Raw genomic sequence first — 282,216 nt, forward strand, 5'->3', positions numbered from 1 at the left:
GTCTGGAAGGATTACTAGCTTTATATTCTCTAAGCAACTTCTGTTTGCCACTGTTGGAAATGGGGTACTGGTGAAATGGTAATTGGTCTAAATTGTTTTCATGTTCTCTTACAGCAGGCTTTCATGCATTGGTGTTTGGAACCAACAACGGAAAGGTGAAAGGCTCTGTAAATTACCATAAACAGCATCTAGTCTTACTCTGATAAAACTGGAATGAAAATATTTCTTTGAGTCTTGAGTAAGCTGCATTAACAGAGCATAGTTTTGTTTTGGTAGATGCTTGTGTGATTGAAATCTGGCTGACAAGCTTGCTCAACCTTAATTTCAAGGGCTCTCTGCAATTCAGCCTCCCTTTCCAGCACACCTGGAGAGGAGTCAGTGAAATAGAGATGCTGGCAGAGGTGAGATGAAAGCCATGCTGTTTTAAAGGAAAGCAAAAATGCAAATAAGGAGGGGAAGCTACATATCACCTTTCTTTCCTTTCCTCTGTTAAGCAAAGTACATGACTGTCCTATTAGTGTGTCCTGATGGGCTGACAGGGTCCAGCCACTGCTGTTGCATTGAGAAATTATTGTATCTGCTGTTAAGACCAGATTGATTTGAAATAACCACCGAATGATGCATGATATCATCAGTATCTTACCTGAATAATGATTGGCCACTAGCCCACCCACTCCTGTCCTGATCTGACAGCTGATATAAAATATCCTGGATATACAGGCAGCAGCAAAAGCACAAGACCCATTTCAGTTTCTGCACTTGAGGGTACCACAGTACCACCATCTTTTTTTATGCTTAGAAGCTGTGCAATGTTGTCACTGGACCCCTAAATCTTAAGACTCTGGTTTACCATTCATTTTAGCAGCTTTTTGCTACTTCCTTTCAGTTTTCAACTTCTTGGTCTTTCACAGCAGAATCTGACACCAAAACTAAACTCCTTTGTAATGACAAATTCAAATGATGAGTAAAGTATTACTAATTTGCTTCACACATGCTTCTGCAGAAGGACAATGTCACCAAGAGATTCACATAGGAAAAACTGTCATTAAAACAGCTAAGGAGGCTTTTTGGAGTAGGTTGGCTGGAGCTATTTCTCATACAAGAGTAAAGGATATAGTTTAGCTGGATGTGACCTTAGTAAAGTAAAAGGGTGTCTTAACACTCCTGAAGGAGACCATAGGCTAAGTATGCTGGTGCTTCCCCTTAGGTGCTACAGGGTTCAGTGTGTCTGAGCTCTTCCTTGGATGCCCACAGCAAGGATGGGAGGGAGCACAGTTTAGAGAATGGGGCTGGATCCTTCTTATCCAGCAACATAGTCACAGCTATATTCTGCAAAACAAAAGCACTGCAGGCACTTCTCTTGTGTGCAGACTCATAGCAGAGGTTAGCCGGTAGCTGCAGAGGGAGCAAAACTGGCTGGTGCATACACTGCAGTCTGAGCAGGCTGCATGCCCAGAGACCATGCACCAATCTGACAAATCTTGCATGTAGAATAGACCTAGTTCTCTCTCCTCAAGGTACTCGTGGAACAGAGGCTGAAGTGCTCCTCAGTGTGGTAACTCCAGCCCCTGGATTGCACAGTCCCATGCTTTGCACTGGGGGCTTGGTGTTCAGCTCTGAAATAAATCTGTGGGTAGAGACACATCGGAGACTCTGGGAACTGGTTAAATTTCATTGGTGTCGAGTTTTATATCATGCCCAGAACTTGACTTGGCTTATAGGAAAGGAATGACAATAGGTGGCTGTAGGTTCAGGACTTGCTAACAAAGAACTGCTCTCTCCTGTGCTGGGACCATCCTGAAAGCTCCTTCATATGTGGTCACTTTGCTTCTCTAATAATTCATAGAAAAAGATGGTTGTGGCAGCAGCAGCTGGTGAGGGAGCAGATGGTGCCACCTGCATCATCAGATGTTTTATCACATTCTCTGTTTTATCCCACAAAGAGTGGCTGGAAAGTAGAGGAGAGCGTGGGAGCTAGTGTAGGTTGTGAAGGTGTGAAAAATCACAGGTAGTAGCTCTGCTTCCCTGCCAGGCTGTTTTGCTCAGCACTGGGTTAAGAAAGTACTTGTGCTTATGAGAAGGTCTGTGCCCACCTGTGCTTGAGGCTGCAATGCTGCATTTGGGAAGCATAAGGCTTTAGAGCAAGCTGGCTATCCCTGCCGGTGCCCAGGGATCAGGATTCATGGTAAACCTCCAGGCAGGTTAAGCTGAGCTGTCTGGATCACAAGCAAATCCCTAGATTCACCTTTGTCATGACCAGCCTGGACACTGCTTCCTAATCATATCCCAAAGCAGGCTTAGAGACCTGTGATTAAATTTGCTGAAGGGTCCAATTTCATTGTGTGAGTTCTGAACCCAGTGAGTGGGTTCTGATTTTTCTGGGCTAGTATTTGCGTGTTTTTTGAAAACTCCTTGTGAGCTACACAAGCAATAGGTCTTAGGTCCAAAGGAGGAGGAGGGTTTATACTCTCAGCATGTGCACTACACAAGCCCAAAGAGCTATCTAGTCCAACAGGGCAGTTTTTTAATGTCCTTTCTGTAAAGGACCTGTACCAGAGTCCATCAGCTGCAATACAGATTTGAATGAATATTAAAACATAATATCCCCTAACTGATGTGCTTAAGGGAGCACAGCCGGCAGGGGGGCAGTGATTTGCCGGACCCACAAAGGAAGACGAGCCAGTAGTGATATTTCATACAGTAAAAATTACGGAGCAGTAAGTGCAGTAGCAGGGTGTGCTGCTGGAGACAGGCTACCCATGGCATTTTCCTTTCCTCAGCTCTATTTCGTTCCTGCTCTTAATTTTGCTCATCTTCCTTGGCAGTTCTGTCCATCCATTCTCCTGTTGTCCCAGCAATCGCTTAGCAGTGATAACATTCAGATGTTAACGGAGCAGACGCTGTGGCAGACCGGTAGCTACATGGCAATTGTTTATGTAGCAGTCAGCAAAGCCATTCACCACTCCAGGTTAATATTTCAACGGGGCGGATGGATGGGAGGGTGGGATGGCAGGAGAGCGGGTGGGGAGGTTGGCAGTCATCAAGCCCAAGAGGAAGAGGAACATGTGTGAGTACAAAAGGGGAGGAAGCCCATTGTGTCTGAAACAAGATGGAAGATGCCACCCGACGAAGCTGGCTAACTGGTGATTAATTAGAGGCACGCTTTGAATTCCGTATCTAGTTTAGCATTAACAGCATTTCTGTGTCATGTGGTGAGTTGTCTTGCTTGGTGGTTTCACTGTCTGGGCTGATGCGGAGCAGGGAGGGGTTTTCTCACAAAACTTCTGGAATTGAGTGAACATGTGTAAATCCCAGCTTCCACCTGAGACAAAAATAAGGAAAGGAAAAATCCCCAAAGGTAGAACAAGTTCAACTGTGGAACTCATGAACAGAAGAGAAACAGAAAATAAGCTTGGAGTGTTTTTGAGGGGTACAGAGGAGACTCATGGCTTTGAATACTCTGCTAGTGATATTGCATTAGTTTGATGTCTGGGATTTCTGAGCCCAGCCCAGACCCTGGCAGTGTCTGTAAGGTGTGTGGGTTGTATTCCAGGCATGTCTGCAGGTCTGTGGCTCTGTATTAGTGTTTATAGGAAGTCAATGAGATGGAACTCAATAGAGAAAAGGAAGACTTAAGAGTCACTGGAAGACAAATGTGAAGGCCTGGCACTCAATAACTTTACTGAATCATATCTTTTGTTGCTGTACGTTTCTGGGTAGCAGGAATACAAGAAAGGAGAACAGGTCTGTATGTTTCAATAGGCTGTTCACCTTCCCCTTCAGAGAGAGGGGATGTTTTATTTCTCTTTATAAAAAGATATCCATCCTCTGCTTGATATGAAGTCAAGCAGCGCCATGAATCAGGGGGAAGGTGTCAATGGAGATGAAAACTGAGCTGCTAAAGGTGGTGGAGGGAAAGTGGGACACTGCAAACAACTTGTGTGAGCTGTGGAGAGCACAAGTGTGTGTGTGCATGCATGTCTCCAGCTGGGATGCTGTTGCAGTGTCTAAAGAGTTGGTTCAGGCTGACTCACAACTTGCAGCTGTAGTCCATGAAGCAAAGGTATTTTGTCCGAATGGCTTGAGCATCCCCATGAGCATGTGTCCTTGGCAGGTACAGATCAGGCATGAGTTGGGCAGATTCTGCAGGGAGGGGACAGGCTGAGCTTCTAACTGAGGCTGTGAAACTTGCCCCAGTTCTCCTGTCTTATGTAAAAGGGTGATAAGATGGAGTTGCCTGGGGTAACAGTATTGGAGTCAGTAACCAAAGACTTTGTCACATTGGAGATGGACAGGGCCTGTTCAGTCAGCTGCAGAGTTGTGCAAAATTCAGGTAGCTTCATTTTATAAACAGGAAAATACTTTTCAGGTGGCTTCAGTTGCCAAAATAAGTTTGAATAATAAGTGCAAGTGAAATGAAAGTGCAAAGTAAAAATCTCAGGGACAGCTATCCAACCTGGGATGAATTTTTGGAGGTGGCAGGAGTGTTTGAGCACAGTTGTCTTTCTGAATTTTCAAAGAATTTTACTGAAACTTGTCTCCAGTTAAATGTATGAAAACATGTGAATTGGCAATACTAAAAAGCTTCTTCATTAATTGATAAATATAATTAAGAAGGACACCACATTAGTATTAATTTATATGGCTAATTAACTGAAGTCATTAATTTATACTAATGTATAGTCTTGCTAAACCCCCTGGTAGTTCTGCTTCCTGAACAGTACACTTTTGTATACTATCACTTTGTGGATTAAGCAAACACTTTTGAACAACAAAAAGTACCAAGTCTCTTGGAACTGAATAGATGTAAGGCAATTGATGATGGACAAGGCTCTAATACTTTAACTATATTCCCTTCTCATGTTCACTGAACAGCCTTTGTAACACAGGGGTTTAACACCTCTGTTACGTGTTTGAAATACCTCTAGGAGGGGTTCAGATAAAGTAGATCTAGATTAACCCCCCCAGGTCAGATATTGAACTTATAAGCATGTGTGAGCATTCAGATCCAGGGTCCTCATCCTGCCCTGCACACAAAGCAGTTTTCATCCTGTAGCCCCTCACCTGCCTGAGTGTGCGAGTACCTCCGCTCTGCACTAATGTAACAAGCGGCTATTTCTTAAAGGTGGATGTTTTCAGACTGCCAAGTGTCATTTGTTAAGCATAAAGATGGATGTGCATTTTGTGACGCTTCCTCCTCCCTTGCTATGGACAGCAGAGGCTGGCGGTGACAGGCTGGCCCAGGTAGATTCCTAAGAGATGTCAGCAAAGATGGTGTGGGGACATCTGGATGTCATGGCCATGTGGGGAGGACAACAGAGCACATGGCTTACACCCTGAGCATCTGGGCTGTCCCATGCTGAGAGCTGAGGGGTGGATGGATGTCCACTCTTCACTGAATACAGCAGCCTACTCCCAACAGAGGATGCATGAGTGCTCCTGGCTCTTGTAGATGCTTTGAAAAACAAGAGCTTTGTGCTTGGGAAAGCCCAGATTGCAGCAATGAGCGAGCGCTCGCCCAACAACTTCCTCCCACGTAGGCTGTGGCAGTGGCAGTTTGCCATTAAATTCCCAGACCAAGAAAATCTCAGCTGATTTCCCTCCTGCCAGAGGAAACACAAGCTGCATTGCTTCCTGCTGCAGCCCAGCTCTGGAGCCCTCCTCTCCCCTGGCCGGCAGGCACTTGTGGGCATGTAGTCAGAACAGGATCAGTCCCACAAGGAGTGGGGTTTTGCTGAATTCTGCCTTTTATACAAAATCTGGCCATGGTCATACTGCAAGTTTGAATATGGTTGAATTCAGACTGATGTGATTGAAGTCCCAGGGCACAAGGACTGGTCCCACATCACACAGAGGCTGTAATGCCAGCCCAAAGCCATTGCTACAAGCCCTAGACCTACATCTCGGTGGTCCAAAGGGATCCTCTCTACGCACACTCCCAGTGCTAGGTGCTGAGCTGGCACTAATTACAATTTTGCTAATTGCTCTAAACTCCACTGCCTTGCTGCTTTCCATAGGCGATGTTTGGCCATGGCTTTTGCTGAAGCAGGGGACTCTTCTTGGAAGCTTGATAAAATCTGCAGGGAGACACCTGCCAATCTTCATACACAACATCTTTATTTTAATTTATTGGCAGCATTTAGAAAAATTGGCTTCTATGCAACATCAGTTGGACTTGATTAAAATAATAAGAGAGCTAAGTTAGTGAAAACAAACCTGGCCAGTTGGCAACCTCAGACTTTTGTCAGGACTGATCTATGCTGGAAGATATAGATTTAGTCCATCTACAGTAATAAAGTCCCATGATCCCATGGTTAAAATGTCTTTTTCCCTGCTAGCTGATGCAATTCATTAATTATATGACATTTCCACAATGATTTCTCCAGAGAAGGCCCTGGATGCCAAGGTTTACATTACATTTTCAATTACAAAGATATCCATATGGTGACTCTGCAGTATGTACAACTGTTTTACATGCATCCAAGCCTACCACAATGCTAGCAGGGCTGGTGATGTGTTGGCAAATCCCTTTCTGGATACGGGGCTCTTGCTGCGTTCCACCACTGGTTGTGTGCTGGGGATGGCGACGAGGTGTTCCCTGCAGGAAAAGTGTTGGGAGTTGAAGCACAAATCCTTGTGCCCTTTTGGGCCACCAGACTTTTTTAATAGCCTCTTGAGCTGTGAGGATGAGTTTAAATCAGCATTATAGCCCATCAATGGTCTAAGAAACCAGCAGTATTATGGGTAGGATTTTAGACTAAGACCAAAGGGCTCAGCCCAGGCACGGATAGCTCCAAGGAGCTATCTCCCACTCCCTGCTGGGACTTGCATGCTCCCATTGTGACTTTTCTTTTACCCCAACACCCCTGTAGCAGGGTCAGCCATGCGGACACCCGAATGAGGGACAAAGCTGCAGGGTGAGGTGCTGCAATGGACACGGAGTTGGACAGAAGAAGGGGATCCTGTGTTGTGTGGTGCAGTGTTGGCCACGTTGGTATTTCTTTACATCAGGGCTGGTCCTACCCACACAGGATCAATTGCTGCTGTAGAAGCTGCTTAATTAACCACTAGTATGAAGGGTACAAGTTGTGATTTAAGTACTACTTGGTCTGAGGAAATGTATTGATTTGGACAGACCCCTTGAAGAAAACCTCATTCATGGGTCTCAGGTGGTTTGCAGCAGTTTGGTACTCAATCAGCACTATATGAACCACCCTGGGTTCTGCCTAGCAGCTCCTACCTGCCCCAAACATTGTGGTAATACAACTGGGCCCTGAAAGGAAAGCACAGATTTTCCTTTGACAGTACTGGTGTGTGGACACATACCTGGAAGCCAACTCCTCGCACTGTCAAACAGAAAAGTTGCAGGTTCATTTTTCCCAGGTTTGGAGAGAGGACGTGTCCATGGCTTGTCCCCTTGCTTATCCCAGGTGCAGGACCTCCCTGGCCCTCCTGCCTTGCAGGCTGCAGCGATGCTCCCTGTAGCACCGGGAGTCAGGAGTCAATGCTGTTTGCACAGTTGGACTCCGATTAGCTCTGCAATGCCTGTAACCTCAGAGTAGTAAACCAGTGGCATATATATAGTTGAACAATTATATGTATTGTGACTAAATTTCCCCCTGAAGATCTCATTCACGATGTTAGAGTGAAAGGATCATAAAATGAATTAATAGCTGATTCACTGTATAATTTCCTAGTTCAATATACTTTAGTGTACCAGCTAAATGAGCCATACACAGCATTCAGCTCGGCCAGTTAACAGCTTTATCATTGAGATCTCAGGCTTAGAAATAAAAGCAATTCTTCTGAAGTAATTGCGTCTAATTAAAAGAAACATTTAAAAAGTGTAACCAAAAGGAATTCATTTCAAATGGAAAATTAATGCTGAAAAATAGCCCTGAGCTCTCTTGTCTTTGCTAATAGCTAAGCATTCTTGGAATAATTAAACTGTTTTGAAATGTTGATACCTTCCCCTGTTAGAAATGATAGCCATGGCCATATTAGCAAATCCTCAGCATGGCCCTGGTTGGTGATAGGTGTGGGGCTTTGGGTGGGCAGGGGAGAGAAGGGGCAGCTGCCTGCAGTGGAGGAGGGTTCCCACCCTGATGCTGTTTCACCCTGCCATGAAGCAGGGTCTTTGCAACTTCTTTTGAAGGAGGGCTGCACAGCCAGAGGAGCTAAACTCAGCATGGCAGGGGTTTCGGAGGCTTTGCCAGATGCTGGGACTCCCCATAAAACAGAGGAATTAACTGAAAATAGCTCTCTCTTAAAAGTGTATGGACTTTATGATATTTGCTCATCTCTGCAGCACCTCAGCTGAAGTGTCAGGGCGCATTTCTAGGTGAAGCCTGTTCACTGCTTTTCTGTTACTTTTTTCCATGAGCAAAAAGTGCAGCACTTTAACCTGCACCCCAAAAAGGTCCCACAGTAAATATCTGGTTTTGCAGAGTTCCTGGCTGGTGTTTGTGCTGCAGGCGTGTGCCAGCCTGGCTGCTCTTGACAGAGAGGATTCTAATTCCTTCAGGTTCCTCATCTGCTTCTCTGTCACTTGCTCCTCTCCCTTTACTTGTGCTCGCTTTGGCAAAGAGCATTTCAAAGCTGGGTGCACAGTGAAAATCCCACTTACATGCTGCCCTGCTTCCCTCAGAGCAGGCATGTCTGCAGGTGCCTCCCCCCTTCCTCCACCCAAGGATTTGCTTGCAGGTGTCAGAGCAAATTAAATGCATCCTGTGACATAGCAAGGATGAGCACAAATCCCACACGTTGAGCAGGAGCTCTGTTTTTAATTCCCTGTGCTGAGCTCAGAATGCTTCTCTGATTAATAGTCTGTATCTGGCTGCACTGGGAGACCCAAAGGGGTGGCTGTCAGGGTGGCAAGGATGTCTGGTGCCTAAAATAGTTGTTATAGTGCTTTGTTTGCATGGATCGAATGGCTGGGTGCCATCAACATAAGGGACCTGCTATAGCTGGTGCTGCCAAAATAGGTCATACGCAGTGGGTGAGGAATTGCCAACAGAGCTATAGGGCACAGGGAGCTGGCCGGGTGCTCTAAAGCTGCTGCTGGGTGGTTTTGTTAGGAAATGCAGATTCCCCAGATTTGGATCTTTCTCCGGGATCTTTTTTTCCTTAAAGTGACTGTGAAGGCAGAAAAAAGTTTTGAAAAATTGGCAGTTGGTTTCAGCATCTTTGTGTTAAAGCATTTGATTCTCATATTGAAGCAACTTCCCATTCAGAAGCAAACACTGACAAAGCTGATTCCTTTTAAGTGTTAAAAAGACCAAACCCAAATACTTCTGACCCAAGTGACTTTTCTTCTGCTGGATGACCAGGACACAAGTGCTTTTGAGAATTCAACTTTATACTAGTTGAGGGAGAGAATCTGTTCTCTTAAAATCCTTGTGGGATGGGAATGTAGTTTCTCATGCTGCTGCAAGTGGGAAGCTCGGGGAATCTTTGGGGGTTGTTGCTTATTATTGCCAGTACCTACTGAACTTGCTTTTATTATGTTATTTGGTAACTATGACAGAGCTGAGTATATTCCATCCAAGACTTTCTGTAAAATGTTCCGAGCAAATTCTGTGAATGTACAATAATGTGGTATGTAAATACACATTTATAGCATTGACCCTACAAAATAACCGGTGTGTCTGCTGGCTTGTTTCCCCTTCCACAATATTGTGCTGTTTCATGTGTTTCCTTGATGTTCCTCTTCAAATTGTAGTAAATCAAAGTTTTCTCCCTTTTATTTTGGACGAAGAGCAGAAGCGCAGCATCTTAAGATGAGATTCTGTCTTGTATATTGTGGTGTGTTTTTGTTTTACAAATAATACTAAGAACAACACAACTTCTAAGGGAATAGGTAAAACTGGTCCCTGATCTTGGCAGTGGCTCAGTGAACACCCTGCCCTGGCCAGCTTGCTCAAAATTCTGCCTCTATTTTCTGGATGATCCAGAACTTTCTTTTTTTTTTAATTCCTGAGTGTTTCTAATTGAGCTAACATTATTAGAAGGTTTAAAAAAAAAAAAACCCTTTCCCAAATTCCCTTTGCGTTTCAGTAGCTCTTTAATATGCAAGGCAGCAAGAGATGAACTGAGTCTAATTACGAGTCCCTGGAGTAGCCAGTCAGAAAATGAATTGATGCCTTTTTCCTTATGAACAATGCATGTACCACAAATTAGAGGCGCCATCACCAGAGATTTAATTACAAAATATCATTACTTTCACACATCATTTCAGATTTGGCCTGATCAAATCAAAGTTGGGGGGGAGAGAGAAGGGGGGAGGCGGGCGAAGGGAAAAACTGCACCACTAGCAGGGTCATTCGTTCAGGGGTACTTGAATGCAGGAGGGAATTGGTGTTATTGAAGCTTCCCAAAAGGCAATTCTGCAAAGAAGCGGCGGCCAGGAGAAAATTCATTTCCTTTTCCAAGGGAGGCTCTAGGCAGTTCAGCTGTCCGGGAGAAAACACGGCATGAACACGGTGGCCAGGGCTGGGTGGGCTTTGCTGGGAGGTGCTGCCTAAAGACCATGGGCATGTCCAGCTCCATGGCAAGTCTGACCCTGCTTGGGGAGAGAGGGATTTTTTTATCAGGTAGGAAGAATGTGATGAAAAGAGCATTTAGTCTGCTCTCACTCAGCTTTAGCTAGGCTTCCTCTGCCTCTGGCAGCAAAAGCTGTGTATGGAAAAATAAGGGACTAATCCCAAGATGTATCTAAGTGTACTTCAGGCATATACAGTGTACATTATCCTGTGTCATTCCTGACAAACCTCCCCAAAAACACAGACACTGAAGCTAGCTATTCATGCCGAAGTGCGTGATGAATTTCGTCAAGAGGGATGACTGCCAAGGGAGGCCTGGAAACTCATTCGCTGTGGAGTTCAGCCTGCTATTGTGGTTTAAAGGTCATGGTGGTTACCAGAAAAAGGGTCTGGCATGTGTTGGGAGGAAGATTTGGCTTCTTTTGCTTCCCTGATCTCTTCACCCCTGAAGAATACAGGAGCGAGTGGCTCACAATATTACTTCTAGTAACATAGGTCCATCCCTGTGGTTGGGCATCTTTATAGCTTGTAGTGTTTTCTACGCAGAGCAATTTGGAGAAAGTGCAGTCAAAAGTGGTCAGTGGTCCCTGTTCTGTAAGTAAACGTTGAAAGCCTTCTTCAAGCTGAGCATCCCAAGTGAGAGGTCCTCCCTTTTGGTCCATGCCCACTGAAAAGCTGGCTGCTTTACACAGAAAACTGAGTAGCACAGTTTGCAGCTTGGAGTGTGACTCTTAGTTGCAGGAAGGCTTCTGGCCCTGATGGCCCCATGCCAAAATGGAAAATCTGGTGAATACTCAGAAGTTGAATGGTTCCAGTGCTGTGTACTCACCATAGCAGGGATGGAAATGTCAGAAATTTCCCAGTAAAATAAAAAGCAACAGCCCTGTAGTGTCTAATGTGTCCCTGACTGATGATTGTTGTAGCAGACCGATGCTATGGCACCAGAAATCCTCTTTTTTTTTTCCACCCTGAGAAAAAAGTGAGGCTATCTTCCTTGCAGAGTGACACCTGTCTGGTGCTGATTTAAAGGGCTGGCTGTTGAAGAGGGTCATCCATTCTGAGCTGATGCCATAAAGCCACTCAGCAGCAAATGCGGGTGCTCGGGATGGGAGGGCAGAACGGTTGCTCAGCCCTGGGATGATTTACAGCCCCTGCATCCAGCCTAGGCCATGGGCTGTGATTATTTCTCAGCCGGACGCACAAGCCAATCGTTTCAAGAAGCTAAAATGCTCTTCAAAATTTATGAGGAAAATGACGGCTTGTTGAATACATGATGTAGCGAGATGTAGTTTTACATTAACTTAAGAGGCATTTATGGGGCAATATTCATCTTCTCTGTATTATGGCAAGTATAATATGAGGATGCTATGTCATGGGGATATGAGACCTGACAGATACGATGTACACAGAGGGAGACCATGATGAAACAGAAAAAGGCAGGAAGAGCCAGAGCCACAGGCTGAATGGGGACGGGGCAGGAGAACAGGCTATTGTGAGAATGGGAGATGCCACCCACGTCCTCCACCTGTGGAAGCTGAAGTTGCCCCATTGCTTCCATGGAGCCACATGGATACCCACCAGCTGAGGACATGATCCAGTGATTACAGCCCTGAAGATCCACTCTTGACTCAAGGTCAAGCCCCACTCACCACCCACTCTTTGTAAGAGCTGCTCAGCTTTGTTTTGTGGTTCAGTGGACAAGTGATCCAGGGCATGTAATGTGCCTGCTAATTCTAGTGGGTTGTTGTACAGGTGGCAACAAGGGCTTGGACCGCTGCGAATGAGTTGTGAATGTATGGGCATGTTACAAAGAGAAAAATTATTACTCCTGATGATATTCTACCTAAGGATTGGACTTTGTCATGCAAGTACATAGGCTGTGAAAGGTTGCATGGTCTTACGGAGGAAGTAACGGACTCCCTTGGGAACTTGGCAGAAAGGCACGTATATCACTGTTAGCTAAATATAGCTGGATACTCACAGAGCTTGCTCCAGCTGGCAAACCGAGCAGCTTCTTTTCTCTCCTGTCACACATCTGACTCCTCTGAACATGCAGCACAGGCCAAGCTCTCGGGCTGCTCCATAGTAAGCCTCCCTCTTTTAGCCTGGCGAAATTGTAGCTGAAAGTAATTCCAAAGCATTTTTTCCCCCTGCATTTAGCTGCAGGCAAAATTTTGCACTAGAAACTGTTTGACTTGGTAACAGAGATCAAACAGCTATCTAATTGGAGCTGTGAATTAAAGTAGCGCCCTTGGTGCAAGCCCTGACCCTGTGGTGTCCTACCCCAGGCACCCAGGGAGGGCCTTTGGGCCGCCTCCTGGTCCCCCCTTGCTGTGTATAAGCACAGGCATTTGCAAGGCACACGAGGCATTGGTGTGGCCAAATACTACAGTAAGTGATGCAGGCAAAGGCACTTTCCCTGACACCAGGGATGCATGGCTGTATACGCTTGCTCCTGCCCACCCAGTAGTGTTTGGGTTAGCACTGGGTTCAGGGTCCCTTGCAGAGCTGGATCCAGAGGTTGCAGAGCAGGGCATCCAGCTGATGGGCTCACCGGCAGTACAACCATCATGTAAATCACGATTGCAGTGGGATCTTGATTTCCATAGATATTCCTCCCTGGGCATTATGTGCAGGGAGGGGGGTTAAATTCAGTTACTTTTTCCTTTGGTATCATGAAAACACCAAGCAGAGCTGTGAGCCCTGCCTTAAGGAAATAATGATTGACTTTGGAGTAGTGGCTAATCACCAAGAGACCAAAGAGCTTGTTCTGATTCAGCTCTTTCCTCTAAGAGAACTGCAGTGCTTCCCCTCCTCTGTCTGACCTGTCTGTTCCTTGGGAGGAAGGAGTGTTGCTTCCTTATAGCCATTTTCTCACCTTACTAGATAAAACGGGTCAAAACTTCCAGACTTTGAGTCAACCTGGGGTGAATACCTGGATGGATGGCAGGACCCACCTTAATCTGCTAACATCACTGCTCCCCAGCCTCTGCCTTTTTGAAGATTTTGGCCAAACTTTACTAAGGCTTGTAGCTCTGACAGTGATGATGTTAGCAAAAATAAAACCAAAGGGTGGTCTGGGGGCTGCACTGTCCTTTCTTGGTGTCAGGTGGGACCAGAGCACCAATAACCAAGAGCAATGCAAGGTCAGTTGGAGAAGGCTGAAAGGTTTGCAGGAGCTGTAGCAGGCAGACACAGGGAGATGGGCTGAGGCTGGAGGAGATGCCTAGAGAGGTGTCTGGGTGTGGAGGAAAGGTCGCGGAAGCCATGCTGAAGAGGCAGGAGAGCAGGATGATGTATAACACCCATTACATCAGAGAGAAATTAAAAGGATTGATTGATATCAATTATCAGGTACAATTTGTTGCTGCACAATTGACACGTTAATCGCCTCCCTGCTGCATTTCAGCATGGCAAGATTTTTGACCAATTTGAAGGGTTTACAGCAACAATATGATGCTGATTTATCTCTCCTTAATAAAAAAGTGATCAACTGAAACCTGCATCCATCATTCTGTTTATCACTCATGGTGATTTATTAACTAATTATACTTACAGTGGGTCTTTTTCTATAAGTATGGATAACAGAGTGATGCAGTGTCAGTGGAAGTCATAAATAATGCCACAGTACAGTATGTTTAATACTTACTTCTAGGACCAGCCCATAACAAGATGCCTTGATTAAGGTAAGCAGACGGCTTCGTTTGTCAGGAACGGTCCTGAAATTGCACATCAAGGAAACGAGTCCATTTCTCATGTTCCCAGTACTGGACACTGCACAAATGTCTCAACCATGTAATTCAGATCAAGTGAAAATGCTCCCAGCTTGGCCATTTTTCATAGGCATTTGCAAACCCTCACCAGACCTCATTGCACCCTGAGCCTGAATAGCAACATGGTGTTTCAGAATCGAGGTCTACAGAGCAAGAAGCTGCCACACAGGCAAGAAAAAGGGACTTCACTGCGGATTTTAGAACAGAGGTGGGGAGCTGACAAAAATCAGAACTTCTCCAGCCATTGTAAAAGGAAAGAAGGATTTTTTTGTTGTTAAATGACAAGTTATCAAGCCCCTTAAATCAGTTTCATCCACCAAAAACACCTTTTACAGCACTTGTGGGTCACAGTAATTGGCTAATACAGACTCCTAGCATTTCTGTCTTGACAAAGATGTGGTCAGTTCCCTTGCCTTGCGCAGGATGATGATAATGTGACTCTATTAAACAATTATACCTGGTAATTGTGTAATCTCAAGGAGAAAGCACCTTCTCAAATGACACATTGGACAGCTCTGCACTGTCTTTCCAGACTGTGCGGGTGAGAAGAGGTCTGTATGATCCCCTGTCCCTCCAGAGAAGAGATGTTGTACAGTGTATCACTGAGGTGATGGCATTGCCGGAGCAGCTCTGCAGTGACTAGGCTGGCTGTGTATTTTGGGGTCTTTCCCTCAGAAATCTTGCCAAGCCCACTTGCATTTTCACTTTCCCATTCACATTCCAGAGCAATGCAAGACACCAAGTGCCCAGGGCTGCTCAGCTTTAGTGTCATTTTGCTCTTCCTAAAATCAATCAGTTGGAAAGTACTCCTTGTAAATCCCAACCTAAACTCCTCGTGGTTCTGCTTGGAAAGCAACTATAAAAAGGGCAGCCGGTGCCTGTGTGGCTCCAACGCTCTCCAGAGCGCTGTGGCTGAGCCTGATGCTTCCTGTGCTTGATTATAGTGGTGCAGTAGGACTTCTTGGTTTCCCCTTTTTCTCTTGCACATCATTATTCTCCTGCTAAGGTGCTGGTACTGGGGCATCAAATCTGGTCTGACAGACTGCAGCTCTCCCCAGCCTCAATTCATCTTGCTAATTGAGGGAGAGGCAGTCCAAATTTTTTTCCTTTATCTGTGAGGATTGGGTGAAGTGCCAGTTGCTTCCTGCAGCAGAAGGCCTGAGGGCACCAGAGAGGATAATCTGGGCAAAGCTGGGGGTGGCTCTGGGTGCAGGGGAGTCCCTCACCCTGCCGCCTGTCACTGTGCAGTAGACCAAATATACTCATAATCTAGTTTCCAACCTTTTGGGCTTAGACCAGAACCATCCTCTAACTTTTTCACCTTGATGTCTGCCCACAAATGCATTTATAGAGTCCATGCTTTCTCCTGATCTCTTACTAAAAATATGACTTCTCTTAGTAAGAACAATATTCCATTACCTTAAAGAAGTCTTTTTTTCTCTTCTTTATCCATCACTGGACTAGGTCCATGGTGAGTAGCCTGGGTCTGGACTCCCTTGTCTTTGTTTTACATAGGTATAGATCACATGAGATTCTTTCTTTTTGGTATTGATTGACCTCTGCAATTAAGAACCTCATGTAAATGCAGCATATAATGGCTATTTTCCCCATCACCCTGGTAGCCCACTCCCAGCCCTGCCATTGACTTACTCTGTGGACTTGTGCAAGTCTCTCATTGCTCTACTACTCGGAAAATATTAGGTGTAGCACAAATGTTCTTTGGGACAGTCTCTTATTCTGTGTTTGGACAATGTCTGTGAGATCTCAAACTAAGCCTATCTTTTTTCCACCCCAATATCATCTATCTACTTTGTGATTACAGCTTGCTTGCCCAGTGAAATGCAGCCACGTCTGGCACAGAGCAGCAGTGGCTTAGCAACATGCAGCAACACCACGCTGTATTACAGGAGACTAAACAATAACACCATCCTGGATTACAAGTGCGGAGGGAAGCGAAGGGATGTAGGTGTGATTAGCACATTAACAACAGGATCCATAACCGAGAGGGAACACTCAAACCAGCAGCAAATAATTGTTAAATTATTACACAATTAATAGTTGTTAAAAGCAAAGCAGGAATGGTGGAAAAAAAAAATCCCTGTTTGAAAATGCTTTCACAGGGCTGATCAGCACAGGCACTGCTGTGCGAGGAGGAGTGCAGCTGCAGAGACACCGCAAAAATTACCCAGCCCCTCCTGGGGGAACAAACAGTGACAGATCCATAATTTATAGGGGGCAGTCGGCGCTCAGTAATTAGGGCATAATTTACACTGAGCGGGTTGTGGTGGTGGGAGGAGAGAGCCAATTTTGTTTGTTCTCCTGTTCCTTCCCTGGGCTTCTGTCCCAGAGCTTGGAGGGGAGAGGATGCTCCTGCAGGCAGACCTGACCTGACCCAGCATGGCAGGGCTGGGTTACATCCCCTCCCATCTCTGCCTCAAGGACATGAGCCCATAATGACCATTTTGCAGGTCTTTCAGATGGAGAGGTCAGATTTTTCTGCTCTGATCCTTGGCACAGCTCTTCCTCTTTTGATGATTAATCCACATCATCTCTCCTATGCCAGAGGCTCCGAGCATCCCCACAAGCCTGTACCACAACTCATCTCATGCATCATAACAGCCCATCTCAGTGGCTTGAGCACATCTGTGCCCTGCAAGGGGCTTGGCACCTTGTACCCATCACCATCCTCAAGGCCTGGGGCAGTGGTAAAAATAATGCAATGCTTTTTCTGCCTTTTAACCACAGAGCTGCCCACAGAGGGCAGCTCTCCTGTCCTCTTGGCTGCCCTCGCCCCCTGCCCTGCCTGGGCTTGAAGGGTTTAGCATGAGCCACCTTTGCTTTTCCTATTTACTGGCACATATGACCCTCGGGGCCACCTTTCACGAACAGCACATGGCTGTGCTCTGGGTGCAGAGCCAAGCAAAGCCCATTTCCACCAAGGGACCCAGCTTGTCAGGCTCTGTAGGACGCAAGGGAGATCCAAGTAGAAAAAGTCTTAATGTAACACAACAGGAGCTAGAGAAATCCTGAGAGTTTCAGGGTAGGTGCTGCCCTGATGTGTATGAGGAGGAGGATCACCCTGTAGACTTCTCAGTAAATCTGTGCCCAAGCTGTCATGGTGAGGAAGAACAGGAGGCCAGCAGTTGTGCAGCACCTTATTTGCAACACCTTATGCTTAAACTTAAAGCTAAAGTGTGTCTTTAGAGCTGATGTGTAAACCAGACTAATAGGACCCGCAGATCTAAAATTGCGGGAGGGGGATCCTCAGGACCTTAGCCAAAATGTAGCTCTGGTAATTACCTCTTCCCTCTTAAATTAGCCCTGTCCTGATGACACTGGATGAAAGCTTTGCTGCCTGCCCCATCCTGTGGAGCAATGTTGCTGTAATGTGTCAGCCGGCTCTGCCCTGTGGACCACAGTGGTGAAGGTGTGAGATGCCCCAGGCTGAGCACCCTGTGTCGGTCTGGCCAGCAGCGCACAGCAGTGTGACAGCCACTAATGCGCAGTGGCAGGACAGGCCGGATTGTTCCCCACCAAAGGCCACCTTGACCCTGCCGGGGCAGCAACAGCAAAGGAGTTAAATTTTATTTCCTCGTAGGGAAGAGGCTTGCAAGGGAGGCAGGAAAAAAATTACTTAGCTTCATCTTTCTCCCATTTTAGAAAAATTAATTTTTGAGAAACCTCCACAGTTTCACTATTTCTGGTCCCTAAATCACGCAGGCTGACAGCCTGTCCAGGGCTATTTATCGACTCCCTCGCAGGGAGCCATCTTCAGTGAGGTGGGGCTTGATCTGAAGACCACGAGTGCCATCTTCTGGGAGTCTGCAGCCATACTTCCTTCTCCTTCCCTGCAGCCTCCCGTGGTTATGCCATAAATCTCGATTCCAGAGGAAAGTTTCGCTATAATAGGCCTTGCCCTTGGGTTTCCCACCGCTGTGTCCCAAAGCGTCACCAGCCGTGGGGCAGCACGGTGCTCCTCGCCTTCCTGGGGGGAAACTGAGGCAGAGAGATGTGAAATAAAGCAGCCTCTCTGCTCTCCCTCAGATGCACAGGGAAGTCTGGGATGTTACATGACCCCTGAAACACCCAAGAGGCTCAGGATCAGGAGGTGCAGTTGTGCCCTAGGCTTGCTTTCAATTTGGAGCTCCTTTCTACTGTCAACTAATCAACAGGAACCTCTCTTCTCTTTTCTCTGTTATTTTTCTATTAAGGAAAGATAATTTACTTTTTGCACTAAGTTCTAACTCCAGAATTGTGCACTTTAAGATACCCCTGGAGCATCACAAACTCCTAGCCAAATCCCAATGGAGGGCAACACTGGAATTAAACTGTTTGCTTAAAATGACGGAATTGCCTGACCTGGAGCACGGGGCTGTGAGGCTGCAGATGGAGGGTGGTCAAAGCATCCCAGCAAAGGAGATGGAGGCAATAATCTGGGGACAGTGCCCCTCTTGCAGAGGTTGACACAAGGCTTTAGTTTCTTTTTCTGTAAAACTCATCAAAGCTTTTTGCTGAGGTTTGATTTATGGTAATGGAAGGGGAGGGAGCAGGTCTGCCTGTGCCAGCCCTGCCAGCGCCGGCAGTGGCACAGAGGGTGCTGCCAGGCTGGCCCAGAGTAACTGTGCTTGTAAGAAGCCAAAGAACTGGCCTTTTCAGTGAATGTGAATTTCTTTGAATATTGTACAGTGATTCCCACGGTTAAAGGTGGGGCAAACGCTTGCCTGGTGCTACTAAGCCTGGGTGGGAAGAGTGGAGGTGTGTGGGTGATGGGATGTCAAAAAAAACCTACTGCAGCCCCTATAGCAGTGCACAGTTCAGTCTGCAAAGCAGCATGCAGATGTGCACAGCAGCATGCAGCCTGTATGACAGTGTGTAGCACACACAGCAGCGTGCTGCGTGCAGTCTGTACAGCAGTGGTAGGTACAGCAAGGTGCAGCGCAGTTTGCACAGCACTGTGCAGTCCTTAGGGCAGAACACAGTGTGTACAGCAGCACGCAGTCTAGTTTGTCCAGCAGTGCACAGTCTATATGGCAGTGTGTGGGATGTACAGCAGTGTGTACAGCAGTGTACAGAGCGCACACCCACACGGTCAGTGCCACACGATGGTGCTCGGAGCTCTCACTCCTGCCTTTCCCACAAGCCGGCGCTGCCAGGGCTTTCTCCATCTGCTCAGGGATTTCTCCCATGTCCTGCCTGGGCCAGCGGAGAGACTCGAGCGGAGAGTCTCGGACACGGCATGACTTCCCTCTCACTCTGTCTGTCTGGTTCTCCCCGTTGACGGCTCCCGCCATAGCCCAGAGAAGGGTGAAACCTGCCATGTGGCAATGCCCGTGGCAAGAGAGTGTGCTGGTCCGCAGGGCGACAGTGCATCAGCAAGGGCCTCTGCTGCATCCCACCACGTAATGGCACCCATCCTGGTACATTCCAGCTCTGCCACCCTTCATGTCAAATGCCCTGCAGTGTCTGGGGAGATGCAGTTGCATGGACACCACCTCTGCAGACTGGCACAGCCTTTGTGCCATCATGCTGCTGACATGTCCAGTTTGGGACTTTTCTATTGCCAGCTGCTCCTGGGGTATCTCCACACCTTCATGCAGCAGCTGAATCCCTTCATTCTGTGACTGTAACAGGGTTAGAAACCTATTCACCACCTTGCTACAAGCATGAACCCAGTGGATCTGAAGGAATCTGAGTGAAAACAAGGCTGGAGATGTTCTCTGGAGGTTGTGTCGCTCATCCTCCCCTGCAGCAGGGTCAGCTCTCTGTCAGGATTACAGATCAACTCATCATCCAACCTGATAGCGAAGCCCCCTGCAGCAGTGCTACTCCCCAGCCTCCCTCAGCATCAGTTCTGTCACTTCACTGGCTTTATCAGTAGGATAAATCTTTGGACCATGTGGATCGATCAGGTCTCAGTGTTGGAGTAAGAGGGCAGGCAGCTGAATAGCGAAAGGTGGAGATAGGGAGTGGTGGAGCCCCACATTAAGCGTGTCCAGGAGCATCCATCCACCACTGCGGTACAAAAGAAAATGTGGGAAGTTGTAGCCCCGTTTTTGTTGGTGGTGTTTTTTCTGAAGTAGAAAGTTAGAGTTTCCCTTGGCAGAGAGTCAGTCAGTATTGGGCTCTGGTAGTGAAAGGGACTGGAGGTAGAAAACTCGAGCTCAGCTCATCTTGCTGGCCTCCTGAGCAGCTGATTTAAGCCGTGTTTGAAAAACAAAGCGTGCGTAGTCAGAGCCGATCAGCTCTGCTCTGCAAACAGGGCATTTCAGACTGAACTGTGGTGTATTTTTGACAGACGTACACATAATGATGGGGCAGCTCATGGGTACAGGGCAGGGGATTCAGTTAACGCTGGAACAGAGCAGGGATGGCTTGAGCCGATCCTAGGGCGATGACTTTCAAAGGAAATAGCAAGTGTTAGGTGTTCAAAGCCCCTTGTAGCAGATTTCAATATCTGTTTTCATTAAACTCTGCAAATATTCTCTTTTGTGATGAAAATTCATGATTTTTAAAGCTAAATCTCACCACCCCACCCCACTTAACACTCAGTGCTTACCTCTTTGCTGGGGCAGGGGGAGAATCATGTGAAAAAAATCCTGCTAAATGCACCTGTATTTCTGCTGACTTCTGATCCAAACAACAGCTGAACTTCAGGTGGGTTTGGAGTGAAACCAGAGTCCCCGTCCAATCTGTGCTGGAGAAAAGGGGAAACAGCATCTACCAAATCTGCTCCACTTGTGGCCCAAACCCAGATTAACCAAATGCTACCTGGAAGCAGGCAGTGCCCTCTGCAAAATGATGACTCAAGTGATGTCTGTAAAGGATTTCAGATAAAACTTGGTGAGGTTTTTGGGAGAATGATTGCCGCCAATAACACCATAGGCGAGATTTCAGAACAAAGGCTTTTTCTCATGAGTTAGCAAAAGCAATGCCAGCTATTCGTGATTTATGCCTCCCTCATAAATTACATTTTAAGACTAGGATTCTGTGTCATCAGAAAAGATACATTTTATTTTTATATAGCATATTTAACACACACTTAAGGAGAGTGATGTTGTTGTCAGGGGCCTGGGGTGATAGGGAGGATTTTTTTATTTTTTTTTTTTTTTTTTTACCCAGAAGGGTTTCAGCCTGTGAAGTTGGGTGAGGGGAGTTACAGCAGAGTCACCAGCTGAGAGATTTAGGGGAGGAGGCAGAGGTCAAAGGGAGGGCCATGGTGCACAGAGATCATGCATGTGTGGGAAGAGGCTCTCACGGGAAAGCCATGGCAGATCTGGCCCCTGGAGATGTCAGGTCCCACATGTAGATCAGAAGAGCCCTTTCCGCAGTGTCTACACTTTCCTCTGCTCCCTGCCCAGCCCCTCATCCAGCTACAGTTGGAAAGAGCTCCAGGGTTCAAGCTGTGTTTGGGTACCTGCAGCTGAATCTCCATGGGATTGTCACGTTGGCACTGGCAGGTTCTGCCTTGATGCGGGGATATAGTCATTAAATTTGTCACCGTGAATTGCCCAAATCTGACCCTGGGTCATCTAGGACTCAGGTGCATCTCTGTGGCGGCTCTTTGAGCTCTCCACACCTTGGGTCACTGGGTTATGTAAGAACTGCAACTTCGGCGGGTTTAGGGGTTCTTCTTAAAACTTTTATCAGTGATAGGGTGCATCCTAGTGGCTCAGAAACTGGGAAGCAACAGGCCAGGCATGTTTAAAAACAAGAGTGCTCTCTTACCTGCAATGCTAGCCTTATGATGCAATCACTGGGAATCTGTACCAATGTAGTTCAAGCCTGTTTCTTCCCCAAAGTTTCCAAGATGACTTGAAAAAGTGAGGAATTCACTGAGTAAAGATGTATTCATTCAACAGCTATATTTTCCTCCCAATTCTCTCAGATTTTGTCCTTATGAGCTAGCATGGGGCTTATTCTAACCATGAGAATTGGTTAGAACTGGGGGGCTGGTCGCTGGTTATCAGTCCCTCAGCAGATGTAGCCGTGACTTTTGCATGACGTTTTCTCCCGAGGCCGGCGTAAGGAGCTCCCCGAGATCATTGCCGTTCACTCCAGAGTCTGCAGGGAAGCAGCTGGGACAGGCAGCGACATAGTGCCGGGGTAAGCGTGGGTGCAGGTCACCCCGCATCTTCCCTGGGACACCCCAGGCAGCAGATGGGTGTCCCCCTCTCCTTTGGCCTTTCCCTTCCTCCCAAGGGGCTGAACCTCCCCTCCTGTGCGCTGCTTTGCCTCTCTCCAGCGGAGCAGAGGGCAGCCCTGCTGCAGCCCAAGTCCCGACGGCTCTGCATCTCCCTTCCCAAAAGAACGTCTGCAAGCTGGATTTGCAGAGATTTGTTTTTATAAACTTTTCCTGCCTGTGCGGCAGGTTAAAGAGCTCTGAAAGGGAATGAGGGGAGAACGGCGTATTGGGTCATCTCCATGGGAACGTCATGGGAAGATTGATACATGCCCCAAGAGGCGGGTGCAGTTATTAGCATGTTCCAGATCCTTTCCTGCAGCCTTTTTTTTTTTTCTTTCCCCCTGCTGAGGAGGAAGAAATAGAGTGTTTTCAAGGAGGAAAGAATGTGAACATCTGAAATAAAAGCACTGCTACAGATCCCAGCCCTTTCCGGCAGTGGGTCTCCGTTACCTGCCACAAGCAAGCACTTGCGATGGCAGAGCTGCAAGAGCTCCGGCAGCCGTCAAAACCAGAGGGAGCCGGGTCGGTTTGCCCAGGAGAGGACAATCCTGCTGGCGTGCTGAGATGGTACCAGCCATCGCCGGCCAGACACAGAGCAACAGCGCTTGGCAAGGCGTGGGGAAGGATTGTGGCTGGAGCAGCTCTTTGATGGTCATCACCGCTCGGTGCAACCGGTGTCTTCTCCTCTGCTCGCTGCCCCACCAGCCCACATCTTTCCACATCACAGCATCATCTGAGACAGCGAGATGAACTCCAGCTCAGTTTGGTGAGCTGAGCACAGATCTGAGCGCCCAAGTCTTTCTGGTGCAGCATTAACCCAGAGGGTCAGAGGAGACCAGCTCATCCCCGTGTGCCTCAGTTTCCTCCCAAAGCCCTGTTCTCCCTGGCCAGCATGGGGGACTGCCAAGAGCCTTCACATATGTTAACCATTTTCAAGAGGGATGGTGGGCTGAAGACAAGCCCTTCAGTCTTGCTGGAGCCAAGAATGAGAGACCAGATGGTGCATGACCTGACAAAGCCCCCTGTGATCTTCTGTTTGTTATTCCCCTACAAGCACATTGCCCTGGGAAAAATCCAAGGGTTCGTTTCCAGGACCCAGACTCTTTTCATGTGTAATAACAACTGCACCTACTCTGGCCACACGCGTTGCTCACATGAGGCCCTCTTGCTGCTGCAATAAGGTTTTTGGGTGCAGGGGGGCCGGTGAGGTCTCCTAGAAAACCAGGCTTTAGCTCAGCATTCAGCTCCTCCGGGGTGTGGCTGTAATTATCCTCCCGTCCCATGTTTGTAGAGCACCTAACAAGAAAGAGTCCCAGCCGTGACAGTCCTCCCATGGGCGTTACTCCAAAATTACTAGCAACAAGAATATTTTGAAAATAGAAACCTCTGCTCTGGGCTATGTAGTAATTAATCATTAATAAATCATAACACCCAGGAGGAACTTTAATGTTGCAAAGTTGATTTTAAGAGCTGTCTAAGTGGACCTGAGTGCAGAAGCGGATCTATAACACGCTCCTCAGGTGGAGCGTGTCAGCTTCCCTCCCACCCCAATTAATTTCTGTCAGGCAATGAATTTGGATGGCCAGTCTCTGCGAGGCAGGAGATCAGTCTCAGTACCTGTGTGTGCGGCACGGTCATGATTGGAAAAGATCAAGGCGCGCATTTGCAATAATAACAATAATAATAATGTCCCCAGGGTGACATTTCAAATGCAAATGAAAAGAATAAAAATATCAGTTCCTGTTATAACTTTGTTGCTGCTGTAACCGAACCCAAGTGAAGACGTGAAGCTGTCCCCTCTGCCTGCCTGGCAGCAGAGCTGCAATTCTCTGTTTATTTTCATTCCTAGCCCGAGCAGATGAGGACTCAGCCATGAGCTGAGAAACAAGGTGAGGAGCCGGGGCTGAAGAGACAGTCTCATGGTGGCACTTACCTGATGTTAGTCTCAGGTATGTAAAGCGAAGGGTGACAGCAGCTATGTATGGTGTGACTAATAATTAATCCACCACACTGAGAGCTCAGCAGAGCCCTGTAGTGAGCCCACAAACCCACCCTGGCCAGGGACAGGCTCCGCTCCCGGGGCTTCGGCTCTCAGGGCTCTGCCAGGCGTAATGTGCCCCCTCCCCGCCTCCTGCCACCAGCGCTGGGATGGGAAACGCTTGTGGCGTGGACCCAGCAGGAAAGATTTCTTGCAGTTTTGATTTCAGTCAGTCTTAACAGTTGTTGTTCGCCTGCAATATCTAACTGCATCCCTTCTCTCTCCCTGCGTTAATAGACACAACTTCCTTCCCTTCCCTTCAAAGATGCGATGGTGTTGGGTGTTTGCTGGTGTGTTTTGTTGCCTTTGCACAAATGCACATAGATAGATATATATAACTACTGAGGGCACCTTTTTATCTGAAATTACGGTATCATTCAGTTTTAATTTTTTAGTTAGAAACTTTGTGCACGGTTTGTGTGTGTCCTTGGAAGAGAGAGGGGCTGGGGCGCAGTGATTTGGGCTGGTTTGAGCCCAGAGCCACAGAGCTGCCTTCGTCCTGTACACAAGGCAACCCACCCCCCCCAGCCCCACTCCTTGGTCACACGGTGAGTTTTCTGGAAATTCAGAAGCACATCTGTTAACCAGTTTATTAATTGCAAAAATAAGCCCTTTGATATTTATCACTCAGGATCAGAGTTTGGCTGGCTGTGGGAGAAATTGGCAGCCAGGGAGCACAGGCAGGATTTATGGTTGCAGGGCACATGGAGGTAGCACTTATTTGGACCATGATCCCAGTAGCTTTTAAACCAAGACAGAGCTCTTAATCTGAAGACACATTTATTTTTTGCAGCAAAGAGATTGTCTGAGAATGAAACTGATGATTTAAAAAACAAAGAGAAAAAAAAAAAGGAATTGAAACTGCATAGGCTATTTTCAGCCACCAAGATGAATGAAACATAAAAAATAAAATAGGTTGCAAGTTTTGAATTCTAAAAAAGATCAGTCTGAAAGCATGAAAATCCAAGCAGGTGCTGTCAGCTCCAAGCACTGACAAATAGTGGAAGATTTCAGCAGACACACGTGGGACAACACAAATCTGCTCATCTGCAGGGCTCTTTAATTATCAGTGGAGACCTGTGACACGTTAACTGCTTTGCTGTTGCTCCTTATTCCCGGCTCCTAAGGCTGGAGGCTGCTGATGGAGTGGCTACGAGGGCAGATCAGACCTGCAACCCCGCTACAAAAGGCTGCAGCAGAGATGAGCAGAAAAGGAGTTATTGCCTCAAGTGGGAGAAGGTGAGCTGCAGCTCAGCCCTGCGCCCTCCATGCACATCACCATCCTCACGGTCTTCCAGCCTCTCGCTACTCCTCGTGACTTTTGCTGTCGTTTACCTCCGCATGAAGCAGGGAGAGATGATCAGGGTGAGGGGCAATCAGGGCTACAAGGAAAGACAGCCTCACCAGCGTAATAAAAACTTGAGAGTTTTTAATCTGGAAAGTAAAATCTCCAGGACTGCTGCCCTCTCCCATAGCCCCCCACACCAGTTCAAGAGAGGAAGCCACGCACAGTAATTTGGAAACAAATCTGAGCTGCCCATCTCAAGGTGTTGCCCTGAAAATTCACTTTCTACCATTTAGTGCCACCATGGGACATGCACGGGTGTGTGGAAGACCTGCTGAGTGCCGAATGCTCCGGCCTCAGTGCATGTCGCTCGTGGCTGACCCGGCTCTTGGTGGCATCCATGGCAAGAAGGAGATGCTCCAGCACCGGCGATGGAAGGGCAGCACTTACCTGATGGCAGCGGGAGACAGCCAGGCTCAGGGGCCACCGTTTCCACCCCACCTGCCCTTCAGCAAGTCCCAGCAAGCGATGATCTGGTCCCGGGGAGCTGGGGATGGGTTGTGTCCTCAGCTGGGAGACACCAGTGGACTCAGCGTTTGACCTACGCTGCAACACCTGACCACAAGCAAACCCATGTGTGCTTCTTGCCTTTCCCCAGGGTGGTTCATGCGACGGCAGGTTAATTGTCTGCTGGGGGCCGAAGGGGAAGTGAAGGCAGCTGTGCTGCAGCGAGGGCCAGCTTGGTTTCAGAGGGAGGGCAGAAAAACTTTCAGAAAGATGAAGTTGGTGAGAGCTGAGCTGGCTCTGCACTGAGGTCCCTGCACTGCCTGCCCAGACCCAGGCAGATGGGTGGTGGCAAGCCAGGTCCCAAAGACTCAGCGCTGAGCTCCAGATGTTCAACCCTGCCAGCCCAGGCAGAGGCCTCTCGCTGCAGAGCCGCTCTCCGTACCATGCTTCTGAGCACATCTGCTGGGACTTATGCAATCCAGATGTTTGCATGGGGCTATTCCTATCTATAACCCTCCTCACACCCGAAAGCTGATTGCAGGCAGATCCCTCCAGCAGGCAGCAGCGCTAGGACCCAGAAAAGCCCCTTCTAGCACAGCGCCCATGCTAATAGGAGACTAGAGGCCCCAAAGGTCTCTGAACTGAGGGCTGAAGAGATTTCCAACTGGCTGCACTTGTATTTGGGGCATCTCCTGCCTTTGTCGGTGACTATGACCGTCAGCTGCTCCCAGGGCCAGGTCCTAGCCCAGTGCGTGGCTATGGGCATCCCCTGTCCCTGCCTAAGGATAGGAGTGTGATGGAACACTGTTGTGGTGACACTGGTGTGGTAAAAATGCAACACCCGTCCTCTCTGGTTGATGTTCCCCTGCTGGGACACGTGCGATTCATGCTGGTGGAATTATCCTGGTCAAAACAGGAATAGACTGAACAAAAAAGGGCAAAAGCACCTTTTCACCCACAGATTTGGGTTCATGCTCAGGGACCAGCAGAGATCTTTTTCTGGCTGAAGCAGAAAACACTTCCCAGAGCCCTGCCCCTCTGGTCTCTTGCTCACAGCAATTTGGATTGGTGTTATTCAGCTGCATTATATTTAAATTACCTGTCAAGCAATTGCAGTGCATGGTCTTAAGCAATATGACCGCATCTGACTGCCCCGGGGGTGCCTGTATCGGCCTGTATGTGCTGACAGCACTAATGCTTTTTGCCCTGGTGACTATACAGACACACAAACAGAGTGGCTGGGGCTTTTAGAGTCTTTGCTAAGGTTTATTAGCTTTTATAACGGTCATGAAAATAATTGGATCTCAGACACGCGCCAGCAATTTGGTACAAAGGAGCAAAAAAATGAGGCCAGATGAGGTGTAAATCAGGAGTAACTCCAGAGCTGCTGGTGCAGTTTGAGCAGAGCAGGGTGAGCCGGAGCGGCAGAGTGCATGGAGTCCTGGTGATGTGGTGGGGTTTGGGAAGGGTCCCGGGGTCCGTCCTTGACACAGTCTCACAGTTACTTGGCCCATCTCGGTGAAGAAGGGGATGATGCTGAAATGTCTGGGCTGGGTGCCGCTCCCAGATGCACCCGGGGGTGGTACCTGCCCCAGTCACTCCATTCACATATTGCGGATGCTTGAATAGGTCCATTGAGGCACTAAGGGCACTCACTGCATGATGGCCATGGGCACCGGCAGCGCTTGCCCCACTATCTGCCCTGCTCCCATAAGCAGCCACAAGCTGGCTTGCCAAGCTCAGGGCTGCCTGTCTCTACCCACTGGTCACTACACCAGCTGGGACCCTCTCGCCTTGCTCAGCACCCATCCCCACCCTGCCCCAGGGCCAGCGATGCTGGTGGCAAGCTCCTGTCCTGTACCAGCGCTAGGGCTTTTCCCTCTGAAGCACTTCAAGGAGACCAGCATCACCCCCTTCCATTTCGCAGGTGGGGAAACTGAGGCCCGGAGGAGCAACCTCAAGCAAGCAAGTGGCCAGAAGAGCCTGCAGTCTCCAGGTGTTTGTCCTGTGCACTGGCATAAGGGGGTTTTCCCAACCCCATTCCCTGCTGTGAGCCCTTCTGCCAGGCCTGCTCTGGGGGGGAACAGGGGAGAGGGGCTGTTGGGGTGTGCTGACCCCAGGCAGGGGCTGGGCGAGCAGGCAGGGGCTCTGGGTGCTGCTGGGAGCCGCGTGTGGGCTGAGCCATGCCACGAGCTGCGCAAGGAGCAGCCGACTGGGAGCTTTCAACCACAAAGCCGCCGATCCTCTTCCCCCGGCTCCTCCACGCACACATGCTCTCCATGCCCGTTCCATCACAACAAAGCAGCCCCTGTTCCCTACTCCATCCCCAGCTCCTCCCCAAGCCCTGTCCCGGCCAGCACTGGATTTATGAATGAGTGCCCTGCTCTGGTGACAGCGGGCCCTGCCAGCCCGGGGTGGCTCGCTCCAGGGACGGAGGAGCAGCAGGATTCTGCCGCCATCAGGAGCAGCACGTGGTGGGGAAGGCAGAACTTTGGGGTGCACAGCCCGCAGCCTGCGGAGGGCACGGTGCTGTGCTCCCCTCCCAGCCCCAGCCTGGCCCCATGCCCACTTGCTGGGGACTATTTTGGATTAGAACTCGTGAGCTGCCTGTGCCAGGTTGCCAGCTGGCACGGCTGCACGGGAAACAGCTCCCGAGTCCTCACGTCCTGGCACAGCAGCAAAGCCTGTGATGGTGCCACTTCCCTCTGCTACGCTGGGCTGGAAACTCCAACCATCGGCCATCGGAGGGCTTTCTTGGGAGAGAGGCATCCCCGCCGCAGCGCTGGGACCTCGGGCAGGCAGGCAATGCGAACAGCTGGCCTGCAACCCATCTGCATCGCCACGTTCAGTGCTTTGTGTTTTTACTACTAATTAACACAATACACAAGAAGGATGGCTAATTTCAACACGCTTCATGCAAAGAGAAGATACAGAGCTGGCAAAGCACTCGGCAGCATCACATGCTCAAGGCACATCGTGTAAAACCATCAGCGACAGACCGTTTGCTTGCCCAACACCTTGTGTGCCCAGAGCTCTGCCCGTGCTCCCGGGAAAACCCTTCCAGCACCTCTCTGAGCCGGGTCAGGGCTCATCAGCATGCAGTCATCTAGGCACTGAACTCTCTTACGCTTCAAACATTTTCTGCTAGAGTTGATGCCCAGCACCCACAGCCTCCCAGGAGCCAGGATTTTACCCTGTGCTTCCAGGCCACACTGTTCCCTTCAGCTGAGCAGCCGCTCTGGTCTCATCTGTCCCCTTCCCTCTGCGCCCCTTGGGACCCTGTCCTGGAGCCCTGTGAACCATAACAAACCTTTCTTGCTGGTTTTGAGTGGCTTTGGATCAAGCATTGTGCCAGTAGCTGGGCAGGGTATTTGCGTTTATTTCTTCTCCATCTAGATTGCTCTAAGTGTGATCATCAAAAATCAGTTCTCAGGACTTCAGGGGCTGTGGTCTTTGTGGGTAGCATGAATGGAAATCGCGGCTCCTTGGCATTTGGTGGCTGTGCAGCCCCATCTCCAGCTCTGCTCCTTCCTGCTGCATCCGGGAGGTCTTGGAAAAGGAAAGGGGGACGGGTAGCAACCAGAGATGGGGCTCAGCTCGGGGGTGAGGAAGGAGTTGGTCCCACCCGGTTGGATTCTCACTTGCCTTGGTGCCTGGAAGCAGACAGCAATTGCTGTGCATCTCCATCCCCTCCTGAACCTTTTTTCCTTCTCTTATCTCCTCCACCATCTCCCTGCTGTCACTGCTGGCCGCTCCCCTCGGAGCCACAGCCCCACGGCTGCTCACAGCAGCCGCTGCAACAGGCCCGTGGGCTCGCGGGACCTCTCATGTGTCCCTGGAGGAAGATACATGCCCCAGCCCACAGCAGCAGAAACTCAGGGAGACCAAGAGCTGCACAAAAACACTATTGCTGTCTTCCCACACCAGCTCCAGCCTCCAAAGAGACACTTTCCTATTTATTTTTTAAGACTGCTTCGCATCCATGCGGTTGGGCCGTGATATGAGCTATGCTTTGCTATCAGTCTGCTTTCATATAAACGCACTGGCTATGCTAGCCATATGAAAAGACGTTTAAACCTATATCTCAAACCTTCTACTTAGGGCTGGCTAAGCCTCTCTTTATAACTGCATCTGCACATCCTTACTTTATTACTCAGAGTTAATGCTAACAAACCTCCATGATGAATACAGAGGTGCACAATCCTGACGAAGGCCTTAGGAAGTCATCTGCTCTGTGTCACAGCCTGCTGCAAGGTGATTTTGGGGCTACACGGAAGAAACCCTCAGGCACGCCAAGAGAGGCTTCCTGGTTTGAGAGCAGAAGCACCGATCCCGCACCTGGCTGCCTGTGCTGTGCCCAGACCTGCTGCACCCCCGGCTGCCCAAGCAGGCACCGGGGTCTGCTTGCACAGAGCTTCTTGCAGATGATGGGAACAGTAGCAAAAAATAAGCATCCTCATCAGCATCAGGCAGCAGGCCTTAGGTTAAGTTAAACATCAATGTAGATAGCTGTACATTTCTGTGCTATCTCCATAGCATCTGAGCTCTCTAAAGCCATGATGATTTTTGTCTGTTTATCTCTCTCTATATAGATACAGATTTTGATGTTGATGTAGATGTAGATGGTACTGACCCAAGACTAGATCTGTTAGACAAACCTTTTGCTAGTTATGGTCTATGCTGTTCTGCCTTGCTCCATCTTGCACAACCAGACATGGATATGTCGGTGATCGGGGTCCAGAGGTTACCACCGTAAGAAGTTTCTCCCACCACCTTTGCTTGGCCCCCTTGACACAGAGGGTGACTGCACCTTCCCTCCTCACAGCTTACCCGCCCCATTCTCTAGTTTGGTCCAGAAAAAGATCTGTGTTAAAGGAAAAACCTTTTTTTAATTATTGTTATTTTTAAGTTAGCAGTTTGTTTCTCTGACCTAAAGATGTAATTCCCCAGTAGTTTAAGCCTCCCTTAGCATGGAGGTGTGCTCACATAAGGTCTAATCACTGATCTAATTAAACTGATTTGCTACTGTGTTAAATCAGTGCAGCTATATTGAGCAGATCAGGTCTAAGTTTCTATTCCACCTCATCATAAAAAATGATAATAAAAAGCACCTTCAAGACATCAGTGCTAAGAATTCAAACAGAAAGTTACATTTATTATTTTAAATCCAGTCTCATTATTTCTGGGATGTGGATTTTTGAAAGGGGCTATGAAATCCTTGGCATTGGCAATATTCATCTCACATTTTATGAAGACCTCTATAGGACATGCAAATATTTATTAATGTTCCAGAAAGGTCTAAGGAGTTTACAAATCTAAAGCCCATTGAAGGTGACAACTCTCTTTTAAAAATAAAGAAAAAAAAGCAAGCCAAAAAACCCTCATTATTTTTAAAATCAGTTTCATAATTATCTTTATTCATTATTTGAGATTGATTATTGTTTCCTTATAAAGTATCTTCATTACTTCCTCCCTGACAAAATTACTTTAAAGTAGCTATTTCCACTTGAGGTTTTGGTGGATTTCCTGATCAGGGGTTCACGCTTAGGCTTTCAAGCTCTGTTACAATACTAACACTGCAAGTTATTTTAGGAAAGATTTATGTTCCAGCTAAAACCATGATAAATAAATTTAAAACCAGTGATATAGGCATTTTTATACAGAGCTATCTAATTGGATAAAATGTACAAATCTGGTCAGATTCACTCCAACAGTGGCCCTTTAAACTCTGATTTACAGAGTCAATTAATAAGCTGAAATAGCAGCTCATTGGATTTTCAGAGCCAGCAGCCTTAGCCTGATAGCAGGACAGTACTAGGCTTAGACACAAGCATCTCCCAAAAACCTCTCCAGCCTGACGTGACACTGCCTGTGGACATTGCATCCCACTGCAACGTCGTATTTGTGATTGGCACCCATGGGTGCAAGTGCTGCTGGTTCACGGGTTTGTTCTGCAGGGTGAATCATGGCAGTCCCACCCTAAATGAACAACCCCGGCATGCTCTGCGCTTGCCTCTGCCAATGGTTTGCTGCATCGTGATATTAAGCCAAGGATTTGTACCCAGGCTGGACCCAGGCACGGTCTGATGGGCCGCTCCCAGACTGCGAGGGGGTGCTAAGGTCTAACCCACCTCCAGGGAGAGGGTGGCCCTTAGCAGACCCAGCCTTGAGCTACCTCTGCTCAGTATTAATCAGGCTGATGAGCTTAGGCCTGAAAATGCCCTGACTCCTTTGAATCATTCTCACCTGAGCAGCACAGGATCCCACATCTACATTTCTCACCCCATCACCTGTGCTGGTAGGGAGGAACTGTGAGCCTCATTTGCCAGATGATGAGTTGAAGCACAGAGAGGCTAAAAGTGGGGTAATCTATAGCAGACTCTCCTTGGTGTAGGGGTTTTGCAACCTCAAAAGCAGGGCCTGTCTCCATCTCAACTTTACCAAGTATCAACTTGCAAAAGACCTTCTGGCTTATTTTCCTTTTGTGCCAAGAGGGGACCAGGTCTACCCAGAGCCTGGAAAGAGCCACAGACGAGGACAGACGCCGCATCTGCCTGCTGAGATCCTACGTGGCAGAAACCCTTGGAGATGCTGCTGAGAGCCGAGGCACCTGGTAAGAGCTGCTGGCATGGTTATCCAAGGACAGCAGCCTGTGCTGAAGGGGGTGCAGGATGGGACCCTCAAACAGCCTGGTGCACCAGACAGGGTGCAGCGCTGTCATGGCAGTCCCTGCTGGCCCATCCACCGCTGCCGTGTGAAAGCAGCAATTTGGTGAGCACGGCCACGGCTGCAAGCATCACCCAAGAGTAAGCCTGTGCCAGAGCAGGAACCAAGCAGCCCTTGAAGCCCTGTGAGCACAGGACTTTCCTTCCTCCCTGGGAAGCACCACCCAACTGCATGGGACCACGGAAGCTAATAAAGCCATTAATAGGGCCACATGTCATCTCCTGACTAAGGCATGAGCAATTCACACCTCATTCAGGCTTTAAAGTCGAAATGCACCCACGTTCGGTCAGACTCCCCTCCAGCCTGCAAGGCAAGCTAGCAAAAGGGCAGTTCCCCATGATTTGCGGGCTCTTCTACTGAGTTTTCCAGGCTAGGCTGAACTTAGGCTATCTCAAAGCCCTCAGGCTAAAGCGGGTCTTTGGCGTGAGTCTTGGGGTAGGAGGGCAATGTCACGCTGGCGTGTCGGATGGGAAGCTGTACCAAGAGCCGCAGCTGAATTTTCAGCTCTTGCCATCAACTTGAGCAAAGTTTTTAAAGGCTCCGTTTCAAAAGTGCTGTCGGGTGCAGCAGGGGCGGTCTCTGGGATACGTGTGGCCTGGCGCTTGGAGTGATAAGTATCAGAGCTCTCGTGGATTTTGGATGGGTTCAGGCGGCTCAGATCTCCTGGAGTTGGGCCCAGCATTCTTCACGTGGCGCAACTCCAGAAATGGAAGCACTCCAAGTGAGCAGTTTCTTTCCCAAAATGGGGATTCTTCTTTCCTTTGGATGGAAAACACTACAGACAGGGGAAATATTATCTCATTGTACTGTGAAGGAGAACCATTTATTAACTGTGGGTACCAAATTTAACTCTGGGTATTTTTTTAAGAGCAGTTCTGATATGAATAGAAGTGTTTGGACCCTTTCCTTGCAATGTCAGGAATCTGCATCACAGAATTATGCCACTTTGTGAGAAATAGCAACTGAAATCAGCTACAGGAGAAAAAAGAAGTGAAACCAGCTAGCCTAAATTCATGAGAAGTTCTTTCCAGGGGCACAGATTATATGAAATGGCTCCTTATCTCAGTTATATTTGCAGCACGTTAATGCTGAAAAAGAGCCATCCTATTGCCTCCTACGCTTGCCACCTTATGCAAGGGTGGCTTTTCTCATGTGTTCTGGGGCTCCCAAAGCACCCACGCTCTGCTGCTGGGAGCCCGGGCGATGGGGTAATCTCCAAATACAAGGCACTGCTCTACACAGTAAAACTAGGAGGACAGGCTGAAGCAAGGTGCTGCTCATGGGTCTCTCGTTGCTTTCTCAAGCAGGAGAGTGGCTTTTATTTGCTAGGAGCAGGGAGGCAATGTGGCATAGTGGAATATATATGCCCGACGGCATTCAGTGTTAGGCAATGGTCATACAGCAGCCACAAATCATCGCAGCAGATGTATATGGGTTTGTGTATGTTAGCTGGCTCCATGAGAAAATGCAGTTACATACTCTTTAGATTATGATCCAAATGTTGTTCTTTCCATTATACCAACCTTTCTACCACTCCTGGCTCCCTTAACCATGGCAAATGAGGACATAATAAAGTTCAAGTGATATCAGCTATTGTTTTCTAACTAATAATTTCCCAGGACTTCTGCAAGCTTCTCCTGTCCCAGGTGAAACTCGGTAATTAAGACTGACCTTTGAAATCTCCCACTTACAATGGTATCTGCTGGTTCTGCTTAATTTGCTCCTGTCTTACATATAAAACTGTGAATAATGGCTGCAGTTTATTAAAGTTGAAAATAAAGAGCTTTCAAAGCACTGAGATCATTTAGTTTCAATACATTCAACAGTATGTAATAGGTACGAGTGTTTTGAGTAGGTCATCCTAATGAAAAATGAGAGGGGAGTCGTATATCTGACTGTTCCTATTTTGTATAAGTGTCACTGTTCTAGTGACAGCAGGCTTACAGGATTACACCGATTGGGAATCCTGCACATCAGGTAGGTCTCTCTGGCTGTGAAAAATTGTAGACTAGCAATACAAGTATCCAAACCATAGCTTTTACAAATGATCTAAGAGTCAAAAATCATGACAGGCTTTTAAAAATGAGATTTTGGAGTTTAAATCTGATTTGTAACTGGTCTTTTGTTACCTCTTCATTAGCAGAATGCACTTGTTTCATATTCAGAAGTCTCTCTTTTTTTTAATATATATTTTTTTCCTAAAACCTAAGTACTAGGAACTTGCTGCTGCCTCTAACAAAAGTAGAGATTCTTATGAAGTAACATCAAGGAAAACAGAACAAGTGAACTTGGATATGTGGGACTGCTAATAAAATTGGACGAGTTGGCAATGTTGTGTTCTTCCTCCTGCACTCTGAAAGAGGGTCAAAGACCTGAACTTTTGATATTGTAATCAAAAATATCAAGATATGGATGTATTTAATTACCAAATCTGTTTCACTTTCAAACTTGAAATGCAGCATATAATAAAGTTGAATATAAATGAGAATTAACTGAAGGAACACAGTGTAGATGGCTTCACCTGAGCCTAAAAGCAAGGTAATGGCTTGGGAAGAGGGCTACGGAGGGTTTAGGGTTTGGATGTATAGGTTTCATGTCCTGTGGTGGTCCCAGAGCCTCGCTTTTGTATTTACCTTCAGCTTCTTAGGCCTGGGACAGCACAGCCTTGTTTTGGCCTGGGCACCATAACCCCATGGAGTCCATGCTGGCTCCGACACTCGTGGAAGGCAGGAGTCCTGCTTTTGCTGCATGGAGCAGCGTCCAACCTTTGGGGTCACCTTTAACAAAGCCTTTGCAGAGACCCCTGAGAGGCATTGGTCCAACTGCTGCGCGAGGGAGGCAGGTCTGTGGATGCTGCAGCGCAGAAGTGGAGGCTGAAGCCACCCTGCAGGCACGGCACAGCCACAAGCCTGGTCTGGCAAGGGGATTTCCTGCATTTACAGATCTCGTCCATGCACAAGAGCGGGGACTCAGGCTGGAGCAAGGTGTAGGATCCCATCCTGACACAGGACTGCAAAGCTGGTCAGGAAAAAGGCACCCACCTCCCTCTCCCAAAACGGGCACCCTGAGCACAGCAAGAAGCCCTGAGTACACCAAATAAATCAAATCTCACAATTCACCAGGATCAAGAATTGGAGGGTTTCCTACAGGTTTTATATCCAGGACGATTTATGATTTAATTTAAACATGTAGTTTCCAGCCGTTTCTTTTTGCAAGCAATCACCTAGGCTACATTAACCTGATGGTGATGTACTGCAGTCCCAGGGAGCCCTGGAGAGAGGACAGGGCTCAGAGGTGTGAACTTCCCCCATTTATCTTGATGGGGTGTGCACAGCCGTGCCAGGGAAGCAGGTCCAAGCACGTTAACCACTTCACTGCCAGCCTCTGCCGTTGAAAGGGCTGGTTGTACAGCAGCGTGTCCTATATGGGCCTTTCCCTTCCTTTGGTAGAGCCTCCCCAGCAACAAAGGATGCAAGCTTGGAAGGGGATGAGGGAGGTGCAGACTCCTGGCGTGTGATGGTGCAGGCTATATGTTTGGAGGGGCTCTTGTGAGATCAGATGGGTTTTTTATCATACAGCTTGTTGCAACAGATGTGGCCACACAGGTGCTACAGTTTAATATGCTTTTGAACAAGTTATATACCTCCCTGCCTCTTGGGATCTAACAGCAGAGCAGAGGCTCCTTGCAGGCTCCACTCAGGCCCCAAGCAAACCCTATGGGAGACCGGAGACAAAACGTCGTAGATGGGAAGTGATCCTTGGGAGACGCTTCCGCCTGGTTTGGCTATGGATGACTCAGCCAGAGGTTTCCTTCATTGTATCAGTGGTGTTTCACAGCTGTGGCACAAGGTTTTGGTTGTCACTAATGGATCTGGCCCGGCTGCCGTGGGAGTGGTCGTTACTAGGACCTGAGCTAACAAACCGGGCAGCTCCCTTCACCTTCAGAGCTCTCCTCTCTGGCTGTCAGCAGACTCTTGCAGACAGCGCAGCACTGAGCCTCTCATGTGCCAGTTTGGAGGCTCCCTTTTGCAACCAGATGAGCGCTTGCAAATGCCTGTGAAGATGGCAGCTGCTAGCAGAGGCACTGATCCTTTCCTCTGAACAGGGCTGGCTGCAGCTGCAGCACGGTGGGGGTTGCAGCGGGTCCCTCTCTTGTGGCAGCGCACAGCCACCTGAGCAAGGCTTCTTGGGGAGACAGAGATATGTAAGATTTAAAGTGAAATTGCTGCTTCAAAGAAAGGGCTTTTAGGAATTTCTAATGCTGAAAGCTGGAGGTGCCAGACTGCTCCCAGGCTGTCCCGCATCGGCGGACACAGCCTCTACACCCCCGGATGGCAGCGAAGAGGGGTTCAAACCCAGAGCAAAGCCCCCTTTCATCTCATTCTTGTAAGCTAGGGGCAACCACCTCTTCCAAGAGGAGAGGTGTCTGAAACAGCCTTTTCATTATGTTTATATTTAAAAATCTAACAGTGACTAAAGCAGTTTGCATAATAAACAGCTCTAGAGCCAGAAATATTTGCCTGCTCTCGGTAAAAAAAGGAAGTCCTCAGATCCTCTTCTGAAGACTGTAAGAAAGTGACAGAGTTTTCCCTTTACAGGATATAAATATGCAGCACAAATAGGTGGCTGCTGTCGCTACTTACATTTTGATGTATCTCTTCAGATAGCCTGGCAGCACCAGATTATTTTAGTGTCAAGTCAAAGCTCTGGTTGTGTAAAGAAGCTGAGGAAAGGTACAGTCTGTGTTGCAGCACAGGATGGAAGCTCCAAGAAGACTGGAGGCAGTCCTGTGAGACATGTACCAGCCATGCATACTAAACCTGCCATTTGGTACACCGAAAGGAAAATCCCTTTAGTAGAGCTGCTGCAGAACAGAAATAAATGTCTTCAGATTTGGGTTGGGGCAGGAGGGTGCTTTTCTAGGGAGGCACGTGATTCATTCTCACATTAGCTAAAAGAAAATAAAGCTTTTGTTTCCTTTTTACCCTCCGTTTCCTCGTGAGAGAAAAAAATTAAAGGGCCTGTTTACACTGGAAGAAAAATCTGGCTGGCTGATCCCTTTTTAAAGCAGACAGCTCTTATTTGCAATGCACCATTGCTGTCCTTGACTTTAACAAGTCAAGCCAGCCCAAACCTGCCCGACCTGCATCCCTCCTTAGCATCACTCTTATCTGGATGCAGGGCAGTTGTACAGCACCTAGCATAATGTAATCTCTGCGTGGTTACTGCGGCCTCTGCATTTCAGCCTGGTACAGTTGTGCAGACAGACTAACAACGAGAGGTCACTCACACGCTCGGGCTCTTTTCAGGACAGATGCGCACACCACACTCTGCTCCTTTCCTGCCAAAGGGAACTGACAGCTGCATCATTTTGAAATGCTCGAAATCAAACTGCACATCAGGCCATTTGTGCTTATATACGCTCTGTAGGAGCGTGACTCAGCCGAGCTCTCAGAGTTCCTCCTGTGGAAAGCCGGCGTAAGAGAAAGGCCCGTCAGGCCCCAAGCCCACCAGCAGCCCATCTGGAGGGAAGACACAAGGCAGGTGCGGTCACCCAGCCCGGACAACACCGTCTGTTTCCATGCACCGCAGCCCTGCCTGGCATTGATCAGGACGCCGTAAGCGTGGCCATAACCAGTTCCCGGGTGCCGGAGCAGTGCAGCTGCCGTGAGGAGACGTCCTACCCCGGTTCACTGTTAAACCCTGCCCGGGGCTGGGGGGCAGGCCTGCCAGCCACGGCCGGGCCCAGGGCATGCCCCGCGGGCCCGCAAGGAAAGCCTGCAGCCCGTTCCTTTAGCAGGGCCTGTGGGGCCTCGCAGGGCGCTCACGATGTAACTGTGCCGGTTATCACGGGGACCCGGGGGGGGAACGCACCCCGACACGGCCGCCCGCTCCGCCAGCCCCTCCCGCCACCCGGGCGCCGCCATGCTCCCCTGACAGGGCGGGGGTGGGGCCTGCGGGACGAGAGGCGGGGCTTGGTATGCAAATACAGCCGGCGGCCCGCAGGGTGGAATGGGGCGCGTGCGCACTGCGCGCACAGCGGGGCACGGGTTCTTTACACAATGCGCCGGGTTCCTTCAGCGGTGGGGAGGGGAGCGGTGGGGCGGGGTCGAGCATGTAAATGAGGGCCGGCTTTTGCCGCGCGATTGGAGAACAGGGAGGAAGAGGCGCGACCGGATATGTAAAAAGCGAGCCGGCGCAGGGCGCACGGGAGGGGGCGAGCGGGTTGGTTGTGTTCGGAGGGAAGCACACGGGCGGGGCGTGGTCCGTATGCAAATCCCGCCGGCTCGCGCGCGGGGGGGCGTGGCTCGGATGCAAACACACGAACTGCCGTTTCCCAGCTCCCGCCCCCGCGTTCTGCCTAACATCGCCTTGGCCCCGCCCCGCCGGTAAAAGGCGTCGCGCCTGCGCAGTGCGCCGAAATGAGGACTTAGTCTGTTACACAACCGCCGTGGAGCCAGGGGCTGCGCTCTCCGTCGCGTCCAGGCTCCGCGCGTCCCCGGCGGCGCGGCTCGGCTCTCCTCGGCTCTCCTCTCCACCGCTCCGTTAGGCCTCCCGTACCGTCCGGCATGAGCGGGGACCAGCTGCACAACGATTCCCAGGTGAGCGCCCCTTCACCGCCCGCGGGGGCCCGCTCCCCGGGGACCCCGGCCCCTCGCCACCGAGGCCGCGGGGTCCTTACTTCCCCTCAGGGTCGGTCCTGGGGGCCCGGCTGACCCCCCCTCCTTTAACCTCAGTGAGAGGGGACGTGCCCTGCTGCTGCCCCCTGCCTGCCCCCGCTCGGGGCAGCCCACGCGTCTGGGGAGAGCCCTGTCAACCCGGCCTGTCCCCCCCTTGTCGTGCTGGGGCGCCCCCCTCCACCGAGCCCCCCTCCCCGCCCGGGGACCCGTTTCTGCCCAGATGGGGGGCGCTGGAGGATAGGGGACTCATGTGTGACCCCCTGCCTGGGAGGTGGGGAGGGGGGCGGCTGGCCACCTTCCCTTGGTTCGCTCCCCTCTGGGAGGGGGATCACCCCAGGAGCTGTGCGGGTGCCGGGGGATGGTTCACCCAGCCCCCGCCACGGAGGGCACCTTCTGCATCGCGCTGGTCATTTCTCATTTGATATTTAATTTCCCTAAAAATGAGGATGAAGGAAAGGGGGGAAAATCCAGCGCCCCCCTCCCCCCCCCCAGCCCCCCCCCCCCCAAAAATCCCCCGGCGGGACGGCGTGTTTCACGGTCTCTCCCTGTCTCCTCTCCCCGCAGATCGAGGCGGATTTCCGAGCGAACGGTGAGTGTGGCCCCGGCGCGCCCCTCGCCTCGCCGCGCCGGCCGCGCACAGACATGGCGTCCCAGAGACTAAGTCCCGGCTCCTCGCTCACCGGCCCCATTGTTCCCATCGAGCTGCCAAAAGCGCCCCTTTCCCGGCGGCCTCGCCCCCCCCGACCCCCGCTTCCCCGAGTGGGGGCACCGGAGGCCCCCGATCCGAGCCCATCGGCTCTCCCGGGGTCCCCTTTGGGCCCCGATTCCTCCCTGGAAAGTCGCCTTGTCGACGGTCGGGACTTAGTCTCTGCGCCATTTTCTTTTTCTCCTCTCTTCTGTGTGGCTTTCTCTCCTTCTCCTCCTCCCCGAGCTGCCGGAGAGGAACCTTTTACAGAGGCACCGGGCGGCGATCCCCAGCCCCCAGCCCCTTCTTAACGGAGGGGAAAGCAAAGTTTTTAATTAAAATAAATCCCCAAGCTGTTTTTTATCGCAGCCTCCCTCCCCCCACTGCTCCCCGTCTCTGTTCCTTTCAGGGAATCCCTCCCTTCCCCTAAAATGAAAGGTGATTGCAACATGTTGCTCTTTAAAAGAATCTGCTGCATCCATTTTAAGATCAGTCTTATTTCTTTCCTTGCTATTTAATTGATGTAACTTTACCTTGTTGGGTGGGGCTTTTTAATTAAAATAAAAGCCCACATTTAAAAAAAAAAAACCCAAAAAACCACAAAAACCAGATAATGTAGACAATTCCAGAAAGGTGAACAGCATCACTTCAGAAAGTTTGCAAGCTAACTCTTCATTTCGTTCAGAAACATTATAGGAGTCCTGCAATTTTATATATGTATATATTTATATATGAATATATACACTTATATGTCTATATGTATTTATATTCATATATATATACGCATATAATATTATCTTTTCTAGTCAGCCTGATGGCTGCTAACTTTTTCTGATTGTTTATTCATTTTTCTAGGAAGCAAGCTAATTGCAATCCCCCCCCAAGTTGGTAGATGTCAAATTGGAGGGCTTAAGCAGGGTGGAGGGAAGTTGAGGACGTACAACCTACCTTTGTCTGTATGTGTTATTGTCACTGTTCGGGATGTGTAAGGAAGTCTGAGCTGTCCTCTGACTAGTGAGGTGGTAGAGGACAAAAAAATGGTTGAAGATATCTGCTTGACTTATACTGATTTTTAGCATGCTTTTCTGGATGATGTCCATGTGCCTGGTTGCTTTGTAGGCTACTGCGTGTAAATATTTACAAATCTACGTTTGCGTGCACCTTTCTGTCAGTTGATTGGAATGTGATTGTGTGTGTGCAGTAGGAGCTGACAGTAGGGAATATGCAGTTTTTGAACTTTTATTTCCATTCTAAATCTATAGTAGGGCTCTATGAATAATTCTTAACAGAAAAAAGGGTGCAGTGATTTTCCCAAGAAGTGCAGGAGTAACTTTTGAAGCAACTTAAATATAAGCATGTATTTGAATACTTGTAGCCTTCTTATGCTGGGAAATACTTGCTTAAGGATCATCTTTATTTAGGGAAAAGTACTCCCTGGTAAGCTTTAGTTACGTACTGATTTACATAGGGGAAATGATGCATATTTGACCTTTCCACTCCAGCTTCTAGTGAACCTCTTAGGGGGATTTTTCTCCTCTATTGTGACCATGTGCTGTTTTATTCTTCTAAGAGTTTTAGGCATATAGCACTTAAAACTCCTCCAGTTTTTATTTCTACCATGTGTTGGAGGAATTCAATACAGAAATTCAAAGTAAGAAAGACACCTTGATGGAAAAACTGAATTCCTGGTAAATCAAGCATACCCAACAAATTAATACCAGTGTAGGTATCGGCACCCTTTTCCTCCTGTTGTAATTATTTTATGGAAGTCATGTAACATCATTGCGACTGATCAGAGGCCCCTAAAATACAAGATCCTTTTCAGTGCTGAAAGGTGCGTGTAACTCTGTTAGTCTTGTTAAGGGAATAATGCTGAATAGACACTGTCCTCTCTGACCTCGTGACCACGACTGATCTTCCTGAAAACCTGTCACCTCTGCTTGCTCCAAGTCTTGTTTCCTCTACACAGGAGTTCTTTGGACTTCTGTGTCAGGAATTGTCACGCGTGGATCTGAGAACAGCGGTTCTCATTTAGGCATAGCGCTGAGGCTCTAGCTCTTATATTCTTCTTTTGATCCTATTTAGTGGCAAAGATTAGGAGTGGGTGGTGGGAATCTCAAGTACTTTTTTTTTTCCAGATGTTTAGAATTGGTTTGTACTTCGATTATTGTTAGGCAGCGCTTAACAATAGAGCCAAAGTCTCCTTTTAGGCTGCCTGTACTCTTTACATTTGGGGGAAGGGAAGTTTTTCTGGGAGCTGGTACTGACTCATTCTAAATGTTGAATGTACCAGCAGTAAACATTTTTGTTAATAAAGAATGTTTTGGGTGACTTCTGGATAGTGTATCAGTAATAGAGCAGCTTAAGCACTTTGAAGCTTCCTGTTGTTACTAATGTTCATATCTGGGTCAGTGGACATGCTGCCTCAGGTGGTGATCACACAAGTTGTTGCAACTGAAGTAAGGTGGGTGGAGGTGTATCTGCTAGCCCATTGCAGGTCACTGAGGAGCACCCTGGTTGTAGCTGAGAACTTGGATCTGATTACACACCCATTTCATTGATAGCAGGGTAGTGTTAGGTATGAGAGAGGATGCCAGCAGTAAATATGTGTTCCTGGCTATTTCTTGTCATTAGATAGCCAGATCACTCTACGCAAGAGTGTCCTGGGCAAATTCCAACTTGGGTAATTGTATTCCATCTCAATATTCAGATTCTTCCTGCTGTTTAGTTTGGCCATAGTGGGTATTTTTTTCCCCTTAACTGTATTTTTAGTATCAGTACGCACTGCAAAGACTTTTGCATGTTGAGTCCTAGCAGTGCCTGTTTGCAAACCATCCTGAGAACAATATTGTGCTGAAACAGCGAGCCTTTTTTGCAACTAACGTCCTCGCAGTCTTCAGCATTGTAGAAGGGAAATGGTAGTCTAAAACTGTAATTTCCAAGTACAGCTTGGTCATTGAAAATGACCCCTTCTTCACAGATGTGAATGTTGAGTCACACCTATGTACTCAGGGAGGGAATCATTCTGATTTTTTTTTTTCTCACTTGGTGAAATTGCAGATCACTTCAGATGCAAAATCTGTTTGGATTCTGTTGAGTTTTGCCTTTAAGAGCTTTGTTATTAAGGTTGAACATAACAACCTCTTACTACTGAGGACAATGTTGAGACTAAAAGCAATTTATCTTGACTTTCAGTTCTCCCATTGTGTTTGCAGAGTGCAGTAGATAAAAATTACTTCTGTTTGCAAAATAATCAAATTGCGTTCCAAAGCTACTAAATTCCACTAACTGCTGTTAGTGTCTTGGCTGTTCATCAGCCTGTGATCAGAATTTGTGTAAAATCCAGAACTGTTCTGTGTAGAAAGTGAAGACATCACCCTAAACAGTGTTTTTTTTCCAGAGGGGAAAAAAAACTCTGGTTGACTTGACCAATAATGTTAAGATGCAATTTGAGGCCAGTATCACCGTAGTAACCATTACAGTATGTTAATAGGAGTCAAGTGTGAATTTGATTGTCCAGTGTCATAGAGATGGCTTCTGGAAGTCAGATACGCTTGAAGGAGGGGCTTGCTTTAACAGTGAATTTTGGGGGGGAAAGAAGAAGCCCTTGCTGCTGCAGCATCTTATCAGAAACTGGCAGGTTTTTTATGTTGGCCTGAGTGCTCATACGGCACCTCTGTATATATCAGGGTGAAGATATGAAGGGGAATGAGCAAGAGGGAAATTTAAATTAAATAGCAAGAGTGCTGAACAAATGCCTTACAAGTTAAGGAATTTCAGCACATTTTGTGTTTTGCATTAAATTAATGTTTCATGTGTGATAGAGCTGTGCACATAAAATACGGGGGTGATTTAAATGCGAACAAACTGAAAAGCAAAGTAACGGAGATCCTTAAGGTTTTTCAATGGTTGTGAAACAGTCTGTTGGAGATCAGATTTGTTCTTGCTGCTGCTTTGTTGGTGCCTTCTGGATGGGTGAGAGTGTTTTTGAGGGAGAGCAGGGCCACTTCTGACGTAGGGCTCTGGGCACCTTAGCGCTGCTGTTAGAGCCATTGTACTAAACAAACTTCATGAAGTTGGGAAGCTTGAAGCTTGTGCTCTGTCTGTGTCTTGTGCACGTCAGGGCGAAACTGTCTTTTAAGTTCCCTGGGAGCATGTCGTCACCAGTGAGTTTAAATGTCAAATGTCTGGCAAGGGAACCAAAATACAAAAGGTAGTTAATGGTATTTAGATGGAGATTGATATCTCCACTGAAAATTTCCTTCCCCTTTTTTGTGATACATGGAGACATTAATCCTGAAGAATGTAATTTGTTCCTTCCAACACAAGCCTCGAGTCACTCCCTGCCTTCACTTCCAGACTGTGGTGCTGGGTGATGAGCCTGCATTGTAAGAAGTGCTGCCCACGGCCTCAGAACAATACTCGGGGTAGTTTTAAGTCTGAAACCACTTAGCTTTTTTATTTTAGAAGTATTTAACGTCAGACGCCAATCTCTGCAAAATTTCTTAATCTTGTTTTCACATTGATTTTCAACGTGTTCACAGCAATCTATTGCAGGGCTTGTAGAATATAACAGTGTAGCTTTACTACGGGAATCTTCAGATTGTTACAAGTGAGGGTACTCTGAAGTAAATTGATCGTTTATGACACTTCTCAGAAATGCAGACTCAGAAATGTAAATAAATGTATTGTTGGTAAGCCGCTCTTAAATATCGTGTGCTACATAAGTTGTTTGCATCTATCTTCCCAGCAGTAGCCTCAGAAGGGCTTTTGCTAAAGACCTTGAGGTCTGTTGTGTTAATTGTTCTGACACATTCAGTATTCAGGTTAAAACTTAATGGATGTCTTGTGGGAGTGAGGAGTTGAATGCGTTTCTGTTAGCTGCAGCCAACTTTTGTTTTTGTTGAAACTCAGCAGAATTACCTAAATGTGCTGGAAGATGTGTTTTGGGGGTTAATGGCCTGTGTGCTTCCTACTTCTAGCAGATTTTCTTAAGATGTTTTTACTTTTACTACAGTGTTAAGTGATATCTGTTATTAACATGCTATCAGGGCTACTTTGTTTACTTTGTAAAACATGAAAAAATTTTAACCAATGTAAAAGTGTGGGTTTTTTACATGGCTTCACATAAATGAGGCACACAGCTCATAAACATGATCAAACTCAAATTCAGATTTAATTTCATTTACAACTGTGACTTCAGATATTTGTTGGATAGTTCATTGAATTCCAGCCTCCTGAGTTGCGCTGTCAGCAGAAACTGCAATAATATGTAATTATAGCAAGTACTTAACATCTCATTGACTCAAATTCCTCTGTTAATGATTTCACTGGATTCCTGTTAAAGTAATACCTGCTGAAATAGCACAAGCCACTGCCCTATTAGAGAGAGGCTCCAGGTCAGATTCTTACTGGTGTTGTAAATTGCTGTAGTTCTGCTAAAATCAGCGGAGCTCTGACAGTGTATCCGCTTTTTTGTTATTGGACGGCAGGGATGGGCTTTAATGATACAGTGACTATTTTAGAAAAGGACAATATAACATAAGAAATCAGTGCAGATTTTTCTGCTTTTCAAGATGGGATAGTTTCTCTTTCAAGTCTGCTTGAGCTGGTTGTGCTAATATAATTTCTCATATCCTTGTAAGACATGCAGTCATTCAGAAATATTTATTGGCGTTATTAACTTGAATTGCCTTTGTGGCTGCTAGTTTTATAGAAACTGCCCCAAGTTTTATAGAAAACCTCACACTCCGAAACATGGGAGCAAAATGCTATTTAGCATTATGTATTCCACTCCTGCCTGCAGTTTTGAAGGACTGTGTCTTAGGTTTCCAAATCTGAGAGAGGATATTCATTGTAGAAATCGGTGTTTATCACCTCGCTTTTCTGGGGCTGTTTCATTTGACTGAGACAGCAGCATATGACAGAGATGCCCAGCCATACCTTCTCCTTGCATGACTATCCGTTCTGAGCTGTTTAGCACTGTCAGCATTTAATTATGTATCATCATTAGATTTCAGAATGCTTCCTCCTGTTGAGAGAACAGGAGAAGGATGTGGACTTGCTGTTGTTTCAGCAGTGAGTTTGCTGTTGACCTGCATTTCTGAAAGAACAGCTAGAAAATCAGTTTAAAACCCAGTTCTTGGCTACAGTAGGATTATTCCTTTTAAACAGTATTCCCAGTTACTGCTGTCCTTACTCTGCTATTAACTGTCTGCTCTAGGGAGATCCTACTGCATGTGCCTCTGGTGGCTTCCATTGTCTTATCACTGGTTGAACATTGGAATTAATACAGGGTTGAAGTGCTGTTCTGGGCAGAGCAGAGAGCGCCTTTTCTACTGCAGGCTCCTGCTATTTAGTAGTTCAGGTGAAAAGTTGTAGTAGTGGTTTCCTGGTGTGTATGAGACTACAGTATTTTTAGCACAGCATTCTTTCAAAAATGTCCTGACTGACATAAATACTAAATAGTTCCAGTGGATTTAATCAGATTCATAGTTAGAAATATTTTCATCTTAAATGCTTGCTTTTTAAACTAATGATCATAAAGAGTGAACTACAGTGATATCTTCTAGTGTCACAGTGGGAGTTAGGACATTTGGAAGGTGATGTGAAAAGAAAAGGTGAAGTTAATTTTGTATTCTTGTGACCTGCAACATATAAAGAGCAGTAGAAAGTTGCTGTTGGCTTTAGAAACATGAGCATACATGCATATTTGCAAGTTGAAATTTGGTTTCTCAATTTGACTTCTGTAGCTATTCACCTGATGAAAAAGTGAGAGCTCCAGACTTGAGAATGAAAGTGGAGAGTATGGAGCTGCAGTCTTCCCGAAACTTGTTCTTTTGTAACACCTACTTAACATCAATGATTCTCAGACTTCTTTGAGATAAAAGTAGGATTTTGTTAAGCCTCAGTCTGTGTTGCAGTGTCAGCAGGAGCGGTGATATGAAATACACAGTTTTGTGCCAGTCCTTGCAACAAGCAATATTCTGGGAGATCCTCCAGCACAGCTGGTGGAGATCAGACTTGATGCTTTTGGGGAAGTGGGAGACCTTGGCAACTAGTTCCCTATTAATAGCTAATGATAGAGATGGAGTCCTGTAATGAGAAAAGATGAGTAGAAGAGGGACAGTGGTTCATATAAGAATTGCCTCACAAATTTGCTAGAGTGTTACCACAAAGTTCTAGTGATGTTTTCCATCATCTCAAGGCCTGTTTGCCCGTGAGAGTAACATACTCTGTGCGGAAAAAGAAGACATGGCCAGACAGCTCTTGTGAAGACTACATTTGATACTGTTGCTTCACCCTGGGGAAGCGTCCTTTGTTCATAGCTGTTACTTAAATCTCAATAGCTTCACTTGAAGATGATCGCAGCAGTAGTTCAGCTTAGACAATTAACTTGTACTGACAGCTGCTGTGTGTTTCTAAACTGACAGTTCCCAACATGAAGGAGTCGCAAGGACAGACAGCATTGAGCATGCTTTACTCCTGTCTTGGAAACTTAGAGACGGGGGCTGGAGAATGTCTGAAATGCATATCTTGATGGGATGGGGGCAGTGCAGGCTCAAATATGGGAGGCATAGCAGGAAAGTTAGTGTAGGTGCTTGTCATTCAGCCTCAGCAGACAATACCTCATCAAGAAAAACAACCTGTGTCTCCACCTAAAGTACTTAAATCCCTTTTTAAGTTTGAAGGTGGTAACTTCTGAAATTGGGATGATGGCAGGGTAAAGAGGGACAGCAGCAGGCCATTGGGAAATTGTTTTATTAGAAGGCTCCTGTCAGTCTTAGAGCCAGAAGTTGCTTCTAATCTGTAGAACTTTTTGGATTCCTTATCAATATTTTTGACATGAATGTATTTGTTCATGTTCACAGGCTTACCATATGCTTTGTGCAGTTGTGAGCTGTGTGGGTGTGCATGCATGTATTTTTATCTTATACCTTCGTCAGAGAAGGGTTTTTTTTAGGGAGTGTTATAAAGACAATGGCTTCCTTCTCTAGCAGTATTGCAGGATGCTGAGCTTCATGGTGCCCATCAAAAGATGAAGATTTGCTCCTTCATAATTCTGCCCAACATAGATGGTTGCATGTTAAAGACAGATGGACGTTCATGGAATTTGATGCTGCAGCAGAGTGATTCTGCAGCTGGCTGTATCTTTCCATGACTGAAGAGAGATTGATTTCTGCCTCAGGAAAGCTTGGAGTGTACTTGCAGCTTCACTAAAATATTTTGATCAGTCTGTGTAACACATCTTTGGCTAGGTCATATCTGTGTCGGCTAAAGACATGCTCCATGGTGAGGATGTACTAGCTAAGTGCCTGTTATGTCTCATCAGCTGCAGTATACAGCTGACAGTCTCTTACAGACACACAGTATTTAGCAGATAGTACAACTTTATTTGGGGGAGAAATACTCTTAGATTCTCAATGAAGGCATAGTTCTGATGCTTCAAAATGTCACTTTTTCTCCCATAATGCTATTTTTTCAATGATTTTCTAAAAATAAGACCCTGGTGACTTTTACTACTTACTGCTCATTTTGAAATCCCGATCATTGATTTGCACAGTCTTACTAATTTTTGCAGCAAGCATCTGGGACCTCAGTAGTAGAGTGTTTTGCTGTGTTAGGCAATAAATGACAGGAACAAATGAAATATGAGGTCTTGTGTTCAACATGGATAAGACTGCATACAGCTTGTCCTGTCTGAAACCCACTGCATGAGCACTGTTCAGCTGCTCTGGAATGAGTTTTACCAAATGCTTTGTGATTTCTGAAGTGTTGGGCTCACTCCACTACTCAGTGTATACTGCATGGGATTGGAAGTTGTCTTGTTTCCATCCAAATGTCTTGTCAGTTTGGTGCAGCTAGAAGATGTGTGACAGTGTCTAAATGGAATAATTTTAAGAATTTTTAAGAAGAATTTTTTTAGACATTGATCAGAGACGTGGCTTCATGGTAAAAAGTCACGAAAATAATAGGAATGGAGCAATACCCAAGTACAGATAGCTTTTTAATTTTTCCTGGCATTTGTCACTTACTCTGGTCTATTACCTAATGCTGCTTCTGACACATGAGAATATGAACTTGTAGAGTGTTACCCAGAACCTTTTTTTCTTCTTTTACTTGTCACTTTTCTCCTGTATACCTTTTCAATTTGAACAACAATGTGGTAGTTTTTCCTTTGTATGTAACATGGAATAGATGACCTGTGTTTTAGGGCCAGGGCAATGTACTTTAGTTGAACTTTTTATTGATGGTAATGTATTACTGTTCAAGGCTTATATTCCAGTATTTGAACAAGGGCCAGACTTGTCAAAACAGCTGCTCGTCTTCCTCTGAGGTTGCAGTTTCTTGTTTTGGAGAGGTGGCCTAAAAAGACCTTTTAGAGGAGAGGGTGAGAGAAAAGTGGGCTCTCACCCTCTGTGTTTTTTTTCCTTTAAAAATCTGCATCAGACACCATATTTCAAGTATCTGGAGGTAGAGTTGAGAAACATGTAGTGGTCTTCTAACTGAAATGCAGAGATTTCTGGAGTTAGGGTAGCACAACTAAGAGGCTTCTGTTTTTGTGGTCTGTAAGCAGGGTTTTAGGAGGAGAAAAGCACAGGTGGTGGCAGGGGACACCCTGTTACATAGCTTGTGACATGGGATGGTTTGGAGGCCTGATAACTGGGTAGGAGGGCTGTCTTCCTTCATCTGCTCTGCAGTGAATGCAAGTGGATGGAGTTCTTTCTGTCCTTAGGGACGTTAGTAGCTAAGTAAATTGGCAGTTCTTATTCCAGCTTCTGGTTTTCTGTGATACTGTCTTGCCAGCTATCGGCATAGTCTGTATTACTTGGTGCTCTGGTCAGGCTATGTGAAGATGAAGGGTTGAATATGAAGAGAGACTCTTTTGAAGCTGAAGGCAGGAAACACTGGGGAGGGACATTCTGTTACACAAGGACGCTATGCCTGGAATTAAGGTCCTTTGTGCTATACATTGTTATCCTGTCCTAAGGCCGTATTGTTTAAATAGGCAACACAGTGGGAGAAGAGGGAGTACTATGCTCTTCTCAGAGGTGGAGAAACAAGAACAGAGTGGGAGTGATTTTTTTCCAGCACAGAAATAGATCTAAAGCTGTCTGGCTAGGACTAAGATTCAATTCCAACTTGGACATTTGTTTTCGATTTTTAATTCTCTTTCCAGCTGAAGACTGAGGTGGTTAGCAAAGGGCAGTACAAAAAAGAAAAAAAGGAGCTTCTGCAGTTTTAGCGTATGTTGTAATTTTTTCTTAAATGCAGAACTCAGGAGCTAAAGCGTGCATTTTTTCTGTGGTACTAAATTATTTCACAAATACTAAAAAGTTGCATGCTGGGTTTTGCAATTAGTGAAATCAGTGGATTTACAGTAGGGAGATGAGTGGTTTCCTGGTCTGTGTGTAGGGTTCCGGTATCAAGTGCTTTACAGGTTTGTCTCTTGCACCATGCATGACACCTTGGTATGAGTGTCTCCTAACTGTGCCTTGAGCAATAGGAAGAGCATATTATGTCTTCTGCCAGTTTGTGAATGCTAGCAAGTGTGTGAGTAAGATCAATTATTGGAGAGATTAAACAGCTGGGATGGGCGGGTACCAGTTCTAACTTGCCCAAGAAGGTGCACTTACTTACAAGTTAGACGAGCGCTCTCCATTTTAATCTAGCCTTTTGGGAAACTGGAAGCAGGAGCTCTTTGGAGATCCGTGTGATGGTATGATTCATTGCAATACAAGCAGCATGTACAAAATGGAGGGATGGAGTAGTACTAGTGACGTACTCTGAGGTTTGTACTCTAGAGTTAATGACCACCAGATGGGGAATAAAAGGCTGCCTGCTCTTCTTTTGAGGACCGAGAATGTCATTGAGGCTGTTAAAATGTGCTATATCTGTTGTAATGCTTCTTGTGCACAGGAAACCCCTTCATGTGTGGATCAGAGTAAGCTTTCCTTACTGGTGTTTCCGCTCGACACTTAGTTTTTAGCATTGATTTTGACTGAAGATTAGGTTCCTTCAGTTTGGTAACAGTGCACCTCAGGACTAAACAGCAAGAAGTCTTGAGTGCTTTCTGGCAGTAGAAAAAGTAAGGTGCAAGTTGTGTTCCAGTACACAAGTGTAAATTGCCAGATCCAGAGGCAGTAGGTTCATGTGAACACAAATACAGTGCGAGAGATGAACTCTTAACAACAGTGACCTTGCTTAACTTCTGCAGTGTTGCCCAGTCCTGTTGTAGGTGTCATCTTGATCCATCTTTTTAGTAAACAAACACTGGCACAAATCAGAGTCAGGATATCGGTGCTGTTAACTCTGGTATTTGCAAGTTATCATACTGGAGCTACGCAGGTGTTTGGGTTACTTCATCTTGCTCCAGCCGATTGGAACATCTCTCCAGCTGTCCAGGATACCTTTGGACGTGAATGTGGATAACATGCATTTTTCAAGAGCCTTTTTCACTTTTGCTTTCTTATATCCTCCTGTGTTCTTCCTACTCCAAAACCAGGAAGCCTCTCAGAGGAGCTAGCATCTTGTCTGAGTCATAGTATCATAGCTGTGTACGTCACCTGCACTTCATTAGGGCAGCATAAGCAAGCTGTCCTTGAAATACCTGTTTTTATGAGTAGATACAGTCTTCTAATTTAAAATATGCTGCTCTCTGGAGTTTAGTAGCTGTCATAAACAATGTTTTTCTTTTATCATCAAGTAGGCTTATTCAGCATCACTTATATCTAAAGGAAGCTTCTCTCTAGGTTTTAGACTGTTCTAATCGTATAAAGAGGAAAGTACAGCTTGGCACTTGATGCTTGACGCTTGGCTTCTTTAGTTGTCAGCATGTGGTCTTGGGAGAGCCCAGCACAGTGTAGTTTTTTTTGCCCCAGTCTGTAGCTTGTCTTGCAGTGGATGGAGACTGCAGCTAGCAATAAGCTGACTATCCCAGTAATGTAATTCTTAAATTGAATCTTATGCAAAAGGCAGAAGCACTTGAATTGATGAGTCCATCAGTTTCTTGTTTCATAAGTGAAGGTGTAAAGTTGTCATTCTTCAGCTTTTTGAAGCATTACCTTCTGTGTCTAACATGTTTGCCCCTTCCCGCCTGCCCAGCGCTGTTGTTGAGACTCTTGTCCGGTGATGCATAATCTTCAGTTTACGGTTTTGCTATCTATCCGTCACTGTCAAAGCATGAGCTCGTCTGTGTAGAGGAAAAAGGGAATTTATTGTTGAACCGTAGCCTGAGTTAAAATATTCTGTCTTTGTCTGCGCCCATGAGTAGGCCTCTCGTACAGCAGTCATCCAGTGCAATATTTGCCTCTTTCAGGAATCTGATAGTTTTTTCTTCAAAGCTGCTGGTGTTGTCTTTGCATGCCAACTGAATCTGTTCTGCGTGCAGTTCAGCAAACAGGTTACATTTGGTGTTGACAGCAGGGATAGCTAGTTCAGAAGGGGGTTGGATCTCCTAGGAACTGATCTGTGCTTGGGCTTTGCCCATTGCTCATCAGTGCACTTGGTTAGAGTGAGAAACAATACTAACGCCCTGGCCACATTTCCAAAGGATCGGGAGGTTTACTAAGTCTTTGGGTACTGAAGTTAAAGTGTGTGTTTTTAAACGGATTCCTTTATAGAGAATGAAGCTGTGGAGCATTGTTTTGTGAAATAAGTCCCCTGTAGCTGTATTTCACAAGAACATGAAACAGTGTTCAAAACAGATGTGAGCCTCATTATTAATGGCAGAATTAGTTTGTTTTTAATTTAAGTTCTTGTGTTTTTTCTCCCTTTTTGTAAATACCCCACCCATCCACCCAGGCACAGGAGCCTCATGCTCAGACTCTAATCCAGACTAAGAAACCTTAAATCTCAAAGGGAACTCGTTAGTGTGTAGTTCAAGGAGTCCTCTTTGCATAACATCAGTGTGTTTGTGTTTTGGGAGGGCCATTGAGCTGGGGAAAGGAACACTTCTCAGTTTCATTTTGATAGAGAAGTCCTAGGGAAGAAGTCTACTAACTTGCACATGACAAATATTTACTTTTTGAATGGAGCTGAAATAAATATGCTATTTGATTTTTTTTTTTCTAAGCTGAGTTTTTATAGTGTCTTTTTGTGTATATTAACGGTTTAATCTCAGCAGAGCTCTGGAATTAGTCTTTGGCAATAAGCTCTATAGGAGAACAGAGTCAAAGAAGCCCTCACTTTAGTTGTTTTTCCCCAGTACTGAAAAAACTATTTTAAAAAAATTGTAGTACATGGACTACAAACAAATATAATGGTGATTTTTGTCATAGTTGCTTCAGAGACTGGAAAGGTAAGTTTTCCACTAGTTTTCAGTTCAGACAAGATCTGGTATTCAGAAGGGCTTTCTACTAAGCATCCATGAAGTGTTTGAAGGCTTAAAAATGAATGCAAATTCATGTCATTTCTAGGTTTCTCATAGGTCTCTTATTTCCTTGTTCCGAAGTTGGTGTCACGTGGTCAGCAAGTGTCAGTGTCACTTGCTCAGTTCTTCATCCCATAAGCTATTTCTTAAATCTTAACTGTCTCCTCCCCATCACTGCCAGGTATCCAAATAGTATACTCTTAGGCAGTGTGGTTAGTGCTCTGCTAACTACAGGTATGTGATTTCCCAAATCCTGTGATCCAAATGGGTTTATTTGCATACAGAACTAAATTCAGATCAAAGTACTTGAGGAGATTGGTACTCCAGAAAGGCATCAGTACAGAAATAGGTTGTCAAGCGTCTTTGTACACCAAGTCAGATGATGTTTCCTCCCTGTTGGTCAGTACAGTTTTCCCTTGCACTTAATCAAACCAGAATTACTGTTGTATGTCAGATGTGCATGTAGTTTATAAAGCAACTTCTAATGCACACCTTGATGGAACAAATGCTGGACTTGACATTAACTGCACACTTTTCACTGCAGTGAAGTTAGATTTTTCTGAGAATGTGATGCTTGGTATTAGCAAATTGTCTCCTTGTTTTACTTGTATGTGGTTATTGCTTTCACTTAAAAAAATTGCAGTTTCTGTATCAGGGTGGCTGTCTTACTGTAAAGTGCTAGCAGACAAGATTCCAGTACTTGTCACAGAGACTGTAGTGGCAGAAAGTATCTTGGTTTATATTTTAGTCTCAAGGTAACTGGTACTTTAAAGTCTCTTGTGAAAACCTATGTTGAACTGTTTTTCTGGTCGTAGATCCTTTCTTGAGCAGAGACTACTGAACTGTTTCGCCTCTTAGAGATGCAAACAAATGTCCTTAGGAAACCAGGTTGAACTTATATTGTCTCCAACAAATTTGGAGTATTTAGTACACCATCACTAGAAGAGAAGTGTTACTGTTACAAGCTGTTACTTAACTTTCAATTTTATTATACCTCTGTCTCCAGGGGTATCTTGATCTGTCCATGCAGCTTCTTAGTTTTGGGAATGGCATGTGAAGTTAAGTATCTCGTCTCATTTGCTGATTTTCAGAATAGTTTATTCATATTAATTCTTTCTTATGGTATTAGGGCTACTCATCACGTAGTTTTCCCATTTACAGGCTTTACTTAGTACTACCACTATATGTTAGTGAAAGCTTAAGGCTCCAATGTTTCAGTATCTGTGCCTTTTTACATCTGATAGTATCAGGTAAAGCTGATCACAGGTTGCAGTTGTGATCACAGGAAAAAGAGGGAGTTTTCCGGTCTGCTAGGGACTGGAGTACAGGAAGTAAGATAATTGCTAACTGTAAAACAGATCCAAGTTCAAAAATAAATTGGTACACTTTAAAACTTGCAAAATAGTGTTGCTGAAATGCATGCAGACTCAAACAGGTTAAATGTATTCGGGGATTGCAGTTTCGGAAACTGCTGGGGCTGCTGTGGTCTTTTGGTTAAAGCAGAACTTACTCTGAAGAGTGTGAGTGAGCGTTGCTTTCTGCTGCTGGGTACCTGGATGGCGCTTTCACTCCCAGAAGTGGTTTTGTCTAGCACAGGGTTGAAATACTCGGAAGAGCAGGATGGGAGGGAACAGCACAGCTGCTGCTCTGGGCTGTTTGCGTAGGAGGAAACTACTAAATCAGCTGGAGTGGCTACAGCTTTCAAGGTGGTATTAGTCCTTCATGTAAAATCCATAATAAATTTTAACAGATGTATTGATTTAATTTTGACTCTAAGAATCATAATAACCTTTTAAAAATTTGTCTCAACATATATAAAACTGGCAAGCAAGAAACTTCTAAAAATAGTTTTTCCTAGCCTTACAGTTGAATCATTCAGGAATAAATTATCAGGTTGTAAATAGTCTTAGATGTTCCTCTTCTTTCCTTTGCCTATTTCTGCTGTCAAATAATCAAGTGGAATGAAATATTTCTAAATTTTTCCTTTGGAATACTCCTGAAAATAAGCTATATAACTTGTTTTTCTCATTTTGGGTTGTATTAAAGAGGAATAACAAAGTCTTGAATCCCTGTGGTTGCTTCTGTAGTGCTCATAGTTTTTCAAGCATGTTTCTAACCCTCTCACTAACCAACCTCTTAAAATATTTAAATAATGTTAGTTTTCATGTTCAGAAAACTTGAAAAGTAGAGAGTGTGATCATGTTGCAGTAGTTGTAAAGCAGAACCTCTGATATGATGGAAGTCATTAGTTAAGCACTTGGAGTTTGAAGTGCAGTGATAAATGAACTTTTGATGACTCTGCACCTGCAGCATATTTCCTTCTGTTTAAACAGCTCAATTAGTGACTGTGATGGTGGAATCCATTTGAAAGCTGAAAAAAGAAAGCTAACTTTTCACACCTAGTTATTTCTGCATAGGTAAAGAAAGGACTACTCTTAAAATTGAGGAAGAGGTAACCAGAAGCAATCGGTTCAGTTCAATTTCCAAGGATTATGCTTGCTTTCTTTTAGTAGACTTTAGATGTGAAACAAATTAAGTAAATGTTTTTCTCCCCTTCGTAAGTCTCATTCAAGGCAGATGTGAATTTTGCATAAGGTGGAATCTGAAAGTGTTGGCTGTGCATTTAATAAAATTCTGATTTCCATCCAAAGATGCAAGCCATTAGTTAAAAAAAAACCAAAAAACAAAAAACAAAACCACAAAACAACAAAAACCCAACAAAAACCTCACCAAACTGATAATATGTTGTGTGGAGCGCTTTTAATTGAAAAAGTTAGGAGTTTATTATGCATAATAAAGTAAGCACAGCATGTTATCCTGCATTAACAGGTTACATTTTATATTCAAGTATCTATATCAGTGTGATTTAACAGTTGCCAGCTAGTGAGACTTGACCTGGATTTAACAAAATAAACAGATTACAGGTGCATAACAAGATTAAAATCAGTGACTTAAAGTAACATTTCATGTCTACTGATGTAAATTGAAGACTTCCAGTGGAATTTGCTGCACCATATCTAGGAGCTGTACTTACAAGTCATTTAAGTGTTGCAATCATAGCCTTATTTTAAAACTTACTTTTAAAGCTAGGAGTACACTCAGGAGTACAGTTGGAAGTACAAAAATCTCAACTGTCATTAAACATTTACCTTTTGTTTACTTTCTTGTGTGCTTTAGCTGGAATCAGGTTTCTTCTTGTATGCTAATTGTGGTAATGTCCCCTTGAGGCGGGGGAATTGCATTCCCTCTCTTGTCTTGAGAGTGGGACTTGTGGCAAAGCAGACTCTGGTGATAAGATGCTTGCAGACAGCCGTTGGAATTAGCCTGGCGTGGGTGAGTGATCACTTAACTCACCCACAATGGGAACAGAGGTGAAATCGGGCTTTATCCATCCAGTGCAGCCCTATACTTGAAAGAAATGATCGTAGATAGAAAAAAAAAAAAACCAAACCAACACCAGCTGGAATCAGTGTGGGAGTTGCTCCTACAGTGAGGAACCAGCTTGAGTGTGATAAAAATAATATAAGTGCCTGGTCTTCTGAAACAAACTTTTTATAAGACTTTGGCCGTGCTTCCCCCATCAGTTCAGCTTGGTAGGCACGATATTAAACAAGTAGTAGGAGAGTCATCTGACTCCAGTGTGTAAAACAGTGGTACTGCTTGGCAGAGGTGATTTAAAGCTTGTACCAACCACTTTTCCGTCTGGCAGACTCAATTTATACTCTAATACTGAGGATTGCGGAGGCCTTATGTTGGTCCCAAGGGTGCTGCCTCCTCAAGTCTTTCCTCCCTACAGCAAGCAGGAGACGAGCACTGGCCAAAGCCACATCATGTTGTCAAGGGATGGTTAATAAAAGGCTTTGAACAAATGCCATTAGAGCCTCTCCTCTGAGGACACTGAGCACAGCTTGTACCACTCCCATGTGTATAAACTGTGTGTGATCCTGACTGCTGACAGGAGGCTAGTCATTGACTGCTGCAAAAGAAGCATTTCGATGCAACTGCTTTTTTTTTTTGATCTTCTGTAAAATTTTTGCTTGGGGGGAGCCCTTGTTCTGGGTCAAACCCAGGATAGTCAAACATGCCAGCCTTGTCCTCGTGTGTTGTTGGTGCGAACACAGGCTCTGTGTGAGCTACTATTGAGACATCACTCTTGCGCTGAGGAAGTGTCAGGATTTCAGGGAGTCTTTACAAACTTCTTTTTAGTGAATCCAAAAATGCTAGTGATTTACACAGCCAGCAAGTGAAAATATTTTTCTAGTTGACATCATTGCAGTCTAATTATTCCTGACAACACAGCAGTGTTCCTGTTGGCTAGTGCAGTTTTTAGAACTGAAACTTTTCTTCTTATGCCCCAAAATAATATCAATCTCATTATTTTTTTATTATAGCTGAAGTTTCTGTTATCCTCTCTAAGGACTAGGAATTATAGTTGTTTGCCCCTATTTTCTCCTGATTCACCTGTCTTGAAAGTTTGCATGCAGTAAGCAGCTGTTGACTTTGCATCACAAATTGTGGTTTTTGCACCTTTCTAATGATGGTATAAAGAGCAGTTGGAGGCGGAAAAACCTTCTGCTGGGGGCACTGACTCAGTCTACGGATGGAGTACAGTACGTGAAGTTCTCTGCAGTGTGAATTTGTCACAGATTGCACAAAAAGATTTTCTTTGCTCTTGACCCAGTCTACTGAAGTTACTCTCAAAGCTGTTCCCTGGGCAATTCTTTGTCAAAAATCTCCAGAAGATGATTCAGCCCACCTACCTGTGAGGGCGATGCAGGCAGGAGCACAGTCACTGCACTCCTCGCTTAAGGTCTAGGCTTGATTCTTATGCTACAGTTGAGCATAAGCTGGGGTTCTCTGCGCTATGAACAAAGAGCAAAAGTGTCTCTGGTGTAAGTGTGCTTGTTGGCTGAGCAAAAGTGAGTGTTTCAATCCACCCTAGCTTGCACGTCCTTCATGAGAGGGGATTGATGAAGAGCAATGTGTTGTCCCAAAAATTCTGCAGCCCAAATTGCTAGCGAAAAACTCCTTAAGGAAAAGGATTCCTGCAAACCAGAAAAATAAGGGTTAAGTGAACCATTTTGCTTTAGATTGTGTTGAAGTAAGGGATAGGTTATCTTCTGCAGTCCCTGATAGCTCCGAAGTCTAAACATGACTGTAAATGTTGCAATTGCCCTGCTGTAGCAAACACTTCTGAGAACCAGGGCAGAAGGCGAGCAGAGGCGAGTGCCTCTCATTCTTGCTCCTGAGCAACTCGCGAGTGACCCTGGACAGTTCTTTTTGTCTTTGTCTCCAGTGCAGCACATACATCCCTCGGTGCGGTGTGTACATCCCTCCCTTTGTCTCTTCCTGAGAGAAGACTGTGTTTGACAGCACCACGTGATGGTTTCTGTGCTAAAGGTTGGTTGCTTTCTAACTCTGAAAATAGGATTAGTCCCCCTTGCATTGTCTATTTGAATGCCCTTAAATTTTACCTTCTTTCATAATTTTAAACTAGTTTTACACTCCTGGATGGTAGACTGGTTTGTGAACAATTGTCCAGGCTTTCTCAGCGAGTCTGTCCTTCCTGCTGTGCTAGTTATGTTAACTGCATTTTGCACAATGGGGAGGAAACGGGTGCGAATTTGGAAACGTCTGAGATCAGATGCTCTAGTAAAAATTGTTTGGTATTAGTGGATCTAAAAGGAATCCAGAGGGAACCTACCTGTAACTACTTTTTTATGCAAAAATTTTTTCCCTCAGCCAGTTGGTAACATCAGTTTCCCCTCAGCAACATTCACTTCATATACCCATAAGTCTTCCAGGGTCTCAGTCCTGTATATATGTGTGTTAGCAAATTGGAGTGCAGATTTAGTTGCAGTGAGTGTAAGGCTTTTGAAACCTGAGAGGTAACGAAACTCAAGCTTGTTGTGGCTGTCCTTTGTTTGTTCTTACCTTTTGCATTTTGGATCTGGTTGTGATATTCAGATACAGGCAGAGCTGGCTTTGGAAGGGGTCATTGGCTGCTACAGTTGCCTAGCTTTCCACTTTTCTATCTGTTCGGACCCCTTCACTGGCTGTGGAAGTAATTCTGGGCTAGTTTGAGGTGGGAGGAGGAGGAATAAGTGCTCACTGAGGGCAAGGCAGTTGTTGGACATGACAACAGCTAGGAGTGAAGTGGGCATATACCATATAAACTTGCACATGCTTCCAACACTGCTTTATTTCTAGAGTGTCCTGGAGCTTTCCTGAGTCCCACAGTGCTCACTGCTTGGATTTTTCCCTAGATCCTGCTCTCGGCCTCATCCTGGCATCCTGATGTGCAGAGATATGATGGGTCATGGCTTTTGAAACTTGAGGCAAAAGTGTATCTTCAGTTTTGCTACTTCTTTAAAGATATGCATGCAATGCATAACTTTGTTTATTCATATGGGTGTAGACTCATAAAGCAACAGGAAAAAATTGCTGAAACTATTTCTACCCCAGTAAGGGAAGGGAAGAGTGTTAGTATGCAAGGTACTGAAATTCTGAATGGAAGTGTCAGCAAGGCTATGGAAAGTAAGTACTTCTACTCATAAAAGAGTGTAGCCTTATAAGAATAAATATCACTAGGCACAAGAACGGGGTTGCTCTTATCTTGTTTCCTTAAGAGAGTACTCTGGACTTTCCTCTTTTCCATGCCAGCACAGCACCATTTTATGCTGTACACTGACGCTGGTCATTTCCATGAAGTTTTAACTTGCTGTTCTGTTATATTCTGCTTTGTTAGTGGAAACATACTAATGGGTTTCAGTCTCTGACTCTTATTTATACAATTACAGGAGAATGTTTTACATCTTGGGAATCCCTGAAAACACATGTTTCTGTTCACATTGAACTTTTTTGTTTTTGAATGCAAATAATGGATTGAAACTTCATTGTTGCCTCTCGGTTGGGAGCCCTTTGGTATGTGTAAGAAGCAGCTATTAATTTAGCCTTTCTGTACTGATCAAACATGTATTTTCATGCTTTATAAGGCTTCCTCAGTCTTGTCCTTTGTGTAATATTGTCTATTGCAATTCTACTTGCAGTGATTTTATGCATTTGTTACACAGCAACTAAGATCTGCTGCAGAATAGGCGTATGTGAACGTGCCACCTCTTTCAGAAGAGACCATGTAAAAGGCACTGACAGGTCATTAAACTTGCTGCTGTCTACACAGTTGTTTTCCTGCAAAATGCTTGCAGTGTAGCAGTTTCTTAAGGTCAGCATCCCTTTATACTACATAGCTATCTCAATTACGTAAGCATTAATTACCCACAGAGTATTAGGTACTTCCCTGGCAGGTAAAAAAATGAGGTGCACAGAAAATAAGTGATTAATCCAGTGTGGCTGAAAAAAATTTGAAGAAGGGCTCAAAACGTGCACTGAAGTGTATCTGTCCTCTTTCTGAATAAGCTCTTGCAGCATGTCTTGCTTACCTACCCAGCTTCTGCAGGTTGGTTTAGATTGATGAAATGCCAGCAATGACATTTGCTTCAGGTTAACTTCACGTCCCAGAGGCTTCAGTCACACAAGATAGGAGTGATCAGTCTGTGGTTTTTTACTGGCCACCTTAACCTATCCATGATAAGCTTTTAAAGTTTGGGATGGATGAATGAGTGTACAGCTTAGCTTGCAGACTTGGTCCTGTGCCTGCCATGCTCTCTCACTGTTAGCAGTTCTGTCACATTGTTTACCTCTCTTCCTTAGATTGAAGTTGCCCCGGGGTTTCGGTGGAGCAGAAGGTGCGTTGATCTTGTTTTGCAAACTTTGTGTTTTTAAAAAGCTGTGTAAGATCCTTGTTTGCATAATAAAACTTTGCTGGAGAGTAAGTGGAACTTCTCAAGAAGTTGATAGGAGCTATTCTAAAGGACAGAGAATGACTGGAGACAATTCTTTTATGTATCTATCGCTGTTCCCCTGTCAAGATTCATCACCAAGTCATTCCACAGGTTTCTTCCTTTCCCTCTGTTCAACAGCAAGGAATACAGGGCCTTCAAATTACCAGATTAACGAAGAATGAAGTAACTAAGGGGTCTGTCTTGTTCTGAAGCCAAGTTTCCCAGCACAGTCCTTTTAAGGAAAAAGACATAATATCTGTCTGTCCCTGTAGTGTCTTTTGCCTCAAGTAACTGCTGAAGTGTGGAGAGGGGTTGTAAGGTCATTGGTGTTACTCTGTTTCTATCAAAAGTACGTGGTGTGGTCAGTACTGGCTCAGCCCAGAAGGAGTTTTCTCTTGCAGTAACTATAGCCTGGAAAGTAGGTTGACTCAAATCTATTCAGTGATGATATATTTCTTCATTTGAACCCTTAGAAAAAGGAAGAATGCACTCTGGTGGAGTCTTACTTTTAGTAATAAAGTTCCTGCCTTAGAAAGGATAAACTGGTTATTCTGCTGTACTTTTCTAGGCTCCCTTTTCGTGAAGCTTCCATGCTTTTTTTTTTCCCATTTCTTCCCTTGTATGATTGGAAAATGAATGACTGAGGATCTAAGCTTCACAACCAAAAGCTGCTTTGTGTGTTCTCCTTGTGCTTAGTCAAAATTAATTCAGTTGTTTTGCAGTAAACTATAGAGCTCAGATTTTATTCTGGTTTATGGAAGGAAACAGTGAGCCCTGTTGAAGTGTCAGGCTCCCCGAACTGGTGCACCTGACCCAATGATGCACCTGAAGTGAAATAAGTTTGTGATAGCACAGTAATTGTACTTCATTTGAATTTGACTTCAAGAAGGATTTTAAGGATTTAGAAATAGCTTTCTGTAGCAATGTTGATTGTGGAGATGTTTTTCAACACTGGTAAAGGGTTGTGTGTGAAGTTGCTTTTGAAAGGTATATCTGTGCCATTAAGTATGCCACTCTGAAGGAGGAAGCAGAAGCCTGGCAGTCTTGTTTCAGTATCACTGTAGTTTCTTTCCTTTGTTGACACCTACTGAAAACCCAGGTCCTGCTTCTTCTATTGAATTTCATGCTTAGGTTATGGGGGACTCGAATCACGGTCTCAGTGCTTCAGTCACTCTCATTTCAGGATTCCAAATGTTTTGCAGTCAGCTATTGGAGAAATAAAACAGCACAGCAAACAGACCTGCAATACCTTTCCAGGGTAAATGTTTTATGTGTATTCTGTAGTTGTGTAAATAGGGCCATTAGGCCAGTAAGTGACATATCCAGTTTCACATGGGAAGTTTATTTTAGATTATGGTTTTCTGCTGCAGTGTATCATCCACAATACCATCATCTCTCTCTGAACAATGCCTCCTGGGTATGTTTTTCTGCTTTTGACACTTCTAGCTGCATATAGATGTTTTCCAGTTTTTGTGTCTTTCATACGTACAGTTCTGTTTTCTTTCAGTCTGCCCTGCTTTATTGGGAAAGGTGGTGTCTCTGATACCTGGATGTTTTCCGTCCAGTAGCTTTTCTTCCTCCTTTTTTGCGCTACAGTAATGGCAATCCATTTAAACAAACTCTAGAAACACTGTGTAATTGCTACTGGAACACCATGATCATACTGTGACTTCCTCCAACTGGGATACAAATATTTTAGAAAAGTTTAAACCTCTCTCAGACTGGTTAGGTGGGATTATTGTACATGCCTTTAAAATTGTTAAATCAAAACATGTAAAGTGAGATGACTAGTCCAAAGTCATAACCTGTCTAACAGTGAAGATCCTGATCCTCTATGCCTCGGACCATGCCACTTTCTGCGTATGGTTGCTCTTCTGAGCCATTGGGGTCTGCAAATAGGCTTTTTCATCTCTGCACAGGCGTTACTTTCTCAGGTGAACAGTTTATAAATTGACCAGAACCTCACAGAGCAACCTTGACACACGGGATTAGCGTTGCCTATTTAGGTAATCTGCTAACCCCATCACCATTCATGTCAAAGAACTTGGATAATGACTAAATGTTACAGTCTTTCTACTTGCTGATATAATCTATATATTGTAAAAGTTAGTGCAGCACTATACCATTTTGATCAGATGCCTAAGGCAAAAGTACATGTTCTTTGCCAGGAATATGAAGAGTATTTTAGACACCTTGAACTACATTCACATGTTTGAACATTCATAGCCCTTCTTGGCATCATTTCAGCAACTGAACCTTGCTAATTTTAATAGTAGTCTTTTTATACCCAGCATATAAGAAATTAAAACTCTAAAAGTAATATGATTTGGCAAAATAAATGGTAACAAATGATAAAACTTGAGTAACTTGAAAGTAAGAGGCCTTTTTCTGATAATCTGCAGTTTTAAGATGACTACTTTTGAGGAGAGCCTGTGAGAGACGAGAAAAATCAGTAAAGTTGTTTCATTTAGGTCATACAGAGTCTTTTGGCTTTGCTTACTTTTGCATCACCGCAGGTGAGAAGGAAATCGGCCTACATAGTAAAAAGGCTGCAGTTGTGGAGTAAATGGTCTAATAAGGAGGTGGTGTTTCAGCTGAGAAGGGACTAACCATTTCTCAAGTGACAGGAAGGCTCATGAGAAGTTTTTGAACTTGACCAGCTTTTGAACCTAATCCAGTGTTACTGAATTACCTCCCTTTCAGCTGCATAATTTAGCAGTGGAACTGGAGAAGTCTTTTTTTAAGACTGACTTCTCCTTTCCAGAGGAGAGGCTGAAAAGACCCTGCTGGTTTCATCATACGTGTCCTCTATGCTGATAGTAAAGGGCTTCTTGCTCATGCTTCAGGTTCAGGATGGCTGAATGTACCGGTAATAGAGCAAGCACTGTACTTGTACAGACCAATGATCCTGAAAAAGTCTTGAGAGCTTGTATGCTTCTCTTGTAACAAATAACTAATATCAAGGCATTGGACTTAAATTGGGGCAGAAATTTCAGCTGCTTATCTGAAGCAGAAGTGTTATTGGAGTAACAAGAGGTTAAAAATGTTTTTCTTAGATGGTAATGTGATTAATTTTTCATGCTGTGTCTTCAGATTTGGGCACAGATTTCAATCCCAAGAATCGAGTAAGCTTAAATTGCCTTTCTGGACATCAGTGTAGAGAAGCATTGAGACGAGGCTTCAAATGGATAAAATACCAGCATACATACCAGTTGAGGTATTTCTAGGCTGTCTAATGAGAGGAAAAGCAATTGGTGTTGCTGGAACCAGAAGGAAAATGCAGAAAGTCCCTATCCCCAGAACCTAGTAAAACATTTCAAAAGAACAAAGACTGCTGGCAGAAACCTTTCTGTAAGCAGGTTAATGAGGTATCCAAATTGTGCCCACAAAAACTTACAAGAAGGTGAACTGAAAGACGGCAAATATGGAAGGCTAATAGATTTATCTGGAAAAGCTACTGTTGACCAGAAATTGGGGTTACCAGGTGTTAATTTGCCAGCTATCTCACTTAATTTAGGAGAAATGAGAAGGACCAGATTGTTGCTCACATCTTTTTTCTCAGTTCTTAAAAAAAAAAAAAAAAAAAAAAAAAGAGAGAGAGATTCTAATGCAAAATGATGAAAATGGGATAAAATGGAAGTGGAATAAAAGTGGGCGGTGGGAATGGGATAAAATGGCATCTATAGCATCCTGTATCATGTGCCAGCAATACTCTCCCAAATAATATTGATAGCTGTACTGATTGGGCATATAAGAACTTATGCCCCTCTCTGTGATTTCAGTATTTTATTAGAAAAGTTGCTGTCAAAACTGAAATATTAATGTAGGAAGTAGGCCTGCTTCCCTTGATTATGATATGTAAGTAATCTTTCGGGGGGGGGTGTGGAGAATGGTGTTCAAAAGCATTTTAAAAGCAAATGAATTTGTCTCATGAATTAAAACAGTATAGTCCCACGTAATTGTTTTGCTACCAGACTAATCTATTAAGCCAGGGACCGTTCTCGTTATGAAAGGGGACTGCTCGCCTTTGCTGTCTGTTGGTACTCTTCCTCTCCAGGTGGCAACTGCCTGCTGGAGGACGGCCTTCTTTTACTTCATCTCTGTTCTTGTCATGCTGTAGTTAGAGATGCCTAACCTTTTACAGCTCTGTTCCTGGATAAAGACTAAAACTGCACTGTTCCAGTAATATGTATATACAAGTATTGCAAATAGGGTTATGACTCAGCCTTTCCCCAGAGACTTGGGGGGGGGGGAGGGAGGACAAAACAGAGCCACAGACCAAAAGTGCTTAGAATGTCCCATCCTTAAATCGGGCGTCCTTGTAATTAAACAGAGTTGAAAGATGAATCAACGTACAAAAATGCAGAGCTGCTCGTGATTGTTGGAGGTACAGGGGGAATGGCAGGAATAGTACAGCGACTGCTGTAATCTTTTGGAGACATACCAGGCTCAGCGTTAACAGACAGAGATCCAGTGCCAGAGACATCAAGCTTTCTAGAACAGAAGAGATGCCAAAAGCTCTGTTTGGGTTAGAGGATACTGAAGGGAGAGCCTTAGGGGTAATGGATCCTTGCCCAGTGAGCATAACCCCTGTCCCCACTGTAACCTTGATGCTGGAGAGAGACTTTTCAATTTCTGAAATCTTTTAAATATCGCATGAGCTTTTGGGGGTTTGAACTTTGCTTACAGTAGACAGTGGATTTTGCTAATGCTCTTGGAGAAGGAATAGTATTTATCTCCTTGTTTAGTGTTAGAGGGAGCAGACATACTTAATGGAAGACATAAAAGGCAGGAAACAAATGTGAATGTGTGATAATGTCTGACCTCATTCTGTAGCTTGTGAGGCTGGACCTAGTGAACTGCTAATCAGCTGCAAGCTGGGAGAGAGTTACTGGAGGCTGGAAGATTCTTCTAGGAATCAATATGCTAAATATATCAAAGAAAATATATTACAAACAGGAACACTTCTGTTGATTGCTTCTGTGTTGATGAGGTTTAGTGCGAGGTGGCCCACTGTGTCTTAAAGTTTTGTTCCCAATTTGGTCATCTGTTGCCTGTGTAATTCAGTTGGAGGTGGTGCTGTATTGTTTCTGTGAAGTGGGTACACAAACTGGAGTGAAATGGCTAAACTTGTTTCATGTCAGCCACCAAATAACCATCAACTTGGACTCCTAGATAAAGCCAGTCTGGAACAAAGCATTTTTGTGTGATACACCAAAAAAAGAATTCTGTCCTTTTTAATGACCCAGTCTCCTGAACTTAATCCAGCTCCATCCTCAAAAAAAAAAAAAAAAAAAAAAAAAGAGACCAAGAGCTTTAATGCCTTCTGAAGACATACATATGTCAGCTCAAGACTATTTAATAAACTCTTTTGAAGTCTTCATTCTTAACCTACCTCATGGCATTGTGTCAGAAAGTAACACCATTGAGTCTGAATACTAGGCAAATATTCCAGAATAATTTAATTCTTAGGAGACATGTCTGGCAGGTAGTACACTTGCCTCCATGGAAGTACTGAATTTAAAGTGTTGTCCACTGTGAGAGGCCAAGAACCTATCCAGCCTTGACTGCACTTGGGTGAAAGCTCTCCTGCCAGTTTTTCCCTTCTGCTTTCAAGACCATGTGCACAACCTCCTGTTCCTCAGCTGCTTTAGCCTGCCTTTTAGCCAGAATACCTCTATGAAAGACCTTCCTGCTAGAAATCCTTTGGTAGACGGCAAAGGAAGGCTGAGCGGTTACAAATACTAGCAAGGAGAGCTAGTTTAACTGGTCAGGCACTTTTTTTGCTGCTGTACCAGGCTTTAATTGTCTGAATATACCAAATCATTGTAAGCAGTGCAGGGGATTGAGGAAATAGATGTGTGACTCCAGTGTTTCCAGGGTATAGCCCTGGAACTGCTTTTCAAGAGCAAATATTAATTTCAGCTGGAAAGCACGAGTCAGCTGGAAGGGAATCTGGTGATGAAGGTAAAAGACTGTTCCGTTTTTTGCTTTTTTTGTAAAAAATAATCTTGTGGTTCTAAGCTCTAAAGAAAATAGCGTTGAGCTCAGTTGCACATGTTTTCCATCCGTTGGTTGGTAGAAAAAAAAATTGACTCTGTGTGCCTCCTTAAAAAGCGAGTATGTTATAAAATGAGCGTACATAGTTCTATGTATAGCATCATGATGGTTTTTCTAGCAATTTACCTATTCATCAAGTGTAAATAGATGGCTGTTCATTTCAGCCGGTGTTTTAGGAATTAGTGAGTAAACTCTCTGTGGAATAAAACCCAGGCAGTTTGCAAACAGCCTGAGCTTCCAGCTACTGGCTGAACTGAAGAATCTTAAGTGTGAAATGCACTGCGAAAACATTTTTGCCAGTGAAATGTGTGTTGTCCTGGTGGGAAGAAGGGTACTGAGAAATTGCTTCTTGGCAGTTCAGAGAGTGTAGGTGTCCGGTCCCCACACAGTTTGCCAGAGATGCCTGCAAAGCTCTGCCTGCTGTGAAACAGATTTTGCTGTTTAGGTACTTGAAAACTCTTAGGTGTTTTATGCTGTAACACCAAATGTTCCACATAACCTGCTACGTGCCTGTATATCAAAATGTAGAAAACTAAATCTTGTGCTTTAAATGTACATACTGCATACACCAAAGCACTGGGAAGTGTCACCAAGTTCAGGAGGATCAAGGAAAGATGCAGAAGGCAAGTTGGAGGCTTGAATGTCAGCATTCATATGTTGCTTTATGTTGTCTTACTGCAGGTGTCTGAAAACAATACCTGAAGTTATAGAAAGCAATAGATTAAAATCATACTCTGTGGAAATGTGACTGTGGGTCTGTTTCCACTAAAACCAATTGAATGTTTTGAGGTTATAAGAGCTGGTGTCAGTTAAGGAGAAAAATGAATTTGTGGCGAAAGACTTGGGAGTCAGGAGGATGAGGCTTGTTCCTGGCTCTGCAATGCATTTACCATGTGACTGAAAGTCACAAAATCCTTGTGTTGCGGTTTCCTATTCTTACTGCAGGGATAGTGGCCTTTTTAGAGGCATGGTAACATCTTTACAATTAATTAAGCATTAATACCTTACATCCAAGATCTCCGGTGGAAATTCTGGTGCTATGATCTGAAAACAGTTGCCAAAGTCAGCACAGCCTTTTAGGTATCCTGAGGAGCTTACTTAATTTTAGTTGCTTTGAGAAGCATGTTAAAAAAAAAAACAAAAAACAACCCAAAACAAAAAACAAAAACACAACAAAAAACCTGGAGGGAGTCTTTGGGCATGCACACATTCTTCCCAACATTACAGTGACCTTGACTGTAAATGATAGTGCCTTTTGAGGTGGGTTTGAGGTGCTAGTTCAGCCTCAGCTCCTTTTTGATCTACTGATAAAGAACATTTAAGGACCTAAAGATGCTTGTAAATGAGTTTATTTACAATTCAACTATGTTGCTCTCTTTCTGTGCTGGATCTGTTTCCTTGGTGCTTTGAAGGACTTTATTGTACAGTACAGTTGTCACTGAGGATGGGAAATGTCACTTGGAGTAGAAATTGATACCAATAAAATTACTGTGTTCATGTAGATTTACTTTAGTGCCATCTCCCATTTCTGACCTGTCACTTAATTTGGACCAGTCCTAACCTGTGTAGGTGGGTTACCACGAGCATATACTCATTACAGCTGTCATGTTGGATTTTCTTGGTGGGGATGTTACCGGAGGGAGGTAAGTGTCTCCTGCAGAAGAGAAGCATGGGGAGAGAATTCCTAGTCCTCTTTTCTTTTCACCCTTTCTTTTCCTCTTCCCTCGTAACTCCCCTTTTCCCTTGCTGTGTGCCTGTCATGTCATGCACTATTGGGGATAAGAATAAGGTTATTTTAATTGGGGGGGGGGACACACGAGGACTGCTTTGTCTAGACTAGGTACTTGTGGAAGTAGCAGCCTAAATTCTAGGATTCAGCAGGCCTAACATTTCAGCTTTATGCTCTGTTCCTGTATCCGTATAATCTATTTGCCATGAAATACTTACAGGCATAGGAAGCTAGGTTTCCCATCTGCCAAATAAGATTGAACTTGCTATAGCCATACTTACCTATTTAATAAGAAGGGTTGCATTTTTTCAGGGTTTGTAAAGCATTTAAAGGTCATTGTACTGAAGACCATATAAATGCAGCTGTTGCCAAGTTGAATTAACTTGTGCTGCAGGAACAATGAATCCATTTAGGACCTCTGAAATTAAGATTTTTTTATTACAAATTTTGAATGACAGAAAATACTGGTATGGGGTGGGGAAAAATGCAGAGGTTCCTGAGGGAGGCATGGAGTTTTCTCCCAACTTCATTACTTAATTTTTTTTGCCTCTCTGCTTGCAGATTCTCACAAACACAAAGATAAACACAAAGACCGAGAACACCGGCACAAAGAGCACAAGAAGGACAAGGAAAAAGACCGGGAAAAGTCCAAGCACAGTAATAGGTGAGGAAAAACTCGATGAAGTCCTCATAGGCTAAAACACCGTTGCACATGCAGTCTTACAAGAATTACTCTGATAATATATGAGGACGGAATTGCTACATTTTGAATGTGGTTTATATGAGTGTAGGTGCTTTAAGCCTAACTTCTGTCATTGCATGCATTTCCATGTGGGTAGCTAAAGCAGCGTATCTTGCAAATGTGAGCCAATACTAATGTCTAAAAGGTTATTGTAGCTTAGTGTTACTAAAGGCATTGAAAACTAGTTTAACCCCATCTTCATGAAGATTGATCAATTTTGTTCATAATCTTTTTTGCATGTGGTTCCAATTGATTGTCAGAAATGTGGAGCCCTCTTGAGTGGTATAAACCCCACTGTTTTAGCATAGATGAACCTGATGTGACTACTCAGCCTCTTAATAATTAGAAGTGTCTGGAAAGATGGTCCCTCAGAATGATGGTGATGTCCTTGGCCTGCTACCACAATGGCTGAATATTTCAATACTGAGGCAGCGTTATGAACTTCTGCTGGGTTAGACGATGAATTTGAATGGATTGCATGCTGTTTTGTCTGATGTGATTGATACACTACACCCCCACTGTATGGGGAAGGTGTTTCATGTCAGTCACCTGCCATATCATGCACACTGAACACAAACACTTATTTAGTCTGTGATGACCTGTAGCTCTTTAGGCGGTGGTGAATTCCGCGGTCCAGTTGATACCCTAGCCTAGGCTGTGAACTGCAAGAACCAGGATGTGCAGGTCTGTCCGTGGTGATTTGGTGTGATGGAGCACAGGGCAAGTACGTCACACAGAGGATGTTACTCACTCAGAAAAGCTTTCCTAGTTGTAACTCCTGACATGCAAGTGCCACGGTGCCTATGTTGACAATGAAACTTGCAAAAAACAGTCCCTGGAGGGTAAGTTTCTGTTGTGATGCTTGGTGAATGGCAGATAGTGTTTATGCTATGGCCAAGCAAGTGTTATTAACTAATTGCTGTGCAACTGTGATAACACAATCTAAAAATGAATAAAAAAGCTTGTGTTAGCAATGATTTCTATTAAAACGAAGCGTGGAAAGGAGAGAGCCTGTGCTGAGCCGTGGGTTTGTTTTATTGGGGTCACACTTTATTTGAGTTTTCTGTGACCTTTCGAGAAGTTACACAACCTTACTGTTCCATAATACGTTTCGCCTTTTTTTCTGAAAGTAAATGGTTAACAGGGGAAAAAAAATCTAGGCCAAATAACTTGCAGCATTTACTGGCTTCCGCAGCGAAGGTGAAATGCTTTGGACACATTGTTTGCACTCTTCTTTGCAATATCTATATTGCCTTCATTTCTGATTTTCATTTTTCTGATCTTCAGGCATGCACCCCAGTATTGACTCTCGCATTTCCAAATGTTCATTGCTTCACTTGAAAAACCATTCACCTGGAATCTTAGCAAAGTACATCCTTTTGTAAGGAGTAATGTAAGCACTATCTTTAAATTTCCAGAATTCATGAATGATTTGACCTTATTTGTGTAGGAGTTGGAAATGGTCAGTGTATTTTTAACTGGAAGAACTAATTATGGCTTATAACTTGAAGCTGCACGCTACTGATCGTGTAAACAATAAATACCAAAACAGTGGAAAGGAGATAAGAATGGCTAATATGTTTTGTGAGGTGTAGCTCATGAGATGATATGTAATCATGCTTTATCTTGAAGTAATTCCTTCTTCCCTACAGTGTTGCCTTGAAATCCCTGTGAGAAAGGCATCATGTTTTCTAGGCACTGTGCCTAAAGCTTCCAGTCCCTTTCATTTATCTATTAAGTGTTCACTTGTCCTGTGAGCACAATATACTGCATCTTTGAGTCCCATAATAGGGTAGACCTATGTGGATGGCATGACTGAGTGCATGCACGTGCAGGGGGTTTGTTCAAGGCGTGTTTTGGGGAGAGATTACTTAATGCTGCCTTGCCCCGCAGGCCCCTACACAAGGCGGGACTTCACTTCCCCAGGCTGAGTGCACAGCTTGCGAACATTTTCTATAGTGTGTTTTCTGCCTTTTAAAAGTGCCACCTTAAAAATGAATGTATTATAGTGCTGAATCATGACATCCGGTCGTGAAGGTGGTACTCAGGGAGGATAACGTACGCGGACACACATGCGGTGCTGTGGTTGGATCGCTCCTTCAGGAGTGCTCTAAAATCTTCACTGTCCTGTTCATGCTCAGTCATGCACAGGGACATGGCTGCTTGCTGTGGAAAGCCAGCTGACTTCTAACACAAACTTTTTAGAAGTAACTGACCTCATAATTGAAATTTAAGCATTTCTTCCCTAAATCCTTTGATTCAACTGTCATCCATGTAATTCCATAAATGTAAGTTGTGTCTGTGAGGATTAGATTTTTAGGTGACCATTGTCTTGTCAAGGAGATAGCCCTTCTCCTTCAGCAGCTCACGACATGGGGGTCAAGGTGGAGGAAGATCTGTGGTGAGCAGGGAATTCCTTAGAGGGGAGCTGCTGGAAGGACCTGAATGGAGCAGGTGCTTGTGGCCAGGCGACTGCCAAGTGTTCACATGGAAGGTGTGAATGCAAGGATGGCAGAGACCAGACTGGTGAGTTATGGGACAGGACGGGGAAGGACTGAAGCAAGCTGAGTTTCAGTTCAGGCTCTGTTACTATAGTCGCTGTACCAAAATACTTTCCTGGATAGAGCCAAGATGAACAGAGAAGTCTGAATTTTAGGATGGCCTGTGTGACTGTCCAGTGTCCATCACTATCGTACTGCTAAGCAGAAGGATTGCACTGGGGAGGGGGCATTTGATCACTTTGCCATTTTTTAATAGCTTTTAATTTTGCCAGCAGTGGGAGAGAAGGAAGTTGCTTTGTGGGGAAATACTGGAGAATTGTCCTCTTTCAGAAGGGCTCTTAGCTGTGATATAACAAGACCAAAAGCAAAATTGTTCCTGGAGGAAGAAGAGTGAGGGCTGTGATTGCCTACGCTTCATTAGTTTTGAAAATCTTGGCTTAGCGCTTTGTAATAGAGTCATTCAAAGGGCTGGTTCTAGGTCCAGTTTATTTTGATACTTGGTTGTAATGGCCGTCACTGCTGAAAAAGGTTCCTCATGCAGAAGTGTAGATGCAAGTGGAAGAAGTGCATCATCGGCTGTGCTTACTAAACAGGGATACTCATTTTTTCAACCCATCCACTGCTTAGGCAAAGGGGTTTCTTGACACTGAGCTGGTAAATGTCCATTTTCCCTGATGTCAGCCAGTTGTGCTTGCAAGCTAACTGAAAGGTGTTGCATTTTTAGATTTTTAGCAAATGGGTTCAAAACCCATGGAAACTCTTCACTTGGAAGACTTTCAGACAGGTTAGAAAATTCTGTTTCCAAGTTTTTCAAGTGTGCAGCTAGGAAAGTTTTTTCCCCGTGACACACTTGCATCAGTTCTGGCAATAAAATCATGTACTGATGGATCTGTTTTCACAATGCTCCCTCTGTAGCACAATTTTCTTTCGAAAAGCAGTTACTTTCTTTCCCGTTGTTCAAATGGCACCTTCACCTTGAAGGGGCACCTTAAGTGTGTCTATTTTTTTGGATAATATCTGCTAGGTAGCATACTACTGACAGCAGCTGGTCATCAGCAAGTTTGCAACGCTTGTCTTTTTGTAAAAGAAAACTCCTCTTGAAGTTCGACAGCTCTTTTAAGCCTTTTGCAGCGAGATAAGCGGTGAACCTCTACGTGGTGCAAGAGATTTTCATGGCCGCTCCCTGTCTCATTACAACTTGTTGTAAAGACTCTACTGGGTCGAAAGTCTTGTTTTTATAAACAAAGGTGGTGAAGTGCCCCTTCCAAAACTCAGCCCTACAGCAGTGCCACCATGTTACTGTCCCTCCACTGTGACCATCCAGCACCTCCAGTCTGCAGCAAAACCAACAGTTGAACCCAACTGCGGGGGACTGCAGCAGACCTCTGAGAGCCTCTGCCCTGCTGAGGATTGTGACAACAATTTTGATAGGGGATATTTCTTCACAGAAGAATTTTGAAGGAAAAAAACCTGCCTGCTTGTACCAAAGTTTCTCCTTTGACAATGAAAAACAAGTGAAAAATAGCCATTACTCCGTTAGAAATAAAACAACAAATTTCCAAGATTACAAAATGTGGGATTTTCCACTGGTTTTTACCTGTATGGGGAATTTTTAAAGCACTTGATAAAAGCCTGTCACCTGTTGCTAAAATTGAAAATGAATCCTTTTTAAAAATTTATCTTAGATTAATAGAATTGCATGTAAATCTTCACAAAATCCATTCTGTATTTTAGAAAAGCTGCTGTGTTATTGCAAAAGATGTGCTGTATCTTTGATAATTCTCAAAGAGGTTGAACAGTGCTTTAGCAGAAATCTAAGCCATTGTTGTCGATGCAACTTGGGTTTGTACCTCCGTGGCATTTTATACGGAGTATGTGAAGAGTCCCCTAATTGCATTCTGAGAAGTACGGTACTGCATCGGGCATTGTACACAGTTAAGAGCATTGTCTGGTTGTGTTTGAAGCAGATCGTTTTTATGTCTGTCTGTAATAGTTTGACAATTTCATTTCCTGCCCTGTACTTAAAAAAGGCTTTTAAAATAAAACCTGCATCAAGAAGGCAGAACAACTCCAATGCAGGAGAATAAATGTTTCCTGTATCCAGACTTTGAAGGATCTAACCTGCCAAGATAAGTCTCAGAAATACCTAAAATAGATAATTTTGATTTCATATGGCAGAAGTGTGTGGAGTGGTATGTAGAACTTCTTAATTTTGCTTCTTGCTTTCCTCCTCTCCCACTCACAAGATGACACTTCTGTATCTTAACCACTCATTTACAGCTGTAGTAAACTGGGAGAGAACATTTGTATGCCTCAGATCTCCGTCACCCCTCAAGGAAAGAAAATGCAAAGCCCACTTAAGAGAAATCCATATCAGAGAATAAATCCACATGGCTATCAAGCAATCTCTGTCAAGCAAAGTGTTTTCTTTTGCTCCTTTTCTCAGCCCTGTACTTCCTGATCCCCAAAAGAAAATCTAATACACACCCATTAAATATAAATGTCAGTGGTTAAAAAATAAAACTAAACAAATCTGATGTGGCAATAGGTTTCTGATCTGTGGGAGACTAGCATTTCAAATAAGTAGACCATGTAAAATAATGAAATAATGGGTCCTTTGAAGCCAAGACTTGTTAGAGATTGGTTTAGAAGTGTTCGCAGCAACAAGTGTCTTTCTGCCAGGTGTCTTGGGCTTTGTGCATGGAGTGTGGGCTGCCAGTAGACTGAAGAGTGCAGAAATGGCTGTGACAGGGAATGGGAATAAAGAGGCTGCTCTTGCAGCACTGATCCATGTTGTCAATGTGACAAGCATCTGAGCCGCAGGAAGAAAAATCTTCTGTCAGATTGCATATTTCCTCCGTTTACTAAATCTCTTGTGATCACAGCTTGAGATGAACTGAAGCATGGAACACATAAGGGATCTATAGACCTGATCTTCACTGGCATCTTCTAGGTTTTATGGTTTTGCTAGGAAAAACACAGATTCCAGGCGTTTGCTAGTCGTGAATGAAGATAAATTTCAGTTCAGACATCTTGCACACCTCCTCTGGTTTATTTTGTGATCCTGACCCGCTAAGAATTGTGTGCATTGGGGGCAGGAAGAGGCAGGGATATCTGATTTAGGGGAAAAAGGGATTTAAAAAAAGATGTCAGCACCCCCTGTTCCCTGGCGTGGGTAGTTTTGTTTTTATTCCCCATTTGAGTGCGCAGTTCACCTTGATCAGCTTTCTAATGTAACGCTGCCTTCCAGTAGTAAAAATTTTTGCTTTTCATTTAGTAGTATACGTGATTCTCATGCATCCATAGGAGGTGCGTGCTAAGCCTGATCCTCGTCTCAATGTGCAAATGTTGTTCTGCTTTCTAATATTTTTATCAGCTGTTGATTAGTCCAGGTTTTTATCTTGTTCTTCTTGCTGAAGGCTTGATCTGTTATCTGTGAAAACTGGTGAAAAGACTCCTTTCAACTCTGGGAAAAGTGGTTTCAGGGATTTATTGTATTGCTGAACTCCCAGCAGAAACATTGGGGCTCACGTGTTCATTCCCTGTAATACCATATGATGACCCTCTAACAGTGAGCATAAAATACGGCAAGCCAGCTGAAAACTTGTCCTTCGCTGGTGTGCCTTCTGTTTTTGAAATGCTCCCTGCACAGTCAGTTGTTCATTGGTATGCGTTTGTCTGAATATGATCACAGTTTTCCATTAACATTGTGTTACGTCAGACGAGCCGTGGGCTGCGTAACCTATGCTCTGTCCCTATTGTGTTTTTTAGATTTCACTAAAATCACAGCTCCCTGTTATTTTACGCTTCAGTTGCATTGTAGCAGCTCCCGAGTAGGCAAGGAAAGCTCCGCTTGCAGCAGGCTCTGGTGCTTGCTAGTAGCAGATTCCCAGTCACGACCTAATTACAGCTGAGAATATGAGAAAGAAGAAATAGGAGACACTTTAGATAAAGCATCCTTCCCAGCTTGTGATCTTGAAGCTGGAATGGAAAGGGCCTGGGAAGGGATTATTAACGTACATAAATGGCACCTGAAGAATGCGGTGTTAAATTACCACAACGCTGTTGTAGTTTGAAGAAGCAAGCTGTGATCTGCACATCTGCCATTCTTTGGGAACACTTTCCACTTGTGACTTTCCCATGTGATCGCAGCCTGAGCAGCTGCTGCCAGGTGCCTCTTCTCCCTTCCTCTCCCTCTCCTCCCTCCTGCAGGCATCCTCACTGGGAAATACAGCCATGCTTTCAAGGGAAATGGCTTCTTGTGTTGCATTTACTGCTTCGTATGCTTCAGCCTGAGCTCTCCAAGGCCTTCAGATGTCCTTGTTCACCCAAAACTCTAAATGAAAGACAGTAAGCAAGCTAGCAAAAAGGCTGTAGTGCTTCAGGAGATGCATTTCTACTCATCTGGCCTTTGTCTGAACTAAGCTAGTGCCATGATATGTCTCTAGATGACGTAATCCCTGGTTCTGCCTCTATTGATATGCTGTCCTACTGTACTTTGTTACCTTTAAAAAAAAAAACAGTGCAGGTTGTCAGCATTAAGCACCTTCAGAGGTGTATAAACGAGTGCTGTCGCAGCAGTTCAACTGTAATGGTCTGGGTGAAAAGGAAGATCTTATTTTGTCAGCAAGGCTAGGTAGTTCTAAAACAGATTGTGAACAACTGTTTTATGATCCAGTTGTCATCTTTTCGGACTAAGTTGCACTGAAGCTTCCCTCCCTCTATCTTATGGGGATTTTGCTGTCCTACTTCAGTGACTTCAAGCTGGCTTGTTGGCAGAGGGGTATGTGCAGGAAAGGTAATGAAGAATCCACAGTGCTCTGAGAAATGAATTCAGGATAAAATTATCTGGGTGCATGCAGTCTTGAGACCTTTTTGTTTGGTTGTGTTTGGTTTCTTTAAAGAAAAGTGATTTTTTCAGTTTTGAATCAGACAGAAAAACAGACTTCTGATCTTTAAATTGTTCCCAGTCCCTGCTAATAATAGCTTTGGGGTTGTCTGGAAGTAGCTTTCTGATAGAAGGCTGAAACTCCTTCTTCAGGGTAAGGATGGCATCCTGTTGCCTTCTCTTTTCTTTTGAGATTAGTGTGGTGGTTAAATTGTGTTCCCGTGGAGGGTCGCATAAGTGTCTTAGTCAAATGAAAGACCAAAGCAGCTCAGCTTGCTGACTGAAGTTAATATCTGAGCAACTTGCTTTGCTTTTGGAGAAAAAAAAGTTACTCTTCTCAGGATTGTTGCTTGAGGCCTTTGTTATCAGCGCGTTTCCAAATGAGCTTTTCTGGGAGATGCAGATTTCAGGCCCTCTTAGGGAAGAGGGGCACATGCCTTCATTGTTGCACATGTCAGAAAATTTTGGACTGAGTTGTTGAAGTCATAGCTGTGGTCCAGTGTCTAGAAACATGTAGGGCTGACAAGTAGTCTACTTACAAATGAGGGAAAGAAATTTATGCTCTTTTTTTTACATTGGAGCACGTAGCACATGAAAGCAGATTTTTATCTGGGGAATTTCTTCCAGTCACATACCAGGAGCAGCACCAAGCAGGACCTCAGGGCCTAGCCACCAATACTGTTGTTTTGAAAATGAAGCTGCAGAGTGAAACTGGAGACAGAGTTTCCTTGGGTTATCTGAGCCCACATTACTTTTGGTGAGAAATTTACTGCTCACTGCAGAGCAAAGGGGAAGGATAGTCTTGTGATTAAAAAATAAAACAAAAAAAACCCGACGACTGAGTCAGGAATCCAGACTTCTTGATTCCAACGCCGTTGCTGAAAAATTTTAGCTTTAGATTGAATTGCATAACAGCTTTTCAATGGTGGCCACTTACTGTCTTTCGAGAGGGATGTCATTTGAGCTTCTGCTTAAGCAAGCCTAAGTTTTTAGCACTTTTGTTATGCCAGCCGTGGTCTGTAAGCATTCAACACACATAAAAATTGTCACTGCTTTTCTAGGCCAATGGGATTTTCTGCCCTTTTCAGTATTAGCTTTGCATATGTAGATTTTCATCTATTCATTTGCTTTTAGTCACATTTTGTGTACATCCCAGGGCTCTACCAGTCACATGCTGAAAGCTAGTGCTTTTGGCTGCTAGCGAGAACAAGTATGGTGCTTTTGAAAACTTAAACTTTTTTCTTTTTTTTTTCACTATTCCAAACTCCCAAACAACAGACACTGCCACGAACTTTACCTTAGAGAACTGACTCCATCAATTGCATTGTGTACCAGGCTTTGAAGATGCAAATTGTTGTCTGAGTAAAACATGTTATTTCAGGTAGGATTTAAATTCCAAATAAGAACGAGTCAGAAAATATAAACAAGCAGACTTGCAGAGAACAAAATGGGTCTAAGCCTTGCATGTTTGTTCGTTATGGTTTTTCCTGTATGATGATATGCCTTTGTAATTGTAAAGCTTGAATCTGTGGCAAATGAGGTACCTAGCATACAGATAACAGTACAACATATCAAGTCAGAATTTCCAGACCTTCCTGAGTTTAAAAATGATTAATAACATGTGTGGGGTTTGTGCTTTCAGACAGTCAATGAATCTAGTTGGAGCAAAGGAAAATGAAATAGGTGTCTTGAGTCTGAGATACTGACGAATAAACAGGGTACAGAAACTGGGATGTCAAAGCGGAGCAAGAGTAGCAGGCATCTTGTGGATTTCCGAGATCCAGTGTCAGGATGTTCTGTGTACGTACTTGCATGTCCTGATCACACAGTGTACATAACACGATCTGCTGGGTAAGAATAGTCTGCAGTTGTTGAATCTTCACTCACAGGCAACATGTGGTGCTGTGTGTCTGTCTGCAAGAATTTCTAGAGTGCCAGTTGCCTTTTAATGTTTAGATACTCCTTTACAGTTTTATATGTAGTATAAAGAGGTTGCTAGAGAGTTAAAATGAAACTGGTTTCTCTTCCTACTGATCTCTTTTAATGCGACACAGTACATGAATATACTGATTTCCTTCAGGCATGGATTTTCATGCTTTAGCTGCTTGGGTTTGGAAGGCTGGTGTGTATTTATTGGAGTGTGTGCTACTCTGAGCTTGAATAATGTAGACCTTTTGCAGGTTCAGGTCCATTTGTGCTCGTGTTACGTGAGGCTCTGAAACTGTCCATGTTGGACTTTGCAGTTCTACAGCTGGGTGTGGGTTGGCATATTTGTGGCTGTGGTTGCCTTCCTCTTAATCACACGCAAGCTTTATGGGAGCTGGTTAATGTGCTGCTTGCTTTCTGTAGCCATCAAACATCCAACCCTTTTGCAGTCTGTTTTTTATGATAGAAAGAAGACTTGAAGCGTGTATCGTTTTTAGAAATCACGATCTTACCTGGTGTTCCAGGCTTGCTGTTTTTCAGGGCTATGTTCCCTCAGATCAGTTTGGGCTTGCACTTGAGTGTTGAAATAACTGAAATAAGGAAGCTGCCTATTTCTAGTAAAGCTTTGCATTGCATTGCATAGTCCTAAGGAGAAGCAGAGTACATACCAGAGAGCAGTAGTGATGGGAGTCAAGTGCTGAGGAAGGAGGAGCATGAACTGCCAGCGTGAGGAAGGCAGCTTGCTTGGTGCCTAACCATGCCCAGTAGAAGAGAGCCTGATTTCCAGTGTGCCTTTGGCTTGCTTAAGCCCAGGGTGACCCCAGGGAGTCCACACAACCTTATAAATGTGTATTGAAGGCCTGTTGAATTGACAGGCTTGCTGCTTGGCTTCCACAACGGTGCTGCTAATTCTCATGGCCAGTTCTTGCAGTTTCTATCGTGAGTCTCCTGAGAGCACTTCCTCACTTTCTGGCTCCAAGGGTCAAGTCATTCCATGAGAAAACTCATTTTCATTTGAAAACAGCCATGTATCTTTCTGGTTGATAAGAAAAACTTGAAAATGTGATCCAAATTTACCCAAATGTCTGAGAAATCAGAAGGGGCTAGAAACGGAATTTAAAAAGGTTGATTTTTCTTCTCCCTGGGGGCATTTTTCCCTCTGTTCTGACTAAAGAATTTTGGGTATTTAAACTCTCGATAGTGTTGTCCGTAGCACCAGACTCTGAGTAGTAGCAGACCAGATTCTTGCTTGGAAACACCTTTGGTGAGTTGCTGTCCTGCGTGGCAGGGTCATCTCAGCTGAGCAGAGCTGGGCTGACCATGGTGGTGAGGCACAGTTGATGAAACAGCTCCGACTGAGGACTGCAGCATTATTCCTGCCTTTTCTGTTTGACTTTGCATAAACACAAGGACATCGCATATCCTGTTTGCTCTGGTTTTCCCATCTGTTTGGGAATAATAGAGATCAGCGGTTTTCTCTTCAAGTTCCAGAGATGAGAGCTGCTACAATGACAAACTGTTGTCTGAGCAAAAGCTGACATGGGCATCGATGGGACTGGCGGCTCTATTCCAGTGACCTTTTACGTGGACTAGGAAAAAGAGGAAAAGCAGAGACAGTGGGAATTCAACCTAAAGTGTTGAGCTTTAAGTGTAGCAGCTGTGGATTTCCTCAGCAATCCAGGCTGATAGGGGTTTTCCTGAAGGGGAGCGCTCGGCGGCTGTGGTTTTGTGGTATGTTCCCCTCCTGTTCCTCTTCCTCCTGAGGAGGATGGATGACATGTGACAGGAGACTGTGATGGATCTTGGTGTTAAGGTGATCCCTTATTTTGTAGGGTTTGTAATCATCAAAACCTGTGACTCTTTACTGCTGGAAGTTGTCTGTATTAGTCAAATCTCCTCATGTTCTCCTCTGCAAACATACTCTTTTGTCTTGCAGTGAGCACAAAGATTCCTCGGAAAAGAAACACAAAGACAAGGAGAAAACCAAACACAAAGATGGCAGCTCAGAGAAACACAAAGACAAACACAAAGATAAAGACAAGGAGAAGAGAAAGGAAGAGAAGGTAGGTGTCCCCTGTGGGAGAGACAAGAGGATGGTTCTGGTTCATACTACTGAATGGTACAAACTCAGTGGGTTAGATGTAGCTTATACTTCCAAATTTTTATCAACCTGGAGAGAATTATCCCAATGCTAACCCAGAGACTTGGTTTGTGGAGTGCTAGATATGAACTTACAAGGGCTTTATCTGCAGGTGTTGTGAATGGAAACAGTTCCACAGTGGAGCTGTGTCCACTGGCTCCACATTTTTTTCCCGTTACTTTTCACTTTGCCAAGCTTAGATTCAGAGACAAGGGAGAAAAATCTGTTAGGTCATGTTCGTTCCATGCAAGGACAAACTATACACTTAACTCCAATCTATTGAAGAAATTGGAGGGCCAGACAATACTGAATTGACTAAGACTTACAGAAAATGTTGCCTTTTTGGTGCGTCGTGTCAGTCACTAGGGGCTACAGGGGATGAAGATATAGTCACAGTGCCCTTTGGTTTCTTCCACAAGTTAAATATCCTGCCTGTGTTGTATGTTGGAAAAACATAAGATGCTCTGCTCAGCTCCTACTTTTTATGTTTTTCAGATGAAATCATCTTCTGGTGATATAAAAATAAAGAAGGAAAAGGAAAATGGTTTCTCCAGGTAAGAAATCAGGTCTATGATCTGAAAAAAGTAGCAGTTTGACTTTTCTTAGGTGCTCAGTGTTTGACTCCTCTCACTTAGTCTTGGGAAAAAATTGGAACACTTTTGACCCCTTCAGATGATATATTCTTCTCAATTACAGGAATTGGTAATTGATCTACTTACCTAGTAACTGGAGATAGGAGCTGTTGAATACTTGGTATCTGCCTGCATATGCTGGGTTTGTCCAAGTATTAAATAGTTGAATTCTGCCGAGGACAAATTGAACTATGGAAACATTGGTAGCTGGAGTTGAAAGAACCTCTGTTGTAAAATTGGTACTTGAACGCTGCAGGCAGTGTTCTGGAGACAGGCCCTTATAAAGACAGTCCAGATTGCCTCTGAGTGTCTCTTCTGTAAGTGTCTACAGCCTAAAGCCTTTGCAGAGGAGTGACGAGTAAGGAGGGTGCTTGTGTAAAATCAGAAGTATCTTCAGAAAATGCCTAGATGTCCTACTCTACTAAATTCCTGCTAATAATAGAGCCTCCTGGACTTACGTGTTGTATCAGTCATCACTAAGTAGTCTTATTAAAAACCTGAAGTGAGCAATTGATAGAAGAGTACTTTTTCTTAATAGTTGACAGACTAAGATCTCTTGTGACTTGTTTAAATCCAGCCATTGGTTATTTTTAAGGTGGTAAATCCGGTTCACTGACTTATTGGAGGTCTGTGGTATGGTGGATGCATGTGTTCACATCTGTTAGTCAAGAAAAGCTTTCAATCGTGTCCAGTTTTATGAATCCACTTTAAAAAAAAAAGCAAAAACAAACAAAAAAACACAACAAAACCACAAAATCCTTCCAGTCTCACCATGTTCTGTGGACGCAGAGAGGTTGGGAGAAGACACCTGTTTAGTCCATGCCTGTTAGTTGTTATTTGCATATTTTGAATGTGCCCTCTTGACATGAGTTCCTCCATCTGTTTCATTTTCTTACTCCTATGTAAAAATGCAAACTAAGTAGTTATGCTTGGCACAGGGAAGAGGCGCCCTCTCCAGGCCCTTTTGGGGATACTCTGGCAATAGAAAGCAATGACATTCAGGTGTTTCATGGTGTAGGAGACAGTAAATAATAACTCTTTCTAGCCTCTGCTATTCAGCAGAATTGCATGCATGTGCTAATCTCACCAGGGACGTTGAGTGTTCTCATATCAAGGTAACTGGGTCCTCTTTAGGTCCAACAGCATTTTTTTTGTGTGTGTTTGAGGAAAGCCTGGAGGAGCCATCACAATTGTGCCTTCTTCAGGGCCAAAAGCTGGCTAAGAGTAAAGTAATTATTTTCTTTTTTTCCTGCTGAAATATTCTTTTACAAGTTCACCAGAGAAAAATGTCCTCACTCAGATGGTTTTGATTTTCTTCCTTAAGACTTGGTACGATGAGCAATGTTACAGTCTTGGAAACAATGCAAGTCAAGGTTCAGCTTGGTCGTACAGCTCCTTACTTTTAATATAATCATACTTTATTCCCACTATTACAAAATGTTGTGAAATATTTCAGTGTTAAAATAGACTAGATAAAATTCCTAGCAACTTAATAAACAGTAGTTCTAGATTTCTGCCTGGAAGGGAGAATAAATTAAATGGGACAAATACCTCTTTTTCCATAGATGTTTTGCAACTGTCTACATGCTGCAGACTTCTGTCTTAATTAATCGTAGGCGATGCCACAGAAATGGCTTCTTATAGCAGCACATATCTGTTTCCCTTGAGTTGCATCTGCCAGCACTGCAGTGGCTTTACAGCTGTGAAAGAGCAAACGGCCTTGTTCTGCTTCATGGACACATTACCAGCTAAAATAAGACTCCAAAATGTCTCTTGCTGACTGTGATCTACAAAGCAGAATGCTGCTTTTTTTTCTCCCACTCCATCCAATTGCAAAATCCGCATGTTGACTTGGAAACTGAGTCAGTTTGATGTAGAAATTGCTGATTGAATATGAATAGGAAAGCCCAAGATGGCACTGTTACTTTTTCTACCTGAGTGGAGCAGCGCTAAGTGCTTCAAAATGTAATTTTGGACTCTTTGAGACATCTTTTTCTTTATGAAGATAAGTGAAATGCCTCTGTGAAATCTAGAAATAATGAGTTTGTTTAAAGGGATAGTCTCTCTTGCACTCATACTCTATTTTTTTTTTTTCTTACTACTGATGTCTTGGGGCATCATGGCTGAAAACGTTGAGCCTAACTTAATATTTGCGGTCTGTTGAAAGGGACAGGATTGTTTGCTTCCCACAGTTTGGACAGTGAAAAAAGACTGATCAGTTTAACTTTACCAAATCTTTGCTTCCTTTTCTGGTTTTCACATGCCTCAATATTTAGTTGGCAAAAGATTCAGGGGAGTAGTTTTCAAATCTTTTTTTAGTTGATAATCTTTTTCTCTCTTATCAGGCTTAATAAGGATATTGACTTGAAACTAAATAATGTCCTCTATTTGACTGCACACATGCATGCATTTCAGTTTTGTTTTAACTGTATTTGAAAGTGCTGGAAGCTACAGTTGTTTTTACTCAAAACCTCGAAGAAATACAGTGAAATCTAAGCAGTTGAAATTGATCTTGATGTTGCTTGAGAAATGGCAAATATGTAGACACTGAATGACTCTCTCATGCTGTCTGTGGATATTCAGAGAATGACACACCTCAGGTCTTTGGGGTCTTAAGATGACAGCACATTCCAGGACTGGAAGACATGCCCGTTTTGCAGATGATCATTTCTTAAAACTGAGTTGTTGCTGGTTTCCAAGAAACTTCCTCTTTGAAGTTAGAACCACCTTTCTTTGCTTCTTTTTGTAGTCCACCACGTATTAAAGATGAACCAGATGATGATGGGTTTTATGCGTCTCCTAAAGAGGACTCCAAACCCCTGAAGAGGCCTCGAGAAGATGATGAGTAAGTAGCATGGATGCTGGTGACTTGGATGTTTGCCTTTAGTTTTGGAAAGAGGGAGCAGGTGGGATTTCAGGTCATCAGCCCAAACTTGTTCAGATGGATGACTGGAGGTCTAAGACCAGACTCCTTATGCTGTTGCAAGTTCTCTGAGCAAGGCAAGGATAGTATTTGTGGTGTCCAAGGCAAAATACCATTACCTGCTTCTGCAGATGGTGCTGTGCAATGTTGCAGAGCTAGTAAATAAAAAAGAAAAAACCCAGAAGGTAGGTAGAGAAAAAGACACCGATGAAGATTGTAAAACATAAATCTGAGCAAGCGAGGTATTAGTGCTAGCTAAGTGGCTGCTGTGGTTTCTGTTGGGTAAGGAAATGACTGCACAAGAGGAAGAAAATGCATAGTCAGCCTGTTTGGGGGTGGGGGGTAGGTTTGCCTGCACTACTTGGCATGATTCGCATAGAGTCTAAATATGTAGTGGGTTATGCTGAGGATTTTTGTCTCTAAATCAAAAGAAAAATACACATGATGTTTGCCCAGTATAGTAGCCTACCCAGTAAAATAAAAGCCCAGTTACATCATGCTGTGATCTGTCACCATCTGTGTGCATCCAGCTCTTTAGATAGTGTGACCTTATTAGCAGTCTGGAGTTAAAGGGTTGGAAGGGTTTAACCATAGTGGCATTCTGTTCTTATGTGGTATTTCTCAGTTTCCAAGAGAGATGGGTGTGACATCTTTTCTTTTGTGTAATCATTTGCTGCCTTCTGTTAAGTGTTTGTGACCTCCCATCTCATGTCTGCAATGGAAAGATTAAGAATTTGCCAGTAGTCAATTTTGCTATTGTTTGAACTAGTGGGGGATGCAAAAAGTGAGCCTTGTGGGCACATCCCAGACTGATGACTGGAAAAAGGAGTTGGGGGTACAACATGCCACTAAGCTTTTGCCCATTTATCCCATCCCATGTAATCACTGGGTGGCTACTAATGCTTTTGAATGGATTCTTCATCAAGAAAGATTCAGCAGTCTGAAGCTTGTAGGGGCTGTTTTGCTGGATAGGAATTATTCAGTCTGCAGACATTGGGGCATAAAATTATATTCTTTAGAAATTAAACATGCCAGAAATACTGTGAACTTGTGCGCACAAACTTTGTGTATGTATGACTTCTTTTTATTTTCTTTTTTTTTACTGGAAAATTGATTCTTTTCATCAGCTAGTATTTTTGTTCTTACAGTGCTGAGTACAAACCCAAGAAAATCAAAACAGAAGACATCAAGAAAGCAAAGAAAAGGAAACAAGAGGAAGAAGAGGTAATGTGAAAGACAAGTTTATTTCTATGATCGAGAAAAGCAAGGCTGACAATTTGGTGTTGAATTATGTAGAGCAGGGGGAATCTGATTCAAGGGTAAGGAGGCAGAGGCCAGTCTGGGACAAAGCGGCACATGGTAGATCCTCACCTATGGTGCAGGTTAACTTATCTGAGCCATAATGTATAAAAAGTCAGGAAAACTTCCTCTCCTACTCTTAAAACAACGGATGGAGAAGATGCCCCCAGGACATAAACTTCCAGCCTGTTCCAGGCGATACACAGTCCTTCGGTTAAGTAGCTCGCAGAGGGTAGAGGAGCCTTACTAACAACATATGGTAATTGCACAGATGATGTAGCACAGTTCAGAAGCAGAGGAGATGAATCCGAGATCAGCTGCTAGAAAGACGCTTAAAGCTTTTAGATGGAGCCTAGGGTGGAAATTTCTGTGGAGAGGGACTTGGCGAAGAGGGGTTAGCCGTAATTGGAGACTAATGAACTACGCTTCACGTCTAGCAAAGATACCCTTGTGAGGCACATGTTGCAAGCACCTACTGGCAACACGGTTAATTCTTTAATTCATTGAAAGTGTCTCTGTAGTGAGTATATACCAGTACGTTCCCAGAAGCCACCTCACAGTGCTGTAAGTGTGCTCTGTAGCATTTGCCAGACTAGGTACACTAGTGCAGGCCAAGGAGAGTGTTTCTATAACTAAGCAATCATGTTACTATGGCCCAGACTTGCCACTTATCAGGTGAGGCAGAATAAGTGGCTGTGTGTGCACTTAGCATGCCCCAAGTGTAAAGTAAAAGAATTTGGCTTAAAACATAGGTGGCACCATCAGCCTACTTTGACTTAATAGGATGATCTAAGAGCACATTTATGTAGTGAGGCCACAGTAATTCAGTTGTTTGCCATCAAACTTATATACCCCAAGAGACAGTCTCTTAGTTTTAAAACATCTTTTCAGGGAAGGGGGAAATACAGTAGCTTGTTCTAACAGTTTCTTACTCACTTTGCAGGACAGCAAAGCAAAGAAAGCTAAGAGCAAAGATAAAGTCTCTGAAGCGGACAAGAGAAAGAAGCCGAAAAAAGAAGAGGAGCAAAAATGGAAATGGTAACTATATATCAGTGATGTAGTCCCTCTGCACCTGCACTTTCTCTGTTACCTCCCATGCTGACTGAATAAGCACATCTGGCTTTCTCTTTCATCGATTCCTGAGGATTGGTTCTGAATAATTGGCTTACGTTCTGGTAAGCTCTAAATAAATATCTCATTCACTATGTTCATCCTCTGAAGTAGAAGTGAAATACCTTTTTTGGTATACCTAAACCAAGAAATAAGTTTTTTGTGGGTTTGGGGTGGGTTTTTTTTCTATCTGTAGATTGTAGAGGCTACCCATAATGATCAGATAGCGGTGTTCTTGTGCCCGGAACCTGCTCCTTGCTGACACTCTTCAGAGCAGTATGAAAACTTGTGGGCTTGGGGTATCAGCAGGTATATATAAATATGTGCAGATGTATTAACTAGTATTCTAGTAGGTCTTATCTGTGTTGTATAGAGGGTACAACATGAGAGAGTGTCTACCTTTTTACTCTAGCTGACTGTCAACTGTGTGACTCTCAAAACTGGTCCTGCCTCTGGCACAAAAATGAAAGTTGGTCAAGTCACCAGTTAAGCTTGGGCTGTTTGGAAAACGAATTTTGAAAATAAGTTTTGAATGGAAGGCACTTTCTGTCTTGCCCAGGATCCTAAAGTGACATTGCTGAGCAACTGAAGTTGTGCTTTCACTCACTCTTCAATTTTTTTAGAACCTTTTTTAAATAAATCTTAACTTTGTGGTTCATTTGGAAGACAGGCCTTTGCTGCATCAGTAGTGCTCTGTAAGAAACCTGCTGGATTTTTTTTAATTATCCACAGTAATTTAAGCTATTGTTATTGCTGGATTTGAGGAGCTATTACTTGTGTGTTTTGAAGTTTGGGCCTTAGTACTTCCCTCAGTTTAATGCATATGTGGTTTTCAAAAGTGTGTGTGTTTTCTGCTCTCCTGTAATCTCCTGTAATGTATTTGTATGACCTTTTGGGGATGATGTTTCCATGAACATTTTCTTAGATCATTTGGCTATTTTTAATAGATCTGTAGTGTTGGGGAATGCCTTTGCAATCTTCTTCAATCCTTTCAGGTTCAGTCTTTTACCTCTTTATTGTCACTCTTATTGATTCACCTTTAAAAAGAAAAATTCTTCTGTAGTGTTTATAGTCTTTGCATATTTCTCTTTGATTGTCACAGCTTCCTCAGAACATCAGCATTTGCATATTTTTTTCATACTTGTATATTCTCTTAGAAATTTGGTTTTCAGGACCCTCCCAAAACTATTCTGATTTTTTTTTTTTGTTTGAGCAATCCACTTTTTTCTTGATCCCTTTGAGAGCATATTTTAAATGTGCTTTGACATTAACAAACTACAGGGACAAGAAGCAATAGGAAGCTACAGAAAGCCTCTTTAAGCCTTAACGATCTGTTGTCTTTTTGGCTTTGTCTCAGCTGCCCTTGCTGGTTCTGTCTAACTTAATATTCTGTTATCACAGCTCCCTTTTATTGTAGTCTGTATCCTTCAACAGCAAACATTTATTGGAAAGCCATACTGCTCTCCCCTCACCTGCCTTGGCAGCACAGTCACAGGTAGCTGTGTTAAGCTCTGCGATTTGTGCTTACTGCAGGGGAAAACTGCCTTTGAAAGCATGTTTTGCAAAATTTGGCAGTAGGTAACTGCATCCTACTGCTGATGTTCCTGTCGTCCATCTGCAGCTTTGTATAGCATGTCTTTGCTGGACAAGGTTTCATCTGCACTTCAATTGTGTCTCTTAAGGGCATTTTATGTTCCATCTGAGTCAATTTTCTGAACGCCTGATATCTTTTTTTGGCTGCTTCGTCAAGTGCTTGCTGCCTTGAGCATTTTCATCCTCGCGTATGTGAATACTTGATGCTAGACATTCCCAAGGCATTGGCCTCGTTCATCACCATGTAGAGCTCTTTTAGAGGTCATTTTCGCACCCTGTCAGCATGTGAAGAATATGTGATCCAGAAGTATACCTTATGAGCTCTTCTCCCACCTTGTGTTATAGCAAGTTCATTTCCTTGAAATACCATATCCCTGAGGTATATTCTGTTTTTTTTCCTAAGAATCTTCCCTATTTTCATTCCACTTGAAAAACTCTCCCCAACTCTACCTTCCTGAGCCACCCTGGCATTCGTAGGTTTGATACGGGATTTATCTGAGGAATCTGTAAGACTGATTAGCACAGTTTCTGCTGAAATCAGTAAGGCAGCTTTCCTAATAGACAGCATTCTCCTTGTTCCCATAAAATCATTTGTAGAACGTTGCTTTAGGACCAGGAGCTACCTTGGGCAGTGTTGCTGTAGTGCTTCTTTTGTTTAAAACCAAAGGAGGATGAAAAATTCGCTAACCTCAGGAGGCTCACTTTTGCCTTTTGTCTTAACACTTATGTACAAGGTTTAGGAAGGTGGAGGTGGGATTGGGAATGATTTGTGATTTTTTTATGTGGCAAACTTTCTGGTAGCTTTGGGCTTAGAAACCACCCCATGGATCCCATGCTTCCTTGTAGCCCTCCCGAAAGGCACGATGTGCTTCAGCTGTCTATTTAAACTACTACCTTTCTAGTACTCCTTTTGCATGCGTCCTTTATAAAAGAACAGGAATGGGCAGAGGAACAGAATGTCTCATCAAGTAAATACCAGAGTGATAAATCTTAAAAAGCCATGGCTGAAAAGCAAGAATGACAAACCTATCCTGTAAAGTAGTAGCTACTGTGAATGATCCCCTCATTTTTTCTTACTGGAATAAAAATACTCATTGTCAGAGAGGATAACCCTTTTCTGGCTGGGAGGAGAGGCGAATGGTTTAGATTTATTTTGCTGGAAGGAGCTTCTGGGTGGAAGAACCTAGGCCTATGTTTGACAAAATATTTAGATTTCTAGCTTCTAATTAATTTAAAAAACAATCATTAGGAATGTAAATATTTGGGATCTAGACTTCAAATGTCAATATTAGTTTCTTATATCAACATAGTTTACTAAAGCCTTCTTCCCAGCCAGGAACTGAAGTCTGACATGCAGGTTTTGTACTGATAGTTGGGATTGTGTGCTTTGCTGTTAAAGACATTACTGTGCTTCTCATAAGAAAAAGTCAGGTCTAGTGCTGTAGCCAAAGACGGTGCCTTTCTAACTATAGCAAAGCCCTGTGTCCCATACAATTGTTCTTGTTCCTAAATTATTGATGTACAGGCACCAGTGAAGCATTTTGAGTGTCTTCTAGCAGAAGCTCTCTTTTTTCTTTATACAGTGCTTATCTTCTGTATCGTGACCCTCTTATCTCATTAGGGATGAAGTGATCTGTATTTGTGCATCACAGTTCCTGAGATGCATGCAGTACATGCACGTCTTTTCTGAGCTGCTGGTGTACCCAGAATGGGACTGCTCCATAGGGCTGACACTAGAGGGAAGCTTAAACTTTTTTTATTGTCATGGCTGTTCAACAAAGTTGTCTGGGCAATTCAAAGACTGAGTGCTGTGACAAGTTAATGGTCTTCCAGTTGATTAATCACTGAGGTGAAATAGCCTTTCTCAGCAGGGAATCCTATGCCAGCAGCATGTAGCAGTAATGTTCTGGTAATCATGAAAGAAGTGTAGAGGGGAGGGGAGGAGTGTGGAATCAGTGGCTTGGGCACGGGGTACTGGGAACTGGGGGGAGGATACTGGCCTGGCGGGATCCTTTTTCTCTGTAGATGAATTACTGACCCTGTGAGTTTGTTCAGTTGGACTGTGGGATTGGTGGCACCTACCTTGCTGTGTTGTGATACCTAATGCATCGTTTGCAAAACATTTTTATAGAGGTGCTTTAAGGCGAGTTTGCAATTTTCCTGTGCTACTCTGCTTTTCTTCAAGTATGCTTTTCTTACCCAAAAAATTGGAATGAATTTAAAATGACAGAGCAGGTTTCAGTCTTTCTCGTCCAAGCAGGTTTGTTCTCATTTAGGTCATAAATGAACATCTGTTTCTTTATCTCTGCCCTTAATGGCATACTTGTCCACATCTGAAAGCAGCTGCATAATATACTACAATTGTTTGGCTTTGCTGAGCAGGCATCCTGGACCTGATGTTAGATCACAGCTGACTCTAATTTGGCATGATCCTAGCTGCTTTACAAGACTGAATTCTTCATTTTCCTAAGTTCTATGTTTTTTCAGTTGTGTGATTTTGTGAAAAGAGCAGCAAGTGGGAGGTGAGGACTATGGTGTCATCATATAACCGGTGACCCAAGGTGTTCTGTTCCTGGACATGGCTGTGCTTTTTTAAAAAAGGGCGGGGGGGAAAGGAAAAAAAAAAAAAAGGAAAAGAAATGGTGACAGTGAATATTTGTACTTGGTCTATGCCTGGCAAAGCAATGATTGCTTGCTGGTTTTCTTTAGCATACTCTTATAGCCACATAGTAATAAAATGAAGATTAGGAGCTTAAAATTATATTGGTTCATATTTCTCTCTTGAAGGTGGGAAGAAGAGCGCTACCCCGAAGGCATTAAATGGAAGTTCCTAGAGCACAAAGGTCCTGTATTTGCTCCACCATATGAACCTCTGCCTGAAAATGTCAAGTTTTATTATGATGGTGAGTTAATCTGTGTTTCCACTTGCTGGGAAGAGAAATAAACATTCTCAGGGTATTGTGGCGTTCTTCCGGGGACTGAAGAGATGAGGAGGTGGTTTTGGATAGTGGTTAGCTTAAAAGAAGTTCCTCAGCGGCTAAGTGAAGGAAGGATCTGTGGAAGTAAAAGGAGCAGCCTGCTGAATTCTGCTGACCGAGTTGACACGGAGATGAACTTGTTCTCACTCTGTTATGGTGGTAAATCTCTCGGGTTATTTAACAGTATGAGAGTGTCTTATGTCTGAGAGTAGCAGTAGAGTACATAATAGTAGCTGCTTCATCACTGGTCACCTTTAGACTTGCTCTGTTTTCTTTAACCTTATGAATTGGAACTTCCATCGTCTGTGATGAAATTCATGATCATTTGGTGGCATGAGCGGAATAAAAGACAATTGAATTTTGATACAGATGATTAGGATCTTGTAGGAATGCATGGGATGACCCTGGCCTCAAGGACACAGCCCTCTGGTGTAAGTCATGGTCCCACTCACTAACCATTGTGTGTGGTAGAACTAATTGATGTGGGATTCTAATATGCTGGGCTGACTGGTTGTTAGAGGCTCATGTGGAAGGGATTATATGATGTGATGCCTGCTGGAGACCAGACTTGATGACCCGTGTGTTTCCTTTTAGTCCTGTGATCATGTTAAATGAAGGATCAAATTAACCCAGGATTGAATTAAGTGGGAGGCATTTGAATGGATGAAAACATAATTTTTGGTGAAGGGGACATCTGCGCATGGAACTCTTCCAGGAGCAATGTGCTGTTTTCATGTGACATGACACAGTGTTTTTAAATACTGAGAAATAGGTGGTATTCGTTTTCAGCAGCAATGTAGTAAAGTAAACATATATTGTATCCTCTTAAAGGCTATCTCCAAGCAAGTAGCACAGTGATCAGGGATGTCTACAGACTTCTTCCTGAGGGTTTGATAAGAACTTGATACAAAGTTGGAAAATTTTTTCCTCTACCGAAGAATGTAGGACATCTCTCCTGCTGTCTAGAGAAGGGGAGGGCAAATAGCACTGTAGCTGTCCCTTCAGTGCAGGCAGCAGTAAGCTCCTCTTCGATCTAGCCATCTATTTCACGAAACCTCTAGGAAGTGAAGGGGTTTTTGCAACCTCTGTCTCTGTCATGGCAGAAATTCATCAATAGGCTCAACAATTATGGGGTGGGCAGGACCGTCTGGCAAATAAAGCAATCACATAAGTCTTCCTTGAGAAAAGAGGCAAAAAATCAGATGTCAGATTTACATAGCAGCTGCTGAGAGCTGCTGCCTGTGCTCACAAGGCATTGTCTAATTTCAAGATTATCCTAGGATGATTTGTAGAGTCTAATAATCATGCTATGGCTGGCCAGCCAGCTGCCAGGCTACAGGCTCTCACTGGAGGAATCTGTCCCTTGCCTAGTGATTGCATTGCGGTGAGACTGCCTGTTTTCGTCTAACATAATGACTGCTGGAGCTATTGTTAGTGCCTACAATACCAGACTCAGTGAAGGAGCTTGAAATGCCAAAGCCATCTTTTAGGGCTTGACTATATGTTTGAGCGACTGTGGGTCGCTACTGCTCATACCCCAGAGGTGGCTGGAACTTGCGTGTTTTTCTGTAGATGAGGCAAGGTAAGAGTGGAGATGGTGGCAGTTGCATTTCAGTCATGGCCATGTGGTCTTTTCTGCTCGTTATGTCCCCCGGTTGCTCTCTGGTTTTCAGTTTCTAAGTCAGGTAACTAATATTCATGCCTCTGGAATAAATCTCTTTTTTCTTTAAATGTTCAGCCCTGTCACTGAGAGCCTTTTCAAACCTTTGTGAAAAGGAGGAAATTGAGTCCAATGAAATATATTCTAAAGTGATTAGATAAAGGTGACTGAGCCTTCAGCTATTGGGGAAAAATATCAGTCATTTTAGCCCCATAACATGTTACTAACTCGATAGCCTCTTTCAAGCTAGACTTGCAGCCTGGAAAAACCGTTTCCCTTGCTGTCTCTCCCTTCCCCCATTTCCTGTTATAAGCAAACAAATACTGTATTTTAGGTTGCAGCTTAAAAATTGGCAGAGTTACTGTTGGTTTAATTTAATTGTGGAATATTCTCAGATCATTGGGAGGACCTTTTGCTAAGCCCTATTTTACGAGGGTTTATAGATCTTAAGGCTTTATAGCTGACTCCCATGCTTTCATTTTGGAGATGATGCAACTTTTTAAAACATGTAGTAAATCAAAAGTGTGGGCTTTTTTTCCAAGAGCATAGAATCAACAGTAGTGTTTCTTGTATTCACTTTTGTGCAGTAAAATGGTCGTTAAAAAATCCACAGGTGTTGACTGTCTGCCAGCCCACTGGGACTTTAAATATTTCTTGCAACTAGCTGGAGATGTGAGCTGCATGCAGAATCCTTCACAGGGATCACTGGCACCTCACGTGTCGTCAGGAATGCAATCTGGACCAAAAAGACGCTCGATAGGAATGTTAGATGTCAAATCCACAGCTTTGATGTTGCAGCAGCCTCTTTTCCCGTGTGTTTTAAAGTCTTCCCTTGCAGCAATTTCACTTTGTACTGCAGTCTTGCAGATAAGCTGAAATGTGACCTCTCCATTCCCTGAAAGCTCAGTCTTTCTTAAAAATGACTAGCTTTTGAGCCTGATTTGGAGACACAGGAGTGCATTCCCGCAGCAAAGGGAACGATTAGCAGAATCCTGACATGTTTCCCCACAATGAAGGGGAGCTAAATATCTGGCATCGCTTTCCAGCCTGTTTGTGGTGTATCCATAGGAAGGGCTCTTCCTGGCTAGAAATAGCTAAAGGCTAGAAGGGATGTTCCAAAGCGGAGTCCCTCTGTGGGTAGAAGAGGAATACAGAGACTGTATTTTCCATACGTCTGAGTGCCGGAATATGAAATTTAATAAAATCTCTTGCCTCTTTCACTTCAAACATAGTATCTCCCCAGGAGCGTACACACCACTGGGGTGTCTCAGCATAGGGTTTCCTGCAGGAGGCCTTTTCCCCTTCCTGCCCTGCATCTCTCAGACCTGTCTCACATCAGACGGCTAGTGCTTTTTTAAATGTTTAGGTTCCAGAGGAAACTTTTTTCAAAATGTTTATGATGAAAGTCAAGCAATTGTGCTCCTCTGTTTCCTTTGTCCATCCAGTTTGCTGTACTATGTAACATTTTTAAGAAAAACTTCTCGGTAGTAAAAATACAGTGTCCTTTAAGGTAGTTACTGTGGCCTCTTTCTGGCTTCAATTCCTGTTTACCATTTTCTTTAAAAGGAAAACCTTTCTTTGTAGGTAAAGTCATGAAGCTGAGTACCAAAGCAGAAGAAGTTGCCACATTCTTTGCAAAAATGCTTGATCATGAGTACACTACAAAGGAGATCTTCAGGAAAAACTTTTTCAAAGACTGGAGGAAGGTATGCATGTAGTCCTGGGCTGCAATGACTGCAGGCATGGCCAGTGTCTCCTCAGCACTGGGCAGTGAAAGGGGCTGCTGTTCCATGCACAGGAAAGTTAGCTTGAGGCAACTAAAAGCTGCCTCAGATTGTAGCTGTAAAGTTTCCAGTTTATCCTGTAGTTTCACCAGGAAGGACCCTATCATAAATACCTTTCTAAACCAATGAAGTCAGACTTTTCCCAAACAAATTTGCCTGTTATAGCATGATGGGGTATAGCTGATCTGACTGTTATGTGCCTTGTTGAAGAGCCATCTTTGTATTAGAAGGAAACCCCTTCCAAAGGCCTAAAACTCAGGACTTCACCTCAGTCATCAGCCATAAGATTGATGCAGTTTTCCTAGATGGGTTACTGGATTTTTCTCCCTATCCCTCAACAGTCCCAGCCACTGTTCAGTGTGAGAGTGCTTTGGGAGGTGGTACAGCATTGCCCAGCACTCGCAGAGATCAGACCGCTGGAAGGCCAGCACTCCATATGCTCTGCTTCTTGCCCTTTTCTCTTTGACCTTAGCTGGAGTGAGCATGTGCAAGAATTTGGGGATTCTGGGGGGTTTATTGTGAGAATCTGTCTATTGTTATGTTTAAACTGCCTGGGGTAGGGTAAGCTCTACTATGCAGGAAAACTTACTATGCGTGAAAACTTAAAGCATTACTTTCTTTCTGCAAGGAAATGACCTCTGAAGAGAAGAGCACTATCACCAACCTCAGCAAGTGTGACTTCACCCACATGAGTCAGTATTTCAAAGCTCAGACGGAAGCTAGGAAACAGATGTCCAAGGAGGAGAAACAGGTACCAGAGGGAATTCTAGGAGACTTCTTGATTCTTAGCTGGCTATAAACATCTTTGTGTAATCATTCCTCTGCCTGCCTTGCCGTTTGTAAGTCAGCGTTTACTAGCTTTCAAATTATTACTTTCATGTTAACTGTAGGAATCTTTACTGTGCAGCTCAGGTAGGGCAAAGCACTGTGTTTACAGCTGAATTTTCGTCCTGACTTAAAATGATATTGATAGGGCTAAGGCTCCTGATCCTGCTTAAGTAAATAAAGAGAATCAGAGGTGCTGCCTCCATGGGAGCCTTGGTCCCTGGCCAATAATGAGCAGTGGATACTCAGTTAGGGATAGATTCTCATTTTAGAAGCTCGTTGGGTTAGGAGGGCAAAATTGGGGATGGTGGAAGGGAAGCAGCAATGACATTAGTGAATAAGATGAGAGAACAAATCTTAAATATCAGGTAATGCAGTTTTCTGAATAAAAAACAAACTTTATTTTCCAGTAGCATGGCTACAGTGGCTTGTGGGGAGAGAATTAAATAGTTTTTAGATGACTGAAACTTACTGCAGTGGAAGTTGGAAAGTTGCCCCAAGTTCTCAGTTGATCTTTTGCAACGCTACAGTAATTGTCCCTTGAGTGAGGGGTCTGGTAACTTGGAAGTATGGCCTTTGGGGTCAGAGAGGTCCCACCAAAATAGAGAGCCCATGTCTTACTGCTGTTTCCATTTGATAAACATGTAGGTGAGCCCTTCTCAGTTCCTGTCCGTGGTAGCTATTACAGTGGAGCAGAAGTGGCTTTTTTTGTTAGTTTCTTAGCTGGCGCACCAGTGCTGTCTATGGGTCAGATGTTTTTGAGCTGCAATGTTTTTATTTTTCCTTCTATATAATTAGAGTTCAAGCACAGAAGTATGCAGTGAAATCTCAGCACTTTTTTACTTAGGAGACTGTGTTCTGCTTATGAGACCATTTGCTGACTGTCGTGGTTTAACCCCAGCTGGCAGCTAAGCCCCACACGGCCGCTCGCTCACTCCCCCCTGGTGGGATGGGGAGAGAATCAAAGGGTAAAAGTGAGAAAACTCGTGGGTTGAGATAAAGACAGTTTAATAGGTAAAGCAAAAGCCGCGCGCGCAAGCAAAGCAAACCAAGGAATTCATTCCCCACTTCCTATCGGCAGGCAGGTGTTCAGCCACCTCCAGGAAAGCAGGGCTCCATCAGGCCTAATGGTTACTTGGGAAGACAAACGCCATCACTCTGAATGTCCCCCGCTTCCTCCTTCTTCCGCCAGCTTTATATGCTGAGCATGACGTCCTATGGTGTGGGATATCCCTGTGGTCAGCTGGGATCAGCTGTCCCGGCCGTGTCCCCTCCCAGCTTCTTGTGCACCCCCAGCCTACTCGCTGGTGGGGTGGGGTGAGAAGCAGCAGAGGCCTTGGCTCTGTGTGAGCACTACTCAACAATAACGAAAACATCTCTGTGTTATCAACACTGTTTTCAGCACAAATCCAGAACATAGCCTCATACCAGATACTATGAAGAAAATTAACTCTATCCCAGCCAAAACCAGCACACTGACACGGGCTTGACATGCGGCAGACTGGAGACCTTCCTCTGCCTGCTTTCTGATGCTGAGCTCAAACACAGAAGTCTGAGGTTTTTATACATATACAACAAATGTAAAGGCCAGTGGATGTCAAATGCTGAGTATAGACTATAAAGCAGCAGTACTGTGCTGGGGCTGCCCTTGTAGCTGTGATATGTGGATAGAGGTAAATGCCTCTATTGTGACAAAATTGTAGCTGTCTTCACCAGCCCTAATCTGTTTCCCTCAAATACAAGTTTTAAGAGAGTTTTCACACATTCTTTCCCTTTTTCCAGTTTGTTTGTGCTGCTTGCATTTTATGAATGCTTTTCTGGACAGTCTGCTGCTCTGTGTGTTGATACAGCACTTGGCATGATGGCGATCTGGTTTTGAGTTGGGTCTTCAGGATTAGTGTGGTGCAAATATAAAAATTTTTGAAGTCTTGGCATTTAGAGATGTGTGTGGTGCTGGGTATACCATATCATCTTTGCTTTTGGCTTTTTCCAGAAAATCAAAGATGAGAATGAGCGGCTATTGAAGGAATATGGTTACTGCGTGATGGACAACCACAAGGAGAGGATTGCCAACTTTAAGATTGAACCCCCAGGTCTCTTCCGAGGTCGTGGGAACCATCCCAAAATGGGCATGTTGAAGAGACGCATCATGCCAGAAGACATCATCATTAACTGCAGCAAGTGAGCACTGGATACTTCACACCTTGGCTTTGCTTTCTAGATAGGATAGCTTCTTTTTAAAAAGCCTATATAGGTTGATATTCAAGCATGTAGAAATATCTGTGCTACTTAAATGGATAAGAAACTGAGTCATACAAGGAAAGACTGAACAAGGCTGTCATGGGTTTCATGTAGAACTTGGTCAACATATTTTCTTCCTCATGCCTACGGCCTACATCTGCTTAAACAGTCTTTCCTGCTAGTATTTCCAGAAATTAATTTCCTTCTAGGTAGGTTGCCTTACTTTGTCTTCCTTGATGTCGAAGGCTAAGGTTTGGTGGGCTTCTCTTCAGTCTTGTCCTGATAAGTGTCCACGCTATTGCAGACTCCACAAATCAGAGCTGGTCCTAGCAATGTTTGTTCCCACCAGCAGATACACATTGATAGCAGTTACATTTCTGATCCTTGACTGTTCACTTTGATTCACTTGATTTCCTGCTTGGGGTAGTATGTGGTTATGTTGCCTCAGTTTCTTTCCCTGTGCTTTCTTTGTGTGATGGTATTCATTAATTTCTCTATTTTGATGCTGTGGAAGTCTCTTTAAGTAGTTTTTATTTGCTGTTCTGTAATTCTCTGCAGGGATTCCAAGATCCCTCCCCCTCCACCAGGACACAAATGGAAGGAGGTCCGGCATGATAACAAGGTTACCTGGCTGGTGTCATGGACCGAGAACATCCAAGGCTCTATCAAATACATCATGTTGAACCCTAGCTCAAGAATTAAGGTAAAGATGCAGTTTAAAAAAAAAAAAAAAAAAAAAAAAAAATCTTACTGGTTATGTCTCCAAGAAGCAAATGTAGCTGGTGGCTAGGAGAGAGATAGGAAGTAAAGCTGTCTTGCTGTTTCATCCTACACTGATTGAAAAACATAGGAAAGTCTCTGGGCTTCTGTTCCCCCTTGAAAAGAAAGAATACAATTACTGCCCAGGAGAGCAGATGAAATCTGGAAAATGTCTATTGAAAAGCATCGTTGTGTTATTCCTAGTAGGAATCCTTTACCCTGTGTAAACCTAAAAGGAAGCAATTTATCCAAGAACAGACTTGCTCTGGTGGATATTTTGCCTACTTTTGGCCCTAACTTCCCCTGCCTGATCATGTAGGGAAGTTCTAACCGTGGGTTGCTAATTAGTCAATTGTAAAATTAAAAATGTGGCCAGGCTACTGGCTGATAAGGAGCTCATGACTGAAGGAAAACAAACCCTGCTGTGGGAGCAAATAACCAGTCAACGGATCAATTCCATAATGGCAATGATAAACCTGTGGAAAGGTAACTAGCCTTCAGTTTCGGGGGTAGGATTTAAGCTCTTCTCATGAAGTCTTTTTTTTTGTTTTATTTAAGAGATTTTTTCCTGGATTGGAAACAAGGGGTTTGTCCTACAAGTACAGGGAAAAATCTCTGTTCCTTGTGAATTCATGCCCTCTTTTTGCCATGGCTTGAATATATAATAATGATGATGAACTGTTGATGTTGCTTTTACGTTTTATGGGTGTTTAATTACACAGCTGAAGGAACATAAGTGTCATCTGAATAAAGCAGAGGAAACCATTTATATGTTGAGAAGCATGGAAGACATAATATCTTTTGTGTCTTTATAGTTGCTTCCATGGAAGCGTTTAATATCATGGAAATCTGAATTACCTACAGCTGCGTGGCAGTGTAGATTGAAGCTGTGCTGTTCAGCAGCAAAATCTCAGTGCTTTTGTACAGCGAGAGCATTTGCCACACACAGACTTGCAAAGCCTTGAGTTGCAGATTGGAACTGGTCCTTTGCCTGCTTTCTAATGCTGACTCTATTCCAACTTTCTCTGCAGGGTGAGAAGGACTGGCAGAAGTATGAGACAGCTCGGAGGTTGAAGAAATGTGTAGATAAAATCCGAAATCAGTATCGAGAAGACTGGAAATCCAAAGAGATGAAAGTACGGCAGAGGGCTGTGGCGCTGTACTTCATTGATAAAGTAAGGCTCGTTCCCCAGCACACTCCTCTTACCTTTCCTGTCCTGCTGGGAATACTCTGGAATGCTGTGTATCTGTTGCTAAGGCAGAATTGAGCCCAGTTACTAAGGTATCCTGAGACTTCCTGGTGGGCAGGCTCCTGTCTCCTTTTCCTTCCCATTACCTGGAATCCAGAGCAATAAACTATTGTACTGAACATGGCTATTTCAGGCAGCATTGTTTTAGTTCAGGGAAAATTCACAGCCTGGTTCCAGAATCGCCCAGTTGGATTACTGGGAAGTTTGTGTGGGGCTTTTGTCTCCAGCTGTTTCAGTTTTCCTGCTGGGAATTTCTGCTGGTTTGTCACCTCTTTAGTTTGAGGTCACAGTCGTGAGGTTTCATAATTATGCTAATTTTTTCACCACAGCGTAAAGAAAACTGCAGCTGTATTGATGCATTTAAAGCTACTTAAAACCAGTTCCCAGGGAGCTGTTGCCCTGGTAGTGTATGGTGTCTTGACCAACTAAATTAACAGATTTTGTTCAGAACGGTTTGGTGTAAACCAGGGAACTTTGATTTGAATAATTGTGGTTTCATATGAACACTGAAGGTTTTTCTTCAAAAATTATAAATTGGTTTAGCCAGTACTGTTAAAACACATTTTTTATGCAGCCGAATGTAGCCTTTAGATAATTTATATAGCCCAAAGTGTCCTATATGTTGTTTAAACTGTATGTATTTATCATGCAGTGAAGAGGTAGGATCACAGAAGATGAACAACTGAACTTTATGATTTTGTATCAGGTTGAGTTCACATGGAAGTCAGTTTGATTTTTAAAAAAATATCAAATGTTTTGAAATGGATTTCCATTAGAACTGTCTTACAGTTTGAGTTACTTAATGAGCGAAAGTTGGTAAAACATCTTGCTTCAAACTTCTCTTAAAAAAATGAGGTATTCTGGTAGATTTGTGGCTTTAGTGTAGGGTTATTTAAAACAGATTTAAAGAGAACTTAAGGTTGTTTTCATTAGAATTTTGCATCAACTTTATCCACTCAAATGCATTTTCTCCCTTTCTCTTCTCCTACGGACACTGTTGATTCTAGGCCAGTGTCTGAAAGTTTCCAGCATCTATACATTACTGGAACGGTTTAAAATGCTTACCTTTCTTGTCTTGATATAAATGTAGCTTGCCCTGAGAGCTGGTAATGAAAAAGAAGAAGGAGAGACAGCTGACACCGTGGGCTGCTGCTCTCTGAGAGTAGAACATATCAAGCTGCATCCTGAACTGGATGGCCAGGAATACGTGGTTGAGTTCGACTTCCTCGGAAAAGACTCTATCCGATACTACAACAAAGTCCCTGTTGAGAAGAGGGTAAGGCATCTCCACAAACACATACACAGACTGAATTGCAGAAAAATGTGGTCAGCGCAGTTTTGATGGCAATAACAGGGTGCTTTGTTACTGGTCAGATACCTAGCCAGAAAATAAGTCAGTTAATGTTCTTCCCTTTTTATTGGCAGTGCCATGGAAGATAAGGCTGCTGGTGGTGTGATGTAACCCAGCAGATGAGTTATTTAAACATCTTACTGCTCTTCCCTGTGGTCTCAGTGTCTAGAGTTGGCATGACGTAACTGTAACAGTTATGTTAGATGAGTTTCTTGGGTCTCGTTCTGGTCAACAGAGTTGGTTTTGTCACCTGTAGATGGTAGAGTTCTAGGCCCATATGACAAGTAATAGCATAGAAGGTTCTGAAATACAGTGCTGGAGAGCACTGTTAGATTAGCAGTTCGACTTGGGCTTTCATGATACTAGCCTCTCTGCCACAGTGGTTTTGTTCATGTTGGAGCTGAGCCCTCACTGAGGTAGATCTTGATCTTGGGCGCTCCAGAGCATACAGAGTAGGTGCACTGATACTTCTGGCCTATGAACCTGGGTATCTACCAACCAAGACTTCTTTCTTAGGCAATGGTAATTCCTTTATTTCTTTGTCATCCACCAATTTCAAATCTGCTGTGATATTGACCTCATTCCAGAATAAATTCCCATCCAGCAGTGTGAACCTGGAGGGCACTGTCCAAAAAGACTTGTTTTGTGCGTGTAACAGCTTTGCATCTGGCCCACAGCTCTGCAGTCAGCACAGTATGTTAGATACTGCGTGTATAATACTGTGGTAATTGTAGTGACGATTGGCAGTAAATGTTGGCCCCTTGGGGAGTAAAACAACTGGAAAAAACCAAACTACAGCTGCTATAGAAACGAGCATGTGCTGGAATTCTTACTTCCTTGTTTAAAGAAGAAAACATTTTTCCTGTTTAAATTTATTGGTGTTGATATCTCTTGGTGTCTCTTCTTTAGTGCTTACAATGGGGAATTGATTATTGTAGAACTAGAAATCTTTGTATATTAGGTGTCTATAGAAGAAGAATGCGTGTTGTTGAGAAGCTGGGAACTGGGGACTTGGAGCATGCAGAGCTGGGATTTGTGATCTCTGTGTAATCAAAGATGCTTTGATTATTCTCCCTACCTCAGTGAGACTTGTTTGGGATGGAACTGTACGAAACATTTAATGCAGCAATGAGAAGGGTTGGTGTTTGGTAGCTTCACTCCATGGGAAATGGCTCAGTGGTCTCTTTGGCTGCAGTAATGATGGAGAGTAAGGGAAAGGCAGTAGCTTTGGGGTCTCTTTCTCTGTTAGGCAGCTAAGCCAGAGCAGAATCAGATCTCCTGCAGTCTTGATCTAAAGGATGAGGATAAAGGGCATTGAATGCTCGGGACTCCTGTTGCTGGGGAGGAACCTTCAACACAAGTGTTGTATTGAGACATGGGTCTTTGCCTGCTGGGAAGTAACATCCAGCATTGTCAGTGTTGCCTGAAAACAGTTTAAGTGGCTCCCTGGCAGTGTTGCTTCCTTATGTATTACTGCTACCCAGCGCTGTCTGGTCTGTGTGGCTGAAGTTACCGGTTTTCTTTTCCTGCAGGTGTTTAAGAATCTTCAGCTGTTCATGGAGAACAAGCAGCCCGAGGATGACCTCTTTGACCGCCTCAATGTAAGCACGTAGTTAATGGTGAGGGATGGTGGGAGAGCACCATGAACAGGGTCACTCTGCACCAGGCAATAACAGCTGCTCTGTTCCAGAAATGGTTTCAGTGGCAATTTTCTTCCAGAGCTGGCCTGAGTGGCCTAAAAGCAGTGAGAGTCTGTCTCAATCTGGTGTCTGTATTGTCCACTGTGCTCACAGGTTCCTGAAGCGATGGGCTTTGGTCCTGGTGAGCCTGGCTGGCTCTGACTTGAGTTTTTTTCCGAGTTCAGAGATGATGATTGTGTGAGGTGACAGATTTTCAGATGCCATCCCCATCTACACATTTGGCTCTATGGGAGCACTGTGGTGGTTCAGGCACCTTCCCTGGGATGGGACAGGCACATTTCTACCTGTTGGGAACCAAAACCTCCACACTGAAGAAATCTTTTTTGGCCACTTGTGGTACTTGATACTAATCTAATACTTGTTGGTTCTTTGTTCACTTTTCCTGTGGTTTCAGTAATGTTGTAGTCAGGTCTGAGTACACTAGGCTTCAGCTGTGAGCTGCATGTCTTCATCAGCCGTGTGTCCAGAGATTTCACAAATGCTGTGGTCAATTCTAGTGCTAACTGTCATCTCCTTTCTGCTTCCTTAGACCAGTATCTTAAATAAACACCTTCAAGACCTTATGGAGGGACTGACAGCCAAGGTATTCCGTACTTACAATGCCTCTATCACGCTACAGCAGCAGCTCAAGGAGCTCACTAATCGTAAGTCTTGTCCTTCAAACTGTGAGGGGAACAGATCTTATCTTGCAATACAGACCTGGCTTCCTTGGCTTAGCCACAAGGCTTATATCTGTACACCACTTCCTCATTGCAGTTCTCCCAGTGCAAATGTCAGACAGCTGAGGTCTGACCAAAAATCTGCTGCCAGACAATCTTTTGGGGTAGTTGAGGAGCCCAGCACTGGGGCAGGGCAGAGCTGACTTGTGAGCACACCAAGGTGTGCCTGCTAGTTTATGCCTGTCCTTTACCAAATCTCTTATTTGCTTTCTGTTAATTGTAAAGTGCTATATGTGGCAGGCAAGGCAGATGCATCCGTAACAGCCCCATGTTTCTTGGCTGCTCATTCACAACCTCTCTGTCGAGCACTGTTAGCTTGCACTTTAACAACTTTACAAAGTGGGCATGTCAGATCTGTGAAGCCCAACAGTGTCTTGAGCAGTATGGTCCTGCTGTCCTCTGCTCTAAGCATGGATGTGCTTCCCCTCTTGAGTGGCAAATGGGTCTTGAGTGTCTTTGTTACTACCAAAGAAACTGTCCCAGTAAGAGCTAGGGCCTAGGTTGGAAGTGCTCAGGCTCTTACAACTGTAATTAGAGTGCAATGTTGAGACTGGCCCATCAGAGGGGAAGGTCAGTTCTGCAGTGACTGTGAGCTTGCAGAGTCGATGGTACGCTGGCTGGGGCTGCACAGCCCTGGAGAACCCACTTGTTCACCACCTTCTTGTACTTTGCAGCGGACGACAACATCCCAGCGAAGATCCTTTCCTATAACCGTGCCAACAGAGCGGTTGCCATTTTGTGTAACCACCAGAGGGCTCCGCCAAAGACCTTCGAGAAGTCCATGATGAACCTGCAGAGCAAGGTACCCCCACCCTTGCCCAGCTCTTGGGTTGGGGCAGGGCTCCAAGTGCTGCATCTCGGGAGTCACGTTTCCTTTCACTTGGAGTGAAACAGAAGCAGAGCCTGCTTTTCCCTGTTAGGAGTTGGTTAGTGCTGCATCAGAGATAGGCGTGCTTGGGGAGTAGTGAGCTGAAAGGGACACCTTTCAGTCTGAGTCGTCTTTTACTTGTAAAGACCAAGACCAGACCCTTTTTATCTGCCCTTCATCCCATAGCTATGTGTTCTGTTGCCATTGAAACTTCAGAGCAGCAGTCTTTAGCTCTAATTTGTGTCCCCTAAAGAACCCAGAGTGGGCATCCACTCCTGTTGCGTGAATCCCAGGCCACTGTCAGTGCAGGCTGTGTACATGGTACATTATGCCCCTCTGACCTGACCTCTTCCTTTGCAGATTGTTTCTGGTGAAGGCCATGAGGTCCAAAGGGGTTAGGTCTGTTCCTGGTCTGGCTTTAGAATAACCTTCACAATACGGACTTCTGGTTTGGCACTGCAGTGTCCCCTGCTTCTGTAACACCTAACATGGCTGCCTTCACCCTAGATCTTAGAGCTTGGGGAATGGTTGAACAGGGGCTGCAAAATGCTAAATCTCCCTGAATCCTAAACTTACTGGAGAAGAACTGCCTGAAGCCTTAACAGCTTTCAGCCTGTAGGATTTGGGGCAAGAACTGATTCCTGCTGAGGGAACAGGGATCATCCTTCCGTGTTACCATCAGAGAGTTGGTACTGGCGGGATACAGTGGAGGCAGGCAAGCTGCCTGGAGGGGCTGTTGGCCAGTCCAGGCCAAGCCAGTTCCTTCGCCTGCTTGGTTGTAGCTGTGTGAGAAAGCTCCCACCCCCACTTTGTCTTTGGAAATGAGTGAGGCCCTATTTTCTGAGGGGAGTACTTCACCACGCTAGGCTTTGCAGCAAACCGAAAGGCCAGTGGCCTAATTGTTCTACAGAAATGGGTCTGACCACTGGTAGATTCTGAACGTGGTCACAAACTCACTCCCTGGGTCATGCTGCCCAGGGGTGACTGCCACGGTTTTCAGCAGCTTGTTCACGGTGCTGCCGTCTGGTTTTGCCTCTCCTAGATCGATGCCAAGAAGGAGCAGTTAGCTGATGCCAGGAGAGAACTGAAAAGCGCCAAAGCTGATGCCAAGGTCCGGAGGGATGAGAAGTCTAAAAAGTAAGGCTGGTGTTACTAGGCTGTGCAATGCTCCCAGTACTCTCAGCTCCAAATGGGTCCTTCACCCTGTATTCTGTTTCCCCAGCCTGTGATCTGGGAAGACTTTGTCAGGCTTTCTTGTCCCTTCTTTATTCTGTGCATGAAGAAATGGCCTTCAAGTTGAGAACCATAGGTCTGACACTGCAGTTCCTGATGTGGTCAATAGCGTTAGTCTCCACTGTGTGTCTCAGCCCTCCAAGCTGGGCACCAGCCAGTGCTCGACCACTCTGCTGCCCAGGTCCAAGCAGAGCAATGGATCCAGGGTGCAGCATTGCCACCTTAATGGGGAGCCAGGAGTTACACAATTGCACATGCACTTTTCTGGGTTCTGCTCTGCTCCATTGGAAGCCCACGGTGCAGACGATGTACTTGGACTCTGTGTGGGCTCTGCAGAATAGCCACAGGGGTCCTGAGTTAAGGGAGCTCTGAAAGCAGAATCACAGCATGACTATTACAGAGGGGTAGATGGGCTGGTTTTAAAGTGGGTGTAGCATCAGCACAGTTCAGGCTATTGCTTCCAACCCTTTAAAAGAAAACTGCTGCTTAAGATTTCTGCTCTGCCTCTTTCAAAATGTCAGTTCTTAATTGCATGTGCTGAGTGTTTTGTGTCACCATCTGTGCTGACACAGCTGCCGTTTGTGGCTGGTGGCATTGCTTATCTTGAGCGGAGTCCCTTTGGGTTCCCACAGTGCTGCCATCTCAAGCCTAGCAGGGCGTTAGGAATTAAATGCTTTGATTCTTTCCCACCCCAGGACAGTGGAGAGCAAGAAGAAAGCAGTGCAGAGGATTGAGGAGCAACTGATGAAGCTGGAGGTTCAGGCTACAGATAGGGAGGAGAACAAGCAGATCGCTTTGGGCACCTCCAAACTCAACTATCTGGATCCCAGGATCTCCGTTGCTTGGTAAGCATCTGCCTGGGGTGTGCTGGAAGGAACCGCCCCTTCACTTCTGTCTTGTCCCCCCAGTTAGCAGACAAGGGCCGTGGCTGAGAGCAGTGCCCCTGTGCTGCCAGAGATGTCTGTCTCTGTGGCCTTCCCTTATATCTTCAAATGGTTTCAGGAAGTTATAAGAGAGTCTCTTGAGGCGAGTGTAACATGCCAGCCAAAGCCAGCACCGCAGTGGGAGGGAATGGGTCGGAGAACCTGCAGGGTCTAACACCAGGAGGCTGGTCGTGCTCAGCTGGGTGGCGTGTCTTGTAATGGAGCAGAGCTTAGGAAGGTGCTAGGGAAGAGCAGGGCGGTTCTGCTGCACCGCGAGGGGTTGAGTGCCTGTGGTGTGTTGACTCTAACAGCGTTTCCTCTTCTGCAGGTGTAAGAAGTGGGGAATTCCTATAGAGAAGATTTATAACAAAACCCAGCGAGAGAAATTTGCCTGGGCTATCGACATGGCAGAAGAAGACTATGAGTTTTAACCTGTTTTTAATGAGCTGAATTTTATGGGAAAAAAAGGGGGAGTAGCCTGGTTTTTAGGGAGATTGATAAACTGTGAGCCTTACTTGTCCTTGGATGCTGGGGAAGGGGGAGGAAAGGGGCAAGTGAGCATCAGATAAAACAGCCAACATCTTGCAGAAAGCATAACCTGGAAATATCCTAAAGGAGCTGAGCCAGTTGTCCTATGGACAACTTATTTAAAAATGTTTCAGAGATCCAAATTCTAGCTGTCTGGTTTGTGTGGTTTTTCTCTTGAGGCAGGGCAAGTGGATGGGGGATTTGTCAACCTTCCGCCAGGCAAATTCACCATCACACTGAGAGCGTGGGAATCTTTAGCTACTGTATACAAAATCCAATTATATTGGTGCGTTTTTACAGTTAGGGTTTTGCAATAACTTCTATATTTTAATAGAAAATGGACTCCTTAACCCCTGCCCTTCCCCTCCCCCTCCCGCCCCATTTCAGAATTTAACAAATAAACAAAATTTAAGAAACCCAACGCACCTGTTACAGCTGTCACTATAGTCATGGAAATACCCAAATCTTTTTCAATTTGTCACTTGGAACAGTCGTGGCATTGGAACATGAATTACAAATATCCACCACATTTGTTCAGAGCAAAGCGTGATGGGAAATCGGCCTCCTGACTTGAGTGTTCCTTTTTTAAATGTGAATTTTTATTTCTTTTAATTATTTTAAAATATTTAAACAGGTTTTTTTTCTTCTTGATCTTAAAGATCGTGTAGGTTTGGGGAGCGGGTGGGGGGAGGGGGCCGTGTGATGGGGAGATGCGCTTGGAATTTGAGGACAAGTGAAATTGGCAACAAATGACATTCCCATCACCCTTTGTTCTGAACTTGCTCTGTACACTTCAAGAATATCTACTTTTTAGGTTTGTCAGACTGTTTTACCTTTTCCCCCCTTTTTTTCTAAGCCCCACTCCCCTCTTTTACTTGAAAGATTTTATTGTGTAAAAAGAAGTTTCACAGGTCAATAAATTTCGAGGGAGATGAGCATTGGTCCAAAAAGGAAAATAATCAAGATTTTAGGGCTTTTATTTTTTCTTTTGTAATTGTGTAAAAAAATTTTAAAAAATTAAAAAGCAGAATTTTAATGTGAAACCTTTTTTTGCTATAATCATTAGTCTTAGAGGCATTGTTAGCGTAGTGTGTGTGCGAAGACCATTTCCTGCAGCCTTTCCTCAACAAGTATCTTCTATTTTTATCATGAATTCCCTTTTAATCAACTGTAGGTTATTTAAAATAAATTCCTACAACTTAACTGAGTGTTGGTGTCTGCGTGTTCTTTCACCTCAGGCCCTGGGCCGTGAGGTCCCCTAGGTCCCGAGGTTGGGGGGCAGATGGTGGGCCTGGCACCACGTTGTTTCTGCAGCCCCGTACAGCAGGCACTGCCTCCATAGCGAGATGCTTGAGCCTTTCTCATTTGAACAGGGCTGCACGGAGGACGGTGAGGCCGTGGCAAGGGCCGGGTGGGTTGGGATTGACCCAGCAGTTGTGTCTTCATCAGGGGGAGCTGAGAGCACGCGGGTTCATCGTGATGGCAGGGATCTGAAATGAAGCACCGGGCCGTGGCTGGCTTTTGGAAGGGATAACGCTTTTCACAGCTGCTGATGGTGCCGGTTTGAGTAACTAATGTTGACAGTTTGAGTAACTGGCGTTGCTCCTTGCTTGTGGTCCGTCATGGTGGCTCTGTGGTCTGTGGTAGGTCTGTATGGTCACGTAGCCAGACCCTCAGTGGGTGGAGAAGTTGGTCCTACAGCATCACAGCGTGGGGTGTTTTGGAGCCCTGGTAGGGGCACAGAGACCTGACCAGGCTGTCCTGCCGGCCTGCGATCCTGCTGCTTGCTCACGAGCTCACATTAATGCTGGGGCTTGAGGTGGTCCATCAGCTCGCCTGCTTCCCAGATCCCGCATCTGTGCTCCCCGCATGGCAGCGTGCTCGTCTGGGTTGGTTTGTGCACCCCCAGGGGAAACTGCCTTGAATAATGTGCTTAAATGTCAGCAGCCCAACCCTCCAAGCTCTTTGGGTGCAGAGCTGCCCAGTTCCTGTTCCCAACGCCAGCAGGAATTGCCTGAAGGATTTTATTCCCTTTTAATGAGCTGCTGCTTGGTCCCTGCTGGAGCCGTGTCCATGTGCAGCCTGCACAGCAAGCCTAGGAGCCTGCCCTCACCCTGAGGAGTGGCTGCAGATGCCAGGTAAAGATCCTTTCTGGGACTCATTGGCTGCATTTGTGAGTTAGTGGGAAAACCAGGAACGTGCCTTGGCATCTGTATTTGGGGTCCCTTCAAGCATCCTTGGAAGTGGAGGCCATTGCTTTAGTGAAATGGGAAGTGACCTGAGGCAGCGGGAGCGAGGGGCTGACCTGGCAGGGAGAAGGGGTGGGACGGTGCTCGTTTGGGCCCGGGTGGCCCCTGTGGCAAGGTGGTTTTCAGCTCATGTTCCTTGAAAAAGGCTGCTTTTGTGGAGAGCCAGGCCATGCTGCAGCCAGGTGCACCAGGAAGCACGGAGAAGGGCATCACGAGTGGGTTTTCCTTTACTCTGTGTTGCTGATGGGAACGTTCTCTGCATCAACCTTCAGTGCCCAGGCTGTATGTAGCGTGTGCTCAGGAGCCTGGCAGCCTTTGGCCACGTCCCCGCTCCAGCCGACAGCAGGTTAATCGCAGCCCAGTGCTGGAGCTAGCGCAGCGGGGTGGCTGTGCCGGAGAAGAGAGGAGCTGGGGCTGGGGCAGGGCTGCTGGGGCTGGCGCCGGAGCTGTGTGTAGAGGGTGCTCTGGGGTGTTAGGGGCGGAGGGTGCTGCAGGGAAGCGAGGCTGCTCTTGGGTGCCCAAGCGCTGCTCAGCGCAACGAGCTGGAGGGTGGGGGGTAGAGGGCAGGGGCTGGTCTTCCCTGTGCTGTACAAGTTTGGGATCCTCGGCTCCTGCTGGAGAGACGATGGACCCCAGGAGCTGGCAGTGCCCGCTGCTGGCAGGGGGGAGTCCCGTGTTCCTGCCAGCTGGGAAAGATGTGGCAGGCCACTGCCTTGCTCTGATCCTTCCTGCTTCGCCCGTACCTGACCAGTGGTCACTGCGGGTTTCCATGCAAGCGCACCTCAGCATCGGTTTGCTTTGCCTCCCACAGGCTGCCTGCTCACCTGCTCCTGGGAAAACCCCTGCCCAGCGCAGCGGAGAGCAACAGCAGTGGGATGTGGCGAGACCTGAGCTGCTCTTCTGGCGTGGTTTCTCTGCTGCCTTTTATTAGCCTGCAGCCCTCCGCGGGGAGGAGGATGGAGTGAGGGCAGCATCCTCTCCTTCCCCTCATGGCTGCGAAGGGCGGGAGGCTGGGCAGGGACACGGGCGATGAGGCTGATGGATGCATCCATCTCCCTGGCACTGGAGGGCAGCCCAGGGCCCGGTGTCCTTGGGGAGCCTGGAGCAGGCACGGGCCCTGGCTCATCTGCGAGCGCTTCCCAGGCACCCCGATGCTGGGGCAACGCTTGCTGGGCTTGCAAACCCCACAAGGGTGGCTGCGGGGCCGGGCTCAGCCAGCTGCAGGAGCCTCTCGGCAGCCAGCCCCGAGCAGGGCTTCCTGCTGCCCACTGTGATATTTTCAGGCGCTTTGTTGTGGCTGCAAAAACTCGCAGTTTGGCAGGAGTTACCATTTACTCTCTGGGGCCTTTCCAAGGTGCAGCGGAGAAAATGCCAGCAGAGAGGGAAAGGGGTTCATTGTGCTCCCGACCTGCCCGTGCCTGGAACAATGCAGCCCATAAAAATACCCTTTCTATTTATACAGCTCTCCCTCCCCGCGTTCAGACCTGGCCGAATTAAATTCCCATACCCTACGCTGCTGAGCAGGAAAATGTGCTTCTCCCCCTGCCCCGTTGAACACAATGGGGAGGGACATGCTCCTGCAGAGGGGGATCCCCCACCCCAGCATCGCTGCCGGCAGATCCGCTTTCTCCCCGGGCAGGACGGAGTGCCCCTGGCCAGGCTGGGGGTTGTGGCTCTCAGGCCGTGCTCTGCTTGGAGGAGGGAGGCTGGGCTGATGTCCCAGGCTGGAGTGTGCTGTGCCTCTCCCTGTCAGTGGAAGGAAGAACTATGTTGGTGCAAAACCAGCCCTTGAAAAGGTGCTCGGCTCCCTCAGAACGCTGGGGAGCACAGGCGCTCCCCTGCCGGCTCTGTCCCGGGCAGGGAGCTGAGGAGGATTTAATCTGTATTTTTGCCTGTGGCACAGTGGCGTCAGGACCACACATCCCACGCTTTAAATGGAGAATTCCCAGATCCCGTTGACTCACTGTACAAACAGAGAAGTGGCCACGAAACGGCTGCATCCCGTTTTGCATCCCACCACCGCAGCGCCTGGTCCTCGCCTGCCCCAGTGCCACCGTCCCAGTGCCACCACCCCAGTACAGCTTTCCTGCCCCGCAATAGGGCTTGCGTTTGGCAGCGAGAGAAACTGAGGCAGCGGTGACGTGACCAGCGGAGGGGGCAAAATTTAGGTTGAAACTGGGTCTTGTGTGCCGCGAGCCCATGGACAGGGCCCGATGGCCAAGGGGAGGCTGCAAACCCCGCTGGACGCAGCCCCATCCCCCTTGAAGTCTTACAGGATTCAGGGGTTGGAAATTGAAACCAGGTGAATGCAGGATATTAAAAAAGTGTGCGCTCCCCTAGCGACATCAGGGAGTGGGGACAGGGAACCTGGAGCTGCAGCGCGTTTCCCATCAGGTGCCGGTTTGTAATCCAGAGGGATCTTGCAATGCCTGGAAAGGGCAGGAGGATGCCACGGGGCGGTAGCCCTGCCTGTGGGCACGGCTTCACCCCAGCTCCTCGGTGAGCGCGCCGCACGCGGCAGGCACCACGCCAGCATCCGCAGCGGCTCTGCGGCCCCAGGCGGGTCTGCTTTCCATCCCCGGCAAAAAACCGCCTTGCACTGCTCTGTGTCTGCTAACACCACCCCGGGGCAGGAGGTAGCTCGGCACCGCGTTCCCTGTGGGTTTTCCAGATCCTGCTCGCTGCAGGGCTGAGAGAAGCTCTTCCCCGATGGCGATTTTCTCAGCCCATGGGCTGGTTTCTCCTTTACCCACCCCAGGCAGCGCAGAACAGACGGGAAGGAATAAATAACCCGGCGTGGTGCATCTCTCCCGGGGACTGCAAGATGCCGGGTACCGCTCGCTCGGATGAGGATCGGGCACCTCCTCTCAACGCATGGTCCCCAGGGCGGGAGAGGGATGCATCCATTCCCAGACACTGGCATCGGAGGGATGCTGGGCTGCGGGGACCCCCCGGACTCACCCGTGGGGTGGCCTCAGGGTTCTGTTTCCCTGGATTTTGCTCCCCAGCCCTTGAGCAAGGCCGGGGGCTGTCCTTAAGCCAGAGGTCACCTGGCCGTTAGCCTGCTGCCTCTTCCCGGGTGGAGGATGCAGCCGCTCCATGAATGCTGCAGGATACCGGGGGGTCAGCACCCCACGCTTCGGGACTGTGAAGGGGGAAGGTGCTGGGGCTGCTCAGAGGGGAAAAACCTCTTTTCCCAGAGGTGTTTGCAAGTGGAGACTTGCAGAGCCCCCCGCCTTCCACAGCCGTATGATGAACAGGATCCAGGGAATTTCTTCAAAAGCAAAACGTGTCTGACCCACTGCGGACCAAAGCCTGGGCAGGGTAGAGCGGGACAGGATAACAGGAACATGATGGAAGTTTCCGCTGCAATTGCCCGCAGCCTGGCCAGTACAGGAGCCGGGACCACCGAACGAGGCTGGCAGGCAGCAGACAGACAAAAGTGGTTTTGCGTGCTGTCAAATTAAACTGTGAAATTCCTCGGCGTGCAGCATCGTGGACACGGAGAATTAATGCAAGGCTAAAAAGTGATTAGTCAAACTCAGAGAAGGAAAAATATCCATCACAGACACCTCATCACAAACCAGCACCTCCACGCGCCGGCCCCAGCCACCGAAGGCTCCGGGGCTGGGGAGATGCTGTGATGGGTGCTCTCCATCAGCGTGAACAGGCAGCGTCTGGGAGTGAGGGAGTTACCTTTTTTGCTTCTTCGATGGCCACACTCCCTTCTCAGGTTTTGCCCTCAAAAACAAGGGTGTGCCCATAATGCTCAGCTATTTTAAGACCACTGGGAGCCGGCTGCTTCCTGCCGGTCCCGAGCGAGGCCGTTACACAAGCAAGGAGCGACTTCCCCAGCGGCGGCGGCAGCGGCGGCGGCTCACCCCAGAGGGAGCGGGGGAGTGGGGCAGAGGGTCCTGTGCCGACGCGGCCCCAGGGCTCCCACCGGCAGGCTCCCAGCAGCTCTGCCTTAGCTGAGCACGTCCCCAGTGTCCTGTCACCCCTTACGGTGCTGTCACACGCCAGTCATTTTTATAAGGGCAGGTTTAGGTTCTTATCCCAGTGCATTTGTCCTTGCCTTTTTGATGCCCAGACAGTGGGTAGGATCCTAAACAACCATGAACCTTGTAGGGCTCCTAGCGTGGGTGCACGTGTGTGCACATGTGCATGCGTGTGCTCGTGCGTGTCCCTTTGAAGGCGGGTGAAGCAGTAGGACAGAGGGAGCTGCTCGTATTTGGGGTGCACTCAGTGATGGGTGCCTCACTTAGCAAATGTTGCCCCTTCCAGACCCACCCATGAGCTGGGGGGTGACATAAGGGCTGCTCGGCCGCAGGCTGCCTTGCCATGGGCCTGCAAACACGTGTGTATGTATGTGTGTGTATATATTGTATACATACACACATATACATATACCTATGCATTTATATATAGGGGTACATCCCCTCCAGCCTCTCCTTTTCACTGCTCTCCTGCAGCGGGGCCGTGCTCGCCCTTGGGCAGCCCATCTCCTGGCCAACATCGCCTGCCAGGGTGGGTGATGCACCCGCCACCGCACCTCGGTGTTTGCACCAGACCCGGGACTCCATCCCCAGCCCAGGGCAGCCTGAGCGCCCAGCCTGCCCTGGGGTGCCCTGATGGGGAGGAGGGCACGGGGAGGAAGGCCAGCAGTGCAGAAAGGGAAATTGCAGGCTTTAACCACATGAATGGAGCAAACCGCCCTGAAACGCTTCCCAATTCAACCGCTTATCCCCTTGCTAACCCCGCTTTTGTGTGGCCTCCCGCCGGGGCTGGAGCAGGGCTGGAGAGCCTCCCGTGAGCCCCCGGCTCCCTGCACATCCCCCGGGGATGGGATGCCGCTGGCTGCCCTGCAAACCCCATCCCGCTTTCCCTGCCAGCACAGGTCTGGCCATGATTTATGGGGAGGAAGCTGCGGCAGCCACAGGCCTGGCTCCGGCAAGGATCCATGCCGTGGTGCCGGCAGCAGCCAGACGGAGGGGACTGTCCCCAGGAAAAGCCACCCTGCTTGGCCTGTCCCAGCACAGCAGGGCTGGGGATATCCGTGGCAGGGCAGGGAGAGGAGAGCACCTCCCGGGGGCAGCTGCCAGCCTGACCCATGCCCTGCTCACCTCTGCGTCCCTGCGTGTGCCCGCTCACCCTGCACAGCCCCCACGGCGGACACGAAGAGTGATGGGGCAGTGGCGGGAGGCTCGGGGGGCTGAGCCCCTTGACCCTATGGCAGTGCCCCAGGGTGACGGCCCACGGGATGCAGTGCTGGGCGATGCAGTACCCCTGGGACCCCACATGTGCCGTGCCAGGGGGTGTGTTGCACACGCAGGACCCCACACAAACTCTGCTGTGGGGTGCCAGGGCCCCATGGTATCCTGTGCTGTGGGGTGTGTGGCACACTGGGGACCTATGTGTGCCATGCATGTGGGGTGCGGGGTACCCCCGGTACCGCAGGCATGCTGCGGGGTGCAGGGTACCCCCGGTACCGCAGGCGTGCTGCGGGTACGCAGCACTGGGATCCCACACGAGCCGTGGGATGCACGCCGCACCCAGCGCCCACGCCGCGGGGGTGCGCTGGCACCCCGAGACCCCACAGTCGGCAGAGCGCGAGGCGCGTGACCCTCCCGATCCCCCCCAAAAGCCGCGGGGGGGGAGGGGGCGGGGGTGCGCGTCCCCCGCGGACCCCACGCGGGCCCCAGGCGCTCGGCGGCGCCTCCCGTGCCCGTCCCACCGCGAGGGGCCGCGCTCCGCCCCGCGCCGCCGCCCCTTTCCCGTCCCTTCCCTTCCCTCCTCCTTCCTCGCTCCTCCTCCTCCTCCTCCTCCTTCCCCCCCCCTCCCCGCAGCCGGCGGCGGGCGGGCGGGCATGGGGCGCGGCGGGCGGCGCTGAGCGCGGCGGCGGCGGCGGCGGCGGCGCTCCGGGCGCTCCCGCTCCCCTTTGTTCGCGGCGCTGATGGCGGCCGGGCCGGGCAGCGGCCCCGGGGCGCCCAGCGAGGCGGAGGCAGCGCATCTCTGCCGCAGCCTGGAGGTGGGCACCGTCATGACCCTCTTCTACTCCAAAAAGTCGCAGCGACCCGAACGGAAAACTTTCCAGGTGAAGCTGGAGACGCGGCAGGTCACCTGGAGCCGCGGCTCCGAGAAGATCGAGGGAGCCGGTGAGTGCGGGGCGGGGGACGGCCGGGAAACCCGGGCAGGAAGGGGAGGAAAAGGGCTCCGGATCCCTCGGGGAGATGGGTGCGGGGCGGCCCCGGCCGGAGCCGTTCCGGGGAGCCACCGTTCGCCGGCTGGGAAAGCGGCGTGGGGCTCGGTGGGGAGGAGGAAGGGGCGGGGGGGGGGGGGGGGGAATAAACTCCAGCCTCTCTGTGCCCGGCATCTCCCCGGGCAGCAGCTCGGGGTGGCGGAGAAGGTGACCGGTTTCCCTGCCCGGGGCCGGCCCCGGCCGCACGGTAACGGGCTGCCGCGGGGGATGCGCGGGCCGGGTACCGCCATGGCCGCCCCCACCCCCAGCGCCGCCTCCCAACTTTCTGCATCCCTCTTCGGCATCAAACTTCCCCTGGGATAAACTAGGTGCCTTTTCCCGGGTGGTACCTTGGCTAACAGCACCTAAAAGCCGTAAGGAGCCTCAAAAGGAGGCAGGATTAGTTTGAGCCCTTTTGGGGTTGCACCTTGGAGCAACAGATGAGATGAAAGGGAAAGGGCAAAAAGCAGAAAAAACAACCCAAAATATTGTAATGTAGTTCCCTCCTCTTCCCTTCTCCCCTTTGCGCGTCTGCCCAAGGACGATGGCACAGGGTCAGGTGGAGCACGGTCAGCGCGGGGCCGGGTCCTGCGTGCCCTGTTTGCGGTGGTGGGTGCAGTTCCAGGCAGAGCAGCCTGCTGGCTTCGGTTTCCCGTGTGTGATGTGGACGTCTAGCACCAGGAGGGCAGGGGAAAAGATGCGTAAGAAATGTGAGTGTAAAACCACAAAGATGGGTGGGAAGGGGGAGAGGGTAGGGAGGCCCCGCACTGGGAAACTTTTAACCTCGGCGTTCGTTTCCCAGGTTACTGCCGTTTCTCTTAAATTACCTTTCCTGCCCCCACGCGCACCAGCACGAGGACAGTGTCTCTGTTCGATGCTGGAGGCGAGGAAGAAGGGATGCGCACGAAGGCCGATGTGATGTAAGTCCTGGCGCTGGCCTTGGCGCGGCGGCGCGTTAGCGTTGGCCTTCCCTGCGTTGAGGGATGCGACTGGGGTGCAGCGAGGCCGTGGAGGGGTTGTCGTCTCTCCTGGCAAGTGCTGCTGGCCCAGGGTGGAAAGGTTAGATGCTTTTAGTATCGCGAAAGGGCTCAGGTGAAGAAAGGAAGTGGAGATGATGGTCATGTCTCTGTGGCAGGACCACAAAATGCTGGTGCTTCCAGTTCAGGGCTTTGGTTTGCCTTAAGACCCTTGGAGTCCTGTAGCTTCTGCCCAGCAGCATCTCCAGGCAGATCTGGAAGGAGCCTTGGGCTCCGTTAGCATCACCAGGATGCGAAGCTCCCCCATACCTTTCCCAGAGGGGCCTCTAGGAGCTTTGAGGCGGTGGGAGCGGGAGGAGAGTGCGGCGCTCTGTTGGCCCTGGGTTTAAGTCGTTCTTAAACTAAGGCAAAGCGCCCGTTTGTTTTGCTGGCGAGGCACTGGTTTCTGGCAGTGTCTGCAGACCACGTGGGTCCATGGCCCATGGTGGGACAGAGGTCCCCACCAATGTCTACGCGGGCGATTATTCCTGTGGGCAGACCTGAGCACGTGCTGCAGTCCTTGTAAGGCTGGGACCTTAACTTCAGTGAAATTTAGAGAACTTTAACTCCTGTACCAAAACTGTGGTGGTAACAATGATGATAATGTCATGGCTGCGAGGACTTCTTGTGCTGTGCAGGCAGCCAGGAGCAGATCAGTAAAAGCAGAGAGCGTATCCCAGGGACTGAGATGATCAAATTAAAAAAATAATAAAATCCACAGGTTTCTAGTGAAAGAAAAGCAAGAGTTGGGGAACACGGGAGAGCCAGTTCCCTCGTGTTCCTTTAAACATCACAGTGGAAATTACTTGGGGCTCCTCTGCTGCGCCGCAGGCGAGTTGGGCGGCTGGTGGCCACGGGCGCTGGGTGCCACGGGCTCTGGGTTCCCCAGCATGTGCCTCCCAATGCACGTGATGTTCCCGCAGCGCATGCAACCCTCCCGAGAGGCAAGATGGGCTGTGCTGGAGAGAGAGGACATTAGCCTGAAGAGCTGCCATGTCTTCAGCCTCATCTCTCTGATGCCAGATGCTTTCCCCATGGCCTCCTCTTTGCACCCGAGCATCTCACCCTGTCCTCAGTCCCCTCCTCTGGTGTCACCCAGCACCCTGAGCAGCACCCATCCTCTCGCCCCTCTTCCTTTGCAGGGCTGAGAAGTAGAGCTGTGCTTTAACACTTCCTGGACAGGAGCGTGGGAGCTCCAGGTGGAAGTATCGGCTTGTGTACACAAATAGTGACTGTGTATCTAGGCAGGGGAGGCAAAGCCACGCGATCAATGGCCAGCAATACTAGGTTGTTGGCCAACTTCCCTATTTTTATCTGGATGTGCTTTCTGGGCGGAAAAAGGATGCCTGGGAAAACCCAGGTGCGTGACAGCTCCGCTTCACGTGGCAAATACACTGATGTATTCCCCTCCTGGCTCATCCACCTCTTGAAGACCAGCCTTTACTGGCACAGCGTTCACATGGCCGTGGTGGGAACCAGAGAGGGAAGTGATCTGGAGTCAAGCTAATCACTTTCAGTGCAGGGTAGTTTTAACCATGAGCAATGACTGACTCAGTTCTCCCCATGAAGACAAGCCATGCTGGCGTGGGGAGCAGGAGGTTGGGGCTGGCAGGAAGATTGGGGTTTGCTTTTCACGGCGGTACTGGTTTGGCCCTAACTTGCAATATGAGTGAGGCCACGAGCAGAAGAGAGCAGCCAGCTGTCAGGAGGTGAGATGTTCCTTCCAGTGGCACAGCATCTCCACCGGACGATGTCTGGGGGTCTACAGGTCAAAGACTGCTGTGTTCATGGGTCAGTGATGAATGTTCTTGTGTTTCTTGTGATATGGAGACCTGCAAGGAGCTTCAGAACCCCCTGGACACGTTAGTCAGGAATGATCCTGGGTTTTTATCCGTTTCAGAACAGGTGAGTATCCACGGTATATCACATATGGAGGTCTCGGACTCAGAGCATGTCGATGTAGATGGCCGTGTCTTGGGGAGGTATCTGTCTCCATGAACACCCTAGCATGGAGGATCTGTGCTCCTTTCTCTGCACCTGGTGGGTTTTGCAGAAACGAGATATCTATTTGTCCCAAGGAGGGGTGGGCAGTGCTGGGGGACCTGGCTCCATTACTGACCCTGTTGGGAAGAGCACAGCACCCGTGGCTGCAGCTCAGGAAGCCTCCTGCTGCATGGTAGGCAGTGCACAAGGGGACAGAGGGTCAGTTGGCTCGTCTCCTGGTGGCCTCAGGCACTTGGGCTAAAGCTGCGGTGTGCCGGGAGGAGAGGGCTTCTGGGCACAGTCACAGTCATCTTGGTGTGGTGCCGCTCGTTTCAGAGCTTCAGCATCACTGTGGGTGGTGTCCTGGAGCTGCTGCCTCCCCAGGATCTGTGGGTGCCTGTCTGTCAGTACTTCTGATTTCCTCTGAACTCTGGGTGGTTGCAATAGTCAACCAGTTTTTTGCCTTCACCTTCGTGAAAAGCTACATTTTAGCAGTGCTTGGCTTTCTGGTGCATCCTGACCTGGAGCTTACAGGGGAGCAGAGCCTGAGCAGGCTTCAGGTCACCCCACTGCTGGAGAGGAGCACGCCTGGAGGAAGGTCCAGGGAAACCCCCATCCTCCATGCCTTTGATGCCTCAGCAACGGTGTGCTGTCAGTCTGACAGCTTCTCCCTGACCGAATGGGTCTGTGGCTGCCAGCTCCGCTGGCCACGCTGTTGGTACTCGGAGGTGATGGGACATCTTTTATTTCAAATTACTTACTGAAGCGAGCAGGATCTGAGCTGGCCTCTGGAAGGAGCTTTTGGCACGTAAGGACAAAGCCCTTAGTGTTGAACAGCGTCTCTTAACAGTGGTGAGATTGGACTGGAGAGATGCTGACCAGGGAGTAGCTTGCGTTTGATGGGTGGGTGGCATCATCACGCATGCTATAGATGTACAGGCAACCAGCCAGCCTTGTTGGCCACCATCAAACTGCCCAGCCTTGCCTTCCTCCTGCCTGCGAGCCGGGAGGTGTTGGGGTCGTGGTACGTTGGTGCTGAGAGGAGGGGGAAGCCCTTGCTGGTGTGACAGCCCTCTTCTTCGTCCCCTTGCTTTGTGACCCTTGTGTAGCGCTTTGTCAGCGTTGCATAAAGAGTGACCTTGTGTTAATTGTCAGCGTGCGTGTCCCCCACTCCTCCCCTCCGTGAGCAGCTCTGACTCAGCAGCGGGCAGAGCAGGGGCTCCAGCCAGCTGGGGCTCCCAGATGAAGAACCTCTTCTGCTGGAAAGGACCCATCTCCTGCTCTTTGTTAAGCTCTTCAGCTCGCTCCAGAGCGCCGTGGCTCTGGATGAGCAGAATCAGCTGAGGAGCGGGGAGGAGGGGGCAGACTTGTCTGTGCGGGAAGCCTTTTGCTTTGAAAAGCGGTCACCTCCTTCTCCTGTACTTTTTCAAAACTGGAACTGTGCAAAATGCAATCCTGGTTTGTGCAAAAAAAAAAAAAAAAAAAAAAAGTCATTTTTTTCAATTAATATTTGTGTTTATCCAAAAGGGTTTCAGCCAGCTCTAATTACCAATGCATTGCTTTCTTGCTTATCAACTCCGCAGAGGGCCTGGCTGTTACGATGGGAAGAGCTCTAATAATTTTCTATTCTTTTTGTTAATCACCCAAAGCAAAGTAGAGCTAATCCCTCGAGTCAGTTGTCTTTTATGCCTTTTTTTTTTTTTAAACTTCCTGTGTTACGTAATTCTTTTTTTAATATAAAAGGGTCTTGCATTCATAACTTCACATGCTGGGGGGTTATAGGCCAGCTTCTAATTGATCTGTTTGCCTTGAAACACGTCAGAAAATTCAGAGAGTTTGCTCAGAGAGCGAGCTGAAAATTTGGAGCAGATGTTTGTTTTATGGGGGGGGGGGGGCGGCGGAAAAAACCACCTCGAAAAAACCCTGGTTGCATTCTTGCTTTCAGTGAAATGAGCTCAGTCCCGTGGAGGTGGAGAAAAGCAGTCGCCTCTGTAAAAGAAAAGGCAGGAACTGTAAAATATTAATACAAAATGACTCTGAAGGGTGGCTCGTACTCACCTCATCCTTTCCAACTACCTGCCTCTTTCGTTAGTCCACTGAGGCACAGCTTTTTTTTTTTTTTTTTTTTAAATTTTATTTTCTTGAGGCCATCTGAATGAGCTGAGAGGCTTGGAGCTCTGGAGGAGTGAGCAAGCCAGAAATGGCTTTCAAGGATGAACAAACTTCAGAGTCGGATCCTCTTGGGGTGCAGGACGGCTCCTGCAGCGGTGGGTCCCCCTCCTGCTCCACCACCCCACGGCTGCAGGATGCGGCCCCTCGCGGCGGGCAGGGGCTGGGAGGAGGGGAGCTCGCTCCCGAGGTGCCTTGAGCAGGGGGTTGCAGAAATTGCTGGTGTGGGAAGGTGAGAGCATGGCTTGTGACCGTCGTAATGGTTAAAGCTTCCTCTGCTGAAGCTCTGCTGTGGGAGTTTCTTGAGTGAAGGGTTTTTTAGTGTCGTTACCAGTCCTCTTCCTGCTTACTAGGATATTGTGTTTAACTGGGGAAAGCGAACGAGCTCTACTCTGCCTTCACCTCCAAACTGAAACAGCCTCTTTCCCTCGCTTTGCATCCCTTTGTCATCTCCTTTCTCTTCTCCGTAGCGTCTTCCAGGAGGAACAGGTTAGAAGACCCCTACTCATGCAGTAGTAAGACAAGTCACAAATTGCCTCCTCCCTTGCCATCTCAAAAGCTTCTCTGCAACCTAGAGAGCAGCTAGAGGTTAGCCGGCTGGGAGACCTGTGCTCCACTGTGGTACCTGCACCCACATTGTCCATCCGTCTGGTTCCTTCATTTGCCAGTCAGCCACGTGGAAGGTATCGGCTTATGGGTTTTAAGCCCACTAATTAAAACATGCTAGAGAGGTTTTGCGTAGTGTCGGACTGATTACATTTCACCTATGCCGAGGGCCTGAGTGCTCCAGGTTTTTCAGGGCAGAAGCGATGCGGCTTGGCTTTCTCCCTGCCTGCAGGCAGCCGTGTTGGCTGGACACCATGTGTGGTGAGGGGAACATCTGAATAAGCTGGATCTGAACATCTGGCTTTGCAAAGGAGCACCTCGCCTGCTCGGTGCTGTCACCTCCCGTCTCCGGGGGCAGTTTTGTCTTGGGTTTTTGTACAGGACTTTTAATGTGCCCCATCTCCGAGCTGAGCCAGCCGTTGCCCAACCCAATCTGTGATCTTTTTACTGCTCTTTGTTTTAGCTCCCTTGCCTGCACAGCGGGGGTAGTCATTCTTATCGGTGAAGCGTTTGCTCAGCTCCGTTATCTAATCACAGTGGTGTGCACTGCGAACATCCCGAAGACATGCTGGCTGTTAGCGATGCCCATCGCCTGTCCCTGTGCGAGCAGGCGTGTGACCTTCTGCATATCTTGCAGATTGCAGATGGAGGCTTGCCTGCAGTCTCAGCAGGAGTATGGGGGGGGAATCGATGCTGAAGTCCCCATCCCTGAGCAATGCTAATGTCCCTGTCCCCACGTGTTGCGTGTGGTAGAGCAGGCTTCACCACCGAGTTACCCCAGGGGTGCAGCCTTTGTTTAATTTTTGTGATCCTGGGAACTTGGGCACTGCTCTTTGGCTGGGACCTTCCCCTCCAGAGAGCGCTGGGACTGTTGTGTCCCTTGGGAAGTGACCCAGGTGACACCGCTGCATCGTGTTTGGCAGTCTGGCCGGGATGTAAAACTTGCCAACATTTGGGATGGAGCAGGAGCTCTGTGAGTACAAGCGCTCAGCTGAGACTGCCTTACAGTTTTGGCTGTATCACACAAGCTTCTGCTTGTGTCCTGGTCTGACCAGCTGCAGCAGCTCAGCCTGTGGATGGTAACTTCTGAGGCTGCTGGAAGTGGAGCATGTTTGACTGTGTGTCCATCTCCTCTGTCTCTGCCGAAGTGGGATCCTGCTGGGGTCGGCGTTGCAAACGGTTTGTGCTGAGCATCTTATCCAGGCCATGAAACTGGCTGGCAGGAGCTGTGAGACTTCTTCCAGATCAGCCCACCGTCAACCATGGTGATTGTCAGTCCTGCATGGCTGCAGAAGTACAGCAGGACCACGCTGTTGCTGGGCCATAGTTCGTTAGATGAAGGGGCCAACAGCGATAGTCTCTGCTTAATGGCGGGTCAGCCAAAGGCTAGGCTGGTGGTTTGGGTTCGGAGGTGTGTGACAGTGCTTGTCAGAGCCGGGTGGCCTGGCTGGGGCTGCAGTGAGCCCCTTGTGCTGTCTCCCCATTCCTGAACTGTTGCAGGTTCGGTAGGACCTGCTGTAAAGCACACGATGAAGGAGGGGTGCCAGGAGTCCAGGAAGAGCTTGCAGCATGTGGTGAGGAGGTGTGGGGCTTCGATCACAAGAACCCCATGCAGCTGTGAGTTTAAACCATTGGCTGAACCTTTGTATACAATAAAAGGAAATGTCTGAAGTCAGTGGAGAAGACTTTTTTTTCTTTTCTAGTGTGCTCTGAGGTTTAAGGGCAGTAGAATTCAGTGGGGCTTCAATTTTGAAGTCCTTACAATGCTTTTGAAAAGTTACCCCCCACATCCTCCCTTCTTCGCCTTGCCCAAACAAGCTTGGAGAGCGGATGGTGGAAGATGATGCTGAAATAGAGCAACTGGAAGGATACCTGTCTAGAGAAGGATAAAAGAAGAAAGGTTTGTGTGTTCAATAGATACCTGCAGCTGTAGGGAGAAAATGATTTGGTATCTGGCAGCCAGGGATGCTCACAGAAACCTGCGACTGTCCCAGCAAACATGTACCTGTGAGGCTTGTCAGCTCACTTGGTCGCGGTGTTTGCTACTGCTGGCTCTCTCCTGCCAGTATCACGTGTGAGATTGGTTTAATATCTAGCACATCCTCTGCACAGTGACTGTGTCCTGCCGTGCACGGGGGTGGGTGATCTCATGGCTTTTCCTCCGCTCCGACGTCCCTGCTCATCTGTTCCGCCGAGCATGGTTTCTCTACCGGAGCTGTTGCATCAGGCAGCGGCGGGAGGGTGTCCCCCAGACCAGGGAGAGCCCTCAGGAGGGGGACACGGTGACAACAGCTGTTCCTGAAGGGACTCTGCAGAGCTGGAGAAAGCTTTCCTTCAAAATGGTTTTAATCTTTAAGGTTTGAGGTTTTTCATGTTGCACAAAGAGCTGTTTCACATGGAAAAAGCTTTTTGACATTGATTCAAATGAGAAATTTCCTCATGTCTGAGAATTTTCTGCCTTTCTGAAGATCCCCCAGCACTTGGAGCTGCAGGCAGAGCTGTCTGCTTCTGCCATCCCTCCTGTCCCAGCTCTCCTTATCTCTGGGCACCTTGCTGCCTCTTGATATATCCCCGTCATATATCAAACACCTTGATATATCAGACAGCAGGAGGACACATGATTGTGGAGAACCCTGAGCATTGAAAAGGCCAAGGGCTGGTGTCTCTAGCCAAAGCTGGCAACTCTAAATCTGTAGAAGTCAGCAGAGCTTTATGACACTGGCAGCCCATACTCTTGAAAGTCTCTGTGATTTTCCAACTGCTTTTCAGCTCCATCTCTGCTGCCTGTGTGGTCTGGTGGCTCTTCAGCTTGATTTGGAGCTGGGGGTCCTGAATTGGGCTGGCTGGAGAGCTGTGGGAAGCCTTCCAGAGTCTGGAACAGACCTCTCCCTTGCTTTCCTCTGCAGTGCCTACCTTCTGTTTGCAAACACTTGTGGTTCTGAGGTTTTGGTCAATCGTGTCTTCTCGTGCTGTTAATATGGTGCCCCAATGCATGCCTGGCCGCCTCCAGGCAGGCAAACCCACATCGTCGTTCTAAAATTGTCCCGGCGAAGGTCGTGGTCCAGCACGTGAGCTTCCGTGAATGGGATGCTTTGCTAAGCTGACTTTGTCCACTGGCCTTGAGGATGAAATGGCTAACAGCCACAGCAGAAGGGGCAGGATGGTGCCTTATGGGTTGTTTTTTCTCCCCAACCCATTACAAATGCATTTATTTTCTTTTTCTTGGAATGTGACTTTTTTTTTTTTTTCTGCCTTGACACACAAAATCATCACGCCCAGAGCTGTGCTGCCTTGTGTTTGCAGCTCAGCCTCTCTGCTCACCCCCAGCCTTTACCCGTACGGGGCTGTGTGCAGGACTGCTGCCTTCCCGCAGATCACTGCTGCCTTCCCACCCGTGGCCCTTGGGGAGCAACCTGCGGGGTGAATTGTCCTCAGGGACGGAGGTTGCCTTTTCCCTTTAACTTCAAAACCCATCACCCAGGAGCTGGATGTGCGGTCACTGTGCCGTGGTCCATCCTGCTGCGCTGCCGGGACCGTGGCGTCCGGAGGGATGGGTGCGGGAGGGCCACTGCACTCTCGGCGGCATACAGTGAGGCTGTGGCTGCTCTGCTGATACCGTGAGCTGCTCCAACGCAGCGGTGTCCTGCTCTCCATCTCTGCTGGAGCTCCCCCTGTTCACTGCGGTGTGCCTTGCTCCTCTCCTCCCGGGCTTGTGCTGTGCAGGGCCCCATCCTGCTCCGTGTGAGCATCTATCCGCACTAGGACCAGACCAGCCAGGGTTGGAAATCGTTGTCACCGAGAGGGGACGTCAAGGAAGGCTGTCGTGGCAGGCTGTGCCCCGCAGGGACGCCAGGCAGAGCAGCTGCTTGAGAGTCTTTTTCCTGTTTACTTGCTCCCAGAAGTGCTGGGTGATGTGGTGATTAAAGGACATCCCTCCTGCGTGTGCCGGTGCGTCCTTCATCCCTCCTCCTCACGCTTTCCAGGGGTGTCTCCGCACGTGCGGTCCCCAGCTCGTAAGCCAGGTCAGATAACGGGGGAGGCTGTGGGCAGGGGCTCGGCAGTGTCAGGAGCACGGGATGTCGAAGAGGACTTTAAGCCCCTTGGCACCCTGCCCTGTAGATCTGCACCCCATAAATCTGCTTTCCAGCTGGCAGAGAGGTGGGGTGGGGGGTGGCTCGGTTTGTTTGCCAAGCGTTCGGGTGCTGTCTGATGTGGTCCTTCTCGGTGCGAGCAAAGGGCAAGGCCATTGTGCTCCTGGGCTGCATCAGAGCAGAAGCAGAGAGCCTGCTGCCTCGTCTCTCCGAGCTGCTGTGCTTTCGTACCCCTGCTCTCACATTATGGTACCTCTGCCAGCGCCTGTCCCGCAGGCATCACTCATCCACCTCTGGTTCCTCTGGCCAGGATCCCCGGGGTACTTCGGATACCTCCCTCTCCTTTGAGCCTGCGGTCCTTGTCCTGCTAATCCTTGCCAGCTCACAGCCCTCCTCAACTTCAGAGGACCAAAAAGCTGTGCCGGGTCCCAGAGCAGACCCTGAGTGGTGCCGGGCTCCCCAGGCTTGCTGGGCAGCAGGGAGTTTGCTCTGCTGGGACACAACTTGGCTCTATGTCCCAGCAAAGCAGCAGAAATTGTTTTTTTGGTTTCCCCCCCCGCTTTGGTGTCTCATGTCATTTAATGCCTTGTGTCAGCCTGTTCTCAAGGTCTTGCTGCTGGTTGGAGTATGTTCCCTGTAATCCCCAGCAGCTCAAGCTCTGGGGCATGTTATGAAAAGGCCTAGAGATGAGGGCATGAAATTTTGGAGCATTGGCACATCAGGTTTGGTATGAACCATGGAGCAAGTCAGTGTACAAGCAGGAGGAGGTCTCCAGTTCTGGGGATCAAATAAATCCCAGGTGAGGTCATTAAGAAAAAAACCAAACTCAAGTGGTAGAGGAGCCTGGTGTGAAGACCATCACCAAGAGCTCCTGCTTCTCCCACGTAAACCAAAGATAATGTCTCCTGTTAGGGCGGTGTGTGGCTTAGGTAGTATCTGCTCAGTGTCTGGAGATCTTCAGTTGGATGGTGCTGTAAGAAGATGCCATTGTCTGGTTATCAACCATACTGTTGCCCTGGCGATGGAAGGCAAAGCCAGCACCATCAGTGGTCCCATCATGGTTAGTGCAGATAGAGCAAAACTGGTGACGAGGAAAGAGGAGATTCATTGTTTCCATTTTTAACCACTTCGGGACAGAGCAGGTTTGCTTTCACCAGCAGCCGCTCTGGTAACTCTGCCTCTTTCTCTGGTTCACGGTGCGGTGGGTGGAAGGGACTCGCATGAAGAGTCCGAGGAGGAGGAGGTGACACGAGGAGGTGCCTCAGCTACTCCCTGCATTATCAGTGGAGACTGTACAGCCCTCTGGGGCCTCTCCTGCAGATAATGGCACAGAGGGAGATCTGGGGGAGGGCACACATCTGGAAATCACATCTGTGCTTTAGTGAATACTCAGTCCTTGCTGTCTCAAAACAGCTTTGGAGTTGAGCATGGTGGGGGAAGAGGTCAGGCTGTTGTGGTGACCTCAAATGGCTCAGCAGCAGATGGGATCTTTATCCTATTCTTCTCTTCCCAGCTTTACCCTGACACTGAAGAGCTCAAGCCCTGGCAGGGACAGGAATAAGCCATCTCCCTGCTGCCCATTGAATGTCCTGGCCACCAGTCATCTTTGCTGTTAAATCGCTGTCACGGAAACTTGATTGCATCGTCTGGTGGGATGGGTGAAAACTGAGTCATGGGATCTGAACATCACTGGCGTTTGCTGCCAGTGTGACAAATCTTTTCTGTCCTTCAGTTTTCACTCCTCGCCTTTGTGCCCTGTCCTGGGGACAGTGTGTGGTCACTCTTGTCTCCATTTGCTTTGTGGTGGGACATGACTCCCCGGGCATGAAAGAGTCAAGAAGGCCCCTATGTTGGGTGCAAAAATCCCCAAAGAGCTCCAAGGAGAGCTTGCTGCTGTTGGACACCCAGGTGCCCAGATCCACCTCTGCCAGGGCTTCCTTGTTGGCCCTGTCAAGCTCCCGGCTGTCGTGCTGTGAGCTGTGCCTTTGACTGCCTTGTGCACTCGGGAGCTGCTGGATTGCCATGTCTGCCCTTCTTTCCTGCTTGTTTTTTGCCAGTCTGCTTGGTCCCATCCCCTTCCCCTCCCAGGCAGCGCTGGCAGGGGGTAGGAGTCCCCCAGCTGGCTGAGAGTCTGGGGACATCAGCGACCCTGTAAGCTCAGGGAGATGGATGCGGGGATGTTGCACAGAAGTGCTCCCTGTTGGGCCCTTTGATGGGAGACACCTTCACAGGGAGCAGCTTCCTTGAGCGTCTCACCCCCTTGCGTGCTGAGATGCAGCGCTGTGTCGGGTGCCCCTATCGATCCATCCCTGCCCTCTGCGGTACCTCTCAGATCTCCTTACCGCTGTGCGTCCGCCCGGGAGGGAGGGAGAGCGGGAGAGGCAGGCTGGAGGAGCAGACCTTCAGCTTCCCCCATCCTCCCTCTGTTTTACTGTGCTCCTGTAAGGTCATTACATTTCTCGCCGAGGCAGGGCTGAGGGGGATGGAGCCCTCGATGCCACGCAGGAAGAAGGTCACCTTGGGGGTGGCTTGTGGAGACATCCCTAGACAGACGGTCTGTCCAGAAGCACTGATACGGAGCTTCCCCTTTCCATTTGAGTCAGTGGAAGCTTGTGCCTCTCAAACAGACCAGGCTGATGACTGAAGGGTAGCTCTGCTGGCTGCCGCCAGCCTTATTTCATGCGGGAAAGGGACACCGACTTCTTCAGAGCAGCATCTGTGCAAGCAAAAACTGGGGCTTTACCCTAGCTGGAGTAGCTCTGCTTGTATTTGGGGTGGAAACGTGCTCCCATGTTCTGTGTGGTGAAGGTGCAACAAGTCCAGGGCTCTCATGGGTGCCAGCCTTGCACGTGGGAGTGGATACAACCAGCAGCCCTGGATGCCCAGCTTGGGATTTGGTAGAATCCAGAAATCTTGGTACGAACCCCCACAACTTCACGCAGACAAAATTTCCATGGAGGACAAGAGAGAGCGCCGAAGCCTCCCAGGAGGGGGATTGCTGGGGCTGTCACCTGGTGTTTGCCATCTAGCTGCCCACCTCCATGAGCTCCCCACCGCTGCCCTCGCAGGGCTGTGCTGTAGGGACAGGGTGATGTGTCGTTCCCTCCCCCGGGATCGCTGGTGTCCAGGAAGGGGGATGTTCATGCTTCCCAGACCCACTGCTGTGCTGGGTGAATTCTGCACCATGAACTGTGACTCTGCTTTCATACTTTGCAGACTATTCATGCTGCTCGGGGTTCACCCCTCCTCATAGCGGCTGTGCTAAAGCTGGGTGCCTGCACCCTGCTGTAGATAGATAAGATAACCTCTAAGAGAGACCCCAAACTGCAAAGTGTTGGATGGTGGGAGGATATCTTGGGGGGAGATACTAAATGGGGTCGCCCCGTTCTTCGCTCTTCCCACACTGTTCCCTGCTGGCCACCACAGAGAGGAGGTATGGGCCAGATGTACTCACTCCAGTAGTCGTGGAAGAGATGTGTCTCCTAAGAAGTTTCTTCCAACCTACCTTGCACACTTGTGTCGGGTTGGACTGAAGTGTCCATCCCTCCTTGGACTGTGAAGGGAGCCGCAGTGACCAGCTTGCATGAGATGCTCCATTTCCACTGACATGGGACAAAGCTTGGGGGAGACTGGGAGAGCCAGCGGGAGCATAGCACCCTGTATGAGAAGTTAATCTGCTCGGGGAGGAGAGCCTGGCTGTGGGACTGGGCCAACGCTTGCTTTTTGCATCCAGCAAGCCCCACTGTGTGCCCTGCAAACACCCCTGCCAAAGGCCCTGCTGGCAGCGGAACAGCCTGAGGGGAGAGAGCAGCTGGGAGAGCAGAGAGCCGGTCCCTGTGGGGGGGTCTGGAGGTGTTCCCTGTAATAACCCTGCTAATTAACTGCTGGCTGTTAGCTGGCGTTAGAGCAGGATGCATTGGGGGATGTCTCCTACCTCCATTTCTCCCAAGCCTCTCTTCCTCCCTCTCCCTGTTGGAGAGGTGTTGGCTGCAGGTGCCTGGGGACAGGGCTACTCATGGGACATGGAAGGATTTCGGGACCGGGGGGCTCCTGGTGCTTCTTCAGGGGCTTGGACTGTGACTGCAACAAGTGACCGTGTCTCGGGATCAGTGTCCCACCTCTGCTCCTTTGCTTTATTTGCTCTTGTGGTTTCTTGTCTGGCTTTCGGATGGACGTACTGCTGTGGCGTTCGTAGCAGGTGCTCTGGGCTGATGCGCTCCCCCGGTGACGTGCTCTCCCCGTCCCCACAGCTCCAGGGGTACAACCAAGGGGGCTGTGCAGCAGAGGCTGGGGAAGGAGATGGAGTGCTTTGCCCAAGGTAGGAAGCCCACCAGAGGTAGAGATGCGTCCAACGCCACCTTCTGAGCTGCGCTGAGGCCACGCGATGGTGATGGACGCGGTGGCAGCGCTGGCAGGGAGGTGGCTCGGGCCGGGTGGGTCTGAGCATGAAGTTGCCCCTGGGAGGCTGAGAGCAGCAGAGTGGAAACTGCCAGCCTTTACGTCCCTGGTCTGTGCTGGGCTGTGGGCAGAGGCTGTGAGATAGCAGCATCCTGCTTCGCTCACTTGGGGGATCAGCTTTGGTTTTTTAACTCGTATTTTCTTGCAGCTGACAGTAAGCAGGAGAGATGTGCTGATGATACAGAATAGGCAGCTGCCAGCCCACAGCTACCTCTGCTTCTAGCATTGGGAGGATGTTCGTGAGCTCTTGAAGGCCACCTGCGTGAGGCTAAAGCTGGTGGAGCAGCAAGGTCTGGGTCAGCCTGGGGAGAGGTCCGCAGTGCCCTGTAGGAGCAGGGTGATGCCTGGGCAGGACCTTTGCCTCCCTGCTCCAGCGCGTAACGTGGGTGTGTGGGATGGAGGAGGGAAGGGCGACTCCTCGCATCCTCTCCTCCGACCCGCAGAGCGATGCAGCTGCACAGCATCTCCTAATCTCCCTGCGCATCTCCTCGAGCTTCCTCTGCAGTTGATAAGGATTTTGGGGGGTACAGGGGAGGGAGGAACTGGAGCTCAGAAGCCGCAGGACACGTGGCCCAGGGGCGCAGCGGAGGCAGCGGCAGCCAGAGGCATGGGCAGGAAACACGGGTGCCTGCAGAGCAGCCGCGCAGAGCAGCCGGCATGTCCCTGCGTGCCCCGCGTGGGCTGCCCAGTGCACGCTCACGGTGCCTGGGCAGAGGTGCTGGCTCCCAGGGCGGCATTTAAGCTCTCTGCCAAATCCTCCTGCTCCACGCTGATTGATAGAGATCGTTGAGAGGTGAGCCAGGATCTGAGTCGGGATCCAGGCTAGTCCCAGTCATCCTGGGCAATGGGAGCTCCCTGTTGTCCCATGTCTAGCCCATTGAGCTATTTTTTTTCCAGCATCTTCCCTCCCAAGGTGTTCTTTGCGTGGATGTCGCCGCTTCTGGGGTAGAGCTAATGCAACAGTCGCTTCATAGCAAAATGCAGTGGCTCAGAGCAAAAATTGCTGTTTGCTGATGCAGGTGGCAGGTGAGATGAAGCAAGTTGCTGGAGCAACCTGAGACACAACTGAGCCGAGTCTGGAGGGGAAAACAGCTTTACCTGCATCTTCTCCTGAGGCAGGAGAGGTACCTGCACGTTGCAGCAACAAGAGCAGTGGGACCCAATGGCCCCCTGAGCACTAGGGTGGCTATGTCCCTCACTGGGACAGTAGTGGGGGTGAGAGAGCTTTTTACAGGGGTTTTGGTGCCTCACTGAAAGGGCAGCTTGGCCATTTTGAGTTCATAGAGGATGAGGGATTCACTGGGGCACAGGGCACTGCTGGTTTGGTGTTTACGTTGGCCTCCACGGATGCCTCAGCCTCCTGCCCTCTGAAAAATTAGTAAGGTCAAATTAGAGGCCTCAGCTGGTTTCTTGTTGTCCTGTCTGGATAAGCCATCTGTTAACGGCATGGGATTGTCCTTCGGAAACCTGATAGCTGATGCACAGCAACACTGATGGCAGGCGCGGCAGCAAGCAAGGCCGGGAGGAGGATGCAGTAACCTCGTTGCTGCGTCTCTGTGCAGAGACATTTAATTCAACATTACCCTGTCTGCCTTAGTCTCCTCTATTAAGGGAAGCTTGTGGGGTTGAGAGGTTGAGCTATCGTCACTCTGAAAACCTATACTAATGAGAGACGCATGGCTTTTCCCTCTGAAATGTGTTTCTAATAGATTGGGGTTACTGCTTTGCTTCTTGCAGAGGGGATATAAAGTGCAGGACCCCACTTTTTGCATCATTATGGGCGCAATGTGCATTTTGTAAGAGCCACCTTAATTTTTGCAGTGCAGCCAAATTCAAGCTCAGATGGTCGCTGTCTGCCCGATTCCTCTGGCATCCCCAGTGGACGCGGGGATGGGTCCATGCGGGGACAAAAGCCGGGTTCGCCCAGAGCTTTGCAGGCGGAAGGGGCTTGATAAATAGCAAAGGGCAGGCGACAGGGCTCCAGACTGCGAGGTGCTGAAGGCTCTGGCCCCCATCCAGCAAAGCACTTAGCACACACTCAACCGTTCCCCTGAAATCATGGGGGATTTTTGGTTGGGTTTTTCGTTTGTTTTTTGGTTTTGTTTTTTTTTTTTTGCTGAGCGGTGTTGGGTTGCAATCAGCAAATCCGAAGCATTGAGCGGGTGCGGAAGAGCCCTGGGCTGGGCAGGGTTGCTCACAGGGTGAGAAACCAGCTGGTGAACACCGGCACGAGAAGGTTGGCTGCAATCCTCCTCCAGACTCCTGCAGCTCCTAATATCTAGTGCTGGCCTGAATATCCCATTTCAAGGGGCTTCCACTGAAATATTAAGAGGGAGATGGTGCTACTTTATTCTCCATGCTGTTGCATAATAGATTTCTCTTATTTTTACCCACATGCACATACAAGTCGTGCCTTTTTTTCCTCTTTCTCCCTCGGCAGCCTTTCCCTGGGGGCCTGACCGCCCACCGGCCCTTCCAGTGATGGGAAGCCTAGGAGTGACCACAGGGTTGTGCTCCCTGGAAGCACGCTTCCATCCTGGAAGGTAATCTGGGCTAAACCCTCTTTTTGTCAGCTTTTTTTTTTTTTTTATTTAATCAGTCTTACATCTTTCCAAAAATCCTCTGGAGGTGGAGATTTTGCAACCCTCGGAGCCCGTTCCAGGGTGTCCTTATCCTTACACGTTGCAACACCCTATCCATCAGCAGTTAAACGAGGCTTGGATGAAGTTTTGGTTTTAAAATGACTTTAAGGGTGGATCTGGTTTTCATGTAACCAGAGGGTAATTTGTTTTGTTTTGTTTTGTTTTTCTTAAATGGTGCGGGGGGTGGATCTGGGGTCGGCTTTTTCTTTCTGATGCAACCCACTCCTGCTGAAGGGAAGGCTCTTTGCCCAGAAATGTGACCATGTCCTTTTTTTTAAGTGCTGGAGGCAAACGGAGGGCCAGGCCTTTCTGCTGGTGGTAGGCTGAGGGGAAGTTTGGGAGGCTGTGAAGGGCACAACCTGTTTGCACAGCCATGGCACGGCTCAGCGTGCAACGTGGAGCCGTGTGAGGAGCTCAGAGCACCTCCGGGCTGGATGGGCTTTGCTGCCTCCTTCCCAGAGCCTCTCCTGGCTGCTCCCTGCACGCCCGCCTGGGAGGGCTGGAGGACGGCCAGCGTGCTCCAGGCCTCCCGTCTCATCTGCTGCTCATCTGTCCCTGCTTGCTGCTGGTCCCTGCTGTGAGACATCTCAGCCCTGTCAGACCGCAGGGGAGTTTATATTCCAGCAGAGAGCTTCCCTCTACCTCTGCCATCGCTGTGGCACCGTTTTTCCTCCTCTTGCCGCTGTCCGCATGGGATGAAGACCAGTTTCTACCATCTGCAGTGACTGCTGCCTTCCACAGCATGCTCTGGGAGAGGGCGGCTTGCGGAGGAGGAGATGTGGCTCACCTTGGTGACAGGGTACTTATCTTTGAAGTGTTCATCCTGGATTGCCTGCCACTTGTTCCTCTGCCCAGGCATGCATATGACCCACGGTGCTGGGGCCCCACCAGACACTCATCCCCTAGTCTTTGGCCGCATCCCTGGTAGGTTTTTCCCAGCAAGGACCGAAGGTGCAGACCCGTGCCGCTGTCACGGAGCCCGCACCACCACTCACCTGGGGAGCTTGCTGGTGCTGAGCATGGTGGAGCGGTGGTTAGACGTCATTTCCAGCATGCGCTCTGCAGTTCTCCGTTCACTGCACTCGTGGAGAACCTCTGCTGTGCTTCCAGCTCGCCTCCACTCATCTGCCCTCTCCTTTTTAATTTCCACTCCCTGCTCAAGGCTGGTTGCCAGGTTCTCCTGCCTGCCTGCCTGCCTGCCCTGGGGGGTCCGGGCTCCCCCCACAACCCTCCCTGCGGGTTTGCAAAGCTGCAGGGCTCTGCCTGAGTAAACGCAGGTGCTGGCGAGCAGATCCAAGTGCGTGGGATCAGCAGCCAACGGCACTTGCTGCAGCAACCGCGGTGGAAGCAGGCTGGGGGGGGATGAAAAGACAAAGGTGGCCCAAGCCTGGGAGGGCAGGGAGGCTGCCGCGGGCGCTGGGTTTCCTGTTTACCGGCAGAAGGGTGGCTGGGGTGTGTGGAGACGGCTCTGTTTGACTTGAGGCTCTTGCACGCTGAGGTGGAAATAGTTACGGCTTGGAGTTTGGCTTATTGTCTGGAATAATGTGCCTGGTTGTGGCGGTGGTGGGGACAGGCAGGAGGATGGGGAGAATGGCACCTGGCTGTGGGAGAGAGGAGTTAGTGCGAGCCAGGGGAAGGCAAGGGGAGATGGGGCTTGTAAGCTCTGCCTTCATTGCCTGGAGGCCTGCAAGCTGGTCGCAAGCTTGCCTGCAGCCTTTCTGCTGGTAGCAAAGCTGAAGTAGAGCAGTGCTCAGCCCAGGCTGCAAAACCCACCCGGAGCAGGTTTTGCACCGCTCAGCTGTGCGCTCCTGCGGCAGCAGGCCCTGGCTGGCGCCGTGCAAAGCTGGGGTTACCCCCAGGAGCTGCAGCAACTCGCAGAGCTGACACAAGCAAAATCAGCAAGAGAAAACGCCAGCAAGACCTGAGGTATAGCAAGATGTCTTCATCTCTCCTTCCCCCGTGCACGGTGGCTCCCAGTCCTGCACTGGCAGAGGGGTGCTGGAGGGAGGACCTGTGGTGGGACGGAGGCAGAGGCCGGTGCGGGGAAGCAGCATTTCGGCACTTGCTTGGTCAGGATGGTGGCATTTGTGCTTGCTGTGCTTCCTGCTAAGAGTCATTTCCTTCCATGCTGCGAGGGGGCCGGGAAGGTATTTGAGTCAGTAGAGTCAGTGGGGTTCAAGAGGCTGATCTGCTGCTCTGCGGCAAGAAGAGGGCTGCAAAACCAAACCCTAAACCGCCTTCTCCCCGGCACACGCAGGCATGTTTGGGAGGATGAGAGAGGTGAGCAAGCAGCTGCAAGCATGTGTGGGCTGGAGGTTTTTACCCTGCTCCCTCTGGGTGCGCAGTCCTTGCAGAGGCTGCCCTTCGCCCTAGGAATTCCCTGCGTGCTTCTGTCTTTGATAAGCGCCTCACTTGCTCCAGGGCTCTCTCCATTGCGTGGATTTTAGGTATGCAGTTTGTAACAATAGCTCTATCTTACTACTTACTAACCCGCTGGTGCTCCATGCAGCGAGAGGTGACTGTAGGCCATAGTTAGCACGCTGTGGTGTCCCGAAGTGGAGACGAGACGCTTGCAGCATGATGCAAAGGAAGGCCATTAATATTTTGGCACCTTCCTTCAGTAGTTACTGCCTGGTAAACTATCATGAAAACCCAGCTGCCAGTTCTTTCCCACTGCGTTGGTCAAGCCCTGCATCCTTCAAAGACAGGGTTAGTCTTCAGCCCTGCTGTGCATGTCCTGGATGCAAAGACCTTAACTGTGACATGGTTTTTTAAGGGCTAAAATAACATGCTGTGTCACTAAGGATGTGAGCACATGGGCAGGTTACGGCAGGGCACGCTAACGTTTGAACTTCCAGCCAGCTCATTTCCAAAGGGTAGGTGATGCCTTAAAAAGTCACACCCTTGCTTATTTTCGGGAGCTTGTCTGTTCTCCCTTTACAACCCCAAGGAACTGTGCTCTTGTCCCACGTTGATGAGCTTTGGAGGGTTATTGCAGTGGTCAGTCTGGGTACGTCCTATGTCAGGCAATGAGGGGGCTGCCGTCATCTCCAGATGCACACCCCTGGTGCTGCATGGTGTATCCTGCCAAGAGAGGATCCCACATTCCTCATGTAGGGTGTACAAGTCTCCCCAAAGTCAAGCCCTGTGTCTGGCTTGCCGTGGTGTTCGTTTGGAGCGAGCATCATCTCTCGCGATGCAGTTCAGTGCTGTCGGCTGCTGCTGCGGGTGATGAGCCGGTCACATTGCTGTCTAGTTTTAAACTGCAGTAAATTGAAATGAAAGGCGAGTCGATCCACAGTGAGTGCAGTAAGTGGAGTTTAATTGGGATGAATTACACGCCAGGTTTGCAGTAATCTCCGTCCCGCATTGCTCAGAAGCATCATCTGCTTTGGAAACGTGACTCAGAAATGTTGTTATTTGATTCCCCCGAGCATTTAAGAAACTATTTTTCCAGGAAGCAAAGGTTCTTGGGTTTGGGTTTTTTTTTTTCTTGTTGCTGTTGTTGTTTTCTCTTTGTTTTATGGCAATGAGAATCCTTTCCCAGAATTTCCTCCAGGGAGGGAGGCTGCGAGATGCTCCCTTACCAGCGTCTCTTCAGCTCCTTCTCCTCGCTTGGCGTTTAATGCTCCGGCATGCTCACAGCAGCCCTTTGCAGAGGAGCACAGCTCCGAGGTAGCTGGTTGGAGTTATCTGCTCCTCTTCTCCATGAGCCACAGCTGAAGCTGCCAGGATGATGTTGTAGCTGCACCATCAGATTCACCACCCACGCGTGTAGCCAGGCAGGTCTGCCTCCTCGCCAGCCCCATGCCTGGATTTGCCCTGCCGTTCGCTGCCAGGACCTGCCGGGGTCAGCTCTCACCACCCTGGGCTGTCCCTTATGGTCACAGTGCTGACTTACGCTTGGTCACCTTTGGGTTGGCCCGCCGGGGACAGCTGCTGAGGTGTGACTCCAGCCCTATAACCTAAGGAATATCCTCAGAACGATGCTGTCCCGCTGTCCCAGAAGCCTGACGTGGTGGTGGTGCTGCCTGCCCTGCCCTGGCCATCATCTGGTGGGCACTGTCTGGGGGTTTCATTTGACTATGGCTTGGTCGCTTGCAGTTCATCTTGCCCTCTTCAGCCATTCCCTGGAGGAAGCATGTTGACATTATGGATGTGCACGAGGATAATAAACATTATTATCAGCTCCCTGGAGTCACCAGCCCCAGCCCTGGCCCGGGTAACATGCTGTCCAACTGAATTACCAGCTTCATGCTGACGGACCCTGCCGTCTCCCATCCGGCAAGAGATGCAACTTTCTGAGCTTTCCTCTGCAATCTGGGCTTTCCCCCTGACAATAACCCCCTCTGACGCTGGCACAGGTTCAAAAAGAAGCCTTTTTTTTTTTTTTTTTTAAATAAATTCCATGGGACTCGTTTTATGTGTACAGTACAAAATTGTGAGAGGTGGGAGCCCTGAGCTGTTATCCCACCTCCCTTGGCTCTAGTCTGACCAGCACCTTGCATATGTTTAGGTTGTTGATACCAGACCTTCCTGGTGGTGTCTGTAATTCAAGTGATCTCTGGAGATTTAGCTGGTTTCATGCTTTTTCTAATGTTTTCTCTCTGGAAGGTGTTTGGCAGTGAGGTTGGGAGGGGGATTCTGCCTGGAATCATGGGGTTGCTGCAGTCAAATCTGCTCCAGAGCTGTGGCAGATCCACCACAACTGGATCTCCAGAGGCTGGGCTTGGTTGATCCTTGCACTGTGCTTTCTTCTGTGGCCTTCTGAACACCACCCAGAGGTGATAAACATTTCATTCCTCTTTGGCTAGGGAAGGACAGAGTTTTCTTGGTGAAGATAGTGCATGTATGAAGGCAGGGACTGCCCTGGGCATCCTAGTAGTGCTCAGAGGAGCTGGGAGGATGCTGACGGTGCAGGGGGGAGATGCCAGAAAATGCAGACATAATTTAGGGTAGAAGTGGGGAGGAGGGAGGCAGGGGCACCATCAAGTTGTTTAAACCAAGAATCAACTCAAGTTTCAGTATGCAACTTGAATTTGGAGAGGAGTGGATCTTAAATCTATGGTGTTTGTAAGACGCGGTAGCTGCAAACAGGATTTCATCCAGCTGGGCAGGAGGCTGTGCCTTCAGAGGGTTCACCTCTGTAGAAAAGCTTTCTTTAAAAAAAAAAAAAGTAGCTGTCTTGAAAGACAAAAAAAGGTGCAGTTTGCAGATGTATGTTGGGTGGAGGAAGAGGAAAGCATGAGGTGTGAAGCTAAAGGGCAAAGGTGCTTGCAATAGCGGTAGCGCTGCCCTCTGCTCATCGTGCCTGGGGATCGCCACGGGTGAGACACCCAACTGTTTTGGGGGGGGGCAGAGGTAAATAGGAGGGTGGTGGCTGGGGAGGCTTCCTAGGGAACCGGTAAGAAGGGGCTGTGCTTACAGGCTTGTGTGCATGCACAACCACGTGCACGCGGCAGGAGAGATGTGCAAGATAAGCGGTAAGATCTCTGTGCTGCTTTGAAAGGTTGAGGAGCAAGCTGGGGCTCTTGGGGGGCTTGTCAAAAGTGAGAAGTGCAGGCAACTTCTCTGGGAGGACCTGGGCACCTGTGGCTGTGCTGAGGACCAGACTGGCGGTGCTGTGCTAGAGCTCTGGGTGCCTCTTCAGCCCGTGCCGTCAGTGGTGGCAGGAGAGGACTGGGAGGCTGCCGTGATGGTCACTTGTTGCCTGAATGCAATGAGTCCCTCTACAAGGCACCATCCCCAGCACCTGCCCACTGTCCTCGGACGTCTGGCAGCTCTCTGCCTGGGCCGGGGCAGCCGTCTCATCCTTGCTTTCCAGCATAGCCAGGGAAATACAGTTTGCTGTTCAGAGCCTGGTACCCCAGTGCCATAGGCATGCCTAGGTCCGCCGTCATGTAATGGGTGGTAATCCAGCTCTTCAGATGACTAAAACTGCTTTATCCGTGCCCTTCCTTCTCCTCCATCTTCATGGGAATTTCAAGCTATAACTCCCCTTTTGTTTTCCCTTTCTCTTAGTGGATATTCGTGAAATCAAAGAGATTCGTCCAGGAAAAAACTCACGCGATTTTGACCGGTACCAGGAGGATCCATGTTTCCGACCGGACCAGTCTCACTGCTTTGTTGTCCTCTATGGCACAGAATTCCGGCTGAAGACCCTCAGCTTGCAAGGTAAAGCACTCGTGGCTCTGGGGCTGTGCCAGGGCAGGGTTGGGCAGGCACCTCATCACCACAGGACCCAAACTTCTGATGCATGCTTCCACAAGTGAGCTGGAACATATCCCTGGGCAGATGCTCTTTTCACCACAGCGAGGAGGTGTCTCTGGAAGAAGGTGACACCAGTTCCCTGAAGGGTACACATTCAACCCCTAGTTAAGTCAGTTAATTCGCCTGGTAAACCCAAAAGTTGGGTGAACTGAAGTCCCTAGTTCAAATGTGTGCTTGAAATCAAGTGTTTTATCTCAGCTTGGCATGTTGGTGTTCATCAGCTGCGTTGTGGTAACCGGCCCCATGCACGAAGTGGTAAAATCTGACTTACTTCTGCTTTGCAATTCTGAGCGAGAAAACACCGCGAGTGGCAAATGGTAACTCACGAAGCCTCGGTACCTCTGAGGTGTTGGTCTCAGCTTTCCTCAACGCCTTGTCTGTTGACTTAAGCTGGACTTGGAGCACCCAGCCTTATGTTTTGCTGTTGAAAGAGGGGAGGCGTATGCTGTTGAGTCTCCTCCTGTTCAGATGGAGGACAGGCTCATAATCGCTGGCTGCAGTTCAGCTGACGGAAAATATCTTTTTCTGCTGACAGTACACAGTCTTGCATCTTGTTTAAACCCACGTAGACGAGCACTGATGGAGGCAGTCATGCTGACTCCTTAACGTCCATGGCAAATCTGCCTTCTGGCTAGTGCTGCGGGACACAGGGACAAAGACAGCACTTCTGCCCTCAGAAAGGATGGAGCTGCTGACAGGGAGGTTATGGAGGAGCTGGGACACATTCCCAAGCAGGTGCTGGCCTGTCACCCAGGCCAGCCAGAGCATGACTGCTTGGGGACAAAGATAACCCCTCAGCTCTCGGGAACTGAAGGGAGGAGAGAGCGTGACATGCAGGGGCAAGGGGTCCAGCCAGCCACGGACATCCCGTGGGAGGGGAGCAGGAGCTCGGCAGGGAGAGGAGCCAGCCAGAGCATCTGCACGGGAAGGAGCTGTTATCAGAAGGGGGATGAAGGAAGGAATAGGGGATATAAGATGCTGGGGATAGTCCCAAGAGTTGGTTGCAAATGGTTGGTGATCAGCTTCTATGTCCCTTCCTCCCATTTCTCCTGTGCACTTTTCACAGCCACTTCCGAGGACGAGGTCAATATGTGGATCAAGGGGCTGAACTGGCTGGTGGCAGACACTCTAAGGGCTGCCACCCCCCTGCAGATTGAAAGGTGAGGAACTTGTCCTTGTCCTGCACTTGTTTTCTTTTTTTTTCCCTTTTCTGTCCTGTTTTGACAGAAAAACGTAAGCACGGTGACAACATCTCATTCCCTCTCTGAGCCGCGCTGACCTGGCACTCCTGCCTCTGCCCTCGAGAGGCTTCATCCCATTGACCTGCTGTGCTACATTGTCTATGGCCAGAGTTTGATCTCGCAGGCATGCAGGGAAAAGGAGCTTTACCACGAAACAGATGTTTTTATGTGTGCCTGGCCTGTATTATCTGTAGCAATTCAGTGTAGAGGCATGTAGAAGAGAATACCTTTGGTTTTTGTCTTATCTGTGGACTCACTTTCAGGCAGAGACAGTTTTAAAGGGGGGCAAGTTGCCTGCGTGAAAATAGGGTGGGCTGCCTCTGGAAGGGGAGCAGAGCCAAGTTCTCTGGTGGGAAGGAGGGCTGTGGGAGTGGACGGCGTGGCGTTGAGCATCTTCCAGAGACAGGAGCAAACCAAACGGGCTTGTTAACAAGCTGGGGCTAAGTGTGTGTGTGTTTGTGCCTTTCCGTTTAGGTGGCTCCGGAAGCAGTTCTACTCGCTGGATCGCAACCGGGAAGACAGGTAAGAAGAGAGAAAATGCTTGCTTGCACAGACGTGCACATTCACAGAAGGGTTTGAGCCGGAAGGGTTTACTTTTGACTTGAAACCGCAGCCTTTGCTTTGATTTTTTTTGTTGGGTTCTTTAGGTTTTTAATTTTCATTTCCAAGGAACCTTAATGCAAGTCCCCATACTTCCCTGGCTGATTTTCACTGAATTAAGAAAGCATAAAAAAATTGTCTTGTTTCCCTGACCTATTTCCCAGCTGTTTAGACCCAGTAACAACTTGAGAGCCCATAGCCATGAAATACCTTCACCCCCAGCTGGCACCACCCAAGGAAGCAGATACCAAAGAGCCAACAAGTGGCTGTGGCCACCCCGTCAGGGCTGAACCGGGTTGTGTTTGTTGCTCTCCACCCCGTTTGGTTCCTTCCGCTCCTCTGAGGTCCATGAGGCCATGGGTCATCCCACTACTTGGCTTCTAGGCTGATGGGCTGCAGCAGGGCCACTACTTGTGGGGTTCTTGGGTGAATGCTTAGTGATGTCCTAGCAGGTGAATGGTCACGCTTGAACTTGTCATGAGAAGATAAGGGAAGGGAATTGGGTCATGACTCATCATGAGGAGATAAGGGAAGGGACGTTTCGCTGTCGAGGAGACGAGTTCCACCACGCTCTGCTTTCTGCCACTGCTGCCGTCGCCTGCTTTCCCTGGCTGCATGCTGCCTGCCAGTCTTTTCTTCCCGAGGTGCTGTTATTTGCCTCCTTTCATCCCGGGGACATGCTTTTCCCTCGTGATGTTAACTGAGCCCATTAATCTTTCAGCATTGATTTCCACGTTACTGTGCTCCCCTAGGGTAGGGGGATTCCTCCAGTCCTGCTCTGGAGAGGGCAGTGCTGGAGACATCACTCCCACATCAGCTCGTGCCCCCAAGCTGTGGTGCGAGCACCTGGGCCCCATCTGCCCCCCTTATGTGCCTGGGTGCCCAGGCCGGGCTCACTGCAGAGCACTGGGCAGATCTCTGGGCTCCACAGCATCCTCCGCTTGGTCCCTGCCAGCACCATTGATCTCACACTGCTACCGATATCCATGCTTCGCGCTGAGCCCTGGAGTCCTTCTGGTCCTTGCAGCAAGCTCCTGCCAAGAAAATCGCCCCGCAAACCCTGCTGTCTGTGCCAGGGGCACGCCGCTGGGGAGCCATGGGTGACGGCAGTCAGACAGGTCGGTCCTGTGGATCGGCAGGCAAAAATCACCGCTCTGGACTCATCAGGAGAAGTGAGCGGATCCTGTCATCCCGCTTTGGTCCCTGCTGCTGTGTCCCTCCCTCCCAGCCACAGCATGCTGCCCTGTGACAGCCTGGACAGGCAGACAACCCTGCTGTCGGGCAGCCAGGGGTTAAATTCAACCTGTCTGCATCTCGGAGTGGAGTGGGAGTGTGTTGCATGGGGGAAATTCCGCTGCATTGGACATTTTTGCCTTTGCAGTGATTTATATTGTGGCGTGGTGAGAGCACCGTTGGGTGCACGGGGATTTTGCAGACGGAGGGATAAACCCTCGCAGAGGCCGAAAGGGAAGGAGAGGCGCCTTTAATCTGTGGCAGCTGCTCTGCATATGCCACACACCTTTCAAATCCAGGCTTGGGTTTTATATGCGGTGTTCTGGTTTTCAGTGGTGACCGGGTGTAATATTTCCTAATTCAGCAATGGAGAGCACTGAGGCAGGTGCAGGGGTGGCTGCATGGGGGTTTTGGAGGATGAATGGAGGAGAAATGGAAAAAATTGGTCCTTTTTCTCATCTGGTTAAACAGTAAAACTGATGAAATGGCATCCCAACAGGACAAAAGAGATTGCCTGTATAGATTCGTCTGCCCAAGGCATGGTCAGCAGAGCTGAAAGCCAGTCTGTTACATCTCTCTTGTTTTTCTTAATATCATCTTTCTGTTAGCATTTAGAATTAAGACAGCAAAATACAATATATTCCTTACCTGTCAACCAAGGGGAGAGGTTTCAATGCAAACTGCTTAATTGGAAGAGCTGCTGCTCCAGCCCAGGCAGCGAAAGGAGCAATAGAGGGGGAATGCGGAAAGATTTTGAGTCTCCCCATTTTACAAGCATCCGTGTGTTTTCTGCAAAGTAGAGGCAGCAGTTATGGGGCATATACATCTCTTGGATGAAATCTTTGCCCTTATGAGGCGTTTCAGCATTAACTTTGGTGTCTCTGGGTGCTCTGCTTTTGCTTCTCAGCCTGGAAATGGGTTTGAAAAGGGAACATCGAGTTGTGTTTTTTTTAAAAACACTTCTTTTGCAAACCCTCCTTGGCCCTTTCCAGAACGGGCAGGTTTTTGGCAGCTGAAGAAATCATTCCTAGCGTTTGTGTACCCCACGCTCGCCCTGCACCCCTGCCTCGTGCGCCGGAGCCCTTTCCTTTCCGCCTTCTCCCGGCTGGGTGCCTGTACATACCTTCCAGCATGCCGGCAGATGTTGGCTGTTTTCACTGGCTGCTGGGCCTTTGGGTATTTGTTTTTCCAAGGGAGGTTAGGTGGAAAGAGGAGGATAACAGGATGCTGGGGTTTTTTCCCTAACTGCTGCGGAGGAGACTGTTTCACCTCTGGCTAGGAGAGCTGCCCATGGCTGGGAGCAGACTTACAGCACTGGAGGCTGAGGGGGGGAATGTTTTCATCCCCTGTGAGAGGACTGGATCTGTTCTTTGGCCTGCTTGTCATGAAACCTTAAAAAACTTCTGTGGAAGAAATTAGTTTGTTTATTTGGTTTTTACTTTCTAGTTTCAAAATACTACCAAGCTATTTATCCAAGGTCTCCAACACTTTAGCATTATTAATAACACATAGTAAATAAAATCCTTCCATACCCCATCCTCCTGCCAAAGCAGAGAGGGAAATGCTGGTCACAGCTTTTACAGGGTTTGCTCTCGCCTCTCCTGGTGCCATCACATCAACGAGCAGTGCCACGGTCCAACACCTCCCTGTGAAACAGCCCAGCATCACCAGAGCCGGGCACTGGCTCCAGCGGGTCTCCAACCCGATGCCTACTGCTGGTGCTGCTGCTGCAGCTCCTCCTGCTCTTTTTCCAAGAGCTTTTTTGCAGTCTCAGTCTCTCACCAAGGGGGGATTGCTGCTGGGTGGCCCTGGGGACTCTGGGTGTCCCATCAAGTGTCCCATGAGAGCTGCTGCATGCTGTGGTCCTTGAGACGTAAGGGTGTCTCTCACGAGCCACCATTGCACTCCTGGCTTCCCCCCCCCCCCCCCCCGCCATCGTCCCATTTCCCTGTCACCCAGGACCCTGTAGCTGGGACCCCCCTGCCCTGGGGGTTGCACAGCACCCTGCACGTGGCCATGGATGCTGGGTGCATTGGAGAAGGGAAAGGGCAGACTCCGCTCCCCAAAATGCTCACCCTGAGCCCACGGGGTAACTTCTCCTGCCAGGGGAGGTGGAGGTGCAGGTGCAGGGAGGAGATACCAAAGCTGCTGCTCGTGCTGAGAGCGTGTCACTGGCTCTGTAGCTCACACAGCCGGGAGGGAAAGGGAGGCTGATGCCACCTGCCAGCTTTTTCTTTTTTCCCTGTCCTGCCAGCAAGTGGCAGGACGCTGCCTGCATGGTCCTCGGCTGGCCGGGTGCTGGCCTTGGGCACGGCACGGGAGCTGGGCCAGGTCCTGCTCTGGCCGTGCATGTGTCCCGGTTCCCCACGGCTCTGAGCCCAGAAACAAGGGCTCTCTGTGTCCCACCGGCTGCAGAGGCCATCGTCTCTGCAGCGCCTGACACCAGCCGGTTTCTCCCTCTCCTTGGGGCTCCCTCCATCCCTTCTCCTTTCTGTGTCATTTGAGATCACCCTGTTTTCAGGGAAGAGCATAAAAGAGATGCAGTTCACACCGCCTCTCCGCATTGCTGCAGATGACAGTGTGACTCCTGCACAGGACATCTTCCCTGGCATATTTATATTTGCACCCCAAAGCTGTAAGCATTTCCAGGGTCAGACCTGCCCTATGCTTTGCAGGATGGGGGAGCATCCTGTAGGGTCCTGGGCTCCCACTCGCCCAGTGGGGTCAAAAGCAGCATCTGTGATTGCTAGGGCAGACTCAGAGGACTTGCTTTTTAAGGCAGGAGCTGCCAGAAAATGATTGCACGCAGACCTCTTGGCTTCTTAAATCCTGCAGATGGGAGACAGCTACATTTTTCCTCACTGCAGGGCCATTGCCCCATGGGGGAACAACGGCGGAGCAGGCAGGGGCAGCCCAGGGCTCCTTGCTGCCTGTCTCTGCCCGCCTGGGTGCGGGATCCTGCTTGGGGTTGGCACGAGAGCCCTCCCCGGTCCAGGAACCGGCACGTTTGGTGCGAAGGGCCTCGGGGGGAGGAGAGCCGCGCCGGCTGCCCCGTGCCAGTCGTGTGTGTGGCAGTGGCTGGGGGAGCACAGCTGGGCACGATGTGGCAGCGCTGTGCCTGTGGCTAGACGCTGAAAATGGCTTTTTTCCATTTTTCAGGATAAAATTAGCTGGGTCCAAACCACTTGCAAAGCCTGCCCTCCTCCAGCTCCTTCTGCAGGCCAGGGAGTGGGTTTTGGAAGGGATTTGGTCACCCAGCATCCGTGTTGGGGCACAGATACTTGAAAAATGTTTCTCCCTGGTCGTTCCCGTAAAGCAGTAGGCACTGTGTGCCCATTGCGGCATCGGCTCGAGTGGGCTGAGGGTGCTGGGACTCACCCTGCAGTGTTGGGAGCTTGCGGGAGCGGTGTTTGCCGTTCCCATTGGGATGCAAGCACCTCTCTCTGCTCCCCGCATGCAGCATAGATACAGAGTTCATTGGGGTGGAAAACATTCTTCTGTTCTGCATTTGGTCCCAACCCCAGTGTCCTTGCGGGGATGTGCATCCGTCCTTGTGTGTCACAGCTGATGCCCCTTTGGGCATGGCCGCTCAGTGCACGTGGTGTCCCGGTCCCAGGGTGAGACCCCTGTGTCCCAGACCTCCTGAACACGTTTCCCCTCTTTCCCCTGCCGAGCCAGGATCTCCGCCAAGGATCTGAAGAACATGCTGTCTCAGGTCAACTACCGGGTCCCCAACATGAGGTTCCTGCGGGAGAGACTCACGGTGAGTGTGTGACCCCTCCATTCTCCTTGTTCACACTGGGTACCCTCAGCAGCCTGTTGCATGCCTTTGAGCAAAACCTGATGGTGGTTAAACTCCCACGGCACGTTTGCATATTGCAGAGGCTCCCAGCCTTTCCCGGGAGGGCCCCCACCCACGGTGGTGACTGAAGAGGTGCCAGCTCCCACTGGGTGCCGCACCCTGGCCCGTTTGTGGCCAGCGCCCTCTCTTCGCCCCACCCTGCCTCCCCCGCTCCCCGCATTGCTCCTGGCTCTGGTCGTGGGCTTTGCCCTGATGGGGTAGAGCGCAGGAGGACAGGCAGCGAGGCCAGCTGGTCCGCATCCCGGGTCCCGCATCCCGGGTCTTGCATCCCACTGCCACCGGGTGACAGGCAGCCAGCTCTGCCAGCATCACTGCAGGCCCAGGAACGAAGGGTCATCTCGTGATGACCAGCCGTTTCCACCAGCGCTGAACTCTGAGGCCAAAGGGCAGCGTATCCAAAGGAGAGCACACGCTTCGGTCTTGCAGTTTCCAGACACTTCAGATGCTCCCTGCAAACAAAAATTAAAATGATCCTTTCGTAACCGTTCAAGTAAACGATAATGGTTTTTAATCAGCACTGTGATGCCTTTATGTGAGTGAGCTTGGGGAATCACGTAACTTGGTTTAGGATGTGCCTGGGCACTACGGGGTCCCAATGGCCCCAGCAGAGATGGGCAGAGGTAGGAGGGAAAGTCTGGCCAGGCTTTGGCCTTTTCCTCCTCCTTTTCCCCCGGGAATCCCGGGGGGAGGAGACACTCCTCGGGCTGTGCAGAGTTGCCTGTGGCCCCTGTAAAACCTCTGGGTTTTTTTTTTGCCACAGGACGTGGAGCAGAGGAATGGGGATATCACGTACGGGCAGTTTGCACAGCTCTACCGCAGCCTGATGTTCAGCGCCCAGAAAATGGTAAGAGCTGAATTCTCCAGGGCCGGGAAGGGGAGGGAAAGACCATATTTGTTACTGGGCATTCCCTCTTAATTGCCTTTTTAACCCTGCTGCACTCAGCTAATAGCTATTGTCTCCTACCTCTGGGCCAGGGATGGCAGGGAGTAAAGAAGTTATTGCTTTAGGCTGGTTAGCACGGGGCTGCTTGGGCTGCTGGGGACGGGGGAGGCGGTGTGTGAGCAATGGCTGTAGGAAAGCAGAGCTGCACAGTGCTGGTTTGCTGTCCCCGTTACCTGCTTGATCAATTTGTGCTTTCACATACGTTGGTGAGATTAAGTGCAAACGTAATGCTTGTGCTTCTTCTTTTGCAGATGGATGTCCCGTTCCTAGAAAGGTGGATAATTCTCTGTATTTGCTGGGGAAAGGGCTGTTTTCTTTTGCTCCGTAACGTGCTTTGGTGCCTGCAGCAGTGTGTCGGGGAGGAGGAATGCTGCACACCTCTTGCTTGCCACCGCGCTGCTTACGTTTTTCACTCTGAATAAGCATCTTTGCTGTAGACACTTCAGCTCGGGTCAGTAAGGGCTCTCTTCCTCCCAGACATCCCACTGAGATCCAGCCTAGCTCAGCCGCCTCCAAAAACGGTCAGTTGGTTTATGTGAAATAATCAGACCTTGAGCCGTCTCCCAAAGGTTGTCCTCGTGGTTGGTGCTGGTTGGCCACAGTGCCAGGGACTGTGCAGGCTGTGCGCAGTGCATTCCCCTCTGGCTCCGCTGCAGGCAGGGCCTGCGGTGCCATTGCCAGCTGTGCCCTTCCCTGCCCTGTGCGCATCTCGGCCGTGATAGAAAGAGCTTGAGTTTAGACACGGAAGCTAAAGAGTGAAAGACTTGTTGACTTGTCCAGGTAATTCCCCATGGTTTCCTCTCTTTTTTTTCCTATAACCATAGAAAAGAGAGTTGGCAGGGACCTCAGCAGACCGTCTGGTTCATCCCTCTGCCCAGGCCAGCCAGCACTGCCCAGTCCGTTTCTGGGGTTTTTTTGGTGTCAGTCCCCAGCACGGCCCTTGGCTGTCCATTGCAGCTTGCTATGTTCGTGGACAAGTCTTTTGAGTTAATCGGCTACAAACAGTTCCCTCCTTCATTCCCTGCCCTGCCTCCTTGAGTCCACGGCCTCTGGATACCTTTAGCTCTGTCCTGTCTACAATCACCCCTTGACTGCCCTGCACCCATTTAGTTCTTTTCACTCTTGTACAAGCCAGCCCCTCTATTTTTTGTACAAATCAGTCCCTCTGATGACTTTTACTGCCCTTCACTGAAGTTTCATGTTGTCGTACCCTTGGCAGTGTGACTCCTGGACTGCTCCTGGAGCAGTCCCTGGCTCTGAGATGTGGACATATAAGCTTAGCTGCTGTGTGTTTGCCATCGTGTGCTCCTCAGCTCTCTCTGCACATCCCGCTCTGCTCTTGCAGCGCTGCTTGCTCGGGGCACGTGTTGCTTGCGCGCGCCGTCGTGGTTGCGGATGGAGCCTCACATGATGCCAGCAGCAGTTTGTCGTGCTGTGCTGCATGAGTGACTGAAGCTTCTCTCTCTCTGCTCTCAGGGGTGGAGAAAGGTCCGAGCACTTCAGGGTGTCACTGCTGGAGTTGCAGAAGTTCTTGCTGGAGTACCAGAGGGTGAGCTTGACACAGGCCCACGGGAGGGGCGAGGGGGCAGGCACCAGTATTGGCAGGGGTCCGGTACTCCAAGGGTGGCCTTGCTGTGGAGCTGGGATGATTTGGTCATGGGGTGCTCTGCCTGGCACGGCCACAACCTGAGCGCATCCTTCCTGGAGCAGGAGGTGATGCAGGGGGAGCGCTGGTGAGGGTAAATCTGGCCTCAGCCAGGCACACTGGTCAGAAAAGGGACAAAGAGCAGAAGATCTGAGAGGGGTGGAGGTCCCAGGAGGGAGGAACCAGTCAGAGGAGATTTACCTGGTCCGTGTGACCTTGGCTGGTTACTGGAGGTTTGCAGCAGCCGAAGCACCCTGGTCTATCCTGTCCACTTGGGAGGTCTCAGCAGCTCCTGAGGAGCAGCCGATTGATTCGATTGCTGACCTTTCCATTTAAAAGCGATCTTAGGTCGTTCAGCAAGCACAGCATGCGCGCTCAGACACGCACGTGGGCGCAAGCAGCGCGTTTGTGGACTGTGCAGACCCTTTATTTCAAGTCTTGCTGGGCTCCTGTCTCATTGCTAGTCTCCTTCTCCAGGAGGACAGGGGTGGCTCACGAAAGCACTGCCATGCCTCACACAAGAGCGTGGGGCCTCCTGCTTTGCACCGTCCTCCCAGTCTCCCACCACCGCCTCCCTGCCCATGGTCTGTAGCAAGCGGAGAGTTAACCAGTGAAGAGACGCAGCCATTTTGATGGCCTAATGAAAGACAGCCAGGGAGAGAGAGAAGCAAAAGGAAGCTGAGTTGGCTTCTGCTGCCGAAGGAGGAGGGATGGCAGATGTGTGCAAAGGAGCTATCAGAGAGAAAAATGCATGGCATTGTGAAAATGAAGACCACTTAGAAACAGGGCAGATTTCTGCAGTTGCGTGCTATCCGGCATTTGTGCTGACAGTTGAATTCCTGGCAGAGATGGTCGTGCACTAAAAACTGCCTCCTTAATGGTTAAAGCTTCTAGTTGGATGAGCTGCATGTGGTTTTGAATAATACTTTCTGAAATGGTTTCTTTTTTATGTCTCTCTTGGGGTTTGCAGGAACTCTGGGCTGCAGATACCCTTCAGGTACAGGAATTCATGTTCAACTTTCTGAGAGACCCTTTGAGGGAGATTGACGAGCCTTATTTCTCTCTGGATGAAGTAAGACACCTTGAATGCTAGCATGTGTGGAGTGGGGTGGAGTAGGGTGTGACATCCCCAGTGCAATGTGTGCTGTGATGCGACAGCTCTGCTGTCTGTGTCTTCACGGCGGGGTGGCGGTGCTTAAAGGATCACAGCTCCTGTAAGCTGCATTGCTGTATGAGATGAACGTGGTGGGTCACCATGTTGCACAAGAGCTGGTTGGCGAAGGGAATGACTTTTGGGCTCTCTTCTTGTGCTGAATGTGTGCAGCTGGGAGTGCTCATCAGGCAGTTCATTTGGAGGAGGAAAGGGGCTGCATTTGGCTTAATGCCCCTTTGGGGCATGTAAGGATCTTTTCAAAGCAAGAAGAGCTGAAAACAAAAGAATAAAAACAACTGGAGATGACCATGTCACTGGCACTCTGGACTGACTCCCACGCCAAGGTCCATTGACCCACACGGCCTTAGTGAGCTATTGCCTGCCATGTGAGCTGCAAAATAAAATGCAGAGCAATACATTTGTCTCCAGCTGGGTCAAAGGATTTCTACACAGATATCTGGCACAGCTCAGAGGATAGGTGGCAATGCCTAAGCTGTGCTTACTCGAGCACGCTGGATCAGGTGGCTTGTGTCCTGTCTTGGTTGCCTCTGGTCAGTCTATGCTGAGCTTAGAAAATAGCTGCCTGCTTGGTAGCTGCTGACACGGAGGGTGAGATGTGTGTGAAGCTAAACAACAGCACCCGGCTCCTCCACACCGTTAACACGCTTCTGTTTCTTCCTGAGCAGTTTCTCACCTTCCTGTTTTCCAAAGAGAACAGCATCTGGAACTCGCAACTGGACATGGTGTGTCTGGAGAACATGAACAACCCCCTCTCCCATTACTGGATCTCCTCCTCACACAACACGTAAGGACTAGGGGATGGCGCTCTCCACCCGTCCACTCCCAGCATCCACTCGCCCTGTGCCAGGGTGGGATTCTCCTGATTTTGCCCGGTCCCAGTGATGGGTCAAGTAGACTTTTCCAAACTGGGGTCAGTACATCAGAGACCTTCCTCTTGGTGCCCCAGTCCTCCCTCCATCGTTTAACCATCAATGTTTTGCTCAGATGTTGTCAGCAACACACATCTGCACAGACTGTGCTTTCAGATCCCGGGCTGTCACTCTGGTGATTTCTTACCATTAGCAATGTCATCTTCCACAGCCTCTAAGGACAGATGTGATAAAAATCTGGCAGGCTGAAACTGGCCATTTTCCTTCTCTGCTGCTAGAAGAATCTTGCAGGAACTGCTTTCTTTGCAGGCAGGCTCTGTCTGTGCTCCCTGGTCATGGGATGCAGTGGCAGCACCTTAGCCCAAATTTAAAGGACCAAGAGCCTAAGCCAGCTGAGCAGGCTGGAGGGCAGGCAGCAAGCTCCTGTCTGCCTGCAAGAGCTGGTCTAACCCTGCTCTCGGGCTGCTTCTGGCGGGTGCAGGGGGCTCTTTGTGGCACCAACGCTGATATCGCTCTTTGAGGCTTATCTCAAGAGCCAGCAGCAAGGCTGGACCTCAGAGTAGCGCTTGCAGCCCCTTGCAGTAGGGGCAGAGTTGAACCCCTCACCTGGGGAAGATGGCGGGTCGGGAGGAACGTCGCTCTCGCCATTCCTTACATCGCAAAGGCAGGTCCACGATGTCCCAGCAGACATCCATGCCCGCAGTGAGCATGTTGCTTTGCTGATGTCTTCTCTCACGTGAAAGGTACTTGACGGGGGATCAGTTCTCGAGTGAGTCCTCGCTGGAGGCGTACGCCCGCTGCTTGCGCATGGGATGCCGCTGTATCGAACGTGAGTACCCAGAGCCAGCACTTCTGTCTCTGTCGTTGCGATAGCTCGTGGTGGTCGGGGAAGGCTTTGCGCGGAAGGCAGGGCTGAAGGTTGACATGCCAGTGGCAGCCTTGTCACCATGATGTGCTGAAAGGACTGAGGTTGTTTGCTTTGTGGGACTGGGTGGTACGTGCCTGAGCTTTTGGTCCCCCAGAAAGATCTGGACTTTCACCTCGCTCCCTTATTACCATCTAATGCGGTTCCCAGCAGCGCTTAGTTCAGTCCATCTCATGTCCGTGTCTTCCCTATATTCCAGCCTTTGGGCTAAGTTTCCCCCGTGGGTCTCTTTCAGTGGATTGCTGGGACGGTCCTGATGGCATGCCGGTCATCTACCATGGACACACCTTAACCACCAAGATTAAGTTCTCTGACGTCTTGGTCACTATCAAGGAGCATGCCTTTGTCACCTCCGAGTGAGTACAGCAGGGACCTGGACTTCAGCTAGCAGAGCTGCCAGGAAGGCAAAGAGAGGGTAGAGCCAAGGCTGTAGCAAAGTGAAGCCCACCTTGATCCAGAGATCCGGCATAAGACCACGCGCCTGGGATTCGGTGGGAAGAAAGCGTGTTGTTGTGTCTCCCAGCCAAAGGGAGATTTCTCTCAGAAAAAAGTTGTGGGAGGGAAGGCTTTGGGTAAACTCTAGTAGTTTGCCAGTCCTTCTCCACTCTATGCATTGCCAGCAGCAGTTGGGAGACCTTGCTGTAGGGTGGTTACATCGAATGCTCAAGACAGCACAGATTGCTGTTGATGCAAACTGCTCCCTGAGGGCACAGAGGCCAGGTTTTGCAGTGAAGCTCAGAAGGCGTTGGTTCCATCCAGACACCGCACTGGTACTGACTGCTCTTTTCCTCCTCCCAGTTTCCCTGTCATTCTGTCCATTGAGGACCACTGCAGCATTGCTCAGCAGAGGAACATGGCTCAGAATTTCAAGAAGGTCTTCGGGGACATGCTCTTGACCAAACCAGTAGATATTTCTGCTGACGGCCTTCCCTCTCCAAACCAGCTCAAGAGGAAGATTCTTATCAAGGTGAACTCCCTTCCCCAGCAAGACTCCTAAGTGGAGAGAATGGGGGCACATGGGGTGAGGGTGTGGGACCAAGGGGAGCTGCTTACCTCTGGAGGGGCTTGACAGTGCCTGGGGTGGAAGTGGAGACCTGATGCTAAAAACAAATGGAGACAAAGAGCTCTTTTGCTTCAGAGGAGCTGCTGGGAAATGAGTTCAGCAGCTGGGTGCTGCTTTTCGTTGGAGCTTGAGGGATGTTGGTATTTCTGCTGCAGAAGTCACCTCTGGGACGAAAGGGTGGGACTTCAGTGCCATTTGCTGATCTCTGTGGCATGGGTCTTACCTTGGTCCTTTTAGTCCAGAGGAACCCAGTGCAGCAGACCTGGAATTTTGGGGTTGTTCACCAGGAAATCCATGCTGCTTTTTGGGTGCCTGCTCGCCTCAAGCTGCCTGACCGCTCTCTCGTCCCACAGCACAAGAAGCTGGCAGAGGGCAGTGCTTACGAGGAGCTACCCACGTCTGTAATGTATTCAGAGAATGACATCAGCAATTCCATCAAGAATGGGATCCTCTACCTGGAAGACCCCATCAATCACGTATGTCTCTGCCACTGCCCCCCAGGCCCTGCTCTGTGGGTTCCGTAAATGACGTGGTAGCTCCGTAAGGCACTGTGTGGTGCTGGAAGGAAGGGCTGTGGTGCAAATGATCCCAGGGGCCGTTGGCCTATCGTGTTTCCCAGGAGTCTCTGAAGGCTGGGGGAGTTTTTATGCTGGCTCTCTCCTGTGCTTTTCCCTAGGCATCTCCTGTTGGCCCTTGTTAGAGGCAGAAGGCTGAGCTAGAGGGAGCTCTGGGCTGATGCACTGCAGCTGCTCTTGTGTAATCCGTATAGCCTGTTAGCTGTTGCTGCAGTAAGTTCTAGTGATGGGCTGCATTTCTAGACCTGCCTGCCTCCTACCAAGTGCCTACACACTTAACATGCCTAAACAAGCATTCTGCTTTGTAAAGCGCCGAGCGTTCATTTTACTGTGTGTGTTTACTTACACACAGTCACTTCTTCAGCTGCTTTGCTTTCCTGAGGATCTGTCAGGCAAAGTCATGTGCAAATGAAACAGGTTTTTGGAAAATAGGAAAGTGCAATGGTAAAGCTGCATAACCATCTCTGATATCCTCACCTCTGATAGCCCCTGTGCTGAAGCCATGCAGAGTGTTTTCTTTTTGCATTGATTTGCTCTTCATTTGGTCATCTCCTTTTGACACGTGCTGGGGTGTTTGCAGTGTTATCTGCAGTCACTTTGTATGTAAGACCTATCACATGCTGGTTTTTTGCTACTGATAAATCCGTGCTTTGGATCTGAAGGATGTCTTGGAAGCTCCTGTGACTCCACTGAAATCAGTGTTGCTGGTGACTATCCTTTGCAAAGCCGATCACCCCTCACTGCTTGTGCTGATCAGGAAGAGATGATCCCACGGATGGGTGGTGGGCCAGCTTGGTGCTTCCTCAGGGGGTCTCTTTGCCCAGAGTTTGTTTCCTTGCAGGAGTGGAACCCGCATTACTTTGTCCTGACCAGCAGCAAGATCTATTACTCTGGGGAGACAACCAGTGACCAAGGAAACGAGGATGAGGAAGAGCAGAAGGAGGTGAGGGCTCCCTTGCGTGACGGTAAGTTGTTCCCCTAGAAAAAGGACTTGACTGCCCAAGGGGCTGAGCATCTCCACTGCCAGCTGACTTCAGGGGGAGATCCTGTGGTGGGAAGGGTGGGAGCTGCTTCAGAAACTCCCTGGTCCTGGTTGGAAGACCCCTGAGCAGAGCAGACTCCGGCACCACAAGCCTGCCCTCAGTAACCCAAGACGGTGGGTTTTTCCCCTGCCAGGTGAGCAACAGCACCGAGCTTCACTCCACGGAGAAGTGGTTTCACGGCAAACTGGGAGCGGGACGCGACGGGCGGCACATCGCAGAGCGGCTGCTGACGGAGTACTGCATCGAGACGGGGGCCCCCGACGGCTCCTTCCTTGTCAGAGAGAGCGAGACCTTTGTTGGAGACTACACCCTCTCCTTCTGGTGAGGGCCACAGGCCCCAGCCCGCTGCTCTGTGTTGCTCCTGGGGTAGTCTTCATCTTGACGCCATCTTCAGTGATGGGGTCCCATTCCCCAGTGGTCCGTGAGCAGGTTTCTCCCATTTTTCTGTGCCCCAGCATCACCTCAACTCACTGTCCCAGTGCAGAAGGGTCAAGTCCCTTGGGAGCCTTGCACAATGGGTCTCCTGTGGGGCAGGAATGCCATGTCCAGGCTGGAGCTGTGCCTGAGGCAGATGCAAAATCTCCACAGACAACCCTCGTTTACCCCCTCCCTCTTCCGCAGGCGCAACGGGAAGGTGCAGCACTGCCGGATCCACTCGCGGCAGGATGCCGGCAGCCCCAAGTTCTTCCTGACGGACAACCTGGTGTTCGACAGCCTCTACGACCTCATCACCCACTACCAGGAGGTGCCGCTGAGGTGCAACGAGTTTGAGATGAGGCTGACGGAGCCGGTGCCGCAGACCAATGCCCATGAGAGCAAAGAGTGAGTGCATGTTTGGGGAGGGTGGGCCATGTCCACTGGGCAGCTGGGACCCCGTGGGAAATCCTCCCAGGTCTCTCCACAGTCATCCCTTCCCTGCTGAGGCTCTCTGGTCCCCACTTGGTCCCCGTGGGGCTCTCTGTGTCACAGCAGCCATGCTGGCCAGCTTCGTTGTTCATGGAGCTGATTGTCATGGAAGCTCAGTGCAAAGCAAGGAGGTACTGGGCTTGGTTGGGATGCCCTTGCCCATGCCGCACGTCACCAAATGGCTTTGTTCCTGCCTGTCCCAGAAAGAAGACAGCCCTGTTGCAGTGTTATGTATATGATGATCTCTGCTCCCTGTCCTCCTTTTGAGGATTCAAGCAGCCTTTTAGGGGCTGGGGGGAAACCGTGTGACATGGCAGAGGTGTGGGATGAGCTGGATGTGTGGAGACCTGTGCACAGTGACATGTCTTTCCTGAAAGGTGGTACCACGCCAACCTCACCCGGGCCCAAGCCGAGCACATGCTGATGCGGGTGCCACGCGATGGAGCCTTCCTGGTGCGCAAGAGGAGTGAGCCCAGCTCCTACGCCATCTCCTTCCGGTGCGTCCCTGGGAGAAGGGTGGTGGGCGCGGGAGGTGGAGCTGGGGTGCTGCGGTGTGTGAGAGAGACGGAGAGGGGCCGTGAGTCTGACGTGAGCCCTCACAGAGCTCTTCTCGCTCCTGGATGGCCCTGGATAAGTCCTATAGCCCCTTGAGAGCCTTTAGGACCCCGCTCCTCCTCCCATCTCCTGATGGGAGATGGCTGTGCTCAGCAGCCGGCCCGGGGGCACCTTTTGCTTGGGTGCCTTTCTTTTGGCAGAGACCCTCTCTTGCCAGGCACCAAGTGGCTTCTCTCTGTCTTTGCACCTGCCAGGGCGGAAGGGAAGATCAAACACTGCCGAGTGCAGCAGGAGGGCCAGACCGTGCTGCTCGGCAACTCCGAGTTCGAGAGCCTGGTGGACTTGATCAGCTACTATGAAAAGCACCCGCTGTACCGCAAGATGAAGCTGAGGTACCCCATCAACGAGGAGACGCTGGAGAAGATAGGGACAGCGGTGAGTGTGGGCGGCCGTTGGAAGAGCTAAGCCAAAGGATGATGGAAAGGTCCATTTTGAGCTGGTGCCTTGAAGTGGTGTTGTGTGAGCCATCTCTGTGCTTCACAGTCCACACCTCTTGGGGCTTCGTGGCCTGTTGGAAACACTTATTGGCTTGAGTGAGATTTATTGCTGCCCTTCTGACCCAGGTCAGCAGGGCTTGGGCATCTGTTTGCTGTGTGCAGCATCATCTTTGGTCTTGTGCCTTCCCTGCGGCATTCTCCCGACCTCTCCCAAGGTAGGGGACCTGTTCTCCTGCAGAGCCACAGTTGTCACCACTGGCCCTTTGCTTCAACAGGAGCCGGACTATGGAGCCCTTTACGAGGGACGCCACCCCGGGTTCTACGTGGAAGCCAACCCCATGCCCACCTTCAAGGTACGCTCTCACTGCTTGGCTTGAAACAACCTGCAGGGCCCGAGGGTTTAGCAAGTGTCTCTTTATTTTCCAAGAGCTGTATTATTTTGCACACTCATTTCTAGACCGTGCAGGGAGACATGCTCTAGGCTGAGCCTGCAGGTTCCCAGGCTGGGCTGCCTCTTGTTCTGAACTCTCCAAACTAAACCCATCAGTGGCTCCAGCCCAAAGGAGAGTGCATGTGTGGGGCCATACCCGACTTGTGACCTCTGGTTTGGCATAAATGGGGGCCTTGATTTGTTCTGCAAGGGTCACTAGGGTCTGGCAGCCTCTGGCAGCAGGGTTGGATGCTGCCCTCACACGACGTGCCTCACAGTCCCCCCAACAAACACGTCTGCGATGGGAGGTGACCTCTCATCCCGTGGGCTTGTTGTCCGTGTGACCATCTGCTGCCTGGCCTCACAGGACCCCTCCTCATTGCAGTGCGCAGTCAAAGCCCTGTTCGACTACAAGGCACAGCGGGAGGATGAGCTCACCTTCACCAAAAACGCCATCATCCAGAATGTGGAGAAACAAGAAGGAGGCTGGTGAGTTCATCCTGAGCCTCCTTTTTCCCCTCGGGGACACAGTCAAACCTTGGTGTCACCATCTATACAAGGGTGTGTCCCCTCCAGGGTTAGGTCTGTTTGGGGATTGCCCACAAGCTGCACAGCCCCAAAGCCTCACGCACCCCAAAAGCAGATGATGGAGGAGCTGCCTGTCGCCCATGACCCCCAGTCAGGATGCTCTGGGATCCCACGGTGGGTGCTGACGCTGCCCCTTCCCTCTCTTCCAGGTGGAGAGGAGATTATGGCGGCAAGAAGCAGCTGTGGTTCCCTTCCAACTACGTAGAGGAAATTACTGGTCCCAGCAGCCTGGAGCCGGAGCGGGAGGTGAGCTTGTGCCTGAGCGGAGCAAGGAGGGGTGGTGGGGAGGAGCGCGTGTGTGCAGCCCCCCGTGCTCGGCCGCACTGCCCGGTGCCGTGCCCAACGCCATCCTGCCTGTGCTTCATTCCCAGCAGCAGCTGGATGAGAACAGCCCCCTGGGAGACCTGCTCGGAGGTGTCCTGGACGTGCCTTCCTGCCAGATCGGTGAGTGCCAGGGAGGGATGGAGGACTGGGGGGTGTTACAGCCTTGTTGCATGATGTTTGCGGATCTCTGGGCCGAAGGGCTTCGGTCTCCGTCTGTCTCTAGGCACCCCTGTGCCTGCCGTGAGTGAATGCATGTCTACAGTGTGTGCTTGCTGTGCGGTGACACACTCCGCTGCTGCTCCTGGCACAGATGGTGCCTCGGGGTTTGGGGCTCAGACGTGTCCCCGCAGCCTGAGTACAGCCGAGGAGTACCCAGGGTTGTGCCGAGGAGCCACTCCAGCACACCTTGAACCTGCTCTCAGCGGGCAGCTGCCCCACAGGCAAGGATGCTCAGACCAATTTTGTAGGCTCCTTTTCTGTAAGGATTTGTACTCCCTCGCATACGCGTGGTCCAGCCTCCCTGCCAGGCTGCCGCAGGCTCTGGGGCTCCTGGGTGCTGGCTGAGCTGGGTCCGGTCTGCAGCAATCGGCCATCCCTCGGCTCCCCAGAGCCCGGAGGACGTTGTGCTTCAGGTGGCTGTTCCCACCTGGGCACTTCAGGGCACAGAGTGAAGAAGATGCAGGAGTGGGAGGAAGATGCAGGAATGGGAGGAAGAGGGCATTACCAAGGGCCCATGAGGCTTCTCAGCCCCCTCAGGATACACTCTGCATCCTCACCTATCGCTTCCTGGGCTCCATCTGTTGCCTCCAATGACCAGAAATGGGAGCTTCTCCTCTTAGCTGAAGAGTCCCGGGGCAGCCACGAGTGTCCCTCAGTGTCTGTCCTCTCCCTTCCTCCCTCTGTGGTGTGAAGGACTTGGCTCAGCCTCTGCTTGTGACCTTGCCCTCTGCTCCCTCTCCCCACACAGCCATCCGCCCCGAGGGGAAGAACAACCGCCTCTTCGTCTTCTCCATTAGCATGGCCTCAGTGTCGCGCTTGTCCCTTGATGTGGCAGCCGATACGCACGAGGACTTGCTGGACTGGGTGAAGAAGATCCGGGAGGCAGCCCAGACGGCTGATGCACGGGTGAGTCTGGATTGCCCTTGGCAGGGGAGACATCTCCTTGCCAAGTCCTGGATTTTCCAGGAGCTGAGGAGCAGGTGGAGGCTGGTGGTGGGGGCAGTGAGGAGGCAGCCTGCGACGACTGGCAGAGCGGTTACAAAGACGATAAAGCCAGAGTAATCTTTGACAATATAGCAAGGGGTGGTGGCCATGCATTGTGGCTTGAGAGGTTCAGGCTGGACATCTGGGAAGATCGGTCCATTGGGAGGGTGTTGCAGCCTCGGGAGGTGGGGGATCTCCATCCGTGGAGGGTGGCAAGGCTCAGCTACAAGGCCACAGCTGCCCTGCGCTGGTACCGGTGCCAGTCCTGCTCCAGGCGGGAGGTAGGACCCACCAAGGGCCCTTCCCATGGGCACTTTTGTGGTGTCCCCCCATGCAGACCCAGCAGACCTGCTAGTGGTTCCCACAGCGTGGGCAGGAGCAGCCGCACCAGGCCAGCACTGCCGTTGACCGCAGTTGGTAAGCTGGGTTATCCAATGCCGCTGCTCCCCCCTGGCCCTGACACCTCTCTCTCCCTCTCTTGGCAGCTCTCTGAAGGGAAGATGATGGAGAGGAGGAAGAAGATTGCCCTGGAGCTTTCGGAGCTGGTGGTCTATTGCCGACCTGTGCCCTTCGATGAAGAGAGTGAGCATCTGCCGGTCTGGTGGCCACCGCAGGCAGTCACCGTGGCATTACAGACCCCACAGTGTGCCCCGAGGCGCTGCTTTGGCTAAATCTCAACAGAGGGCAGGTGTCCAAAGCAAGTTGGAACCAGTTTACATTGGAGGTCTGGAAATGTCCTTCTCCAGAGGGTGGAATTTCCCTTCCCCATCCCTCTGTTGCTGGGATCTGTCACCATCCAGAGCAGCTGCTGAGGGAGTGGGGCTGGGGAGCATCACGCCCGATCACCGAGAGCGGTTTCAATGCATTCGGCCATCGGTGTGGGGCACTCGGCAAATGCCTGCTGGGGCGGAGCAGGGTCTGCACAACCTGATGGTGGCTGAGCCAAGGGAGGAGAGGATGGTGTTAGGAAGGGGCCTGGGGTGGTTGAAGTGTCTGGAAAGGGAATGTGCTCCTGGCTTACACTGTGCTGTCTCCTCCCAGAGATCGGCACAGAGAGGGCCTGTTACCGAGATATGTCCTCCTTCCCCGAGACCAAGGCAGAAAAGTACGTCAACAAGATCAAAGGCAAGAAGTTCCTGCAATACAACCGCCTGCAGCTCTCCCGCATCTACCCCAAGGGCCAGCGCCTCGACTCCTCCAACTACGACCCCCTGCCCATGTGGATCTGCGGCAGCCAGCTGGTAGCGCTCAACTTCCAGACCCCAGGTGAGGGCAGCAGGCAGGGAAGGTGGGCAGGCTCCTGGGGTACCCTGTGCCTCCTCCCAGCCACCTGCCTGCAGCCCTGCTAACCCCATCCTGGCAAACAGGGGGTTTAGGAGGGGGTCTACAGTCTCCGTGCCGGGTGCAGGGAGCAGGACCCGGTGTTCATGTCCAGGCATGTGGTTGCCGCAGGGGGATGTGCTCCGAGGGCTGGATTGACCTGGCTGAGCCAGGAGGTTGTGGTGCCATGAGAACAAGATGAAACGGAGAGGAAGCAGGGAGTTCCTCCAAGGTCCCTGGCAGCAGGCAGAGCGGCAGGGGATGTACCGAAGGGGACAGTGCAGCCCCAGCCCTGGGACATCAGCTGGTTGCAGGGTCTGAGTCAAGCTTGCTGCTCTGCTCACCTTTCCCCAGCTTCCACTCCTGCCGTGCAGTCCAGCTTTCCTCTTTCCCTGGCCCTTGCCAAACCCTGCTGTGAGCCTGTTCAGCTCACCAACCCACCAGAAAACTACCTGCCTCTTTTTTCCTGCTGGCTTTTTCATTCCTTTTGTGAATTCAAGCATCTCACAGGGCGGTTTGGCAAATGCTAAAGCCAGCACAAGGGAAGCTGAAAGGAGGGGGAGGAAAAGAAGGGGGTGACCCATGCAGCACTGGGTAGTTGGGCAGATCGCGCATGAGAAAGTCACCCTCTGGCCCCAGCACGTGCACAGGCTGCAGTGAGGCCGTGGCGCACAAGGCATTGCCAAGGGATGGGCCAGGTCCCCTTGCAAAGGGCTTCACACGAGGCACCAATAACCCAGATCTGGCTTGTGGAAAGGGCACGGGGTCTCCTCCCTCCATCTCCTGCCTATGCTCTCCAGACAAGCCCATGCAGATGAACCAGGCCTTGTTCATGTCCAGCGGCCAGTGTGGGTACGTCCTGCAGCCGACCAACATGCGGGATGACATCTTTGACCCCTTCGACAAGAGCACGCTGCGGGGGGTTGAGCCGCTCTCCATCTCCATTGAGGTCAGTACCTCATCCCAGCGTGGGGTCAGATCCAGGCGGTTATACCAAGCTTGGGGTGATATAATGTTTTTTCCGGGTTCCTGGCCTCTGTCTGCAGCTGCTCCTCACCAAACCCCCCTGCCCCTGCTTCAGAGCTATCCTGCACCGCAGGCTTGGAGAGCCCTTGCTGAAGGGGGAGACCCATGGGTGCTGCTGAGGGAAGCGCTACCAACCTCCCTGGGCACCTGGAGAGGAGTAGCAGGAGCATCCCTGGATGCTCCCCCTGGGACCCCTCCCGCCCAGTGCCCAGTGCCGGCAGGTGGCATCCACGAGCCGCAGAGGTGGCATCGCTGTCCCCGGAGCTTGGCCAGGACTGCCTGAGCGCAGGATGGCTGCCAACTGGGTAACACAAGAGCTGTGCCTTGTCCCTTCCTTGTCACTGAGTTGCTCCAGGCTCAACATTACCAACCTTGGTGTGACCCCTTCCCTCTCGGGAAGATGCTTGAGGTCGGAGCAGACTATTCAGCCCATTTCTGTGCTGCACTGCTGGTGATGATAAGAGGACAGGGGGCTGCTGGTGGGGGGTACTGGAGGATGGACTGCAGATGCTCGTTGAATCTTTTTCTTCCCGGATGGCAGGACTGGGGCTGAACTGTTCCCATGTCAGCTCACAGAGCCGCATGGCAGAAGCTCTGCAGGGGTATGGGATAGCTCAGCAGACAAAGGTCCTTGAGGGATGGGAAGGCCACAGCTGTGCCAAACCAGATGGCTTTTGTATTTGGACTGGTGGCTGTCCCACTAGCCTGTACAGGCATCCCTAGTGGTCTCGGAGCCGAGCTGACCATTTATCTGTGGGTCGGCAGTGTCCTCTGCAAGTCCCTTCATCTCAAGCAGACCTTGGGGAGGAGGCAGCGGAGATCCTGCCTTTAGGTGCTCACAGGTTTCTGACAACATGCACAAACTGCAGCTCCTCTGAGGCCACCTCTGTTTCAGAGTGATCCCACCTCAGAGAGCCACTGCCTTGCTCAGGGAGGACACCCCATTATGTCCCATCTGCACTATCATCAACCCCATACCCACTGTCTCCCTAAAAATCCCTGTCTATTTTCCAAATTCTTCCTGCATTCTGGGAGGCAGCTGCAACCAGCAGGTGTCAAGAGTCACTGTGCCGTAGCCTGTCACCGTCTCCTTTAAGAGACGGGCTCAGCTTTTTGTCCTCTGGCGAAACTGCCCGATGTCCCCACCAAAGCCAGCTTTCACGGATGGAGAAGCCGTCTCGAGCCCAGCATGACTCAAAGCACATGATCCAGCGTTGGCAGCGCGTCCTTCCCCTGCAACAGCAGCGTGCCGACAGCACGCTGGAGTGGCATATGGCCGCTGGCAAGAGGGAGCTGGGATTTCTTTCTCCTGCAAGGAAGCAGGTTGTCATTTGAGTTGAGCACAGACTGTGCTACGAACAGGAGGCAGAGCAGCAGCAGAGAGCAGCTCCTTTTCGTCCTCAAGCCAAAGCAGGAGGGCCAAGAAGTTTCAGCAAAGAAGGGGGTGTCCAGCATAGCTCTGCAGACAGGGGAAGGCGGCTCGGCTTCGCAGCCCAGCTCCAGCTTGGCTGGCTGGAGGGGGGATGCTGTGGTCCCAGGCCTGGCTGTGCAGGTGGCAGACAGGAACCTGGGGCAGTTCAGCTGCCTTTTTTTATGGCTTGCAAGTCAAATTGGTGATCGGTAACACCATAGCAGCTTCCAGGGGTGGGAGCTGTTTTTCTCCGAGAGGTAGGCTGGGCTAGGCTGGCTGTCAGTGTCTCTTCTCTCTCCAATTAGCAGAGCCAGGGTGATTTATTTGGAAAGAAAATGTCTTGGTATGCAAACACGGGGCTTTTTTGTGGTGTTTTTTTTTTTTTTCCTTTGCTCCTGTCTCTTACCAAGTCTCTCCCGCTCTCTGCCCAGGTCCTGGGGGCCCGGCACCTTCCCAAAAACGGAAGGGGAATCGTTTGTCCTTTCGTGGAGGTGGAGGTGTCCGGGGCCGAGTATGACAACGCCAAGCAGAAAACCGAGATCGTGGGTGAGTGGGTTAGTGAAGGGAAGGGAGAGGGATGCACCACCGCTCCTGACCGTGGCATGAGCAAAGCCTGGCCCCAGGGTGGGGGCTGCCCCCACACTGCCCGTGGGCTCAGCATCAGCCGTGGTGGGCAGCGGGGGGCACGGGGCTCGGCGGGGGCTACCGATTGACAGCGGTGTTTTATGACTAGCGGACAACGGACTGAACCCTCTCTGGACCCCGAAGCCGTTCCACTTTCAGGTCAGCAACCCCGACTTTGCCTTCCTCCGCTTCGTGGTGTATGAGGAGGACATGTTCAGCGATGAGAACTTCCTGGCTCAAGCCACCTTCCTGGTGAAAGGCTTGAAGACGGGTAAAGTGCTCGGGGAAGCAGGGAGGGGGTGTCATGGTGGTCCTCACCAGTTTGCTTATTGCACCATTAACCAGGGAGATGCTGAGTCATGGGAGGACGCTGTCAGTCCCCAGGCTGGCTCAGTCCCTCCTGTCCCCATGACAGGTCACATCCCCAACCCGGTAAAGGAAGGAAGAAGCCATTTGCTAACATCTCTTGGGGCCAACTGCTACTTGAGGGGGGGGTGTTGGAGAAGACCCCCTTGAGTTCTGAGCCAGGGGACTGGCACCTCACTGCCTGTGCCGCGAGTGACGCTGGGGCTGTCTCTGCCATAGGTTTCCGAGCTGTACCTCTGAAGAACAACTACAGCGAGAACCTGGAGCTGGCTTCCCTGCTAGTCAAGATAGACATTTTCCCTAGCAAGGTAAGGCTGGGTCACGCACAAGAAGGTGACTGTGCCGCAGGGCTGAGGAGCAAAGGCAGCGAGCCCTGCCTGGCCCGCCGGGTGCTGCCCGCTGTCCTGCTCTGCTCCCCTCCGCAGCGGCATGGCTCTGCGCTGCCGGCGGGTCGGTGCAGCAAAGCTCAGCGTTGCCTGGCCTGAGTGCATGCAGGACAGCCAAGTTTTCAGCTCTGCGCTGTGGCAATGCATGGAGGGCTGGCAGGATGGGAAGCACCAGGCTCGTCTCCTGCAGTGAGCTGGGGCGTTTCAGGCAGGGTCCTGCCTGGGCTGCATTTGACTTGCCTGGATATCCCTTCAGCAAAAGCTGAAGGAGGCAGATTTGCTCCATCCCAGTTCCTATCTGCGCTCTGGGGAAGTTATAGTTCAGTATCACGGAGCCTGGCTGGCCCAGGGCTGTCCGTGTTGGCATAAGCAGAGGGCAGGGCTCCTTCAGAGACAGATGTTTCTTGTATTTCTTCATTTAAAATGATGCTGGTGGGAGCCAGCGATGGTTGTTAAAGACAGAGCAGCTGCATGTTGCAAACCCCAAGACCCCTGGACACCCTGTGTGGCAGCTCGCAGGGCAGCCAGGGCCCTGCACCAGGACTGCCTTTGCTAGAAGACGTACATAGACTTTGAAATTCCAAGCCCTTTACTACTCTATTTTTTTTCTGATCCAAGCAGGAGAATGGTGAAATAAACCTCTTCAGTGCTTCAGCCCTACGGGAACGAGCAGGGGATGCTTCCAATCAGCTCCTGGCGAGCAGAGGCAGAGAGGGGTCCTTCGACTCGCGGTACCAGCAGCCCTTTGAGGACTTCCGTGTGTCACAGGAGCAGCTAGCTGACCACTTTGAGAGCCGGGAGCGAAGGTATGCCAGTGCTTGTTGAGCTCTTCCCAGCATGAGACCCCCCCCCAGCATTCAGTCTCCTCGGTGGAGGCAGATAAATGCAGCCTCCCAATAACCCAGAGCGGAGCTGCAGCCTTGTTTGCTGCGTGGAAACCCTAAATTTCAGCGTGAAAGTTGTGCCAGTCCTTGGGAGGGAGTTACTGCTTTGGGGCCCATGGGCATAGGGTAGGACAAGGAGCTGCCACCCCGCAGCCGCTGGCACTTTCCCCTGGGGGTGGGGGATGGAAAAGCCCCCACTTTCCTCCCGTGGGGTGGCTTTTGACACTGGAGCATTGCCCTTGATCATCCCTTGGTCAGCCTGAGCTGTGTCCCCTCTCTCTGTGCGCCCCTGCAGGGTACTGCGGAGGACCCGGGTCAACGGGGACAACCGGCTGTAGCCCATCTCGGCGGGCGAAAGCACCTCCAGTGCTAGTGAATCTCACGGCACGCTGTGAACTGGTTTCTATGGAAACGGCACTGCTATGGCCTACTTTCAGGCAGCTTTTCCAGTTTCTCTGCTGAAGTGTGTTCCAGTGGAGAACTAAAAAAAAAAAAAAAAAAAAATTGGAAAAACCACCCTGTAACCAACCCCAAACACCCACCAACCTTCACCACCAAGCCCTTAACGAAGCGCATCGGTGCGTACAGCCTGCCAGCCGCCGAGGTGAGAGACAAAACTGTCTATAATCACAAGGAAAGAGACCCAAAAAAAACCCAACCAGCCCTCTGCCGTCGCTGCTCTGCGTGTATTCCCGGAGATCCCACTCCTGCGCAGCTGCCGGAGGCCCTTTGCAGCCATCCTTTGCTGTACCCGTTCCCAGCGCACCGGGCAAGGGGGGACTTAAGCGACCGAGGCAGCACGTATCTCTGTCCTGGCGGCGTTGCATCTACCTACCTGTATAGCCACTGCCTATGGGTCCAGTAGTGAAACTCTACATTTACAAGGCCGCTCTAGCTTTAAACGACAATAAAAGTGTCAGTATTACATGTGTGGTGGCTCGGGTGTCTGGCGGTTTGCCCCCCCTGCCCCCCGCAGACCTGGCTGGTGCTGTGGGGGGAGCTGGGCTGCAGCCCTGCCTGGGAGGGCTGCACTGCTCCCTCCTTCCTCCTGGCTTTAAGGAGTTTGCAGCTACTGGGGGAAAAAATAACCAGGAGCAGCCTCAGGTTTAATGTTGTTCACTCAAAAGGGTAAAACAAGGCTATGTATGTGCTACAGCTGACCATGCTTTTCTGAACCAGACTGGGGACAAGCAGTTACTCCAGGCTGCAGAAGGGCTCCTAGGACGGAGGTATCTGGGCTCCGGCACACTGCTGGGTCACTCACTCAGGGCCTTACGCCACGGGTAAGTTGTCGTGCTTTTAAAACAAACGGGAGGGGTTGTGACTGAGCATTCCCCGCTCCCAGCCAAGCAGCTGGGGTGCAGGGCACAGCCACCCCATGCACAGGGCAGCTCTTGCTGTTGTGCGCCGGTAGCACCGGGCATAAGGGCATCACCGTGGGCTTCCCCAAACGCAAGTGCAATCACCAGTCGACTCGCATTCGTCTTTTACGCTCTTTATTTAGGAACAACCAAAAATGTCTGGTTTCATTTCAACAAACTGTACAAGCAAGCTCTTCCCCTCGCCCACCCTCACATCCACATATACAAAAGGAAGGGAAACTTGCCATTCACTTCTCAGAAGTGGCATTGTTGCTACAGGGAGTTCTTGCCCTCAGAATAAGAGCAGGTAAAGTCCATAGCAGGTACAAGCTACCCTAGCCCTAGTAATAGCCACAGCCCACAATCACAGGCAGCTTCACTTTTTTTTCCTCTTTAAAACCTTTACCAAAAGTAAAAACTATTTCCTGTCTCACACGATTGCCAAGGTGACCATCTAAAATTGTGGTCTTAAAAAAAACACAATAATAACCCCACTGGAACCCCCCACACCTCCCCGGTACAAAGACGGTTTACACAGCAGAGCCCTTGCTCTGCTCCCTAGCTGCACGGCCACCCTTATGAAAGGTCCCGTTGCAGCTACAATTACATTTTCCTTTGGATAAATCCAAGCAAAAATTCCAGGTCATTCAGCACCAGCATGATTTCTAAATAACAAAAATTAAAAAAAAAAAAAAAAAAGAGACCCCATTAGGCTGACTTTGTGGTCTGCTGAGAAACAAAGTGATCAACACGCTGTTCCCAAAGTCTCTCTTTTAGTGCAATGTTAGTATGTGCAAGGGGAATCACAGCCACGTACCCATAACACCACCAGGAGCCGGATGGGGCAGAGAGAAAGTGCAATTTTAGCAAGAAGTTTTCTATGCCATGGATTCCTAGCCCAACCTTCACTAGCACCAGTAAGCAAGAGTCCTCCTAATACCACCCTCCATCAGTACAGGGAAAAAGTGGCTTTAACTGTGCCATCAAAATATGGCCAACATCAGCCAACAGAGCACTCTTTACTGGAACAGGCAATAACAAGAAAACAAAACAAAACAAAACAAATAAATCACTGCTTAGGTAACAGAGCTCCCTTGCTCTGCTTTAAAGTTATGCGATGCCAATCCAGCATTCCTGGCAGGGACCACTGCCAGTAGAACATACAGCAGAAACTAAACTTGCAAAAAAAAGGTATAGCTTGCAAGTGTCTCATCCCCCGCTCCATTTGTAGTGTTGCCTAATCTTACCCTGCTGGTTTTGTGATCAACTGAGAAATTACAACAGAGGTTACTGCAGTGAGCTGAATCACACCAGGCCACCGGCTGATTTGAAAAGAGCAAAGCCAAAATTATCTGGGCAACAGGAGAGAGAAGTTTACAAGCCTCTTAAATACTATCAACTTGACAGGAAGGTGCAGCATCATGTTAACTTTCTAATTTGTGCCTAAGTGCTAAAAATCATCTTTCTCTTCTGATTCCCAGTGACCCAGCTTCCAAACATCACCTTCCGATCAGGTTGCCTCTGTAATGTCTCTAAGAGAGGGGCTGCAGGGAAGACAGAATACAATACTTCTACCTGTGACCAAAAATTGTTGCTTTTCATTAAAAAAAAAAAAAAACCTAAAAAAATACCCAAACCCCTAAATGGAAAACCAGCCTTCTACATCCTCCTTTTCCTCCTGAACAGACAGGGGACACCTAGCAAAAATTAACCAAGCCGGTATCTTGCAGCTCCAGCTTCTGTGCGAGCATCGCCCAGGTAGGTTAAGGTTCTGCATTCAGCTGGGGGCTGACTACGGGGTTTCTCATCACAGCTGCCAGCAGCTACTGCTTTTGCTGGTGGCTTTTCATGGTGACCAACGCAAGCCCCTGGCAGGGAGGGGACATGCAGCTGCACTAAATACCTGCAGTCGGAGCTCTGCGGGCGTACGCTGACCGCTGCATGCCATGCATCGAAGCAAGCACCTGTGCCCATTCCTCTGGCCACGGCTGCGGGCCTGATGTGCAGCACCGCTCAGCTCTCAGGCAAGTGGAAAGAGGAGCCTGTAAATCATAGTTTGTTTAGTGTTCTGCTGAAAAAAAAAAAAATAAGAAAAAAGAATGACTTCCAGGATGCTAATCAAGGAGCTGAAAAATAAGGTACCCAAATGAAACACAGAGCCATGCCTAGAAATCTCATGGCAGGGCCTGCTGATAACGAATAAAGTAACTCTGTTCTTCGCATCAGGAGAACCAGCAGCCCTTTACATGAGCGAGCCAGGTAGGGCACAAATCAGGGTTTCGCATTATTAAGCAATTGGATTGTGCCCTTAATCTAAGCAGCCTCAGAGACATAAGTAACAAGATTCACATGGATTAAAAATGATGGTTACTACTGTGCCTGTCAAGCTCAAGCTCTCATACAGCGGATGGAGGTGAAGAATTTAATCTCCCTTCCTTACTGATGCTGGCTACACGACCTCTATCTTACACTCCTCCTTTCAAGTCAAGATAATCATCTTTGATTAGATGATGATAAATATTCACACACTGCGTAGAATTGTGGTGACACTTCCTCTTAACACCAGAAGAGCTGCTGCTGGGACTGTCAAGCTATCTCTCAATTTTTCCTTTCAGTTTCAGATGCAAACAGATTTCCAATGATGTCCTGCACCACAACCTGAGTCTGTTTGGAGATGACACTTGCCTCTCCTCAGCTTCAAAAACGATGCAATAGGGAAACAGAGAACCACAGAGCTAAACCCTCAAAAATCTTCAGCTTATGTTTTCATGGAGATTTCAAGTCAACTAAAAAAAATGCAGATAACAAGGAATGTAGGATTTCAAAAGGGAACTCGATTACTTTTTGATTTTTTTGTCTCTAAATCTTACCCTCCCCACGCAATGGGGCTTGCCAGCCCGGTCGCCGCGTCTGAGGGGAGTCTGCATGGAATCACTTTTTAAAATTCCTCCAACCCAAAAGAAAGAAAACTCCTGCTGTGCTTGTATGAATGCATGGAGACAAAGCTCAAAAACCTCAGCAGCTTCCAACCCTCAAGGCTGGTTTTTCTGTGTACACCGGGAAATTCTCCCTCTAGCTCACAAGACTTCTCTTTTCAATTTTTCTGGAAAACTGGCCAAATACAATCCAAGTGCAAAAGATTTCAGCTAGTGCGTGGAAAAATGGTTCAAAGGGACCAGTTCATACCATAGTCCTTAAGCATTTCTGTAGATGGAGCGGGGATCACTCTTCCAATTAGCCATAGGCCTTTAAGTGTACAGCAAAAATCCCACAGAAAATCACCTTGAATGGGCAAACTACACTTCCAACATATTTATATAGCAAGTAGTTAGTAGAAGTGTACATTTTTAATGTACATCTTAATGCAATAAAGAATCAATGGCATATCTGAACTGTATATATGTGTACTTAAATAAACCTGCATGTACATAGACACTAGAGAGTAAATTGACCAACCTGTATTTGTTCTCTGAAGGTAACACCGTACATACACTCATACTCTCGGGCCGCACGACTCCCAGATCTGCTACCTCCGGCTCTAGGACCACCCAGATTCTCCCATCACCTGTGACATTTTGGGGTGCGCAGGATTGCAACCGCGAGGGTGAACCCCTGGGGCTCTGGCTGTCTTCGCAGTGCAGCCGCCCCTGCTCTCCCGGGAGAGCCGCAGGGATGCTGCCCAGCTAAGCCAACACGAGGCCGAGGTGGGATTGCTGCCGGTTACGCCTCCAACCACGGCATGACCGGTAATAGTGCTTCTAAAGGGAAAGACATTTAGGGAGCCTGGTGTCACAGCAGGGTGCTCCGGGTCAACACCAGCCCTGCTCGCAGCGTTTTGGGGAGGGTTCGTCTGACTGCTAAGGGATGGTTGCAGTGCAGGTGTCTGCATCTGAGCCTGTCGCCCCGGCTCTCTTTAGGGTGCAGGTCATCTCCTCCTGGAGCGGATGCTCACGCCTGGCCGCAGGGGTTACACCGTGCACCAGGAGAGCTACGCAAGCTCAGGCACAGGCACCTACCACCAGGCGAGAGGAAGCCCTCTCTCTTGCAAAGCACTGAGCAGAGAAAATCCCTCCTAATAGTTGAGCAAGGCGGCCTCTTAAAGAAGGGACAATGAAAGAATTGGAAAAGCAAGGGCAATTAAAGGTAGAAATCAGACACCATCTTTGGAAGAGGTTCTGAAAGAGCTTTTTTTGTTTTTAAACCAGATTTTTTTTGTAAATCTCTGGATCCGATCCTTTGGGGCTTGCTACCCACCCTTCTAATAAATATAATTTACCACCAACAATAAAGTCTCCCACATTAAAAAGCTCTCACTAAATAAAAACCTTCTACTGAAAAAGCTTGGCTGAGTTAGCTTGGCAAAAATAAAGAGCTATGACTACTCTCCATAAATACATCAGCGGATAAACACCAAAAACTATTTAAGTTAAAGGACAATGTTGGCTCCAAAACAAACCAGGAATGAACCGGCCACGAATTAATTCAAACTAGAAATTTAAATAAAGTTTCTAACCATTCAAAGGCAGTGAAGTTCTGGAATAGCCTTCCAAGAGCAAAAGTGAAGGCAAGACATGGAACCAATTTTGAGCTGGGATTTGATTAGTTTGTGACAGAATAGTCTGACACAGCATTTGGCTGGACTATTCAGCTCAAGAGTTTCCCTTCTAGACCTTGTTTTCTATTAGAAAAGAATATTAAAAAAAAATCTTCAAGTAGTTGCATCACACAGCAACCACCCAAGACAACATGGGCACATTAAAAATGTACAGGTACCGGGACGCAGGAAGGTTAACTGGGAAATTTATTTTGCTGTTTTGCCAGAACTATTGCAGATGGACTGGAAAAAAAAGGGGGGGAGAGAAAAAAAAGACTGGAGCAAACACTTGAAGTTACCAGCGCTGCTGCAGGAGGATCTGTCATGTAGGGCTGCAAGAGGGAAACTTCCTGATTGCAGAAGAGCTGCTGCCCCGCCGATCCCTCGGAGACAACAATGACTTGAACCACTCACAGCAACGCTGCATATTCTCTGCGTTTGTTCTCTGAAGAACAGCTTGTTCTCTCTGAACAATGAAAAGGATTCCAGGTCAGGATGGAAAAATTATTATGTGCTAGTTCTCAGTGATTAAAGAGAGACTTGGAGATTTAATAGCCTGCTACAGTCAGTCTCCAGGAGTGCAGGGGAAAATATTCTAGCCAGCAAGGGACAAATGACACCAAACTCCATCTCCTGGGTTGTCTGGGTCTGGGAACCTGCTACTTACTGGAGAGTGTGCAATGCTAAATCTAACATCATCCATAGGGATGAAGATCTCACTCAACTCCCACTGGACTTTAATGCAAGACTGGCAGTTCTCTTCTCAGATACCTTTCCTTTCCTAACGCACACAGACACACTTGTGTGCCCGCAAAGCCCCTCATTGCCAGGGCTTAAAGACCAGAAAGGGCAGAGAGAATATATGCAGCCATGCCAACCTTTAGAGAACAAACACCTTAACGGACAGATGAAGAGGGAAAGAAAAAAAAAAAGAAAAAAAGAAAAAAGTACTGTGCACGATAGTCCATATCTAAGCAATGACCTTGTTTACACAATGTCTGAGATGCGTTATGCTTGTATAGGCAGCTGTAGGCATTGGTATATGAATATGAAATCTGAAAGTCTGTCCACTGGAAAGCAAACAAGAGCATCCTATTTCCTGGGTGCGAGCTGAGCCCCCGCCTCCGCCAGCTCTCAGCCATCTCCTCAGCTGGGCCACCGAGAGCTCTGCACTAAGTGCCCAGTTTTTGCACGCGCGCTCTCTCGTGTGCTGTGCTCAAAGGTCTCAGTTATGGCAGTGCTTTATCACCACGTCCTGCTCCTGAGGTTTGCATCAGGCCGGCCCATGGGTTTTTAAAGACCAAAAATTTCTTCTCAAGGGTAAGAGCAGATCCTCCGGGGCTGGTGGTTTGAGTTCAGTCTGTTTCTGAAAAAGAACAGAGGTGTCAGAGATGCTCCGGCTTGCCACAGGGGCCTGCAACCCAGGTGGGGTGCTGCGTGGGGACGAAGGGGTGCAGGAGTGCCTTGGAACAGGCAAAACTGGGAGCCTTGATGGAGTCAGCTGTGGAGAAAGGCCAGCCCCATTCAGAGGGGCCAGGAAATCCAAAATCCTCGTGGGAGCAGAGCTGGGCTTTGGCCAGTGGCAGGACTAAGGTGGGACGCAGCCTGCGGCACTCCAAAGCCGTGCACCCTCACTTAGCACATCCTGCCTCTGTGCCACGAGGGGTGATGGGACCACCTCAGAGGGTGCTAGCACGGGCACGGCCATCGCCCTGGCACAGGCACAAAAGCTGGCCCACCACCCTTCCCCAAACCGCTCCCGCTGCAACGCCTCCCCAGCCCGCTCCTGCGGCCACAGCCGCTCCCCAGCAAAGCGCACGGGGCAGCGCACACCCAGACCTCTCAGCTACAAGAAGGGCAGGGCCACATTCAAAGCCATGCTCCATCTCCTCTGCATTAGACAGGGGAGGGAAGCAATGAATTTTAGTGGATTTTCATACTTTTTTTTTCTTTTTTTTTTTTTTTTTTATTTAAGGCCTGCAGCCATGTCAGAAGTGTGCGGGAGGCTCCAAAGCAAGGCAGTGAGGCTGGAGAAGATCCCAGCTGCCCAGCACACCGGCAAAGGGCTGCACGCGTGGAGCAGGCGAGGGGCTCTGCAGCCCGTGGCGGGATAGGGCAAGTGCTCGGCCATCCCCATCTGGTGGGAACCCTGCCAGGGAGGAAACGGCCCCCAGCTGCACTTCTGAAGAGCCCACGGAGGGCTTGGAAACCACCTCTCCTCTCCTCCACACACACATGCACACACACACATGCTTTTCAAAAGTGAGTCCTGGAGGAGGGGTAGGGCCAACAGCTGTAAACGCCAGCCCTCCATGTCCTCTCCCTCCTTGCAGCCTCCATCTTCAACACTCAAGCCTTGCCCTGCGCCAAAGAGGGATGCTCTCATCTGGAGAGCTGGCTGCAGGAGATGGAAGGGAGGATGCTCTTGCCTGGGCAGGTAGACACGGGTTATGTTTGCTGCCAGAGGCCAAGGGGAGGCATGGAAGGAGCCACTGGCTGGGGGACAGCAGCCAGGCCCCTTCCTTCCCAAATACCCATCCCCTTCATAAATAAACCTAAGGGCCACCTTCCCCCGGGGCAGGTAAAGGGACCAGACACTCCCGCTGGTTTTACTTAGGCTTAAAATAAAGCCAGGATTTGGCTTCAGAGTGGAGCCAGCATCCAGTGACCAAGGCCGGCAGGGGTGGGCAGGCAGCAGCACTCACGGCATCTCACCGGACCTTCCTCATCCTCCTTCCCTGGCCCTCCTCTTTCCCAGGGGTTTCCTCGCTGCTTCGTCAGTTAAATCCCAAAGAGCAGGACCGGACACTAAACCCTTCCCTAAAGCCTCAGTTTCCCAAGGGGGAAACGCTCAGTGCCCCCGTGCTCGCCCAAACCCTCCCATGGAGCCAGCCCTGTCCGAGGTGGGGGCCTTACCGAGCCGTGCAGCGGGCGGCGGGCCGGGGGCATCGGGGGTCCCAGCGCTGCCTTCCGGCCACCCGGCTCCCACGACTTGCTGCTCTCCGACACCTCCAAGCTGGCCTCGCACGGCCCTTTCCGGCTTCCCGCCGTCTCGCCGGCACAGGCTTCCTCAGGGACGGCGCCCCTGCTCTCCTCCTCCACCTTCACCGCAAACCACACCTTGAGCTGCTGGGCGCTGAGGTGGGAGCGCTCGCAGAGGCCGGGCAGGTCCTCCTCCCGCAGCCCCTTGTGCTTCTCGTAGTAGTCCTCCAGCACCTCCCGGCCGGCGGGGCTGACCTCCACCAGCCCCGGGGGGAAAACCCCTCGCCTGTAGTTCTCATACCACTTCAGCTGCCCGTTCTTGTAGCCGTACCGGCTGTCCCCAAACCAGCGAATGACCTCGGCCCGCGGCAGACCCGTCTGGGAAACAATGGCATCGTACTCCTGGTTTGTGGGCCGCTGGGTCTGCACGAACATTTGTTTCAGCAGATGCCGCTGCTGGGCCGTTTTTTTAAAGTTCAGTTTGGTTTTCGGAGGGGTGGGTGGCCGGCTGGAGCTGCCGTCCCCTTTCTCATTTGCACCGGCCCCCGGTAACTCGCTTTTGCCGTTGGACTCGGTCACTCGCAGGTTTTTCAGGTTGATTTTGATGGGACTCACTTTCCGCTCCACCGAGTTCGGGTTGTTGCCAGTGTCGACTGAGCCGTTTTCGCTCGCGGCCCTCAGCTCATCCGAGGAGTCTTCCCCTTCCCCGCCGCCATTTTCCGCCTCCTCCTCCTCTTGCCGAGCCGCCTCCTCCACTTTCTTATTTTCCTCCGCCACCTTCTTCTTCCTCCTCTCCGAGAACCAGCTATCAATCTCCCTCCGTGTCATCTTCGTTTCCCCCCTCAGGCGGTTCACCTCTTCCTCTGCAGGAAGGGGATTTTGAGCAAAACTGCTCTCCAGGGCCTTCAGCTGCTCCGGTGCCCGCTCTTTGTACTTGGTCGGCGTGAAGTCGGGCGCTTGGTGCCATGACTGCCGCCGCGGTGGGTGGTGAGGGGCCGGCGCGGCTGCCGCCGCTACCGCAGGGCTCGGCTCGGCTCCTCTGGGCGAGACGTCGAAGGTTATCTCAGGCAGGGAATCGAGAGCGCTGTCTCCAGGGAAGACGGCCCGGCCGCCTCTCACGTTCCTGTAGTGGTACCTCCTATCGCTGAACCATTTTCGAATCTCCTTGGTGGAAAGGCCCGTGATTTTTGTCAGCCGCTCGACTTCGGCCTGGCCAGGGAACTGGTTTCTGCAGAAGCTGCCTTTCAAGGCCGAGAGCTGCTCGTGGGACTTCTTGTTTTTGTACACGTTGGGATCCAGGAAGGTCTGTGAGGAGATCGCCGGGCAGGCGGTGAGCAGCGACTGGCCACTGTTGACCACCTTCACCCCCGACGCGTTGCTGGAGCTCACCGTGCCGTGCTGTGCCGCCAGCTGTGGCTTGGGGACAGAAGTCACCGCCAAGGTGAAGGAGGAGCTGGTGCCCTTCAACCCGTTTGCCATGATGGGCTGCGTGACCAGCAGCCCCCCCGTCCCCTCCGGCTGCCCCACCACGTGGCCCGGTAAAGTCGCCTGAATAAGATGGGGGACGTTCCCGGGGTTCGCAACCAGCGGCGTGTTCAAAACTGTAATGGTGGGTTGCGGCACGGACTGAATAACCGTGTTAAACATCTTCTTCCTGGCATCTTCAATCTCCTCCGGTGACCAGCTGATGCCCTGCTTCAACCTCTGGGCAGTGAACCAGATCTTCAGCTGCTCTTCTGGGTACTTCGTCACCACGGTCAAGTAGCAGAGCTCGGCTTTGGTTGGGTAGGGGAACTTGTGGAAAGAGTTTTTCAGGAAGCTGTTGGAGTCCATGGTGGCGTTGTACGTTGGAATGCTGCTCAGGGGGATCATCACCTTGGGAAGGGACTTGGACGTAGGTAGCTGCTGATGCAATGGGGGCTGCTGCTGCAGTGACACAAGTTGTGCAACACCTGCCTGCAGAACAGGCACGTTTCCTATGATGGAGCCATTCACTATATGAGATGATTTTGTCGAACTTGCAGTGGGCTGGCTGACCGGCACAGACCCGTTTGGGAATGAATGCTCTCCGTCCTTCACCTCCGACTCACTGCCCAGCTGACTTGACACATTCTCTTTCAGCGTGTGGATTTTTTTGGCCTCCGGTTTACCTTTCATTATCTTCATGATAGGGGTTTTGGTAATGATAATTTCAGACTGGCCGTCCACCCCTTCTTCAGGGACCTCTCCCGGAAGGTCATGGCTGCTGGTGGCCTCACAGAGACTTTGCTCCACAGTTGTATGATTGTCCTGCTTAGCCACCCTCCAGATGAAGCTCGTTTCGCCGGCGTGCGACTCTGCATTGTGGTGCGAGAGCCCTTCATGGCTATTTGCTAGAAAGCTGCACGCAAGACACGCAAACGCAGGGTCTTTGCTAAAGTCTAAGTGCTCAGAGTCCAAGTGCCCAAAGAAGTGATGAAGGTCTTGAGATCCAAAGTCACAAGACTTGCAGATATAAGTGTCACTATCAGCAATACCGCGGTGCCCGTTAGACAAAGCTCCATTATTACTGTTACTGGCACCAGCATCACTAGCTGCTGGCCCTTCCACAGGAGCATCTTGTTGCATTCCTTCACGATCATCTTCTACAGCATCCAGTTCAGTCTCCTGAAGCACCAGTGTTTTTACTGGTATCATGCAGGGAGTTGTGGATTTTCTTTTGCTAGCCATCGCTACAATTGATCCAGATGATTATTTTTCTTTCATTTAAATTAAATTCAAATTTAAAAAGCGCTATTGCAAGTGCTCTGTGGTCTAGATTCCAGCAAATTCATGATGTCCCGAAGAGTTGTCAAATGTTGACAAATGTTCATATTTGCCACTGAACCTGAGGACAAGGAGAGGGAGGAGGGGTTAGTTCCCTTGGCATTAGACAAAGCACAACTGTCCTAGTATTTAACTGTTTCACTCAATAAATCATTTTCAGCCTCTTTTGCTGGAAAAATTTAACTTGACCTTGGATTTATTGTATTTTCACACATACAACCTGTGAATTACCTGTTTAAAAACAAACACACAAACATGCCTCTTTTACAGCCTGCATCAAATTCTCATTTGAGGAGCAAAACCACCAAAATTTCCCCTCACCCTGCCCTGCCAAGACCCACCACCAGTGTTTCAGCGGGAGAGCAGTGCCTGGGCTCCCTGCGCGCCCGGGCTCCCAGCTCAGCGGGAGGCGATACCAGGCAGGGTCACCCTGGGAAACCTGCCTGCTTTCCATCAGAAAAACCTGACAAAAAATGAACGCGTTCCCGACAGAACGTTTCAATTTCTTCAAAATCGGCATTTTCCGACCATCCTGTCGGGAAGTTTCTCGCCAGCTTAAAGCATCGTGCCCGTGCCAAGGCCCTCTGCCTGCAGAGACGCCTGGAGCTCTGCTGCACGGAGGCTGCAGCCAGGGCCACGTATTTTAGCCCTCCTCACTCAGAAAGCCCGCAAAACGTTTGTGAGATTCCCTCCCCACCCCGTGCACACTTCATTACTGTTTTAACAGTAACTCCAGTCTTCATCTGGAACTGCAAGAGAAGGTAAGGCCCCAAAACTCAAGGGCAGCATCACACACATGTTTCTGGCTCCCAGCCTTCCCCTCCCACCACCTTTGCAGCTTTTGGCATTCACACAACTCAGTGCACTGGGGATATTTCCTAAGAAAAGTGCAGTTTCCCTGCAACACAAGCCCATTTGGGGTGACCCGAGATCTGCCACATTTTTAAAAAAAGAAAAAAAGAAAAAAGAGGAAAAAAAAAGGAATTTTGTTTTGGTTTGGTTTTTTTCCTTTTTTTTTTTCCCCTTTTCTTTTTGTGAAGCTAAAGCAGTTCCCGATCTGCTCCAGCCTCTGGAAGGCCAGGGCATTAGCCACAACCTTATTCCTGGCCTGATGTAGCTTCGCCATCTGCACAGGGGATGCTCAGTGCCTGAGATCACGACCTGAAGGCAGTAAAGCTGTCTGCTGTAGCTGGCACCAAGAGTCACTTGCCTGGTGACGGTCCTGATGACAGGGAAGGCAGCACATCTGAGGGAGCAACATCTTTGCCTTAACCCCTTCATCAACCTTTTTTACAGCAACACTGCTTTTTTTTTTTTTTTCTTTAAACACAGGGATAAAATGGTATTTTTCCAGATTGCAAGGTCACTTGGAAGCATATGGATACACTGATTCATATTACAAAGACTGTGCCAGATTTTCCTGGGATTTACAGTAACAGCAACGGAGCTTTATAAAAACACTCATAAAAACTTGAGCTTAAAAAAAAAAAAAAAAAAAAAAAGGCCAACTTACCATCCTACCAGATGACTCACAGAGGTAACTCCTATCAGTTACAGCAGTTGTGCACCACTAGCTTTCTCATATCAGATATTCTGAGCTGATCTCATGCACTGAGAAATGCAGATCGGGCAAATGACTTCGTGGTGCTTATGCAATACCTCCTCTGCTTATTTTTGTCAGTAGCTTTTAGAACAGAGGAATGAAAGGTCCTAATGCAAAAAAAATCAAATGGAGGAAGTACAATTTGACCTCCCTAGCTTCATTAGAAATTTTTAAAAAAATTGTTCTGAAAGCTGACATAATTTTTTCCAAACAGGAGAGCCTGAATGGCCGGCCCTGGCCTCAGCAACTCTCAGGCACCGTTTAAAAGACTGATGGGAAAACGTAACTTCCCGTTAATGTGGGTTGATCTGAGATTACAAAACAGTCCTGTAAATAGTGTTAGTCATCACTGAACTTGGCATCAGAAAAGACTGTTTGCTATGCTAAAGCTTTGTGAAAAGCTAGAAACTATAACTTTAAAAAAAAAAACCTCTATAAATAAAAAAGGTATTAAAGCTGTGATTTGGATTTAGACAGTGCAAATTGCATGCTCTCAATACCTGCTTTCTGCCACTCTCATCCCACCTTTTCATGGTTAGTCTTTCCCTCTGCAGAGGGCCAGAAAGTTATTCATTAGCATTAGCAAGTCAAATACTTGGATGACTATGAATGGGCTTTGCTATTCAGAGGGGAACAGCATCCATTTGACACCAATCCCAAGATCCTCATTTTTGATGCTAAGTTAAATATTACACAATCTAGCAGGGTACGATGACCTTTCCAAGGTGAGTCAATTAGGAAAAAAACAGTAAGATCAGCCTGAAGGCTACAAAATATAGCTTTAAAGGCTGAAAGGAGTTTCGTGTCAGAGAAGTAACGGTAAAAGGGAATTCTTACTTCATTTTATTCTGCAGCTCCAACACAGGCCAGGGAGAAACTGCTGGGCCCTCTGCAAGCTTTTTAGCTTCCAGCAAACTCCTGATAAGAGATCCAGTTCCAGAGTCTCCATTACTGAGACAGCTCAAGTCCCAGACAGATCTTACCTAGTGTTTATGGAGTCACCAGATATCAAAAAGATGATTTTTATCTGTCAACGGAGTAAATTTGATACAGAGCAACGGAGATACACAAAGACCCCCATTGTGCCACATTAATGGAGTGCCTCTCCCAAGCACGCCGTCACTATTATTTTGGGTAAATGTGAATGGCCTGACGCACCTATGGAGAACCTAAAAGCTCTGCATTTCATTTACCGGCATATTTGCATCAAGCTCCGTGCTCTCTCCAACAACTTTCGTTAAAAATGCAATCAAAGCGGCCCCAGCCGCCACAGCTCTCCTGCTGGGGCTCCAATATTAATGTCACCTGAGAACACAGATTGCAAATTTAGCTGGATGTGAATCACAGTGCCAATTTACTGGGAAAAAAAATTAATCAAGTGTACTGTTTGTCCATTTCATTTCCATGGAACAGTTGCATAACCACATGTTCAGGGCATGTTTTATTCACTGCTCACCTTCTGGAATGCACTAATACTTTAATACACCACTAATATATAACAGAATGGATAATTCACCAATTTCTCCGCCATTAAAGTAAGCGAGACTGTTTTAGTGGATAGGGTAAATTAATAGCAGAAAAAATAATCAGTTAAAAAACAGCCTTACAACGGAGCTCAGTATACCACCACTGCGAATGTCTCAGACCAATTTGTACAGCCGTGTGTAAAGAACTTGACTTCCTATGTATTATTTTATGATGAACTGGATCAAAGAGACATTAGCTGAATGGAATAGATACCTGGCAGCCAGGAAGACAAAGGGATTGTACTTAAATTGATGGTTCCTATTTAATTTATAGCTGCTAATTTAATAGTGAGGTAGCAGAGTAAGCAGGTCAAATGACCTGTGCACCTAAACCTGCCACTGCTGTTGGAAATTTTAGGGAAAACTGACTTAAAGCAGAGTCAAACCGATGCAGTCCCAGTGATGCTCCCAGAGAAACTAACGCTGGAAGGAATGGCAGCCCAAAAGCTCCTTTGGCCAGGTCGGATCCCAGCCCAGCACATGGCTGGGGGTATGTTTCTCTCGTATCTAAAGCATCAGGAACTGACCCTGGGGCTGATGCGTGTTCGCTCACACGACAGCGAGACAACTGTGCACACCCAGCTCCTGTGACAGGGACGAGCAGCCCGGCCTTTGCACAAGGCAGGCACGAAACCAGGTGAACGGCTTGGGTTGGGTTGTAGTTCCCCATCCTTGATGTACGGCCGTGATTGCTTGTCTGCACAGCTCCTAACTTAAAACAGTTAACAAAGTCACCACGGGAAAGCTCTGCCCCACTGGTAGATGCAGTTTTACGCTGTTGTCACCACGTCACGGCTACAGGGACAGCCAGGTTGGTGGCCATCCATCAGTTTCTCAAGGGTTGCGGCTCAGAAGTGACAAGCCCTGTACTCGGAGCCAGCGGCGAGGGCAGGGGAACTGCAGGCTCCTGCACTGCCCAGGTTTGCCCGTCTCTCCTCCATGTAAGAGGCCCACAAAGGCCACACGCCAGCAACCTACCTCCAGCTTACAAACAAGTAGAAGGAGCACCACAAGACCTGCTAGGCTGTGATTTCAACTACCCCTAGCAATTCAGAAAATAATAATAGAGGAGGAAGGTGGAAACTGTTAAATGTGGGATCCCAATCTATGAAAACAGTGCAGCATTTCTGCTAGAGACAGCCCAAAACCTACAATGCTGCTATGAGCATTCCCCTCCTGCAACACCTCCCGTACCAGCCCTCCTTCCTCCCCAGCACAGGAGCCTTCCCACCCCCATCGGTGGGTCCAGGTACACACCACTAACCCTCTGCAGAGCAGCTTTGCCTCCGCTGAGGAAAACAATGCTGAGACTGGTCAAAGTGAGCTTAGCAATTTCAGAAAATTTACTTCTGCAGAGATTAACAAAGGGAGGTTTCGAAATCTGCACTGCTGAGTATGAACTTTCAGCTTTTTCCAGCTTGGCTGGATATAACTGGTTTGGTTTTAAATGTTTCAGTGAATTAATGAGTTAGGTTGTTAATGCAAAACATTCATTCCACGCAGTGCCAAGGTCCCCAGTTAGAAGATTAATTTTTGTGACCTTTTGCAAACCTCGCCTAGAAACAACAACCAGAAAACCCACCAGGCAGCACCACCGGCCAGGCAGCGCGCAGCCGGGCACAGCAGCCCTGGTCCCACCGCCCAGGCACGGGGACGACAGGACAGTTGCCCTTCTCTGCCCCCAGCCCAGCCAACTCCTGGGTGCCCAACGCTCACACCAGGGACAAGGCTCCACGCGGACACGTAGGATGGCTACGTGCTCTACTGTGCGCTCTGGTGTTTGATGCAGCTCTGCTGAAGAGTGAATGCTCAGTTAAAAAAAAAAAAAATTAAAAAAAATCAACACCAAAATAGAAGTAAAATAACAGTTTTCTCAACACTTTCAGTGCCTGCTAGGCAGGCAGACACACTCCCCAGGTCAGAGACAAAGTTGATGTTTCTGTCTCATACAAAGCCAAGCACAATATTGGCACTTTAAATAATAGCGGTTTGTTTTTAAGCTGAAACTCTGCAGGCCCTGGCTGATAGCATAACATGGGGGGGAAAAAAGAGAAAAAAAAAAAATCAAAGGAGGGAAAAAAGTTGACGTTTAAGAGTTTTTGTCTCTCTCCTTTAGGCTCAACCTCCATCCAGGCCCAGAAGATGCACGTCTGTCTTTGGGAAGTCCACAGATGACTTCCCAACTCCCCACCAGTAACTAGCAAGTAAAGGCCAGTAAACAAAAGATCCCTGTGGCCAGCACCAACGAGTGGGTGCTCTCTGCAGCACCCAGACCTGAGAGCCACTACTTTCCCCTTCCCGCCATCAGGCACCCCAGAGGGAAATCCCACCACGTTTCACAGCGGGTCCCCCCCAGCGCAGCAGACACCCAGTTTGCTCTGGGCAGCGCTGGGTGCCAGCTCAGTAGCCTGGGACTGGGTGCATTTACCTGGGTGCTGGGGAGGGGAGGAAAAACAGGTCCACGTGGCAGCGAGCGCAGGTGTATGAGGGGCACAGCCCCATGGGCACCCCTGTTGCCAGCCACGGCAGTGCCGGGACTCTATTTCTCTTCGGTTGGGCATTAACATTTGTTCTGCATTTGCAGTCCGTTCATGAGAAGTCATGTAAGAGTTTCACCAGTTTTATTAATTTATTGCCAAAATGTGCCCAGTGTGGGCTGCCAGAAGAGAGGAAGGCTGGAGACTCCTGCACCCTCCAGACCCAGGTGAGAAAGGGCAAAGGCTTGTTCCCTGGCCAGAGGCTGCTCCACACCAGCTCTAACCTGGGTTTCATCACCATGAACTTGGAGTCACAGGCTTTGGATACAACAAAAGCATAACAAAGCGCGGGGAAAGGGCATGCATCAGCATCACCAAGGGGCTTCGAGGACACAGTCCCCTGCCAGGAACACGGCAGCTATTGCTAATCCATCCCAGGGACGCACTACATGGATGGACACGCTCCAGCAATTTGGCAAAGACCTCTCCAGGCTACATCCCTGTGATTCAGTATGGACAGACACAGTTAGAGGGAACAGCCCACCTCTCCAGAGCAAATCTCAACTTCCCAGGTGCGGACAGGACTTCCCTTTTAGCTGCGCCAGCATGGCTCTGTAACAGAGAAGAAAAGGCAAGATTTGGCAGGGCTGAACTCCTCTGTTCCTGGTCTGCGGCTGTGCATCCCGGCTAGCTGGGGTCCAGCATCCTCCCTGAGTAACTTTGCAAAGCCTGCAGCTGGAAGGGAAGTCATGGGATGTGATCATCTCCAGCAGCCTAAAAATGCCAGCAGCAGAACATCACCCCAGCTCCCAGCAAGCGGTGCACGTCTCCACGCCATGCCCTTGCCTAGGCCTGGCACCTGGAGGTAGCATCTGCCACCCAAAGCCTGGTCCATAACCCAGACCAAGGTCATGACACACTTAATTCTTTTGAGGTTTAACCCCGTACAGGACTGCAAGTTCCCCTGAATGAACAGTTAATGAGATTTTCCCCTCCAGAGCAGATCGCTACCGCACTAACACTGCAGGCACTCAAAATCCAGGTGCTCTCATCAAGAACAAGGAAAGCAACCAGCAATAAAATAACTGCAACCCGAGAGAAGCCACGCAGGCAAGAAAGGCCTCTTCGCATCTTATTATTTTGCACTGCACAAATGTACAAACACACACACAAATTTCAGCAGTTTCAAGCTTCAAGCAGCATCACATAGTCAACATTTGTACTAAGGAACAATTTCTCTTTATGTGGACTGGTCAGGGTGCTTTGTAGCTTAAGCCTGGCTTTGAAAACACGGGTACAGTCTAAAGGCAGTGGAAGCCAGTTGACCGAACAATCGTATTCATTCTCCATTACTTGGCAGGCCTAGAGTAGAAAAGCATCTTTTCCATTTAGGCTAGTTAAACAGAGCTTTTCATTAAGATTTTGCCCTTCTATAAACTGCTGTACTTCTCCATTTAAAATTTGCCTTTAAGAGAAGACCTCTCTCCTCTGCCCCTCCACACTCCTCATCGCCCTGTTTCAAGTCGTCACCCATTTACGAGCTGTGTTTTCGGATTGCTCTCGTGCTTCCATAACAGCAGCAACTCGCCTTTGCCATCGTTACCTGGGTAGAGGCTGGCTTGCTGCCTTAGCACTCGGGGACTAATGGTAATTATCTCCGCTTTTATTTCAGATGAGCATAAAACTGAGCGAGATGGAAGGCTAGAAAGGGGTGGCTGAAACAGAACGCGATTAGAGTATAAAAATAGGTCACTAGGATAATATAACCTTTAGACTATTGGCAATGTGCCCCCCTTAGAGACAAGCCTGCGTGCTATATTTCAGGAGAATGTCAGGAATAAAAAAAAAAAAAAACACAACACATCAAAACAAAACCACTGATCATCCCTCAGAGCTTTGCGTGCTTCTGTTTGAACATCACTAACATTAATCCACTCACTCCTTTTCCTCTGCCCTCATCCATTTGATGAAGCACAAAATAAATGTTATGCAATCATACCATTAACATCTTCCAAAAAAATAATCATCTCTTTTGGCATAGAGGCTTCATGACAGATTTGCTCCGAGTTACACTACCTTAGCAGGGTTCACAGTCCCAGCATCCCAGGGACCCACCTCCATAGCTTCAATCCTCACATTTTGTCCATGTTGCAAAACATTCCTGGCATTCCCCCAAAGGAAAAGGTCCAGCAGACAGATAATCATCGCTCGACAGAGCCAGCTCCGAGGTTAACGCTACCAGCAGAGGACACCAGATAGCATTAATGCAGCTTCAAGAAGTCCCTCAGCTCATCGGTATTTGGGTCTCCCATCACCTCGCACTCAGCTGGTGAATACCAGCAGGTTGGTTTGTGCCTGAACAGGACAGTATGAGAACATTGGTCATGTTTATAAATGCACAGGAGCTTCGACTTCAGGCTTTTGTGCTTTCTCTAGGAGGTTTTCTTTTTGCTCGCATTGTCAGGGATCTGTTTGTCATTGCAGCTTGATCACAAGCACCTCAAACGGTCCCACACAGGTCAGTAATATTCTGCCACACCACGTTCGGACTTGCTACACGCTTAGAGCTTATTATGAAGAATCACCATTTAGGTACGGCAAGACCAGCTTTGGCAGATGCAGCCCTTTGGAATGCATGTGAAAAGGGGTAGGTTACACCTAAAATATACTTCTTTGTATTTTTATTATCTGAAATTGCTGAACTGGCTCCAAGCCAAAAAACTATCAGGGAGCTCAGGGTAAAGACTCCTGGTTCCCAAAGCAAAATGAGAACCAGAGTTAGATCTTGGTCCATGTTAAATTTCTGACAAGGGTACTCAAGTCTTTTAAATCAGCAGGAAACGCTTGGCCAAGCTGGCGAGGAGTTCACAGGTATGAGCACCCGATGGCAACAGAGCACACAAAGCGCAGAAGCCCACCGTGCTCTCAATGCTGCTGCAGCCTGCCCAGTCCCAAGGAGTCATTTTGGGGGAAGCCTCTGAGCCCATGTTTCTGAAGCACTTCTGCTCACAACCCCACTTCCAGGTTTGCACATCCACCTCCATATGGGTGATCCTGTTTGGGGGTCATCACCCCAAATTCGGGAACCACAGCTCTAGATGCTAGCACAACATTTATTGTTAAAAGAAAACCAGCGTCACCTTTTATACCGGCACCGAAACGATCCCGCTGCAGAACCACAAACCCAAAAGCCTGGTAGAGGGTCACATGGTTTTCTCACCGAGCATCCAAGTCCCTTGTGTAACGAAGAAACGCTTGCTGAAGACAGGCTGATCACCAGTTACCGAGCGGCCACGTAAGGGACAGACCCGCAGCAATTCCAGGGAAATAAAGAGTGTCCAGAGCTTTAAAACAAGATGTGGGTGGGAAGGACTAAACCGAGCCACTAAGTAGTACCAGACAGCAAGCATAGGGCGCCGGAGCTGATCATCTGCAGCACACACAGAAGACTATTAGAGTGCTGCAGCCCCTTCCCAGCTGAGCATTTTTGGATTACTTCATCCACCGTGCCCTTTTGCAATATGCTAGCTTCGAACGCTGCGTTACGTTCTGGCTCAGCATCAGCTCCCATTCCCCCACGTACAGTTGCTATAACCAAAAAGACAACTGCAAAATACTTCGGCCGAAAGCAAGGAAACGGGGTTTGGCAGGTCAGGATCGTGGATTTTTTTTTTTTTTTTCCTCCCCCATGGATCCTGCTTCAGAGTCGTCCTTTCAGACCTTGAGTGCAGCCGATGGCTTTTGCAGCTTATTGAGTCCGCTGGTTTATGGCAATGTTTTTCTGCTCACTGAACTGGCTCATTCTTTTAGCAGAACAAACTGTTCCACGTTGAGGCAGGAGTTGGCTGTGTTTTAACAAAGGATTTTTCCCTTCTGACAGTGTTTTGCAAAAGACCCAAAAAAAGGAGTTTGGAGCCAAGTTACAAAAGGTCAGGAGAGGCGAGTCAAGCACTGGGTGTAGTTCCTGTATGTCACAGCCAGTCAAGGAAATGGGTGGGGAGAAGAGGAATGGCATTTTGAGCTGCAATATTATGTATAAAGTGATATTAACGAGTAATGGCCTTTTGAATGAGGATGGCAAGTATGCAGGCACTATAATTTTTGCTTTACAAGAGCAGGCTTGTTAGGTAGGCTGAGGTCTCCGCAATCATTTATCCATGTGAAGTATGCATTTGAGAGAGTTCAAGTAGCACTAGTAGCAAGAAAAAGGCAGTCTTATTTGCTTCCCCTCCCCAAGCTGATTTCAAGGAGCTACCGTACTCTCATCTCCCCTCAGCCAAATGAATATTCAAAAGGCTTTTGCCAAGCGAACGCCAGTCAATCACTAGCACAATGCTGGGGGAAAGAAATACTGGGCTGAGAGACCTGCGTGGGACCGGCACCTTGTCCCCCCAGCTCTGCTCTAGCATCCCAACCATTTTTAATGCGGGGCAAGGTACTCCTGCAGAGGTTTGCTGGGTGCCACGACTGCTCTGCCTGCTGCTCTGCCTGCTCCTTTCCCTGCCACACAGCAGGACAACACCGCTAGAGCGGAGCTGCTGCATGGAGGATGAGCATCCACTAGCAAGGGTGCTATGGGTGGGGAAGGACCCCGGCACTGTGGTCCCAGCAACACAGCCCTCCCTAGGGAGCTGATGACAGATCTTCCCTCTCCTCTTCTAAGAGGCTGGGACCACAAATGTTTTTGGTGTTGGATGGACACGTTCCTGGTGAGGCCCCGCTCCCTGTTCAGCAGCAGCAGCTGGTAGGGTGAGGGTCTTTCTGTGCTATGCATTGTGCATGGACAAACCAAGATGGCCAACTCTGGCCTTGCAGATGTTGGAAGGAGGGGAGCCAAGGGGATCTGCAGCAGTTGACAGTATGTCATGCCTAATACTCAAGCTTTTGCAGGCCTCAGAGGATCCCTGAATAGAAAGAAACCACCCACCACTGGAACACAGCCACTTTTGTGGCTGGAAGGGGCAGATGTTCAACCCCATACAACAATGCAACACAACAGTTGAGACTGTAAGTGAAGAATGCTGCATCCACTTAAAACTGAAGAGGGAAATTAGGGACACCATCTAATTCTAGAACTACCATTTCCTCCTGATGCTTACAGTTCACATACCTACTCTGCAAGAGTGGCACAGGGTTTTATTCCATTACCTTAAATAGACAATACCCTGGCCTAAAGCGTTGAACCACAAGAACTTCAGAGGCATATGGTCAGACTGGCAAGTGTTCAGCTACTTCAGCTGGAACACCATTTTCCAAAAAAGTCCAGCTCCTGTTTAGTACCTACATAAGTGACAGACTTCCAGAAGTCCCCACTTCCCAATCGGTCCTGCTGGCACAGAGTAGGGCAGACCATTAAGAGAGCTCAGCATCCTAACGGCCAAACCCTTTGCTGAGATATGCCTGATGAGAAGCCAAGCTTCAGAAGTCCTCCTCACCGCAGCTAACATTAGGTGTTCCACCACTGAACTGCCAAGAAGAGCATGGAGAACTACATCGTCCCTACCACCAAACCCTCATCCACTGACCCCCGAGAGCTCACAGGGGACAACCTTCTCCCTTTCTCCAAAATACTCACCATTTCTTTTAGGATTGATAGTAAGAGAAAAATGGATTTGGGATTTCATTCGAGATCTCCATGGGCAAGATCCAGGCGTCCGAATCATGCACCTGCCAGCCAAACGCAATCCTTGTCATCAGCTCTCTGGTTTGTAAACTGTATTTGTTCAAAACCATTTGTCAAGCCACCCTGGACAGTACGCAGAGATACAGAACAAAGTTCAAGGGTTACTTGTGATATGAACCGTGCCTGTCAGGACTCTTCTCCTCCTCCAGCTGTTTAGTGACACTTGGAATGGATTGTCCTTACTGGAGAGTCAGTTATTTTTTTAGTTGAAAACTCACCATCCTCTGTAGGTCAGCTGTGAGCTGAAAGCATCCCAGTTATTTACTGCTGGAAGCTAAAGGAATTTCCTTACTCTCAGAAGACAGACATTTAAAATTAGTTTCAAGTACAGTTGTGATAAACAAATCATGTTCTCCTCCTTTCCCTCTCCTGGTTTTTTGTTTGTTTGTTTTTTTAAATCATGCCTGCTGGTCTAACCAGCCTTTTCCTTAGCTGCCCTCTGCAACTCCTCATTTAAAAATTCATTCACAGGGAGGCAGGGGAACTCTAGACATCTTCTGAGAAAAATCAGCAAAGCCAGATCCCTGCTTTCAGAGCTCTCTCTTTGACACTTGATTTCCCAGGGCCCTCATTTTTTGAACACCGTTAAAAAAAACCCAAACCACCAAGTATTTGGCTTTTTTTCCCCTTCCTGTGAAGGGTGGAAGGTTGGGAGTTGGATTGTTACCTTCCTACAGGGGACAGGGACTCAGGACTTCAGCTCTCTGCCGATGGCCAGCAGTGGAGTCTCTTGCTGGCTGGAAGACGAGTTCACCAGCCCACTCCACCTACCCTGCTCAATAGCTGGGGGATGGAAAGAGCTTTCGGCAGACTGATGAGGAAGACAAGAGGTGTTTTAAAACAGTATGATGGCCCAAGTAAAGGGTTTGGGGTTTTGGACTGAGACCTCCTGCAAGCCTTTATTCAAAATATTGATGTACTCATTAACTTGTGGATCACAAGGCCTTGATATGAGGAGATTCATTTAAAAAATTCAGGCACGCTGGGAGAATTGCTTCCTTGCCATGTGTTAGCAAGTCTGCCCATGAACTGCCAGCAATTACTAAGCCTCCACTCTGTATTCAAAGCTCTATACAATGGAGTTTATTATTTTTAAGCCTTTCAGACATCAATGTAGAGAACTTAAGAGAGCTATTTGGAAGATTAAGATACGAACACCACCACATTATTCAATTTAGCTCCAACACTGAACAATTATTTCTGTAAAGAGTCACAGCTAATACTACATTTCCAACTGCCAACAGAGACAAATACTTACAGCTTTAAGTCACATTGCAGCATGGTCTTGTAAACCAAATTTAGGAAATAAGAACAACGAAATTACTATCATTATGCAAATACCGTCCAATTACCGCCAAGCCATACCGAACCTATCTTTAGGTCTTGGCCATAGGCTTCAAAAATACACCCGTAGAAATTACAACCCGAGGAAATCTCCGCTTTCTGTGCATGCAGCCAGGTGTGAAGTTACTAGTACATCTCCAACAGCTGTATTAGATGAGTTTTCTAAATATTTTATATGTTCATACAAGTGCAAAGAGGCTTGCTACCACCCCACCACCCCAGCTCAATGCCTGCTTAGGACAGGCTCACAGAGGGGAGCAGCAGCTCTGGGTTTTGACAGCGCTGTGCCAACCCCAAGGGCTCCTGCCACGTCTGTTTGGGTCTTGCTCCCATGTTCTCAGCCCACGTGGTAGAAACCCCTGTCCCGTCCCCACAAGCAGGTGCTGACTCACCTTGAAAGAACGACCCCACTCGCTTTTCCAAACAGCTCTGCGCAGCCCCCTTTGCAGAATTACGGCCACTGCTGAGCCGCATTGCTGGCTCGGCTCCCCAGTGTCCTATTTTGGGGCCCTTGCGGGTGCCATAGAAACATATAACAACTCAAACTGGGAGGGACCGCTGGAGGACATCTGGGCCAACCCCCCACTCCCAGCAAAGAGCTTCCATCAATTCTTCAACAGGCAGGCAAAGCTGCCTATCGGTACCGAGCTCCTGTTTCCTATAACCTTCTGCTTCATGGGTACAGAACAGCTTTCTGGCCGCTTGTGTAATTTACAGAGACTGTTGAGTAATACTTCTTTCAAAAATCCAGATGAATTGCTCAAAAAAGAGAAAGAAGAAAAAAACCCAAACCATAAATGTAGACAGGTCCCAGGACTTTTTGGCCCTTCCTGTGACAACAGCAAATAGAGTTTACTAATAGCTGCTTTATTTGCTCAAATCAGACATGCAGACAGGTGACATAAAGGGGAGCGATGGAAGAAAACAGGGAAAGGATTTGTGCCTGTTTTCTATCATTATGCTCCTTAAAGGAGAGCCAACTGCTGCATTTTGCCCTCTTGAAATCATCCCACCCTTCGCAAACAATTGTGTGAATTAGATGAGACTGTGTGCAGGACTAGCAGGATGGGAACAACATCCTTCCATGGGAATAAGAGAATAACCACGGAATGAAATTAAATAAGAGTCAATTAACAAAAAAAAAAAAAAAAATCAGTTTCCCTATTTGAAGGCTCTCATTTCATTAGAGCTGATTTGACTTGAAGCCTTTGGAGAAAAGCTGTCTTTCAGGAATCTAAAATTTCCCAGCCCTTCAACCGAACATGGAACAGTTCTCATTGCAAAGTGTACCATGGATAACAGAAACATTCCTGACTTACGCCACCAAAAGCGTCACAGCCTATGTTATAACCTCAGAGAAACAGAAATCAAGAATTCCTCCTCCTTTTTCAGAAAGGAATAAAGGGTGGTCTCATTACACCAGTCTAAAACATTCATCATCATCATTAGGGTGAATGGGACAGTATACGTAATTAACTTTAACATAACTAAGAAAACAGCAGGATAAACTAAACTGCAGGAAGAGTCAGTGCAGGGGACGATAATGTAAAAACAATGTTTATGCTGTGTCAGCAGGCAGTCTGCAAATACAGGAATGGGGATGACTGGCTGGCTCAGGGGCTTGATAATGGCATGATAGAGCCTTTCATTTCTAGGGCAGCAGTCCAGACCGTAGTCATGTTAGCAGAACGTGGTCCTCCAGGCACCCGCTTTCTTCCTTGGGCTGGGAGAGAGCAGACTTGGAAGCATCTTAATGACATTGCACCAAAACGACAGCGTGTCACGCTGGATAAAGCTCAGGACAGCAGGAACTCCCTCCATACACAAGCCCATAATCACGTGCCAGCAAAAGATGAAGCGAATAGATGTCTACAGTGTCAGGGGAGCAAGGGGAAGAAGTGTTCACAGTCTGCAAGACTTGTCCCCAGTCAAGTCGGAAGCAGACAAGGTAGCTTCACAGTGAAACCCCACAAGGGTAATGCTCTTAAGATCAATCACACAAATCCTTGCGTCAAGCTGCTTACCCAAGTGGCCAGGATCAGGCAGAGCAGCTGAGCGAGGGGGTTCATTACGTGAACTCTCCCTGGATTAATGCTGTAAAACCATACGTACCTTCCAGTGACAGCTGGAAAAGTGGTTTGCAGCACTGTCCAAAGCACTGAAGAGTGCACAAAGCACTGCCACTCTTTTTGAGGTTCTTCTAGACCATCTGCTTTCATATCAAAAGGACTCGGCAATTGCTACAGGCAGCAAAATTCAGGGCCAGCTGCTCCTATCTGTAACCCTTCATCCTCTCCCCCCTTCTAAAATCAGGCACAAGTCTCATCACCACCTGGCAAGTGCTGGTGAGTGGTGAGACGCTGCTAGCGAAGAAGATATTCTCACCTTTTAGGTTACACAAGGTGCCATCTTGGGCAAGGTCCCACAGGACTGCAACTCCCCGCCGGCCAAGCCTTGCTCGTAGCAGGATATTCAAGTTACAGTGAGCAACACACCACTTGCTGTCCCCAGAGCATACAGGTGTTCTGAAAACGTTCACCGGGGATCAGCTGTGTTAGGAAATTGCTACTAGTCTCCTCCTCGTTGCCTGGCATATTCTCCTCATCCCTCCCTTCCTCTGCCAGCAGTTATTTCCATGGCATTTTAGATTCTCCCCAAGGGACGCTTGCTGAGCCTCTCCCCAAAGCATCTCCTTTTAGGATCCTCCAAGACACAACTCTGAAAGCTCTCAGAAGTCACACGTCCATGTGAACTTCCATACACACATGCCAGTCTGGAGCTCACCCTCCCCAATGCACAAAGCAGCTTGAATGATTAAAAGACCCACAACTTAGGGAAAAGTCTACGTCTTAAATGTGCATTGTCCCAGCATGAGGATCACACAAACCACACAAGGGGAAAAGATGAAGGTTAGACAGGATAAGTGCCTGAAGATACTACGTCCCCTATATTGACAATTTGAATTCTTCCCTTTTACCAGTGTCGGGCTTGCTGTTCAAGACACAGTTTTACTCTGGGAGGGTTCCCAGCTACAGGCAGGGTCTGAGGGAACAGCTAGCAGACCTACCTGTAGTCTGAGTTTTACAACCCCCTGGTCTAGAAGCAGGCCCAACCTGTTATCCTGCCCTGGAGAGCACACACTGCCAGCTGCCCAGCCTTGCAGCATCCCACCCGGCACATCATTAAATAACTCAAGATACCTTGAAGAGGAAAGGGCTTGGGGTTTTGGGTTTTGGGAGGGGCAGAACGGAGAAGAAAGCAAAGTTTCTGTCCAAAAGGGACGGATTTTCCCAACCGCTGGGCCATGCCTCTTGCACAGGTGATAAAAATTTCACACAACAGATATTCACACCAAAGATGAAAGAGCTGGCCCCAATTTACACTCTGCTGCTACGTTGCTTTGGTGTGCTTCTCAACAGCCTGCACAAGCCATTGAACGGAACTATATGACCAGAGGGAAATATAGATATCTGTATTTTCATTATTTCTGGAGAGTCAGATATTCCCCAAGAGCATTTTTACCCTCCCACAAACAACACAAGGCCTGATTTTCTGCCACATCTCAAAGATGCTCATTTCCATCTGCTCAACCACAGCATCCCACACCGGCTGGAGCTCGGCTGCTGACATGGGGCGGGGGTCTCAGGCCAGCGGCTCTCCTGGATCCACCCCTGGACCATCAGGCTCTTGCAGAGGGAAGAGGGGCTGCATGCCATCAGGACAAAGGAGGTTCAGCATCACTCCTTCTGCAGCTCTGCTGCACCTGAAACGCAGGCAGCTGGAGGCAGCTCCTGCCGCTGCCTGGATGCGGCTGTCATGTGGAGGCTTCCCATGGGCTTATCCCATGGGAATGGCAAGGGGTGTTCATGGCACAACGTGGGAGGAAGCAAGCCCCCTGCCCCCCGGTTGTCTGCCTTTCCAACTGGGAGGTTTTAGCACATTTCAGGGATGCTGAAAAGCCTCTCTTGACATTTAGAAAGTGGTAAAAGGGGTGGTCAGCACTGTTACCCCCCCACTGGAAAGGAGGAAACTGAAGTGGGGAGAGATAAAACAATCTGCCCGAGGTATGTCTGCACACTGCAGCGGGGAGCAGCGCCATGTGCCAGCATCTTTATTCACAAAGCCATCGCTTCTCCCTAGCATTCACCCGGGTTTAAAGCAGAAAGGCAGCACAGGAGCAAATGCAGAAGAATACGTTAAAGGAAAACTTCATGCCAAGGCCAAAGGAGCATCAGAAACCTGCTCTACCCAAACTAGCCATCAATTTAAAGCTAAAGGAAGAACTGAAAGCAATACTAAGGAAGGCTTCTCAGCTCAAGGAGCAACCACCTTGCTAATGCCTGTCTGCAGTTATGCAGGGAGCCCCAGGATCCCTCAGAGCATATTCTCTGGGCACCTATAAAACCATTTAAATGGATCATCCTATTCTGTTTTCCCCAGGAGAACAGAAGAAAGACCCATGAGATGGTTATGCTTTCTACTCCATCCAGGTTCTTCACACACTGGCTATGGAAAAGGGTACGGACTGCCTTCCCACTGCCACAGCTCCTGGCTGGAAGGGAAATGCTGTCACCGGCGTGTTACAGAAAGGGAAATGAGGTACAGAGCAATTTTAAATAACTCACCCAAGGTCACAGGAAGCTTATAGCAAAGCAAGTAATTGAACCCAGGACTTGTGAGTCCTCAGTCTAGTTATTTATCAGAGATCATCCTTTTAATGGGTCACCTTTAGTCAGAAACCCTCCCAGTTTGCATACAAAAGCACTGCCAAGAGGTTATGCTGAATTATATTGGCACAGAGAATTATTACGAGTTTCCCTTCCAGCCCAACATGCTCAAAGGGTTGTTTTGGAAATAAAATAAAATAAAACTTGCAGCATGTTCGGTGTGCTGGAAAAGACAACTCCCTGAGCGCTGCAGAGAACTTAACCACCAAAGTGCTCGTAAGGCTCCAGATCAAGGTGGGAGATAAGGAGGTGTTTTTCCTCCGCAGTTAATCGTGTTGTTTTGAAGGGTGGCCTCCAGTGAGTAAGAGCTTACCGGTTCCCAAGTTTCACCTTGGATTTGCATCTTCATTCATAAATACCTCTGGATGAAACAGAATACCTTAGCACTGAGCTAGACATCAAAAAACCTTTCCCTTTGCACAAGGCCTCTCCTTGAACCTGGTGTGCCATCAATTGGTGTTGCTACAAAAACAACCAAATGCACTGCACCCATGCTTCCATGGGCCACGGGCACAGTTCTTTGCCTTCCTAAAAATCTGCCTACAGCATCTCTCAGCATATCCCAGTCTGTTCACAGAAACTAGAAACAGCCTTTGCTGGAGCCTTCCATACCCTCTGGGTACCCTCACCAGTACCATGCTGGCTGAAGGCATCTCGGTAGCATCCAGGCTGGCTGCTCCTGCGAGTCTGTGAGGTGGGGACAGCCGCTGTTGGAGCCCCAGGAGTACCACCTCCCCACGTACCCCGATGCCTTCCTGGGGGACAGCTCATCTCACTCACAGAGCCAAGAGGAACAGCAGAGCCCGGGCTGCAGCACTGCTCCATGCCCCAAACCCCTCCGACCTCCAGCACGGAGAGAAGCCCACGCACATGCAAACAGGAACAGCAAAACCCAAATCCTTCCGATAAACAGATGCAATTTCTAATACAACAGACAATCAATCCGTGTCCATGGATATCTACAGCGCTCAGATAATTCTCAGTTGATGACAAATAGTGAAAGTGTTGGGCAATAGGTTTGGAAAGGGCCACGCAGGATGGAATTCGCCTTTCACGCAATACAATGCGGGCTGCGCAGCGGGGGGAGTCAAAACAGTTAGTGCAGGTCTAGCCAAGAAGTTTATGCAGCGTTTAAGCATCTAGTGGCCTCATCTTTCTGTGTACAAGCAATTTAATTTGTTAAACTGATACTGTATACATGTCCTGAGCAGATAGGTCAATAAGAAATAAGAGTATGAAGGGAGGGATGAGGGATGGGGATGCAAGGGCATCAGGAAAACAGCGTCTGAGCTGCGAGTTGGGAAAACTTTAGTTACACATATTGACTGGGGAGATGTGAAAATGAAAACAGAGGTAGTCCACTGCGGTCAGATCCCAGAACAGCTTCACAGCTCCACACTCAGGGCTACGGCCACCTGCTTGGGTAACGATGAGCGTTACTCAGTGCTTACCCCCAACCACCACCTTCCTAGGGAGCACCAAACTCCATTGGCTCAACAGCAAGAGAGAAGAAAAAGAAAAAAAAGAGAGAACTTTGCCTCCACTAAGACTCTGTTACAGAAAAAAACCCAAGCACTACCAAATTAAAGGGATAAAGGTCAATTCTGCTTTGCAAAGCCTCTGAGTGGGGAATTCTTTACTTTGTGCTCTGCTGCAGATTTGCAGGTGAACATTTGCTCTCAGGAAAGACTTCTCTCTCAGAGTGGGGAAATTAAATATATCTTTTCCCCATCTCTTCTTTACTGGCAGAGCAGAGGCAGCTGTTCAGTGGAATAGCTGATCACAATCATATGAACATGATAACCCTGCCCCAGCCCTTTTTTGCTTTAAGGCTACTCACCAGAAGACCTTGCTGTCATTCCACAACACCCGACCATAAACTCCGGTGAGGAGCATGTTCAATGCTGTAGCTGGGACCAGAGATTTCATGCAGAGCACCCAGTTTTGTGAAAGCACCACACGCTTTTCACGCCACGGGTCTTGTCTTCAGTACAACCACACCATCTGACCGGGATGAACCCCTCAGCCCTCTGCAAGAACCAGCCCAGCAGAAGCACCTGCAGTAGGTTATTAGCAACAAGACCAAACTAGCAGCTGTGGGCCTCCAGATCCATGGGCCCTAAACACAGGGCTGAAGAGATGTGAGTGACATCAACTATGTCAAAAATTTGCTTGCTTTGAAATCCTACTCCTGCTTATTTATGTTACAGGAGTACCCAGAGGCCTCAGCCAAGCCAACATCTGCCCTACAAAGCTCGGGCTGGAGAAGCGCATTTGCACATGTAATGGCCACCTCCACATAGAGCTCCCGCCCCGTGGCCAGTCACAAGCAGCTCATAGTTTCACAGTAGAAATAAATAACAGCCAGGTTTTGAGGAGAGGAGGGGCAGCAGCAGGGCGGGCAGGCTGTAGGAGAGCTCCTGCACAAGTGCTGGGAGCCAAGCCACCAGCCAGACATCATGGACGCTGGTGTCCCCAGGGGCTTTTCTAGTGCTCCCACAACAAAGCTAAGCTCTGCCTCCCAGCAGCCAAAATGCCCTGGTGAAAATGCTGTGCACGGAGCAGGACCACGCTCCGTAAACCCCCGCAAGGATGTAGAAAAGGTTGTTAACCTAAAGACAGGTCTGAGATTGATCTGTATGAAGGATGAAATCAAGAGGTAAAAATAACATTTCCAACACACCAGTGACATACCGAGCCCTTAATCCAATGGACTATTTACAGGCCAAGAGCATTCCTCGCTGCTCGTACCTTCATCTGTAAGGTCTGAGTCAATGACTGCTTTGGAGGAGCCTGTTTGAAGGCAACAGGCAGCCCAGGGAACAGCCGAATGTGAGAACTGGGATTTGCAGGAAGAGAAGTTAAATAATTGAAGGGACAACTAAGCACAGCTCACTAGATTTTGCTCCACAATCCAAGCGTTTAAAGTTGAAAACTCAAAACATTTCCTCCCTGAATGCATTAAATTCCAGTTTTCCTATTTCAAAGTCTTCTGCTTGCTTCAGCATCCAGATATGCACTTCCCAAACGCACTGCTAGGAATAGGGTGTTGTAAACATAAGTTTTACAAAAAAGGAAGGTTAACACACAACATATTTTTCCCATTACTTCAATACATCCTGCAAGCTCTGCAAGCTTGGTAAAGAAAGAGTCTATTTAAAAATCTAGGGTGGGGAAGAATTAGCTCACCAAAACCATAAACAGATTTGCTTTGCACTTTCAGTCCAAGAGAAAAACAAGACAGGCTATGTGCATATTGATGCACACAATAGCACAATCATTTTAAAAACAAATGAATTGGGAGGGAGAGGACACCAGAGAAGGGTGGGGGGAAAGGAGGAGTGGAGAGAAAGGGGCCAAGTCCTGGAGCAGAAATCCTGAGTTTGGTTCTTAAAGCTCCATAAGAAGGTATTGGAAAGGCTCCATGTGCCAGCACAGGACTGTGAGCACGCAGGGAGGATGACACATGTTGCTACAATGCCACGATCTGTCTCTGGGTGCAAGCCCTTGGGTAATAAACAACATTATTTTCTGCAGATGTAACACAAAGGAATCCTTCCCACTTACCCAGTGACCTTCCACACCAAGCATCCAAATACGTTATTACTATCTTTCAGTGACAAATACCAAGGGATATAAAATTTAATTCCCTTTTCCCTACTCTCCCTCCCAAGAGGCCCCAACTCTATTTACCAAGTCAGAGTGAAGCCACAAAAGCTTTACCCGCTTCCTCCTGCTGAATTCTCCATCTATAATGGTAAGACAACCCAGAGAGCAACAACGTTCGCTGTGTTTGCAGGATTACGGCCGTAAGGTATTTGAGGACCCACCTAGTGCGCAATGAATTGAGGCAGCTTCAAGGAGGACAGCTCTCAGGAGGCGGAGGGTGCACGTGGATCCCAGCACATGATGTGCTACAGCGGGGTCCGTTAGTTTATTCCTACCAGTTTAACAGACTGGATTTAGCCTGCAGAACTGGAAGTGTGTCAGGAAAGCTACAGCAAACAGCATCAATCCAGTTGTTGTACTCCCAACGCTGATTATTTAATAAAGTCTAGAAACAAGCAGTCTCCAGGCATGCCACAAGCTGGGTAGAAATCACTCTAGGGTTTGAAAATCCCCATGTCCACAGGGACACTGTCATTTATCACACAGCCATGAACTGGGTGAATGAATTCCCTGCCAGTCTGCTCACTAAGGCTTAACCATAGAGCTTCGTTTCTTACAAATAAAATGGCTTTGCTCTGGTATGAGACCCAATTTCTTCTTCAAAAATCTGGAACGGCATAATGGAAAACTGGAGTGTTATTTCCAAGCACACTTCTTCCATCCACAGAAGCCAAGGGGAAAACATATCGCCCTCCCGACCCCTCATCCACAAGACGGGACAGATGAATATTTATTAAGTTATATGGATTCTTAGGGGTGGGGAAAAAAGTAAATCAGTGGTCTAGCACAAAGATAGAGGAGCACCAGCCAGGAGAAGAGTACAAACGCACAGGACATCTGAACTCTGTCCTGCCCAAGGCGTGACGTTCAGAAGAAAAAAAAAAAAAATTGCCCCCTTCTGAGGGACGCCTGGGAGCATAACCCAAGATCCGTACCAACCATGGAGCAGAGCAGGGCTCAAAGGTTAATGGAGCAAACCATTGCATGATCACTTATTTCAGCCCTCGGGCTAGAACAGCCTTCATAGGAGAATCCTGCAACACACTGAAATACGCCACATTTCTCTCTCCAGGCTACATAAGACGGAAAGGTGCATGGTTCGTATCGCACACGGAGCCCGAGGTGGCAGCGGCGACCTACCTGCACAAGGGACCACGTCCTCGGCCTGTCGTTCTCCAGCTCCTCCTCCGCACTCACGTGCATCTTTAAAGTGCCTGCAGTCGCTTCAGCTGTGCCAGGATTCAGGGCTGGAAGAGAAGACGTTACACCAAAAATTACTGCTGCACCTCCGAAGGAGAAGGCGACCCTTGGTTAGGAAAAGCTAAAAGTAAAAATAAAACACTGATCAGTTTAAGGTGTCTCCCAGCTCACGCTATCCGCCCCCCCATGCTCCCACAGTACATCCTCACTGAAGCATCCTAAAACACACTACGTTGATTTTTTTTCCCTCCCCTCACTCAATTAGCAAAGACATCATTTATCAGAAGTTAACCAAGTTCGCTGAATTAATTGCCAAGCACTCAACTGCGCTGCTCTCAACCCAGTAAAAGTAAAAACCTCCCAGCTGCAGCATGCTGGAAACCAGAGACACTGCTCCCCGGCTCTCAGCCACTGCTCATGGGCTCGGTTCATTAACAGGACTGGAAACCTCAATGGCCGAGAACATATTTAAAGAAGCAATCACAGCACCCTGACCGACACCGCCGCAGCCTGCAGCTATATATAACCTCCAGCTTTGCTTGTAGCTGTGGGCTTCCTCTCTCCCCTCCATTTTCCTCTGCTGCCGTCCAGTCCTCGTTCCCTCATCCCTGGAGAAGCAGCAGAGCCAGCCCGATGTATTTCATAATTTCTAAACTTAACCATCTAAAGGGATAACCAGCCAAGTGGATTTCTGGGATTAAGTTCAGACCGGGGGAGAAAACAGCGTACTGAAAAACAAAAAGAGTCACCCCAGAAAAAGGTGAGCCAGAGCTCGTAATAAGGATGAAAAATAGGAAAATTATGTTGTGATTCCAGAGTAAAGGAAAATTTACGCTTGTTTGCTGCTCCTGCCCAAGCATGGCCAGTGACAGGTTCTCCTCCCCCAGCAACACGTCCCAAGTGTCTCTGTGCTTCAGCCAGCGTGTGTGCTCAGGCTAAAGTCCCCTGCCAAAGCCCTGCTGATCTGCTTCTCAGGTTGGGTCCTGCTGACCATACCCTTTGCTCACAACCAGTGAGTTTCTTTCACTAAAATAAATAAGTAAATAAGCGCCATGGCGAGATTTCACCAAATAACTAGCACAGATGCATTACAACTTGGGAAGGTGCTCCCTGACCCCATTCAAAATCCTGCAGACAAGAAGCTTCCACTCTGGCTGTAACCGCACAGACCGAACCCTAGCAGGAGTTAAAAAAGAAAAGGAAAAAAAAAAAAAAAAAAGAAGGCAAAGGAATTGGACAAGTGTTGAAGGACACATAAAGGTTTTCCCTCGCTAAGCACTCAGGTGTCCCAACGCTCCCTGCTGCAGAACCACGCTTGGACAAAGCTTCCCCCAGACCCGCAGTGCTGGTTGCTGTTTATTTGCTGGATGTTCTTTTCCTGATTTAATTCACGGGAAATGCAAAGCAAGAACAAAACTGGGGGAAAATTCAGCACCAAGTCTGGCAAATCATAAGAGTTCAGAGAACAAGAAAAAATGCTTTAAATGCCTGCTAGATGCCACAGCTTTTTCTTTTTTTCCTTGCTTTTCTTTTTTTCCTCCCCTAAAATGAAGGGAAGGCTTATTCTGAACCAATTAGGTTTCAACACACTTGGAAAAATCCCAGTGTTGAATGCCGGGACCTTGACATAACAGGTGACAACCTTTTCTATGCCAGAAAAAGTTTAACATATAATAAGAAACAAATATTAGACTGCTGATGGAGTGGGTTTTTATTCCAGCAATTTGTGTAAATGTCCTGTAACGACTTGCACAACACTACTATCTCCCAAACAAAGTGATAACAGCACGGCCCCGGCTGCTTATCTGCCATTCCTCCTTCAGTAACACTACTGCTCCTCTCCCTTTATTATACAAGCTCTCTCTGCTACGGTAGGTTTAATATCATTTACACGCTCCTTTAGGGATTCAACATATGCCCAAGACTTTAACAAACACGATTTTATGATCCTTGGAGTACCTAAATTAAGAAGAGTGACCTTGATCACAGCAGTCTGAGCAGCTTCGCGCTTCCTGAAATTAAAGGTGATTTAAATAGAAACTTACGCTGGAGGCAGAGAAAAATCTGAGTTTCCCAAAACCTTGTTCTGAAATATGGAACAAAACCCCTGCAAATCTGGCACCGTGAGCCACTATTACCCTGGCAGCTCCTCCTTGAATTGCCTGAAGTTGCTGCTTCAAGTAAAATAATACAGGAGAGAGCTGGGGCAGGGGTTGGGGTTTCCTCTGAGCAGCACATGCAAACAGTTCAGCTACTTATCACTGAAACTGGAACAGCAACAAGGATGACCAAGGCACGCTTTTTTTCCTGACTTCTTTCAGATATTAAAATCCCAGCATCTGATAGCCACAATACACTCAGGTCCTTCTGTCTCGGGGATTTCCACTGTCTGCCAGAGCTACTGATCATCATTACCATCCCACTGCCATCCTTTCCAAGTCTTACGGTTTCCTCAGGCTCGACTGAGCGGCTCAAAACGTGCAAACAGTTCAAGAATGGAGAATATATTCCCCAAATATCAGACTCAACAGAGCAAATACGTCATCCTCATATACCTGGGGGTTTAAAACTGTAATGCCTGAACCAGCTGGGGCAGCAGGCTCATGAAAAAGGAGGGAGAAACACCAGCCTCCCAGCAGCATCCCTGTGCAGGGATCTACTGAGAGTCTATATATTTAAAAGTCAAAACCGCTGCAAAGCCTCAAGAACAGACATTATTCTGTTTTCCTTTCACCTGGCAACCCCACCTCAGATTTATTTATTTTTTGAATGGCTGTTAGCGCTCTTCTTGCTCTCTTTTGGGTTTGGTTTTTTTTTTTTGACGTGGCTGGAAAGGGAACAAGGCTGCCCCAGAACAAAGCCTCCTTGCAGAGCAAAGCGTGGTTCAACCTGATACTCGCACAAGCAGACAAGGCAGCCCCAAGCCCGGCTCTCGGCACTCCACCCCGCCGGAGGTCAGGCTGAGGAAGAGCAAAATGATACGAAAAAAGATGAAAACAATTCCCCTGCCCGTCGGTCCCCAAAGGGCATGCTTTGGGGGATGCTTCACCTTTTCTTGCTGTTCCCAGGACTGGGAAATAGCTCAGCCGTGCAGGCACTTTGCAAGACCCCAGCTTTGGCAGAGATGGGCGCCTTCCTGTGGTCCATGGGACCTTCTGCCCCAAAAGCCAAGAACATGGCAAGGTTTCCTCACCATGCTGCTCCGCGTCCCAACACCCACAACAAAACAAGTCTTTCGGTTCCCTTCAATGAGCGTGGCAGTCCAGTTTACAACAGTTATAATTTAGCAGCTCTCACGGATGGTCTTGAAGTTGATTAACAATGGTTGTTATATCCAGCAAGGAGCAAAAAGCTCATTTATACCTTGAGATCTGAGTTGATTTGCGTTGATCTAACAAAAAAAGTGATGTGCAGTAATGCACAGTTGCGGCCAAGGAAGAACTAACTCTCTTACCTGGCCTGAGATTTTGCACCTTGGCTGTGAATCAATAGCACAGATCTGCTCCCTGCTCTTGACTATAAACCCATTGTTCCCTACAGAAAAAAAGGGAAGCTGGCATCAGACTGGCATCTTTGATAAGACTCTTGGAGGAAAGAGTGTGCAGAGGACGCCGCAGAACACAGTGCTGACCTGCAAAGGATACACGTGGAGGAAGCTCTTCTCAGCTGCGTGGCCGTCCTGAGACAGCCCGGCAGAGACCGTCCGGTCCTGCAGGCTCCACTGCGTGTGGGACGCTGTTTTAAAAAGGTTGCCATTCCCAAGGTACAATTAAAGGACTGACACGTTACCATTTAGGATCTCTAAAGTGGCTGTTTCTATTTCTCCAGTACTTACACAGAGCCGGGAACTTGTCTTTACTGATATTTCTTTAAAGAGAAATGGCTATACTAAAGGCAACATCACTCACGCCCCCTCTCTGTCTCTTCCAACTCAAGTGAACCAGTGTCCTGGAAAGGCTGTATGATCGAGAGAGGCGAGTCATACAATTTAACATCCATAACATTCAATTTTAGAATCAAAGAGCATAAAATATTTCTAGCCAACATCTGCTTTTGTAGAGAGGCATGGAAACTTATATTATCTTAGTCTTTTTAAGTGCCTGAAAATTTAAGCCCCAGAACATCATTTGTCGTCTCTTGCTTATTTTAGACTGAAAACAACCCTTTCTAGCCTCACCACTCCATGCCAGCGCTGTAGGAAGGGAGCACAGGAAAGCATCGAGACAACTCCCACTTGCAGGAGAATAAACTGCACCTTCATTGCGCAAGAATGACCATCAAGAAATATTAGAAAGATATTTCCAAGCCATTTTCATCTTCCAACAACTGATGCTCCACAAGGTCTTCAGGCCATCAAATCCAGTTGCTGCTTTTAGGGAAAGCATTGCCCAATATTTAATCTGAACTTTTTTCTCTACAATTTTAGGACTGTGACCTCGTGCCCTATCCACTGTGAATGTGGAAAGCAAACATCACCTTCCCTTTTAGGCACCTGAAGATATATTTCCTCCTCCCTCTTCTCTTATTTAGAGCCGAACAACTCAGGTTTGTTCAGACCAGTGGTTTCTAGACCTCCAGTCAATCTTGTTCCAACTCTCCGGACCTCCTCCAGCCAACCTCTTCTCTCCTGCCAGAACCAGGAGAGAACACCTTCCCCCAGCCTTCTCCAGTACACACCTATCTACTCCAGGGTGTTTATTTTCAGCTAAGGAGAGACGAGTTTTATGCCCAATCTCCACCAACTTAAAAAGCAGATAGAGACATGGTCCAATTCACGTCTACCGTAGTCATTTTTTCTATTGCAAAGAGAAGGAATTATGGAATATTCTTGTTAAGCTTAAAATTTCTATTGCAGAGTTTTAAAAATTTTAAATCCTATTCAGGTTGGATTTTAAAAAAGAGGTATACGCAGCATCGAGCGTTAAAGCTTGGCAGTCAGCTTCTCACTCCAAGAAAAGGAAACAACAGAGCAGACTCCCACTCCTCTCATTTTCATTTCACTGCCCACAAGGATGCTCTAAGGACCACAGGGGACACAAATATCTAAATTTTACTATCTATTATTTGAGAGCAGAAATCATCACTTTGTTACATGTTTTATACAAGGCCTAACGGGGCTCTGATCATCTGCATGATTATCCAGTTTGGCTGAAACAGAAGAGCACTGGTTTCCCTTTCGTCCAAAAATCTCAAGCCTACAGCATCCCGCAGGACGTGGGAAGCTGCAGCTCCGTTCCTGCACTGCCTGGAGGGTTTTGCATTGTTAGCTCCAGCTCCTGCTGTGAGCTGGGATATTCTGGGATGGGGAACTCTGTCAGTCCCCTGGGATCTGCTTTCCATGCTGAATAACGTTATCTAAACAGTCAATACATTCAATAACATATCTGAACAGTTCCTCTGCCCTTTTCTCCAGCCTCTTCCAGCTGCAATTACTGGTCCCGTTCACAAACAAGTTTGTGGGAGTAAGGGGACAACAAAAGCAAAAATAAGTTTGGTCCAGAAAGAATTCCCTTTGACCAGGAAGCCCCCTGAGTACACTGGGACAGGCAGCACTGCTGTTAACTCAGGTATAAAAAAGCCTGGGAGCCAGCAGTGACGATACCATCATAATACAAATTATTAATATGAGGGACCTCATCATTCTCAGCTTCCGCACGCAGCTTGGCTAAAGCTAAAGGTTCCTATTTTTTTTTGGTGCATGGACCTTGCAAACTCCACAGTTAGCAAAGAAAAACCACACTGACAGTTTTTACACTGTCCACAATATCTTTTTAAGGTGATTTGTCATTTAAACTGTCAGCTTGGAATCTAATCATTTTAAAAAATGAATAAAATATTATGTATTACATTCACAGGCTGCAACCACTACCAAATTCCTCTGTCAATTTTTACAGGATTATAATCACATTCCTCTTTTAATGTTTTATTCTCTTGCTTCTGTGCCAAAGAGATGGGAAAGAGAGTAAATGGCTATTTAAGAACAGCGTATGATGATCCAAACCAAAACTGAAAATGGAGCGAAGCGCCGCGCTCCCCCTCCTTGGGGGGAATGCTCAGCAAGAGCATCCTTAGGTGTTGGCTGTAACGCAGCAGCCAAAACGCTTTCAGACGCCAGTGTAATTTTAAAGCAGGTTTTCCTGTGAAAAATCCTTTTTTTAAAGGAAAAGCGTTTTTAATTGCGAGGCAAACGTGTGGGAGGACAAGCTTTATGTTTCTGCCATTGAGAAATACCCAGCTCTTGCAGAGACCAGATACAGCTCAACTCAGCAGTGGACACAAAGGGAAGGTCAGTGGGACCCAGAGCAGATATAAGAGCTAAGCAAACCACAGCCCCCTCCCAGAGGCTATACATCCTCCCTTACTACTACATTTGCTGCTCAGAAACCCTACTGCCTTGTCTTCTCCCTAAACTCTCCTTCTACTTGAGGTGGAACAGATGAACGGACCCATCTTTGGTCTTCCCGGTTTGCTCTTCCCACTATGAACGAGCTCTGTGTGAGCAAGCTGCCAGTTGGGTCCTGATCCCAGCTCCTGCAGGGACCTGGCTGGGGCTCAGCCTGGGGAGAGTTACACAAAACAAGGATTTCGGCATTTCTTAGTCAGAACCTAAATGTCTTTTTTTCCCCAAAAAAATGCCTGGAGCACAACAGTGCTCGTTTGTACAAAGAGGACAAACAAAATTGTCTAGAAATGGAAGCAAAATCTTATTCGCCCAAATTAATGCGCAAATTTTACAACATAAACACAAGAAAAATGTCGGGCTTGGGGTTTTTTTCCCCCCTGCAAGGGACTTTTTTTTTTTTTTTTTTGCAGGACAGTGTTCCTTTATAAAAGCATTCTTCTGAAAGCACTTCTCCCGTGAAGCTCCCCCTCCAACAGCTACTGTTACAAATCTGTGATAAAAGACGTATTCAGCAGGATTTGGCACACAAATAGCACCCAAAGTGGCACTGCCAAAGCCTCGCAATTTTATCACGAGCTTCAAAATATTTGGAGAAAGAAAAGATGCTCTTGCTGGGAGCATCAGCTAGGAAACGCTTCAGCTCTTGGGGTCGTGAGAACCTCAGATTTCATCTGGGAGAAAAAGAAGAAAGATAGATAAGTGTCTAGACATGATTCTGGAGGAAAACTCTCAAGCCGGAGTGCAAACATGATCCAGACTTACAAGGACTGATGGCCAAGCAGAAGGAACCTTTGATGGATTATCACTTGGTTTGATCCAGCTTCAGGATTCTGCAGAATCTCACTGGTAACTTCGGAATATTTTGGGGGGGGGGAACCACGCTGTGAACTTCAGCCCTGGAAGCACCATCAGAACAAATGCTTTGCAAATGCAGGGGTGAGCGGCTGTCCCCAGTGCCGCTGCGCTCTTCAGCCAGTGCTCAACTACACGCGTGGGAGCAGACCCACGGAGGTCCCATGTGGCTGGAAGCATGGACTTTGGAGCTCAGCTGAACAGGGACACTTTGCTTGCCTAGACAGGGTTTGTGTCCATGATCTAGCCACTTAACCCTGCCAAAAAAAAGCAGGAGGTCTTGCTCTGCCCTCCCTCAGCCCCCACTTCTCTCTATCCTTGCCCTGCAGTCTCTCCCTATCCCTTAGCACGTGCCAGACTTCTCCAAGAGTTTCTGCACCAACAGAAAGCCGTCCGCCGTTATCCCTAACCATCAGATCAGATGTCTCTCAAACCTCTAATTTAAGTTTGCAAGGGAAATATAAATGGGAGTAAGACCCCACGCTGACTCAGTAGTGCGGCGAGGCAGGTCCATCAAAGCCTGGGGGATGCGCAGGTCCTGACAGAGAAGGACAAGCCCCGGTGGCATGGACGGAGAGCTTTGCTGTTTCTGTGGAAGACGGGCTGAGCCCACAACACAAGTGTGTAACACCTATAGGGTATCTTTGCAGGGACATATGCACACACACTCAACAGCAAGCACAGCTCTTCTGTCCTGCTGCTCTTCCCGTCCGTGCCAGAAACAAACCGCAGTCAAACCAGACCCGGCATCCACAGCGCAAGGGAAAAGAAACATCTCAGCAATGAACAGATTTCAGCTGGAATCTCCCAGGAGACGGTATTAAAATGAAGGGGGGAAGAAATAAATAAACAGAGGAGAAAAGAATCAACTTGCCAGTATCAGCCATGCCAACTTCTAAAACTGTAAGTCAAGCCCTGAGCGCCACGGCACCAGCTCCCAGTCTGGGATACTGGGAAATAACCAGGCTAACGTGGGGTGGTGAGAGGAGGGCATCTCCCTACCCCTCTCTGCACAAGAATTCCCATTTTCCAGCTTTTCTCTGTAACCGCAAAGCTCTGGAGGTCTTTTTTCTTTGAAAAGCTGAGATTTTCACTGAAGTCCCTGGTTCTGAGTGCTGGGCTTTAATCCAAGTGTCAGATGACAGGAGATAGTGATGGGCTGCAGGAGCTGGCCACCAGCCGAACCCTTTTCCAACCAGCTCAGCTGGGGTCTGGATTTGGGAATCCACACCAATGCATTCGGGAAGTATTTCCCAAAATGCAGAGTTTAACCTCAAAATTGTATCATGCAGCAGCAAGCACAACTCTATAATACTCTATAAATACATCACTATGTTCCACGCTCACCCGGTCCAGCTCTAAATCTGGTTCACCCATCAGTCGCAGAAAATATAAATATTCTCCCTGGTTTTCGGGGCAATATTCCCAAGTTGATCCGGAGAACCTATGGAGTCACAAAGCTATAATTAGAAGTTTATTATAAAAGGTGTTTGGGATGCCTGTCAGCACTGAAGGACACTCTGTATTTAAGGTACCCTTAACACACGTAGCGGCAGTGGGCTATTTTTTTGGCTTTCATAAAAAAAAAAAGCCAACTTGTTTACTCACCTCAAGTGACTTTTCTTGGTCTCTGCTTTGCGAGAGTATTTTCAGCCTCGAACTTGATTAATGGTATTTTAAAAAGGCAAAATGAAAAAGCCATCAGTGAGGTGGTTTAAAAGATACATTTTTATCCATAGCTCATAATGTGATTACCAGCTAAATCTTGCTTTTCACCAAAAAAAAAAATTTTAATCGGGTGCAGGACGTGCACATTCACTCATTCGTTATTGTAGGATTGTTGACATTAGCTTTTATTTTTAGAAAAACATGAAGTGTGGAGGGGAAATGAAACAATGCAATACTTCTTTGAGACCGTCTCTAACATTAGGAAAATATGCAAAGAAAATACCGTAGTGATCCGCTTGCATACCTTCCCACAGAGCGCCGGGCTTGAATTTATAAAATAATAAATACTGTTTCAAAGCACTTGGACTGGCCTGACTTTTTTTTATTTTTTTTAAGTAACATCTGACAGCGTCACTGTATGCTGAGCCTTTGGGAGGGAGAGGACCCGAGAGCCACACACCAGGGATGCTCTCTGGGACCTGGTCTCCCTCCTGGCTGTCACACCACAGGGTGACCCTGGGCAGCTCTCATTCCCCACGCCGAAAACAGGGGGCACACCGGATCACCGGCTTGATGCCGGAGTGAGCATTTCACATTGCAGGCACGTCCAATTGCCCTAATCCTGCAAACACCTTAATAAAAATGTTGCTCCATCAAACACACCAGGATTTCTCGCCTTTGCAGCACAGTGTGATATGCTCCTATACACCGCTTGTAGGGCCAGGGTTTCAGCAGACCATCCCCTGCATTTCTAAATAAAATACTTTTAGGCCTACGAGCACCGAGCTATATCACAACTTAGCAAATGATGCTAAAATTAAGTCTAAACTGGAATGAAAAAGCATCTCTGAAGTGATGCTCTGGTTCAACACCTGGTAGCAGTGTCATCTGTGCTTTGCTGTTAGAAAATAAGTGCTGAGGGTGAGGTGGCCACAGCCAGGAGATGACCGGGGCTGCTCTACGAGGGGAAAAACATCATTAGAAGATAAAATCATCTCTGCTAATACTGAATGTCAATTCAGATGTGTAATTACCCCAGCTGCCAGGTACAGCTCTGCAGAGGTGACCTTTCCTGGCACTGGCTGGACATGACACCATGGAGGTATCAAGGCAGAGAAAGGATTTCTCCGACCACCCACCTTTGGGGCAGAACCGGCCAAAAAAAAGCAGCAGAGGAGCGCAGGGCAGAAAAGAGCCGCAGATCCTTGTGCTAAGGGGGTGCCCAGCTCCTGGATGCTCTGAAATCGCCCCTTCCCAAATGCTGATTTCCATCCGTCCCTTCAAAGCACAACAACAAAATATTCAGGAGCTGGATGGATGCACAGTAAACATAGAAACAAATTTCACTATTAATGGCCTCCAGTGGTCTTATTTTTGCATCCTACAGCAAAGCATCACTGCAAAGGAATGTTTTCTTCTTCCAGTAGACTATTTACTCTCACACACCTACATAAAATTACGGATATTTGACTTACAATTTCTATTCCCCCCCCCCCAGCAACCAAAATTGAGCTTCTCGGTTGCAAAATTAGCAATACTTTGTATCTGCAATTCAGTTTCAAGAACCTCCCTCTTTTTTATAATCACACGGAGAACAGCTACACTGCACATACCATTTTTCGCTACATTGAGCTTGAGGAAAATTTAAGACTTCCTCCCTGCCCTGTCTTCTTTTTAATGGGAGATGTGATTATTGAAATTAATTCGGAAAATAGTCAGCATTCACCAATCAGCTCAGCAGTTTGGGTTTTCTTCATCTGCTGGTTACATGCTAATTATTGTACTGGTGGGATTATTTCCCATTCACATTTGGAATTTACAGCACAGTAGGGAATTGATTAAATTAGAAGAAAAATACCAAAAAATAAAGAAAGAAATCAATGACATTTTAAATTCAACATGATTTTTTTTTCATTTTCTTCCAAGTCTCATGCCTACAAGGACCTGACAAACTCAACCCCAGCAGAACAGACACACAAGGCAGCGTTTCCGAGCATTAAGGGGCAGAGCAGCAATGACATCTCCGGAGCAGACATTTTGGGAAGGCAATGCAACCCTTCCATGTTCACCAATACCTCTGTTGCTCATCCCATCCTCCGTGGCCTCACACCAACCGTACCCTTTTCCACTTGGCCGACATTTATAATTAAGAAGGAAAACCTCCCCACGTGTGGGAAATAAGCCCCCATTTCCAAGCCCAGGACTCCAGCAACGCTGAAACACCCATGCCGAGGCAGGAATAGGGGTTTGCTTGAGCGGGGAGCAGAGGTGGCAATGGCAGACATGTCCCGTGATGGCCCCTGCCCCATCAGGAGCTCTGATGGACTTGCGTGGCTTTGTTCTCACCCTAGAAGAGTGAGAGGGACAGAGCAACACCAGTCCACAACACCCACTGCCAAGGACCGCTGTCCCCAGCTATCAGCGTAGGTCCCTGACGGAGACCCTCTTTTGAAGGTACCAAGCAGAGAGATCCCTAATTTTGCTACGTGAATCTCAAATACTATTTACCACCTCATTTCACCTGGGCAAGCACGTACGCCAGTATTGTCAACAGCAGGGCTTTGAGCACACAAGGGACTTGGTGTTTGCCTTGCAGTGCTGTTTATTTGGCGGTTACCCCTGAAAGCAAGGGCTCCTCCTCACCCCCACTCTCTCAGCTCCAACCATCCTGTTGAAAACTACAATTAAAAAAACAAAACAAAACAAACACCAAAACCTATCCTAGGTGCCAGAGACAATCAAAGTAGGAGCATGAAAGCTTTAAAGTTCCTTTAAACAACCCAGTCTCCTGCTCCCCACCTGCTGCTGGGCACCCACGAGCTCCTCTGAGGCGTCCCCAGAAGGTGACAAGAAAAGCAAATGTCCTGCAACCCACAGACCTGCAACACCGAAGGGAATCAACACCACCCCGGAAAACAGGCAGGTGTCCCCAGAGCAGAAAATGAGACTGAAAACTCACATCTAAAGAACAGGCCTGACAGAGCAGGGGCACGGACTGGCAGCGAGGCCAGGCAGGGTACCAGGGTCACTCATGGTGCAGTTTATTTTGCCACCATCAGAAGCACCCCCCCTTATGCTGAGGGCACCCCCAGAGCCCCCAGCTCAGCCCAGGTGACCCCCCCCCGGGCGGGCAGGACAGCCGGCTGCCTTCAGCTTCCCCTGGCGCAGGCAGGAGTTTCAGCTCAGGCAGGCACAGCGGGGCGCAGGCAGCCCCGGCTACGGGGGGGACACGGCTGCTGCTCCGGCTGGTGCCCAGGCCCCCCCGGGTGGGGAGGCTGGAGGAGCCCAGCTCCAGGCTGGATGCTGGGGAGAGCATCGCCCGAGAAGCAGGGTCCCCGTGGGTGGCACACAGCGATGCGGGCATCTGCCTGGGGAAACCGCTGACCTCCTAAGGGCTGGGGGATGGCAAAGCCAGCACTCCTAAATTAAGGCAGAGGGGGATCGGGGGCTTGCTGTGATCCAGACATGCAGACCGGCAAGAAGAGGATGCCAGCAAAATCAGGAGCACATGGAGTAGCAAATGGAGCTCGGGAGGGTCAGGTCCAGGTGGACACCGCAGTGACTATTCACCAGAGAGGGCTTTTGCACAATTAACCCCCTGGCTCCAAAGGTGCCTCCTCCAAGGTATCTTAATTTCTAGTGCTTTTATAAGCACTACCGTGATTGCCAGGGCCAAATCTCCAGCCTCCAGAAATGGTGCCGGCACATGGCAGAGCAAACACGGCTCAGCACCACCAACCCGGGCTGGGTGAGCAGGACAACACCATGCCACTGAGACAGACATCAGCTGCGGAAGGAAAAAAGCTAAAAGCAAAGGACCTGCAAACCTGCAGTGGTTGCTACATCACCCTCGGTCTCCGTCTTTCCTGCCTGTAAAGCAACATGAAAATGCTAGACACTGGAGAAGGGAGCGCAGGCTGCTATTTAAAACATCCGCTGCACTTCATGGTGTACACACAACCGGAGGAGCGGAGCCTAACAGGTGGATTATGGTCTTAATGAAATATTCACATTCATCTGCTTGCTCCGAGTCCAGACCACAAGTCTGCTTCCCCTCTGCCAGCGCAGCCGAGGGGGTTTTTGCCCAGATTTTTGTTTTTAAATTAGTTCTGCCTCTATAAAACAGAGACACTCCCCTTGTCTTAAACATTTTCCGACATGGAAATGATTCCTAGCAAAGAAAAGAGCAGGATACATTTCAGAAGAGGAGTCTGCATTTACATCCTACTTAACAAACCAAAGCACAACACAACAGGCTCGCATAACCTCCTGCACGCGTTTCAGGGTGACTTGCCTCTAACGACCACCCTACAATTAGGAAGACACTAAGAGCCAATTAACCTTAATACAACGAGCAAACACACCTGTCTTGCCAGGGCTGCAAAAAAACCACACATCAAGAAGCCCTGTCGGTGCCACATCCAACCCGCCAAGGTCTCCAAAGCCCCTGAGCACCATGCTCGAGCTGCTGGTTTAGAGGTGACCACCTCTACAAGGTTGATCAGAGCCAAAAGGTACAACGCAGGCTGCAAGAGAAAGCCTGGCACATCAGCTAGCATCAAAGGATGAAATGGTCCTTGTGCTACTGGTGCCCCAAGGCAGGACCTGGAGCCACCAGGAAGGTCTCCAGCCATTGAAGCCTGCCCTGAGCACAAGCACGAGGCTGTACTGAGCACCAGCGATATGGTTGGATCCTTAACGCAGAGACCCAAGACCTCAGTTCACTAAATATGCTACACATCAAAAAGCATCCAAGACAACCTCGTCTCAAACATCCTCTTACACAAAGTATGCTCCAAGTACTCTGGCGTGCTACAGCAAAGACCCTTGCTACTCCTATGCTGAGGAGATCTGGAGATGAAGAGCTACAGGATCAAGTATCCAAGACCTCAGGCCTAATTTTTGTCCTCTTAAATTAAACTCTTTATTCTTACCATTTTAAGAGCAGACAAGAACTTTCAGTCCCTCTGAAGACACACAGATACCAACTGATTCCTGATTATTTGGGGAAGACAGAAGAACAAGCTCCATCAGACAGCAGGGCACAAGCTGTCGGCAGTAACCGCACTCTCCATCTGCACACAACCCAACCATTGGACTTACTTTCCAGAGGGACACCAGCAACACCATGGCTGGGGCTGCAGAACAGGAAAGAGAACCACCAGTATGACCATTTTGTTAAGATTTGCTGTATTCTAGGCGTTTTTTTTTTAAATTGATTTAGGCAGTTGACCCCACTGCTGACCTGAACTATTCTGGAGAAGAAAAAATACCCCCCCCAGCTTTCTGATAAGCACCTGGATACAAAGAAAAAGTGTCACGGCTTCTGATTTACAGCACTGCAATTGTAGAGCATGAGTCCACAGGAGATGCACAGACTTCCAGATGGAAAGCGAGACAGACAGGACTGATTACATAAAATTATTAATGTGTGTCTCTCTACACCACTGGAAAAAGCACTGAATATGCTCAAAAAGAAACAAAGCAGGGAAAAATAAAATGACTACCCATTCAAGTATTTGTGCAATACTGGCATGACACCTTAGGGAAATAAATATTTGCTTGACCTATTTCCAAAAGAGAAGTTTTTACAAGTTTCATGAAAACCTCTTTATTTATCAAAGCATGAGAGCAGAGCATGCGCGAGCATCCCGCACGCCAAGCTGGGCTCCAGGAGCAACTAGCTCCCTTCTTATCCTCACAGGAGGAAACTGATCCCCTTTGTACCTGTAGGATAAAAAGAGTCAGCCTGAAAACAACCTCAAGACACCTATCCAGGAGAAGAAGAGTTAAAAGATACCGACACAAATAGCAGAGAGCCGCCTTGCCTCGCTGGAAGCCCCTTTCAACTGATTCATCTGCCTCTTGCCTCAGTGAATTTTTAAGTGCTTGCTATTTAAACCTGTCCCACCCAGGCTCTTTATTAAGGACACTCTGCCAGCCAAATTCCAGGGCTCATTCCCCACCCTGTTCCTGACACGGCCCTCTCAAGCGTCTCTGTCTTAAAAGAAAAAACCCAAAAAGCTCTTCCCCTTCCCCTTGAGCAGCCCAGCAGCACAGCAGGCAGGGAAGCCCCATCACCCAGACTGAATTTTCTGAGCATTACTGGGCAGGAGCGTTTGGGTGGAGCTATAACGGAAACTTTTGCAACCTTAACACCATGCTATTTTATTTCATTTTTTTCTCCAAGCAAGTGCTAAAACACATGGGGGGCCTGGCTGGAGCGGCGAGGGCAGCGCTCGCCTTCAGTAGGAGGAACATTACAAAAGCCATCGCTGCAATTGAACACACAGTTTAGAAGGCTCAATCTCCAATTTTTCTATTTCTAAAAATAAAGTAGGAATAAGGAGTGAATTGCACACAGATAAAAAGGGAGTCCAGTTAAACATCACCCTATCATGCACGTAGAAAAAGGAGAGGGCACCCTCACACAGTGTCCCTCTGAAAGGGGAGAGGAAAGAGAAACCACGAAGTCTTTGAAACGCATGAGAACATTCTCCACGCTGAGATGAGCCATGGCTGCAATGGCTGTGACTGCATCTGGTGACAACCCAACCGCTTCAGCTCTGCTCTTGTGCCATGTGTCATCACCAGTTCCTCTAACTCCACCGCAGTCCTCATCCGACCAGGGCTTCTCAAGTGACTTCACGCAAACTCGCTCCATGTGCATTTTAAGCATTGTTATTTAGAACATTTGTCCAGAAAAAAAAAAGAAAAAAACCAAACAAACAAACAAACAAGGGGAGAAGTACAAGACTTTTTTTTTTTCTTTTTAATTAGAAACATCACCCCTCTCCTACTCAACAAAGCAGAAAAGCCATCACAGCTGCAAGAGGGAGAGATGCTGCAGACCTTCACCACAAAGCACCGGCAAGCAGGATCTTCTCCAAATTAGCCTCCATAGCAGGACTAGACTCATTCCACCGGGAACAGGCACCTAAGTTACAAACATAATCATCCCGGGCTCCTGTTTAGTTAATGCAAAGAGAGAGGCACCTCAGAGTGATTCAGAGCCGGCATGAGGCGAATCATCCTTAGGATGAGCAGGGTGGGGGGAACCTGGACCTCGCTCTGGGCTCCTGCTCTCCCAAGCAAATCCCCTTATTTCGGGGCCATGCCAGCTGCCTGCAAGAACAAGGGTGACAACAACTTGCATTAACCGTGAGCAAATCAAGGACCTCTCCACGGGATGTATCTCCCTCCTGCTTTTTTACATGCAAATCAGGTGGAAAAGACAGAAAGGGGGAAAAAAAAAAAAAAGTATCACGAGATGGGAAGCAAGGGACCCGCTGCAGCAAAGCGAGCAGCAACAAGCCAGCCCACACGGGTTCGCTTGCACAAGCTGGGGGGGCTGAGCAGGACAGTGGCATGGGGGGCAGACGTCTGCTCCCATCTTCTGCCTTTTGTTTGCACAGATTTCCATAGACTCCCAGTTATTTGTTTTCGCTCCCAACAGTTTTCTGGGGGGAGCAGGCAGCCCGGTCCCTGGAGGGAATGAACACGAGCAGGTCTTCCAGGGCTCATCACTGCCCAGGATACAGCCCCACGTTCGGAAATAGCAAGCGATGCACCTATGCAACAGCCTCGCACGGAGCAGCGGGCTCCTCGTGCCCGGTAACCCGGAGGAGGCTCCTGGGGGACCGAGCCATGGCCGTGCTCTGCAAACAATGCTGCCTCCGGACCCGTCCCACCGCACAAACAGGGAAAGGCTTGACAAGGGACAGACGCAGACCTGCGACCTCGGGTTGGACTGTAAACCCAAGTTGTAGATAATTCCAGGAGCTACAAGACAAGCTGCTTTTACGTAGTAACACCATAGTAACCGAGGCGGATGATAAAGCTTGCATACAGAAGGGCATCACATTTTTGGAGGGGAGGAAGAGGAGGTCTAAATAGAAGGAAAACCTTCCTGCGGAGCAAGGGGACACATTTGTATAAAGGAGAACCGGAGCCACAGTGCTGTTCAAATCTCCCCCCACTGACAACCCAGATGGCTCTTGCTACCAGCCCAGCTCACCTGCTCCAGGCTTCCCTGCTCCGAGCTGTCAGCACTGCCTGCACCGGTCCTTGCACTTCCCTGATGAAAGCCAGCAGCCCCCACGGGGCTGGTTTTGCTTGGCTTTGCAACAAGGATTTTATTGATAGAGATGTGCTCCCGCGAGTGACTTTGAGGCTTCAAAGTTACTACAGCTTTCTTCCGGTAGCAAAAATTGCGGAGGCTGAGCCCTGTCAGAAAAACCTATGCTAAACCCAACCCATCTATAATATAATTAACACAAGCTACAGATCAGGTTGTATCTGAAGCAAAATGCAATCCAACAGCCTCCTCTTTCCCACCCTGAAAGGTGGGTCAGGGCTTCAAAACTGTGTGGCCATCCGTGTGCTGTGAGCTACTGGGATGAACTAAGAGGAAACAATAAACAGACTGGAACAGTCTGCTCCCTCTTCTCAGCTACGCATCCCAAGTTGTAAAATACATCAAGGTCAGACCCAACCTAGTTAATAGAAGTTATCATTAAATTGCTGTTTTCTTCTACGGTAAATAAAACGCTTCTGATCTTCTGGGGGTTTTTTTCCTCCTCCTCATCTCTTAAAGACGAATTAGTTTAGAATAAGCTGTTCCAGATCATGAAGTAAACTTCTGGCTTTCTATCCACGGAGAATCATTCCTCAGGACACCACAATCCTCGGTTGGGAACTGCAGCCGGAGGAGGTGGTCAGGGAGAAGAGCAGCAAAACCCCCCCTGTCCAGCCAGAGCCACCCTGCGCTGGGCAAAGGGGAAAGCCCACGGCCGGGCAGAGCCCGCTCCCTTAGGGGAGCAGAAATAGGAAAACACAGCTCAAGAAGGGCTTGTATATGGTTTTTTTCCAGGTACGTCGGTCGGCCTAACGAGACACATCACCTACCGCTCCCCCAAAAGTTTCCCCATCTCGTAACCAGAATAGAAGACGACCCCTTGCAAAAAACCTTACTGCTTGAGTTTTGAGGGCACAGACTGAGCATGCCCTGCACCAGGGAATACAGTTTAAAGCCCCAAGCACGAGCTGCGCAGTCACTTCTCAGACATGCCAGCCGTCCAAGCAAACATGATGCCCGAGGGGCACATGCCCGCTCTCTGCCTTGGACCCGTATCCCCCTTATCGAAACATCTCCGCTCCCCAAATCTGCCGCTCAGAGCGGAGAGGCCTCGCTCCGCTGGCACCTGGCCACACGCCCGGCTGCCACCGCAGGAGCCCTGATCAGCAGCTGGCATAGCCCAGGCAGGACTTTACCCCGGCAGCCCGAGGGTGTGAGGTTAAACCACCGTCCCCAGCCAGGCAAAGAAAGCACCGAACGGGAAATCAGGACGGAGCGATCTGGGGTTCAGTCCCAGCTCCGCCACAGATTTCCTACGCGGCCTCGGGCACGTCACTTAGCAGCTGCTCGGCTTTCCTACCTGTGTGAAGAGGGAGATGCCGTCTGCTCGCATCCCGGTGTGTCCCAAGGCCAGGCACGTTAAACCCGACATCGTTGCAACACGAGAAGCCACAAAAAAACCCCACCTGTGACCAACCCTCCTAACCCCCAACCCTGACACGAGTGGGGTGAGCCGCCCCTCAGTCCCTGGAGCAAGCAGCCAGCAAGGGCTGGAAAAAAAGGAATTTTTCTTCCTCTAAAGACCCAGACTAAAGAAAAAAACAAACCCAGACTGCCCCGAGGGAGAGGCAGCCGGGTCCCGGGCAGCCCCACGCAGCCGGGTGCTCACGCAGAGCTCCCACAGCAGCCGGGCTGGCCGGCCGGCAGATTTTTAATTTAATTTAAATTTTAATTGCCGGCGAGCCGATCGCAGCAAAGGGCAGCGCAGCCCGCCGGCTCCCCGGCCGGGCTCGGCGGACGGGGCGGCGGTGGAGGGGGGGGGAGAGACGACACACACGACACGCGTGTCCCGACCCCTGGGTGGGCGCCTGGCCAGGGAAGGGGGGCGTGGGAGCGCCTCGCCCCCGGCCCGGCCCCGCCCGGCCGGCCCCCCGCACCCGCCCGGGGTCTGCGGTCCCCGGGAGCAGGTCCCGCGGGACGGGGGGCAGCGGGTGCGGGCGGGACCGCGGCGGCCAGGCGAGGCGAGGCGAGGGGCGCGGGACCCTCCCCGCCGCGCCGGGCGCTCGGCACTCACCCGCGGCAGGTCCCCGGGCCGCCGTGGCGGCTCGGCGCGGCGCGGCTCGGCGCGGTCCGGCGGAGGCCCCGGCCCCGGCGGCGAGCGCGGGGCGGGCGGGGCGGGCGGCGCAGCGGGGCGGCCGGGCGGGCGCCGCCGAGCCCAGGCATCGGCGGGGGGCGGGGGGAGCGCGGGGCGGGCGGGCGCGACACACACCGGCATTAGCCGGGCTCCATCGCCGGGAGGGCGGGGGGGTGTGACGTCACCGGAGCCGGGCCGGGTAGGCGCACGCGCTTGCGCGCGGCTCAGCTGGCGGCGGGGCGGCGCGCGCGGGCACCGGGCACCGGGCGGCTGCACCGGCTGCATGCACCGGGGAGGGCGGTGCAGCGCCCGGGCACGTGCTGCGGGGGGCGGTGTGGCGCCCACACCGGGGACATGCACCGGGGAGGGCCGTGAGCGTTTGCACCGGTTCCGTGTACCGGGAAGGCGGCGAGCGTTGGGCATATGTACTGTGGGGGGTGGCGAGCGCCTGCACCGGTCACTGGGGAGGGCGGCGAGTGCCTGCACCGAGTGCGTGCGCTGGGCACCGGGGAGGGGGGCGAGCGCCTGCACCGGGAGTGCGGACGGGGCGTGTGCACGGGGCAGGGTGGCGAGCGCCAGCACCGGGCGTCTGCATCGGCGGTGTGCACCGGGTGCGTGCCCCGGGGAGGTCAGCGGGTGCGTGCGCTGGAGCGGGTACCAGGCACCCGAGCGTTCGTGGGGTGCCGTGTACACACCGAACGCAGGGAGGATGACAACGAGCGCTCAGCCAGCCATGGGGGAGGATGGCGTGGGCGTGCAGTGGGCGCCGAGGGCAGTGGGTGCCCTGTGCGTGCCGGGGCCCTGCTCCCCCGGCAGCGTCTCGTCACTGCTGCAACCTTCTGGTCCCCCAGCTCAGTGCCTTGCCCCATCCAAAGCGAAGCGGGTGGCTCCTGCTGGCTTAGGGAGCTGAACCGGCTCCGCGGAGCCTGGCCGGGGGGACGAAGGGGCCGTGCGCCCCGCTGTCGGTGTGCTGGGCTCGTGTGTGGGCCGTGAGATGAGGGATGGGTGAGGCGTGTGCCACACAGGCGCAGTCCGTCCGTGAGCACAGTCGGTGCTACCAAGAAGAACCCGCCCGGCCGTGGGCAGCTCTCCGGCAGGCAGCTCTGCGCCCTGTGCCAGCGCCGATGGAGCCTGGCACGGGCGGCTTGGTGGCTGGAAGCACCCTGCCCCTTCCCGCTCCCGGCCTTTGGCCCCCCCAGGGTGGGGGGTGAGTTTGTTCCACCCGGTGCAGGATGGAGGCTGCTGCGGGCGGGGGGCTCGGGGGTCCAGCTGCAGGGCAAGCGGCTCTGGGCACCGCTGCGCTCCCCAGGCTGGAGCGATGCTCTTGGGGTGGCCAAAGCGCTGCACCCCAAGGGCTTTGGCAGTATTTACTACTAGCATGCTATGAGCAGGTCGGGGATCGAACAGAGCACCAACTATTTTTTAAAAAAAGTGTGGCTTGGAAACATCATCTGTCTTGAAATAAGACACCAGCTTTGGACAAAAGATAAAAGATTTTCCAGCTGCCTAAATGTGCACGTCATCCCGCTTTTCCTGGATTCGGAGCTAATGGTCAAACTCTGCTCACAGTTACATTGGTGTAAATATGAAGTCGCTTATCTAAAGCTGTTGGCTTTAGAGCACAGGTCTGGATTATCGGCAGCTGGGACAAAAAAACCTAAGGGGTTTCAGTGCATTGCAAGTTCAGAGACTTCATTTTTCAGGACCGTTTAGTGCTCAGGGCTATCAGCTCTCCCGGTTTTAGAGCGTGGCTGGATTTCTCTGCGAGCCCTGGCTCTTGGAGCCATGCGACTGCGTGGGAATTGCAGCTTTCTGGTTTTTCTTTTTAAGTAAGCTTGAACCCTTTGTGTTTACGGAAGAAATGTGAACTTTTAACAGGTCAGAAACTAGGAGCCAAATCAGCAGTGCGTGTTTATAAACCAGAATGGATGGTTTTCGACCAGGCCTGCGGTCGTAATTCAGCTTTTTCAATGCTTGTGATTGGCAACAGGATGGCATTTCCTCCTCTTCAGGCAAAATGGCTTTCCCACCCACTCCGTCACATGCCAGGCCAGTCTGACCCGATCTTTCTGGGAATGGGAAAGAAAAAACCAAACCCAACAACACTGTTTTCCTGTTGTATTCCTGGCTCCAGGGCTAGGACTTGGAGCTGCTGGACCTCCAGGAATTGCCCCCATCCCCGAGGGAGCAGGACACCTGAGCCTTGCTCCCTGTGGCTTTCACGGGATGGGAATTTCAACCCATCTGGCTGTGCTGACTTGGTGTTTCTGCCTCTCCTCTTGTCCTCTTTTGCTGAATCACCCCTTTCACAAGCCTCTGGAGCTCTTTGTTGATCCAGGGAAGGAAATGGGAGCCCCTGCCCAGCCAGCTGAGAGGGGCAGGAAGCTCTGCCAGCCTTCCCTGCGCTCCCCCTGCTCTTAAAAGGCTGCTTCTCTCTGCTGGGAGAAGGGGCCCTGATAACGGGAAAGCCCTTGCACATCCCAACCCCTGGCAGGGATTCCCTGGAGGGTCACAGTGGAGGGATGTCAGTTAGGGATGACAGCCCTGCCAGCAGCAGGGAGGTGCTCCAGGGAGCTGCCTGGCACAGGGACCTTGGACCTGCTGGGCTGATTGACAGCTGTCAGCCCCACGTCTGGGTCACCCAGCCCAATAAACTCAATGGCTCTGGCCATCTCTCACCTGACATTTGTGCTTGCAGCATCCTGCTCAGTGCACAGCGTTCAGCAAAAGGCATCTTTGCAGCCGTGCCTCAGCCTGGCTGGCTGCTGCCTGGATTTTGCCGGCATCTCGGGAAACCCCAGTGTAAGGGGGACACTGGCGAAGTTAAAGGACAGAGCAGACCCAGGGAGAAACAAGCCAGGCTAGTGACCATCAGAGCAGCGATGTCCTGGAGCATCCTCCCAGTGTGGGAAAGGGGGCAGGAGAACACGGCTCCCTGGCTCAGGGGTGGGAAGAGGATTTGGATGCTGCAGTAAGTGGCTTGGCAAGGTGGGCTTCCAGCTGTCAAACGGTACTGGTGTACCCAGCTACTAGCTGAGCCCCACGGCTGGAAGGATTGCTCCTGTCCCAGCCCCAGCTTCGCTTGTCTGCACAGCAAAGCGAGACCCTTTCTGTCAAGTCGGTTCCCCTCCTGTCCGGGAGAGCTTCTTGCTCCTCTGCAGCATCTCTGATGAGCTGAGCTGTGTCAGGTCTCAGCCAGCATGGAGGCAGGCAGGTTGGCCGGCTTCCTGCGTCTCTCTTGCAGCCGGATCACCCACCCTCCCTCCAGATATTTCACCCCAGGCCCATGAAGAAGCAGGCAGCAAGGCGGGGATCCAAGAAGTGTCCCAAGGGACTGCTGGGCTGCTCAAAGACGAGCTTAAGCGGCTGGGAAAATCCCAGAGAAATAATGTGATGACTGAGGGAGGAGGCAAAACCCCCATCAACCCCCACCTTGGAGGCAGCCGAAGAATTGGCTGTGGCCTGGCTCATCTGCAGCAGCTGTCGAAATACAAAGAAGGGGAAAAACAAGCCCGTCTTTGACAGGACTTGTCCCCTTTCCCGCCCTGCGACTGAAGACACGACTTGTTTTTCTGGGACAGAGGAAAATTTAGGAGTCTCCTGGGCAGCGAGTGCCTGGGGTGCTCCCAACTGCCAAGTGGATGGATGGAGTTTTTCTGGAGAGGCGCTGGAAATGCTGGGATCGTAGTTTCCAGCACTGCCGGCCGGCAGAGGCACGGCACAGCCTGCAAGGCAGCACCGAGGGGCCAGAGTGCGGCCGGCTCTGCCGCTACCCCGTGCGGGGTGAAGGCTGCGATCCGAGACGGGTGGGGAGTGCCAGGGATGCAGGACAAAAGCTGCCAAGATTGACACGGGCGTGAGCTTTTTGGAATGCAAGGAGCTGAAAATACTGCATCTCGGTTGACTAATAAAAAAAGCCGTCTTGTTTTGCAAAGGCTCATTGCAAACATCTGCGGGTTGTGGAGTTCCCAAAAGGGGGAAGAAACCTCTCCCTGTTGGAGCAGCTCCTGGAGAGAGGATGCACAGAGAAATTGGGGTGCTCAGGGTTACAAGTGCAGGGAGTGATGGATCTGCAGGGCTCACCTTCCAAAAAAAAGGAAGGGGGAGCAAGAGGGGGTGTGAAAAGCAGCTGGCAGGAACCAAGAATAATTGTATGGCTTTGCAAAAAATTACCATGGCAATTAAAAGTGTGTTAAGCTTTTTGGAGGGGAAGGAAGGAAAGAAGAGGTAAGTAAAATGCCCCGGGGCTGGATTGCAGGGTAGCACGGAGGGAGGTATGGACATCACCAAGTGCAGCCATGGCACAGCTTGGGACCTGCTGCAGGGGCACTGGGGGATGAGCAAAGCCCGGTGTGTCAGGAGCTGGGTATAAGGGCCAGCGGGGAAAACCAGCTGAGCAAGGAGCCTTGGAGGTAGGTGATGGGGGAAGCTACTTCTGCAGGGTGCTCGAGCGCCAAGTGCTCGCCCCTGTGTCCAGAGGGTGGGGGCTTGGAGCCACAGCAAGGCTGGGCTGCCCGCGTGCTCGTGTTCGCTTTGCCTTCCTTCTCTGTGCTCACCTGAGGACGCATTCAGCTGGCTAAGGAAAAAATGGTGTCCTGCAAATGCTGAAACATCATCTGCGGCATTTTTGACCAGGTACCAGACATCTGCAGCCCAGATTTGTCCTTGCTTTTGTGCCAGCCCTGGATGTTGTGTTACAGCCCCAGGGTTTGCAGGGTGTAAAGCAGTGCCCTGGGTGAGACCCACTCTGGTGGCATCACCGAGCACTGGTCTAAGACAAAGGACAAAGCACCTGAGGTGTCACATCCCGAGGTGTCTAGACTGAGGTTACAGCGGGTTCCTTCCCTGCTGGGCGTGAGTGCCTGGTGACCTGGCCATGGGCTGCGGGTTTTGGTGGCAGCCACCCGCCCCGGGCTCGCTGTGAGCCCCGCTGGGGTCAGCAGCCGGTGCTGCCCGGTGCCAGCCCGCCTTCCTCGGGGACTGCAGCCGTGCCTGGCCACCCACAATAGCTGCTTTCAGTCCAATTTCACCGAGGGGTAGAGCTCTCAGAAATACTAAGCTGCTGGAAAACAGGCTTCCTTCCTTAGCTGGTTTGTCACAGCCTTTAGGGAAGTTCCCATATCGGGTCTGGGACCTTGTGTCCAGGCCGTCCTTGGCGCTGAACGGGCACGGGGGATCTCTGTGCCTCCCGCTGCCATCAACCTTACCAGTATGGCACAGCTGAGGAAACTGAGGCACAGGGAGGTAATGGGGCTTGCCTGGGAATGAGCTGGGGCATTTCTGCAGATCAGCCCATCAGCTGTGACCAACCTGGGTGGTTTGGACCCTTCTCCTCAGGGACTAAAGAGGTCCTAAGCAGCCACTCTCCAGCTTTGGCGCTTCCCTGCTCTCACAGAGCAACATCAGCTCCACGAGTGATGGGTGGGAGAGCTCTGCGCGCACACCAGCAGAAGAGCCTTCGTCCCCAAAGTGCCACCAGCTCTTGTGCAGACCAGCAGCCACAGGCACTCAGTCCACGTCACCCCAAAACTCAGCAGAGGGTGCTGGGGAATCGCCTTCACAGCAGGTTGGGCAGTCGTGGGGCAGAGCCCACACCAGCCACATCCCTGCCCTTGGGGAGCCAATGCACTTTTGGGGGGGGCACAAAAAAACCCCACCACTTCAGTTTCTCACCTGAGTCCACCTGGCTATTCCTGTGTCGCTTCCCCACTGCTGTCAGGCGCATTGAGATCTGGAGAGCCTCAGTTTTCTTAAAGCCTCTGCTTTTTTGTGCTTTTCTTTCAACTTGTGCTCTCTTTTCTCATCCCACTGGAGATAATGCAGGGCAGAGGAGCCCCTGGGGCTTGGCCACCTACTCACTTCCTTTATGTCTTGTTAAGACTTCACTGTGGGCTTTGGTGGTGCCTCTGTAAAATGATGCTTGGTGCTTCTTTGTGTCCCAAAGCTTTCCTAAGGCCACAGGGAAAAGAAAAAAAAACCCAACAAACCCAAAAAGGCAGAAAGCCACAATGATGGAGGTGGAGAGGTGATATGGGGCTGCAGGCAGGGGCTGCTGGGGTGTAGGGTACCCGCACCCAGGGACTTTGTGGTGCAGGGGAAGGGCAGGGAGGGCTGGAGGCTGGGAGAAGGGGAGGGAAAGCCACCACCCTCTGGTGACAGCTCTGCGGAGCCCCCAGGGCTGCACCCAGGAGTGCCAAGGGTGGGTGCAGTGGGCAGGCCAGGCTCCCTGCAGCGTACGGCATGGCACCACAGCAGCCTCGGAGGATTTTGCAGAAGGGTGGGTGACATTAGCTGCGTCCCAGCTGGTGCTGCCCAGGTAGGAAACGCTGCCTTCCCCTGCTTGCCCAAGGGCACAGGCTGCCTTTTGCAAGAGGTCCCAGTGTCCCAGTCTGGTCCCAGTCCCAGGTTGCACAATGAAATAAACTCACCTAAATTCATTCTTCCAAAGTTTGCAGTTATTGAGGGGCAGCTAAAATTATTCCTCAAAATCCCCCAAAACCTTGGGTTCTGGTGAAGCCTCATGCTTCCCTACAAGCACCACACACCAGCACCTTCCACATTCCTCTCAGTCCAAACCTGGCCAAGGTGCACCCAATCTTACATCCAGGAGCAATTAAGTGAGCAACACAGCAATTATCGCCCTAGCCACTCTTCGTGGTCCTAGTCCATATGACCCTACAGCAATCCCTATAGCCCTATGGAGGAGGAAGAAATTAGCATCTGGCATAGGCTCACTAGCAAGATACTTCCCACTCTGGACTGTCCTCAGCCTGGCCACAGCTGTGTGAGGACGCACTCCAGCCATTGCAAGGCAGCTTTTAAAGGGCAGATCTTTCCCAAAGCTGCACACTCAGCCTCTGTGAGCACCTTTTCCAGAGGGCTCAGTCTCCCCTGGGGTCCTGAGAGCTGGGGCTTTGTATAGTCTGTGCCCTGAGGGGTTAAACACCGGGACATCTGATCTGGAAAATGAAAGAAGGGCTGTCTTTGGAAATTCCAGCCTGGTGTGTTGGGCTGCAGTGGCCTTGCAGGATGGTGGCTTGGAGAAGGAAGGAGGAGGGGTCTCCATCAGTGCAAGGCAGTTGGCAGCTCTGCCGGGAGCTGCTGGAGCAAACGAGCCGGTTGCAATGAGACACAGCTGCTCCGTGCATGCAGGTGCCACCTGCCCCCCCGGATCCACCCTCCGGCCTCCCAGGAGCCCTCATAGGTGCAGCAGGAGACACGCCGTGGGGACTGGGTGCTGTTTGGGAGACAGGGCCCTCCCCTTGCTCAGGTGAGAGGAAGGAAGAGGTAGGGAGAGGAGGAGCTGAGGGTGAGCGAGCGTTACTGCGGGCAGAGAGCAACTCTCGGGGTTTCTGGGCTGGTTGCTCCAAAGTTGAGGAGGTGCTGAGGTTCAGCAGCTGCCCAGGTAATGGGGAAGGTCCTGGGCAGTTTGCAGCATGTGGTGGATGGGGAGCGTGGACGTGCAGGGTGTGCAGGGCGTGCTGCTTATGGGGTGGCCCAGCTTGCTGCCACCTAGGAGCAGAGCACGCTGGCGTTAGCAAAATATCTGGCTTATTTTGAGAGGCTTTTTAGCTGGAGAGGTGGATGTGAGCTGTGTTGCCTCCATGGGGGAGGATTGCCCCCTTTGCCCTCTGTTAGAGCTGTGTGGTGAAGGGCTGTGATCCTGCTGTTTCTGGGGTTGAGGAGTAGGGATGCCCTGTTCCTCTGTAGGGTTTATTTGTTGAATGTGGCTTGGTGTCCTTGGGGTGCCTTGAAAACCCTTTCTCCTGCCCTGTCCACCTATTAATTTCTCTCCAGAGTGTAACTTATTCTTCATCTCGCTAATGGACCTGCTCCATTCGTGATGGGGCTGAGAGCTGTGAGAAATCTGAGCCTCTTCTCTCTGTTCCCTGCCTGTCTCCGGTTGTCCTGGGTGAAACCCACAGGGAGTTAAACTCACCGAGCTGAAAACTGTACCAGAGCCGTCCTCTTCCCACTGCCCCAAGCTCTGGGGCTGAGCAGGTCCCCAGCAACGTGTGGGCAGATGTCTGGGGAGGGGGCAGCTGCCCATTGAGGCATGAAGTCCTGTGGCAGGGACACTGGTTCTGCAGAGGGGATGTGGCCTTGGCACGAGGCGTTCAGCAGCATGTTTTGCTGGGTGGCTGCAGTGCTGTGTTAAGCCCTTGGCACCCTGTGTTCACCATGAAGGTGCTGCTGAGCATGGGGCTGTTCCTGGGGACTCTTTCCAAGCCCCCACCCCGAACTCTGTGGGCCATGCAGGTTTATCTGCCTGGGATTTTTCCTATGCACTTTTCAGGTCTGTCTCAATGGATATCCCAGCTGGGAGCCCATCAGCACTGCCCTGGGAACATCAGGGCCAACCCAATTGTTCCTCCTCTCCAAAAATCCACCCCCCCTGCAGCGAGGAGCTCTCTCCTGTTTGCTGCCAGGCCCTGCGGTGCAGCAGAGAAGGCAGCTGGAGGGCTGCCCACCCCGGCAGCGATGCCCAGGAAAGCTGGGCTCAGCAGGTTGGTGCGTGGCCCCGTGACCAGGGCCCCGCTCGCAGCAGAGCTGATGGAGGCACCGAAGCTTCGGGAGCCGGCTAGTGCTTCCCTGCCATCCCCCCCCTCCCAGGGAGGATCTGGGCTTTGGGCTCATTCCTGGTGGGGGGGACGGGACATGGAGTGGGGACCGCATCTCCCCACGCTGACCGCCTTCCAGGAGGGATGTCTGGGAACGAGACGGGGCTGAGCTTGTGCAAAACAGATCGGTGAGGTTGGGTGACTGCTGGGGCAGAGGGCTCGTCGGGTGGCACCTGCTTGTCCTCATCCCTTTGGGTAAGGAACCAACTCTCACCAACTGCCCCTTGGGTTGGGTGTGCGATGGGGGCTGTGCTGAGAGCCCCCAGGGACACCATGCTGTCAGCTGATCGTGCTGCTGGCACAAGAGGTTTCCTTTAGTTCATCCATGGTCCTTCTGAAGTGGTCATGCTGTGTTCTCATCCTCTCCTTGGGGCAAGGTGGGGTGCAGAGCTGGCAGCTCGGGAAGCTGGGCTCAGCCTCTGTGGTTCCAAGCCTCTGGTGTGATGTGCTGTGACACCAAGACGGTTGTCCTGCTGATGCTGCTGTCCTGCTAATGCCAAGTGCTGAGCAAATGGAGCAAGGGGCTCCTCTGGCCCAGGGGCTGGGACCAGCACCCTGACACAGATCTGCAAGAAAATACTCCAGGGATTTCAATGTGTTGACCAGCAGGCAGCTGCCAGCGGTGGGCTGCAGGAAGGGGGGCTGCATGAGAGCCATTTGGAGCCTGCGTGCCGCCTCATGTGGCTGGAGGCATGGCTGCGCTGCCAGCCCCAGCATGGACCACGTGAATCTCCAGCTTTGTAGCCATGCCTCTCCTCCAGCACAGCAGAGGGGAGTTGTCTCCACTCAGGGAGCGAGCAGCTGGAGGACGTGAGTGGGCGAGAGGATGAGCAGGAAGCAGGCAAGGCTTTCCTTCCATGTGTTCTTCCTAATGAAAACCAGGAGCTGTGCAACCTGAGAGTGCAGCAGTGCCTTGTGAAAAGGGCGTTGCAGAGCTGTCTGGGTGTCCTCTGGGCAGCACAGCCCCTTTGCTGGGATTCCCTGGGAAGATGGATGAGAGCGGCAGGGGCCAAGGTGTGGAGACCAGGGAGTTCTGGGTTTAACAAAGGCCATGTCTGGCCGATTCAGCAATGTCTAGGTGGGATGCCTTCCCCTCCAAGTAGGAAACGTTAGGTTTGGATTCTGTTCAAAGTGAGCATGTGGTGTGTGCAGCAGTTCCTCGGACTTCCCACCTCTTTGCCCTGAGTTGTTTTGGGTTTGGTTTTTTTTTTTTCAAGGACAGTGCAGGGCAGGAGGTCTCCCGCCAACCAAATTCTTGTTTGAAGGGATGTTGACAGCTTGATTGCAAAATGTTGCTGTGAGGTAGTATTTGCCCTCCCAAGGGGTAAATGTGATGGTGCATCCCAATGGCAGAGGTCTCTCCTCCAAGCGGGATGCAATAACTAATGCTCTGGCTTCTGTCCTGTTTTCTGGTGCTCACAGAGGCCCTGGCTGATCTTCCTCAAGGCCCTTCATGTATTTGCCTCAGTTTCCCTAGAGGCTTACCTGCCCCCATGATGGGGCTGTGTTTGCAGCTGTGAAATGACTCTCCTAGAGTAAACTCACATTGCATTTAGCTGCTGGAGCCCTTTTTCCCCACCTGAGTCTCTTCCTGTCTCTCACTCGCAGTCTCAAACAATGAACTACGTGGGACAGCTTGCTGAGACCGTCTTTGTCACGGTGAAGGAGCTGTACCGGGGTCTGAACCCCGCCACCCTGACGGGCTGCATCGATGTGGTTGTGGTGAGGCAGCCCGATAACTCCTTCCAGTGCTCCCCATTTCACGTGCGCTTTGGGAAGCTGGGTGTGCTGCGCTCCAAGGAGAAGGTGGTAAGTGGTGCCTGCTCTGGGACTATGCTTCCTCTCTGGTGTCTCCAGACCTAGGTTAGGTTCCATAACCTGTGGAAGAACTTTGTTTGAGGGGAATGGGAGCCCTGCTGAAAGGGGTGCTCGCTAATTTTTTGGGGGGATGCCCCTGAAAGAAACCCATACTCTTCCAAAGAGGACTGTGCTTCCCAGAAAAATTGGGAGAGGTCCCTTGCGTCAAAGGCTGGGTGGCTGTCAGCCCTCTGAGCAACCCCAACCCGTCCCCTCCCTGGGGAAGTGCCTTCCTGTATGCTGATGGGTGAGTGGGTTCAGATGGACAGGCTTCTTCTGCCCCTTGCCAGGTTGACATTGAAATCAATGGGGAGCCTGTGGACCTGCACATGAAGCTGGGTGACAATGGAGAGGCCTTCTTCGTCCAGGAGTTGGAGGAGAATGAGGTTGGTGATGAAGAGGTGCTGCTGGTCTGTGTCCTCCTGTGACCATCTGGAAGTGCAGGCTTGAGGTGGCAGGACCAGGTTTGGACTGCTGCTCTTCCACAGGGTGACTCCATTATCCCCTCTGATGTTTTGTGTGTCCAGAAACGTTTCTACTTGAAGGACCTTGCAACCGGTGTGGAGGATCTGAGCACTGGAGCACCCTGAGGGAGCATTAGACTAAATATCTGCATCCCAGACTGGCCTCCACCCATGGGCATGGCTGCTGGCCAGCCAGGCAGATATCTCGGAGCTTGGCCTCTTGGGGGCTCTTGTGACAGGGATGAGAGTGAGCCAGATGCTGTGGCAGGCTGCCCGCTCCACTGGGAAGCGGGATGAGACTAGTTGTGGCTTCCAGAAATCTTGGCAGTTGTCTCCCAGGCTGACTTGTGGTCGCTGCTAGCCTGGGCTGGGTTTGAGAGCAGGGAGAGGGCTCTAGAGCCGAATCCCGTTTGCAGCCTTTGTAATTCTGGTCTCATGGTGCCATCTCCTGCCTGCCTATCCTTGCCCACGTTAAAGATGTCTTTAGCTTGTGGCTGCATAGCCCTGCTTCTTTTTTTATTCACGTATTGTACGGACAAAACCTTTCCTTTTGGGCCTAGCCACAAAACCACCCCCAAGTCGAGGGCTTGATGGTGTTGGTTGTGCTGGTGGTGTATCTTGTACAGACAAGAGCCATGAGCTGCCAGGCTGGAAAGGAGGGTGCTGGAGCTGATGGGCTCTTCCCATCCCTGTTGCAGGGCAGCATCCCCTCCTCCTTCTGCACATCCCCCATCCCCACGGAGCAGAGCCTGGAGGATGCTGCTCAGACTTCTCATGGGCGAGAGGCCTCCAGTGCTGAAGCGACCCTGCGCAAGAGGAGGCGACGCAGGAGGAAGCCTAAGCGGAAGGAGGTGTTGGACTCCGAGTTAGAAGGCTGCGAGGAGACCAAAAGCAAGATGTCCGTGAAGGAGCTGTGCAAGCTGCCAGTCCCAAGGTGAGCTGCTTGGTCTGGGCAGGGTGATATGGTGGGTCAAGCCTGTAGGTTCACTTGGCGATGCCCAGCAGTACTGAAATATGGGGGAAGTGTTTCTAAGTTGGACCCCAGCCTCCTGTGGAGTAGAAAGCCAGTGGAAATGGTGAAGTTGAGTATTGCCAGCTTTCCAGGAGAGGAGGCTGGTGCCTGAGAGTAGCATAACTGACCTCTTTCCTCCTTTGCAGTGATTCAGTGTATTTCTCCTTCGCTGATCTCCCTGAAGAAGAAACCGGGTCGTTGCAGTCCCCAGAGATGCACCCTTACTCTGACGGGGAGCTGGCCTCTGTGGACAGGTACTGGGCAGAGCCAAGGCGATCTGCTCGGCATTCATGCGAGCAGGGGACGTGCCTTGTGGCTGGGAAGGTGGTAAGGAAAAGGGACTTGGGGGTGTCAGGAGAGGAGGGTTTTCCTGGCCTGATATGGTGTGGCTGGAGGAAAGCTCGGAGCCCATGAGAGACACTTCTGGCCATGGTGACAGAAGCAAGAAGCCTGCATGCACAGGGCTCTCCTGCCTCTGCTGCTGAGCTGCTTCTGGACAACTGGTGGCATAGCACTTTGTTTCCTTGGGTGTCAGCTTCCTATAGGTCTTGCTCATTTGTAAGTGATAGTCTTATGGGGCAGAACTGACTCTATGGGAAACCAGCCTTACAAGGTTCTTGGCCCTAAATGTCCTTGCAGTGATAGGTAAGCACGGGGCTGTAGAGTAGATGAGGTCCCATATTGCCTTCTCTTCTTGTAGCCCCTCCCTGAGCCATCTGTCTTCTCCCAAAAGTGACTCTGAACTGGAGATCAGACCACAGGAGAGTTTTGCTCTAGGGGCTGAATCCCACATGCAGTGGACTTGGGGAAGGCTCCCTCAGGTGAGTCCCTGCTCTTGCTCTTCTTTAGCAGCTGGTGGGAGGGGGTGTCTGAAAGGCCTGCAGAAAGTGGAGGAGGCTGTGGCCAGGCAGCCTTAGAGGAGTTGTCCTCTTCTGCCTGATGCTTTGGGCAACTTCGCGTCCTCAAACCTGTTCTTCTGCTTTCCTTGAGGTGAATAAATCGGAACGAGTTGAACCAGCCAAGTTGACAAAGACCATTGCTACTGCAGTGACCACTGTCTCTGCAACACTGGTCCCAGTGGATGAGGCAATCCATCTTGTTGCCACCTCTGAAGGTCTGGGAGGAGGTCCAAGTCCAGCAGGACCTCAGGGCACACCTTGTTACTCTGCTGTGTCTGTTGTTAAGCCAACACCCGCACCCCTGGATGGGAATGGCCTCCCCAGGAAGAAGGACATCCCCAGTGCTGTGGGGGCAGAGAGCCTGTTGGAGGTCGCCTCAGCCCCACAAGAGAAACAGGAGGGAGGTGGGACTGTTGTGCCAGAGGTTCAGCCAGATGTGGAGCCCTTTGAGGGAGCCGCTGCTCTGAGGCAGGTGGGCTCGGAGGACCCTGAGCCCCAGCTGGAAAGCCAGAGGAGACAAGGTGAGTGGGTGACTGGTGCCACTGGAAGCGGTGTTTGAGCCGGCAGATGTATCTGACTTGGATGGGGGCTGGGTTGTTCATTCAGTGTAACTCCTTCATGACTGCCCTGGGTATTCAAGGTTGCTTTGCCCTCTCCATCTGCTACCAGCTCCTTTGCTTTGAAGAGACATTCCTCAGGTTTCCTCCTTTCGGTTGACCACCCAGCTCTCCAGGAAGGCTTTCTTGCCTTATGTTTCCTGAGATCCATCCTTGGATGTCTCTGCTTTTGCATGCTTAGAAGATTTCTCAGTAGTGTAGACCATACCTTAACTTGAAGTGTCTGGCAGCATCTGGCCTGAGTTGTGCCTTCATCCTGAGGACGCCAAGTAAGATGGAAAATCATACAGAGCAAAGTATGCATGTGTCTCCCTTGACAGTGTATTTAAGGACTTTTATGTTGTTACCTGTCCTAGCCAACCTTACTCTTCCAGCCAGCATGAATTTGGAACGAAATTGTCTCCCTGAAGAAGAGACGCTTGGGATTCCTCATTGTACAAAGAGGGAGATCACAAAATGTTATCTTGCATGGTGCTAACTTCAAACAGCACCTTCAGATTGTCATAGCAGAACATAGGCAGGACTTTGGCTTGTCCTTTGTGTCCTCTTGGCAAGTGGTCTCATGCCAGTGCAGGTGTCTTGAGGTACTTCTGTTGCTGTTGATTTAAGGCAGCTTTTCAAGTAGGAAAAGAGATGCCCTCTTTATACGATATACGAATATGATAGAGGAAAATGCTGTTAGCTTTCTCGATAGACGCTGAGATGGTTGGAAAGGTGATTCAGCTAAGCTCTCTTCCCTTCTGTCTGTGCATTGAGGATCCACCAAAAGAAGTCCTCACTTGGGTCCTAGTGATGTTTACCTGGAAGACCTCTCCAGCCTGGATGAGGAGCAGGTGGCTCTCTATTTCCCGAGGAGGTATGGGCTGCCCCAGCTGGCCAAGCTCAGACCTTCTTGAGCAATTTGCTTACAGCGAAGGATGGAGGTATGTCTAAAGCTATTGCCTGATGTTGCCACTGTTTCTTCTGTTGCTGGTAGTGACACAGAGCAGAGTTCAAAGCCTGTGGCAGACCCAAGCAACCCTCTGTGTGTCCAGCTGCCATCCGACTCGCCCACCGACAGCCCCATGGACTCCGACTCTGATCTGATGCCCGCAATTGCCCTGTCGCTGTGCGGAGGCCTGGGGGGTAGCAGGCAGATCTCTCGTGGTAGGTGGGAGGGGAGGGGGAATCTGCTGTCCTGAAATCCATTCTATACACCAGTGGCATGACACAGCCTCTGTCCCACCAGAGAAGTTCATGGAGCACATGGTCTCCTACCAGCAGTTTGCTGAGAATCCAGGACTCATCGATGACCCGAACCTGGTGATACTGATCAACAAGAAGTGAGTGGCCAGCTCTTCCTGCTGCTTCATCCCAAGATGACCAGTGTGGCCCCTTTGTCCCTACAGAAACACTCCTGTAGGAGTGTGACTCCATCCCAGACAATGATTATACCACAGTAGTTGTGGGAGGGGACCTTCTGGCCATGCTGCAGGATGGTGATCTGGAAACAGCCCTCACTCCAAGAGTGGTGATGTTCCCATCCCTCTTCTTCCAGGTATTACAACTGGGCAGTGGCTGCTCCCATGGTCCTGTCCCTGCAGGCTTTCCAGAGGAACATTCCTGAGGTCAGTGGCACAACACATTTACTGGCCATGCTTCTCAGCAGGGCTTGAAGTGTGCAGTGGGGCTGCAAGAGGCCAAGCTGCCCATCTGGGGCTTTGCAGGCAGTCTGGGGCAGAGCTGAACATCACTCCAGCCCACAAACGCTGAGGTCTGTCCTTTGCCCCAGAGAGACCTCAGGGTGGCTTTTAGATACCTGGGTACCACTGATGCCTGGAGAGCAGAGATCTCATTGTCAAAAATCTCCTCTTCTGATGGTTGTATCTGTGCAAGGCTGGCCAGAGCCAGGGGCACTGGCAGTCTGGAGGATTTGGGACTGCATGAGCCCACTCCAGGGCTCTGTCAACCTGGCTGGGGTTGTATGGAATAAGGCATCTGGATCTCTTTTTTTTTTTTTTTTTTTTTTTTTCTTTCCACCTCAAGCTGCATGAAGGGAACAAGTCATTGTACCCTTCACCCCAAAGCCATCTCAGCTCACAATGTGGCAGGAGTCACACATCTTATCCTGTGAATAATTTTGCAAAGGAAACCCTGCCTGGGCAAGGGTCTCCTTAGCCTGTTGGCAGCTGAGCCTCCCTGGGCTGAGGTCTGACTTCATCCCATGTTCTGCCACGTTCACAGAGCACCATTGACCAACTTGTGAAGGAGAAGATGCCCAAGAAAGGCAGCGGGTGGTGGTTTTCCTGGAGGAGGAGAGAATTCCCGGCAGAGGAGGTGTGCAGCAGTGGCTGTGACAACTGTGTCCCCAGAGGACAGGCACCATTCTGGTGGCTGGCAGGGGTGGGGGTAGGAGAGCAGCAGGGTCTTCGGGATGGCCTGAGGCTGAGTACAAGGGCAGCCAGAGGGACCTGCTGGCAAGGTGATTTCTGAAGGTTGCTGCTGTCCCCTCGGGTCTGTTAATGCCTGAGCAGCAGAACAACACCTGGTAATGCGGCAACGTGGACCTTGTAATGGTGAGACCTCTTGCCACGTGCCCCTCATGCCGCAGCCCAGGCACCATGCGTGCTTGCTGGTCTCCCTGCCCCACCACAGCACCGGGTTGTGGTTCCTCTTCCATGGGGCAGTGGCCTCATGAAGGCAGGGGGATGCATTGCCACCTCTTTTCTGGTATCGCTGCTCCAAGTGGCAGTAAAGCAAAGCAGCCCCTGCTCCTGCCCTTGGCACTGAGGTGCTAACGACACCGCTCTCTGCCTGCAGCAGCAGTCGAGGCCAGGGAAAGCCAATGTGGGGACGCTGCAGCCTGACTCTGCTCAGCAGAGGTGAGTGCCTCCCTCCCAGGTTGCCTCTAGGAGTCTGTGCATGCTCCTGATCTCTTCTCCTCTTAAATGACCAGTGATTCCCAAGTCTACTTAATGCATGAGGGCAGAAAGCTCTGTTAAGGCTCTGGCTGACCCTGGTCCAGCCAAGCTCTTCCATGGCTGCTTCCTGGTGGGTGGGTTGTCCTGGGTCCCCCCCAGGTCTCCCCTGGTACTCATGGGGAAAGCTGTGGTCTGCAGAGTAAAGCCAACATGCTCTTCCCTTCTTTGTGTAGGCAGGAGGAAGAGGAGTCATCCAGTGACGATGAGCTCCTGCACCCTGGGGACATGTTAGCAATGGATGCCCCTGCACAGAAATCTCTGCCAGCCTACAAGAAATCCCTGCGGCTCTCCTCCGAACAAATCGTGTGTACTTTACTCCTCCTCCTTCACTGCCTGCTTGTGTGTGTAGGGGTGAGACACACTTAAACAGGGATTTCTCTACTCCTGACCTCATGTTTTCATAGGACATCGAAGTGTTTCGCCCTAGGTGGCCACCCTGTAGAGGCTTAGGGTCTCTGGTCTGGCCAGGTGGCAGTCTGGCCTCTGGCAAGCCTTGGACTGGTGTGAATCGGTGCTGGTGTACCACTTTTGTTCCCCTTCTGCCACAGGGAAGGCTGAATCTGCAGGATGGCCCCAACGAGGTGGCGTTCAGCGTGACGACTCAGTACCAGGGCACGTGCCGCTGTGAGGCCACCATCTACCTGTGGAACTGGGATGACAAGGTGGTGATCTCGGACATCGATGGCACCATCACCAAGTAAAGGGCCCTTCTCCTACCCCACATCCCTGCTCCCCCTGTTAGAGGGAAGTGTCCTTTCAAGGCTTGCGTAAGCAGTCAGGAGGGACCACAAACACCATCATGGTGGGGGTGGATACCCACCAGCTTGGATCAGCCTCACCTGGTCTCCTTTCCTTCTAGGTCAGATGCTCTTGGGCACATCTTGCCGCATCTGGGAAAAGACTGGACTCATCACGGGATTGCGAAGCTCTTCCACAAAATCCACCTGTAAGTATTGGATCAACTGAGGCCAAGGGGAAGTAGGAGGATGACGGAGGAGAGGCTGAGTGGGAGCCAGAGTCAGGGCTCCTTACTCACTGATGCTGGCCAAGATAGCCTAATTTTCTGCCATCAGTGATGGTTGATGCTTGCTGTGCTGTCTAGGTGATGTTGGGGGGTGAAAGCAGTGGGCTTCCCCTGGGCGCTGGGAGCGGATGCTTGCATTGCCTTCCCTGGGAGGAGCGTGGGTTAGCGGAGGCTTTGCTGGGGAGACGTGGCTGAGCACCGAAGGAGATGAGATCGCACCTGAGAGGCCGCAGGCACAGCCGGGTGCCTTTTGGGTCGCTGTGCAGCAGTGGCACGGGGGTCCACCCGGCACTGCCAGCCCCGTGGGTCGGTGCCGGTTGCCTCTCTGGGCGCCCAGCTACCGCTTCGCATACCCCCAGGGGACCGACCCGCCCCGAGGCGCGATGCTGTCCCCGCACTCGGCGGAGCCCGGCAGCGGGTCCCCGCGGAGCCCGGCCTTTCGCTCCGTCCCTGGCACCTGTGGCCACTAAGAGGCACTGTGGGCCCGCGGATGGCTCGTCCCGGCTTCGGGGGGGGGGGGGACGACACGGGGCTCCCACTTCCCGGGGGGCTGCGGGTGCGGGGCTGGGGCTGCCCTCGCTGACACCTCGGCTGCCGTCTCTGATCCCGCAAGAGCACCATAGCCGAGCTGCCCATCCAGCCGTGCTGGCTGCTTGCGGGTCTGCAGGGGCTGTGTCCAGCTCCCCACAAGCCACAGGCAGCCCAGTGTGATAAAGGTGCTGGCCTGGGGGTCCCATCTGGGTGCTCGGGTACCAAGCAGCAAAGGGCACTTTGCAGCTGGGATGGGCATGTGGCTGCTGGGAAGGGCCGGGAGGGTGATACGGGGTCCCCCTCCAGCGCTGCTCCCCAGGCTTCCCAGCAGTGAGGCAGGTAGGGATCTGTTTTAGCCTGAGTCTCAGGGTGAGTAATCATGCTGTCTGCAAAGCCACCTTGCTTGCTGAAGGGGTGAACAGGGTTTGGGCTTAGGCCAGGTATTCAGCCTCATTCTCCCTCTTCCTCCTCCTCCACCTCAGAGCAGGAGTGGGAGGACACCTTGTCCAGGGCACAGCTCAGAGGGCTTCCCTGTCCTCTCTCTAGGAATGGCTACAAGTTCCTCTACTGCTCAGCCAGAGCAATTGGCATGGCACACATCACCAAAGGCTACCTCAAATGGGTCAACGAGCAAGGCTGTGCCCTCCCTAAGGGCCCCATCCTGCTCGCCCCCAGCAGCCTCTTCTCTGCCTTTCACAGGTACTGCATCCTCTCCTCCCCCCTAGCCCTGCACCTCCTGTGTTCCTGGGGATGGCACCCCCCTTCCTCAGCTTGATGCTGAGGGATGTCACAGCCTTAAACTGCTTCTGGCCTCCTTGGTGCAGGATGCCTTTCATGGGAGGCAGCAAGGGAACTGCCTGCCCTCCCTGGAGCTTCATGGTGAAGTTCCTGATGCACAAAACCTCTCTTGCCCTTCAAATCACTTCTTTGAGCCCCAAACAGCCTGGCTGTCCACAGTCCTGGCCTGCTCTGTGCATGTGTCTTGTGCTGCAGGGAGGTGATTGAGAAGAAGCCAGAGGTGTTCAAGATCGCCTGCTTGATGGACATCAAAAACCTGTTTGCCACGAAGCTGCCCTTCTACGCAGCCTTTGGGAACAGAGCCAACGTGAGCGGGTCTCCTGGGGAGGAGGAGGAAGGGCTCAGGCTGGGGCGGTGGTGGTGGTGCAGCTCTCATGCCTTGATGGCCTTCCTTGGGCAGGACGTCTATGCTTACAAGCAAGTGGGCCTGCTGGAGAGCCGCATATTCACGGTCAACCCCAAGGGAGAGCTGATCCAGGAGCTCACAAAGAACCACAAGTCAACGTAAGCGATGTGCTTGTTCCTCGGCACCTTTGGGTTAACCTGGCTTTAACCCAGAGAAGCATCTCATGGGGTAGAAAAGCAAACAAAACCCCAATGACCCCAATGCAACTTCTTTCTTACCCCCATAGGTACGAGCGGCTGTCGGAGCTGGTGGAGCTCATCTTCCCTCCCCTGGGACAGAGTGGGAGCGTCGCTCTGGTGTGTCCAGAGTACAGCCACTTTGCCTACTGGAGACCTCCACTGCCTGCCGTTGACTTGGAGGCCTTCTCCTGACCCTGTTACCTGTGGAGACCTGACCCAGGGCTCTCCTGTGCATCCTCTGCCGGGACTGGGTGCTCCAGCTGCATCTCCTCCTCCCTGTTTGCTGCTCAGGCATTTTGCACTTCTGATACGGGTCATGTTCTGCACTAGAAACTCCCCTTCTCAGGGGACCAAAGGGGGGTAAATGGGTAAAACTCCATTTACTAAATGGAAACTCCTATAATTCCTCTTAATGTTCTTAACACCTTTAAACCCTGGATCTCTTTTAAAGGTAGTGGTGGGTCACTGTCTTATTTATTGATGAGCCTCTGGCATAGCTATTTCTACCTCCAGTATGACCAGTGTTCCCAGACAGTCCAGCTACCTGCAGTTTGGTAGCTGATGGATTGAAGCTGTCCTGTGGTTTAACAGCTCATTAAGGTGGATGGAAGCTGTTGAGGTTTTGAGTTTTCTTCACTAATATTCACTAATAGCAATAATTAATAAATAGTGCCAGGCTGCCTCTTGTCTGCTGTAGCCCTGTGCATGGAAGTGGGAGCCAGGCTCTGTGTCCTTTTACAAACATGGTTGCGTTTATCCTGCTGAAGTGCCCTGCCAAGGGGGTCTGGTCTTGGTGGAGATGGGGGCAGGACCTACAGCTTCCTTGGCCTGTGGAGCAGCTGCACTAGAAAAGGACTTTTGTATCTTAAGTTTTTTCTTTTTTTGCCTATTACCTTCAGGTAATGTTGCAAAATTGATATAATACAGGAAGCAAACCCTGGCTTTACCTGTGTGTTGCATGGGGGTGAATCTCTCCTGTGCTGGCAGCCTGCCACAATCTTGTGCTAGGGCAGGAGCTTATTCCTGTGCCCCTGTGTTGGAGCGTTCCACGGAAAGCTCAGCTGTCCTAAAGCAGGCTTGGGCTGGGACTCAACCAGCCTGTCCCATGCTGGGTGGGGGACTTCTCTGAAACCTGCTTGCCAGCACTGCTGGGTGTTCAGCCAGCCTGGTGCCCCTGCTCTGGGAGCTCTCAGCTCTACATAAAACAAAACAGGCAGGAGTACTGCTGGGCTCCTTCCTCCAGTCTGGCATCCAGCTTCTCCTTTCCTAACCACTGTGTCATCTCCTTCTCGTGTGCTTTAACTATAGCTCTGCTTTTCTGAAAGCCACACCAAGTCATTTTGATCCTGGAAACCTCAGCAAGAAATACTTTATTTTTTTCCTTTCCAGTACAAACACTTTTTCAGCTTTTAAAATCTGAACAAATGTACACGGTTTTAAAAACAATAAAACACAGCCTTTTAACAGGATCAGTTATCAACTGCCTTGGAAAGCTGCCTGTGCAAGGACAACTGCACGGGCACCATCTCCTTCCTTCTCTGCAAGCAAAAAAAAAAAAAAAATGCCCTATTTTGTACAGAGTTCCTTTCACCTTTTAAACATGAATAGCTGAGAACTGAAATACAAACTGGCCGTAGCTTCAAGTGACTAGTCAGGAATAGTCCAAACATAGCACCACTTTCTGGAAGGGTAGACTTCTTCCTTGTCCCAGTTTTGTTACGGCCAGTCCCGGCTCCCTCTGTGCTGGAGGAAGCTGTTGCTGTTCAGCTGCTCTCTAACCCAGCCCTGGCCTGGGAAGGGGTGAGCCTGGCCCTTGGCTTAATTTTCTCTTTGGTTGCTGCAGCCCTTTTTCTCCCTGTTGTGAGAGGATGGGGAGGGGGGCTTGGGCAGGATGCTACTGTGGGGCGAGGGCTCCCCTGGCCTGTTGCAAAGTGCCGAAGGCTGACTTAAGACTCCTTCCATGGGCTGGGAGGGGAAAAAAAATAGGTTTGTTGCCTAAAGGCAGGTTTTGCAGGATGCCCAAAGGCAGCTGGAGGTTGCTCCTCAGCTGGACAAGTGTCTCAGCAGCTGCAGCATAGCTCCAAATCAGCACAGCCCAAAGCAGCAAGAGTGGATTCTGGTGCTGTGAGCATCCAGCAGCCTGTGAGCTGGTGGGGGTAAGCGAGTGGTGGGAGGCCAGGTCCCCTCTCCCTGCTTGTACAGCTGATGGCCCACAGTCCTCTGGCAGGGGAAAGAGCTTTTACTGCATCAGGGTAACATGACACAGCCAACTGGACTCGGTGATTCCTGTCATCCTCGCTAGCCTGGAAGCATCTGTTTCAGGGAGCTCATCCAGTTTTTATGGAGGAAAAAAGGCACCCAGATGCATCTTTGCTGGGAGCTGCTGCTGCTTTGTGCTGGTCAGAGCACAGAGCTGCTCCTTTGTGGGGCAGGGATGGACCAGGGGAGGAATTGTGGTGCGGAAGAGCAGGGACAACCTGGTGAGGATGATGGGCATGAGATGGGAGCTGAAGGCTAGCTGGTATGGAAGGGTCCATGAGCTGCAACGCTGAGCTGATTGATAGAAAAACATGTTCCTCTGCTATAAAGTGCCAGAGCTGTTAAGATGGAGGCTCTTTAATTTCCTCTTCATCCTTTCTGATGGTAATGAAGTCCCTGTTGGCTGAGCAGCGGAGGACACCCATGCTGGGGTCCCCGGGAGAGGCGGGTTTTGTGTGCAACAGCCGCATGGTCCAAGCACCTGCTCCATAGGGCAAGGCTGGAGTTGCTGAGGAACATGTGCAACCTTCTCCAGCCTGTGCGTTCATGGGAAGCTAGAGTCAAGTTGGGTAAATTTTTTCATTCCCAGGCTGAGCTGAGGAGAGGTCTCGAGAGGTCTTCTCAAAGGTGCCCTGCCTCCCCCTTCCCAGTGCTCCATGTCGGTGCAGGTCCCCAGGGCTGTTAGCATCCCAGCGGGCTCAGAGGAACGTGGGGAGGACGCAGGCTCCTGCTCCAGCTCCTGCGCTGCCAGACAGCGAAAGCCTCGTGCTCACACCCTGGAGCAGCTGCAGCTCTCCTGCCCTGGGATGAGATGAGGGGAACCACGTTCACAGTTTAAGCAATAAAACAGGAAAGAACTAGAGCTGGAGGACAGGACTGCTCCATGCCCACCTTCGTCTCTGCAGAGACCTATGGACACATGTCTCTTTGGGGAAGACACAAGTTTTCCATAACCCTTCGTGTCAGTCCTAGGTGTAACCAGAGAGCACAGCAAAGTGGGATTGCAAAGCACGGCAGCCCTGAGGGACGGCGGGCCCTCCCCCAAATGCTGCAGCAGTTTTTTAGCTGCTCCGTGTGGTTCTTCGAAATATGGCAAGGCGTGTGGGGGCAGCAAGAGGAAACTTTGCAATCAGATGAGCACCATGATAGTGGATTGTTCAAAAATATACATACACATACCGTATATATATGCATATGCATGTTTTCCTAATGCATATCCTCATACGCTCTGTAAGGCACGTGCGTTTGCATGAAGGAGTGAGCAGTATAAATGGATTTACCGTACACGAGGAGGGCTGCCATCTCAGAGAGGGGAAGGCAGTTCCCAGGGGGATGTGTGAATACGTGTGTTCTTTGAATTCCACAATTCCTGTGGTGAGTTTTTTTCCCTGTAAGGAGCCCTGGCTCTGCTCAGTCCCTGGATTAAGACACAGGTGGTCTTTAGGTCAGAGAAACTCTATTCCTCAACTGACAACTACAGGGTTTTATTCTTCAAGAAGTGATAAATCCACAAAAATAAAATTAAAAAAAAAATGTTCCTGCCTCCAGCTTCCTCCTGAATTGTCCTTCTGGGGTCATCAGCCCAGGAGCCAAAGCAACGCCCCCGGCCAGGAGGCAGTGACACTGCTGCACCAGGGTCGGGACAGCTGCTGAGCATCGGGAGGTGAGTGCTGTAACGGCAGAGTTACGGAAAAGTGGGACCGACAAGATTTAAAAAAAAAAGAAGGGTTTGTAGCAGCTTTTAATTTATCTTTTCATTAAAAAAAATTATCCCAAGAACTGTTGTCACATTGGAGCGAGTCTGTGTGATATAAGTTAATCCTGTCCTTCACGGGGAGGAGAAAGAAGCAGCGCGTGGCGGCGCAGCTAACGCTGCTTCCCCTCCGCCTGCTCTTCCAAGTGGCCGACCTGCTCCGCCAGCTCGGAGACCTTGGCTTGGCAGTCAAGCAGGTTGTCCTTCAGTCCCGTTATTTCCTGAGAGTGGGCAGCCAGGGTCCCGTTCATGTGGTCCATGTAGTCCCACAGACTGCCCGTGTGTTTCTCCAGTTCGTCCCTGATGCCGTCCAGGCTCCCCGTGACGGCACCCAGCCTGCCGCAGATGCTCTCCACCTGGGCCACCCGGTCATCAAAGTGAGCAATCTCCTGCTGCAGGTCATGAGCCACGCTCTTGCAGGAGCTCAGGTCACTGACGATCCTGGCTTTGAGTCGCTCCAAGTCTCCCTTGAGGTTCAGGACACGCCGGTTGCTGAAGAAGAGCTGGGAGCCTTGGTCGTTGACTTTCTCCTGGATGGAGTGGACCTCATCCTCGATCTTCCGCTCGTGCTCATCCAGCGAGGAGTTGATGTGTGTCATGGTGTCCGAGTACTGGGAGACAGAGTCCTTGAGCCCTGTCAGAGACTTGCTCACGGTGTTCAAGTTGATCTTTAGCAAGGTGATCTCCCCTTGCAAAGCCCCCGATGCTTCCTCCTCGATTCGCCGCTGGATCTCCAGGATGGTGGCATTCAGCTTGCGCAGGAGGTCGTAGTTGCTGTCCATTCGGAGGAGCAGGTCCTGGTTCTTGTTCTGGCAGTCTTCGATCTCTGTCCGGAAGGTCTCCACGTCTTTGGAGGCAGAGGTGCAGCCCAGGGAACAAGTGCTCTCCAGCGTGATGAGGCGATTCTGCAACACCTCCAGTGTCTCATCCGTCCGTTTTCTCATGCTGGCAAGCTCCCCCTCCAGCACGGGCACCACCGCTCCATCCATGCCCACAGGAGAACTGACGTTGTTCAGCTCCCCCACGATGGTCATGAACCTGTCCTCCAGGGTCTGCATTTTATCTTCAAAGGCAGTCCTCATGCCATCCACCTCTGCTACCACCGTGCCTCTCATGCTGTCCTCTATACCGGAGCAGCAGCTCCCCGTTTCTCTCTCTGTAGCATTGAGTCTGGCTTCCAGGTCCTCAAAGCGCCCTTCAAAAAGGTTCCCTAGGGTGACAGTGGAGATTTCTCCATCCAGCCGTGAGTGCAAGTTCTTCTGGGACTCAGAGATGCTGTGAAGGCCTTTCTCGAGGATGTTCATGCGATCGGTGAGGTAGTCCAGGTTGCTGCAGCAGCTTTCCACCACTGTCAGCCCTTGGATCTGGGTCTCCAGCTGGGAGATCTCTTTCTTGATCTCTAGCTCTTTCCCATCCAGCGTCTGCTGCAGCCGCAGGTTGGCAGCTTTCTCCTCCTCACACTGCTGCCGCACCTCTTGGATCCGGAAATCACACGTGGTCTGGATCTTCCCCAGCTTCTTCTCGAAGCCGTCGAGCAGCTCTCCACGCAGGTTGCTCAGCCGCGTGTCCACGTACTCCTCCAGCAGGTCGATGGAGGTGAGGGGCGAGGGCCGGGCTGACTCCAGCAGATGCTTGATCTGCCCGTCGTGGTCCAGGACCATGCCGCGAACCTCGTGCAGCAAATCTGCCTTGGTTTTCAGCACGTCGCTCACCTCTGTCACTTTGGTCAGGATCTCCCCCATGGGAGGGTACGTGGCGATGTCAGCTTTGTCCGCCACATCCACCAGGCCATCAGGAATGATGCCGAAGCCCACCGTCGAGTCAGGCGTGCCCGGGCTGTTCATCAGGGAGCCGATCATCTTGGTGGTATCCTCCTGGATGGCGAGCCGTAGGCGGTCCCCCAGGCCGCTCACCATGGTGTGCAGGCTGTCATAGGACTGGGAAAGGCGCCTCACCTCCTCCTCCAGCCGATCCAGGCGGTCCCCGAAGAGGCCGGGCAGCTTCCTGCCTGCGCAGGGAAAGAAATAGAGAGGGCACAGTCAGGGCTGTTGCTCCTTTAACTTCCCTCCTTGGCTATCTTCTAGATTTGAGTCCTTTTCCATACTAACATTAGCTCCTGCCTCCCTCTTATTGCCATTTCAGCAAAATATCAGCCCACCCTTCCTCTTTTCCTCTACAACTCTTCTTAAGCTGATCAGGAAACCCTCTTGCTTCTTGGGATCAAGCCCTCTGTTCTCAAGTTCAACAGCAGGTGATGAGAACAGCCTGGGGAGCTTCGTCTTGAGACACACTCTATCAACCCCAAAATTAATGGAAAAATGCTTTAAAGCAATGAGGAAAGGCAATTTTGAAGCGGCACGTTTTGAAAGAAACTAGATTAAAAAAGCAAGTGATCCTCAAAGCAATCAAACGTCAGGTCTCTGATCAGAAAGCACATTACCCACTGAAGGTTTGCCAAATTCATGCCCTGCGCTGGCAGAGAAAGAACCGGGAGGTCTGAGAGTGTGCGGTGGTGTGGTAACCTGGAGATGTGAAGCAGGAGCGAGATCTCACCATACTGATTCTTCTTTGGTCCTGGAAACAGGTCAGGGTGACTTTTTGGATAGGGAGGCAGTCTGGGGATTGGAAACATCTTTTGCCCAGGAGGCATTTTAGGGCTGGGATGTTGGGGCGGAAGGCCGGGTTGGTCAGTCGGGCTGTCGTGGCACCCTTCTCCCATGAAGCCTGGGCAGCACCTCCAGGCCAGCTCGGTTACTGTCTTGTATCCAATCTTGTATTTGGGTCTGAAGAAGGTGCGGTACCTTTCCAGGAGAGGGGAGGAAGAGAGAAGACAGTTTAGAGAAGCAACCTGAACGTCAAGCAATAGAGAAGAGCAGGGTCACGGGTCCTGTTGGGTGTGGGAAATCCAGGCACATGGGAAAGCCTGGCTGAGACCCGTGTGCTGCACCTGCAGACCATGACCCGCCTCCTCCAAGAGCTCTTGCTGCACCATAGCTCAGTGTAGCATTACAGTGCCCGTCCAGGGACACAGCTCATTAACCGGCACTCCAAAAACACGTGCCCACCCTCTCCAGGACTGGACCACGAGGTGCAGGTGTGACAGCACATGGTAAGAGAAGACTTCTCCCCAACAAGTTGGTAACACAACTAGACAAGCCTGAGAAACAGCCCAGGGGTGAGGAGGGACTATCTGAGCAGAGCTGTTATTTATGTATCTGTGGTTTCTGGAGAGGTTTTTTTGTTGGATTTTTTTTTTAACCTTTGTTAGTTTAGAAAAGCAGCTATAAGTGTATTGCTTTGGTCTCCGGCCCAATAGATGACCACTGTGACAGACGCCACACCGTTTAGCAACTTTTGGCCCAGGAAAGCACAAGATGAAATGATGGAAGTGATTCCAAAACCCCTGCAAGCTCAGATCACTTCCAAGAGGGGTCTGGGCTGCTTGTGGGTGTGCTTTGCATTTTGAATTGGCCTAGAGAATTTCCTAGTGGAGTAAAAAAATCCTGTTCTCAACTGTAATCCTGTCCTGAAGCCTCCAGGAGGGTTGAAATACCTTTGGAAAGGTATTTTCTCTATCTGTGGAGGGCATTAGTTTGATGGGAAGCCTAAGTGGCTTGGGCTAGCCTTGCAAGCGACAGCTTTGGCAGTGGGGCAGCAGAGCCCTGGCGAGGTTTACCGGGGCAATACCGTGTGGTGTGCACAGAGGGACAGCTTCTTACAGCTCCTCCTGCCCCCAGCTGGGATGCCCTGGGAGGTTTCTCCATCACCAATTTGGGCACTGCAACATTGATCCCCCCATACACAGCAAACAAGGGTGCGAGCCCACCTCCTTGCCTCCCTCTCTGCTCTTGCTCTATGTGGGGTCCCCACCAGCCCAGCGGAGAGGACTCAGCTGCTCCCAGCTCTTCCGTGGCACTTTCCCATGAGGTGGCAGGGCTGGGACAGGACCCCACCAGCACCCGTGCTCCCCCCACCAGCCGAGCTGAGCTGTGCAGGGCTGAAGACAGCGTGTTTCTCACCGCCTCTGAAATGCCAGTGCTTTGAACCTGCCTTTTGGAAATTTCCAATCTGAATTTACCAGGGCCTGAAAATCCTGAAGTTTGCTGTTTTGCAACAACACGCACAATCGGGCCCTTGTTCTTGTCCAGCACGTTCAGCGGAAGGTCTCGGAGGAGGCAGCACAACCGTCCATGCTGCACAGAGGGGCTGCGTAAGGCACTCACGCTTATCCAGTCGCTCAGGGCAGCACATGGGGCCGAGCCCCTGTCGTCCATGTCCCTGCCCGGGTCCTCAGTGCCCCCGGCCCAGGCTGCAGCCGCCGGGCAATGCCACTTCCACACGACTCCCAGTGTGATACAGCCGCCTCTGTACGTACCACAGGGCAGGCGGAGAAAGCAAACCCAAGTCCTCTGTTCTTTGAATCACTTCAAAATTTCTCAACATCAACAATTTCCCAAAGGCACGGTACAGTTTCAAAACAAGCTCTTCTTTTTGTTATTCCTCATCACAGACGCTGCTGAGTTTCTATGGTCTTTCCTTCTGTCTTAGTGTGTAGAAACCTGCCTGGACATACCACACCGGGAGACTGCTGCACCCAGCCACTGTCAGGAGGCGAAGCAAGGATGAGGATGGCATCCAGAAGGCAGGGCACCTTCTCTGTGTCATCCTGGCCTCTGCAGAGGAGCCCGGAGCCCTTCAGCACCTCCGAACCCTTCTCCCCCTGCTCCAAATGGCAGCAAGGGGAAGTGTTTTTTGCAGCTGCACAAACATTAGCTGATGGCCCCAGTGCGTGGAAAAAACATGTTTCCCTCTCGTGTGGGGATGCAGCATCCGAGGCTGTGCAGAAAGTTCAGCTGCGGGTCCAGCTTCTTTCAGAAAACACCCTGGTTTCGCCCCGGTTTTGTTTGAAAGGCTGAAGGGGCCAAGCAGCGGACACCACGGAGATGGGAGAAGCTTTGGGGATCTCCTCCATGGGTACCAGCGGCTGCAGGTTGTCCTGAAGTCCCCAAATGCTGCTATAGCACTTGTGATGGAGGAAGGAAAGAACAAGTCAGCGAGTGGGTCTGACGGCCCGTCTCTGCCGGGAGAGGCTGTGTGCGGAGCCCGTGGCACCGCCGGCACATGGCAAGTCCTGGCTGGCTGCAGCGCCGTGTGCCGGTGCTGCAGGAGGGGGGGGCCAGGCTCTGACAAAAGCCCCTCTCAGCCCGGTTTTCCTCAGTGCTCAGCTCTGCAGCTCTCGGCAGGCCCGGGGAGGATGCAGGAGAGCAGCATTTCTGTGCGGAGCAGCATCCCCGGCTGGGGGCTGTGGAGGGTGCCGAAGCACAAAGCTCCAGTGTCCGCCCTGCCCCAGCTGCGGCTCCGGCACGGTAGGATGTTTCCTTCCAGCAATGACGAGGTGGCAGAGAGTTTTGCAAATATCTTCCTGGGGCAGGAAGCCCCGAGCCATCCCCAGCCATGGGCTCCGTTTCCTCCTCCTCTTGGTCAGGCTCTCACCTAGCTGCCATTTTTCCGCCAAATTGCGGGTCTGTGACAAAATGCTTCCCTGCACACATGCACATGCACCCCCTCCAGCTTCCCATGATTTCCTGATTTATTTCTGATAAGGGATAGAGCTCCCTCTGCTTCCTGACAGATCCCATCTTGCCTCCTCCCAGCACCGCTGCCCTGCCATTGACTGCCTCGTCCAGGAAAAGCCCTTCAGCCCCTTTCACTGCCCTCTGGAAAGCGGGGGTTCATGGTCAGAAGGGTGGCACGGGGGCTCGGGAGCCCGAGCAGAGCTGCAACCTGAAGCTGGGAGGGGAAGGGAGCCGTGACTCGGCGTCCCCCGTACTCACAGCACTTTCCCCGGGCACTTGGGTCCCCAGCTGCACTTGTGGTACTCGGCCTTGACGTAGCTCTCGGCCCCGTCCTGCAGCGTGCACGTCACGTTGCGCTGCACCACGTAGGCACAGTAGCTCCTAGGGGGAAGCACAGCGAGACACCCGTCACCCCCCGCCCCGGCAGAGAGCAGTGCCCCAGCTATTCGACCAGTCCCCAGGCAGGTCTGCCTGCCCTGCCTAACACTGCCGGCGAGGTCTCCAGGGGGGCAGGAGCTGGAGGGACCCCCCAGTTTGTGCAGTTGCTGGGGAGGGGGCATCGCCACCCTGCCCACTGGGGACGGGACAGCAGTGGGGCCTGGGGGAGTGCAGGGAGGGGGGATAGAGCAAAGTCCCCCAGTGCCCAGCCTGTTGCTGGGTGCACAGGCAAGGGGCAGGCAGGCGCTCCTTGTCCGGCCGGGCTGGGTGACTTGGCTCCTGCTGGTGGTGCCCCCATGCACCCCGGCTTTCACGTGCCTTCACCCGACCAGCTCCGAGAGCCTCCAAGGGAGCCAGCGCTGCCCAGCCCTGCTAGCTGCCCTCTGGGTGCCAGGGTGCTACCCCCCAACAATGAGGAGCCTTTTCCTCGGTCCAGGTGGGTCCAGGCATCTCTCCTCTGGGTTAAGGGGGTGTAGCTAAGCCCCTGCACCCTCAACACAGCTCCACTCCCCTCGGCTGTGCTGGGCTCTCCGCTCAGCCTTGAGCAGTGCCTGGTCCACAATGTCCCTCCGAGCTGGTGGCTGCCCCGTCCTCCCCCAACTGTGGTCACTCCGCAGTTGAGTCCTGCCTGAGAAATCAGTCTTGGTGCTGGAAACAGGTTGAGCCCCCTCACCTTCTTATTTTTCACTGGCAATTTCACTGTCTGCAAGAAACCCAGAGCCCTCCCAGGCGGGTCTGCAGTGCCGCCCTGCTGCAGGAGGCCGGGTGCTGAGCACGGTTGCTGCTGTCATGGCCACGTTGTCACCAGTGCTGGGGTCACCCAGAGACTCAGCCCCAGAGCTGGGCTCTGCTCGGCACAGCATGGTCTGGGTGGCGAGACGGGCTGGGAGAACAAGCAGAATCCCCACCAGCAACAGCAGTTATGGGAATAGCATCCCAGAAATAGCTCCAGCAGCGTCTGGCAGGAGGGGTCTGTCCTCCTGCAGCTCCTGGAGTGCTGCCAGTGCTGGGGCCAGCCCAAAAGCCAGTGCTGGGGCCAGTCCAAAAGCCTTCAGACCTTGCTGTGGGTACTGTCACACTCGGACCAAGCGTGATGCTACAGTCAGCACAAGAAGAGGAGATGCAGGCTAGCCGCTCTGCAGGGCTGCAGCATCGCAGCTTCCTCCACCATGGAGGCAGGGACACGACGCAGGTCCCAAGCTGGATGGAGGCCGGAAAACTCTTCAGATCCCTTGGACAGGTGGTGCAAGGAACGGAGCCTCTTCCCTCCTGCCATCATGCCTGCAGCTAGGTGCCACAGGGTACCAGCCAGCTCCAGGCACAGGACCTCTCCTGAGCCAAGCAGCAAACCCAGGCGCTGAGGATGAGGTGGCTGGGAGGAAGGCTGCGTGGGAAGGATGCGGGAGTGCTGGTGGGACAGATGGAGGCCCAGGCTGTTCCAGCTGAAGGCAGGGCTGCCGGCAGGAGCAGATGGACTTGGTCCACAGGGACAGAGACAGCAGGGATGTGCGGTGAGGCAGGGATTAAGGGCACGGGGACGTGGCAGACGGCAGAGCGGGAGGAGAGGAGGGCACAGGCACACAGTGCAGAGCTGAGGCGGAGACGGAGGGTCAGCGGGATGGAGCAGATGGGCCAGCGCGAGCTGCAGGTGCGGGGAGGTGTTCAGTGAGGCGGGAGGACCCGGCTCTCCCTGTGCAAGCTGGGGTCGCTGCGGCTCGGCTGCCTGGCCCCAGGCTGGGAAGCAGCCGGAGTCCCTTGGCATCGCCATTGCATAGCCTGCGGAGAGCAGCCTCGGGGCTGACCAGAGAAATGAGTTGCAGGGCCTCAGCACAGCTCTCACGGGCTTGGCATGATGATGGTCCAGATGGCATTGAGACACCTCTGGCAGGTGGAGGTGAGGGAGGGGACTGGGACAGCCACAATGGAGCAGAAGGGTTTGGGGAGAAGGACTGCGGTGTCTCCTCTTTGGGGCAGTGAGCGTGCACAAGCGTATGTGGGCATGCACAGCGGGGTGGGTGTGCGCAGCCCTCCCCAGTCACCCTCTGGGGACAGAGCAGCGGGGCTCTGGCTCACCCTGAGTGGGGAAAGATAGGTGAAGGAGGACAAGCACCAATGGCAAACACGTGAAGACAAAGTACATCCCCTACCCATGCCAAGGCCCTCCATAAACCCCCCAGAGCCGCCGTTCAGAGGCCCCGAGCAGGCTCCTCCACCTCCAACAGCCCACGTGGGGCAGGAGCTCCCTCCGTGAAGCAGCAAGGTACGAGCAGGATCATCCTCCCTCCGACACCCCGGCCCTCCCTGCTCTCTCCCAGCAGGGACACCCTGACCCCACACCCCCAGTGCATCCCCCTTACTCCCCCCAGGAGCAGCACCAGCATCTCTACCCCAGCCCCTCGCCAAGGGCTCTCCTTGCTGCCCTGGACACAATTGGCTCTGCCCTGGCGAGAGGCTGCCAGGCTCAGAGCGTGTGCAGGGATCCCTGCTGCTCCCCGCTCCTCCAAAAGCGAGTCATTTATCCCTGCACAGGGCCACACGAGAGCGAAGGCCGGCCACTTTTCTTAGCTGGAGGGAAGGGAGATCATGTGTGCATGTGGAAATTTAGAATCACTGTCTATCCATAAATCCAGGATCTGCTTACAAACACACTGCAAACCCCCTCCGTAAAGTAAGCTACTAGCCAACATGGGCAAATCTACTAGCCACTACTAATAAACACTGCCTACCTGTGACTGCTTGGGTTAGGGTGGTTCTGGCTGGCTCTCCTTCTCAGAAACCCCTTTCCTTCTCACCCACCTGTGGCTAGCAGTTTTATAGCTCCAGCCTGATGTTTTAAGAGTGAGCAGCTGGAAAATGTTACGAGTTTTGGAAAGCTCTCACTGGCACTGCCAGTATTGTTCGTCTCGAATGTTACTTTATTCATTTCAGCTTGTTCATAACACCACATCCTCCTCTTTTCAAAGAAGCCCGACAGAAACAGTTCGAGCAAACAAGCGGGGAGGGAAGCGAGCCCCCCACTAATGTAACAGCCTTTTTGCACTTGAATGGAAAAAGTCTATCGCACGTGTAAAGCCCACATTCCTCGTCTGCCTGAGCTTTCCAGGTTACTTGAAAACATATTTAAACTCTAGTAAGTCTGTGCTTTACAAGCAAACCAGCAAATTCCCTCCAAACCAGTCTGCGTTTTCATGCGTAGGTCCATGCGCTGCCATCCTCCCCTCCCGCACATCACAGCCCCGTGCCCGTGTCATGCAGAACAGGTACGCACACCTACCCCATAACCACACACGGGCATCCTACCCTCACCATCCCCAGCCCTGTCCCACACGGGACTGCAGCACACACGTCCCCCCCCGCACGCAGCCCGCTCCCTCCTGGAAACACAACCCCTGAGCCCCCCCAACCTTGCTCGACACGGAGGGGGTGCACAGGGACACCCCTGCCCTGCACATGGTGCTCCGGCCCTGCATGCCAGCCCCCACACGCAGCTGGTGTGGGGCAAGGGGTGCCCACGGCAGGTACCCAGGGACCGCTGCCCAGCAAGGGATGCCCGCGGCCGAGCCGTGGGGGATGGCACCCATGGTCGGTACCGGGGGTTGGTTACCCACCAAGGGGTGCCCGCGGCAGCCGGTCCCCCGGGGATGCTGCCTGCTGAGCCCAGACGTGTGGCCGGTAGCCGGTGCCCGCGATCTGTTGCCCGGCCAGGGATGCCCGACGGGAGGCGGTGCCCGGAAAGCCCCGCCGCGCAGCCGGTACCCAGGGGCCGATGCCCGGAGGCGGCGCCGGCTCCCGGTGCCCGCCGGATCGGTTGCGCGGCCGCGGACGGAGGCGCGCAGAGGGTCGCTTACTTGTGCTTGCCCACGGGCTTGCCGGGGCCGAGCTGCGGGCTGGAGCCGGCCGTGTAGAGGCTGTACCTGCCGCCGTAGGGCAGGGGGGCGGCGGGGGAGTAGAAGGCGCCCTTGGCGTCGGCGAGGGCCAGCAACGTCCCCAGGGAGAGGCAGGCGAGCAGAGCTCCGCGGCGGCGCAGCGCCCGCGCCCGCCGCATGGTCCCGGGCCCGGTGGCGGCGGCTGCGGCGGAGCGGGACGGGACGGGGCGGGACGGGGCGGCCGCGGGCCCCGCCGGGACGGCGCTGCGGAGGGGACCGGAGCGCCGCCCGCTGCGCCGCGCCGCGCCGCGCCGCGCCCTGCCCTGCCCTGCCCTGCCCTGCCCTGCCCTGCCCTGCCCTGCCCTGCCCTGCCCTGCCCGGCGGCACACGCTGCTCCGCCGCCCGCCCGACCCCTTTTGTACCGCGGCGGCGGGGGCGGGCCGCGCTCCTCCTCCCGCCCTCCCACAGCCGCCGACCCCCGGCCCCGCGGGCGGGGAGACAAAGCAGCCCCCCCCCCCCCCCCCCGACACCCCCCCTCCTCAACCGCGTAGCCCCCGCGGTGCTGAAGCTCGGCCCGCGCAGCCCCCAGCGGAGCTCGGGAGGAGAGCGCTGCCGGCCCCGGAGCGGGGCTGGAAGGGGCACGCACCCCTCCCCGGCCTCGGCCCCAAAGCCGCCCCTTCTCCCACTGCCCCCTCCCCGGGCACCGGGCGGGGGTAGCAGGTGCAGCGGGGTCTGGAGCCGCGGGGTACCCGCACGGCTCCCGGGCCACCCCCCAGCCCACAGGCCTGCTCTGCTTCAGCCTGGAGCGCAGGCGAAGAGAAAGGCTGGAGGAATCTTAACTCTGTCCCTTCGGCGTGTTCGGCTTGAGGTGATCTGTGCTGCTGGAGATTGGCAGCTGTCAATCATTTGGCTGGCACCAGCCTGATGCATCCGGCACCAGCCTGATGCATCCATCAACAGCAAGGGCCCAGCGAACCCAGTACCTGGGTTTTGCAGGAAGGGCTATTTTGGAGCTGACATCAGCCCTCCATGGTAGATCTGGGCTTCAGTTCCAGGCTCCAGGAAAGAGGGGGGAATCCCTTGCCTTTCACTGCAGACCCGTGGATCTGCCACAGGCAAGGGCATTTCCTCCTAGGTGGCCTTGGAAGGCAGGTTTGGGTCTCCTGCCCCTCCTACGCGCTGCAGAGATCCCTGCTAACCTGCACCCCGATGCTCCCACCCACAGATGACCCACAGTAGCGGTTGCTGGGCGCTGAGCACCCTACCCTGCCCCGACAGCACTCCCCAGGCACCACACCATTAACCACGGCGGCGTAAGACCCTTTGTGTGAGCCACGGGGAGCCTTTGCTGTTGGGTGAGGGGGAGAGGAACCTTACCTGGGGCACTGGGCAATTTGGGAGGGGGGTAACATCCCTGGTGCTACCCAGTGGAGGTCAGCTTGCAGCCCTGCAGAGGTGAGGCCATGCCAGGGAGCAGGAGATTTTATCATATAAGCAGAGCCTGGGCTGAGCATCCCGCTGTCCCTGGGACACTCGCACCCTTGGGCATCCCACCGAGACCACACCGTGGGTTTGATGAGGCTACTGCCTCGGCTGGCAGAGGCCAGCCCCAGGTCAGCCCGGGCCGGGAAGCACTGCAGCAAGGCATGTAATGCTTCTCCGAAACTCTTGGAGGAAAACAAGAAGCGGCTGAGAAAGGGTGGCTGGGTGGGATCCCAAATGCAGGAGTGAAACTTGCTGCTGGGGGAAGGAGGCATCAAGGCTTGGGCTGACACTGAGACAGAGATTATAAGATACCGAGACAAACGGCCTTTTTCAGTTGAAAGGAGCCTTTGGCTCGGACTGAGGTGAATACCGAAACATTAGCAGGAGAAGAAAAATCCATAGGAAGGCCGTGCCGGGGGAGGCAGGCTGGAAAGACCAGGCGGAAAACCAAGAGGAGGAAGTCTGTGTAATGAACCAGTGCATCCTCTCAAGCGGCTCCCTTCTCTCGGTTCAATCTGCTGCAGGGTGTTGCTGCGAGCCACCATGCGCTTGTCAGGCTGCGCCCCAGAGGTGGCTGCATTATGGTTTTTACATGGTATATTTGGCAGCACATGAAGCACTTCTCGTCCAGCTGGTGCATCGAATTCTTCCACACCGCTGGGATGCTGCAGGAGGGACGGTCTATAAGCAACTCTATAAAAACAAACAAAAGTTGACCGAGCCTGCATGGTTTAATGCTGGATGCCGAAGTCGAGAACTAACCTTGCGCATAGCCTTAATTTTTTTTTTCCCTGTGCGTAGGGAGTATGAGCCAGTTTTAATAACAGCGTGCTGCACGTGTGTGTCTGAGGCCTCAGGAAAAAAACATCTGGTGTTGCACAGTTTCAGAAAAAGCCCTTGGTCCTGGCCTTCAAGCCTGTGCTCTGATGAACGGGCACGACGGGGCTGAGTTAAGAGTGCGGGGTCATTGTTGCTAGCCTGGCTGTGAAAGGGAAGGAGGTGGGAGCCGTTGCACTGGTGTGGGGGCGTGTGTGTATCTGTCTGCCTGTCCCTGCCATCCAACCCCGCTTTTGAAGCTCCGGGTCACTTTTTGCCAGATTTCATAGGGAGGCAGGATCCTCAGAGAGACTGAATTCCATTTTGTTGTTCTATTGTCTAATTGTTTTATGAAAAAAGACATCTGAGTAGACAAGAGAGCGCCAAACTTGGGTCCCTACTGAGGAAATGGATTCATCATCAACTCTATTATAAGACTTCAAAGAATCCACACAGGAGAGAGCCATTATGAGTGCCCCAAACCATGGGAAAAACTCTCATGTGCCTTATTAGCCGTAAGCTAATCCAACCATGAGACACAGAGCAGCAGGAAACTGGGATTCGTTAAGTTGCACTTCTCAGGGAGCAGCTTGGGTTTGACTCTTTGATGCTCAGCCGTGCTGCTGCTGGTCCCCACCACATCGCGAGCTCTGGCCGGGCACAGGCGGGTGCCCGTGTGGAGCCTGGCACGGCATCCTGGCTTTGGAGAAGTGCTCATGTGGAGAAGAAAGAGAGGACTCCTTCCTACCAGGGCATCTTCCTGACATGGGCATGTCCCAGGGGTTAACAGAGAAGATGCCAAGCCCCACCTCCCACAGCTGTGAAGTGTGTGCTGAGCACTGAGCTCTCCAGCAGAATGGAAGGGCTTTGCCACCCCGAACTGCTGCCGAAAGGCTCCGCAGACCTGCTCGCTAGTAACCTTTGGGTCAGGGAGCACCAGCCCTTGGTGCTTCCCAGAGGAAAGCTCTGCTTTCCTTCCTGGCCTTGGCTGGAGAGTAAAGGGGATCAGATCAGAGCTGCTGCTGCTGATCAAATCTGGATGCTGGGCGAACCTGAGACCCTACCAAGGGACACCCACAGCGGTGCCTGACCTGGGAGGCTGTGTCCATCAGTGTCCCCATGTGAGCACCTCCTGCAACAGCTTGGCATGTGACTAAGGAGCTTGTTTCTCCACCTGGACTGCCAGGAGTTGATTATTTCAGTTACACCTCTCACCCTGGCACAGCTATGCTCCAAGCCAGTCCAGGAATGAACAGGTAGAAGTTTTTCCCTACTAAGGATCCAGCAGAGATTTGGCCAAAAAGCAGGGACATTGTGCAGGACCCAGGAGGTACCCAGAAATAGGAGCTCAGCTGGAGGAGACGAGAGTAAGAGCAGAGGTACTACAGGCAGCTCTTCCCCTGCTCTGTCTCCTGGGGAGGGCTGGGTGAACCACTGCGAGGCTAATTTCACGAGCGGATGACACCAAACAGTGACCTGTTCTGCTTCGCATGCTTTTTAATTAACACCTGCATGGCCTCATCAGCTGAATAATTGCCTCCTTTCACGGGTCAACAAGCCAGCAGCCTCTGACCTCCCGTTCCCACCTGGGTACGATGTTTGGTGCCTGCACAGGGCACAGCGGGTGTGCGCTCTTGCACCACCAAACCCTCCCGCGGGCCAGGGCAGCAACAGGAAAAGTGGTAGGACAGTCCAGGGGCTCTTCAACTCTGCTTGCTCTTGGCCAGGACCAGCCTTGTCCACCCTAATCCTGAGCTTTAAATAGGTACCGCTGCTGGAAAGGCACCCGTCACGCTGGGCAATTTAAGTTGGATATTAATAATAAAAAAGTATCTGGTAGTAAAACGAATATAGCCCTGGAGGAGACTGTATTGAGCCATCTGGAGATTTTAAAGGAAAGGTTAGATAAAAAAAAATCTGTCAGGACCAATTTGGGGTAGGGAAATGGATTGGATGTCTTCCCAAGACCTCTCCCAGCCTGAGTTTTTCCGAGTACAAATTCATTTCCCAAAGTGGCAAGGCAAGAGAGCAGCTCAATTTAGAGGCAGAGTTGCTCCCTAATGATTCCCACTGGATCAAAGGCATTCCTTGAATTGGCACTCACAGAGGCCTTTTCCCTTGGCAGCGGGTCTGTGTCTGTGCGAGAGAGGGAGCCTTCTGGAAAGCCCAGCTTTCCCAGGTGCACGTCCAACAGGATCCACCCAGGGCTCGCTCTGCCGTTTCAGCGTCCCTGTGAAGACACCACAGCTATCCCACGGCTGCTTCCCCAACCCCAGGGAGGAACGGGAACACTGTGTTGCCCAAACTGGCAGGCAACATGCATGTCCCAAATGCTGCAGCAGTGCAGTGGGATATCAGTCCAAGGAGAGCAGGGACCCCAGTAGGGCCAGGAGTTCTCCAGGTGCTCCAGTTCCCAGCTAAAACTGAGCTCAAGGAAGCCCACCATGGTCATGGCTCAGCTGCAGGACTGGAAGGTCTTGCTGGCTCCCAGCACACGCTTCTGCCACATCCCAGCTCCATGCTGGGCATGGACCACTTCTCCCGTTGGCCTCAACGGGAAGGAGATGCAGGCGTGCAGGCAGGAAGCAGCCCTGGTCCAGCCAGTGGCATCAGAAAGCCAGGCAATGTCACAACATCTGCCTTGTTTGGGGGTTGCTGAGGTTTTGTTCTGAATCAGACCCTGGCCCCACTCTCAAGGGGTGTGATTGCAGTGTGTGTGTCCCCCAAGCTATGGGGTGGGGGGCACCTGGGTTTGCCCAGGCTCCGGAGGAAGCTGCGGCCAGGGGCTGAGAACAAAATCCCTTTCTTCGTGGGAAAGTGTAGTGACTTGAAGTGGTCAGACAGCCTTATCTCTGGTTTCGAAAGCCACACGCTGATCATTTGTCAAGATTAGCGCGTGTGGTAGAAGGGATGGAGCTGTTCCAAATCCATGCTCACATCTCTTCCCTGGGCTCAAGGCCATTCATAAAAATGCCAGAGCAGCAGCGGCGGCGGCAGCAGGCAGCACATACTGGGGCTGTGGTTTGGGGAGGACTAGGAGGGGTCAAGCGCAGGTTATACAAGCTCTGAGCAGGGAGAAGAATACGCATGCTGCTTTATTTATATATCTGTTAGCATCCTTCCTCCAGGAAAATGTTCAGGGAGGCTGGCAGGGGAGATTTAGCAAGGGCAAGGGGCAGGCAGGAGGTGATGTGCTTAAAAAAACCCTTTCCCAGCCATGCCAGGACCCCAGTATGAGAGAGCGTGAACAGGCAACAGCCATGGAGATGGAGCAGGAGCAGTCTCCAGGGGCAGTCCCAGCTGGATTCAGCAGCACGTGGACGCAGGGAGAAGAGGATGAAGACCGAGCAAGAGAGGAGGTGACACCCTCCCAGTAAACCCCAGCATGTTGATGGTGGGGCACTGGGGAGTTGGCTGGACCCAGGCTTTGTGCTGGGGTGGGTTGGCCCTGTAAGCCTCAGGGAGGAGCAGCCCTGATCTCAGCTGGTCCCTGGGACCTCGGGCTCAGCTGAGCGGGAGCCTGGGGAATGCTATAAAAGGCTGGGTGCCTGGGGGTGGAGAGGCTGGGGGTGAGGAGCAGGCAGTGCCTGGGGTGGGGGCTGTGTGTTTCTGCAACCAGGGCATGAGAGAAGAGGCTGCTCTGCAGGCAGGTAAAGATCTGGGGTGAGCAGAGGGATCTCTATTGCAAGAAAAAAGTTTATCAGCTACCTGCAAGGATATCTCTGAAGCCAAGGGAAGGTGGTAGGGGAGGAAAATGCCTTCAGGGTGCGGGCTTGAGGCTGGGTCAGGCACAGAGCTGTGCTGGCAGGAGCAGGGCTCAAGCCATGCACTGTGAGGGAAGGTACTGGTGCAGCTGGGAAGCTTTTGCAGGAGGGGTCCTTCCAGCATGAACCATTGCACGGAGGTATGTGTCCCTCCTGGCTTTGCTGGAGAGGGCTCTGGCAGCAGATCATGGGCTTGTTCAGCCTGGCCGAGACCATGGGGGTCCCTGGTCCAATGTGCTCGAAGCAGGGTCAGCTATGAGATCAGGTGTCTGAGCTGCACATCCCATGGCTCCAGGAGAGGGGTTTGGTGCCAGCTCATCCCCCAACAGCAATGTGTTATCCTACAAACCCTGGTGTCTGCAGTGTCTGAGGAGCCCTGGCTTTGTGGGAATTGCATGGTTTCAGGGCTACCTGCAGCCAGGCATGCTTGGTGAAGGCTCTCCCAAAGCAGCTCTGTGCTGCATCCCAGCTGGTGCATGCCACAGGGCTGTGGAGAGGTTGTCTTCAGCAGGAGAAGATGACCTCATGTGCTACTGAAATAATTCAATCACTTCCACACTGTAGCAGTAGTTCAGCACTTGCACTTCAGATGGTCCTTCCTATCTCTCCTGCATGAATGCTTTTCTCTAGGGACTGTCCCTGGTGCAAGAAACAGCTTCATTGGAAGTGGAAAGAAGAGCAGCCTGGCATTTTGGTTTAAAGAAATGCCCCTAGAACTGGTATGTTTGATCACTTCTCCAGGGCTCAACCAGGTCCTTTGCAGAGCTGTGCCTCTGGCTTTCGGGAAGATCCATGTTCTTCCTTGGCTGCATGTCCAGCTGGGTCAACTTCTGCCTTTTCTGGGAACAGGATGGTGGCAGCAACCCAGCGATTTAGCCACAAAACCTCTGCTCAGTGACCTCATTGCCGCACACAGTGGAAGAAAAACACCACAAGAGCGGAAAGAAAATGCTTTTCCTTTGGGACCTAGGGAATATTGAAGGACATTAGTACAAACTGACCTCTTGCTGATTTTTGTTTTTTTTAAAAGTCACCCAGCACCACGGCACAGTTGAGTTAATTGTAACCTTTGAGCTCTCCTTTGCGCCATGTCTTCAATGCTCCTGGAAAGCAAAGAGTTTGCCCGGCATTGAAGTGCTGGTGCTGGGATGCTCGGGAGGGCCGATTGCCCCTGGGTGCCCGGTTCCTGCAGGCAAGGTGAAGGCAGGGAGTCAGGTCTGCTGGGGTGACTTCAGCAAGAGAGAGGGACCTGAGAGGCAGCTGTGGATACAGGTTTCCCCGCACGTGGTGGGCCCAAGGGGGCGATGGCCAAGTGCGGAGGCTGCTGCAGGGCTCTGCGAAGAAGCAGCCTGAGGGTTGTCCTCTGTCTCCCTCATCTCCTGCATTTTGGGGGCAGGAGCCACATGGAGCTTTCCTGGCGGCTCCAACAGCCTGCTTGGATGAGGGTTATCTCAGTGGCAAATGTGTGTTTCTGGGGTGGATGATGGAGAGCAACCCTATAAGCCCACCTGGGATAAGTTATCCTACATACTTGATTCTCTGTTTTGTGCCTATTTTTGCCTAGCTGTGAACACTTTGCCCGGAGATGGGGTGCTGGGGCAGCAGGAAGGTTTCCCACACCTCGGGGCTGCTTTTCCTTGGCCGTGGTCAAGAGCTGCTTGCTCCAGGCCATGGGCAGCACAGCTCCCACGTGTCCCCAAGCACCGGGTGACTTCTGGATATATCAAATATGGGAACAGCTGGGCTGAAACCCTGCCATTATCCACGTTGCTTGAGGCAAGGGGATGAGAGGGAGTTATTTTTGGGTCCTAAGAGGGGCCCTTCATGCCCCTCTGCTTCAGCCAGCTCTGCCCCATCCTCTGAGGTGACCCCGCAGGCACGCGTGTAGGGCGTGCGATGTGAATGGCCATATGTAATGGACGGTTATTTATGCACAGGCAAAGGAGCAGGGAAGAAAGTGTAACTGATACCAGCTTGGGCTCCTTCCAGACCTGCTTAGAGCTGGGACCTCGTGGCTGATATTTGGCTTCGCCGGCTTCCCTTTGCATGCAGCTGTTCCTGCGGGCCCTGCATCTGCGTTTGGCCTTCCGCAGTGATTTGCTAATCCTCTTTCTCACTGTACAGCAACGTGTGCTCGCCAAGGTCCCACTGACCCATCACCAAAAAAAAAAAAAAAAGAGAAGAGGAGGAGAACTTGATATCTTCTGCAAGTGAAATAGCTTGGGTTCAGTCTTGGAGAATTTCCCAAACTCTCAAGGAATTTCCTGATATTAGGAATCTGCCAAAATTTGGGATCTGCCTCGGTTGGACTGCACATATTTTCAGAGCACACACTGCGGTGTTGTGTTTTGGGTTTCCACCCCTGTCTTTGCGAGGGCACGCTCTATCTGAACGGGTCAACAAGACCAGAAAGGAAAGCCTCCCTCTGACTGGCTGTAGGAATACACAGGGATTTATTTAACATCCTCCCCCCCCTTTATTTTGGGATCAATGAGATTTTTGATCCTGAACTCCTGTCTTGCTTCCCTGTGCCAAACCCCAGGCTGTTACTGCAGCCCTCATGTGAACATGGAAACTTGGTGCAGTTGTAATACTGTAGGTTAGCAGCTCACTGGCAGACCTGGAATTAAAGGCATAACCCCAGATTGACTAATATCCCATATTTTTACAAAAAATAATGCCTTTGCAGCAGAAGGCAGCCTCTTTGCATGTAGCTGGGGCTCAGCGTTCATGTGTTTATTGCATGTATTTCAAAAGCAAACAAGCTTCTGGGTGGGAAAAGCGCAGCCCCTCCCCTCAGAACAAACTCGAATGAAATTCCTCAAGGTCTTTTTCCAAAAATTAATGCTGGCTGGATTTCGACCAGGTTGTTTTTGACCAGCTTTAATCTGTGAAATCAACACCGAGTCAGGAAATGCTTAGATTGACTCTGAATGAGGATTTGGCCAGAACTTTTCTCCTATTTATGACGGACAGTTGGAAACAGCAAAACCTCCTGGAGGAGACCTGTCCTGACCTCCCCGCTCATCCAGCCCAGTCCAGAGGGACTTTATCGTCCCTTACGCTTGATTTTGTCCCCAGGAGCTCAGCAGTTCCATTGGGTCATGCACGATGCTGGAGTCTGGGACAGTTTTTGCACTGCCTTCGGTGGACTTTGGACCAGGCTGGTGGGACCAGTTTCCCTGTGGGCCAGCAGCACTATTTTGGGGAAAACCCCAGTCCCCCCAGGCAATGGGTCAGGGCTGAACCCTTTGAAGCACTATCCCCCTCCCAGCTCCAACACGGACCAGCCCAAAGAGTCGCTGTCTCTGCCTCCCTGTTTGCTCCTGATGCGTCTGCATCACGAGGTCTCCAGCCCGGGGCTGGGGCTGGGCAGATCCTGGTCCAGAAGAGCCCATGGCATCCCCCGTGTCCCCCCACGCTTCGCTGTCCCCCCTTCCCCGTGCAATACTTTGCAAGGGCATTGCAACTGTGTCGCCCTTGAGAGGGAGGAAAAGAAAACCCAGCGTGAGCACATGTGGCAGGCAGGGGGAAATGGCTGCTGCAAAGTAAGCAGTGCCTTTAAAGAAGTGTTTGTCTGGGGTTTGTTTAGTTATCCTCTAGGTAATTTAACAGCTGAGGAGGCCGGGCCATTCAGGCAATGGCCAAAACAATATCCCCACTGTCTGAGCAGCTCTCGTGGCTCGGCACGGCTCGGCGGAGCTGGGGGGGCAGAGGGAGACGGGGAAGAGAAGTTTCTTTTACCGGCAATAGCCAGAAAACACCATGGAGGACGTCCTGTAATTAAGACATCGCTTTGAACGATCAAGTCACTTGGCTGTCAGGTTGAATAAACCTCCGGCTCAGGCCGGGTGTGAGAAGGGAGGAAGGGACGTTGGTGGGAAAAGCCCAGTCCCATCGTTTTGGTCTGAATTGCAGCTCTGGGCTCAGGGTGCCTTGGGATGCTTGCTGCGGAGGAGGTTGATGGGATGGGGGCTCGGGTCCCTCGTTCCCGTGGGCAGCAATTTTTCGGTGCCCTGCGTGGAGTCGGAGGCAGGTCTGCCCTGCCTGCACCCTTCTCTGCCCCAAGCCCTGGGAACCAGCAGCTTCAGCCTGTTGGGAACCAGCAGCTTCAGCCTGTTGGACACGGGGAACCGAGGCTCCAAAATGCCACCTCACCCTCGTGGAGGTGTGTGTGCCAGGGCAGGTCCTCCCCCCACCCTACCAAAACACAGTTTGTCCCATCACCCCGACAGATCCCAGGCTGAAATCCCCATGCAATCCCCAGGAAAAGCTCCCCTGCCTCTTCCAAAGGCCTCATGCAGCCCAAGCTGGAAACGTGGGGGCTCGAGTCTCTCAGCACTACGTGCAAATAGCTCGCATCAGCTCATAGCGCTGTTCCCAAGAGCTGTAGCACTCGCTGCTGGCAGCCAGCTTGCAGGAGGATACCGATATTTCATGCAGACATGGCGAGAAAGAAGTCCTGTTTCCCATTCACAAGGGGTGGCTCCAAAACAACAGAGAGATCTGTCACAGCATATATGCGGCATCTGTGCAAATTGGCCTGACTGCCTAAATAATTCTGTATATATTTATAAACTGTGAGATGTAACGTTTCTTCCTGTTTACTTTTCGGTTGAATTCCTTGCTCATGGAAATGAGAGCTGCAGCGCAGCGGCTAGACATAACCATTGTATAGGGAAGACACTGTACAAACTGTCCTAGAAAATTCTGCCAAAATGCCAGGCCATATCAGCCCTGATCTGCAGCCCCTCGCCCCTTCCCACACACACTCCCCCCTTCTCCCCCCTGCTCCAGCCCTCTGCGTTGAGCTGAACCCAGCTGGATGCTCTCGTACCAAGGGGGTGTTTGCCCAAATATTAGTCGGGAGGGAGACTGCTGCAGGTAGATTGGGTTTGAACCCATGGCGAGGAAGGTGGAAAAGAGGGAGAAGAGGGTGGGGAAGTTTTCCACCCTACCAGGATTACTGTGAATCCAAGCTGGGCAAATCCTCTGTGGATAAAATCGGAAGAGGTTTCTGCCCCACCAGCCATGAGTGGGATGTCATCTCCCACGCGCTGCTGAGCGTCGTGGTGCTGGCAGCATCCTGCGCTGGCACCGAAGGCGGCCGGCAGTGTGAGCCCGCCGTGGCACGGCTCGGACAGCAGCACCATCACCGTCCCCGCAGGGTTCTCCCCTGGCTGATCTCAGTGTTCGATGTTTGCTGAGCATCTCTGGGGTGTTGCTGAATCGCTGTGCCCAGGATAGCAAAGTCGACCAAGGTGATGCTGCAGCGGCAATTTGGGATGCCAGGAGGGGCAGGTTCCTGGGCTCTGCTCCTTGGTCTGTGTTTTGGGGTCAAGGACACGGGATGGTGTCCTAGTTACATGGGAGCTGCAGTGCTTATACCAGATGCAGCTCTTTAATGCTTGTGTGGGTTCGGGATTGAGGTGTATGGAGCATTCGGGTACCTGCAACGTGAGGGATAGGTGCAAAGTGACTGGCTTAAGGAGCTCGCACAGCTTCTGCATCAGCCAGCAAGGCAGTCAACATGTGCCCAGCTCTTGCTGCAAACAGGGTCGTAAACAGCGCCGCGAAGGGCCAAGGTCTGCTGGAGCCAGGGTTAACACATCTGCTGGGAAAGAAGGGAAAGGAAAGGGAGAAAAGATTTTAAACACTGAAAGTTAAATTTGAATCCCATTTTATGGCTGCTTGGAGGCCACATGCGAGGCTGCCGGCTGCCCAGGTGGGCTCTGGGAGGGTGGCGACAGGGGCCCGGGCCACCATGGGCGCTCGACCTTCTTCATGCCCCTTGAGGGATGGGCTTGCACATCCCACCCTGTCCGGTTCCTCTGGGTCTGGCGGGGCCGAGGGGAGGTAAGGAAGGGAGAGCACTTGGGAGCTGGAAGGATGGAGGAGCCTCTGGGTCCTGCGGGCTTCTTCCCATCCCACTGCACCCAGCTCCCCTTTCACGGGCACTCTCACCCTTGGGAGGCCTCACTCCCAAATACTGGCTGTAGCTCATCTCCCCCTCCAAAGCAGGAATCGGCAAAATAACCACTTCCATGGCCGACAGGCAGCAGGGATGGAGCGGGGCAATTAGAATGTGTGGGGCCTCGCCATGTTTGCACCTGCATCACACCGGTCACTCCCCACCTCAAATCCATGTCACCTACTGGTGGCATCTTTGCTTTCGACTCTATTTATACCATCCATTCAACTTAAAACTTATTTAGCAGTGATCACAGTCATTGTGTCATATTTATTTATAGTCTTTCATACTTGCTTCTGTTCATTCTCTCGGTTATTTCAGTCACATTTCTCATCCCTTACATAAAGGTCTGGGAACAGCTGTGCTGGAGCAGATCAAAGGTCTGTGGAGCCCCACGTCCCCTCTCAGATATTAGCCAGTGACGGGGACTGGGGAAGAAGGAATGAAGCAAGTGTGCAGTGATCCTGCTGGCAGTGAAAGGGTGAGGCACACCTCCGGGTCAGCCTGCTGCGCAGCGCCCCCCCCCCCCCCCCCCCCCCCCCCCCCCCCCCCCCCCCCCCCCCCCCCCCGGGACCTCCCTGAATGGCTCTAATCTCTTTTGCTATGTGGTTATACTTCTGACCTCCCCATCACCCTGACCAGCAAATGTCACATTTCAGGGTGCCCCGGGTGAAAGGGGACCGCAGCCACGGCATCCGTTCCCCTGGGACTGCGGGGGGAGCGGCTGGTGGTAGCAGGGATCCCCTGTGAGCAAGGGGGGTTAGAAAAATAGTAATTATAGAGAGTAACTGTTGAATCCCTAAAAGTGCCTTAGAATTAGGAATTTCTGTACTTGCACGTGGCTCGAGGAGCAGGCAGGGGCATGGTGGCCTCCCAGCCTCTGCCCTTCATTGGGGGATGCTGTGGGATGGCCATGGGTGTCGAAGGCAGCAGGAGGTCCCCTGCCCTAGGGGTGCGGGCTGAGCTCCTGCACGAGCAATGGGATGCAACCGTGGTCCCCGGCCATGCCAGGACCCCGGCGGCCGGTGCTTTGCTTGGTGCCCAAAGGCAAGTGGGCTGTGGGGTGGGGAGAGCAGCTGTGCTTGCAGGAGGGTAAATGGGGCTCCTGGGATGGAGCTGGCCAAGTGAAGAATCACCGTTAAAGCAAGCGTCCATAGAAATCCTGGCTTCTGGACACAGTTGTTTCATACAAAGCCAAAAAGCATCAAAAGGAGGTGAGACAGGCAGAAGGGAAAGCGTAATTGGACGTTTTGGTAATCCCTTTCTGAAGGATACACAACGGCTCGGCCAACCGGAACGGGGTAATGGCTCATCCCCGCCGGGCGGCTGTGCAGGGAGGGCTGGGAAAGCCCCTGCCCCATCGAGCGGGGGACAGGCATCGCCACCAGTGCCAGTCCAGAGCATCCCACCTCTTGTCTTCTCCGTGGGCAAAGGGGAGCTGGTCCAGGGGTGGGTGAAGGACAGACACAGCAGCTCCCGAGCAGGGGAGGGGCTGGTAGGGCTGTCCCACAGCTGCTGCTGCTGCTGGCTTTACCAGCAGTGTCCATATTCATCACTCGGGATGTCCCCTTTAGACAAATCTCAAGTCTTGTGCTTGACTTTTATCGGTGATGGCCAGGCTGAGGTGTCCCTGCACCCTCCCTTGGGTGCCACATGCCCCCACCTCAACTCAGGATCTTGTCCCTGCTCGGGGCTATGTGGCTGATGGGCAGTAAACCCTTCGCTGCAGGACTCAAACCCCGTTTTTCTTTGCTTTACCAGCCTGGCCATGCATTATCCAGGAGGAGAAGGGCCTGGGGAGTGCAAGTGGAGACAGCACGGGGGGCAAGGCGCTGCCTGGCTGGTGTCTGGACCTGGGGGGAGGCAGGAAGGTGGCGGGGGAGGTTCTGCCCGGGATGCTCCCCCCACCTCTCCATCAGGGTTTTAATCAACGTGGAGAAACCCGTGGCAAAGTCAGTCCTGCTCCCCCCGCTCTCCCGTGAAACTGGATCTATTTCCTGGGATTACATGCAGCACCTTAAAGAAAATATTTACAGAATTTATATTCACATCCCGTTCGCCCTCTTCTCAGGGGGCTCTCCCGTGCCCTCCCTCCCTCCCGCTCGCACTTCATCTCCCCCGCGCCTCCTCCCGCTCGCCTTTCCCCCCCCACCCCGTCCTGCTACAATACCCGCCTTTGTGAGAGGAACAATGTTTACTCTCCATCGAGGATGGGGGGGATTGGAAATGAAAAGGGCTGCCTCCCCCTCGCCCCGGCCCCGGGCTGCACTCAGCGGCAGGAGAAGGAGGAATTCCTGCAGGAATGCTGATGGCGACGGCGTGAAGGCAGCCCAGGCGAGGGGATAAATATTCAGCCCAGGCGAGGGGATAAATATTCATGCTGGAGGAGAGAGGGAGGAAAGAAAGAGAGAGAAGGGCCTGGGGACCAGTATAGTCCAGGGTCCATCATTTTTCTCTGCAGCTTAAGGGTGTGCTGGAAATTCCCTGCCGGCCCCGCTGGGTTTACAGGTCTGTGATGCAGAACGGGTGCAGCTCTCTCTTGGCCTGAAGCAGGAGATGAAAGGCATGTCTGGGCCGGGGGGGGGCTGTACAGCAGCCCCAGGAGTGGAGAAGGGGATCTGGGGCTTGAGCGAGGCGAGGGCTGTGAGAGCCAGCATGTGGCTGCAATTACAGGGATGCTTGCGAGGATGGTGTGCTCGAGCATTGGAAATGCATTGCTTTCCCTCCCCGCCCTTCCCCTGCGTTGGCTCCGTTTCCTCACCAGAAGCCAAGATTTCTCCTGCTGCTCCTTGCTGGGAAGCCATCCAGTTGGAAAAGGGGAGCGCTGGAGGGAGGGCTGCCCCACAGCCGCGGGCAGGTGGCAGGGATGGGGACCCCAGACCGGGCACCGCAAGGAGCAGTGGCAAGCCTTTAACAATAAATTAGTAAAAAAGGCAACCTTTTTCTTCTTCTTGCTGTCAAGGAAAAAACGTCAGGAAAGCTGGAGAAGCTTTTATTATGGGATGGCTTCACCTTCTTCAGTGCCCTCTGCTGTCCAGCACCAGCAGCCCTCGCTCCCAGGGCTTGGTGGCAGCGGAGTCAGGCACCACTGCTCTTTCCCATTGCAGCACTGGCCCTCCGCCAGCTTTTCTAAGCTTTTCCCCACGTGAAAGGGGGCTGCCCACAGAGCCTGCCATGGACCAAGGGTGTTTTGGGGTCCCCCGTGCCTGTGGGAAGGGCTGGCGGGGCAGGGAGGACGCATGGCGTTGGCACCAACACAGCGATGGGCTTTGGGGCCAGCCCTGGTCAGGAGGCTAGGAGCCATCTCCGGAGGTGAACACAGTTTCGTACAAGACTCTTCTTGTTTCCTGAAAAACCCCGGTGTCTAAATATAGCAAGTACTTGGGCATTTTACTCTGGGAAGGGAAAACAGCTCCAGTGCCAAGAGAGATCCTCTTCTGTTTGCACAGTGTGAGGGCTGCATGTCCTCTGCCTGCTCCCATCAAGGGGGATCTGCGCTGACAGGGGCTGGCTCACCCCGAGCCCAGTCTGTCCCCCGGGACCCCTGTCCAGCGGGCCCTGGCGATGCGAGAAGCCCCACACCACGCTTTGGGTGTCGAGTCCAACCGATGCATGAGCATGCTGAAAGGCGCTGTGCTCTCCTGGAAGCAGCACAACCCTCTTCCCACTTTGTTCCAAAAAAAGGAGAAAATATTTGCTGGTTTAATTTCAGGGCTGAGGCAGCAAATCATCGCTCCCAGGGCCCCCTCTCCCCACTGATGTGGGACAGCCTGATCAGGTACCACATCCTCTTCCGCCAGCAAGAAAGGAGCCTTAGGAAGAGGCATTCATTGGGATGTTCATTCAGTCAAATTCCCTCACTGGTCTCCTAAGAGGAGAACTGGGCATGGGGACCAGTATCGTGGTCCATCTGTGCTGCAGGCAGGAGCCCCAGCAGCTCTCTGGGCACCATTCATTTTCTACCTGACAAGTGGGAGGATACAGCTATCAATCTTCTCCCTGATTTCCCAACCGCATAGGTGTGATGGGAATCCTCAGTCCACCCAAAAATGTTTTATTCATCTCATTTCCAGATGCTAGAGGAAAAGTAGGCTGTGCAGTGTATTGTCACACAGCTGGATTTAGCCCTGCTGTCTGGGCAATCCTGGCCCTCGCCCATTCTCGGGCTGTTGGGAGCAGCGGCTGAGCACCCAGGCACCGTCACGGGCATCCGTGCCGCAGCTTGTGCTCATCAGCTTTGCATCCCCCTGCCTGGCTGCGGCTCTGGTGTGAAGGGGATGGCAGGTCCCTCTTGGCCCATCACTCCCTGTCACCACCAAGGGCTGTGGGTGGTCTGGGCAACCCACCTTTGCCCCCGGCCTTTGCTCCCCAAATCAAGGAAAACAAATGAGCGGCAGCCACGTTGCAAACCGCACGGGCTTTGTGCTCCCCGGGCTCTCTGCCTTGCTGACCTCCGGGCTGCTTTTCTCCTGCGCTCTCCTTCAAAGTGGGATGCTGGCCCGGGACCTCAGAGCATCTCCCTGCCATCGCGCCTGGCACCTGGGCTGCAGCCCTCGGTCCAGCGCCCCGGGTGCTCGCGGCTGCTGGGTGATGGGTGACTGCAGAGAGAGCAGGGCTCTGCTCCGAGCCAAAATGTGTCCTGAGCTCTGGGAGGGACTGTAATATTCACAGGCTGTGCAGGGCTCAGAGGAGAGCAGCTCCAGCACAGAGGCTGGGAGGCTTTGCCTCCCTCTGTAAATTGTTTTTTCGTGATTCCCCAGTGATACAGAGCCGCAGCTACCGTCGGATCAACAGCACACCGGGGCCGTGGTGATAACTGCTGGCGAGTCAGTCCTGGAGACACCCCGGGGAAATGCAGCGTCTGACGGGGAGCAAGCATCATCCTGGCAGGGTGAGAGGCCAAGATCTCTGCGCTGCTCCAGGAGCCGCCCTCGGCTCACGGGGATCACCCGGCGCCGGCTCCTGCTTTCCCTGGGCTGTCGGGCTGGAGGGGGTGTGATGTTCTGCAAATGGCACCTGCCACAGAAAGGCCACCAAGGTCACCTCCAAAAGCTGCAGGGATCAGGTTTTGCATTCAGTAGCTTTGCACAGGCAGAAGGTGGCCCGGACTGTTTGCAGAGCGGTTGGGCTCCTCTTGCCAGGTCAGCTGGAGGAGGCTCTAACGGAGAGCAGGAGTGAGTTAAAGGGTGGAAAGAGGCCCTGGATTTCTCTGGGAACGTGAGGAGGATTAAAAACTCTGGTCCCTATATTGCTTTTTCTATTATTTCCTTTCTCCCTTTTTTTTTTTTTCTCATGGTATTATTTGATGGTTAGAGAAAAAAAATCTGGAAACATAACTGCATAAATTGCTGTTATTTCCGGCTATCCTTGCAGAGCCCAGCTCTCTCCTCACCAGATGGACCGGCTTAGAGAGCCTCCAGCTCCAGCGAGGCTCCCGGGGGCCCGAGGCTGCCCTCTTTTCATTTGCCATCTTGAATTTTGCTCCCACCACCCGGGCTTGCAGCGGGAAGCAATCCCGCTCCCTGAGCCAGGTAACGGAGGCAGCTGGGCTCCGCGGGCCCCCGCTCGGGGAGGCACTGAGCCCTTGTTTGCTTTGGGAAATGAAAACCGTGTACAGCCTGTGGCTGGAAGCAGTTGGGAAACGTTGCTGCAGGCAGTTTGGGGTGAGCGCTGGGGCTGCTGCGAGGCGATGGCTTGGGGGTACAACGTGGCTGTGGCAGTGCTGTAGGGGGAGAGCAGCGTGTCCCTGCTCTCCTTTGCAAATAATAAACCTCCCAGAGGTCTGCTTTCTCCTCACCATGGGTGTGCAAGGGGGTTTGGGCCAATTTGTCCTTCCCCGGAGACAGTATTGCTCCAAGTGTCTCCATGACACCTTGGGGACCAGGAGGGAGGGGAGGCACAAGGATGAGGGGAGCAGGACGGGGAAAGCCCATGGCAGTGATCTGGTGATTGGTGTCCAGTGGGAAGGAGGAGGCTGACATCCTGATAGAGACATTGGACCTGGATGAGCCCCACAGGACCAGCAGCTCCTGCCAGTGTCGAGTTATTCCCCCATAAGCGCATGGCTCCTCGCCGTCCCCGCTGCCGAAGAGCAGCCCCAGCACCAAGGTGACCTGTCCCTTGCCGCAGAAGGCTGTTCCCCAGTCCCGCCCCGGCTGCCGGCATTGCCGGCTCCTGTGCCACGGCCAGCAGAGCATGCAAAAATTCCTCACATGCAGGAGCAACGATGTGTTCAGCCTCATATGCAAGGAAAAATATGTATATGTTCCAGATGCACAAGAAAGAGGCCTTGAAAACCAGGAGGATGCAATGATCAATAAATTATAGCTTGGATAATATTTTTCACCATCACCAAATAAATCAGGTCTTATTTTTCCCCCATGTCCATAGATTTAATGGCAGCAACAGTGCCCTTGGTGGTCGTAAAACTACATCCTCTTGCCAAAGGGCCTCCCAAACAATTTGTCATTTGGCCTTTGCTTGTTTGCTTTAAAATTAGCTGGTCCAGACATTTAATAGCCCAGGAGCTAAGAAATCCATCAACCTATCCCAGCTTCCAGCTATCTCTGTGTGCACTCTGAGGCTGCATCACAGCATGGTGGGTGGAAGGAGTGATGGGGAGGGAGCAAGCTGTGGAGTCAAGGATCATGGGCGATATTTTTCATCTGAGCTTTAAGATCACCTTTCCTATTTCCATTTCTTTCTTTCTTCCCATCTTTTCTTTCCCCCCTACAGTCACATCACCTCTCCAGCTGCCATGAGCAATACTCTCCTTCCAGCCACAGTGAGCAAGTCAGGAGCTGACCCTTTCTCATAGGTGTAAACACTGCCTTGTTAAAAGGGGATAATTACCGGGGTCTAGTTAACCCTGGTGTAAAATCAAAGTGAATAGAGCCCCACTGAGACCTCCAGCCATGCGGACCATGACGCCTGGGCTCTGGGGTAAACAGCCAAGGCTTCACTGCTTGTCAGCTCAGTGCATTCAGTGGGAAGTTAACTTCTCCCTGAAACAGAAACGCTGTCTTTTGGGCTGATCTATACCCCCCAGACACAGGACCAGCTGAGGGGTGGGTCCTTGTCCCATCGGAGAGCCTTGCCAGGATTTTTCTGGCTGCCCTGTTGGGAATGAGCAGGGGTTGAACTGCAGGGGGTAGGTGTTGTGTCACTGCATAGACAGTAGCCACTGCTTTGCCTTGCTGAGCATTTTCAGCCGCAGAGCCCCTGCACCCTGTGATAGTCCCCAGGGTCCCAGGAGAGGCAAACCCAGGGCTGTGCACAGGAGCTGGGAGGGTGCAGCTCGGCTGCCATTGTCCCTGTTTCTTGGAGGAGCTTCTGTATCACCATCACAAAATGGTTTCTACATGGTTGGAGTCCTCCCATGGTAGCCAAAGGGCTGCTGTTGCATTTCTAGCATCTGCTGTCTCAGTGCTGCCCTGACCCACATCCCCATAGTGCCCCACATCCCCATAGTGCCCCGCTTCCCTGGATCACGAGCAGATTTTAGCAATAAGGATGCTCAGAAGGCTTTTCTCAAGTGGCAGGAAGGTGTGCACAAGAGGTGGGAATGGAGGCCAGCCCTTTCCCCTGTATCCTTCCCAGCAGCCTGCTGCAGCCCGCTCTTGCATCCCTAGTCAGAGGAGCTGCCGCCCAGGCATGCTCAGCAGGGTGGGGAATGGGGAGCAGCAGCACCCCGGGTGGGATGTCCTGAACAAACTGCAGAGCAGCCAGTCCTGCCTCTGCAAAACCAAAGCATCTGAAGGACATTCCCAGGCCAGCATGCAGGACCAGACGCCCTTCAGGCTCCTCCAGCCATATTGAGAGCGAAGCCAGCTCCCTCATGTTATTTTTTCCTATTTGACCAGTGGGGCCTGTCATAGACAGCTCCAGTAATTCAACCTGAAATGCCAAGAATCCTATTTCTGCCTCTGCTCACTTGCTGAGCTCTGCCCATGGCCTCCAGTGAGATAAACTGTCTGTGTGTGAGTCTGGGCTGTGACCGAAGCCCGCGGGCTCGGGGCTGACTGCAGACATCATGGGAGAGAGGGGCTCTGCAGGCACTGAGCTGAAGGCATTTTGATTGCTTCCAGGATTACTACCCAGCATGTTTATTCCTCCAGCAAGGAGGACTTCATAACTCAGGGACTCCTGACAATGTATATATATTGAAATCTTATAAGAGTAATGACCATATCCAATGATATTTTGTTCTCATCTTGCCAATATAAACAACTCGCTGGACTTACGGAATTGCATTGGGTCATCCTGAAAAATTAGGCTCGCATGTTCCATTTATTACCTTGAAAATCCTTTCTCATTGTATTATATATATATATCTCTAAATGTAATATGTTTAAATGAAAACCAGATACAGCTCTGAAGGAATTTGAAATATGAGGCTGAGAGTACGAGAAGCGGCAAGAAGGTCCTCTGCTAATAGGAAAAGCCGAGCCGTCCGGGGCTGAGGAAACCAGGGAAGGTCAGGTGTGAGCTGCCGCACGGGGCTGGGCTCAGGCTGTGTCTCTGCAGACAGTCTCGTGTTTAAGGAAATCCAGTAACTAACTGGTGAGGCCGCTTATACTGGCAGGATGCGGGGAGGAGCGGGGTGGGATCCTGGCAGCCGGGTCCGCTTTGATGTCCCCTTCAGTGCTGAGGTCTCTCTTCAGATGACTTCAGACCATTGGTGAGGTCAGGCAGCATGAGTCCAGAGAGCATCTCCAGACCTTTTCAAGAGCCTTTGTTCAGGGCCCAGAAAGTCTCCCACGGCATCAGCAGGCAAGAAGCTGCCAGCACCCTGAAAAAATGAAACTGTAAGGGGATGAGGCAGGACTGCTGGCTGCCCCTCGTATGGGGGTGAGGAGTGAGCCTGGTATGAACCCAGAGAGCATTGCCAGTAGAAAATAAAAATGCCCTCCTTGGAGCCATGTCTGAGAGGGAAATGCTAGACACGGACATGTTCAAGAGCAGCTACCGGCAGTGACTTGTGGTGGCTGAAGATCACCACTGTGTCCTCCGTGAAACAAGAGACCACAGCATCAGCTACTCTTAACCAGGGCACTCCCTGACACCAACGGATTCATGATGGGGTTTTGGAGAATCTGACACGGCCCCAGCATTTCACTGGTAATGTCCCTGTATAGCATGAACGAGGCAGAGCAGTAACCCTCAGGATCTGGAGCAGTACATATTCCTTGCCAAAACTCCCTCTCCCCCTCTCCTGAAATGCTGTACATGCCAGTCGGGTGAGGATCTCCGCAGTGATTCCCAGCCCCAGCCTGCCACGGCTGCGCCACAGGACGCAGTGCATCACGGCTTGTCTGCGCAGGAAAGGCAAAATGACATGGTCCTTCAGTGCAAAAAATGCCTTTTGCAGCTTTGCTTCCACTGTTCTTCCTTTCTAAAGAACATTCCTCAGCAAAATTAAGAGGAATTGTAGTATAGCATGGATCTCAGAGACCCAGGTAAGTTGCATGCCTGGGGTGGTGCATACCAAGACATGGCTGTGACTGGAAAACCCTCTCTGGACACTCTACACCTCGCCGTGGCTTACTGGCGCCTGCAGGGCTCATGGCTGTTGGCCTTTAATGGCAGGTCCATTGCCGTTTTGGTTTGTTCTCTCAGTAGGGACAAGGAGGACAAGTCTGAACGTGGAGCAGACAAATAACATCTTGTGTCAGCGCTCATGCCTTTGCCATCTTCCTCCTTGAGGATTGCCATAGAAACCCCCAAAATGGGGACCAGACAGGAAAACCTGACCCATGCTCTGCTTGACTAAAACACTGCTTTCAGGTCACCGGGAAGAGCAAGGTGTGAGCCACAGTGTCCATGCCATGGGGTAGGTGTCCTCCAGTGAGACGTCACCCAAAGCCACCTGAAGCCAGCGGGAACCAGCACTTCGCCAGCCGTGAGGATCCTGCTGGGACAGACCCGGTGGCAGGGCGGCAGGAGCACCCAGCGAGGATATTTCAGGTCAGCAGGGAGGTGTGCGGCGGATCGGTGTGTGGGAAGCTGGAGCAGCCCTGCCGGCTCTCCCCATGGTTCTGGCCAGCGCTGTTGAGTGCTTCACTTGCATGAGCACTGAGAGTAAAAACAAAATGACATTCATTAGATGTTTTAAGGAGTGTTCAGGCATGTAATCCTCCTGGAATGAGGCAGCCATAACAAGTTACTGTAGTTATTGATGGTCATGTCAGTTAGCCTTTTCCAAGGATTAATCACCATCCTGCTCATGCCCTACAGGATGTTTTTATCTCTGTTTTCTCCCAGTGTTGCAGCGTGCAAAGCCGGCTGGGCTGACCAGTGTGGCTTCCGAATCTGGGGGGAGGTAAGCTCCTCATACTTAGGTCCTAAATATTTAACAGTTTGGAAGAGCACAGCATTTAGAGGAATTGCTGGGGCAGAGCTGCAGCATTTCCAGGTTTCACCGTGGAAAGTCTGAATTCAAATGTCCCCATCACTGAGGTCTGGTGTGCAAAACGATGGCAATTTCCCCAAGGCAGTTTGCAGCCTGCAGGAAGGATACTGCCCCAGGAGAGGTCTTGCTTTGGCTACCACTGCCATTATAGGTGCATCTAATGCATCATCCAGAGAGGATGGTGCAGAGCCAAGGCAGAGCTCTTCATATCCAAGAGTACAGCAAACAAGGTTGTACCATTAACGAAAACACCTGAAAAGAATCATTCTTGTGCCTTGTTCTGAATAAAAGAGGGAGCTGGGGGGATGACAGGACCATTGCTGAGCTCAGCATGGGAAGAGCACAGCACACGGGTGACACAAGCGGCAAGTGCCAGCATTTTCCCAAAACTGAGGCTGCCTTGAAGAAACATTGAGTTTGAGCGGTCTCAGAGGCTGAGGCTACCATGTGCAGGGGGGGATGTCCCGGCCACCAGCCCAGCAGTGGCATACAACATCTGAGCACCCGTCCCAGTCTGAACTCTTCCGTTCTGCCCTACCCCTGAGGACAGACAGTGCCGTCCCAAAACCCACCCAGGCCAGAGAATGACAGCAAAGCAGAGGGAAATGTCCATCTGCTCACTCGCAGGAGGGAGATCCTGGCGTGCTTGGCTTGGAGGGTGCAAACAAGTCCAGGATCTTCAGCTGCTCTTTGGAGCATCCCCGGGGAGCCTGGCCGTGGCCCAGAAAGAGCTCTCTGGCTGCGGCCAGAGGCAAGGTCCCGTGGCGGAGGTGTGCAGTGCTTGCACAGCCAACCCGTGTGTGTCCCTGGATGCTTTCTTGCAAAACCTGGCAGATCTTGGTGTGCAGCTGACTTGTTAATTGGGAACGAGTGACTCCAGGAGGTCCTGACCTCCCGCATTTGGTCAGACCCCGTTGCCTGCAAATGCTGCGGAGCGGCAAGGGCTCAGGGAGGAGAGGATGCCTCTTATTTACCCACTGGATAGTGCAGTCAGATGAGGGCCAAGATTTGTGCTCCTTGGCAGCGCCAGCATAACCGAACCTCCAGCTGGAGCTGGATTTGGCCTCTTGCCCCAGGCATTTGCGTTGGCACTTCTCAGCTTCACCCTTCTGCTACATGGGATGGCCTCAGAGCTCATTTTCACTGCAACCCTGATGCTGGCAGTGGTCTGGAGTCTGGAAAGGGCTCCAGAAGCCACACAGCCGGGCTGGGCTAGGGAAGAACCCGACCCCCTGCTGAGGGGTATTGCTGTCTCACTAATGCTGCTCTGCTTGGAGGGGAGACAGAAATTCAAGATCCCAGTGGGGTCTGGCTAACTCCCCAGCTCAGCACTTAGCAGCAGGGCTCTTCACACTGGGGAACATCCCCCTGGGTTTGGGCAGCCCCATCCAGCAGCCTGCGCTCAGGGTCAGGAGCAGCACAGGGTGCGGGGCATCATGGGTGCCCTGTGGGGAGGCTCTCCCGGGCTTCTTGCCCTCACAAGACCTGGCATTGCCTTCAGCCATCGTGCTTTCAGGAGAGCCAAAATCCCTGAAATCTCTCAATCGCCCAGCCTCCCTTCTCTTGGGAGCAGAGATTTGCCCCTAACCTCTTTTGCATCCATGCACATCACTTTCTCGGTGTCTGCAGGGACATGGGGGTATTTCTTGCCCTCCTCGTGCTCAGATCCCTGCCTGCTTGGAGCAGCAGCAGATGGACACAGGTCTCTCACTGTCCCTCCCTGGTCCCCGCTCATGTCCCACCGGTGGCTGGGTGACTTTGAGACCCAAGCACACCTCAAAGCGGCTGTCCCGACGGCAAGGGACAGTGGGGGAGATTCACCAGCCCCACCAGGAAAACTGCCCACTCATTACAGCAGGGTCCCACAGCATGTGTTAAAACCAAGCACACCAGCAAGGCTGGAAAAATGCTGCAGAGCGGAGGAATTAGCATTAATCAAGCCTAATCCCCCAAGGGAATCACCCCGATGCGTGGTGCATGGGCATGCTGTATCCCAGACAGGCTGGCGGGTCCTGGGCAGCCCCTGGCCGAGGGACCCCAGTGACTTCCCGGTGTTGCCTCCGAGAGCGGTGACCTCTGACTTGAGCTCTTCGCTCCCAGCCAGCAGAAAGAGAAGGAAAAGAAAAAGAATAATGATGCTTTTTCCCTCCCCCTCGGCGCCTTTGACAGACCTGCCCCCTGCCTGCTTTTCCAGAGGTTTCCCAGGAGCTGATTAACCTCCCCACCGAACGCTGGGCTGAGTCAAACCTGGTTTGATTGGGCGTGCGCGGGGGCTGCTTCGTTAGCCAGCCCGCTGCGAGCCCGCCGGGATGCAGGAGCCCTCATCTGCCCGCACCGGCTCTGTGGGCTGCAGTGCCCTGCATGGGCAACCGTTCCACGACCACATCCCGGGAGGAGAAAACGGTGGGGGAGAGGTGACCCGAAGCCATGGGAGATGCAACGGCTTCAGCATGCTCTGCTCAGCTCAAGGCATGCTCAGCTCAAACAGGGAAGGTCTCCTGCTCAGTGCCTGGAGACACAAGGTGTTTCACAGCCCTCTTGGCCCTGGGAGCTGCCAGAAGCAGAAGAGCTGTGGAGGCAGCTTTGCTCTGCGCCCCCCGGATCTTCCCAGCTCTGCCTTGCATGCAGCTTAGGAAAGGGATGGGGGAGCCAAGCCCCTCTTCTCCCAAGCCAAGGTCTACCTCGTCCACTCCAGCTTTTCTGTCCATCTCCAAAAACTGATGCCTGTTACTGCTGCAATGGGGTAAATTAAACTTTTTGTCAGCATCATTTCCTCTGGTTCAGCTAGGTGGGAAACTCTGCATTTTACAGTCCCTTGGCTTCTCATCCAAAAGGAAAAAAAAGAGAGAGGAAAAATGCCCTTTAAATAGAACTTTCCATGCTGGAAGTACCTCTGGAAACACAGCAGAGGGGGAGCCATCAGCATGAGCAATAGGTGCAGGCACAGTGGAGTGCGGGGGACAGGGGACGGGACAGGACATGGCTCATGGATGGGCTCCTCCATTTGCCTCCCAGCATGGCCACAAGCTCCTTCTTCAGCCGTTGGCTCGACTCGCCCTGCCGATGCTCTGCCCTCACTGGGCAAGACCAAATCCTGAGGTCTTGCCCTGCTCACAGCCACCCCAGGGAGCCTGGGAGCCGTGCTGATTCCTCACCATGTTGAGGGCATGTGTCACCCTGGTGCCTGCCAGACACAGGTTGCTCCATCGTCACCCCCAAAGCAATGGGAAACACTTGCCATGCCCCAGCAGAGCCCCTTTCTCAGGGGAGCTGCAGATGCCTCCTCTCTTGCTTCTAATTTTGCCTGGCTTCTGGGTGCACCCCTCCCCACCCCAGGTTAACCTCTCCATCTACTTTGCTTTTTCCCCAAATTTGCTTAACAGGAGAACTCCCAGGCTTATTTTTGTGGCCGGAGCAGCTGGTGGGAATACAGGCTGCCTACAGCAGGGAAAGAGAAACAAGATGCTTGGCTTCTTTTTCCAGCTCCCTGGCCCCCGATAAAAGCCATGCTCACTGGAGGAGACCACCAACCAGGCCTTTAAAGTCCAGGCACAACTGGGAATTCACGTTCCGCTGATGATGCTATGGATGCAGAGTGCCCTTCACTTGCTGGAGCTGTGAGCCATGCAGAGCAAGAAGACCCATGTGTGCCTGAGCACACCCTGGGCAAAGCGAGACCACGCCACCATTGTCCCAGCAGCCAGGCAGCTTTGCTCCGGTGTGCCCCGGTCAGCAGCTTTTGGCTGCGTGGAGGAAAATCGTGGTTAGCCATGGTGGGGGATTGGTTTTCAGACCTTTTTGCAGTGTAAAGCTGCAGAGGTGGTCATGCCCTCAACTAAAATGCAGCCATATCGGGGGAAGAGCACAACTGGATCTCCTCTGATGGAGGACACGACCCATCAGAGACGGGAATGAGGAAGGATCTCTCCGAGACGGACACGGATGCATTGTGCACTGTGAAGCTCAGAGCTGCGCAGGTTTTGCATTGCTCCAAATAGCAATACGGGCTGATTTGCAGCAAATACTGCTCCACAGACCTTACTGTTCCATTGTGCGAGTAATTTGCATCTATTTGATACTCTTTTTTGCCAATTTTTCGCCTTCTGTGTTATCGCCAGGGATCATTATTTCATACTGTAATGATTTATCTGTCTTGCTTAGCTGTGACTTGGCATACGCCACCGATGCTGTTTCTCTGCTGGGATGGGACGAGCGTGACCCACGCTGGCAGGAAGGCTGGGATAAGCCGTTCGGATGCCCCAGTGCCTTGGAAAGTGGGAGCAGACCTGAGGGGCTGGGGACCTAGAGAAAGAGTTACTCCATTTCCCTTGTTTTATTCCTAAAAGAGCTAAATGTGCTGGAGATGTGCTGGCTGGCTCCAGCACTGCTGCTGACCTTTCCCCCTTGCAGACCAAGAGATTAAATGTGTTATCAAGCGGAAAGGTGGACACCAGTCAGCCCTGCCTGTGCCAGGTGGTTTGGTGACCCCTGCTCTCCTGGACCCCCATGTGCAAAGCCCGAACATTTGGTTTCCATCGTGCTCTGCACAGGTGAGGGTCAAAGGCTCGGACGTCAGCAGAGGATGAGAGCAATGGTGGTCCGAGCTCAGCTGCGCAAAGCTTGAGTCCTCCGTCTGAGCTCATCTCCACGGAAAACATTTGGGGAGGACGCGTCCAGTTCGGATTCGTCATGTGGAGCATCTTGGCAGGTCCAAAAGCGCCTGGGGCCCTTTGCAAGCATTAACCAGTGGATTAAACCAGCCCAGCCATCGCTCTTGCTGCTGGGATGTGGATTTCTCAGCCGAACACCGCTGAGATGAGTGGAAAAAGCGCAGTCTGTCCCTTTAAGTCCAAAATGACGAGTGTATTTCTGGAGGCTCTGGAAAAGAAGTCAAGACTATTGGCTTCTGCGTCACCAGCACCGGCCATTGATTCCCTGGAAATGTTTCATATTTGGCCAAACTGGCTGTTGACGGAATAGTTTCTGATTTAACACTCTCGGCTGCAGTCGGGACCCAGCTGGGTCTCATTACCTCCAGAGAGACCGTCCTTCCCGTTGGCGGCTGCAGAAATGCTTCCAGCATAGCCCCCTCCTCCTTATTCCCAAGTAGACACTTAAGGCCCTCTAACGAGATTTGCACAGGAATCCTGGTTATTTCAGCCTTCAGCCGCTTGTCGTTATTATCGTTTATCTTTTATTGTTATTATTATTAATCTTTTACCATTGTTATTATTATTTATCTTTTGCTTTAACGCAAAAAAATACATGTGTGATGACCAGCCCCAAGCTGGTCTCTCCCCCACTTCCAGCCCAGCCCTCTGCGGGGAGCAGATGTGTGTGTCCTCAGGACCTCCCAGCCTTGCACCAACACCTTCCCTGTGTGCTCCTGTTGGACCCCATGGTCTGGAGAGGGTCCTCCCCGCTCCTCCTTCCCTCTCATCCTCCCACCCTGTCTCTCCCAGCCTCTCATCCTCTCTGCCCTTCTCACTCCCTCTCTATTTAGTCTGTGTGTTCAAAACTCAGCACAAAAGCTCTTACAGCTCCCCGGGCTGTGACCCAAACGGTAAAGAATGTTTATATGCTGGTCGCCTTCCATTTCTGTGTATTAATATTGCACACACACGCTCATGCACTCACACATAGTGTTTCTGGTGCCTCTGCGGGCTGCTGGCCAAGGGAGCCCAGCCAAAGTAAAGGCATCTGGGCCCTTCTGGAGAAAGCAGGAAAAGAAGAAGGAAAGACAAAATACAAAAGCATAAAGGATTTGGAGACAAGCAGCTCTTCCAGCCTGTGCCCCTGTGCCTGCTGTGGATGGGGCCAGGGAATCCTGCAGAGAGAGGGGTTTGACAGGCTGTGCCTGCTCCCAGCAAGTCCCCCCGTGTCCCTTGTCACCCCCCTGGCTTTTCCCGGGGGGATCAGGCAGGCAATAGGGGCTCAGTGTGAGCCAGAGACTCACACGGAGGGGGATAGACATGCAGAAATTGGGGGTCTGGCTTTGGACAGGGCTGCCTGCCAGAAAGGTGCAGCAAGGTGCTGGAGCCCACTTCACCACACGATGCCCAGCCGAGGGGACAGCAGCCAGCCCCAGCCAGCCCCAGCTGAGATGCTGGAGCCCCAAAACAATGCTGGGATGTCGGGGCTGGTAGCCCATTTAAGAGTTCTGTAACTGGGGCTGGGGGATGGATGAGGTTCTGTCTCCTCATTGACTGATGCCACACGAGAGCCTGAACATCTCGTTAAACCTCTGGCCCGTGGGCTCTCCGACGGGGCTGGCGAAGAGCTGCTGTGAGCGGGTGTGAGTGTGAATCCTGCGTGGTCTTTGCAAGCAGAGATGGCTGCCTGCGGTCAGGGGCAGGATGGTCCTTACTGCCTCTAAAATCACCTGGGGATGCTGCTAAGAAGGGGGAAACCAAGGCAAAATGTGAGGGTGAAGAGGGCCAGGAGTTCTGCTCCCCTGCTCTTGCAGAAAGCCCCCTGGGTGCTGGGGTGCTGGGGCTGCAATGCTGGGACAAATCTACAAAGCCAGTGGCTGACTGGGAAGGGTCAGGTCTTTGGCTGAGCAAATCCTGCTCTTCTCCAGGGTCCCAAAAACAGGGCCACACGCACATGGCGTCACCAGCACCTGCAGGCTGTGATTTAGGGATGGGGCAAGAGGAGCCTTGCTCATCTGCATGGTGAAGGTGCTGCCTTATCAGACATATGCTGCCCTGGCTGACTGCTGCCATGCTGGTCCAGGCTTGAGGGCTGCTGGGCTTCCCTGGGCTGGTCCCTCACCCCTCTGCAGGACACACAGCCTGTCCTCAACCCCTGTGAAGGGAAAAAGCTGCCTAGTGCCAGTGAAGCCACTGAAGCTTCTGCCGGATGCTGTGAAAGCTTCGTGCGTTGCACGGCTTTTAAGCCCAGCAATCTGATGGGCACTGAATTCCTTCTCCTCTTCCAGAAAAACGACCTCCCGGAGGTCTCAGCAGGGGTTAACTCTGCGCAAAGTAGTCACGCAATGGGGAGGGCTTGTTCCAAGCACCAAATAACTTGCAGAAGTAATGCATTTGTTCCTAATTAGAATAATTGCCCCATCACTTTCCTGTGGCATTGGCCAACCTAACTCACAAATGTCTGAAAACACCAGCTAAAGTATGACCAAATTTAGGAGCTGAGTCGAGTAATATATCGCCTTGATTTGTCCTAAAACATGAATTGGCTGGGAGTCCTCCTGCATATTGCATTTCCAGGGAACATAAGGAACCCATTGTGTAATTAGCAGTAGTATTTTCAACACACTGCGGTGCGCAGCCTTCGCGGTGCTCTGCCCTCCTCTCCTGCGCTACTGCACCTCCTGGGACCCCCAGTTCGTGGATATGAGCGGGTGGGGGGTTATAAAACCTGTCTGTCACAGAAGTGCTGAGCATGGTTATGTCAAAGGAGGAGATAAGGGCTTGCCTGCTCCTTCATCCCTCTAGCCCCCAGTTTGGAGGCAGCCAGAGTGGAGGCGTTCCTAGCCGGGTGGCCAGGAGCAGACCTGGGGTCAGGACGAGGTCCTGTGCTGGAGGATCCAGCTCGCAACCCTCGCCGCCTGCATGCAGTTGTCAGCATTCAGTATCCCCCCAGCCGTGGGATACCCTCGCTGGGAGCTTGGCACTGCAGCAAGAAATCCTGCCCCAAAGGCTGCAGGGAGGTTGTGAAGCTGGGCCATAGCAGGACTGTGGGTCCTACCCTGTGCCCTGCTGCCTGCCCATATCCTGCTCCCCAGGCCTCTCCAAGGCCAGCTGGAAGGAGTCCCCGTGGTCCCCGGTGGGAAATCTGATGGATCCATTCAGATCTGGAAAAGAGCTGGGCTCTCCCACCCGCCCTGCTCTGCCTGCAAGATGTGATGCTGAGACCTCGCCGGGGACCCTGCCTGCCCTCAGCAGGGCACCGACTGCCCCTTGTTTTGGCTCGCTGCTCTCCCATCACACAGCTGTTTCCTTCTCCCTTCCCAAGCTGCTTTGAGCAACTCAGGC

The 282,216-nt window shown here is 50.2% G+C and overlaps 5 protein-coding genes and 1 long non-coding RNA gene across 7 annotated transcripts; 4 read left to right on the top strand and 2 right to left on the bottom strand.

The window, feature by feature from the left end:
• The first annotated feature begins 22,332 nt into the window (after positions 1-22,332).
• Positions 22,333-24,967, top strand: LOC127023388 (uncharacterized). Its single transcript, XR_007767434.1, has 2 exons — positions 22,333-22,417; positions 22,846-24,967. It is a non-coding gene; the product is annotated as an uncharacterized LOC127023388 (long non-coding RNA).
• A 14,557-nt stretch (positions 24,968-39,524) lies between these two features.
• TOP1 (DNA topoisomerase I) lies at positions 39,525-108,667 on the top strand. The gene is made up of 21 exons (XM_050907237.1): positions 39,525-39,654; positions 40,297-40,321; positions 69,981-70,083; positions 81,413-81,539; positions 82,112-82,170; positions 84,998-85,093; positions 86,320-86,395; positions 87,414-87,508; positions 91,961-92,076; positions 95,396-95,517; positions 96,224-96,346; positions 98,414-98,601; positions 99,220-99,364; positions 100,452-100,595; positions 101,761-101,946; positions 103,554-103,622; positions 104,251-104,365; positions 105,115-105,242; positions 106,351-106,445; positions 107,237-107,386; positions 107,793-108,667. Exons 1-21 carry the CDS (start codon positions 39,622-39,624, stop codon positions 107,893-107,895), a joined length of 2,298 nt encoding a protein of 765 aa, XP_050763194.1. The 5' UTR covers positions 39,525-39,621; the 3' UTR covers positions 107,896-108,667.
• A 7,527-nt stretch (positions 108,668-116,194) lies between these two features.
• PLCG1 (phospholipase C gamma 1) lies at positions 116,195-165,887 on the top strand. Its single transcript, XM_050907368.1, has 32 exons — positions 116,195-116,396; positions 139,466-139,618; positions 140,781-140,874; positions 141,430-141,477; positions 146,467-146,551; positions 147,411-147,494; positions 147,845-147,867; positions 149,070-149,142; positions 150,209-150,310; positions 151,078-151,196; positions 152,025-152,110; positions 152,442-152,562; positions 153,005-153,173; positions 153,623-153,745; positions 154,686-154,787; positions 155,021-155,208; positions 155,509-155,709; positions 156,171-156,290; positions 156,603-156,783; positions 157,121-157,198; positions 157,661-157,764; positions 158,013-158,109; positions 158,235-158,307; positions 159,155-159,312; positions 159,876-159,972; positions 160,432-160,656; positions 161,511-161,659; positions 163,579-163,693; positions 163,881-164,042; positions 164,357-164,445; positions 165,142-165,329; positions 165,703-165,887. Exons 1-32 carry the CDS (start codon positions 116,195-116,197, stop codon positions 165,743-165,745), a joined length of 3,852 nt encoding a protein of 1,283 aa, XP_050763325.1. The 3' UTR covers positions 165,746-165,887.
• A 6,785-nt stretch (positions 165,888-172,672) lies between these two features.
• Positions 172,673-177,053, bottom strand: ZHX3 (zinc fingers and homeoboxes 3). The gene is given in 3 exon segments (XM_050907370.1): positions 172,673-172,728; positions 174,279-174,335; positions 174,338-177,053. Coding segments are annotated over 3 exon segments (2,784 nt in total). The 3' UTR covers positions 172,673-172,717.
• A 48,802-nt stretch (positions 177,054-225,855) lies between these two features.
• Positions 225,856-239,647, top strand: LPIN3 (lipin 3). 2 transcript variants are annotated; one of them, XM_050907463.1, is made up of 20 exons: positions 225,856-225,917; positions 228,742-228,942; positions 229,281-229,376; positions 230,153-230,388; positions 230,613-230,720; positions 231,167-231,287; positions 231,457-231,886; positions 232,739-232,838; positions 232,959-233,128; positions 233,211-233,304; positions 233,520-233,589; positions 234,206-234,298; positions 234,782-234,843; positions 235,116-235,245; positions 235,491-235,639; positions 235,802-235,888; positions 237,044-237,196; positions 237,491-237,602; positions 237,696-237,799; positions 237,928-239,647. In XM_050907463.1, the coding sequence occupies exons 2-20, from the start codon at positions 228,751-228,753 to the stop codon at positions 238,070-238,072; spliced, it is 2,652 nt and encodes an 883-aa protein (XP_050763420.1). In that variant the 5' UTR covers positions 225,856-225,917; positions 228,742-228,750; the 3' UTR covers positions 238,073-239,647. The 2 variants fall into 2 exon arrangements, with proteins under 2 accessions (XP_050763420.1, XP_050763421.1); XM_050907464.1 differs by having other exon boundaries at positions 234,785-234,843.
• A 2,358-nt stretch (positions 239,648-242,005) lies between these two features.
• On the bottom strand, positions 242,006-251,951 carry EMILIN3 (elastin microfibril interfacer 3). Its single transcript, XM_050907591.1, has 4 exons — positions 251,755-251,951; positions 247,727-247,849; positions 244,446-244,693; positions 242,006-243,900 (listed from the first exon to the last, which is right to left on the bottom strand). Exons 1-4 carry the CDS (start codon positions 251,949-251,951, stop codon positions 242,006-242,008), a joined length of 2,463 nt encoding a protein of 820 aa, XP_050763548.1.
• Between the last annotated feature and the right edge of the window lie 30,265 nt (positions 251,952-282,216).

Source organism: Gymnogyps californianus, chromosome 17 (genome assembly GCF_018139145.2).
Source record: "Gymnogyps californianus isolate 813 chromosome 17, ASM1813914v2, whole genome shotgun sequence".
In the NCBI taxonomy this organism is placed as follows: Eukaryota; Metazoa; Chordata; class Aves; order Accipitriformes; family Cathartidae; genus Gymnogyps; species Gymnogyps californianus.

What these genes read in the sequence shown, in the direction of transcription:
- TOP1 (XM_050907237.1), top strand. Translation starts at nt 39,622, where the DNA reads ATGAGCGGGGACCAGCTGCACAACGATTCCCAG. An exon ending in GAGGAGCAAAAATGGAAATG is followed by an intron (nt 87,509 to 91,960) that starts GTAACTATATAT and finishes TCTCTCTTGAAG; the next exon opens with GTGGGAAGAAGAGCGCTACC. An exon ending in AAGTCCCTGTTGAGAAGAGG is followed by an intron (nt 101,947 to 103,553) that starts GTAAGGCATCTC and finishes CTTTTCCTGCAG; the next exon opens with GTGTTTAAGAATCTTCAGCT.
- PLCG1 (XM_050907368.1), top strand. Translation starts at nt 116,195, where the DNA reads ATGGCGGCCGGGCCGGGCAGCGGCCCCGGGGCGCCCAGCGAGGCGGAG. An exon ending in GAAGACCCTCAGCTTGCAAG is followed by an intron (nt 139,619 to 140,780) that starts GTAAAGCACTCG and finishes CACTTTTCACAG; the next exon opens with CCACTTCCGAGGACGAGGTC. An exon ending in TGGAAGACCCCATCAATCAC is followed by an intron (nt 153,746 to 154,685) that starts GTATGTCTCTGC and finishes GTTTCCTTGCAG; the next exon opens with GAGTGGAACCCGCATTACTT.
- LPIN3 (XM_050907463.1), top strand. Translation starts at nt 228,751, where the DNA reads ATGAACTACGTGGGACAGCTTGCTGAGACCGTCTTTGTCACGGTGAAG. An exon ending in CCTGACTCTGCTCAGCAGAG is followed by an intron (nt 234,844 to 235,115) that starts GTGAGTGCCTCC and finishes TTCTTTGTGTAG; the next exon opens with GCAGGAGGAAGAGGAGTCAT. An exon ending in CTCTTCTCTGCCTTTCACAG is followed by an intron (nt 237,197 to 237,490) that starts GTACTGCATCCT and finishes CTTGTGCTGCAG; the next exon opens with GGAGGTGATTGAGAAGAAGC.
- EMILIN3 (XM_050907591.1), bottom strand. Translation starts at nt 251,951, where the DNA reads ATGCGGCGGGCGCGGGCGCTGCGCCGCCGCGGAGCTCTGCTCGCCTGC. An exon ending in AAGTGCCCGGGGAAAGTGCT is followed by an intron (nt 244,694 to 247,726) that starts GTGAGTACGGGG and finishes TCTCCTGGAAAG; the next exon opens with GTACCGCACCTTCTTCAGAC. An exon ending in ACCAAAGAAGAATCAGTATG is followed by an intron (nt 243,901 to 244,445) that starts GTGAGATCTCGC and finishes TTCCCTGCGCAG; the next exon opens with GCAGGAAGCTGCCCGGCCTC.